Source organism: Carcharhinus amblyrhynchos, chromosome 33 (genome assembly GCF_965287045.1).
Source record: "Carcharhinus amblyrhynchos chromosome 33, sCarAmb.v2.hapA, whole genome shotgun sequence".
Taxonomy (NCBI): domain Eukaryota; kingdom Metazoa; phylum Chordata; class Chondrichthyes; order Carcharhiniformes; family Carcharhinidae; genus Carcharhinus; species Carcharhinus amblyrhynchos.
Window position 1 is genome coordinate 1,376,884 of NC_137356.1, and position 254,427 is coordinate 1,631,310.

The 254,427-nt window shown below is 46.3% G+C and overlaps 4 protein-coding genes and 1 long non-coding RNA gene across 9 annotated transcripts in view; 4 read left to right on the forward strand and 1 right to left on the reverse strand.

The window, feature by feature from the left end:
- pde4a (phosphodiesterase 4A, cAMP-specific) overlaps positions 1-103,852 on the forward strand; it is a 349,369-nt gene extending 245,517 nt beyond the window's left edge. For 3 of the 4 annotated variants that reach the window (XM_080216649.1, XM_080216648.1, XM_080216650.1), the window contains exons 2-15: positions 11,276-11,461; positions 16,853-16,889; positions 25,310-25,380; positions 36,342-36,385; positions 42,692-42,804; positions 71,979-72,072; positions 73,068-73,249; positions 75,131-75,229; positions 76,783-76,947; positions 77,239-77,338; positions 92,408-92,562; positions 93,667-93,789; positions 95,588-95,770; positions 96,846-103,852. In XM_080216649.1, the coding sequence (XP_080072775.1) occupies positions 11,276-11,461; positions 16,853-16,889; positions 25,310-25,380; positions 36,342-36,385; positions 42,692-42,804; positions 71,979-72,072; positions 73,068-73,249; positions 75,131-75,229; positions 76,783-76,947; positions 77,239-77,338; positions 92,408-92,562; positions 93,667-93,789; positions 95,588-95,770; positions 96,846-97,232 (1,939 nt within the window). In that variant the 3' untranslated portion in view covers positions 97,233-103,852. Of the gene's footprint in view, positions 1-11,275; positions 11,462-16,852; positions 16,890-25,309; positions 25,381-36,341; positions 36,386-42,691; positions 42,805-54,577; positions 55,545-71,978; positions 72,073-73,067; positions 73,250-75,130; positions 75,230-76,782; positions 76,948-77,238; positions 77,339-92,407; positions 92,563-93,666; positions 93,790-95,587; positions 95,771-96,845 lie in introns of those variants that run through there. The other variant, XM_080216651.1, reaches the window with a different exon arrangement.
- Positions 103,853-121,110: 17,258 nt separating this feature from the next.
- Positions 121,111-124,535, forward strand: LOC145361024 (relaxin-3-like). The gene is made up of 2 exons (XM_080216562.1): positions 121,111-121,285; positions 124,261-124,535. Exons 1-2 carry the CDS (start codon positions 121,111-121,113, stop codon positions 124,533-124,535), a joined length of 450 nt encoding a protein of 149 aa, XP_080072688.1.
- A 3,265-nt stretch (positions 124,536-127,800) lies between these two features.
- On the forward strand, positions 127,801-181,655 carry LOC145361054 (interleukin-12 receptor subunit beta-2-like). The gene is made up of 17 exons (XM_080216614.1): positions 127,801-127,895; positions 138,170-138,317; positions 139,606-139,684; positions 144,994-145,117; positions 146,896-147,050; positions 149,769-149,929; positions 150,753-150,918; positions 158,295-158,377; positions 160,084-160,276; positions 162,453-162,635; positions 163,292-163,393; positions 166,310-166,465; positions 169,822-169,959; positions 172,960-173,056; positions 176,217-176,297; positions 176,371-176,386; positions 181,179-181,655. Exons 2-17 carry the CDS (start codon positions 138,294-138,296, stop codon positions 181,650-181,652), a joined length of 2,232 nt encoding a protein of 743 aa, XP_080072740.1. The 5' UTR covers positions 127,801-127,895; positions 138,170-138,293; the 3' UTR covers positions 181,653-181,655.
- Positions 180,960-193,322, reverse strand: LOC145361055 (uncharacterized). Its single transcript, XR_013889795.1, has 3 exons — positions 193,148-193,322; positions 184,608-184,794; positions 180,960-181,221 (listed from the first exon to the last, which is right to left on the reverse strand). It is a non-coding gene; the product is annotated as an uncharacterized LOC145361055 (long non-coding RNA).
- Positions 193,323-193,376: 54 nt separating this feature from the next.
- LOC145361053 (transportin-2) lies at positions 193,377-243,583 on the forward strand. Of its 2 annotated transcripts, none has more exons than XM_080216612.1 (24): positions 193,377-193,451; positions 198,458-198,569; positions 199,399-199,474; positions 200,127-200,276; positions 206,847-207,087; positions 207,192-207,273; positions 208,315-208,437; positions 210,901-211,019; positions 211,853-211,913; positions 212,254-212,416; positions 214,066-214,218; positions 215,509-215,734; positions 216,797-216,968; positions 221,082-221,168; positions 223,445-223,552; positions 227,262-227,420; positions 228,735-228,822; positions 229,444-229,542; positions 232,628-232,723; positions 233,655-233,730; positions 233,948-234,047; positions 234,770-234,844; positions 238,040-238,172; positions 238,635-243,583. In XM_080216612.1, the coding sequence occupies exons 2-23, from the start codon at positions 198,468-198,470 to the stop codon at positions 238,145-238,147; spliced, it is 2,664 nt and encodes an 887-aa protein (XP_080072738.1). In that variant the 5' UTR covers positions 193,377-193,451; positions 198,458-198,467; the 3' UTR covers positions 238,148-238,172; positions 238,635-243,583. The 2 variants fall into 2 exon arrangements, with proteins under 2 accessions (XP_080072738.1, XP_080072737.1); XM_080216611.1 differs by lacking the exon at positions 193,377-193,451 and adding an exon at positions 197,006-197,227.
- Positions 243,584-254,427: the final 10,844 nt, after the last annotated feature.

Consider the following 254,427-nt stretch of genomic DNA (forward strand, 5'->3'; position numbering starts at 1 on the left):
TTACAGCTGGAGGTGATGCAATATCTGGAATGAAACAGATAAAGAAAAGGAAAACCTTGTGCATATGCAAGCCTTTCCATAGTAAAAATGGCGGTGATTTTGGTGCCATGAAACTAGATGATAAGAACACTGAATGATGGAGCGCGTACACTGAGAGATTTGAATGCTTTATCCAAGCGAAAATTGTAGTGCACATCCTGGTCCCACCTTTCATGAGCACCAGGGAGGGAATCATTCAACCTCCTGGGGTGTCAGGTGCAGCCAGAATAACCAGGCTCACCTAAATCCTTGGTAGACACAGACCAGTGTATGAGTTAAGAAGCAAAGCTATCCAGAAAAGGCTGTTAACAGAGAGTAACTTTGACCTAAAGAGGGCTTTAGAAGTCACAATCTCTCTGAAATCATCAGCTACGAAAGCCCAACGATTAAACCCAATCACTAAACTCCTTAAGGTATCGGCTGAAATCCAAACAGAGACACAGGTTTGAGATGGCCACTGATATGCAAAACTGGGGTCACAGCAACTGATTGCTGGTGCAAGGATGCAAAATGCAGGAATTGTGGTTAAAAAGGCGCATGTCGAACCTGTGTGTTGGAGTTGGAAGCAATGAGTTCCAAACCAGAACTATAAAAAACAAGAACCAAGTTATCAAATGGATAACTGAATCGAGGGAAAAGGATCCACATGAGACAAAAAGGACCAGAGCAACAGTCAGATGAACTGTTGTTGAATGTACTGCCCATTGTGGGTGCAATAAACTGTTACTGGGTCACTGCTTTACTGGATGGACAACCGGTGGATATGGAGATGGATAATGGAGCAGTAATCTCATTGATCATAGAATCATAGAGCCCTACAGTGCAGAAAGAGGCCCTTCAGCCCATCGAGTCTGCACCGACCACAATCCCACCCAGGCCCTATCCCCATATCCCTACTTGTTTTACCCACTAATCCCTCTAACCTAAGCATCTTAGTACACTAAGGGGCAATTTTAGCACGGCCAATCAACCTAACCCGCACATCTTTGGACTGTTTGATACCAGAAACTGTTTACACATTGCCTTAAAACCCTCAAAGATAATACTAAAACCCGCAGTGGGGAAGTGGTTCCGTCAAGGGGACGTATCGATATAAATGTGCAGCTAAACGGACAGATCGCAGGCTTAACCCTGCACATTGCTAAAGGTAACAATCACACTGTAATGGGGAGAACCTGGCTGCAGAGAATCAAACTGCTGGAGGTCAGCATTTCAGTAATGTTCACCTTAGTTAAATGTGTCTCCAGGTAAATGTGAATCCAGATTCAGAACAATATTTGATAATTGTGACACATAAGGGGATAACCTGCATTGTTCCAATGTGCCAGATTCAAATTCTAAGTGGACTTAGACAATATCTTAATGACTGAAAGATTTAAGAAGAGTATCTTTGAAATTTAGATGCTACACCCCAGAGTTTATGGACGTAATCCAGAAGATTATGGACGATGGGTATGGAAGGATAAATCATAGAATCCTACAGTGCAGGATGAGACCACTCTGTCCATCGAGTCTGCACCGACTACAATCCCACCCAGGTGCTATCCCCAAAACCCCATATATTTACCCCACCTAGTCCCCCTGACACTAAGGGGCAATTCAGTGTGGCCAATCAACCTAACCCACACATCTTTGGAGTGTGGGAAGAAACCCACGCAGCCAGGGAGAACATGCAAACTCCAAACAGACAGGAACCCAGGTCCTTGGTGCTGTGAGGCAGCAGGGCTAACCACTGTGCAAATCTTCTGTTGAATACCTAGGGTACATCATAGATGTAAAAGGACTGCAGAAATTGCCTTTAAAAGTAAAAGCCGAACTGAGGCACCTGCTCCTCAAAATGTAAATCAACTTTAATTATTTTGGGCTTAGTTTTGGGCTTTAATTTAGCAACTATTGTCAAGCCTTTACACAACTTACTGTGTGAAAACAGAAAATGGAAATGGATGGATCAGTGCAAGATGGTCTTCATACAAGTTATGATGGCATTATTAAAGTCAGTACTGACACACTTTGATCCAAAGGCTTGCAGGGTGGAAGCAGTGGTTTCTCACTTAATGTCCAATGGTTAAGAGAAGCCAACAGCATTTGCATCAAGATCCTTGAACAAAGCAGAAAGGAACTATGCACAGTTAGGGAAGGAAGCTTTTGGCATTATATCTGGGACAAAGCGACTTTACCAATACCTATATGAAGGGAATTTACTAACAGATGATCAACGACTAATAAAGATACTTGGGACATCCTTCCTCAGATTAGGAGACCAAAACTGTACATAATATTCCAGGTGTAGTCTCACCAAGGTCTTGTATTATTGCAGCAAGACATCCCTGCTCTTGTATTTAAATCATCTCACTATGAAGGCCAACATACTGTTTACCGCCTGCTGCATCGGCATGCTTACCTTCAGTGACTGGTGTACAAGTACACCCAGGTCTCATTGCATATTCCCTTCTCCTAACTTGTAGTCATTCAGATAATAATCTGCCTTCCTGTAACATCTCAAAGTTTGCAGATGACACCAAGTGGGGTGGGAGGGTGAACTGTGGCGAAAATGCAGAGATCTTTCAGAATGATCTGGACAGGTTGGGTGAGTGGACAAATCAATGGCAGATGCAGCATAATTTGGATAAATGTGAGGAAGCAAAAACAAGGTGTCAGATTACTACCTGAATAGGTGTAAATTGGGAGGGGGGAGTGTGCAGAGGGACCTGGGTGTCCTTGTACACCAGTCACTGAAGGTAAGCATGCAGGTGCAGCAGGGGATAAAGAAGGCAAATGGTATGTTGGCCTTCATTGCGAGAGGTTTTGAGTACAGGGGCAGGGATGTGTTGTTGCAATTATACAGGGACTTGGTGAGGCCACACCAAGGAGTTTTGGTCTCCTTTTCTGAGGAAGGATGTTTTTGCTCTCGAGGGAGTGCAGCGAAGGTTTACCAGGCTAATTCCGGGGATGACGAGACTGATATATGAGGAGAGATTGACCAGGTTAGGATTGTTTTCGCTGGAGTTCAAGAAGAGAGAGAGAGAGAGCTCATACAGACTTATAAAATTCTAACAGGACGAGACAGGGTCAATTCAGGGAGGATATTCCTGATGGTGGGAGAGTCCATAACCAGGGGTCACACTCTGAGGATTCAGGGGTCACACTCTGAGGATTCAGGGGTCACACTCTGAGGATTCAGGGGTCACACTCTGAGGATTCAGGGTAGACCATTTAGGATGGAGATGAGGAGATATTTCTTCACCCAAAGAGTGGTGAACTTGTGGAATTCATTACCACAAGGAGTAGTTGATACCAAAACATTGAACGTATTCAAGAGGCAGCTGGATATGGTACTAGGCATGAATGAAATCAGAGGTTATGAGGAGAAAGCAGGATTAGGCTATTGAGTTGAATGACCAGCCATGATCCTGGTGGAGCAGGCTCAAAGGGCCAAATGGCCTCCTCCTGCTCCTAACTTCTATGTTTCCTGTTTTTGCTACCAAAGTAGATAACCTCACAGTTAACCATATTATTTCTGCATCTGCGGCGCATTTACCCACTCACTCATCTTGTCCAAATCACACTGAAATATCTCTACGTCCTCTTCACAGCTCACCCTCCCACCCAGCCTGTGTCGTTACATTTCACTTCCTCTCTTCGACATCATTAATATATATTTTGAATAGCTGAGGTCCCAGCACCAATCCCTGCTGTGTCCAACTCGTCACCTCTTGCCATTCTGAAAATGACCCATTTATTCTTACTCTTTGTTTCCTGCCTGCCAACCAGTTTCCTATCCATTTCAATACACTTCCCCCAATTCATGTGTTTTAATGGTGAGTTGAAGCCATATGTTACCCAAGACTCAAACTATCCATACAACCTGGTTGTCTCCTCTGGGGAATGAAGGTCATCATTCTATCATTGTTAAGGAATCATCTCCTAAGCCAACTTTCATTGTGGGAAGATAAGGATGAAGGAGATAGACTGAAGCTATTTTTGGTGGACAGGGCTCGATATTCAAAGTCCGGAAGAACATGAGAATGTGGTTTAGCTCATGCAGACGTTGGAAATGTGGAGAAGAACTTTTACCAGAGACAAAATCAACCAAGAGTCCACAACAAACTATGCCAAGTGACATTCCTGTGAACCTGAAAATACCAGAAACAACTGTAAAAGACAGTGCCCCAGCTGTGAATACTTCAACATCGAGTCAACCTCTGAACCCAACATCAACTCCAGTTGAGACAACTATGGACAATGTCCAAACTCATCCAAATCACCAGATGTTGCAGTCAACACGAAAAAGCAGATGTCTAAGGTTCACTGACAAAAAAAAAAGGAATCAGTGTCTTCCCAAAAGTCTAAGGTGTTGATTAATTGACCATATTGAGAATTTTGGCCATTAATGTTATATTGTGTTTCACTGCAGGAAGGAGGAGGAAAGTGTTGTGTATTCATGTTCGCTTCTAGTTGTAGCGAGGTTGCTTTAAGAGTTTGATCCCATGACGTATTGATGATGTCCTCAGCTTCTTGCTCAGGCAAATAGGTCACCTTTCCTAACAGCCTGTAAAATAAACGCTTTCCCAGTAAAGCTCTTATTTGTTTGAACCTGAATGTTCTGCGAGCCTATCCTTCAAAAATATCACAGCAACGTCTGATACTGAGTCAGCAAAGTTGTGCTGTGATTTTTAAGGAGTGAGTCTTTGCGCTTATCATGAGAAATCCATCATTCAGATCACTGGTACTTTAATACCAGCCACTAGTCTTCCAATTCTTATACACATTCATGAACCCTGTTCTTTGTATCAATTGCTAAGATAATACACCAATTATAAACATCAAGCTCCAGATTCTGTCCCCTTCAACATCACATGGCCTTCCTTTAACAATGCAACCATGCTTGATGGCCATGGAGGAGTGCCCACTCCCCCCCTCCAACCCCAATGTTCAATCCTCTAATCAGCAGGGCTTGCCTGGCCCTGCCACATTGCAACAATTCTCCTCAGCCCTTTGAGGCTGTCTCAATAGATGCACTTTCCTTCCCACAGCCACAGCAGTTACCGATCTGTCCCAGTAAAATCCCCCCTCCAGAATCCCACAGTCCACTGGGAGGGCTCAGGGCCAACACTTGAACACAGCTGCAGAACCAATAATGTGTTCATAAATTCTGGCCTCATTCTCCATACCAATCACTGGAGAATAAAATTGCTATTAACAGGGTCTGTCTGAGATTAGGTGAAGTGCTTTCTCTGTGTGTTCAGAGAGAAAACAGTGTATTTGAGAAGAAGAATTGACATTGGGTGCAGGGATGTTTGGATGGTGGATATTATAGGACAGTTCTATGTTGGATATTATGCAATGAAGGAGTTGAGTTCTGGGCTGTTTGAGTCAAAGGGATGAGTCTTATGGGATGTTGGGCTTGCATGTTGGACAACTCAGGATGATAGGGTCTTTTTGAGTGTTGACAGCTGAAATGATGCTGGATTCTTCCATTGCTTCGACAGATAAATATGCAGCAAGTAATAAAGAAAGGCTAGTTTATAGTCAAGGTCGATGTTGTCTCGTGTGAGCATAGGGCAAGTCTTAATTTGCATAACTGATTACCAATACTGTATAGGAAGCCAGTGTTGGAGGGATGGATAGAAACATTGGCTTTGCATTCCACTCGCTTGTCCTGAAGTCACTTGACTCTGTTCTTCTCAAATGTCGAAATCATTTGAAGACAGAGACATCTCCATTTGGATATGTTGCTACTTCACATTTATTAGACACGCGTGCTACAGCATTTCAAAGTGCTGATCTAAATACTTCTTAAATGTTGTGAGGGATTCCACCTCTGCTGTGCTTTCAGGCAGAGAGTTCCAGATTCCCACCACCCTCTGGGTGAAGAGTTTTTCCTCAAATCTTCACAAAATCTCCTGCTGCTTATTTTCAGTTTATGCTCCCTAAGGATGTTGACCCATTTACTAAGGGGAAAAGTTCCTTCCTGGCTATCCTATCTATGTCCCTCATAATTTAGTGCACCTCAATCAGATTCCCTCAGCCTTCTCTGCTATAAGGGAGACAATGACATGGAGATGCCGGTGTTGGACTGGGGTAAACACAGTAAGGAGTCTCACAACACCAGGTTAAAATCCAACAGGTTTATTTGGTAGCACAAGCTACTGGCTTTTGGAGCACGGCCCCTTCATCAGATAAGTGGGATTTCTGTTCACAAACAGGGCATATAAAGACACAAACTCAATTTACAAAATAATGGTTGGAGTGCGAGTCTTTACAGCTAATCAAATTAGTTATTTAATTAATAATTAAAAGTACAGACAATGTGAGTGGAGAGAGGGTTAAGCACAGGTTAAAGAGATGTGTATTGTCTCCAGACAGTACAGTAAGTGAGGTTTTGCAAACACAGGCAAGTCACGGGGGTTACAGATAGTGCGACATGAACCCAAGATCCCGGTTGAGGCCGTCCTCGTGTGTGCGGAACTTGGCTATCAGTCTCTGCTCAGCGACTCTGCGCTGGCGTGTGTCGTGAAGGCCGCCTTGGAGAATGCTTACCCGGAGGTCAGAGGCTGAATACCCGTGACCACTGAAGTGTTCCCCAACAGGAAGTGAGCACTCCTGCCTGGTGATTGTCGAGCGATGGTCATTCATCCGTTGTCGTAGCGTCTGCATGGTCTCCCCAATGTACCATGGTTCAGGACATCCTTTCTTGCAGTGTATCAGGTAGACAACGTTGGCCGAGTTGCAGGAGTATTTACCGTGTACCTGGTGGATGATGTTCTCACGTGAGATGTTGGCATCCGTGTCGATGATCTGGCATGTCTTGCAGAGGTTGCTGTGGCAGGGTTGTGTGGTATTGTGGTCACTGTTCTCCTGAAGGCTGGGTAGTTTGCTGTGAACAATGGTCTGTCTGAGGTTGTGTGGTTGTTTGAAGGTAAGAAGTGGGGGTGTGGGGATGGCCCTGGCGAGATGTTCATCTTCGTCAATGATATGTTGAATGCTTCGGAGAAGATGTCTCCGCTCCGGGGAACACAGTGCTATAGCTGCAGCCCAATGAGCTTTTTATACAGCTCCATCATAACCTCTTATATTCAAATGCTCCATTTGCTTTCTAACCCAACTGATCTACTTGACCTGCTGCCTTCAGGGATCTTTGGGCATGTACCCTTAATATTCCTCTTGTCTGCTGTATTTCCTAGCATCCTGCCATTCATTGTGTATCACCTTGTCAGAATGCATCACCTACACTTTTCAAGGTTAAATTCCATTTGCCCATTTATCCAGTCTGTCTATACCATCCTGCCACCTAAGGCTTTCCTCCTCATTATTTACCACGCTGCCAATTTTTGTGTCATCTTTGAACTTACTATCATATCTCCACATCCATGTGTAGATAATTAATGTATCCTACAACAGTAAGGAGCCCAGCACCAATGCAGAACATCACTGGACACAGGCTTCCAGTCACAGAAACAGCCCCTGACCATCACCCTCTGTCTACCACTCAGCCCATTTTCAATCCAATTGAAAAATTCCCCGAGGTCCCTTAGGCTCTTAGCCTCCTGATTAATCTCTCATGTGAGAACTTGTCCAAAGTTTTACTGAAGTCCATGTAGACTTCATCTAAACTGCCCTCATTTACACACCTAGCCACCTCCACAAAAAGTGCAATCAGATTAGTCAGCGTTGCATGCTGGTTACTGGGGAGACTGAGTCGATTACTGGTCGCCACAGGAAGTGAACCAAAGTGTAGTTCATAGCAAATGGCAAAAGGCAGCTCTGACTGTCAAGGCTGGTCCTTGGACTTGCCAGTCAGCAAAATGTGTCACCTTTGCCAACCACAAGTTGAGTTTCCTCAGCGAGCCTTGTTTAGGTGGCTCTGTCAATGGTGTACCTGTCCAATATTCCCCTATGAGGGCTAGCTCATAGAATCATTACAGTGCAGAAAGAGGCCACTCAGCTCATCAGGTCTGCACTGGATCTTCTACCCAGTCCCATCCCTCATCATAAGCTTGCACATTCTGTCATTTTGGATTATAATGCAATGATCTCTTGAATACTTTGATCAAACCTGTCTCCTGCTCCCTCGCAGGAAGTTCATTCCAGACTCCAATAACCTCAGAGTTAAAAAATCAGTTCTCACTGCACTTTAACTCCTCTTACCAATTATTTTGAATCAGTGCCCTCTAATTCTTGGTGCTTTCTTGGGTAAGAACAGTTTCTCACCATTTACCCTTTCCATAGATAGAGTAATAGAGGTTTACAGCATGGAGACAGGGCTCTCGGCCCAACTTGTCCATGCCGTCCAGTTTTTAACCATTAAGCTTGTCCCAATTGCCCGCATTTGGCCAATATCCCTCTATACCCATCATACCCATGTAACAATCTAAATGCTTTTAAAAAAACAAAATTTTACCCACCTTAACTACCACCTCTGGCAGCTTGTTCCAGACACTCACCACTGTCTGTGTGAAAAAATTGCCCTTCTGGACCCTCTCACCTTAAGCCTAAGCCCTCTAGTTTTAGACTCCCCTATCTTTGGGAAAAGATATTGACTATCTATCTACCTTATCTGTGCCCCTCATTATTTTATAGACCTCTATAAGATCATCCCTAAGCTTCCTACATTCTAGGGAAAAAAGGCCCAGTCTATCCAACCTCTCCTTATAACTCAAACCATCAAGTTTACTGGCATCCTAGTAAATCTTTTCTGCACTCTTTCTAGTTTAATAATATCCTTTCCATAATAGGGTACCAGAATTGTTCACAATATTCCAAGTGTGGCCTTACCAATGTCTTGTACAACTTCAGAAAGGCATCCCAACTCCTGTATTCAATGTTCTGATCAATGAAACCAAGCATGCTGAATGCCTTCTTCACCACTCTGTCCACCTGTGACTCCACTTTCAAGGAGCTATGAACCTGTACCCTTAGGTTTGTTCTTTAACTCTCCCCAACGCCCTATCATTAGCTGAGTAAGTCCTGCTCTGGTTCAATCTACTAAAATACATCACCTCACATTTACCTAAATTAAACTCCATCTGCCATTCGTCAGTCCACTGGCCCAATCGATCAGGATCCCGTTGCAGTCCGAGATAACCTTCTTCACTGTCCAGTACGCCACCAATCCTGGTGTCATCTGCAAATTTACCATACCTATTAAATTCTCGTCCAAATCATTAATACAAAAGACAAATAACAGTGGGCCCAGCACTGATCTTTGAGGCACACCGCTGGTCACAGGTCTCAGGAACATTGGAAGATGATCTGTGATTTGCACTCTCACTTCCCTTATTCCCCTTGGATGCATCTTGTCTGGTCTTGGTACTTTTACTTCTAAGTGAACAGTCTTTCCAATACCTCCTTTTTAAATTCTTTTGCTTTACTAGACATCTCTCTCATCTCAGCCTGGGTAGCATTGTTTTTCTTTGTAAAGAAATGTGTAAAGTTTAATACCTTCACTATTTCTCCTGCATCCAAGTACAAATCTCTTTTTTAATGAGTTGGTTACTGTTGAAACAACACCCAGAATCAAACGTTTAGTTAAACCATATTAGAGTTCTGTTCGAGTTCTGTTAGAATCTTTCTTCTGTCTGGAAGTGTTACTTTAAATCTCGGGGTCCTCAGTGTTGTGGAATTGTAAATCCACAAGCAGGGTAATAAAGTGTGAAAGCTTCTCACCGTGTGAAGGGGTAAGATGCAAATGGCCATTCTAATGAAGGGGTGAGCTTGGAATAAAGGTTCAGTTTCTATCTGAATATTCTGTCTCTGTCACACCAGAGCAAGTTTATAGTGAGCATGAAGATTTAATGCAAGTAGAGACACAAGTATCGTGTGTACCAGGACATTCCAAAGAATATTCCATCCAGTGAAGGATTGGAAGGATATTGGTCGGAATTCTCTGGCTGTTCACACTGACAGGATTCTCCAGTCCTGCCAGCAGCGTCTCCCCACCTGGGGTTTCCTGCAGTCTGGGAATTCCCATTGACAGCAGCAAACCAGAGAATCTCACCGCTGGCAAACAACGCACCAGCTCCCTCCAGCAGGGAGCACACGGCTGGGAGGCTGCAGAGTCTCACCCATTACTGAGCCTGTAGCTCAGAGTTGTACTTTATTCGTTTTCATGGAGCTATGGGGAGGGGAGAGTGTGGTACCGTTTATAGTTGGTGCATGTCTTGTCTCCATTACATATTAAACATTATGCCTTGCAAATAGGTAGCACAAGTGGATCCAGTTCTGTGCTGTACTAGCTCTTATAGACTGAAGTATCCGATTGGATAAGGTATCAGAGGCTGCCAACACTCATGTGTTCAGATGCCAGATCTTCATCTTCAGGAGGGGTTGGGGGGAGTCAGAGAGAAAAGAGAACCAAAAGGATGTTTGAGAATTTAAAAAGCTGCTTTATAAAGACTTATGCAGCTCCACGTAATCTAAAAGTAATGCCTGGTAAACACCATGTATCTGTGTGGCCTGCCCTCTTTCAAACTATTGACGTTTTGAGGAGGAGAGTCGGGGAGGGGAACTGTACCCCAGGGAGAGTCAGGAGAGGGGGAACTGTACCCCAGGGAGAGTCAGGAGAGGGGGAACTGTACCCCAGGGAGAGTCAGGGGAGGGGGAACTGTACCCCAGGAAGAGTCAGGGGAGGGGGAACTGTACCCCAGGAAGAGTCAGGGGAGGGGGAACTGTACCCCAGGGAGAGTCAGGGGAGGGGGAACTGTACCCCAGGGAGAGTCAGGAGAGGTGGAACTGTCCCTAAGGGAGAGTCAGGAGAGGTGGAACTGTCCCTAAGGGAGAGTCAGCAGCTTCAGGAGAGGAGGTGAACAAATGAAGAAAAAAAAAAATTCAATTTATTTTCCAGGTGTTCCATTAGCCGTTTCTTGAGAACATAGATTGGCGGCACGGTAGCACAGTGGTTAGCACTGCTGCTTCACAGCTCCGGGGTCCTGGGTTCAATTCCTGGCTCAGGTCACTGTCTGTGTGGAGTTTGCACATTCTCCTCGTGTCTGCATGGGTTTCCTACGGGTTCTCCAGTTTCCTCCCACACTCCAAAGATGTGCGGGTTAGGTTGATTGGCCACACTAAGAAATTGCCCCTTTGTGGAGGTTAGAGGGGTTAGTGGGTGAAATATATGGGGGTAGGGCCTGGGTGGGATTGTGTTCGGTGCAGACTCGATGGGCCGAAGGGCCTCTTTCTGCGCTGGAGGGTTCTGTGTTCTAAAAATAATAAATATTCTCTCTCTCTTTTGGCACAGTTTTGATGTTGAGAATGGTCCATCTCCAGGTCGGAGTCCACTGGACTCGCAGGCGAGTCCAGGTCTGGTGTTACATCCAACCTTCCCCCAGAGCCAGCGTCGGGAATCATTTCTATATCGGTCTGACAGTGACTATGACATGTCACCCAAAACAATGTCACGAAATTCCTCCGTAACGAGTGAAGTGTGAGTACTGCTTTACTATTTGGTATATTATCTCTCCCGTAATTTATATCCATGTACTGTTGACAGAACCTTATTCCTGTTACCTATATCCTATCCAAATTTAATGTCAACTGTGTCCATTATAATTTCCCAATTCTGTGTCTAGATTTGACTGGGATCTGTCTATGTAAATATATCACGCTTCCTTCACCACTTTCGTGCAGCCCAACCACTTGTAGAGTTACTGTGAAACTCTAATCTAGTTGCCATCTCTTCCTTGCCACGAGTCTTTTATGTATCGTGAAAAATAAGAATATAAAACAAAGTACTTGAATGACTTCCTTCTGTAGCATTGTGACTTTATATGGGATCTGAATTCTCCAAGTACACTGACGTGGCCCTGACTACACTTAGCTCTGACTCATACTCCAGTAAGATCAGACACTATAAGAAACAGAATTCTATCTGTATCTCTGTCCTGGCTCTAGATCTAATATTCAAAAATTTCCAATTTCATCTCTGAAACAAAGCAATCCTAAAGAAAACAGTTTGATTACTCCTGCCTCGGAGCCGGGATTAGTAGAAGCTGTCCTCTAATTGATGCTGGGAGTTTATAAACATCTGGTCACCTTCATTCGCCTGTTGAGAACACAATAAGAACTGGATGAGCGGCCATGAGGAATGGCCTCGGTTAACAGCTGGATATCACAACAGTGCTTGACATTCACAAATATAAGAACATAAGAAATAGGAGCAGGAGTAGGCCATCTAGCCCTTCGAGCCTGCCCCGCCATTCAATAAGATCATGGCTGATCTGTCGTGGCTCAGTTCCACATTCCTGCCCTCTCCCCATAACCCTTAATCCCCTCGCTTATCAAAAACCCATCAACCCGCGTCTTAAAAATATTTAGCGAGGCAGCCTCCACCACTTCAACGGGCAGAGAATTCCAGAGATTCACCACCCTTTGAGTGAAGAAGTTCCTCCTCAACTCCGTTCTAAGCCGCACCCCCTTTATCTTGAGGCTGTGCCCCCTAGACCTACTGTCCTTTCTGAGCGGGAAGAGTCTCTCCACCTCTATCCTATCCATCCCATTCATCATCTTATACGTCTCAATAAGATCTCCCCTCATTCTTCTAAACTCTAACGAGTACAAGCCTAGTTTATTCAGCCTCTCCTCATAGTTCAACCCCCTCAACTCCGGTATCAGCTTAGTAAACCTCCTCTGCACTCCCTCCAAGGCCAAAATATCCTTGCGTAAGTACGGCGACCAAAACTGCACACAGTACTCCAGCTGCGGCCTCACCAATGCCCTATAACACCAAGCAAGATCACTGCTTAATATCATATCTAATAAAACCCTCCTTATATACATCAAATCAAATGTATTAACGAGAATCAGGACATGTTCTTTGGTCAGAATATTCTGACTGTTCTTCTTGGTGGAATCTTCTGGTCCTGTCAACAGTGCACCGTGCCACGGGTTTAGCAACTGCGAGGGACACAGCTGTCAGCCAATGGTGGGCCATCTTCACCATCATGGAACATGCAGCTGGTTGGGTGGAAAATTCCTCCCATTTTAATGCCAATTTCTTCTGGCCTCGGCTTGCAAATTTATAAAGATTTTCTTAATAACAATAATTATTTGCTTGCATTAATTGCGATTCTACTTTTTGGTTTAAAGCAACAGACTTTAATATTTTCATCTTAGTATCAGGTTAATATATTAAGGTAGAACCTTGATGTTATGGCCTCCACTGTATCGTGGTGGAATATTGGTGTCAGTTGGTGAACCCACCCATTCCTGAACATAGATTTTATCAAACACGTAAAACAGTACAGCATAGTACAGGCCCTTCAGCCCTCGATGCTGTGCCGAGCTTTGTCCAAACCCAAGATCAAGCTATCCCACTCCCTATCATTCTGGAGTGCTCCATGTGCCTGTCCAATAATTGCTTGAAAGTTCCTAAAGTGTCCGACTCCACTATCACAGCAGGCAGTGCATTCCACACCCCAACCACTCTCTGTGTAAAGATTCTACCTCGGACATCCCTCCTGTATCTCCCACCAAGAACCTTATAGTTATGCCCCCTTAGTAACAGCTACATCCACCTGAGGAAATAGTCTCGGCACGTCCACTCTATCCATCCCTCTCATCATCTTATAAACCTCTATTAAGTTACCTCTCATTTTCCTCCGCTCCAAAGAGAAAAGCCCCAGCTCCCTCAACCTTTCCTCATAAGACCTACCCTCCAAACCAGGCAGCATCCTGGTAAATCTCCTCTGCACTCTCTCCAATGCTTCCACATCCTTCTTATAGTGAGGTGACCAGAACTGAACACAATATTTCAAATGTGGTCTCAACAAGGTCCTGTATAGATGCAGCATAACCCCACGGCTCTTAAACTCAAACTCCCTGTTAATAAACGCTAACACACTATCAGCCTTCTTCACGGCTCTATCCACTTGAGTGGCAACCTTCAGAGACCTGTGGATATGAACCCCAAGATCTCTCTGTTCCTCCACATTCCTCAGAACCCTGCCGTTGACCCTGTAATCCGCATTCAAATTTGTCCTACCAAAATGAATCACCTCGCACTTATCAGGGTGAAACTCCATCTGCCACTTTTCGGCCCAGCTCTGCATCCTATCAATGTCTCTTTGCAGCCTACAAGAGCCCTCCACCTCATCCACTGCTCCACCAATCTTGATGTCATCAGCAAATTTACTAACCCACCCTTCAGCCCCCTCTTCCAAGTCATTGATAAAAATCACAAATAGCAGAGGACCCAGCACTGATCCCCTGTGGCACACCGCTGGTAACTGGCCTCCAGTCTGAAAATGTTCCCTCCACCATCATCCTCTGGATTCTATGAGACAGCCAGTTACTTATCCAATCAGCCAAATTCCCTTCTATCCCATCCGTCCTTACTTTCTTCATGAGCCGACCATGGGGAACCTTATCAAACGCCTTACTAAAATCCATGTATACAAATCAACTGCTCTACCTTCATCTACACACTTAGTTACCTCCTCAAAGAATTCAGTCAAATTTGTGAGGCAGGACTTACCCCTCACGAAATCGTGCTGACTCTCCCGGATTAAACTGCATCTTTCCAAAGGGTCATAAAACACGACCATTACCTTCCACTGTTCGACCAGCTGTTACCAAACATGCCATCATTCAACCTGCCAGTTATCAAACCATCCCAAATTGAACCAAATTTCATTTTCATTAATTCTTCTCAGCTAATAATTGTGATAGGTCATTAACTCATTTGTGGGATATTGCTGTGTACAAATTGGCTGTCACCTTTCCTCCATTATAGCTGAGACTACACTTTATAAATATTTAATTAGTTGTAAAGCACTTTGGGACATCCAGAGGTGATGAAAGGCACCATTTAAATGTAAACTTTTTATTCTTTCTAAAAGACAGGTTCTCCGCCCATTGGGCTGCCTGTGATAACCCTCAGGTGTGGCAGTCAGTTGGCTACACAGCTAGTTCATGATGTGGAGCAACAGTGCGGGTTTAATTTCCGGCGGAGGTTATCCATGAAGCCCTGAGGATGTAGTGACTCTCAGGTTAAATCACCGCCGGTTAACCCTCTCTCTCAAAGCAGACAGCAATCTCTGGGACTCGGGTGATATTTCTGTTATCTGCCTGCATACATGACACCTGCACTGAGCACGGAACATGATCATTTTCCACTTCTTAACTTCCTGCAATAACCTGATTGATTTGTTTATCACATGGTACGCCAGGAAAGCACGAGATCATGTTTACAGTGGACTCCTGGCCTAGAGTATCTTTGTACACTGCACAAAATTGAACAGAAAATGCAGGAGAGACAGCAAATACAGCATGGAAGACAGATACAGGAAACAGGGCAGATATAGGAGATAAAGGAGACAGAGCAAAGACAGGGCAGATATAGGAGGTATAGGAAACATGGCGGATACAGGAAATAGGACAGATATAGGATATACATGAGACAGGGTAGATACAGGAGAAAAATAGAATTGGCTGATACAGGAAATAGAGCAGATACAGGTAATCAGGCAGATATGGGAGATACAGCTTTGGAGAGAGTAAATATCCAAGAGTTACAGGAAATGCAGGTTAACACTTATATCAGTTTCCCTCCTTGACTTCCTGGTTTCAGTGAAGAGACCCTCAACAACTCAAATATCTTTTCACAGTGAAATCCTCTCATCCTCAGTCTCCTCTGAGTAAATCTCTGTATTTCTCATTCTCTCCCCACCCGTTCTCTCTCTTTCTCTATCTTTACCTCACCTTTTCTATCTCTGTCTTAATCTCTTCCCAATGTATATCTCTTTATCTCACTCTGTTTTCCCACTTCCTGTAAAGTGCCTTTAACTTTTATCTCTTTCTTATTCATTCCTTCTAACTCCTGCTATGCGGATAACTGGATCTCTCTCTCTCTGTCTGTCTCTCTCTTTCTCTCTCTCTCGCTCTGTCTGTCTGTCTCTCTCTGTCTGTCTGTCTCTCTCTGTCTGTCTGTCTCTCTCTGTCTGTCTGTCTCTCTCTCGCTCTGTCTGTCTGTCTCTCTTTCTCTCGCTCTGTCTGTCTGTCTCTCTCTCGCTCTGTCTGTCTGTCTCTCTCGCTCTGTCTGTCTCTCCCTCTCGCTCTCTCTCTCTCTCGCTCGCTCTGTCTGTCTCTCTCTATCTCTGTCTCTCTCTCTCTGTCTGTCTCTCTCTGTCTCTCTCTCTGTCTGTCTGTCTCTCTCTATCTCTGTCTCCCTCTCTGTCTCTCTCTCTCGCTCTGTCTGTCTGTCTCTCTCTCTCTCGCTCTGTCTGTCTCTCTCTATCTCTGTCTCTCTCTCTCTGTCTGTCTGTCTCTCTCTCTCGCTCTGTGTCCCTCTCTCTCTCGCTCTGTCTCCCTCTCTCTCTCTCTCTCTCTCTCTCACTCTGTCTGTCTGTCTCTCTCTCTCTGTCTCTCTCTCTCTCTCTGTCTCTCTCTCTCTCTCTGTCTCTCTCTCTCTGTCTCTGTCTGTCTGTCTCTCTCTCTCTCTGTCTGTCTGTCTCTCTCTCTCTCTCTGTCTGTCTGTCTCTCTCTCTCTGTCTCTCTCTCTCTCTCTCTCTGTCTCTCTCTCTCTGTCTCTCTCTCTCTGTCTCTGTCTGTCTGTCTCTCTCTCTCTCTGTCTGTCTGTCTCTCTCTCTCTCTGTCTGTCTGTCTCTCTCTCTCTGTCTCTCTGTCTCTCTCTCTCTCTGTCTCTCTCTCTCTCTGTCTCTCTCTCTCTGTCTCTCTCTCTGTCTGTCTCTCTCTCTCTCTGTCTGTCTGTCTCCCTCTCTCTGTCTCTCTCTCTCGTTCTGTCTGTCTGTCTCTCTCTCTCTCTAGGTATTCTTTGGTTTGTCAGTCCATGTTGTCAACTCATGTGTTTTTCTTTCAGACATACTGAGGACCTCATTGTCACCCCTTTTGCTCAGGTAAGTTGAAAGCTAAACATCTTCTTACAGTTTGTTTGTTTTTCTCTCTGTCCCTATACAATGCTGTTGCAAAAATCATTAGTCAAGAAAGAATCTCTTGTAAATTCCACTGCAAACTATTTGAAGATATGTTATTGTAAGTGACTGCAGGATGGAGCTGTGAGTATTAGCTATCGCCTCTGCTACCTAAAGGTCACATCCAGCCAGAGAGGAAGAAACTCCTCTTTCTGCTGAATGTATAGATTCAATGACTTTGTTCTATTTGAATTCAGTTCTAGTGAAACAGTGTAAAAAAAAATCACTGACCTTCACTCATTTGCAAGTCTTGGTAAGAATCCTCTGGTTGAGGGAGGAATGAGAAATCATGGAAGAGTACAGAAACGAGGCGAATGGGATCTTTCAAGACCTCAGAGATGCTGTTTGAAAGAGATAACGATTGAATTCCAGGGATCTTTGAGCGATTCTCTCTCTATCCCATGCCCCATTTCCCAATTTTCCTTTTCAAGTATTTATCCAATTCCTTTTTCAAATTTTTTATCAAATCTGCTTTCACCTCTCTGTCAATCAGTGCATTCCAGTTCACAAGTCATTGTGTAAGCAAATTCTTCTCATCTCCCTCTGATTCTCTTGGCAGTTTCCTCTGACCCTTCTGTCATTGGAAACAGCAACTGCTCAATAAAAACCTCTCAGAATTATGAAGGCCTCAACTAAGCCTCTCCTTAACCACATCTGGTCTAATAAGAATGACCCTTATCTCACCACATATCTGAAATTCCGCATCCTTGATATCATTCTAGTAAATCTCCTCAACACCCTCTCCAAGGGCTTGATGTCCTTTCCAAAGTGTTAGACGCAGGGGGCCCAACCAGTGTTATATAAAAGTTTAGCATAACTTCCTGTTTTTGTATTCTCTTTCTCTATTTATTAACCCAAAAATCCTATAGCTTTTTTTTTAACAGTTTCTCAACCTCTGCTATCTTTAAACATGTACATGTATACCATGTGTCTGTTCCTGTATCCCTTTCAAACTACTACTTGGTATATATTGCTTCTCCTCACTCTTTGTCTCACACTTCTCACGTTCAACTTTATCTGCTAGGTGTTGTCTGCTTCACCAGTCTGTCTATGTCGACCTGAAGTTTAATGTCCTTCTCATTGTTTACCGCATTTCTCAGCTTTGGGTCATCTGCAAACTTTAAAAATTATGCTGTGTACACCCATGTCCAGGTCATTATTCTGGGTCAAAAAAGAGCAATGGCTCTAATATCAACCCCGGGAAATACAACTGTACTCTTACTTCCACTCTGAAAACATGTGTTTGCCACTACTCTCTATTTCCTATACCTCATCCAAATTTGTATCTGTGCTGAGCTGATATTTCCTCTTTAATCCCACAGGCTTCCATTTTGCTGACTGATCTATTACTCAATACTTGGTCAGACACTTCTGAACATCTGTGTATAAAATGACTAGGTGCCACTTATTGATGTATATTTCCCCACTGACTGGCTTGAAGTTGCTGCAGTTATTCCCTGTCCCCTTTCTCAAATAAGGGGGGCAGTGATTTAGTGATATTGTCACTGGACTAGTTATCCAGAGGCCCAGGGTAATCTTCTGAAGTCCTGCACTTGAATCCTAACATGGCAAATGGTGAAATTTGAATTCGATAAAAACCTGGAATTGAAAGTTTGACGATGACCATGAAACCACTCCTGGACCATTTCCATTTTAAAGAAAGATTTGAATATTGTGGCCAGAACCGTAATTATCTCGGTAACTGAGGATGCAGCAGATCAGATTACGTGACTTTTCTACTTTTAAGTGCTGCCAACCTTTTAAGTATCTCCTCTATTTTTATCTAAACAAATTTCTCTACCCCACTCCTTTACTGTAACATCAGTAATATCTCTCTTCCATGAATTCATTTCTACCTTGGCCGTGCGAAAAGTTCAGCTATTTGATCCTTCTGCAGCCCCACCCTTGCTTTGACTACCCTTTCACTCTTTATCTTTATGAAAGACTTCACTGTTCGCTTTTACGTTAGCTGCTAATTTTTTTCTCATCAACTCTGTTTATCCTTCTAATTTCCTTTTTCAGTTCTCCTCTGAACTTCCTGTATGCTATAATTCATAATGTATAAACCTTGAACATTAACATGTCTTGAATCATCGGAGCATTCTAACTTTAAATGTTCTTCCACCTCCCTTTAATAATTTGTTTAACCTTTTCCTAAACCACCACCAATTTGAAGGCCTCCTATTGTTCTCTAGTATTTTATTTGCTAATCTTTGATTCCAACCCACCTTCTCAATGAAATTAGCCCTCCTTCAGTTCAGTATAGAACATAGAACATTACAGCGCAGAACAGGCCCTTCGGCCCACGATGTTGCGCCGACCAGTTACAAAACAATGACCCACTAACCTAAACCAATCCCTTTTCGTCCATAAACCTATCCACGGATCTCTTAAACGCCCCCAAACTAGGCGCATTTACAACTGCAGCAGGCAGGGCATTCCAATCCCTCACCACCCTCTGGGTAAAGAACCTACCCCTGACATCCGTCCTATAACTACCACCCCTTAATTTAAAGCCATGCCCACTCGTGCTAGATTTCTCCATCAGAGGAAAAAGGCTATTACTATCCACCCTATCTAAACCTCTAATCATCTTATATGTTTCAATAAGATCCCCTCTTAGCCGCCTTCTTTCTAGCGAAAACAACCCCAAATCCCTCAGTCTCTCCTCATAGGACCTCCCCTCCATACCAGGCAACATCCTGGTAAACCTCCTCTGCACCCTCTCCAAAGCCTCCACATCCTTCCTGTAATGTGGGGACCAGAACTGCACACAGTACTCCAAGTGCGGCCGCACCAGAGTTGTGTACAGTTGCAACATGACGCTGCGACTCCTAAATTCAATCCCCCTACCAATAAATGCCAAGACACCGTATGCCTTCTTAACAACCTTATCTACTTGACTCCCAACTTTCAGGGATCTATGTACACATACACCTAGATCCCTCTGCTCATCCACACTATTCAGAGTCCTCCCGTTAGCCCTATACTCGACACATCTGTTATTCCTACCAAAGTGAATTACCTCACACTTCTCCGCATTAAACTCCATCCGCCACCTCTCGGCCCAGCTCTGCAACCTGTCTAAGTCTTCCTGCAAACTATGACACCCTTCATCACTATCTACCACACCTCCGACTTTGGTGTCATCAGCAAATTTACTAATCCACCCACCTATACCCTCATCCAGATCATTAATAAAAATTACAAACAGCAGTGGCCCCAAAACAGATCCCTGAGGCACACCACTCGTAACCGAACTCCATGATGAATATTTACCATCAACCACCACCCTCTGTCTCCTATCCGCTAGCCAATTCCTGATCCAATTCCCTAGATCACCCTCAATCCCATACATCTGCATTTTCCGCAGAAGCCTACCATGGTGAACCTTATCAAACGCCTTACTAAAATCCATATACACCATGTCCACTGCCTTACCCCCATCCACCTCTTTGGTCGCTTTCTCAAAAAACTCAATAAGGTTAGTAAGGCACGACCTACCCGCCACAAAACCATGCTGACTATCTCCAATCAATTCATTACTCTCCAAATAACTATAAATCCTATCCCTAATAATTTTTTCTAAAACCTTGCCCACAACAGAAGTGAGACTCACCGGTCTATAATTCCCGGGGAAGTCTCTGTTCCCCATCGTAAACAATGGGACAACATTCGCTAACCTCCAATCTTCCGGTACTATACCAGAGGCCAACGATGACCTGAAGATCAGAGCCAGAGGCTCAGCAATCACTTCTCTTGCCTCCCAGAGAATCCTGGGGTAAATCCCATCCAGACCAGGGGACTTATCTATTTTCAGACCCTCCAGAATATCTAGCACATCCTCCTTATCAACTGTAATACTGTCAATTCTACTGCCCTGCAACCCAGTGTCCTCCTCAGCTATATCCATGTCCCCCTGCATGAACACCGAAGAGAAATATTGGTTCAATGCCTCTCCAATCTCCTCCGGTTCCACACATAACTTCCCTCTGCTGTCTATAACTGGCCCTAACCTTGCCCTAACCAACCTTCTGTTCTTGACATACCTATAGAACGCCTTAGGATTCTCCTTAACCCTATCAGCCAAAGTCTTCTCATGTCCTCTTTTAGCCCTTCTTAGCTCACTCTTCAACTCCCTCCTAGCCAATCTAAAGTTTTCTAGTGCACTACCCGAGCCCTCACTTCTCATCCGAACATAAGCCTCCTTTTTCCTCTTAACCAACGAAGAAACTTTTTTGGTGCACCACGGTTCCCTAGCCCTACCAATTCCTCCTTGCCTGACAGGGACATACCTATCACGGACTCGCAGTAGCTGCTCCTTGAAAAAACTCCACATTTCAGACGTTCCCAGTCCCTGTAATCTCCTAGTCCAACCTATGCTTCCTAATTCTCTCCTAATAGCCTCATAATTATCCTTCCCCCAGCTAAAACCACTAGCCCGAGGTTCATGCCTATCCCTTCCCATCACTAAGGTGAACGTAACCGAATTGTGGTCACTATCTCCAAAATGCACACCAACTTCCAAGTCTAGCACCTGGTCTGGCTCATTTCCCAGCACCAAATCCAATATAGCCTCACCTCTAGTTGGCCTATCTACATACTGAGTCAAAAAACCTTCCTGCACGCTTTGTACAAAAACTGACCCCTCTAACGAGCTAGAGCTATAACAATTCCAATCAATATTAGTAAAGTTAAAATCCCCCATAACAATTACCCTATTACTATCACTCCTAACCAGGATCGTCTCCGCAATCCTTTCCTCAACCTCTCTAGAACTTCTAGGAGGTCTATAAAAGACTCCCAACAGGGTGACCTCTCCTCTCCTATTTCTAATCTCCGCCCATACTACCTCAACAGACAAGTCCTCATCAAACTTCCTCTCTGACACTGTGATACAATCCCTGACCAATAATGCTACCCCGCCCCCCCTCCTACCTCCTCCTCTACTCCGACTAAAACATTTGAACCCCGGGACCTGCAGCAACCATTCCTGCCCCTGCTCTATCCATGTCTCTGAAATGGCCACAACATCGAAGTCCCAGGTACTGATCCACGCTGCAAGTTCATCCACTTTATTGCGAATACTTCTTGCATTAAAGTATACGCATTTCAAACCCTGCTCCACCCCACCCCTGCGATGCTGTGCATTGCAGTCCCCATCTATGCACCCCTCTACTCAGGATCCCACCCCCCCTCTGAATCAGTTTAAACCTCCCTGCATAGCCTTAGCAAATTTACCCCCCAGGATATTGGTCCCCCTCTGATTCAGGTGTAGACCATCCCTCTTATAGAGGTCCCACCTTCCCCAGAATGAGCCCCAATTGCTCAAGTACCTGAACCCCTCCCTCCTGCACCAACCCCTCAGCCACGAGTTCAAACTTTCCCTCTCTCTATTCCTCTCTAAACTATCCCGTGGCACAGGCAAGAGTCCGGAGATAACCACTCTATCAGACTTGGCCTTTAGCTTCCACCCCAACTCCATAAATCTCTGCTTAATATCCCCTTCCCTTAACCTCCCTATGTCATGTGTCCCCACATGAACTATAACTTGGGGTTGATCTCCCTCTCCCTTAAGAGTATTTCCAACTTTAGTTGTTCCTTGTCTAAGCTAAGCTAAGCTTAATGACATTGGCCGGACCTCTCTGACCTCACCACAGCTGGGACTGTCCGAGTGCCAAATTCTCCATTCTCGCTTAGTGTTAGGCAGGTGTGTGAGACTGCAGAATTCCAACCATTATCAGACAGTGTTACAGCACAGAAGGAGGCCATTTGACCCGTTGTGTCCATGCCAGCTGTCCACAGAAGACACTTGGTGTCGCTTTCCACACCTTCTGATCATAGCTTTGCGTATTCTTCATGATGATCCAATTTCCTCTCTATTGTAGTTATTGAACATGCGCCCACTGCACTCTCAGGCACTGCATTCGAAATCCAAACCACTTACAGAGCCATGGAGTTTTTACTACTAAGCTAGTCTGAATTGCCCACGTTTGGCCCATATCCCTCTACACCTATCTTACCCACGTAACTGTCTAAATACTTTTTAAAAGATAAAATTGTACCCACCTCTACTACTACCTCTGGCAGCTTGTTCCAGACACTCACCACTCCCTGTGTGAGAAAATTGCCCCTCTGGATCCTTTTGTATCTCTTCCCTCTGACCTTAAACTTATGGCCTCTAATTTTAGACTCCCCTACCTTTGGGAAAAGATATTGACTATCTAGCTGATCTATGCCCCTCATTATATTACAGACCTCTTATAACTCAAACCACCAAGTCTCAGTAGCATCCTAGTAAATCTTCTGCACTCTTTCTAGTTTAATAATACCCTTTCTGTAATAGGGGGACCAGAATTGCACACAGTATTCCAAGTGTGGCCTTACCAATGTCTTGTACAACTTCAACAAGATGTCCCAACTCCTGTATTCAATGTTCTGACCGATGAAACCAAGCATGCCAAATGCCTTCTTCACCACTCTGTCCATCTGTGACTCCACTTTCAAGGAGCTATGAACATGTACCCCTAGATCTCTTTGTTCTGTAACTCTCCCCAACGCCCTACCATTAACTGAGTCAGTCCTGCCCCAATTCAGTCTTTGAAAATGTGTCACCACACATTTATTTAAATTAAACTCCATGGCGGGTATTTTACCACCTTGCCCCTCCCTGGAATGGGGTGGGTGAGGCTTACAGAACGGAATTCTCCACTGGCCTTGGGTGGGATTTTACGAGCCTTCCCTGACCAAGGTCTTAAAATCCCAGCGCGTGTGTTCTCATTTTAGGATGTGAAGTTCCCTGTTTTGACGATGATATTAATTTTGCAATTGGGAAATGCCCCAGTGATTATGTCAGGGCTGTTTTATGAATTTGGGAGTGGTGACACGTTAGAATCCTACAGTGCAGAAAGAGGCCATTCGGCCCATTGTGCCTGCACCAACCACAATTATTAAAGGAACATTACTGGGTATCTAACCTGTGGCACACCTGCCCTGGGTTTGTTTGTTGGGGCACTGCAGAAGGCCTTTACTGTATCTAAACCACACTGGAACAGTGAACATAAGAACATAAGAAATAGGAGCAGGAGTCGGCCATCTAGCCCTTCGAGCCTGCCCCGCCATTCAACAAGATCATGGCTGATCTGAAGTGGCTCAGTTCCACTTTCCCGCTTTCTCCCCATAACCCTTAATTCCCTTGTCTGTCAAAAACCTATCTACCCGTGTCTTAAATATATTTAGCGAGGCAGCCTCCACCACTTCAACGAGTAGAGAATTCCAGAGATTCACCACCGTTTGAGTGAAGAAGTTCCTCCTCAACTCCGTTCTAAACTGTCCCCCCCTTTATCTTGAGGCTGTGCCCTCTAGTCCTCCTATCCTTTCTAAGCGGGAAGAATCTCTCCACCTCTATCCTATCCATCCCTTTCATTATCTTATACATCTCTATAAGATCCCCCCTCATCCTTCCAAACTCCAACGAGTACAGACCCAGTCTATTTAGTCTCTCTTCACAGTCTAACCCTCTCATCTCCGGTATCAGCCTAGTGAACCTCCTCTGCACACCCTCCAAGGCCAAAATATCCTTGCGCAAGTGCAGCGACCAAAACTGCACACAGTACTCCAGCTGCGGCCTCACCAGTGCCCTGTACAGTTGCAGCAAGACCTCCCTACTTTTATATTCTATCCCCCTCGCTATAAAGGCCAGCATCCCATGAACAGGGAGCTTTACTCTGTATCTAACCCCATGCTGTACCTGTCCTGGGAGTGTTTGATGGGGACAGTGTAGAGGGAGCTTTACTCTGTATCTAACCCTGTGCTGTACCTGTCCTGGGAGTGTTTGATGGGGACAGTGTAGAGGGAGCTTTACTCTGTATCTAACCCCGTGCTGTACCTGTCCTGGGAGTGTTTGATGGGGGGACAGTGTAGAGGGAGCTTTACTCTGTATCTAACCCCGTGCTGTACCTGTCCTGGGAGTGTTTGATGGGGGGACAGTGTAGAGGGAGCTTTACTCTGTATCTAACCCCGTGCTGTACCTGTCCTGGGAGTGTTTGATGGGGGGACAGTGTAGAGGGAGCTTTACTCTGTATCTAACCCTGTGCTGTACCTGTCCTGGGAGTGTTTGATGGGGGACAGTGTTGAGGGAGCTTTACTCTGTATCTAACCCCGTGCTGTCCCTGTCCTGGGAGTGTTTGATGGGGACAGTGTTGAGGGAGCTTTACTCTGTATCTAACCCCGTGCTGTACCTGTCCTGGGAGTGTTTGATGGGGACAGTGTAGAGGGAGCTTTACTCTGTATTTAACCTTGTGCTGTCCATGCCATTTACCTATTCCTTTCTGTCTTCCCTACAGATCCTGGCGAGTTTGCGCAGCGTGAGAAACAACTTCACTGTCCTGGCCAATACTCAAGGACCCCCTAATAAGTGAGTACCAGACTGCTGCTGGATTCAGCAAATCACAGCACAAGGTGTGAGCCATTCACAGACCGATCACAACACCGCTCCTTAATCACTAATAATTTAGTGATTCATTGAGAACATCTCACTTCCCAATCACCGTGTAGTCAGGTCTCCCTGCCTCTTCCCTCTGTCTTGCACAGGTTATATTGAGCAATGGTTTTGAACGGGTGTGCCATGAGAACCATGCCAGTGTGCCACTGCACAGCCTGCTGTGGGAGTGCCAGGTCTGGAAGCTGTGGCTTAGGGCAGGCACCAAGACCCGACTTTAGAAAGAGCATGTTATGTTTGAGGCACCATTTCCTGAATCTCTGGGTTGCTCTCTCTCCTCCCTCCGTCTCCCCTTCCTCCCTCCGTCTCCCCTTCCTCCCTCCGTCTCCCCTTCCTCCCTCCGTCTCCCCTTCCTCCCTCCGTCTCCCCTTCCTCCCTCCGTCTCCCCTTCCTCCCTCCGTCTCCCCTTCCTCCCTCCGTCTCCCCTTCCTCCCTCCGTCTCCCCTTCCTCCCTCCGTCTCCCCTTCCTCCCTCCGTCTCCCCTTCCTCCCTCCGTCTCCCCTTCCTCCCTCCGTCTCCCCTTCCTCCCTCCGTCTCCCCTTCCTCCCTCCGTCTCCCCTTCCTCCCTCCGTCTCCCCTTCCTCCCTCCGTCTCCCCTTCCTCCCTCCGTCTCCCCTTCCTCCCTCCGTCTCCCCTTCCTCCCTCCGTCTCCCCTTCCTCCCTCCGTCTCCCCTTCCTCCCTCCGTCTCCCCTTCCTCCCTCCGTCTCCCCTTCCTCCCTCCGTCTCCCCTTCCTCCCTCCGTCTCCCCTTCCTCCCTCCGTCTCCCCTTCCTCCCTCCGTCTCCCCTTCCTCCCTCCGTCTCCCCTTCCTCCCTCCGTCTCCCCTTCCTCCCTCCGTCTCCCCTTCCTCCCTCCGTCTCCCCTTCCTCCCTCCGTCTCCCCTTCCTCCCTCCGTCTCCCCTTCCTCCCTCCGTCTCCCCTTCCTCCCTCCTCTTTTTCTCTCTCTCTCCTCCCTCTCATTCCCTCTCCCTTTCTCTCCCTCTCTCTCGCCCTCTCTCGCCCCCTCTCGCCCTCTCCCCCCTCTCTCGCCCCCTCTCGCCCCCTCCCCCCTCTCTCGCCAGCACTGGGAGATGTGGCTGTGAGTTTTGTTCAGCCCTGTTTCTGATGTACCTGCTCACGTGTGGGACTCAGGAAGCCCAAGTTTGACAAGCAGCTGCAGTTAGTGGGATTTCTATGTTCCTGCCATTTACCGTTCCTGTGAGAATACATCCCCTTTTCACAGAGCTAGCTGGGAGGAGAAAGAAAATTATTGCAAGGTTCTAATTTATAGAAAATAAAACACCAGGGATAGGCTATGTGATAGCGAAGCAGGGGCGCAAATTAGGAATAAGTTTGGTAAAACTGCGAAATTGCTCCTTAGGGTGGAGTTTTACAACATCATTTGCGCCTGTTTTGCGGCAGGAAAATGTTGAAGATCGGGCGCGATGTGACTAGCGGGAATGGTGCCCAGTTTCGCACCATTTTACCCAAAAAAAATTGACGCAGTTTAGAGCCTGTCCAAAATGGACAAAACATCAATTTGCATTTTTTACATTCATCACAGTGTGATTAGTGAGCTTTACTCCCAATCATCCCAGCTCACCCACCTTAACCATCTCACTCACTGCAGCCAGGTTGTTCACCTCCTCTATCTTAGTGAGGGTGAGGAAGGGGGTAGTCTCTGTGTTCAGGCTGTTCCATGCTGCTCAGAGGGGATTGTTTTGTGATGGCCATGTTGCGTTTCGGGTCAGTGGGCCTGTAAGTTTCTGTGAGACAGGGGGGGTGGGGAGGAGGTACTGTTATTCTTCACGGAGTCCAACCTCAGACTCTCAGCATGGACCCGGCTCAGAGCGCTCACCTCGGGTATCAGTGCTGACCTTGGCTGGCTCCAGGGATACATCTGTGACCCTCTTTTCATCCCACTGCCCCGAAATGGCCCAGCGTCAGGAAGAGGGGTGTCAGTAGATATAGCCACTGCTGCAGTCTCCTGGCTGGAAGGCCCCGGCACGGGCTCGAGCTCTCCGTCCTCCCTTTTTTTCCCGGTTTTCCAGCGCGTGTGGAGCTTGTGGCTTCCAGCTGAGCTGCCGGCTGTCTGGTGAGTTAAGCCCCACCCACAGTCTAGCCCAAACTTCCAAGACTGCATAAAATTGGAAGTGAAAACTTACCTGAAAAACGGATCAGCAACTCTCTCATTGTCACACTAGCTGGACACATAGAAAAAAATCTCGTAAAATTCCCCTTTTAGTGTTGGGGGATTAGCAGATTAAATATTTGGATTTACAGGGATAGGATCTGGGCGAGAGTGTTATTGGTGCAGACTCAGTGGGCCAAATGGCCTCCTTCTGCACTGCAGGGATTCTCTGATTCTAACTCCAGAGCAGAACTGAATTAACAAAGAGCCCCAAGGAAAAGAACAAAAATATAAGATTGGGGAAAGCTGAGCAGGATTGGAATAACCAAATTCTGCACAAATTCCAAGAAAGTGGAGGAAATTAGTAATGCGCTCACCTTTCTGGCAGGGTGTGTCAGTCTGAGTTGTACATTTGCACGGGTATCAGAACCACAGAGAGGGGAAATGGCAGGAACTGGACACATCAATTCCAAATGTGACTTTCCAAATTTATTAGCAGGACCTGGTGGGGGGGAAATAGCCCAGGCCACCATCGGCACCTGTTGGTCAGGTAAGCCAGCGCAATCCAAACATGGGTTTTCTGAGCTCCATACACACGAAGCGACTTGTGAATGCAACGGGAAACAATGGCAGACTTTCTGATTTGTCGCATTATTTCCAGCTCATTGGTGTTTTGCAGCTTCTAAGATGTAATCATGAGTTTCTTTCTGGATGGTTGGCAAATGATTCCTGGTCAAACCAGAGCCACTAGGAGTGAAGCAGGGTTGGAGATTTCTCTCTCTATGCACAGCCAGAGGGCTACTCCAGACACCCAGGCAGCAGCCACCATTCTCTGTTAAATTCCTGGATAGTCAGAGCATTCTCCTTTTGGCAAGGTTTCTCAATGATCCTTCCAATATGTTAGTTCCCATTGATTGTTCTGCCCCCGTATCCTACCTTTCCTAGTTTGATCATTCATTTAGCACTTTTAATGTTTAATAGGGTCCAATTCTGATGAAAGGTTGGGGCATGTCCCTTTAAGAGAATGGGTCAGGTGACCTGGGACTCGAGCTGTGTCTTGTGCGGAGCGTGCGTTGCCAGTCTTGTGCTGATTGTGTGAGAGAGCAGATGTGTTAATAAACAGTTCCAGTCAGTTCTTATCTCATGGTCTTTTGTTAGTCTCTATATCAGACCTCAAACATAAAAAACCCTGAAACATTTGCTCTCCTCTTTCTCCATCCAGATAATACTTGTCCTGTTGAGTATATTGGCTGATCTTGTTTTTAATCAGAGTTACATTGGTTTAAGAACATTTTTTCCTCAAAGTATTTCTCAAGAGTATTAACAGCTTTGTTTACTTAGACAGGGTTGGAGTTTCAGATGAGAACATTTTGTATTTATGCATAAAGAATAGTTTTAAATCCTCAGAGTTCCTCATCTGTCCTTGAACATTTCTCTGACGGAAGGTTAGCTGACTTAACAGTGCAGGCTGTGGGTGGAAAGGGTTCTGGTACAGGCCACTGGAATAGGGTTCTCCAGAATATGTCCGAGTAACATGAGGGCTGTGTCCAATTTGAAGAGTTTCTGATCTCTGAGCCCAGATCAACTAATTGCAAATTGTGGGTGTTTCCAAACAGCAGAGGGATTCTCCTCATCTCTGCTGGAAAGGCCCACTCTTCGATACCCAACCTCGAACAGCGGGGAACATTGTGTAAATGTGGGTTATAAGATGTTGCTTGAATGAAGGAACTGTTCACAGAGTCAGACTCGGGTGTCACATTACTCTTATTGGCTGCTCTCAATGTGATGAAATTCAAATAGAGAAAGGCAAACATAAAAAAAAAGAAAACAATTGAAACCTTTTGTAATGATGACCGGGGGGTGTCATAGATCTCCCGATGGATCTCAGTGAATATGAGCTCCAGTATTGGATGAGTGGAGACTCGCCCAGTAGGGTGTGGCGGGGTTTAAAACCAGCCTGTACTCAGGCCAGCAGTTGGTAGACCCAGACTGATCTGCACTCGGAGATCACTACAAATAAAAGGGTGATTGGTGACAGAGGATGGCTGCAGTCTGACTACTTCACCTTTGATGGAAAACACTTCTAAATTGTCTACGTTTTCAACTAAAATATTGTATTTCACATGCAAATAATAATGCTTCCATTGAAAACTTCTCAAAACCAATGAAAATAGCGTTAAATTGTGCATTGATGTGCCTCGATGAGGTTTTGTTTGAGTGCAGCACAGATGGAGAGTATTGGAGATTGAAAATTTGTTATGGTATAAAGGTGCGCTGTGATAGATAAAAGGTTGGGAATCACTGACATGGAGTCCCACTGATTCTGTGGAGTACAACTGGCTATTCAGTCTAGTTGGTCTATCATAAGAACATAAGAAATAGGAGCAGGAGTAGGCCATCTGGCCCCTCGAGCCTGCCCCGCCATTCAATAAGATCATGGCTGATCTGACAGTGGTTCAGTTCCACTTACCCGCCTGCTCCCCATAACCCTTAATTCCCTTATCGATCAGAAATCTATCTACCCGTGATTTAAACACATGAGGTAGCCTCCAATGCTTCAATGGGCAGAGAATTCCAAAGATTCACTACCGTCTGGGAGAAGAAGTTCCTCCTCAACTCTGTTCTAAATTGACTCCCATAAGAACATAAGAAATAGGAGCAGGAGTAGGCCATCTAGCCCCTCGAGCCTGCCCCGCCATTCAATAAGATCATGGCTGATCTGTCGTGTCTCAGTTCCACATTATTTTGAGGCTGTGTCCTCCAGTTCTTGTTTCCTTTCTAAGTGGAAAGAATCTCTCTGGCTCTACCCTGTCTAGCCCCTTTATTATCTTATACGTCTCTATAAGATTCCCCCCTCAGCCTTCTGAACTCCAACGAGTACAGGCCCAGTCTACTCAATCTCTTCTCATAAGCTAACCCCCTCATCTCCGGTATCAGCCTGGTGAACCTCCTCTGTACTCCCCCCAAGGCCAATATATCCTTTCGCAAATAAGGGGACCAAAACTGCACACAGTACTCCAGCTGCGGCCTCACCAGTGCCCTGTACAGTTGCAGCAAGACCTCCCTACTTTTATATTCTATCCCCCTCGCTATAAAGGCCAGCATCCCATTCGCCTTCTTGATCACCTGCTGCACCTGCAGACTGGGTTTTTTGTGATTCGTGCACAAGGACCCCCAGGTCCCTCTGCACAGTAGCATGTTGTAATTTTTTTACCATTTAAATAATAGTCCATTTTACTATTATTCCTTCCAAAGTGGATAACCTCACACTCGCCAACGTTATACTCCATCTGCCAAATCCTTGCCCACTCACTTGGCCTATCCAAATCTCTCTGCAGACTTTGTGCCCTCCATGCAATTTGCTTTCCCACTCATCTTTGTGTCATCCGCAAACTTTGTTACCCTACACTCAGTCCCTTCCTCCAGGTAGTCTATGTATACGGTAAACAGTTGAGGCCCCAGCACAGATCCCTACGTCATGCCACTAGTTACCAATTGCCAACCGGAAAAGCACCCATTTATTCCACTCTCTGCTTCCTATTAGATAGCCAATCCTCAATCCACGCTAACACTTTACCCCCAACTCCGTGTACCTTTATCTTATGCAGTAGTCTTTTGTGAGGCACCTTATCGAATGCTTTCTGGAAGTCTAAAAACAGCACATCCATCGGTTCCCCTCTGTCAACCGCACTAGTTACATCTTCATAAAAATCCAGTAAATTCGTGAAACACAGTTTTCCCTTCATGAATCCATGCTGCGTCTACTTGACTGAACCATTCTTTTCCAGGTGTCCTGCCATTTCTTCCTTAATGATGGATTCCAGCATTTTCCCAACTACGGATGTTAAACTAACTGGCCTGTAGTTACCTGTCTTTTGTCTATCTCCTTTTTTAAACAGTGATGTTAAATTAGCTGTTTTCCAATCAGCCGGCACTTCCCCAGAGTCCAGCGAATTTTGATAAATTACAACTAACGCATCTGCTATTACTTCTGCTGTTTCTTTCAGTACCCTGGGATGTATTCCATTCGGACCCGAGGACTTGTCTACCTTTAGTCCCATTAGCCTACCCTGCACTACCTCTTTAGTAATAGTAATCGTTTTAAGGTCCTCACCCCCCCACAGTCCCATGACCGTCAATTATCAGTATGCTATTTGTATCCTCCACTGTGAAGACCGACACAAAAAACTTGTTTAAGGCCTTGGCCATTTCCTCGTTTCCCATTATTAAATCCCCCTTCTCATCTTCTAAGGGTCCAACATTTACTTTTAGCCATTCTTTTCCGTTTCATATATTTGTGAAAACTTTTACTATCAGTTTTTATATTTTGTGCTAGTTTACTTTCATAATCTATCTTTCCTTTCTTTATTGCTTTCTTAGTAGTTCTTTGTTTTTTTTTCAAAAGCTTTCCCAATCTTCTAGTTCCCCACTAATTTTGGCCACTCATTGGTTTTTAATTTGATACTCCTTTATTTCCTTAGTTACCCACAGCTGGTTATCCCTTTTCTTACATTCCTTCTTTTTCACTGGAATATATTTTTGCTGAGTGCTGAGAAAAATCTCCTCAAAAATCCTCCGCTGTTCCTCAGCTGTCCTACCAACTAGTCTGCGCTCCCAGTCTACATTAGCCAACTCTGCCCTCATCCTATTGTATTTGCCCTTGTTCAAGCAGAGGACACTGGTTTGGGACCCTCCTTTCTCACCCTCCATCTGTGTTAGAAATTCAACCATATTGTGATCATTCATTCCAAGAGGATCCCTCACAAGAAAACTTTTAATTTTACCTGAGTCATTTCACAGGATCAGATCCAAGATAACTCTCTCCCACAATGTCCCAATGCCGACAAGTTTCTGACACAATAATTTCCTCTTCCACATTTTTCTTATATCCCACCTGCCCCATGTATTCACGAAACTGCCCCTTCAATGCAAAAATGTTTCCTTCAACCATTTCCTGTGACAACTAGTTCCACATTTGCATCACTCTGTGACTTACATTTTAACATTTCACTGCTGTAATGATGCACTTTTAGAGAATCCATTAGTAAAAACAAAAAAGATTTGTTCACACGAGTTATTCAGCAGCTACATGGTTGTACCAGGTCCCTACATGTCTCTTGGCTGAGAGTTCCGCTCCCTGGAGTGATTACACACTCTTGAGTCCCAATTGGTCACCCAAAACAAGTGCCCCTAACAGGACAACTACCAGAATTGCTTGGCTAAAAATTCTTTATTTGATCTTTATAATGATTATCTAATATTTGTGCCCCTTTGTTCTTGCAACTGGAAATAGATTCTCCACATTCATTCTACTGAACCACTTCATCATTTTTAAGATTCCCCATCAAGCCACTTCTCTGCCTACTCTTTCCTGGGTATCCTCAGTTTGTTCAGGAAGGTGCCAGTTGTTACTGATGAAGCTGCGTTAACAACTGGAAAGTGAACTTGGTGACTTGTGGTCCCTGTGCCCCAAACACACACACACAATCTCCACGGGATTACCTCAGCCCCGGATAGAACCTTTTGGAACATTGGCAGCAGCTCTTAAGAAACAATGAGAATACCTGTTACCTTGGAGGATTAGCACGTTTCCTACTGGAGAATCCCAGCCAATTCCTTCCCAGTGAACTCCAGTGTATCACTGCAAAGATCCTAGTTTATCTGCCACTAGACAATCCCAGATCCACAGAGGGGGAAAACCAGTGGATTTCCAGGGAGTTTGCTTAGTCTGAGATTTGGGATTAGTTGCCCAGTGTGAGTGAAACCTTGCGAAATGTTGAACAGGCTTTAACGTCTCAGTCTGTTCACCTTGGTGCTGTGGCGTATCCCTTACTAATGTCCTCCCAAGAGCAGTGTTAGCCTGCACTAACTGGTGCCAGTGAGAAGTGCTGCAACATTGAGGCCTAGAGGTGGAAAAACTCTGGAGCCATTTAAATAGTGGGCTGTGTCCAATTCCAGGATCCCTGTTCCCATTCTTGATGCTCCCAATTTTCATTAGTGTGGAATAAGGTGTGTGAAGTGAGTCTACTCTCTGCATTCTCAACCTGGTCAGCTCTATTGTGGAGGAAGGCATCTTTGTGGAGTATACGAGCTTCTCCATGGCTCATAGTTCATTGTCCTTCAGGAGTTTGGAACCAGAGTCCGGATTCAGAAACTTTTCTAATGGTAACTTCAAAAGTTCTTGCCCACAACCCCACAATTCTCCCATACCTGCCATGCCACCTGCATATTCACTCAATGGTAACTCATCCTTCACCCCATGGCTCCTCATTCATGTCCGTTCATTCCCATCCTATGCCCATTCACCCAGCTTGCATTGTGTAAATACCAACGAGCTTTATAATTACAATGGCAAATGTTGATCTGCTGAAAGGGATTTAAAAATTACCCATTCACAAATCATCTGTTGAAAGAAACAATTGCTTTTCCAACAACACTTTAAAAGAGTCAATCAGACAGAGTGTTAAACTAGCAAACACAGAGGCTTCAGACACTTCATACCACTGATCTTGCCTCAATAAACATTGAGGCATTGATAAAGGAGATCACAGATTTAACATTTTATAACCATTTAAAGATGTCAATCAAGCAAAGCCAACAATTCACTTTAATTGTCAAAATCCCACTGCTGAGTTCACAGCCACATTAGGCATGCGATCCAGTCATTTATAGAGAGTTGCAGGAACAGCAGTTATTTCACAGGAGTATTTGTGAGTGGATAGTTTTGTTCTCTCAGCGGCTCGATGCTGCTATTATTATCTGGCTCAGTGATTGTTACATGGTGCATAGTGGGAAAGTGGACATGGAAGGGGTAAGAGTTGTCATGGACAACAGTATGAGGGGTCGTGGGGAAGAGCAGAGGGGTATAAACTGCAAAGGAGACTATATAGGAGAAGTCTTTAAGAATCACAGGTTGGCATGAAAGGTCAAAGGAGCCATGAAGGGGAAGAGGTTTGATGGGGACAGTTAGAGGGAATTTTACTCTGTATCTAACCCCATGCTGTACCTGTCCTGGGAGTGTTTGATGGGGACAGTTAGAGGGAGCTTTACTCTGTATCTAACCCTGTGCTGTACCTGTCCTGGGAGTGTTTGATGGGGACAGTGTAGAGGGAGCTTTACTCTGTATCTAACCCCATGCTGTACCTGTCCTGGGAGTGTTTGATGGGGGGACAGTGTAGAGGGAGCTTTACTCTGTATCTAACCCCATGCTGTACCTGTCCTGGGAGTGTTTGATGGGGACAGTGTAGAGGGAGCTTTACTCTGTATCTAACCCTGTGCTGTACCTGTCCTGGGAGTGTTTGATGGGGGGACAGTGTAGAGGGAGCTTTACTCTGTATCTAACCCCGTGCTGTACCTGTCCTGGGAGTGTTTGATGGAGACAGTGTAGAGGGAGCTTTACTCTGTATCTAACCCCGTGCTGTACCTGTCCTGGGAGTGTTTGATGGGGACAGTGTAGAGGGAGCTTTACTCTGTATCTAACCCTGTGCTGTCCCTGTCCTGGGAGTGTTTGATGGGGACAGTGTAGAGGGAGCTTTACTCTGTATCTAACCCCATGCTGTACCTGTCCTGGGAGTGTTTGATGGGGACAGTGTAGAGGGAGCTTTACTCTGTATCTAACCCCGTGCTGTCCCTGTCCTGGGAGTGTTTGATGGGGACAGTGTAGAGGGAATTTTACTCTGTATCTAACCCCGTGCTGTACCTGTCCTGGGAGTGTTTGATGGGGGGGGGACAGTGTAGAGGGAATTTTACTCTGTATCTAACCCCGTGCTGTACCTGTCCTGGGAGTGTTTGATGGGGACAGTGTAGAGGGAGCTTTACTCTGTATCTAACCCCGTGCTGTCCCTGTCCTGGGAGTGTTTGATGGGGACAGTGTAGAGGGAATTTTACTCTGTATCTAACCCCGTGTTGTACCTGTCCTGGGAGTGTTTGATGGGGACAGTGTAGAGGGAATTTTACTCTGTATCTAACCCCGTGCTGTACCTGTCCTGGGAGTGTTTGATGGAGACAGTGTAGAGGGAATTTTACTCTGTATCTAACCCCGTGCTGTACCTGTCCTGGGAGTGTTTGATGGAGACAGTGTAGAGGGAATTTTACTCTGTATCTAACCCCGTGTTGTACCTGTCCTGGGAGTGTTTGATGGGGGATGGTTGAGAAATGAGAGCCGAAAGGCCGAATATCTTCAAACACAAACATCAGAGTTTCTGAACAGCCCGCCTCAGTTGACAGACATTGTTGGTAAAGTGCCTGTAAGAATGTGTACTGTAGATAATCAAGCACTCTGGATTCAATAAGCAGTAGCCATCAATAATATTATAATCTAACATCAGTTCAAAGAATGGAAAGAATCCAGATTATAATTTATTCTGTGTGTACACATATGTGTTTTCGTGTGTGTCTGTGTATGCATTTGCCTCTGTGTGCTTGCCTCTGCGTGTGTGTCTGTGCATGTGTGTGTGTGTATGTGTGTGTGTGTACGTGTCTTTTGCTGTGTGCAATTCCTCGCATATCTGTTTTGTGTGTGTGTCTTGTCTGGATGCTGCCTGTGAATCCTGTTTGTTAATTTCTGGTTGTCTGTGTCCTGGTAATGCACCACATGCACCTGTCTGTCGGTGCAGTCTGCGACTATACCACTTGAATTCTGTTTACATCTATCTCTGTGTCCTGAATACCTACCGTCAACACGTGTCCTGTCTGCATCCTGTCTGTGTGTATTATGTCTCTCAGTGCCTCCAGTTAGGTTAACTTGTTTTTCTTGTTTCCTCCACAGGAGGTCACCAGCAGGACCACAACCTGCTCTGTGCACCCTGTCAGGTAAACAAACCCTTTTTATACAGCCGCTCTGAAATGGCAGCAGGAGTTTTTGTCCTTTGCAGCCACAGCAGTTTGTGTGTTCACAGCATTAGGTTCACAGAAGCTCCACAACATGCAGTAAATAGTTTCCCGCGATTTCACTGCATGGGTTCCACATGGGATTAGATACAGAGTAAAGCTCCCTCTACACTGTCCCCCATCAAACACTCCCAGGACAGGTACAGCATGGGGTTAGATACAGAGTAAAGCTCCCACTACACTGTCCCCATCAAACACTCCCAGGACAGGTACAGCACGGGGTTAGATACAGAGTAAAGCTCCCTCTACACTGTCCCCATCAAACACTCCCAGGACAGGTACAGCACGGGGTTAGATACAGAGTAAAGCTCCCTCTACACTGTCCCCATCAAACACTCCCAGGACAGGTACAGCACGGGATTAGATACAGAGTAAAGCTCCCACTACACTGTCCCCCATCAAACACTCCCAGGACAGGTACAGCACGGGGTTAGATACAGAGTAAAGCTCCCTCTATAGTGGAAAGATATCAGTGAGCTGTGTCTGTCTCCTGTCGCTGTGTAAGAGGAAAGTGGATTTGTTTCTGGGCGTTCACTGAAATCCTTGCTGCCGAATCTGTGAATGTTTGCTGGTCTGTGTGGGATTGTCTGAAAGGAGCTTGTGCTCTCTGTTGGATAGATGTTCTCGGAGTGGATCAACTGTGCAAGGTGCTTAGTCTTTCTTTGGTTATTTTCTGAAGCTTTTAGTTTTGTTTTATTTAGCACTTGAGGAAATGAGAAGAAGGGACACAATATTTTCTGAGCAACCTGTAGTGGCCTACTGTTGGCTAGTGGTGGGATCTTCTGGCTTTCCTGTGGATTGCATCCCTTGGCACCATGAAATGTGCAGCGAGGGTTTGCCATTGGCAAGACTGGATGTTCCTGTTGGTGTGAATGGCTGGAAGGTTGTGGCCTAGGAGTAGGCCTTCAGCCTGCTCCACCATTCAACATGGTGTGGCTGATCTCATACAATACGCAATGAATAAGCCATCCTCTGAACCCTCCACCCTGGTCCTGCTCCCTCATTTCCATTCCATTCCTCATTCAACCCTTTTCCTTCCAGCAGCCTTCCCTGCTCCCTCCTTCTCTGTCCCTCCAATCCCTCCATTCCAGCCCTCCTCCTCCTCATTATCTTCATCCCCTCACATTCCTTCCCACTCTCCCTCCCAATTCCCCTTCCCCTAACCTCTCTTTTCCCCTCTCCCTGTACTGTATACACCATGGTCTCTCCTCTTCTCCCTGTCTCTGGGAAGATACTGTGCACTGGCCAATGGGCCCGATGTGAAAGTGAGTGCCCATGTTGTATTTCCCACTGGGAACCACGGACATTGGAAACATTGGTGGAATTTTCCACTCCTGACGCTGTGCAGTGTCAGCGGGGAAAGGTAGCGTGAATCACACTGGCAGCTGTGACTGAGCCATCTGCTTTTCACCTCATTAATGAATATTCACTGTGTGGTATTCCGGTCTTGTGACAGAGTGGGCTGGGATTCACCCATCTCTCCAATTTGTTTCCTGTACCCACACACAGATTCAATCCCTGCAGCCCAGTCCTTTCTGGAGTGAGTGATGCCTCCTAGACAAGAGCAGCTGTGTGTCCAAGTTCAGTAAAAGCACTGGCAGCACTCCTTCAGACAGTGCCCATGATCGGAGCTGGAGATTCACTCATCTCATTACCAAGGGTTGCGAGGAAGCCCCTGCTGCAGCCAGTATCTGTGGACTTCCAAAAAGGGCCAGTGTCTAGCGCAGGAAGAAGATGAATGATCTAATCTTCTCCCCCAGGATAAGTCAACCTTCTCCCCCAACACAATTCATCCTTACAAGGTCATCAAGCATTTGCAGGGATCACACACATTTCCATCACAAAGGACATCATCACTAATTCTCTCACACACATTTAAAGCTTCATCTCTGATCAAATCTTGCACAAGTCATGTCCTTAGCCCTTGTGTAGATCCACTCAGCACACACTGCAAACAGGCATGCTTATCAACTGCTTTGGCATCCATCCTGCTCACAGTCTGACTTCCTGCAAGAAAAGATCATCTGTAGCAGGGAGAGATCCCAAAAGAGAAAACACTGGAAAATCTCAGCAGGTCTGGCAGCATCTGTAAGGAGAGAAGTCCAAATGACCCTTTGTCAAAACACTTTCAGAGTCTTCAGTAGTAAACAGCAGAGGATTTATTTACAGGGATCTATAAGAGCAGCAGCATGTCTGCAGCTAGTTCTGGAGAGAACTCCTCCCCCTGGGGTGATCATCCCAGGGAGATATTGCAGACAGGAGGAAGGGAGGGTGGGTGACAGCAGTCTGGCCACTCAGTCCATTTAAGCAGCAGGTGGTAGCGATGGCTGGCAAGGACCGAGACTGTTCCTGCACTGAGGCAAGATCACCATTTCCCACCAAGCCAGTGAGGCCCCATCCACTCATCTTTGCCCACCATCAAAACTATTAGTGCTCTTTAATGAGGTGACTATCCAACCAGTCACCACCATCAGGAAAAGGAGACATACTGCCAGCCAGCAGATCAGCTCCAGCATCCCCACCGCCCCCAAGGCACCTGAAGAGCATCTGAATGTAGAGCTGTCACTGAATTTGGTCACACCCTCCACCAAGACAGTGAGAGCCAGTTCTAAAGCAGGTTCAGGATCACTATCTAGTGAGCTCAGCACAGAGTTTGGTCCCCAGCAGGCGGAGGCAGCAACTGCCAGGGTCACTGACACTCCAGTGCCTGAGTCAGATTCCTGCTGAGTCAAATGGCCAATTGGCCCACAGAGAGATGTTGGAGCTCCATAAAGAGGAAGGGGTGTAATGGCAGGACTTGTCAGAGGCCCCCAGCAGCTTAAAGCAGACAATGGAAGAACGGTCCACAAACATAGCAGCACATCGAGGTCTGTAGTTAGTGCTCGTTGTGTTTGCAATCCTACAAATCATCACTTTAGCGACGAGTGGGTTCCTTTAGTGGCTGTAAGAGAGGGAGACAGAGGACCTTGATCTCCTCCAAAGAACTCCTTTTCTTTAAGGTGTCAGGTAGGAGCCCTTGGATACCCACACGGAGGAGGACCATCAGGCAGACACACTGGGCCAGTCACCCAGGACTCTCCTGGTCTGTCCAACCACTCCAAATCTGACGGGGTTAGATACAACTTGCAGTTGTAAATGCGCCTAGTTTGGGAGCGTTTAAGAGGTCTGTGGACAGTTTATGGACGAAAAGGGATTGGTTTAGGTTAGTGGGTCTTTGTTGTTTTTTTTTAACTGGTCGGCGCAACATCGTGGGCCGAAGGGCCTGTAATGTTCTATGTTCTATGTTCTAAATCCTCTCTGACTGAGACCCCAGAAACTCTAACTGCTCAGGCCAGTAGACTTGAGGTGATTGTCCTTTTAGGGGCAACACAGCAGAGTAAGGGTCACATGGCCAACCTAGCCAATTGGGACTCAGAGTGGGGAATCATCCCAGGGGGAGGAGTTCTCTCCAGAACTAGTTGCAGACATGCTACTGGTCTTATAGATCCCTGTAAATAAATCCTCTGCTGTTTACTACTGAAGACTCTGAAAATGCATTATTGTAAACATGCACCTGCCCCACAGCAAAAGATACAAAGCGAGCCAGAGCCTTCAGCTTCAACCCTCCAGAGGATACCTGCCATCACAGCAGTCAGCAAGATGCCTCTACCTCTGTTTAAGACGCACTCAGATATTGTGTCAGAGAGCAGAATGGTGGCATGAGTGTTCACACATTGTGTATACACATCTGCAAATATCTTTGCTTATCTGAAGCTGCCATCCAGTGAATGGTTGCTCTATTTTATCCAGGCTCCAAGGTCATATATGTGTATCTGGTGCTCCAGTCCCCTCCATCACCACTTATTGCCCATCGTGACCTTGGGTCTGTGGTTTTGGATCTCGGGTCTCGGGTCTGTGGTCTCAAGTCGTGGGCCTCAGGTCTCCGGTCTCCGGGTCTCTGGTCTCTGGTCTCTGACCTCAGATCATCGGAACACAGGACTCTATCCCGTAGCTTCAGGAATGTAGATTTTGCAGTTTGGTTTAGTTTTCTGCTGCACTAAAGTCTATTCCGTCTGCTCGGAGCATCACATTATGACCACGTGTACAGTTAAACATCATCCCTAATAAAAGTTCCCTGTCTCCATCTGTATGATGCAGAGCTATGGACCAGTGTACCTCTTGCTGATTGTTGAAATGTCTGCTTGACTGTCATGACTAAATGAGATCAGAGGTGTGTGTCTAGTGTCTGGACGGTTAAATGGGAGGATAGCATTCTGTCTAGCATGGCTTGACGGAGTCCCTGTGTTAGCTCAGAACATAAGAACATAAGAAATAGGAGCAGGAGTAGGCCATCCAGCCCTTCGAGCCTGCCCCGCCATTCAATAAGATCATGGCTGATCTGTCGTGGCTCAGTTCCACTTTCCCGCCTTCTCCCCATAACCCTTAATCCCCTCTCTTATCAAAAACCCATCAACCCGCGTCTTAAAAATATTTAGCGAGGCAGCCTCCACCACTTCAACGGGAAGGACAGTTAACATGGCTAGCCTATAGTGACAGTACCATCAGTCTGCCAAGCTTATTTAAAATGCTGGATGGTAATATGGAGGCTTCAAGTGGGATCAGACTGAAGCTCAATTGCATATGACGTTTGCACTTTATTATAATTAAGTTACTAAGTAATGCCTAAGCGTTTTCTGGGCCACAGGTGCCAAGGTGATGCTGGACAGGGACCTGTAAAGCTCCAGATTGAGGTTGGGTCATGATGCTTGTCAGTGATCAGGCAATAATGCTGCTGAAACTCTCTGTGTGCACACAAAGCTGACCTGACTCTCAGGACCGAGTGTGAAAAATCACAGTGCCCTACAGAATAATCTCATGCTGGGGCTGAGTGTGAGGATAAAGCCTGAACGTCAGCCTTGTATGAGGGATTGCCTCTGGAGTTGATCAGAACTCAGACATTCAGGCAAGAAACATTGATAGGTACTAATAATATTAAAGCAAATTACTACAGATGCTGGAATCTGAAACAAAAACCAAAAATGCTGGAAAATCTCAGCAGGTCTGACAGTATCTGTGGAGAGAGAATAGAACCAATGTTTCAAATCTGGATAACCCTATCTTATGCTAGATGACTGCCACCTGGAGGCACCTTGCAGTGCTGCAGGCATACTGCACTGAGGTTTGGAGTGGTATCGGCAGCAATCTGTGACTTCTTCACAGTTAGCGCTTGGGGAATTCTTATCCCACAACAGAACAGCTCCAGAGGCTGCCTGTCTTTCTAAGGATGAGGCCATTACACTTAAGATTGTGATGACTCAATCTGAGTTTGATGACCTTCATTGAGATGCTGAGGAAAGTGTGCAGAGAGGGCACGGGTCAGAGGCTGATATCAGCTTGAGGATTGGATCACTCCAAACCTGAGGGATTGGGGAAAATATGCTGCCACTTGTGAAGGGGGAAATCAACAAACGCCTTTCTGTTTACGGACAGGTGGAGAGGAGAAATCAGGATTGCAATTAAAGCTCCTCCATCCATAACCGTGATTGGCAGCTCAAATCCAGGAAAAATCCAATCTGAATTTGTCTGGGCTCCAAGTGAACAGATGAGCCAAATTGGATCGAAGAGAGTCAATGAGAAACTCAGTCAGAGGAACAAATTCTCAAACACAGGGAACTCAGCACAGCAAATTGCTTTTCCCTAACACAATGGAAACATTGGGTGCACAGATATTCGTTCAGTCTGAGAATTTAAATGGTGAATCTTTGGCATCCTTTGGCACACAATAACTGAGAGCTCTAGTGAGAGAGCTACAGTTTAGTTTACCCTGCAGTTTCTCTGATTAGGACAGCAATTCAGCGCCAGTATTATCAAGAAAGGCAAGAAACTAGGACTTTCCCGCCTCTCTTGCAATCTTACTGGCTCGTCACACCAAGCAACTGGCTGTCTTGAGCCAATAAGATCACCCCCCAGAATGTGGGAGGGAGAGTAAAGACACGTGTGGCAGGGGCTGTGTGTGTGTGTGTGTGTGTGTGTGTGTTTGTGAGAGTCTGTGTGTGTGTGTTTGTGAGTCTGAGAGTGTGTCAGTGTGTGTGTATCTGAGTGTGCGTGAGTCAGTTTGTTAGTGTGTGTGTCTCTGTGTGTGTGGGGGTTTATGTGTGTGTGTGTCTGTAAGGGCATTGTCGCTGGCACTGGGCTGTCTGATTCTGAGGGATTGCCACTTTAACCATTCATGTACCACTGTGTTTCTAGATGAAACTTACCAGCAACTGGCGAAGGAAACCCTGGAAGAACTGGACTGGTGTCTGGACCAGCTGGAGACAATCCAGACCTACCGCTCAGTCAGCGAGATGGCCTCAAACAAGGTAGGAGAGTGTAAGCAGGGTGTGGGGGGATGGCAGGAGTGTGTTGAAGTGATAACTGAATGGGCATTTTCCAGTCTTCTGTGTCTGCCTGAAGCCAGCATTCATTTCTGAAGGAGATCAATTCTGTATTCCTACAAGAGTTTGCGTCTGATCTGTGTATGAAATCTGGCCCGTTCCTGGTCTGGGTCAGGCAGGATTGGGGAGCCAGAGTAGAAGGTTTGAGTGACCGGGACGGGGCTGGGGGTGATTGGTCAGGAGGGGAGAATGATGGGTTGGCAGGGTGAGGCGGGATGAAGGGTCTGAATGTCTGCAGGGGTTGGGGGGGTACAGGGGGAGCGCTGGGGGGGTACAAGGGGAGCGCTGGGGGGGTACGGGGGGAGCGCTGGGGGGGGTACGAGGGGAGCGCTGGGGGGGATACGGGGGGAGCGCTGGGGGGGATACGGGGGGAGCGCTGGGGGGGGTACGGGGGGAGCGCTGGGGGGGGTACGAGGGGAGCGCTCGGGGGGGGTACGGGAGGAGCGCTCGGGGGGGGTACGGGGGGAGCGCTGGGGGGGGTACGGGGGGAGCGCTGGGGGGGGTACGGGGGGAGCGCTGGGGGGGGTACGGGGGGAGCGCTGGGGGGGGTACGGGGGGAGCGCTGGGGGGGTACGGGGGGAGCGCTGGGGGGGTACGGGGGGAGCACTGGGTTGAAGCAGTGGGCCGGGAATGATGAGATGGGTCTGAGTGGACAGTGTTGGATCAGAGTAATCGGGGAGAGGGGTGGGGTTGGTAGTGGATCAGAGCAGTTGGGGGGTACTGGGGGAGTGATGGCTGTACAGTTGGGGGGTTGTTGGAGAGTGACGGCTCTGCAGTTGGGGGGGTGTTGGGGGGTGATGGGTGAGCAGTTGGGGGGGTGTTGAGGGGTGATGGATGAGCAGTTGGGGGGTATGGGGGGTGATGGGTGAGCAGTTTTGGGGGGGTGTTGGGGGGTGATGGATGAGCAGTTGGGGGGTATGGGGGGTGATGGGTGAGCAGTTGGGGGGTGATGGGTGAGCAGTTGGGGGGTGATGGGTGAGCAGTTGGGGGGGTGTTGGGGGGTGATGGGTGAGCTGTTGGGGGAGGGGTTGTTGGGGGGTGGGCGTGTTGAGGGGGAGGGTGTGGTGGGGGAGGGGGCGTTGGGGGGGAGGGGGCGTTGGGGGGAGGGTGTGTGGGGGGAGGGGGTGTGGGGGGGCGTTGGGGGAGGGGGTGTGGGGGGGCGTTGGGGGGTGGGGGTGTTGAGGGAGAGGGGGTGTTGGGGGGGAGGGAGAGGGGATGTTGAGGGAGGGGGTGTTGGGGTGGGGGTGTTGGGATACTGTGCTGGGTTGGGGTGGTACCGAGGCAGCCAGGGCCAGGTGTCCCTCACTCCCTCACTCACTCCCTCTCTCACTCACTCACTCACAGCGGAGCCCCCAGTTTACAGTCTGAAACAGCTCACCGTGTATCTTTGCTTAGCGCTGTTCATGTGAATGAGTAAGTTTTGATATGTGAGGTGTGGCATTTCACTCTACAGTGTGAACAGGGACACAGTGTACACTGAAAATCAGACAATCACACAGCACAAGAGGGGCCTTTTGGCCCATCGAGTCCTCATCGACACATTAGAAACACCTGAACTCCCACTTCATCCCATCTGCCAGCACTTGGCCCATAGCCCTGAATGTTATGATGTGCCAAGTGCTCATCCAGATACTTTTTAAAGGATGTGAGGCATCCCGCCCCCACCCCCATCCCAGGCAGCACCCTCTGGGTAAAAGAGTTTTTCCTCACATCCTCCCCTAAACCTCCTGCCCCTCACCTTGAACCTTTGTCCCCTCGTGACTTTGTCCCCAACTAAGGGGAACAGCTGCTCCATATCCATTCTGTCCATGTCTCTCATAATCTTATACACCTCGATCAAGTTGCCTCTCAGTCTTCTCTGCTCCAGGGAAAACAACCCAAGCCTATCCAACCTCCCTTCATGACTTAAATGTTCCATCCCAGGCAGCTTCCTGGTGAATCTCCTTTGCACTCCCTCCAGTGCAATCACATCCTTCCTATAATCTGGCAACCAGAACTGTACACAGTGCTCCAGCTGTGGCCTCAATAAAGTTCTACACAACTTCAACATGACTTCCCTGCTTTTGTAATCTCTGCCTCGATTGATAAAGGCAAGTGTCCCATATGCCTTTTTTACCTCTCTACTGACATTCCTTTCTGCTTTCTGAGACAAACACACCAAGTCCCTTTGTTCCACAGAACTTCCCAGTGTCCTGCCATTCATTGAGTATTTTCTTGTCAAATTACTCCTTCCAAAGTGTATCACCTCACATTTTTCAGGACTAAATTCCATTGGCCACTTATCTGTCCATTCAACCATTCCATCTATATCTCCTTGTGGACCAAGACACTTTGCCTCATTGTTAACCACCCAGCCAATCTTTTGTGTCATTTGCAAACTTACTAGTCCTAGCCCCACCACCTCCCCCCACCCCCCCACCCCCACCGCCCCCAGTCATCATGTCATTTATATAAATGATGAATAATAGAGGGCCCACAGATCCCTGTGGCACTGTCTTCCAGTCACTTTAAGCAGCCTTCTGTCATCACCCTCTGTCTCCTACAACTGGACCAATTTTGAATCCACTTTATCAAATGTGCATTTACTTTCTTTACAAATCTCCCATGTGGAACCTTGTCAAAGGCTTTGCTGAAATGCATATAAACTACATCGACTGTACTACCCTCATCTACACATCTGGTCACCTCCTCAAAATATTCAATCAAATTTGTTAGGCATGACCTCCCTCTGATGAAGCCATGCTGACTATCCCTGATCAAGCTTTGCCACTCCAAGTGGAGACTGATGCTCTCCTTCAGAAGTTTCTCCAATAGTTTCCCTACCACTGACATGAGACTCACTGATCTGTAGATCCCTGGTTTATCTCTATACCCCTTCTTAAAGAGTGGAACTACGTTAAAAGTGGACAAAGCTCCAGGCACCTCCCCCGTGGCCAAAGAGGAATTGGAAATTTGGGTCAGAGCCCCTGCAATCTCTTCCTTTGCCTCCCAGAGCAACCAAGGTCACAGTTCATCTGACCTGGAGATTTATTCACTTTTAAGGTTGTCAACACCCCCCATACCTTGTTCTTCCCTATGTCAATTTGCTCAAGAATCTCACAGTCTCTCTTCCTGAATTCCATACCATCATCCTCATTCTCTTGGGTGAAGGCGGATGTGAAGTATTCATTCAACATTCACCAATGTCCTCTGGCTCCATCCACAGATTGCCCTCTCGGTCCCTAATTATCCTGAATATCTCTGGTGATCCCTGGTTCTCTGGGTTTGTTACTCCTACCTATCAACGTAGAGAGAACATGCTGGCCTTGCACCCTCCCCATTTCCGTTTTGAATGTCCCCCTCCTGCTGTTCTCTAGGTTTCCCCATTACTAGCTGTTCCCAGTCTACCTTGGCCAGATCCTGTCTTATTTTACTAAAATTTACTCTCCCTGAGTCCAAACCTTTTTTTGCAACTTGTTTATTTCCTTGTCCATAACAAGCTTAAATGTTATTATGTTGTGATTGCTATCACTAAAATACTCCCCTACCACCACCTCATCGACCTGTCCGGCTTCATTCCCCAGAAACAGATCCAGCACAGCTCCCCTCTTTATTGGACCCTCCACATATTGATCTAAAAAGTTCTCCTTTACACATTTCAAGAAATCTACTTCAAGCAAGTCCTTAACACTATGTCTATCCCAGTTAATTTTGAGAAAGTTGAAATTACCTAATAAACCTTTTGTTAATATTTTACACAGCTCCAAAAACTCAGCACACATTTGCTCCTTAATATCCTTCCAATGATCTGGGGTGTACAATAAACACCAAACAATGTGGCTGCCCCTTCTTTATTACTGCACAGGGACACGGTGTGAACGGGGGATACGGTGTGAGCAGAACAGTGTGAACGGGGTCTGGAAAACCATTAAGTCATTTGGTGAAGGTTAGAATTGGAGCCAATCTTTACACTTTTCCAGTTATTTACAGATTTTACCCATTACAGCTATATACTTCCTAACTGAACTGCAAAGGTGGAGGCTGAGGGGAGACCTGATAGAGGTCTACAAAGTTATGAGAAGTACAGACAGGATGGATAGTCAAAGGCTTTTTCTCAGGGTGGAAATGTCAATTACAAGAGGGCACAAGTTGCATCAGAACATGAGAACTAGGAGCAGGAGCCTGCTCCGTCATTCAATAAGATCATGGCTGATCGTTTCGTGGACTCAGCTCCACTTACCCGCCCACTCACCATAACCCTTAATTCCTTTACTGTTCAACAATTTTATCTGTCTTTGCCTTAAATACATTCAATGAGGGAGCCTCAACTGCTTCACTGGGCAGGGAATTCCACAGATTCACAACCCTTTGTGTGAAGAAGTTCCTCCTCAACTCAGTCCTAAATCTGTTTCCCCTTGCTTTGAGGCCATGCCCCCTAGTTCTAGTTTCACCCGCCAGTAGAAACAACTTCCCTGCTTCCATCTTATCTATTCCCTTCATTATCTTATATGTTTCTATAAGATCCCCCCCGTCATTCTTCTGAATTCCAATGAGTATAGCCCCAGTCTACTCAATCTCTCCTCATTAGCCAACCCTCTCAACTCCGGAATCAACCTAGTGAGTCTCCTCTGCACCCCCTCCTGTGCCAGTTTATCCTTTCCCAAGTAAGGAGACCAAAACTGTACACAGTACTCCAGGTGTGTCCTCACCAGCACCTTATACAGCTGCAACATAACCTCACTGTTTTTAAACTCCATTCCTCTAGCAATAAAGGACAAAATCCCATTTGCCTTCTTCATTACCTGCTGCACCTACAAACCAACTCCTTGTCATTCCTGCACAAGGACACCCAGATCCCTCTGCCCAGCAGCATGCTACAATTTATTACCATTTAAATAATGGTCCATTTTGCTGTAATTCCGACCAAAATTCAAGGTGAGAGGGGAAAGCTTAGAGGTGATGTGCGGGGTAAGCTTTTCACAGGGAGGGCAGTGAGTGCCTAGAACGCGGTGCCAGTGGAGGTGATAGAAGAAAGCACGTTAATAACACTCAGGGCATAACTTTATAGACAAATGAACGGGAGACGAACAGAGGGATGGAAACTGTGTATCAGCAATAATCGTGAGTCTAAATATGGATTAAGAATGGGTTCAGGCTCAGTAGGTGGGCCAGGGGAATGGGTTCAGGCTCAGTGGGTGGGCCAGGGGAATGGGTTCAGGCTCAGTAGGTGGGCCAGGGGAATGGGTTCAGGCTCAGTGGGTGGGCCGGGGAATGGGTTCAGGCTCAGTGGGTCAGGGGAATGGGTTCAGGCTCAGTGGGCGGGCCAGGGGAATGGGTTCAGGCTCAGTGGGTGGGCCAGGGGAATGGGTTCAGGCTCAGTGGGTCAGGGGAATGGGTTCAGGCTCAGTGGGTGGGTCAGGGGAATGGGTTCAGGCTCGGTGGGTGGGTCAGGGGAATGGGTTCAGGCTCGGTGGGTGGGCCAGGGGAATGGGTTCAGGCTCAGTGGGTGGGCCAGAGGAATGGGTTCAGGCTCAGTGGGTGGGCCAGGGGAATGGGTTCAGGCTCAGTGGGTGGGCCAGGGGAATGGGTTCAGGCTCGGTGGGTGGGCCAGGGGAATGGGTTCAGGCTCAGTGGGTGGGCCAGAGGAATGGGCTCAGGCTCAGTGGGTGGGTCAGAGGAATGGGTTCAGGCTCAGTGGGTGGGCCAGGGGAATGGGTTCAGGCTCAGTGGGTGGGCCAGAGGAATGGGTTCAGGCTGTGGGTCAGGGGAATGGGTTCAGGCTCGGTGGGTGGGCCAGGGGAATGGGTTCAGGCTCGGTGGGTGGGCCAGGGGAATGGGTTCAGGCTCAGTGGGTCAGAGGAATGGGTTCAGGCTCAGTGGGTGGGTCAGGGGAATGGGTTCAGGCTCAGTGGGTGGGCCAGGGGAATGGGTTCAGGCTCGGTGGGTGGGCCAGGGGAATGGGTTCAGGCTCAGTGGGTGGGCCAGGGGAATGGGTTCAGGCTCAGTGGGTGGGCCAGGGGAATGGGTTCAGGCTCGGTGGGTGGGCCAGGGGAATGGGTTCAGGCTCAGTGGGTGGGCCAGGGGAATGGGTTCAGGCTCAGTGGGTGGGCCAGGGGAATGGGTTCAGGCTCAGTGGGTGGGCCAGGGGAATGGGTTCAGGCTCGGTGGGTGGGCCAGGGGAATGGGTTCAGGCTCGGTGGGTGGGCCAGGGGAATGGGTTCAGGCTCAGTGGGTCAGGGGAATGGGTTCAGGCTCGGTGGGCTGAAGGGCCTGTTCCTGTACTGTGTCACTTTTTAATAACAATCAGTTTTCCTCATTAATAAGAAAACAAAATAATGCCGATGCTGGAAATTTGAAACGAAGAATGTGAGATCCTCGAAATGAGACAGTGCTGTGGAGTGAAGCAGGTTCTCTGTTCAATAAGACTCTGGTCTTGAAGCTGAGCAGTGATGGTTGGACTTTGTGTTGATAGTGTCGACTTTTATTCCATCTGAGCTTTAATGTGGTTCTCAGAGGGGAACAGCTGGAATGTGAGCCATTCTATAAAAACATCCCTTCTGCCTGTTTATATTTTTCAAACCACTGCAGTGAGGTGAACACTAAGGGATTTAAATGATGCCAAATGTCCTATCAGGGGAAGGATTCCAGATATGGAAGGGTCTTTAATAAAGAATAGTCACCAGCTCTGAGTCCAGGTGCATTAAGCACCGACAAACACTGGCTACTTGCATTTTCAGCTTGTGCCAGAGAGATGGTGATGTATCAGTAACATCACTGCACTAGTTATCTAGAAGCCCAAACTAATACCCTAGAGACCTGGATTCAAGTCCCACCATGGCAGCTGTGGATTTTAAATTCAATTAATAAATCTGGAATCGAAAGCAAGGCTCAGTAATGGTGAGCATGAAACCATTGTCATTTGTTGTACAAATCTATCTGGGTCACTAATGCCTTTCAGGGAAGGAAATGCCATGTGTTTACTTGGTCTGGCCTGTGTGACTCCAGACTTACTTGACTGCCCTCGGAAACGGGCTAGCAAGTCCACAATCCATTGGGGATGGGCAGCAAATGCCAGCTTCACTGACCTCTGGGTCTTATAGAGTCATAGAGGTTTACAGCATGGAAACAGGCCCTTCGGCCCAACTTGTCCATGCCGTCCAGTTTTTACCACTAAGCTATTCCAAATTGTCCACATTTGGCCCATATCCCTTTACACCCATCTTACCCGAGTAACTGTCTAGATTATTCGTTAGTCACAAGTGAGGCTTATATTAACACTGCAGTGAAGTTACTATGAAATTTCCCTAGTCGCCACACTCCGATTTGGGCCAATGCACCCTAACCAGCAAATCTTTCAGACTGTGGGAGGAAACTGGAGCATCTGGAGAAAACCCACACAGGCATGGGAGAATGTGCAAACTTCATAGAGACAGTGAACCAAGCCAGGAATTGAACCCGGCTCCCTGGCACTGTAAAGCAGCAGTGCTGACCACTGTGCTACCATGCCACCCATAAATGCTTTTTAAAAAATGAAATTGTACCTGCCTCTACTTCTACCTCTGGCAGCTCGTTCCTGACACTCACCACCCTCTGTGTGACAAAACTACCCTTTTGTACCCCTCTCCTCTCACCTTAAACTTATTCCCTCTGGTTTTAGACTCCCCTACCTTTGGGAAGAGATGTTGACTATCTAGCTCAGGGGTTTCCAAACTACAGCCCACGGGCCACATCCGGGTTGGAGTTTGGAGACCACTGATCTATACCCCTCATTATTTTATAGACCTCTATAAGATCACTCCAAGCCTCTTATGCTCCAGGGAAATAAGCCCCAGTCTATTCAGGGTCTCCTTATAACTCAATCCATCAAGTCCCGGTGGCATCCTAGTAAATCTTTTCTGCACTCTTTCTAGTTTAATAATATCCTTTCTATAATAGGGTGACCAGAACTATACACAGTGTTCTAGGTATGGCGTTACCAATGTCTTGTTCAACAAGACATCCCAAATCCTGTATTGGATGTTCTGACCGATGAAACCAAGCATGTTGAATGCCTTCTTCACCACTCTGTCCACCTGTGATTCCACTTTCAAGGAGCTATGAACATCTACCCCTAGATCTCTTTGTTCTGTAACTCTCTCCAATGCCCTACCATTAGCTGAGTAAGTCCTGCCCTGGTTCAATCTATCAAAATGCATTACATCGCATTTGTCTAAATTAAACTCCATCTGCCATTCGTCAGCCCACTGGCCCAATTGATCAAGATCCCATTGCAATCACGGATAGCCTTCTTCACTGTCCACTATGCCACCAATCTTGGTATCATCTGCAAACTTAGTAATCATGCTTCCTAAATTCTTGTCCAAATTGTGAATATGAATGACAAATAACAGTGGACCCAGCACTGATCCCTGAGGAATACCACTGGTCACAACTTTCAGTTTGAAAAACAATCCTTTACAACCACCCTCTGGCTTCTGTCGTCAAGCCAATTTGTATCTTATTGGATATCTCACCCTGGATCCCGTGAGATTTAACCTTATGCAGCAACCATGCGGTACCTTGCCAAAGGCCTTGCTAAAGTCCACGTAGACAACATCAACTGCACTGCCCTCATTTACCTTCTTGGTTACCCCTTCAAAAACTCAATCAAATTTGTGAGATATGATTTTTCACTTACAAAGCCATGCTGTCCCTAATCAGTCCTTGTATCTCTAAATGCCCGTAGATCCTGTCTCTCAAAATATCTTCCAACAATTTACCCACCACAGATGTGAGGCTCACTGGCCTGTTTTTCCCTGCAGCCATTTTTAAACAAAGGCACAACATTTGCCACCCTCCAGTCTTCAGGCACCTCACCTGTGGCTGTCTGTGATTCAAATATCTCAGCTAGGGGATCTGCAGTTTCCTCCCTAGTCTCCCACAGTGTCCTGGTATATACCTCATCAGGCCCCGAGAATTTATCTACCTTGATGCGCTGTATGACTTCCAGCACCTCCTTCTCTGTAACATGTACACTCCTCAAGACATCACTATTTATTTCCCCAAGTTCCCTAACGTTCATGCTTTTCTCAACAGTAAATACTGATGAGAAACATTCATTTAGAATCTCACCCATCTCTGCGGATCTGCACATAGATGACCTTGTTGCTCTTTAAGAGGCTCTACGCTCTCCCTTGTTACTCTTTTGCCCTTTATGTATTTGTAGAAGTTCTTTGGATTCTCCTTTGCTTTACCTGCCAAAGCAATCTCATATCCCCTTTTTGCCCTCCTGATTTCTCTCTTTACTCCAACACCCCCTATACTTTTGGAAGGATCCACTTGATCTCAATTGCCTATGCATGTCATGTGCCTCCTTCTCCTTGACCAAGGTTGTCTTCTCAGCAGCTAAGTTCTCCTTCTCCACTTGTTTCCTTCCACTGCCCATTAAAGAGTTGGCACTGTTTCCCGTGTGATGATGACCAGATCATCTGTTTTACTGGTGCTGTTTGAGGGATTAATATTGAAGTAAAAAGTAAAGTTTATTTATTATTGTCACAAGTAGCTTACATTAACACTGCAATGAAGTTACTGTGAAAATCCCCTAGTCACTGCACTCTGGCGCCTGTTTGGGTACACTAAGGGAGAATTTAACATGGTCAATACACCTAACCCGCACATCTTTCATATTGTGGGAGGAAACCAGAGCACCTGGAGGAAACCCATGCAGACACAGGGAGAATGTGCAAACTCCACAAGTAATTCAAGCTGGGAATCATAAGAACATAAGAAATAGGAGCAGGAGTAGGCCATCTGGCCCTTCGAGCCTGCCCCGCCATTCAATAAGATCATGGCTGATCTGTCGTGGCTCAGCTCCACATTCCCGCCCTCTCCCCATAACCCCCTCTCTTATCAAAAACCCATCAACCCGCTTCTTAAAAATATTTAGCGAGGCAGCCTCCACCACTTCAACGGGCAGAGAATTCCAGAGATTCACCACCCTTTGAGTGAAGAAGTTCCTCCTCAACTCCATTCTAAACCACACCCCCTTTATTGTGAGGCTGTGCCCCCTAGACCTACTGTCCTTTCTGAGCGGGAAGAGTCTCTCCACCTCTATCCTATCCATCCCATTCATCATCTTATACGTCTCAATGAGATCTCCCCTCATTCTTCTAAACTCTAACGAGTACAAGCCTAATTTATTCAGCCTCTCCTCATAGCTCAACCCCCTCAACTCCGGCATCAGCCTAGTAAACCTCCTCTGCACTCCCTCCAAGGCCAAAATATCCTTGCGTAAGTACAGCGCCCAAAACTGCACACAGTACTCCAGCTGCGGCCTCACCAATGCCCTATACAGCTGCAGCAAGACCTCCCTACTTTTATATTCAATCCCCCTCTCTATGAAGGCCAGCATCCCATTCGCCTTCCTGACCACCTGCTGCACCTGCAAGCTGGGCGAATCTGGGTCCCTGGTGTTGTGAAGCAGCAGTGCTAACCACAGTGCTATCATTGACCAGCACACTGGAAAATATTCCTGAATAGAGAATGGCATGGCATCTTCCACATTGGAAAAGGCAAACAGGACCTTGGTTAAAATCTTAGTCAGAACGATATCACCTCAGTCAGTGCTGTGCTGAGGACTCAGCTGAGATTATGCACTCAAAGCTCTAGAATTGAACACATCAAATTCTGACTCAGAGGTGAGACTGCTTCCGGAGTGTGTGGTCCAACAGCTACCTTCTGTTCGCGGGCCTCGTACTGGATCCCCATCTATTGCAAACTCAAGTTTGTACTTTGGGTTTCCTGCCAATGAATTCACTGCCCTCTCCCTCCCCCTCCCCTCTCCCTCCTACCCCTCCCTCCTCCCCGCTCCCTCCACCCCCTCCCCTCTCCCTCCTCCCCCTCCCCTCTCCCTCCCCCCTTCCCCCTCCGTTCTCCCCCTCCCTCCTTCCCCTTCCCCTTCCCCCTCCCTCCTCCCCTCCCCTCTCCCCCCTCCCCTCTCCCTCCTCCCCTCCCCTCTCTCCCCTCTCCCTCCTCCCCTCCCCTCTCCCTCCTCCTCCTTCCCCCCCCCTCCTCCTTCCCCTACGCCTCTCCCCCTCCCCTGCCCAACTTCATCCCATCAGCCAAAGCTGCTATTGGGCTGAGTTGTTTATTGAAATTCTCCAAATCTTTTCAATGTGCTTCTCTTTAATTGTCCCCACCTTTTCAATGATACGCCACGTTCCAGTGCCAGCCCCACTGATCCCCATGCTGCCCAAATCCTGCGCATTCTAACAAGCTGATCGAGGAAAATACAGCAACTTTATAAACTCAAGTGCAGCCAATTGAATCTGACAAAAGAGGTGTCAGCTACAGAGACTGGGAGATAGCTGGATAGAGTCACAGAGTCTTAAAGACAGGTTCAGAATGAGAACTGGTCAGAGCAAGAGAGAGAGAGAGAGCCAGAGAAGGAAATTCAGAGAGACAGAGCAAGAGTCAGGCAGTAGAGTCAGAGGGAGGATGTTAAGCAAAGAAAGTGAGAAAGAGACAGAGGGAAAGGACACAGAAAGACTGACAGACAGGTAACAAAAGAAATTATACAGAGGGAGACAGGGCAGACAGTAGCAGAGATTTCATCTGCAGCAGGGAACTGGCTGGATCTGTCCCTTTAATATAAGACTCTGGTGTTTTACCCTTCCCTTTCTAGTTGTAATTTCAGAGAGATTACAAGAGAAAAAAATTGGAGGTTATTGGAGTTCAGCAGTGGCTGGTTGTGCCAGTGGTGTATGTGCCCCAGTGTAATGCTGCTGCACACCTCCCTCTCTCCCTCCCCCTTTTTACATCACTGACTGCAGTGAGGATACAGGAGCAGCTTGCAGACGCTGTCTGTACAAGGCTGCCATAGGAGGAGACAGTAAACAGTGTGAATTCCAGACATCCAGGAGAGAGAGAGAGAGGCTGGCAGTCAGTGAAAGGGCTGCGAATGGTGATCAATAAGGTCGAGGTATTTTGAATACTGTGTCAGAAAGCTGCAGACTGGTACCCAAGAGAGAGATAGAGAGAGAGAGAAGCTCCATTTTGTGATGCTAATTCTCTGATCTGATGTGACAAGCTTTATGCTTCACCTTGCTGAGCACTGGAGGATTTATATCTTGTCATTTTTTGATTGTTTGAACATAACTGGTGTAGAAAATGTGAGAAAGGTTCCGATACTTTCTCTCTCCTCTCCACCAAACTGCAGTGTACTGTGGGTAGTCAGAGTCTGCAGTGCAGGGGAGACATCTTGTCACCGGCAGCTGCTGGCTTCGGCCTAACTGATCGGGAATCTCTCCTGGCCCCGTTGAATGCCAGGTGCTATCAGTGGAAGGTGGATGGACTAGTAACGGTGGATTGTGTGTGACACGATGGAGCCTGTGTCATGAGGAGCACCCTGGAAAACATGTCCGAGATATTTCCATCAGCTGAGCTCACTCTAGATTCCAAGGAGATGCCAAGTGCACTGGATGAAATTTAAACGCTCAGAGTCTTCTCTCTCCCTCGTATGGTACAGGGAAGGCTGGAGAAGCTGTGCTGTGAGCAGATTTCCCCAACAGTGCAGGTGTTTACCTCACTCTGTCCGACAGGCAGATCTCTAAATCCACAGGAGTGTTACAGCCTGACAGAAGATGCCACTCGTTGACTTCTTTTGTGAGACATGCTCTAAGCCCTGGCTGGTAGCCTGGTGGGATCAGGTAAGATTCTGCTTCTCTACCACTGTTACTCTCAGTTTCACTGATTGTTGTGTCCATTCAGCTCTTTCTGTCACTGGGGAGTAAGTTCCAGACTTTGGTGATTAGAATTTGTCCCCTCTTGTCAGACGATTAAAACTTGTTAGATGTGAGCGGTGGATCTGATCTTGTGACAGGCCTGTGCTCAATCCCACTACTTTTCAGCTACAATAAAATGATGTGAAGATGTGTTGGACTGGGGGTGGGCAGGAAGAGAGGTTATACGACACCAGGCTATAGTCCAACAGGTTTATCTGAAATCACAAGCTTTCAGAGCACTGCTCTTTCATCAGGTGAAGCAGCACTCCGAAAGCTTGAGGTATTAAATCAACCTGTTGGACTATAACCTGCTATCGTTTCACCACTCATAATAAAGCAAAATACTGTGGATGCTGGAGATGAGAAATAAATAGAAAGTGCTGGAAAAACACAGCAGGCCTGGCAGAGAGAGAGAGTTAAGGTTTCAAGTCCAATATGACTCTTATTTTAATCGCACTGTTGCTGTAAACAGTTCTCCCCGTTATTATCATAGATTTTGCAAACCTGTGTCTATCTGTGTTCCCCACATTAAAGCCAAAAGAGCTTTGAGTGGAATAGAGGATCTCACAGAAGCTGAGAAATGAAAACCCACCTTTCAGGGTGCTGCCTCAGCATTGAAACACTGACAGTAATTCCCTCTGACTGAGTCGAGTTTAGCAATGCCGGCCTGTCCCACACTCTGACCTGTCCCACACTCTGACCTGTCCCACACTCTGACCAATGCCGGCCTGTCCCACACTCTGACCTGTCCCACACTCTGACCTGTCCCACACTCTGATCTGTCCCACACTCTGACCAATGCCGGCCTGTCCCACACTCTGACCTGTCCCACACTCTGACCTGTCCCACACTCTGACCAATGCTGGCCTGTCCCACACTCTGACCTGTCCCACACTCTGACCTGTCCCACACTCTGATCTGTCCCACACTCTGACCAATGCTGGCCTGTCCCACACTCTGACCAATGCTGGCCTGTCCCACACTCTGACCAATGCTGGCCTGTCCCACACTCTGACCTGTCCCACACTCTGACCTGTCCCACACTCTGATCTGTCCCACACTCTGACCAATGCTGGCCTGTCCCACACTCTGACCTGTCCCACACTCTGACCAATGCTGGCCTGTCCCACACTCTGACCTGTCCCACACTCTGACCTGTCCCACACTCTGACCTGTCCCACACTCTGATCTGTCCCACACTCTGACCAATGCTGGCCTGTCCCACACTCTGACCTGTCCCACACTCTGATCTGTCCCACACTCTGACCAATGCTGGCCTGTCCCACACTCTGATCTGTCCCTCACTCTGACCAATGCTGGCCTGTCCCACACTCTGACCTGTCCCACACTCTGACCTGTCCCACACTCTGACCTGTCCCACACTCTGACCAATGCTGGCCTGTCCCACACTCTGATCTGTCCCACACTCTGATCTGTCCCACACTCTGACCAATGCTGGCCTGTCCCACACTCTGATCTGTCCCACACTCTGATCTGTCCCACACTCTGATCTGTCCCACACTCTGACCAATGCTGGCCTGTCCCACACTCTGATCTGTCCCACACTCTGATCTGTCCCACACTCTGACCAATGCTGGCCTGTCCCACACTCTGATCTGTCCCACACTCTGATATGTCCCACACTCTGACCAATGCTGGCCTGTCCCACACTCTGACCTGTCCCACACTCTGACCTGTCCCACACTCTGATCTGTCCCACACTCTGACCAATGCCGGCCTGTCCCACACTCTGACCTGTCCCACACTCTGACCTGTCCCACACTCTGACCTGTCCCACACTCTGACCTGTCCCACACTCTGATCTGTCCCACACTCTGACCTGACTGCTGACAAACTGAAGGGAATGAACACATTTAGCGTCCAGAGCACCCAGCAGCTGGGTGCTCACTGGGTGAATGCACTGCCCTCAGACAGGCAGTTAGCTGACTCTAGTCTGTGTGACCCTCGATTAAGGACGGGCCTGGGAATGTTTTATTCTTAAAGGTGCAATATAAATGCAAGTTTTGTTGTTGATATGAAGCGTTTGTGAAAATTGCATGAGGATCGGGTCAGTCTGAAGTATGATATCCCCGTGAACAAAGAACAGTACAGCACAGGAAACAGGCCCTTCGGCCCCTCCAAGCCTGTGCCGCGCATTGGTCCAACTAGACCATTCGTTTGTATCTCTCCATTCTCAGGCTGCTCATGTGACTATCCAGGTAATTCTTAAACAATGCCAGCGTGTCTACCTCCACCACCCTACTTGGCAGCGCATTCCAGGCCCCCACCACCCTCTGCGTAAAAAATGTTCCTCTGATATCGGAGTTATACCTTGCCCCTCTCACCTTGAGCCTGTGACCCCTTGTGATCGTCACCTCCGACTGGGAAAAAGTTTCCACTGTTCACCCGATCTATATCCTTCGTAATTTTATACACCTCTATTAGGCCTCCCCTCATCCTCCGTCTTTCCAGGGAGAACAATCCCAGTCTACCCAATCTCTCCTCATAGCTAAGACCCTCCATACCAGGCAACATCCTGGTAAACCTTTTCTGTACTCTTTCCAAAGCCTCCACATCCTTATTTCATCCTTATCCACGTCCGACCAGGCCATATCTCCATGAAGAAAGAACAATAGCCTAACAGACTGGGTGCAAGATGAGGAGAGAAGGCTAGGAATGAGAATAAAAATCATTGTTTCAGAAAAGATGGCGAGAAAACGTTAATATGCCTAATAAATAGATTCAGACTTAATGCCAGCAAGAATGTAAAAATTGCCTTGCAGAATTTGACACATGAAAATTTCTATAGTATTTTTAAAGAATTATGGAAGCTAGTTATTTCCTACTGGTGACTTCTGACCTCTGAACCTTGGCATCTTTCTGGCCTCTCATTCATAATCTTACAGACTAGATGGAGAACGATTGGCCCACCGTGCTACAAACCTGGCTCCAGGCTAGCGTCTTGCCTCCCTGGTGCCAGGGTTAAGGATGTCAGGGAACAGCTTTAGGGCATTCTGTTGGGGGGGCGGTGAACAGTCAGATGCCATGGTTCACATTTGAACCAATGACACAGGAGGAAGGGGGATGAACTCCTGCGAGAAGATTTTCAGGAGTTACAAAGGAAATTAATAAACAGGATCTCGAGAGCAGTGATCATAGAATGCCTGCAGTGCAGAAAGAGGCTATTTGGCTCATTGAGCTTACACTGACAGCAATCCCACCCAGGTCCTAAACCCATAACCTCACGTATTTTCCCTGCTAATCCCCCCTAAACACTAAGGAACAATTCAGCATGGCTAATCAACCTAACCCACAAATCTTTGGATCTCAGCATTGCTCCCACTGCCAGGTGCTAGTGAACATAGGAATAAGACTGAGGAAAAACATCTGAATGGAAAATTGGTACAGGAGGAAGATTTCTGTGGCATTGACATCGGTTCTGGGGCAGGTGTGATCTCTACAAACCTGACTGTCTACACCTGAACAGGACTGGGACCATTATTCTCAAAGGGAGGTTTGCTCGTGTTACTGGGGAGGGTTTAAACCAGCTTGGCAGGGGGATGGGGACTTGAGGAGTAGCTGAAATTGTAGCTGAATGGTGGGAATTAGAGAAGTAGCAAGTGAAATTAGAAAGCAGACAAAACTAAACCTAGAACGTGGAATAATGTCAGAAAGACAAAGTTCAGAGTATTCTACCTGAATGCTGACAACATTCACAACAAGGTCAGTGATTTAAAGCAAAAAATGAGGTAAATGGTTAAGATTTAATTATCATTCGGAAACATGGCTATGTGGTGACCTAGACTGGGAACTGAGTATTCAAGAATATTCAGCACTTAGGAAGGACAGACAACAAGGAAAAGGAGTGGTGTTCTGCTGATAATAAAAGATGGGATTAGTACCCGAGTAAGGGAAAGTCTCAGATCAGAAAAGCTGAATGTGGAATCTGTTTGGGTGGAACTTAGAAACAGCAAGGTGCAGCAAATATTGTTAGTTGTTTATAGACCACCAAACAAAGGTGGTAGTGTGGGACATGGTATTAATCAGGAGATTTGAGAAGCTTGTAGCATTGGTAATCCAGTAATCATGGGTGACTTCAATCTGCATCTGGCCTGGGGAAATCCAACAAGCACCAACACTGTGGAAGGTGAGTTTCTGGAGTGTGTTCGGGATGGTTTTCCAGAGCTGTATGTGGAGCAACTGATCAGAGAACAGACTATCTTAGATACAGAACAGAAAATGCTGGCAAATCTCAGCAGGTCTGACAGCATCTATGAGGAGAGAATAGAGCCAACGTTTCGAGTCTAGATGACCCTTTGTCAGTGCTGATACTTGATCTTTCGACTATTTTAGATCTTGTGCTATGTAATGAGAAAGAGCAAATAAGTAATCTTGTTGTAAAAGAACCTTTAGAGATTTGTGACCACAATATGATAGAATCTTCCATTCTGTTTGAAAGTGAGGTAGTTCAGTCTGCAGTCAGGGTGTTACGTTTGAACCAGGGATGAGGGGCAAATTGGATGAGGTGGATTGGAAAAGGTGTGACTGTACACAGACAATGGATAGTATTTAAAGGATTATTACATAGTTTACAATTATACATTCCTTTAGAGCATAAAGACTCATAAAGAAAAATCAGTCAACTGTGGTTAACAAAGGAAGTTGAGGATTTAAGCTTAAAAAGAGAGGCTTACAGAGTTGCCAGAAATAGTGAGAAACCTGGGGATTGGGAGGATTTTCGAATGCAGCAAAGAAAATGCAAGGAACTGATAAAGAGAGGGAGAATGGAATATGAATGTAAACTAGCAAATAACATAAAAATGGACTGGAAAAGCTTACATTGCTGTGTAACCAAGACAAGTGCAGGTCCATTACAGGTAGAGTCAAAAGAATTTAGAATGGGGAATGGGAAAATTAGAGAATTTCTGTAATTCCTCCAGATTGAAAGGCAGCAAACGTCACTCCACTATTTAACAAGAGGAGAGGTCATGCCACACCACCTTATAGTCCAACAGCTTTATGTGAAATCACAAGCTTTCAGAGCGCTGCTCCTTTGTCAGGTGAGATGGAGCGAGGTGCGCAGATGCAGAATATATAGTCAGAGCGACGATAGCCCAACACTAACAGGTAACCAAGAATGTCAAAGGATAAGTACAGACAATGTAGGCTGGCTGAGTAACAAGTCCTTACCGGTAATCACAATTGCTAATAGACAAATGCATGCAGTTAAGTAAAATCAGTATGTGTAAAGTGCGGACAGGCTGTAGAACAAGTGAAGGGCTGGTCTAAGGACCAATAACTTACTAGGATGCTACCGGGACTTGATGGGTTGAGTTATAAGGAGAGGCTGGATAGACTGGGACTTTATTCTCTGGAGCGTAGGAGGCTGAGGGGTGATCTTATAGAGGTCTGTAAAATAATGAGAAACACAGATCAGCTAGATAGTTAATATGTTTTGCCAAAGGTAGGGGAGTCTAAAACTAGGAAGCATGGGCTTAAGGTGAGGGGGAGAGATACAAAAGTGTCCAGAAGGTCAATATTTTCATACAGAGGGTGGTGAATGTCTGGAACAAGCTGCCAGAGGTAGTAGTAGAGGTGGGTACAATTTTGTCTTTTAAAAAGCATTTAGTTACATGGGCACAATGGGTATAGAGGGATATGGCCAAATGCGGGCAATTGGGACTAGCTTATAGGAGTTTTAAAAAAGAAAGGGTGGCTTGGACAAGTTGGGCCGAAGGGCCTGTTTCCGTGCTGTAAACCTCGATGAGTCTATGGTGGAGTTAGATGCAGCATGACACAAACCTGAGAACATGGTCAAGACTATCCTCATGAATGTGGAACTTGGCTATTAGTTTCTGCTCAGTGATTCGGAATTGTCATGTGTCTCAAAGGCTGCCTTGGAGAACACTTACCTGAAGATCAGAGGCTGAATGTCCTTGGCTACTGAAATGTTCTCCGACTGGGAGGGAACATTCCTGTCTGGTGATTGTTGAAAAGTGTCCATTTATCCATTGTCGTAGTGTCTGCATGGTCTCACTGATGTACCATGCCCCATGGCATCCTTTCCTGCAGCGTATGAGGTAGACTACATTGGCCAGGTTGCGTGAGTATGTACGGTGTAGCTGGTGGGTTGTGTTTCCCCCATATGATGGTGGTATCTGTGTCAATGATCTGGCAGGTCCTGCAGAGATTACCATAGCAGAGTTGTGTGGTGTCATGGTCACCGTTTCCCTGAGGAACGCTGAAAGATGTCCTTGTCGAAACGGGATATGATGTACAACTCATCGATCCACAGTTCCGACATGCCACAGCGAAAGACTGTAACACACTCCTCAGGAGACAAACATGGGACATGACCGACAGAACCCTTCATATTCCAGGACTTCCCCTTCACCAGCTTCTTCCCGGCCTTCAGCATGTCATCAATGACAATGAACATCTCGCCAAGGCCATCCCTGCACATCCACAGTGTGCCTTCAAACAGCCACCTAACCTCAAACAGACCATCGTTCACAGTAAGCCTTCAGGAGAACAGGGACAACAACACCACACAATCCTGCCTTTGCACGTACTGATTATAAGATATAGGAGCAGAATTAGGCCATTTGGCCCATCGAGTCTGCTCTGTCATTTGATCGTGGCTGATAGGCTCCTCATTCCTATTTTCCTGCTTTCTCGCCATAACCCTTCAGCCCATTACCAATTAAAAAATCTAACTCCTTCTTGAATTTACTCACTGTCCCAGCACCTACCGCACTTTGAGGTAGTGAATTCCACAGATTCACAACCGTTTGGGAGAAATATTTCTCCTCAACTCTGTTTTAAATTTGCTGCCCCTTATCCTAAGATTATGACCTCTTGTCCTAAAATGCCCCACAAGAGGAAGCATCCGCTCCACGTCTACTTTATCCAGACCTTTTTTAATCTTGTATGCCTCAATTTGATATCTCCTCATTGTTCTAAACTCCAGAGTATCGCCCTAAACTGTTCAATCTCTCTTTGTACAACAAACCCCTCATCTCTGGATTCAATCTAGTGAACCTCCTCTGAACTGCCTTCAATGCCATTACATCTTTCCTCAAATAAGGGGATTAAAACTGTGCACAATACTCCAGATGCGGCGTCACCAATGCCTTGTATAGTTACACCAGTACTTCCTTATCTTTATATTCTATTCCTTTAGCTATAAATGCCAACATTCCATTCGCTTTCTTTATTACCTGCATGCTAGTTTTCTGTGACTTATGAACAAGGACACAAGATCCTCTGCACTGGAGCACTCCAAACTCTCTCCCCATTAGATAATAAGTCACTTTCCCATTTTTGCGGCCAAAATGCATGACCTTACACATATCCACTTTAAACTCCATCTGCCACATTTTGGCTCACTCTCGTAACCTATCCATATCCACTTGTAAAGTTCTCATTTCCTCATTGCAACTTACTGTCCTGTAAATTTGGCTATAGATTATACTTAACTGCTCGCATTTGTCTTTTAGCACTTGTGCTTACTTATAAAGACTTGTTACTTAGCTGACTGACACTGTCTGTACTTATCCTTTGACATTCTTGATTACCTGTTAATGTCGGGCTGTTGTCACTCTGCCTATATATTCTGTGCCTGCACACTTTGCTCCACCTCACCTGATGAAGCAGCAGCACTCTGAAAGCTTGTGATTCCACACAAAGCTGTTGAACTATAACCTGGTGTCGTGTGATCTCTCACCTTGTCCACCCTAGTCCAACACCCGCATCTCCACATCATGGCCACTATTTAACAAGGGAACGAGCGTGAAAACTGCAAACTACAGACCTGTTAGTTTTACATCACTAGCAGAGAACATTCTAGAATTCATAATAAAGGATGTGATAAGTGGACACTTGGATAATAATGATCTGAATGGGAAATCATGTTTGATGAACTTGTTGGGAGTTTTTTTGAGGATGTTACAAAAAGAATTGATAAAGGGGAATCTGTGGATGGAGTTGGGCTTTCAGAAGGATTTTGATAAAATTCCCTGGAGCAGGTTGGGTTAGGAGGTAATATAGTGACATGTATTGAGGATTGGCTAACGGACAGAAAACAGAGAGTAGGCATAAACAGGTCATTCTCGAGTTGGTCGCTGTGGGATTCCCCGAGGATCAGTTCTCAGGCTCCAGCTGTTCACAATGCACATCACTAATTTGGATATGGGACCAAGTCTATCCAGCCTCTCCTTATAACTCAAACCATCAAGTCCCGGTAGCATCCTAGTAAATCTTTTCTGCACTCTTTCTAGTTTAGTAATATCCTTTCTATGATAGGGTGACCAGGTCTGTACGCAGTATTCCAAGTGTGGCCGTACCAATGTCTTGTACAAACAAGACGTCCCAACTCCTGTATTCAATGTTCTGACCAATGGAACCAAGCATGCTGAGTCCACCTGTGACTCTACTTTCAAGGAGCTATGCACCCCTACCCCTAGATCTCTTTGTTCTGTAACTCTCCCCAACGCCCTACCATTAACTGAGTAAGTCCTGCCCTGGTTCAATCTCCCAAAATGCATCACCTTGCATTTATCTAAATTAAACTCCATCTGCCATTCGTCAGGACACTTGTCCAATTGATAAAAATTCCATTGCAATCCTAGATAACCTTCTTCACTGTCCACTATGCCACAAATCTTGGTGTCATCTGCAAACTTAATAACCGTGCCTCCTAAATTCTCTTCAACTCTTAATATAAATGACAAATAACAATGGACCCAGCACCAATTCTTGAGGCACACCACTAGTCACAGGCTTCCAGTTGAAAAAAACAACCCTCTACAACCACCCTTTGTCTTTTGTCATCAATAAGAAGTCTCATGACATCAGGTTAAAGTCCAACAAGTTTACTTGGTAGCACAAGCCACAAGCTTTTGGAGCACTACCCCTTCGTCAGGTGAGTGGGAGATGTGTTCACAAACAGGGCATATAAAGACACAAACTCAATTTACAAGATAATGGTTGGAATGCAAGTCTTTACAGGTAATCAAGTCTTAAAGGTACAGACAATGTGAGTGGAGAGAGGGTTAAACACAGGTTAAAGAAATGTGTATTGTCTCAGACAGGACAGTTAGTGAGATTTTGCAAGCCCAGGCAACTAGTGTGACATGAACCCAAGATCCTGGTTGAGGCCGTCCTCATGTGTGCGGAACTTGGCTATCAGTCTCTACTCAGTTTCTCCCCAATGTATCATCCTTTCCTGCAGCATATCAGGTAGACAACATTGGCTGAGTTGCAAGAGAAGTACAACTCTGTGTTGTCATGTGTTGTGAAGGCCACCTTGGAGAATGCTTAACCAAAGATCAGACGCTAAATGACCACTGAAGTGTTTGCCAACAGGAAGGGAACAGTCTTGTCTGGTGATTGTTGAGTAATGTTCATTCATCCATTGTCATAGCATCTGCATGGTCTCCCCAGTATATCATCCTTTCCTGCAGCATATCAGGTAGACAATATTGGCCAAGTTGTAAGTGTATGTACCGTGTACCTGGTGGATGATGTTCTCACGTGTGATGATGGTATCCGTGTCGATGATCCGGCACATCTTGCAGAGGTTGCTGTGGCAGGGTTGTGTGGTGTTGTGGTCACTGTTCTCCTGAAGCCTGGGTAGTTTGCTGCAGACAATGGTCTGTTTGAGATTGTGCGATTGTTTGAAGGCAAGAAGTGGGGGTGTGGGGATGGCCTTGGTGAGATGTTTGTCTTCATCGATATCAATTTGTACCCCTTGCTATTGACCCCTCTGCTCCTGAATGCAGTTTCTTCCTATTTGCTCTGAAAGCCTCATCATTAATAATAGGAATGGAACCCTGGGCTCACAGAAATACAGCTTACACACATCTACAACTGGAAATCTCACATACAGCATTGTCCTGATACACGGAGCAGGGTTGGGTTGGTGTGTTTCTGTGTTCAAAATACTTTAAAAAGTCTGACAACACCAGGTTTAAGTCCAACCGATTTATTTGATAGTAAACTCACTAGCTTTCGAGGTTTCCCTCTTCTTCAGGTGAATGGAGAGGGAAACCTCGAAAGCTAGTGAGTTTACTATCAAATAAATCGGTTGGACTTAAACCTGGTGTTGTCAGACTTTTTACTGTGTTTACCCCAGTCCAACGCCAGCATATCCACATCATTCGAAATACTTTACAGAATGGTATTTGTTGGCCATATGGTGTAAACTGTAATCCTCCAATTTACTGTCAGCCACTCCCCCAAGCTCCATGTGCTATCTGAATGTCATTTAGCAAATTCTGTTTGTACCCACTGCAGTTGGTGCACAACACCAACTGATCCAGCTCAGCCCAGGACAGGCCAATCCAGCCCACAATAAACCAGCCCAGCCCATCCAGTACTGTTCACCACAGCTCAGTGCACCCCCTTCATTTCTACCCCAGCACAGATCAGTATAAGATGGGAGTGAATGTGCAGACTTACAGGAGCTAACACTGAGGCACACATACACAGAATGTACAGGACCGAGCAAGAGTCAGAATGCTTCTCTTTACCGCTGTGTGCAGCTGCTTTCTGCAAGTCCAGGAGTTAACTCATTTCCTTTGCTGATTCTCTGGGGTTTTAGTGACGTAGAATGAGTTTTTTAAGATCTGTTTACATACTTGAACATATTTGGCAGCTGGTAAATAACTATCTTTGGATGAACTCTGCATTTTCCATCAGTTGATGGAAAATTATTGGCAGCTTAGTGTGGGAGAGAGAGAGCTGGGGAAGAGAAAGGGAGAAGTTGTGACATGAGAGAAAAGTGAGGCTGTGGACCAGCCACAAAATGGGACAGAGCTAGAGAAAGAGACAAGGCCAGAATCTTGTGCTCCTGCTGGTGGCAAACTTGGAGGCGTGAAGTTATTTCCTTTGGTGAAATATTGGCTAATCTGAATTCCACCTCCTTCCCCGTCTCCATTAGAACTAAGTTAGAATATAGAACAGTACAGCACAGTACAGGCCCTTCGGCCCTCGATGTTGTGCCGAGCTATGTCCAAACCCAAGATCAGTCTATCCCACTCCCTATCGTTCTGGTGTGCTCCATGTGCCTATCCAATAACCACTTAAAAGTTCCTAAAGTGTCCGACTCCACTATCACAGCAGGCAGTCCACTCCACACCCCAACCACTCTCTGAGTGAAGAATCTACCTCGGACATCCCTCCTATATCTCCCACCATGAACCTTATAGTTATGCCCCCCTAGTAACAGCAACATCCACCTGAGGAAATATTCTCTGCGTGTCCACTCTATCAATCCCTCTCATCATCTTATAAACCTCTATTAAGTCGCCTCTCATCCTTCTCCACTCTAAAGAGAAAAGTCCCATAAGACCTACTCTCCAAACCAGGCAGCATCCTGGTAAATCTCCTCTGTGCTCTCTCCAATGCTTCCACATCCTTCTTATAGTGAGGTGACCAGAACTGAACACAATATTCCAAATATTCCAAACGTTCTGGTCAGGAAAGCCCATGGTCGATACCATGCCAGTAGGCAAGGCTCCAGTTATCTCAGCAGGATTCCCCACACAGTGTGCAATTTCAGTTTGTAGATAAATCTCTACAACTTCCTTCATTAAACATTGGGAATACTGATTATATGGGATGAATTTTAGGTACTGATGGGGGAAAGCCCAGAGGCGAATGGATGCATAAATCTGTGTCACCAGCAAAGTGTGTCAGTTTGCTGACTCTCTCCCTCCACTGGGCCATTCTCCCAACTCTTCTGAAGTCAACCAATTAAACAAACTGCAGGTCAGTCTCCAAAGATAGCAAAGGTAGAAGGCCAACTGAGCCTGTTAAAGGCCTGTTGTAAGAACAGAGCCCTTTGACCTGTGCTGATCACGTTTACCTATCGAAACCAACTACTTATATCCCTCTATTCCCTGTTTGTTCGTATGCCTATCAAGATAATTCTTAAATGTTGCTAAAGTATCTGCCTCAACCACCTCAATTGACATTGCGTTTCAGGCCCCCACCATCCTCTGTATAAAAAAACTTCCCCTGCACATCTGAACTGAACCTTTCCCCCCTTATCTTGAACTTGTGCCCCCTTGTAGTTGTCATTTCTGCCCTGGGAAAAAGCTTCCAACTGTTCACCCTATCCATACCCCTCATCATTTTACAAACTTCGATCAGGTTGCCCCTCGGTCTCAACCTTTCCAGAGAGAACAATTCCAGTTTATTCAATCTCTCCTCATAACTAATACCCTCCATACTAGGCAACATCCTGGTAAACATTTTCTGCACTCTCTCCAAAGCTTCCATATCCTTCTGGTAGTGTAATGGTAGTGTGTTCTAATTGCAGTCTAACCATCGTTTTATACAACTGTAACATATAGGGCAGAAAAGTGAAACTGAGCCAGGACAGATCAGCCATGATCTTATTGAATGGCGGGGCAGGCTCGAAGGGCTAGATGGCCTACTCCTGCTCCTATTTCTTATGTTCTTATGTTCTTATACTCAATCCAAGCATGCCACATGGTTTCTTCACCACCTTTTCCATCTGTGCTGCCACTTTTAAGGATCTGTGGATCTGCACTCCCAAATCTCTCTGTGTCAATGTTCCTGATGGTTCTGTCATTTATTTTATAGCTCCCACCTGAATTTGGATCAACCAAAATGCACCTCCTCGCATTTGCCATTCCATCTGCCATTTCTCTGTCCACACAGGCTATCTATAGCCTGCTGTATTCTCTGACAATCTTCTTCACCATCCGCAAATCACTTAAATTAGTGAGACATGACCTCCCATGTACAAAACCATGCTGTCTGCTGCTAACAAAACCATTCAGTTCCAGAGGCAACCAGAGTTTTCCAGTGGGCCTCTGAGTCCCTGCAGGCAGCAGGAAGACTGTAGCTGTCTGGGGGTGGCCTCCTAGCAACAGATTAGGGGACCAGCAGGGTCTTCTCCTCTCCCCGCTCCCCAGCTCCAAGCTGCAGCCAGAGGCTGCCCTGTAGAGTAACTCTCCCTCTTACGGTGACCTGGCTGATAGGCTCAGTTTTAAATGTGGAAGTTGGTGAGAGGGACACCATCTTGAAGTGTTTACCGAAAGGGCAGCATGTGCTTCCTCGCTGCTGGAGGGCCTCCTATTGGCTTCTGAAACCCATCCATCATTCTTAATTTGATAGTGAGCCTGTCCTTCGCTCTTGATAAGTTCATCTGAACACATGAACACAGGAACATGTTTCCCGTGCTGTGCACCAATCCATTATCAACACCGGTCCCATTCCCCTCTCGGGCTTCTCACAAAGACCATTTACAGCCAAGCCCACCACAGTCTTCCCATTCATCCCTTAACCTAACCCCACACTGAAAGCCACACCTTCATTAGACTCTATTAGTATCTCCTGGCCCACTCCTCTTTTCCATTCTCCATAAGTTGCACTCACCCCACCTCTGTCCTCACTACCAGAAACATTGTACGTTGGTACAGTCTAAACTAGGAGCTGTCTCCATTCTTGCTCTGTCCAACACTAACCACACTGACCATTAGGAATAGGCCATGTTGTTCTCTTACATCACTGTGCAGGCACTGTTTTCTCCCTCATGTTAACCCTATATGAAGCAGATCTTTAAACTACACACTGTCCAAATCTCTCCTATGGGCACTGACCATGTTGAACTTGGTTCCACAGACACTGGGCTTCCTCTGGCACTCAGCCATTGGGGGGTTCACAGCATGTCCTCACAGACATCCACAGAGAGCTACTGGATACACTTCAGTCCAGAGACACAGACAACAATTGCTTCCTCACTGGGATCAGTTAAATGAGGAGATCCAAGAGCAGAATGCAGATATTTGTCCATTAAGTAAATGTGATTAGCTATCAATGGAAAGTTCACCTGTTTTTAAATATAAATAATGCTACAGCCTTGGGGAGGGTACAGAGGAGATTTACTGGTACCAGGGGGAGGACTTTAGCAAAGTGGAAGGGAGCTGGGGTTATTTTCCTTAGACTAGAAAAGGCTCATGAATGATTCAGTGGAGGTGTTCAGAACAGAAGGGGTTTTACTAGCAGGAATAAGGAGAAACTGCTGCCTGTGGCAGAAGGGTTGGCATCCGGAGGACACAGATTGGAGATAATTGGCAAAAGAACCAAAGGGGAGATGGGGAGAAACTTTTAAAGAGCAAGTTGTGATCTGGAACGAGCTACCTGACAGGGTGATGGAGGCAGGTTCAATAATAACTTTCAATTGATTGCAACTTGGCGGCTGTGAGGAAAAAGCAGGAGAATAAGACCAACTGGATAGTCCAGTCACAGAGCGGCACAATGGGCTGAATGGCCTCCTTCTGTGCTCTCTGATTGTGAGAAACAAGAATTATTTTGTGTCCTATCTTACACTCAGCTCTGAATTTCTGTACAATGGACCCGGTTGCAAACATTAGCCAAGCTTGGTCTGGTCAGGAGGGATTCTTTCGGGAGAGTCTGTCTGTGTGGAGAGGAGCTCAGAGGCGTGCTATAGTAATATTGGTATCTCCAGTAGCTGGTATTGTGTGTGGGACTGTTACAGAGCCCTTAATGCTGCTGCCATGCTGATTTTGAATTTCCAACACAATGTTTCCCATCTCAACGCTGTCCCAGTCTCACTCAGTAAGAAGTCTCACAACACCAGGTTAAAGTCCAACAATCTCCCTCAACAGCACAGGGAGATCAGAGGAAGATTTTTGCCACACAAAGCATCCATTCCTATGGCAAGAATATTTTCGATGATGTGGGTGTGCCGGCGTTGGACTGGCGTAAACACAGTAAAAAGTCTGACAACACCAGGTTTTAGTCCAACCTATTTATTTGATAATATACTCACTAGCTTTCGGGGTTACCCCCTTCGTCAGGTGAATGGAGAGTTCTGGCCAGAACTCTCCATTCACCTGACGAAGGGGGTAACCCCGAAAGCTAGTGAGTATATTATCAAATAAATAGGTTGGACTAAAACCTGGTGTTGTCAGACTTTTTACCAAGAATATTTTCCACATTCAACCTGTTGGGAAGTAACGATTTAATCAATAGCAGTATTGAGTGATACCTGATTTCAATGTGGGAACGATGGAATTTCACAGCACAGAAGAAAGCTTGTCACTGCATACTTCCCAGAAGGAATTCTGTCCAATCTCCCATAACTCTCTCCATTTTTATTTCAGATATGAAAGGTATGGATTCTATGCCTGTCACTGTTTCTGATGGGAATGTTCCGGGAGGGATTTTATGGCTTTGCTCGTCCTGAAACGGTCCATCCCTCGCCGTTCCAATTCCAGTAATGGGTGGGAGGGTAAAATCCATGTCCTAAAAACCCCTCCATTTATATCCTTAATCATTGTAGCATCAGATTTCAATTGGGTGAGGAAATTACTGCTGCAGACAACTGGGCAGCTGCTGTAAGAATGGATTCAGTTTCAAAGTACAGTAGAAGGTTTCTGAATCAGAGATTCTAATGTGCTGGATGCTGCAAATAAGTAATAAGGAAGAAAAGTTATTTAAACATACAGTCAGAAAGTCCTTTTCCAGTGGTGGCACGGTGGAGGTTCCCCTCCAAGTCCCTCGCCATTCTGACTTGGAAATATATTGTCGCTCCTTCACTGTTGCTGTGACTGGGTTAAAATCTGGAACTCCCTCCCTAAGAGCATTGTGGTGTACCTACACCACGGGGACAGCAGCGATTCAAGAAGGCAGCTCACCACCACCTTCTGAAGGGCAACTAAGGATGGGCAGTAAACGCTGACTTTGCCAGTGATGCCCACATGTTGTGAAAGAGTAAAGAATACATTCTCCCCCCGTGTTCCCCACACACTTGCACTGGTCATTTTGAATAGTTTGATTAAATATGTTCTTATATATTTATCATGAAATGCATTGTTGCACATTTCATGGGAAATAAAGCTGTGTTTGGATCTACCTCTGGGTTGCTCAGTTTGTGAATGCGCCAGTGGGTATTAAGCCAGACCGAGTTGATATCTTGGTGAGGTGAATGAGCTGATCTCTGCTGGATAGCCAACAGTTGGAACATTGCCTTCCTGCTCCTGGATCTGCCATATTTAATTAGGAGACAGTGAGATCCATGGTAAGCTCAATGGCACAGAATCCGATTGGGCTTCCAGTGTCCACATGAGCTGTAAGAGGTTCTCCATGTGACTACTGGCTGATATCCTGTAATTTGATTAATGACTGAAGTCAGTGATAGTAAAATGATTCTGGTTTGTGAAGAGCTGAGTGCTCCAGTTAATTATGATAGCTCGGGATGGTTTACTAATTTGCCTCTGTGACATTTGTGCTTTTTGATACTTCAACCGTAAGTGATCAGGTTTGTAGTTACTCTAACAGTTCTCTTTGTCTCTCTAACAGTTCAAGAGGATGCTGAACAGGGAACTAACACATCTCTCGGAAATGAGCCGGTCAGGGAACCAGGTCTCTGAGTACATCTCCAGCACCTTCCTAGGTAAGTGAGAAGACATCCTGGAGAAAGGCTCCACAGAAGAGGCACCCCAGGGAGAAACAGAGTGAGAGGCAGCACCCCAGGGAGAAACGGAGTGAGAGGCAGCACCCCAGGGTGAAACGGAGTGAGAGGCAGCACCCCAGGGTGAACCAGAGAGAGAGGAGACTCCCTGAGTAGCACAAGGCGAGGATATATCTGGGGAATGACAGGGAGAGAGAAAAAAGGGGAGGGAACCCCGAGGAGAAACAGAGCGAGAGGAGGGTGGGAAGAGTGATTCAGGGAGGAAAACAGGCAGAACAAGTTAGAGATTATACGTACAGGAAGTCATGTTATATTTTGGGACACAGTTTTAAGTCTTTCCAAGGGTAACTGGACAAGAGCAGAGCCGTGTGTCTGTGTGTGTCTGTGTGTGTGTGTGTCTGTGTGTGTGTGTGTGTATATTTATGTGTGTTGGTGCATATGTGTGTGAGTGTCTGTATTTGTTCGTCTGTATATTTATTTGCATATTTGGATTTGTGTAGTTGTGTATGTGTGTCTGCACGTTTGTGTGGGTTTCTGTGTATTCAGATGTCTATTTTTGTGGGTCTCTATCTATCTGTCTGTGTGAGTCTCTGTCAGTCTGTGTGAGTCTCTGTCTGTCTGTCTGTGTGGGTCTCTGTCTGTCTGTGTGGGTCTCTTGTCTGTCTGTCTGTGTGAGTCTCTGTCTGTCTGTGTGGGTCTCTGTCTGTCTGTCTGTGTGGGTCTCTGTCTGTCTGTCTGTGTGAGTCTCTGTCTGTCTGTCTGTGTGGGTCTCTGTCTGTCTGTGTGGGTCTCTGTCTGTGTGGGTCTCTGTCTGTGTGGGTCTCTGTCTGTCTGTCTGTGTGGGTCTCTGTCTGTCTGTCTGGGTCTCTGTCTGTCTGTGTGGGTGTATTTTTCCTACCCTAATTTTTTCAGCCAGAATGTGTCACCTCAACGATTTCCACATTAAATTTCATTTTCCATCTGTCACTTCCTTTCAGATAAGCAGAATGAAGTGGAAATCCCACCTCCCACACAGAAGGAACGAGACAAGAAGAAGAAACAGCCCATGTGCCAGATTAGTGGTGTGAAGAAGCTGACCCACAGCTCCAGCTTCAACCTCAGTAACTCCAGCATCCCCAGGTTTGGAGTCAAGACCCAGCAGGAGGAAGCATTGACCAAGGTAATGTTAGCACGTCGGCGCCTGGAGCACAGGTAACAACCAGCAAGGCGTTGTGCCAACTGCTCAGCTTACTCTCCTGGGAAGTGAACTGACTGAAACTCCCAGGGAAACGTTTAGCATTCTGGAATACTGAGCCTTAGTGAGCAGAAATATCCGGGTTCTCCTCAGCTCTGCACTGGTAGCTGATTGGAGTTCGGGCAGCTGTGCAGATAACCTTAGAATCCTGGCTCCTCAACACAGTGCTCACTGAGTCCTGGTTCCAAGTCGCTGGAAGAGAGTAGATATTCGGGGAGTACAGCAATCACATGCTCCAATAACCAATCACTTCTGGATGCTGAAGTTTCACACTGTTCACAATTCATAGAACTGTACCCCAGGGAGAGTCAGGAGAGGGGGAACTGTACCCCAGGGAGAGTCAGGAGAGGGGGAACTGTACCCCAGGGAGAGTCAGGAGAGGGGGAACTGTACCCCAGGGAGAGTCAGGAGAGGGGGAACTGTACCCCAGGGAGAGTCAGGAGAGGGGGAACTGTACCCCAGGGAGAGTCAGGAGAGGGGGAACTGTACCCCAGGGAGAGTCAGGAGAGGGGGAACTGTACCCCAGGGAGAGTCAGGAGAGGGGGAACTGTACCCCAGGGAGAGTCAGGAGAGGGGGAACTGTACCCCGGGGAGAGTCAGGAGAGGGGGAACTGTACTCCGGGGAGAGTCAGGAGAGGGGGAACTGTACCCCAGGGAGAGTCAGGAGAGGGGGGACTGTACCCCAGGGAGAGTCAGGAGAGGGGGAACTGTACCCCAGGGAGAGTCAGGAGAGGGGGAACTGTACCCCAGGGAGAGTCAGGAGAGGGGGGACTGTACCCCAGGGAGAGTAAGCACGTTTGGGAGCAATGGAGGAAAAATGGTTAAGAACATCCTCGAGTGATCTGAAAGAATTGATCACTAATATTCCAATTTTCCAGCCGTTTCATTTTTTTATTTACTCTTTGATGGGATGAGGGTGCTGCTGGTTGGACCAGCATTTATTGCCCATTACTAATTGCCCCTGAGAAGGTGGTGGTGAGCTGCCTGCTTGATCTGCTGTAGGCGCTGTGGTGTGGGGATGTCTCTGCAGCACTGTTAGGGAGGGAGTTCCAGGATTGTGACCCACCAACAGACAACAGTGATATATTTTCAAGTGAAGATCTGGAGGGGATCTTCCCATGTATTTGCAGTCCTTGTTCTTCGAAGGTTCAGAGGCCACAGATTTGGAAAATGCTGTTGAAAGAGCCTTGGTGAGTTCCTGCAGTGCACCTTGTACATGGTACACATGGTGCCACTGTGGAGGGAGTCAATGTTTAAGGCGGGGCTGTACCCTGGATGAGTTTTGTTGGAGTTGCACCCACCCTGGCAAGTGGAGAATATTCCATCACATTCCTGATTTGTGCCTGATGGATGGTGGATAGGTTTTGGGGAATCAGGAGAGGAATTACTCAGCATTCCCAACTTCAGACCTGCTCTTGCAACCACAGTATTTGTATGGCTGGGTCCAGTTCAGTTTCTGTAAACCCCAGGATGTGGATAGTGGGGGATTCAGCGATGGCAATGCCATTGAATGTCAAGAAGATCAAGTTCAATTCTCTCTTGTTGGAGAGGGTGATTGCCTGACTCCTTTGTGGATGTTACTTGTCAGCTGTAGCCTGGATATTGTCCAGGTCTTGCTTCAGATGAAGATGGATGGCTTCAGTATCTGAGGAGTAGTGAATGATCATTGTGCAATCACCAGTGAACATCCCCACTTTGGACTTTATGATGGAAGGAGAGTGATTGATAAGGCCACTGAGAATGTTGGGGCTGTGTTTAGTGTGTCGCATTCGTACTGTGTTTAGAGTGTTGTCCTGTTTCTTCCAGGAATTGGATGATTTGAATATCTGGGGCCTTAACATTTTCCGGGTTTCGGAGTTTTCTAACAACAGACCACTCAGCTGCATCATGTATGCCATCTTCCAGGTAGGAACACAACTCGCCAAACTGGTAGTTTAAAGGTCAGGGTTATTTTGGGTAACTGCACAGAGGTCACTCTTTAGTTGGTGTAATGGTCTCTCACTGTTAGTACCATCACTAAGTGATCAACAAACCTAAATAATCAAATTAACCAGCTGACCTCAATGGAAAGCCAAATGGACAAGATTTTACTTTCAAACCAAAATCAACATTATTCAAACACGAATTAGCAAGCAAATCACAGTTAAAAATTACACACTGACTTATAGTTAAGAAAGCCCACCACCTCTCCTTTCTCAGAAGACTAAGGAAATTCGACTACGACTCTCACCAACTTTTACAGATGCACCTTAGAAAGCATCTTTTCCAGATTTATCACAACTTGGTATGGCTCCTGCTCTGCCCAATGCAGCAAGGAACTACAAAGGGTCATGAATGAAGCCTAGTCCATCACTCAAACCAGCCTCCCATCTATTGACTCCATCTACACGTCCCACTGCTTCAGAAAAGCAGCCAGCATAATCACAAACTCCACACACCCGGACATTCTCTCTTCCACCTTCTTCTACTGGGAAAAAGATAGAAAAGTCTGAAAACATATCCCAACAGACTCAAGAACACCTCCTCTACTGTTATCAGACTTTTGAATGGTCCTATCATATAGTAAGCTTATCTTTGTCTTCACCCTATCTGTAACTGCAATATTGTACTCTGTACCCTATCTTTCTCTTCCCCCTATTCACTCTATGAATGATATGCTTTGTCTGTATAGCATGCAAGAAATAATATTTTTCACTGTATCCCAATACCTGAGACAATAATAAATCGAATCAAATCAAACTAACTATCAGATACAAAAAAGGTAGATCCCAGAGATTTACAGGATTATTCACCCTCTATGTATGGCACCATTTTTAGCCACAAAAGTCCTTCAAGACTCTTCTTCAGATAGACTCCAGGTCCCATTCTTCAAAGATTTACTCTTTGATTCCCATTTAACAGCAGCACCAATCAGGTTGCATTTGGCTCACTGTGTCTCAGGGTGTTCACTCACTCACCCACTGTGAGGGTGCACCATGTCTGTATGTATGTGTTAGGGTGTGGAGTGAGTTAGCCTTTTGGCTAAGATCAAGCATCAGATCAAGTCCTTGATGGAGTGCACTGTCATTTTGGATTATAATTGTCTCTCTTGTGGGGACAGTGTGGTGGCACAGTGATTAGCACTGCTGTTTCGCAGCACCAGGGACCCGGGTTCAAAGCCCGGCTTAGGTCACTGTCTCTGTGGAGTTAGCATGTTCTCCTCATGTCTGCGTGCATTTCTACCGGGTGCTCTGGTTTCCTCCTACACTCCAAAGATGGGTTAGGTGGATTGGCCATGCAAAATTGCCCGTTAGTGTCAGGGGGACTAGCTATGGTAGATACATGGGGTTATGGGGAAAGGGCATGGGTGGGACTGTTCAGAGTCACTGTTTATTCAGGGTAAGGATCACTCACTGTGTAACTGTACAGAGTCACTGTTTATTCAGCAGGGTAAGGATCGCTCTCTGTGTTTATTTCAGGAGAGGGATTTGATGAAGACGTTCCGGATTCCAGTTGACACTTTCCTCACATACATGATGACACTGGAAGACCATTACCATGCCGATGTTGCCTACCACAACAGCTTGCATGCAGCTGATGTCACCCAGTCTACACATGTACTGCTGTCTACCCCAGCCCTTGATGTGAGTATATTTCACTCTTGCTCAGTGTACCTCCTCCACACTGTGGGAGTGACAGACACCCACTAATTCCAGGGTGAATGTAACTCCTGCTCTGTCTGCAGTCTCTGTGCCTGGCCTCTAGGACAGATTGTCACTCCAATTGCTCTGATTCTTCCCGGATGACTGTTTGCTGCCCTCGGTCAGCTGGCTCACATTGACTGAGAGAGGAATTATTGTCTATTATGTGCAAAAGCAGAGTGGTCACCGCTGTACTGGGTTTCTCTGACTGAACCTGTTTCTGTTTATTTTCAGGCTGTCTTCACTGATCTGGAGACGCTTGCTGCACTGTTTGCTGCTGCGATTCATGATGTGGATCACCCAGGAGTTTCCAATCAGTTCCTCATCAACACCAGTGAGTATTAAACCCATCTCTGACACTTACATTCCTCTGCACTCTCGGGATGGGGCCATTTCTGGCAAGGTTCTCATTATGCTTTTCGGTGCCTTCTTGATTAAGTGCTTTGTTACAGCTGAATGACTGCTCCAGAGAACAAATAGGAGTCAACTGTGTGGTTAAGCACTGGATGATGGTGAGGTGCCGGTGTTGGACTGGAGTGGGCACAGTCAGGAGTCTCACAACACCAGGTTAAAGTCCAACAGGTTTATTTGGTAGCACAAGCTTTCGGAGTGCTGCTCCTTCATCAGGAGCAGTGTTCCGAAAGCACATGTTACAGATAAACTTGTTGGACTTTAACCTAGTGTTGTGAGACTTCTTATTGTTAGAAACTGGAGCAGGAAAGGATAGGAAAACCAGGTTTCCTATCCATTCCCGAACAGTGGTTAGCACTGCTGCCTCACAGCGTCAGATACCCGGGTTTGATTCTCAGCTTGGGTCACTGTCTGTGCGGAGTCTGCTTGTTTTCCTCACGTCTGCCTGGGTTTCCTCCGGGTGCTCCAGTTTCCTCACAATCTGAAAAACGATTGGTTAGGGTGAATTGGCCGTGCCAAATTCTCCTTCAGTGTACTCGAACAGGCAATGGAATGTGGCAACTCAGGGACTTTCACATAACTTCATTACAGTGTAAATGTAAGCCTACTTGTGACACTAATAAATAAACTTTAAACATTAGTGAACCAAGTTTCATTTTTCAACACAATCCAACAGCTAAATGTCACTGTTACTGATCACCAATTAATGATTTCTAGATTTTTTTTACCTGAAGTTTCTCACGCTGTTTCAACAGGATTTAAACTCTCAATTTCTGGATTATTGTTCCAGTAACGTGACCACTGTACCACAGCCTTTATGGAATTGGAAGCTGATCTGGGGAGACCATAAGATGCAGGAGCAGAAGGAGGCCATTCAGCCCATCTGGTCTGCTCAATGAGATCGGGACTGATCTGATCTGCAAATTCTCAACCTCCATGTTCCCATAACCTTGATTCCTCACTGATTAAACATCCATCTCCCTCAACCTGTACACCTCTCTGTGGTAATGAATTCCTCCTCATTTCTGTCTTAAATGGGCAATCACTTACTCTAAGAATATGCCCCCCTGGTCCTGGACTCTCCCACAACCTCATAGCATTGAATTTCTCAAGGCCCTTCAGAATCCAATATGTCTCAATAAAGTTGTCTCTCATTCTTCTGAACTCCAATGAGTGCAGGCCCAACCAATCCCTCCATATCTGGATCAATCTAGTGAACCTTCTCTGGACAGCCTCCAATGCCAATATATCATTCCTTAGATTTGGGACATTATTCCCCAGTGTGATAAGAACATAAGAACTAGGAGCAGGAGTGGGCCATCTGGCCCCTCGACCCTGCTCTGCCATTCAATAAGATCTTACTAATCTTTTTGTGGACTCAGCTCCGCTTACCCGCTGCCCGCTCACCATAACCCTTAATTCCTTTACTGTTCAAAAATTTATCTATCCTTAAAAACATTCAATGAGGCAGCCTCAACTGCTTCACTGGACAGGGAATTCCACAGATTCACATCCCTTTGTGTGAAGAAGTTCCTCCTCAACTCAGTCCATAATCTGCTTCCTCTTATTTTGAGGTTATGCCTCCTAGTTCTAGTTTCAACCACCAGTGGAAATAACTTCCCTGCTTCTATCTTGTCTATTCCCTTCATAATCTTATATGTTTCTACTTCTAAATTCCAATGAGTATCGCCCCAGCCTACTCAGTCTCTCCTCAAACCAACCCTCTCAACTCTGGAATCAACCTAGTGAATCTCCTCTGCACCCCCTCCAGTGCCAGTATATCCTTTCTCAAAACTGTACACAGTATTCTAGATGTGGCTTCATCAGCACCTTATACAGCTGTAACATAAAGAAAAGGGCACGGCTGCAATATACCTTTCCTTAGATTTGGGACTCAAACTGTTCACGTTATTCCCAGGTGTGATCTAACCAGTGCCCTGTGTAGATTTAATAAGATTTCCCTATTTTTATACTCCATTCACTTGGAAATAAAGTCCAACATTCCATTTGCTAGCTCTTTGTGATTAATATATAAGGAGCCCCAAAGCTCTTTGTGTGGCAACTTTCTGCAGTCTTTGTCTATTTAAATAATATTCAGCTTCTTTATTCTTCCTACCAAAGTGCAGAACTTCACTTTCCTACATTATATTCCATCTGCCAAGTTTTTGCTCACTTACTTAACCTGTGTCCCTCTGTAGACACTGTGTCGTCTTCACCACTTGCCTGTTCCCCCAATTTTTGTTATCCACAAACTTGGCAATAGGACATTCACTTCCCTTGTCCAAATCATTAATATATATTGTAAATAATTGTGGCCCCAGCACTGATCCCTGTGGATCCACCAGTTACAGGTTGCAATCCTAAAAGTGCTCTTCTTTTCCCATCTCTCTAGTCTTCTATTAGCTGTGTAATCTTCAATCCTTGCTAATATTCTACCCCAACACCATGGATTCTTACCTTTAGTCTTTTGTGCAGTACCTTTTTGAACACTTTTTGGAAATCTAAGTATATTACATCTACTGGCTCCCCTCTGTTAGGGATGGGTTAACAGACCTTCCAATTAAGTCCTAATTTGATGTCAATTATTCAATAGAAGTCATTGATATATAAGACCATAAAACATAGGAGCAGAATTAGGCCACTTGGCCCATCAATTCTGCTCCCCCATTCAATCATGGCTGATATTTTTCTCATCCTCATTCTCCTGCCTTTTCCCCATAACCCCTGATCCCCTTATCAATCAAGATTCTATCTATCTCTGTCTTAAAGACACACTCAATGATCTGGCCTCCACAGCTTTCTGCGGCAAACAGTTCCACAGATTCACCAATCTCTGACTGAAGAAATTTCTCCTCATTTCTGCTTTAGTTTTTTCTACTAGTGGAAACATCCTCTCCACGTCCACTCTATCCAGGCCTCGCAGTGTTCTGTAAGTTTCAATAAGATCCCCCCCCTCATCCTTCTAAACTCCCAATGAGTACAGACCCAGAGTCCTCAACTGTTCCCCCATCTGACAAGTTCTTCATTCCAGGGATCATTCTTATGAACCTCCTCTGGACCCGTTCCAAGACCAGTACATTCTTCGTTAGATATGGTGTCCAAAACTGTTCACAATACTGCAAATGGGGTCTGACCAGAGCCTTATACAGGCTCAGAAGTACATCCCTGCTCTTGTATTCTAGCCCTCTCTGCATGAATGCTAATATTGCATTTGCCTTCCTGCCAGCTGAATCTGCATGTTAACCTTAAGAGAATCTTGAACAAGAACTCCCAAGTCTTTTGTGTTTCTGATTTCCTAAGCATTTTCCCATTTAGAAAACAGTCTATCCTCCATTCCTCCTTTCAAAGTGTATAACCTCACACTTTTCCACATTGTATTCTATCTGCCATTTCTTTGCCCACTCTCCTAACCTGTCCCTCTACATATCTTTGTACCATCCGCAAACTTAGCAACAGTGCCTTCAGTTCCTTCCTCCAAATCGTTAATGTATATTGTGAAAAGCTGTGGTCCCGGCACTGACCCTGAAGCACACCATGAGTCACTAGCTGCCATCCTGAAAAAGACCCCTTCATCCCCACTCTCTCTGCCTTCTGCCAGTCAGCCAATCCTCTATCCATGCCAGGATCTTACCCTTAACACCGTTGGCACTTAACTTAATTAACAGTCTCCTATGCGGCACCTTGTCAAAATATATAAAGGGTTACAGGTGGCAGTGAGGATTGGTGGAGAATTCTATGTGGAGTTGGATCAAAGAAATAAAGATAGTTTATGAAGAAGCGGAACTCATTCCTCCTTTACTGAACTGCAACGGGGAACACAAATACCTTTATCCATCCTGCTTGTTACCCCTTCAAAGAATTCCAATGGATTTGTCAGGCAGGATTTTCCCCTTCGCAATGCTTTGCTGAGTCTAGTCGATTGTATATTTCTAAATGCTCTGCTACCATCCTTTATAATCCACTAATATTTTCCCAGTGACAAATGTCAAGCTAATTGGTCCTTCGTTATCTGTGTTTTGTCTCTCTTCCTTTTTGAATAAGGGTGTTACATTGGCAATTTTCCAATTCTCTCAAGAGTTTTCCAGAATTTAAGGATTCTTGGAAGATTACAAATAGTGCATCCACCATCTCTGTAGCTCTTATATCCTTGAATCCAACCCGTCAGGTCCAGGCGACTAAATAAAATCAAAATACAGCAGATACTGGAAACCTGAAATAAAAACAGAAAATGCTGGATAGACTCAGCAGGTCTGGCAGCATCTATGGAGAGTAACAGAGTTAACATTTCAGATCTAAATGACCCTTCTACTGAACTGACACAGAGTAGAAATGTAGAGAATTATATTGTGGAAAAGGGGGCAAAGGATGTGGGGCAAAATAGAAGACCAGGGATAGGTTGGGGCAGAGGTGATATGGACACAAGACAAAGGGGAGTGTTAATGAAGGGATGAAGAGTGCTAAAAGCAGCAAAAGATGGGATAGCAAAAGGTGTTAATGGGAGCAACTGAACAGCCTGAGAAAGGCGACCAAGTTGGGGAGGGGGGGCGGCAGGGAGCTACAAAGTTGGGGGGGGGTGGATTTAAGATGGAGGAAGAAGCTTGCTGTCTAAAGTTGTTGAACTCTGGGAGATTTACCTGAGCCCCATTGATTTTCCCAGTACTTCCTCTCTAGTGATAATTACCGTATTTATTTCCTCCCCGCTTTGTCCCTTGATTACTTCCGGAATGCTACTTGTGTATTCCACTGTGAAGACTGATCCAAAGCACTTACTTAATTCCTGTCTCTTTCTGATTCCCCATTATTATTCCGAATTCTCTAAGGGACCTATGTTGGCTTTGACCTCTCTCTTTTTATATATGTGAAGAAGCTCTTACTATTTTTATATTTCTTGTTAGTTTATCCGCGTAGTTTATCTTCTCCCACTTGATTACTTTTGGTCATCTTTTGTTTGTTTTTAAAGTGTTCCCAATCCTCTGGCTTGCCATTAATCTTTGACACGTTGGATGTTTTTCCTTTCAGTTTAATCCTATCCTGAACTTCCTTGGTTAACCAGGCTTGATTAATCCCTTTCCTAGAATCCTTCTTCCTCACTGGGATATATCTTTGCTGTGAGTCATGAACAATTTTATAAATGTTTACCATTGTTGATCATCCGTCTTTTCTGCTAAACTCCTTTCCCAGTCCATGCCCGCCAACTCTGTCCTGGTTCTGTGTATTTACCCTTATTTAAAATAACACAGTTGTTTCTGACTCAAGTTTCTTACTTTCAAACTAAAATTTAATTTCTGCCATGTTACGGTCACTGTCAGGGGGCCTTTAGACTATTCCACCACTGCTTTCTTCCCCTTGTTATTTTTTCCCTCCACCTGTATGGATTCCACATTTTACACTTTTGAGATCATTAGGCGGCACAGTAGCACAGTGGTTAGCACTGCTGCTTCACAGCTCCAGAGTCCTGGGTTCGATTCCCGGCTCGGGTTACTGTCTGTGTGGAGTTTGCACATTCTACTCATGTCTGTGTGGGTTTCCTCCCACAGTCCAAAGATGTGCGGGTTAGGTTGATTGGCCATGCTAAGAAATTGCCCCTTAGTGTCCAGGGATGCGTTAGGTTAGAGGGATTAGTGGGTATAATATGTAGGGAAATGGGGGTAGGGCCTGGGTGGGATTGTGTTCGGTGCAGACTCGATGGGCTGAAGGGCCTCTTTCTGCACTGTAGGGTTCTATTATTCTCTATCATACTTATTCCTCCTTGCATTAACAAAGCTATCCCACCATCCTTTCCTTCCTGTCTGTCCTTACAAAAATTCACATACCCCTGAATACTTGGTTCCCAGCTTTGATCTCCTTGTAACCACGTCTGTATAATGGCAGTATGACCATACCATTAACCTCCATTTGCAATCTTAATCCATTCATCTTGTGCTGAATATTATATGCAAAGAGCCATTAATTTTGTTATTTTACCATTTTTCTCCCTTTGACCCTATTTGCTGCTATTTTTTATGTTTGTACATTATGTCTCTTCCTGTCACACTCTGAGTATTATTACCTAAATAGCTGTCTTGCAATGCTGCTGTCAAATCTTTTTTCGATGTAAGCTACAGATCCATGCCCCGTTTTATTTAGTTTAAAACCCTCTCCATCTCCCACATTATGTAGTTTGCAAGGACGTTGGTCCCAGTGTGGTTCAGATGTGGGCTGTCTCAACAATACATCCCCCACTTTCCCCAGGACTGGCCCCACAAACCGAAACCCACTTCTCCCAAACCAGTCTTTCAGCCACTTATTCAACTCTTTAATTTTATGTACTCTGTGCCAATTTGCACATGGTTCGGGTAATAATCCTGAGATTAGAATCTTGGACACTCGGTTGTTTAATTTAGTGCCTAGTTCCTCAAACTCTCTATTCCTTATTTTACTTATGTTTTTGATACCTACATGAACCATGACGAGGGGATTCTTCCCCTCCCATTGCAAGTTCCTCTCCAACCTATGGCAGATACCCTGAAGCCTGGCACCAGGCAGGCAATACAATTGTCTGAAATCTCGCTCTTTGTTGTAGAGAACGGTGTCAGTCCCCCTCACTATACTGTCTTCTACCACTATATGCTTCCCCCACTTGAATGACTTCCTGTACCACGGTGCCATGGCCCATCAGCTTATCCCCCCCACTCTTATCCAAACACACTGAGAGATCCTGAAACCTGCAGAGTCTGACACTCCTGCCCTGACTGCCAGTACCTGCCTCAGCTGCATTCACACCTCCTGTTCCTGACTAATTTCCAAACCAGAAGACCCTGTGCTAAGGGGTGTGACCACCTCCTGAAACAAGGTGTCCAAGTGACACTCTCCCTCCTTGATGAGTCGCAATGTCTGCAGCTCAGCCTCCGGCTTAGTGACTCTGAGCTGAAGTTCCTCAAACACTGACTGCCGATACTTCTGTCCCAAGTCACAATGTTATCAGGAGCTTCCACCTGCTGTAGTCTTGACACATCACCTGTCCTGCCATCCTTCATATGGTTTCAATAATTATTTAGTTAAATTAGTTAAGTTTTAATCGTGCTTTTGTATATTTTAATAAATAATCACCAAGTTATGGACTTTTCTAAACCCAAGAGGACACTCTGTTTACTTTTCCTACAGTAATTCTATTATATTTTGGGCTTTTGTATCACCGTATTATATTAAATCCTAACTTTTCCTGAGTCCCACCACAAGCTTTTCACACAGCCCCGTAAATTGAGGGCACTTATCAGCCAATCAGTTTACCAGTTTCTTGTTACCTCAGGGTTGTCTTTTGCTTACCAAATTCTCCTCTGCTCCAGCGGCAGAGCGAGACTGCTTTCTGAAGGCTGGAAAAGACAGAAGACTCCCTCTTTCCCCTCTGCACCAAGTCCCTACTTTGCCCCAGATTGCCAAATGTACTCAGACTGTGCCTCACTCAGGTGATGTCGCTCTCTTACTGATAGGACCTGTTTCAAATGCACGCTCTTCTATTGATCTGGGCTGAATCACTGTAGCTTCCTGCTACAATAATCAACACCTATTGAGGCCCTAATTCTAGCAAAGGGCTGTCTGGTGATTGGCTGTTAACAGCCTGTCTTTATTCTGGATGCTGCTGAAGCTGGAATTAATTTATTCACCTCTCTTTCACATGCCTGAATCTTGCTGGAAATGACAGGGATTGAGGGAACCAGACATCCTGTTCTACAAAATCACCCTCGTGACTCATGGGCCCAGGGAGTGACAGCCCCCAGGCTATTCAACTGCAGGCAGCATCACCTACTGTCCAGCAGGATCAGTAGTCCTGGATAATTTGCTGCCCTTTCATAATTGTAGCCCCTAAATGATCAGCAATACTGAGGAAGATCTGAACTCGAGGCACACTTGGTGGACAAGATTCAAAAGCACATAGGGCCACTGCACCAGCAAAAGATCTCAGCAAAGCTACCAATGTCTGTCAGCCTCCTGAAGGCTGCAGCATTCTGCAAGGTTTGGAACCTGTGTGTACTGGGAGATATTTTCACATCACTCACTCTAACTGTACAGGGTCACTGCTTATTCAGGGTAAGAACCAGTCAATATCCAACAGAGCATATCAAACCCCAAGGGAAACTGGAGGAGGGAACCGAGTGTAGGGTGTCGAAATTTGCTGATGACACCAAGATTGGGGGAACGGCAAATTGTGCGGAGGGTGTGGAGAGTCTGCAGAAGGATCTAGATAGGCTGGGCGAATGGGCCAGGAACTGGCAAATGGAATTTAATGTTAGCAAGTGTGAGGTGGTCCACTTTGGTAGGAATAATGGTAGGAAGGACTATTACTTACGTGGAGAAAAACTGCAGCAGGCGACGGTGCAGAGGGACCTCGGGGTCCTTGTGCATGAGTCGCAAAAACCCAGCTTGCAGGTGCAGCAGGTGGTCAGGAAGGCGAATGGGATGCTGGCCTTCATAGCGAGGGGGATTGAATATAAAAGTAGGGAGGTCTTGCTGTGGCTGTATAGGGCATTGGTGAGGCCGCAGCTGGAGTACTGTGTGCAGTTTTGGGCGCCGTACTTACACAAGGATATTTTGGCCTTGGAGGGAGTGCAGAGGAGGTTTACTAGGCTGATGCCAGAGTTGAGGGGGTTGAGCTATGAGGAAAGGCTGAATAAACTAGGCTTGTACTCATTAGAGTTTAGAAGAATGAGGGGAGATCTCATTGAGACGTATAAGATGATGAATGAGATGGATAGGATAGAGGTGGAGAGAGACTTCCCGCTCAGAAAGGACAGTAGGACTAGGGGGCACAGCCTCAAGATAAAGGGGGGGCGGTTTAGAACGGAGTTGAGGAGGAACTTCTTCACTCAAAGGGTGGTGAATCTCTGGAATTCTCTGCCCGTTGAAGTGGTGGAGGCTACCTCGCTAAATATTTTTAAGACGCGGGTTGATGGGTTTTTGATAAGAGAGGGGATTAAGGGTTATGGGGAGAGGGCGGGAATGTGGAACTGAGCCACGACAGATCAGCCATGATCTTATTGAATGGCGGGGCAGGCTCGAAGGGCCAGATGGCCTACTCCTGCTCCTATTTCTTATGTTCTTATGAAACTTGGCAAACTTATTATAACTCTACTCTTGTATTTTGCCCATGAGAAGATACTTTTGGGGATTTAAAATATTAAATTAAAACATTTATTTTAAAAAGAAAAGAAAACTTAAACACATAAGATTACATTACAGGTGAGGTACCTGAAGATTGAAGAGTGGCAAATGTTGTGCTTTTGTTTAAAAAGGGCTGCAGGGAAAAGCCTGGGAACTACTGGCCAGTGAGCCTCACATCTGTGGTGGGTAAATAGTTGGAAGGTATTTTGAGAGACAGGATCTACAGGCATTGAGAGATACAAGGACTGACTAGGGACAGTCAGCATGGCTTTGTGAGTGGAAAATCATGTCTCACAAATTTAGTTGAGTTTTTTGAAGGGATAATCAAGAAGGTAGATGAGGGCAGTGCAGTTGATGTTGTCTACATGGACTTTAGCAAGGCCTTTGACAAGGTACCGCATGGTAGGTTGTTTCATAAAGTTAAATCTCAAGGGATTCGGGGTGAGGTATCTAAATGGATACAAAATTGGCTTCTTGACAGAAGCCAGAGGGTGGTTGTAGAAAGTTGTTTTTCAAACTGGAGGCCTGTGACCAGCGGTATGCCTCAGGGATCAGTGCAGAGTCCACTGTTATTTGTCATTTACATTCATGATTTGGATGAGAATTTAGGAGGCATCATTAGTAAGTTTACCTTTCTTTGTGTCATCTGAAAATTTGATCCATTCATCTCAGACATTTATATAATTTGTAAAGTGTTGAGGTCCAGCACCGATTCCTGTGACACATCACTCATTAAGAGCAATGAACAGCGCAATACAGGAACAGGCCTATCGGCCCACCAAGGCCATGCCAATACAAAGGCCTCTCTAATCTAATTATTTTCTTGCCTCTACGTGGTCCATAGCTCTCTATTCACTGTCTATTCATGTATTGATCCAGATGTCTCTTGAATGTTGTTATAGAATCTGCTTCCACCACCTTCCCTGGCAGCACGTTCCACACATTCACCACCCTCTGTGTGAAAAACTTGCCTTTTACATCTCTTTTAAACTTTCCCCGTCTCACTTTCAACTTATGCCCCTGAGTAATTGACCCTTTGACCCTGGGAAAAAGACTCTGACTATCCTCTCTATTCAAGCCTGTCATAATCTTGTAAACCTCTATCAGGTCCCCCCTCATCCTCCCAACGCTCCAATGAAAACAACCCAAGTTTGTTCAACCTTTCTTTAGAGTCCATATCCTTCAAACCAGGCAACATTCTGGTAAATCTCTTCTGCATCCTTTCCAATGCATCAAATTCTTTGTGCAGTGTGGCGATCAGAATTGTACACAATATTCCAAATGCAGCCTAACCAAAGTCTTACACAGCTGCAACATGATTTTCCAATTCCTATACTCAACGTCCCGACCGATGAAGGCCAGCAGTGCCATACACCTTCTTCACCACCTTGTCCACCTGAGTTGCCACCATCAGGAACTGTGGATTTGCACACCTAAATCCCTCTGTGTGCTAATAATTTTAAGGGCTTTCCCATTTACTGTATACTTTCCCTCTGCAGTCGACCTTCCAAAGCGCATCACCTCACATTTGTCTGGATTAAATTCCATCTGTCATCTTTCGGCCCAGGTCTCCAGCCGATTTGTATCCTGCTGTATCGTCTAACAATCCTCATTATCCACTGCTCCCTAATTTTTGTAACATCTGCGAATTTACCACTTACATTTTCTTCCAAATCATTTATATATATTGCAAACAACAGAGGCCCCATCACTGATCCGTGTAGAACACGGCTTGTCACAGACCTCCGGTTAGAAAAGTACCCTTTCACTGCTACTCTCTGCTTTCTATGTCCAAGCCAGTCTTGTATCCATTTTACCAGTTCATTCCAGATCCCATATAATTTCACCTTCTGTGTCAGCCTGCCATGAGGAAGGTTATCGAAGGCCATGTGTACAACATCCACTGCCCTGCCTGGTCAATTTATTTTGTAACTTCTTCAAAGAACTCAGTCAAGTTTGTGAGACACGGCCTCCCTTTCACAAAACCATGCTGCCTATCGCTAATAAGCTTATTCTCTTCCAGATGTGAGTACATCCTATCCCTAAGGATCTTCTCCAATAATTTCCCACCACTGATGTAAGGCTCACAGGCCTGTAATTTCCCAGAATGTCTCTTCTGCCCTCCTTAAACAGAGGAACAATGTTAGCTACTCTCCAATCCTCTGGTACCTCACCCATGGCTAAAGAGGATACAAAGATTTTGGCCAAAGCCTCAGCAATTTCTTCCCTCACGTCTCAGTATTCTGGCAGAGACCCTATCCGGCCCTGGAGACTTGTCCACCTTGATGTTTTTCAAAACGTCCAATACCTCCTCCCTTTTTATCTCAACATGTCCCAGAATGTCAACACCCTTTTACACTCACCATCCACCACATCTGGCTCCACACAAATTCCCTCCACTGTCCTTGAGTGGACACACCCTTTCCTTAGTTACCCTCTTCCTCCTTCTATATACATAGAAAGCCCTGGGATTCTCCTTAATGCTGCCTGCCAAGGACATTTCATGGCCCTTTCTGCTCTCCTAAGTCTCTGTTTAAGCTTTTTCCTGCTATCTTTGTATTCCTCAACAGCCTGGTCTGTTTTCAATTTCCTCAAATTTATGTCTGCCTCCTTTTTCAGAGTTCACAATCTCTCTCTCTCTCTTGTCATCCAGGGTTCCCGAATCTTGCCACCTTTATCCTTCATTTTTACAGGGACGTACTTGTCCTGAACTGTTAACAACTGACTTTTAAAAGACTCCCACATATCAGATGTGGATTTACCTTCAAACAGCTGCGCCCAGTTTACCGTCCCTAGCTTCTGCCTGATACTGTCGTAGTTAGCCTTTCCCCAGTTTAGTACTTTCACTCTGGGATTTCTATCCTTTTCTACAAGTATCTTGAAACCTATAGAATTGTGATCACTGTTCCCAAAACGGCCCCCACTGAGATATCAGTCACCTGCCGGGCTCGTTTCCCAGAACTAGCTCTAAGACAGCCCCTTCCCGAGTTGGACTATTTACATGTTGCCTTAAGCAGCACCCTTGGACACACTGAACAAACTCTGCCCCATCCAAACCCCTGGCACTAAAAGAGTCCCAGTCTATGTTGGAGAAGTTAAAAATCACCCATCACCACAACCCTGCTGTTTTTATATCTTCCCATAATCTGCTGACATATCAGTTCCTCCACTTCACATTGGCTGTTGGGAGATTTGTAGGATAACCCCAACAGTGTGATTACACTTGGCAACCTGAAAAAGACTCCTCTCTGCTTCCTGTTAGCCAGCCAATCTTCGATCCATGCCAACATGTTAACCCCTAGACCACAGCATTTATTTTTTGCAATAACCTTCAATGTGGCACTTTAGCAAATGCCTTCTAGAAATTTAAGTACAGTACATCCACTGGTTCCCCTTTATCCACATCTCACATTACTTTCTCAAAGAACTCCAATAAGTTAGTTAAACATGATTTTCTTTTCACAGACCATTTGATTTTGCCTGATTACCTTCAGCTTATCCAAATGCCCTGTTACAGTTTTTTTAATAGCTGTTCTAACAATATCCCTACAACACTTACCCACTCCTGTCTCCCTCCCTTTTTGAATAATTGATCTACATTTCCCAACTTCTAATCGAATGGGACTTTCACTGAATCCAGGGAGTTTTAGAAGATTAAAACCAGTGCATTAACTATCTCACTGGACACTGTCACTATCAGTGGACACTTTTTTCCAGAACCTAGAATGAAGTCCATGAGGAGCCATTTCTTGTCAGTCTGCAGTTTCAACAATTTACTCAGTACCACTGTAATCTTCCTGAGTTCCTCCCTCACTCCCATTTCCTGGTTCATTGGGGTGTTACTTGTATATTCTACAGTAAAGACTGATGTAAACTACCTGTCCAATTAATCTGCCACTTCCTTATTTTCCATGATCAATTCCCAGCCTCAATTCTAATGGACTAATACTCACTTTGTTAGGTCTTTATAAAATATTTAGAAAAACGCCATGTTTTTATATTTCTGGCTAACTTTCTTTCATACTCTAATCTTTCCCTCCTTATTAATCTTCTAGTCATTATTTGTTTTTTTTATATTCTATCTGATCTTCTGACCTGCCTCCTGTCTTTGCACAGTTATATGTTTGTTCCATAAGTTTGATACTATCTTTAACCTTTCAAATTAACTATAGACAGTGGTCCATCTGTTGGCCTTATTCTTACTCATCGGAATGCATCTATTCTGTGCATTCTGAAATATCCCCTTAAATGTTTTTCACTGCATCTCTACTGACCTATCCTTACACTGATTTGTCAATTCATTTTAGCCAACTCTGCTTTCCTTTCTTCATAATTGCAGCATATTCACTGGGGTAAGGATCACTCTATAAATCCATGACTGTGTGGCCAAATTCCCCTCCAATTCGATTTTCATGTTTGGTGATGACACCACCGTAGTGGGTTGGATTTCAAACAATGATGAGATTGAGTACAGGAATGAGATAGAGAATCTGGTGCAGTGACAATAATCTCTCCCTCAATGTCAACAAGTCAAAGGAGATTGTCATCGACTTCAGGAAGCGTAAAGGAGAACATGCCCCTGTCTTCATCAATGAGGACAAAGTAGAAATGGTTGAGAGCTTCACGGTTTTAGGCGTCCAGATCACTAACAACCTGTCCTGGTCCTTCCATGCTGACACTATAGTTAAGAAACGCCTTTACTTTCTCAGAAGACTAAGGACGTTTGGCATCTTAGCAACGATTCTCACCAACTTTTACAGATACATCATAGAAAGCATTCTTTCTGGTTTGGTATAGCTCCTGCTCTGTCCAAGACCACAAGAAACTACAAAGGATCATGAACAAAGCCCAATCCATCACTTAAACCAGCCTCCTACCCATTCACTCCATCTATACTTCATGCTGCCAACATAATGAAGGACCCCACGCACCCCGGATATATTCCACCTTCGTCCGTCGTGGAAAAGGTATACAAGTCTGATGACATGTACCAACCAACTCAAGAACAGCTTCTTCCCAGCTGCCATCAGACTTTTGAATGGACCTACCTCACATTAAGTTGATCTTTCTCTACAACTGAGCTATGACTGTAATAGTACATTCTGCACTCTCTCCTTTCCTTCTCTATGAACAGTACACTTCATCTGTATAGCACGCAAAAAACAATACTTTTCACTGTATACTAAAGCATGTGACAATAATAAATCAAATCACTCACTGTGTAAATATACAGAGTGACTATTTATTCAGAGTAAGAATCACTCAGTGTGTAACTGTACAGAGTCACTGTTTATTCAGCAGGGTAAGGATCACTCACTGTGTAACTGTACAGAGTCACTGTTTATTCAGCAGGGTAAGGATCACTCACTGTGTAACTGTACAGAGTCACTGTTTATTCAGCAGGGTAAGGATCACTCACTGTGTAACTGTACAGAGTCACTGTTTATTCAGGGTAAGGATCACTCACTGTGTAACTGTACAGAGACACTGTTTATTCAGCAGGGTAAGGATCGCTCACTGTGTAACTGTACAGAGTCACTGTTTATTCAGCAGGGTAAGGATCGCTCAATGTGTAACTGTACAGTCACTGTTTATTCAGCAGGGTAAGGATGACTCACTGTGTAACTGTACAGAGTCACTGTTTATTCAGCAGGGTAAGGATCACTCACTGTGTAACTGTACAGAGTCACTGTTTATTCAGCAGGGTAAGGATCACTCACTGTGTAACTGTACAGAGTGGGTAAGGAGTGGGCATTGGCCCTCTGTACTTGGTATGTTTTAGAATCTCTCTCTCAGTTGATTAGCAGGGTTATTGGTTCTTGTCCAATACTGATATTGGGTTCCTGTCTCTCAGACTCTGAGCTGGCACTCATGTATAACGATGAGTCAGTCCTGGAGAATCATCACCTCGCTGTGGGCTTCAAACTCCTTCAAGAGGAAAACTGTGACATCTTCCAGAATCTCCCCAAACGGCAGCGACAGAGCCTGCGCAAAATGGTCATTGATATGGTGAGTAATCCTCTGTCCCCCACATGGTGAGTAATCCTCTGCCCTCTATTCTCCTGTTTTGGCTGAGTGACTAGCACAGTCAGATGAGTCCCATCGCTGAGACTTGAGCCTGGAATGCAGGTCAGTGCCCCAAATGCTGTATTATATTACTCAGTTAATGGTAGGGCATTGGGGAGAGTTACAGAACAAAGAGATCTAGGGGTACATGTTTGTACCTCCTTGAAAGTGGAGTCACAGGTGGACAGAGTGGTGAAGAAGGCATTTGGCATGCTTGGTTTCATTGGTCAGAATATTGAATACAGGAGTTGGGATGTCTTGTTGAAGTTGTACAAGACATTGGTAAGGCCACACTTGGAATACTGTGCACAGTTCTGGTCACCCTATTATAGAAAGGATATTATTAAACTAGAAAGAGTGCAGAAAAGATTCACTAGGATGCTACCGGGATTTGATGGATTGAGTTATAAGGAGAGATTGGATAGACTGGGACATTTTTCCTCTGGAGCGTAGGAGGCTGAGGGGTGATCTTATAGAGGTCTATAAAATAATGAGGGGCACAGATCAGCTAGATAGTCAATATCTTTTTCCCAGAGGTAGGGGAATCTAAAACTAGAGGGCATAGGTTTAAGGTGAGGGGGGAGAAATACCAAACTGTCCAGAGGGGCAATTTTTTCACACAGAGGGTGGTGAGTGTCTGGAACAAGCTGCCAGAGGCAGTAGTAGGGATGGGTACAATTTTGTGTTTTAAAAAGCATTTAGATTGTAACACAGGTACGATGAGATATGGGCCAAATGCAGGCAATTGGGATTAGTTTAGGGGTTTTAAAAAAAAAGGCAGCATGGACAAGTTGTGCTGAAGGGCCTGTTTCCATGCTGTAAACCTCTATGAGTGTATGAAGGAGTTGCTGCAACATTACTACAGCTGTCTTTCTGATGAGATATTAAATACCACTAAACCTTATCTGGCATGTGCTGTTGGTAAGGTCCCACTTTGCACATAAATTTTGCCACATTTCAAATATTCTAAAGTGACTCCATGCCAGAAGCACTGGATTGGTTGTAAAGTGCAGTGTGGAATGAGAGTTTTGGTTTTCCAATGCACAGGTTCTGGCGACGGACATGTCAAAACACATGAGCCTGCTGGCAGATTTAAAAACTATGGTGGAGACAAAGAAAGTGACCAGCTCCGGAGTGCTGCTGCTTGATAACTACACTGACAGGATCCAGGTAATGAATGTGCCCTGATTCCAGGGGATGGTCCCATGTCTGGGGGTACAGAGAGTACCCTGTGTCTGGGCATACTGATTGGACTGTGTCTGGATATACTGATTGTGCCTGGGTATACCGATTGTGTACCGTATGTGGGTACACTGACTGTATACCATGCTTGGGGATACTGACTATGTACCATGTGTGGGTATACTGACTGTACCGTGTCTGGGTACACTGATTGTGTACCATGCTTGCAGATACTGACTGTCTGGGTATATTGATTTTGTGCCATATGTGGGTATACTGACTGTGTACCATATGTGGGTATACTGACTGTGTACCATGTGTGGGTATACTGGCTATGTACTGTGTGTGGGTATACTGACTGTGTATGTGTGTGGGTATACTGACTGTGTGCCGTGTGTGGGTATACTGACTGTGTGCCGTGTGTGGGTATACTGACTGTGTGCCGTGTGTGGGTATACTGACTGTGTACCATGTGTGGGTATACTGGTTATGTACTGTGTGTGGGTATACTGACTGTGTGCCATGTGTGGGTATACTGACTGTATACCATGTGTGGGTATACTGGTTATGTACTGTGTGTGGGTATACTGACTGTGTGCCATGTGTGGGTATACTGACTGTGTACCATGTATGGGTATACTGGCTATGTACTGTGTGTGGGTATACTGACTGGGTATGTATGTGGGTATACTGACTGTGTGCCGTGTGTGAGTATACTGACTGTGTACCATGTGTGGGTATACTGACTGTGTGCCGTGTGTGGGTATACTGACTGTGTACTGTGTGTGGGTATACTGGTTATGTACTGTGTGTGGGTATACTGACTGTGTGCCATGTGTGGGTATACTGACTGTGTGCCATGTGTGGGTATACTGACTGTGTGCCATGTGTGGGTATACTGACTGTGTGCCGTGTGTGGGTATACTGACTGTGTGCCGTGTGTGGGTATACTGACTGTGTGCCGTGTGTGGGTATACTGACTGTGTGCCGTGTGTGGGTATACTGACTGTGTGCCGTGTGTGGGTATACTGACTGTGTGCCGTGTGTGGGTATACTGACTGTGTGCCGTGTGTGGGTATACTGACTGTGTACCGTGTGTGGGTATACTGACTGTGTGCCGTGTGTGGGTATACTGACTGTGTGCCGTGTGTGGGTATACTGACTGTGTGCCGTGTGTGGGTATACTGACTTGTGTGCCGTGTGTGGGTATACTGACTGTGTGCCGTGTGTGGGTATACTGACTGTGTGCCGTGTGTGGGTATACTGACTGTGTGCCATGTGTGGGTATACTGACTGTGTGCCGTGTGTGGGTATACTGACTGTGTGCCGTGTGTGGGTATACTGACTGTGTGCCGTGTGTGGGTATACTGACTGTGTGCCGTGTGTGGGTATACTGACTGTGTGCCGTGTGTGGGTATACTGACTGTGTGCCGTGTGTGGGTATACTGACTGTGTGCCGTGTGTGGGTATACTGACTGTGTGCCGTGTGTGGGTATACTGACTGTGTGCCGTGTGTGGGTATACTGACTGTGTGCCGTGTGTGGGTATACTGACTGTGTGCCGTGTGTGGGTATACTGACTGTGTGCCGTGTGTGGGTATACTGACTGTGTGCCGTGTGTGGGTATACTGACCGTGTACCATGTAGAACTTTGTGATTTTTATTTCTGAACAATCGGCCGAAGATACAGGAATTGTAACTCATTGATATCCGGGACTGATCTGCCATTGGCTACTCTAGGATTGGGTAGCTATAGCTACTGAGTGTGACTGTGTTTGTGTTGCTAGGTGATGAGGAATATGGTTCACTGCGCGGATCTGAGTAATCCTACCAAACCCCTGGAATTGTATCGACAGTGGACAGATCGCATCCTTGAGGAGTTTTTCCGACAGGGAGACAAGGAACGAGAACGAGGGATGGAGATTAGTCCAATGTGTGACAAGCACACAGCCTCAGTGGAAAAGACACAGGTACCAGAGATCATGGCTACAGTCACTCAGTTCAGAGCACAGTTAGTATATCACTATATACTAGACACTCACCCTAGTTACCCACAGTACTCCTGAGATAGTCACAGCTTTTTGTTCTCATTCCCCCTGCACAGGGTCTGAGTATGAACATTGGCTGCGATGCCCTTCACAGTTTAATAGCTGGCTGCCACTCAGTATCAGTCCGGTTGCTTGGGTTTACGCTGGAGAGAGGGGGTGTGGGTTTGGGGGTGGGGGGGTGGGCTTACAGATCTGTACAATTACATTTTGATTTGATTTATTATTGTCACATGTATTAACATACAATGAAAGGTATTGTTTCTTGTGCACTATACAGACAAAGCATACTGTTCATAGAGAAGGAAACGAGAGTGCAGAATGAAATGTTACAGTCATAGCTAGGATGTAGAGAAAGAGCAACTTAATGCAAGGTGGGTCCATTCAAAAGTCTGACAGCAGCAGGGAAGAAGCTGCTCTTGAGTCGGTCGGTACACAATCTCAGACTTTTGTACCTTTTTCCTGATGGGAGAAGGTGGAAGAGAGAATGTCCGGAGGTGCGTGGGATCCTTAATTATGCTGGCTGCTTTTCCGAGGCAGCAGGAAATGTAGACAGTGTCATTGGATGGGAGGCTGGTTTGTGTGATGGATTGGGCTACATTCACGACCTTTTGTAGTTTCTTGCGGTCTTGGGCAGAGCAGGAGTCCATACCAAGCTGTGATACAACCTGAAAGAATGCTTTCTATGGGGCTTGTGTAAAAGTTGGTGAGAGTCATAGCTGACATTCCAAATTTCCTTAGTCTTCTGAGAAAGTAGAGAAAGATGGAAGGAAGGAGTTTATTAGGAAATTGTAATTCCACCTCTGATCCTATTCAGCACAACACTGATCTGGGCTTCGAGACACAAAGCGAGACAGACAACAGATCCCACAGGGATCTCATACCCAAATACTCTGTGTCTATGGTAAAGGAAGTATAGTGAAGGTAAAGGGAGAACGGTAGGGAAGAGGGAATGAAAAATGGTTTATTGTTTCTGATATTATTCACTGTGCTTTTGCAGGTGGGATTCATTGATTACATCGTGCACCCTCTGTGGGAGACATGGGGTGATCTAGTGCACCCTGATGCCCAGGATATCCTGGACACTTTGGAGGACAACAGGTATTGGTATCAGAGTATGATTCCTCAGAGCCCCTCCCCACCACTGGATGATCCGAGCCAGGGTGAGGAAGTGTGCATCGACAAGTTTCAATTCGAACTAACACTGGAGGAGGAAGAAGATTCCGACCGGTCAGACAAGGAGAGAAACAGCACGGGAGAGGAAGAGGCAAGCTACCACAGCTCGGAGGAGACCATACTCTGCACAGCCGAGGTACAGGAAGAGAAGGATAGCAAGGAGGGACAGTTAGACGCCACAGCCGAGGACATACCTTCTGTAGAATCGTAAAAGAACAGCCCTTCTGTAGAAAGGACAAAACAAAAGAAATTTGTCTTTTTTTGGAGACATGAGAATCAACTGTGGATTGGAATCCAGGTCTGTGGGTGGATTCCACCGTCAGAGCACCCTAACACTCAGGAAACTCGGGACAGGAAAGGACCGGAGATCAAAGCCATTCTTTGTTTGATTTGGACCTTTAATGGGTAATGGGGTGAGAGGAAGTCACTTTGAAATAGTGTGTTCCTCACTCACGCCCCAGCCTAACAGGACTGAAGGAGAAGGGAACAACCTGGGAGAACGATAGACTTTCTACAGGGATTGAGTGACCTAAACTCCCTGTCCTCCGCATTGTTTCCACAGCAAGGAATCCGTTTCTCTGAGTGTGACAGAATCTGGGAACTGTGTGCCTTTTCTAGAATTATCTACAAGCTTTGTCTTTGTAGTTAAGTCAAGCAATGATTTGATTTATTTTTAATGTTATATTTTACGTACTGTTTCTTATAATTTATTCTGCAAGGTTCTAGAAAGAGCCAGATCAACGGGACAGAAGCCGGTGGATTTGAAGTTAAACCGGTTACAAACACTAAACTTTGCTCTTCAATTTGTGAAGTCTTCCGCCAACCTTCTTTTGCACAATATGGCAATATCTTTGGGACTTTTTTAAAAATAATTTATGTTGTAGAGATTCTGGGATGTGCACAATTAGCTGTGCTGCTGAGGATGGGAATATTTCCTCTGTTTAAGGTTTACTATTCCCGTGTGCCAGGAGGGCACTGCACGTTCATGCCTGTGAGTGGTTTTGAATGGAACGGGGTAAGATTTAATCCCAGGTAACAGCCACATCAGGACAGTCTCCTGCCCTGTTTGCGATCCTCCTCCTTTGGAGGCACTGAATTGCACTGAGGTCAATTTTGCTGCATCTCCTGTATCTGCCGGCCATTCTTCTGAATTCTGGATGGGAATTTGACCATCCAGCCCAGCACCTGATACATATACAGATACGTGCGCAAGTATTCAAACACACACATACATGCATGCACACAGCTACACAAATACATGGACGCATATACACAAGAACATACACATACACACACACTGACAGCTGTTGTGGTAAATTGTGAATTCAGAATGATTTGTTGCTGGGCCCCAGGTTTAGGAGAGAGTTCTGTTCTAAACCACAACATTCTTTCTCCAATTATCTCCACAATTGGTTTAAATTCAGGACATGGAACTGCTGCCCTCCTGGTTTGCTGTGTAAGGTCAGTATAAGTTAGATTTTTTTTTGCCTTAAACTCAGTTCAAGCTTGCAAGAGAACTCTCTACAGCCCAGTCTCAATCCCGGAGATGAGACTGTGCGGGGTTGATGCCATAGGGATTCCCTCCTGTGCCAAGAGCCAAGCTAAAGAAGTCTGCCAGAATTGCCGATACACTGAGCTGTCCTCACCACCATAAACGCTATTTAGCCTAAATAACCTGATATCAGTCATATTCAGTTCCAGAACTATCTATATAGATAATACAAGGTACGGAGCACATACTGTCCCCATTACTCAACATCCACTTACAATCATACAGCACAGGAGGGCATTCAGCGCAGCATGGCTGTGTTATCTCTTTGAAAGAGTTATCCAGTTAATCCCATTCATCTGCTTGTTACCCGTGTGTTTTCTCGCGAGTATTTATCAATTCAATTTTGAAATTATGATACAGTTTGCTTCCACTTCCCTTTTGAGCAGTGAGTTTCAGATCACACTAATCCACTGTTTAAAAAATTCTCATCTCCAGAGATTCCTATTACTTTTAACCTCCTGGTCTCCAGCTATAGAAACAACTTCTGTGTTTTTTATAAATTCATTGATGAGTATTGATGTCAGTGACATCATTGGTTATCCATTCCTAATTGCCCTTGAACTGAGTGGCTCGCTGGGCCATGGCAGAGAGTGGTTAAGAGTTAACCACATTGCTGTGGGTCTGGAGTCACATGTAAAGTTGGCAGATTTCCTTCCTTAAAGGACATTACTGACCCAGTTGGGTTTTATTTATGACAATCAATGATAGTTTCATGGTCACCTTTACTGAGACACATTGTCAATCCCACCAGCACTCCTGATGGGATTTGAACCCATGTCCCCAAAGCATTATCCTAGGCCTCTGTCCAGTGACATTGACACTACACCACCATTTCCCCAGTTCCACCAGCAAAACTACTCATTGTCAGAGTGTCCTGCCATCCATTAAATATTCCCTTGTCTTGCCACTTCATCCAAAGTGCATCACCTCGTACCAACCAGGGTTAAGAAAAATAGGGTGGTAATAGTCGGAATCTTTAACATTCCTAACATTGACTGGCACAGCCGTAGCATTAGGTGATTGAATGGAGAGAAATTTGTTGAGTGTATTGAGGAGGAATTTCTCATTCAGTATGTGGATGACCCCTAGAGAGGGGGCAAAACTTGACCTCCTCTTGGGAAATAAGGAAGGACAGGTGACAGAAGTGTTAGTGAGGGATCACTTTGGGACCATAATTCATTAGTTTTAAGATAGCTATGGAGAATGATAAGTCTGGCCCAAAAGTTAAAATTCTAAACTGGGGCAAGGCCACTTTTGATGGCGTTAGACAGGAACTTTCAAAAGTTGAATGGGGGAATCTGTGGGAAGTTAAAGAGGTGGGTGGCAAGTGGGAGGCTTTCAAAAGAGTGTTAACCAGAGTTCAGGGTAAACACATTTGTTTTAGAGTAAAGGGCAAGGCTGGCAGAGTACAGAACCCTGGATAACTCAGGATATTGAAGCCCTGGTCAAGAAGAAGGAGGCACATGACATGCGCAGGCAGCTGGGATCAAGTGAATCCCTTGAAGAGTAGTGAGGTTGGGAGGGCAAAAAGGGGACATGAGATTGCTTTGGCAAATAAGGCAAAGGAGAATTCTAAGAGCTTCTACAAATACATAAAAGGCAAAAGAGTAACAAGGGAGAGAGTAGGGCCTCTTAAGGATCAACAAGGTCATCTATGTGCGGATCCACAAGAGATGGGTGAGATCCTAAATGAATATTTTGAGAAATTTGTGGACGTTAGGGAACTTGGGGAAATAAATAGTGATATCTTGAAGAGTGTACACATTACAGAGAAGGAGGTGCTGGAAGCCTTAAAGTACATCAAAGTAGATAAATCCCCAGGACCTGACTAAATGTATCCCAGGACATTGTGGGAGGCTAGGGAGGAAATTGTGGGTGCCCTAGCAGAGATATTTGAATCATCGATAGTCACAGGTGAAGATTGGAGAGTGGCAAATGTTTTGTCTTTGTTTAAAAAGGGCTGCAGGGAAAAGCCTGGGAATTACAGGCCAGTGAGCCTCACATCTGTGGTGGGTAAATTGTTGGAAGGTATTTTCAGAGACAGATCTACAGGCATTTAGAGATACAAGGACTGATTAGGAACAGTCAGCATGGCTTTGTGAGCAGAAAATCATGCCCTACAAATTGATTGAGTTTTTTGAAGGGGTAACCAAGAAGGTAGATGAGGGCAGTGCAGTTGATGTTGTCTACATGGACTTTAGCAAGGCCTTTGACAAGGTTCCACATGGTAGGTTGTTGCACAAGGTTAAATCTCACAGGATCCATGATGAGGTATCTAAATGGATACAAAATTGGCTTGATGACAGAGGGTGGTTGTAGAGGGTTGTTTTTCAAACTGGAGACCTGTGACCAACGGTGTGCCTCGGGGATCAGTGCTGGGTCCACTGTTTATCTGTCATTTATATTAATGATTTGGATGAGAATATAGGAGGCATGGTTAGTAAGTTTGCAGATGACACTAAGATTGGTGGCATAGTGAACAGTGAAGAAAGTTATCTCCAATTGCAATGGGATCTTGATCAATTGGCCAGTGGGCTGACGAATGGCAGATGGCGTTTACTTTAGACAAATGTGAGGTGATGCATTTTGGTAGATTGAACCAGGGCAGGACTTAGTTAATGGTAGGGCGTTGGGGAGAATTATAGAACAAAAAGATTTGGGAGTACGTGTTCATAGCTCCTTGAAAGTGGAGTCCCAGGTGGACAGAGTGGTGAAGAAGGCATTCAGCATGCTTGGTTTCATCATTCAGAATATTGAATAAAGGAGTTGAAGTTGTACAAGACATTGGTAAGGCCGTGCTTGGAATACTGTGCACAGTTCTGGTCACCCTAACTATTATAGAAAGGATATTATTAAACTAGAAAGAATGCAGGAAAGATTTACTAGGATGTTACCAGGACTTGATGGATTGAGTTATGAGAGGATGGATAGACTGGGACTTTTTCCCTGCAGCATAGGAAGCTTAAGGGTGATCTCATAGAGGTCTATAAAATAAAGAGGGGTACAGATAAAGTAGATAGTCAATATCTTTTCCCAAAGGTAGGGGAGTCTAAAACTAGAGGGCATGGGTTTAAGGTCAGAGGGGGGGAGATACAAAAGGGTCCAAAGAGGCAATTTTTTTCACACAGAGGGTGGTGAGTGTCTGGAACAAGCTGCCAGAGGTAGTAGTAGAGGTGGGTACAATTTTTTATTTTAAAAAGCATTTAGACAGTTACATGGGTACGATGGGTGTAGAGGGATATGGGCCAAAAGTGGGCAACTGGGAATAGCTTAGTGGTAAAAACTGGGTGGCATGGACAAGTTGGGCTGAAGGACTTTTTTCCATGCTATAAATCTCTATGACTCTTAAATATAAATATAAATACCTTCTGCCACTGTTCTGTCCATCTGACCAATCCATCTACATCTTCCTGCAAGCTACGATCTCCTCAGTCACTATTAACCATCCTACAAATCATCTGCAAACTTGCTTGTCATTCCTCACACACTGTTATCTGTATTATCTTGCTCCATATCCTATTATACTATTGAGTTTGCAAAGTCAGACCTACCCACGAAAGGAATTATCCACACGGTATTCTAAGTCATGGGACAGTTTGTGAAAAACCACTCTCGTTTTTTGGCTAAAGAGGCAACTTCTAAGAAACTCAGCTGGTGATATTGTGGCTATTCTGTACAGTCTCCGCCAACCAGTTAGGATCTGGCACAGGTCTGTAGTTCTTGTACAGTTTTTTAGTTTTTATTGTTCCTGATTTTATTTTTTTGGTTCTGGTTTGATATTTGTACATAATGTAATGTTTGTAAATGAGACATTCTAAAGCTATTGCAATGTGGAGACCAAGACATAGTCCTGGTCAGAATAGTGTTAAATCCCATGTATTATAATGTGATGTGTTATAATGTTCATGGAGACTGTCACCAACACACAGCCAGTATCCTTTACCAAATAAGAGGGTGAGGCAAATAAACAAGATTTGAAATGTGTCTGCAGTAAATATTCACTTATATACTCATCCGTGATGGCAGAATGGTTTACAAATCAGAGACTGGATTAGGCAAAGTGATCAGAATAAACCCAGACCCATTTCAACTTCTGCCTCTGAATGTCAACCTAATGAAACTATTAAACCAACCATTTCTCTTTGTACAGATACCCCAATATACTAATTCACAGTTTCATCCCTTGCACATTCCTGCTCTCATGAAAACCCTCCACTCATTCCCTCCTTGCTCAGTTCCCCCTCATCTATTCCCAACTCACTCAATCAGCTGCCCAGTCACCCCTTTCCACTCCCCCTCCCTGTTCCCTCTCTCCTATTCCCCTCTCACCCATTCCCTCTCTCATTTACCCTTTGCTCATCCCCCCTTCCCATTCATGCCTCTCCAATTCCCTCATTTTCCATTTTCTCTTTTTCATTCCCTCTCTCCCATTCCTTCTCTCCCATTCCTCCTCTCCCATTCTCCCTCCTCTCCCACTCCCTCCTCCCATTCTCTCTCTCATTCCCCCCTCTCTCATTCACCCCTCTCCTATTCCCTTTCTCCCACTCCCTCCTCTCCCACTCTGTCTCCCACTCCCTCTGATTCTCCTCTCTCCCAGTCCCACCTTTTCCTCATCCTCCCTCATTCCTCTCCGGAATCGGATTTACTTTAAACTTGATTGCTAAAATTGTTCTTTCTCTGAATAATATTTTCAAGAATTTGAGAAAATTGGAAACTGCAAACAGTTCTTGTATAGCTGGTGCTGCAGTGTAACACACGGCACTGCCTGCACATTCACTGAGCACAGTGTCAACAGAACAATGAAGTCTCAGGCACAGGTACAGCATCCTGTGGGTATATCATACTCAGCTTGTCCCAGTCTGTGGTGAGGGTGAGGTGTGTGACAAGCTTTATTGACGTAAATGAGCAAAGAAGTGACTCTATTTTAATCCCAGCTCGCTGCACCAGGGTCTGTCCCGCTGCCCCGGCTCTCACAATAATGGCAGTAAATCAAATCCCCCAAATCATGAGGCTTTACACAATCATCTTCAACAAATAGAATTTTCCAGAAAATCATGTGAGCAAGGTAAAAATCATGGGTCAGTACCTGTCACGTTTGGACTCAGCTGAACATTACGCGATTTGTAAGTTGTTACTGTAAGGTGTCCATAGAACAGGGAATTCAGAGATGGTTTGGTAAAGGAAATTGAGCATTTTGAACACAACTTTCCACATTCATTCAAATGGATCTGATGTAAATTGTAGCATTAAATCTCACACAAACATGTTTGAAAGAATATTAAAAATCACTTGAAATTACTGGTTGTAATCTTTGTATATTTTGTTGCAGTGTGAACGGATTTATATCCCAGCAAGTTCCACGCTATGACTGGGGTTTGAGGCATTACTTCAGGTTCCTCTCCATCTTGCGGTCTCTCAGTTATTCAGTGTTAGAATGTTTTCCCATCAATAAAATAATATCTTCAAATATCATCCAACCCTGAAACCTAATGTCTACATTGTGAAATGTATCACATTTCTGTATTTCAAAGTCATAATCTCTTTAAGACATTAGGAATTTCAGTTATTGTGGGAAATATGACAAACATTGCAAAGCACTCGAGGGTTTTTGCGGCACACAGGGGGAAGCACTCACCCATGTCTGCCAGCTCAGTGAAATTCCAGAATAAATCCCACTATCCCACAGCCCTGTACCAATCCCACATTGCTGCCACTGCCCTGCCATATTTCCTCCCTGCAGTCCTAAATCATTGCTAAACTAATCCCACTAGCCTGTTCTCTCCACATAGCTCTATACCCCAAGTTAATCCTAGTGCCCTGCATTTTTCATAGAATCCCTTCAGAGCTGAAAGAGGCCATTCAGCCCATCAAGTCTGTACCAACCACAATCCCACCTAGGCCCTAATCCCAAAACCCCTCCCTATTTACCCTAGCTAATCCCCCTTACACTAAGGTCAATAGCCAATCCACCTAACCTGCACATTTTTGGACTATGGGAGGTAACCAGAGGAAACCCATGCAGACATGGGGAGAATGTGCAGACCACACAAGACAGTGACCCAAGCCGGGAACTGAACCCGGATCCCTGGCGCTGAGGCAGCAGTGCTAATCACTGTGTCATCATACTGCTTTTCTCTTTATTTAGTGCCAGATTTAAATTGCCGTTGGGAAAGGAGAAACATCATGCCTCTGAGATCATTACATCTTTGTGGGTCAGTGGTGAGCACTGATAATGAAATGCAGCAAATTATTTAACAATTCCATCCAGTCAGGTTAATCACAATAAACTTGGAGTATGCGCAGTTTCAGCAGGCAACCACTGGGTGGTGGCAGAGCTCCACATTGTTGGTCTGTGTGTTGTCACTCCCAAAACCCAAAATTCCCCTCAACTCTTAAAACAAATTCCTAATGCAGCTAATACCCTTAACAATCCAACCTCACACACTCCTCGTGCACATTGTCAAATGTGTCATTCTGCTGATTTTTAGAATTATTCTATTGAAGCCAGAAGGAATTCCAGCCACTGGAAATTTGAGAAATTAAACCAGGTTCAGAAGGCCCAGAAAATTGAGAACTCTGCACCTATTTGTGAGAACTTCCCAGTTAAGCGATAGGATTAAAAGATGATAACATGTCAAGAAAATATTAGAAACTCTACATCAAACTTTTTTTTATACTTATCCTAGAATGAACGAAAAGCTGGTGCTACAGGATATAAGATTCACATCATTGGCCATCTGGAAATCTCCAACAGCAGTTAGAGGGAGAAAACAGTTCCACTCTCATGCTATCACCCCATTGTAGGAACGTATTATAATGACTAAACTGGGGGGGCTTACAGATACCAAAACTCCTTATTCCAGTAGAGATGCAAACAGCCCCATCTCTCACTTGGGACTGACAAGCTCCATATTGCAGAAGGAATTATTGAAAGGAACGAGACATTAGTTTGACCTTTGTAAGTTTATCCCTCTAACAGAATCAGTAACAGCTGCACAAAACAGGGTTATTAGTGTGGGTAATGACTCAGAGAACAATGACTGGGACATTATAAACCATAATGCAAATTTTAGGAAGTAACTGTGGACGATGGTGACCATATCTCTTCTGAAAACTCAGAAGTAGCCAATTTGCTGAGTTAACCTCCAATCTGAAAGCGAATGGAATGTTGGCATTTATAGCTAAAGGAATAGAATATAAAGATAAGGAAGTACTGGTGTAACTATACAAGGCATTGGTGACGCTGCATCTGGAGTATTGTGCACAGTTTTAATCCCCTTATTTGAGGAAAGATGTAATGGCATTGAAGGCAGTTCAGAGGAGGTTCACTAGATTGAATCCAGAGATGAGGGGTTTGTCGTACAAAGAGAGATTGAACAGTTTAGGGCGATACTCTGGAGTTTAGAACAATGAGGAGATATCAAATTGAGGCATACAAGATTAAAAAAAGGTCTGGATAAAGTAGACGTGGAGCGGATGCTTCCTCTTGTGGGGCATTTTAGGACAAGAGGTCATAATCTTAGGATAAGGGGCAGCAAATTTAAAACAGAGTTGAGGAGAAATATTTCTCCCAAACGGTTGTGAATCTGTGGAATTCACTACCTCAAAGTGCGGTAGGTGCTGGGACAGTGAGTAAATTCAAGAAGGAGTTAGATTTTTTAATTGGTAACGGGCTGAAGGGTTATGGCGAGAAAGCAGGAAAATAGGAATGAGGAGCCTATCAGCCACGATCAAATGACAGCAGACTCGATGGGCCAAATGGCCTAATTCTGCTCCTATATCTTATGAACTAAGAACAACAGCAGGGCTCCCAGCTGACTAAGTAGCAAACCTCAGCTCCTCAAAGCTTGTTCATCTGAAGCCACTGACCACATCTTGTGAGCAGTGCAAGTCTCTAAGTATCGATCCCGTCTTGCTGCATCTCACACCACTTACAGGAATTTTGTGCTGTTGTCCACAGCTAGGATAGCACCAGAATTGGAACCTCCCCACTAAAGAAATCTGCCCTGAATTTTGATTTTAAATACCCTGGAAATCACGTGAACTAATATTCACTGGTGTGATTATTTTACTGTGTTACCCAGAGTTGTAAAACTCTCCCCTTTCTGTCCTCCTTACTGTGTATGTTGTGTGTGCCTGTCCAACCCCCAAATGCACACCACGCACCACCCCCCCCGCCCCCCCCCCCCCCCCCCGTGCCGCCCCCCCCCCCCCCCCCAGCCAACCTCCCCCCACATACATTTGTGGAAATGTGTGAATAAACTAACCTTCTGGGTTAATCATAAACAGAGTTTGCTATAGGTTACTTATAAAATTCACCACACAAACTGAGGGTTGGGGAGACACACCACAGCTTTAAAACATCTCTGCTCACACACAAATGGTGAGAGGCTAAAGAAGTTCAGTTTGTCCTTCCCAACCAGAACAGGAGTTGGAATATCGGTTCTGGAATCAGATCCATTACAAATGAGAAAAAAGTTGATCAAAAATCTGAGCAGAAGTTTGACCAACGTCTAACTGAAGGAAGGAGCTGAATCAGATACAAAAGGAACAGGTTGGAAAAGGGAAAGTTCAGTGGCACAAATGATCTTTAAAACAGACTTAAACTACTGCAAATTCTCTTCCCCTAACACCAGAAAAATGGTACATTATGATACACAGATGTTGATAAAATGAGATTTAAACACAAACATCTGTAAGTACAGAACCAGGGAGATCCAGCAGAATGTTCATAAAGAAACAATCAGCCCGGATGTTGCTTGATCATTTGGAGCCCATTTATCAACCAGGACAGCTAGCCAGGGAGTTAAACCCAAACACTGGATCCTACCCCCCACCACCAAATTTAAACTGGCAAAACACAGAATCCAGCAGGAGTTTCCTGAGAGAGAAAGAAAAAATTCCACCTTCAAATATTGGAAATGGGGTCAGAGGCTCAAAGGGAGAGAGGAAGAGATTTGTTTGAGAAATCCTCTCTCTGCTGTGTTCCTATCCCAGAAACAAGCTCTGAAGTCCTTAAATGAGCTGGATTTGTTCTCAAATGTAGAGGGTGATGTGGGACCCTATGCCAGCACTTTTGGGAAAGCAACAGGCCATTTGAGATTTGAATGCTGATGTAAGGAAGGCCCAAGAGCTTTACTCCATGCTGATTCCTAACCTAGCCACTAACTACCAACAGACCAAAGCTGCCATTCAACGTGCCTATGAGTTTGTCCCAGAGACGTATCACCAGTAATTCCAGAACGCTGGTAAGAAACCCATCCAGGCCTATCGAGAGTTTGAACAGCTAGAGCAAATCGCATTCAATCTGTGGCTCCAAACAAAAACAAAGCTTTCCTACGAGCGATTGCACTGATTGATATTGCAGGAGTAACTTAAAAACTGCTTACCCCCCATCCCAACCTAAGAGGTGCAGTTGTAAAGCAGGCAGGAGCCCTCTCTGCTGACATTAGCCCCTCTGAGGGGATTGCCCAACGTGTGAACTAGCCAGACAAGCTGCCCCAGTGCTTCTGGAGTTTTGTCCTTCCAGGAAGTGTCCCCGGAATCATTCCAAGATTTGAACAACTCTATGACACTGCTCTGGGATAAAGACTATTCATAGAATCACAAAACAGAATCATAGAATCCCTACAAGAGGGAGGCCATTCAGCCCAACAAGTCTGTACTGGATTTCCAACAGGCCCAGCCCCCAAACCCTATCCTCATAATCCCCTCACTGCTAATCTCCCTAACCTTCACATTAAGGGACAACTAAGGAACAATTTACAATGTCCAATCCACTTAACCCACACATCTTTGGAGTGTGGGAGGAAATCGGAGCACACGGAGGAAAGCCACGCAGACACGAGGAGAATGTGCAAACTCCACACAGACAGTGACTCAAGACCGGAATCGAACCCGGGTCCCTGGTGCTGTGAGACAGCAGTTGTAACCCACTGTGTCACCGTGCCCCCGGGAATCGCACTCGGGTCCCTGGCGCGGTGAGACAGCAGTGTTAACCCACTGTGTCACCGTGCCCCCCGGGAATCGAACCCGGGTCCCTGGCGCCGTGAGACAGCAGTGCTAATCCACTGTGTCACCGTGCCCCCCGGGAATCGAACCCGGGTCCCTGGCGCTGTGAGACAGCAGTGCTAACCCACTGTGTCACCGTGCCCCCGGGAATCGAACCCGGGTCCCTGGGGCTGTGAGACAGCAGTTGTAACCCACTGTGTCACCGTGCCCCCGGGAATCGAACCCGGGTCCCTGGGGCTGTGAGACAGCAGTTGTAACCCACTGTGTCACCGTGCCCCCGGGGAATCGAACTCGGGTCCCTGGGGCTGTGAGACAGCAGTTGTAACCCACTGTGCCTTCCTTAATTTTGGAGAGAAATCTAAGGCTCCCCAACTTGATCTCCACACCTCCCATTCTTCCCTGAAAGCTGAGGCACACATCGTAGGAAAGTAGAAACTAAAAGCAGGAGAAAGCCATTCGGATCTTTGGGCTGTTCTGCCATTCATTCTGATCATCAAATCCGATATTCTGATCCCGTCTTCTCCCCATATCCCTCAATCCCTTTAGCCCCAAGAGCCATGTCTAATTCCTTCTTGTTGAATGGAGTTGGAGGATAATGTCAGTGTGATCTAGTCTCTGGCCCAGTGACGGTAAGTGTTGTCCACGTGTAGTGAGTGGCCAGAATCAGCTGCCTGCTGAGTGATGGTCTGGTTTGTCGGTGGCAGTAACCTCCTCCTCCATAATCCTACACCATCCAAGTGAAACAAAACAGGCTAAAAAAAGGCTGGAGAAAGCCAAAAGGAATCTGTCAAAGTGCAGACAGGAGTGATAGAATCCTTAAGGGATGGAGTAGTCAGTATTTAAAGAAGCTGGAATCATGCTGCAGAATTCTGCAAGGGTTCAGGGGAGCCCCAGAAAATGTTCAGAGGCCCAAAGGGGAACAGTGGATCCTGTGATGGTTAGAGTGGCTGTGATTGAGTTGATGGGTTTAAAAGGGCTGAGGTTAGGCCAGTGGCGGTGAAGGAAGTTAAGAATGGAATTCAAAACAGCCCAAAATAGTAAGCATGAGATTGGGTTGGCTGATACATTTCTCTCAGAACGAAACAGGCAGTTGGGGAGTCCCGAAGTCGGCAAAGTGAAAGGGAGGCATGCATGAACTCAAAGTGTTAAAATAGGAAAGTTGAAGGATGAAGAGTTCCCTGGAATATGGCTCAGAGAAACCTTCTTTCTGGATTTAAATAGGGTCCTTCCCAAACAAACAAGCAGACAGTGAGAGAGACACCCCTTACAAGGGTGTACAGCAGGAGCTGAACCTCCACTTGGGGGCAGTTGTGCTCCAGGGGAACATCTCTTTTCACAAGAAGTCTGTGAAAGAACATGAGCTGAAGGTCTCTGGGTTGAACCTGTCGCAATCTGAGCATTTGGGGAAACAATGTCACAGCTTTGTTTTAAAGCAATTAAACCCTCTTTGCTTAAGGACAGGCAGTGAGAGGATAAAGAAATGCAGCTCACCTCTCTATCCAGTTGCTATCAGTAGATTGTGAAGCTCAGGGCTGAGAATATTCAGACTGTGTCCAGGGAGAGGGAATACATTGAGGGACATGCAGAAGATTTGATAAACCTTCATTTGGAGCTAATATTCTGCACATTAACATTCTGTAACACTAACCTGATCAATTTTAATGAAACAGATATTTGCATATTATCCCAAAAGAGCACTTGTTAAATGTCACTTTGTTGATTTTGCTTTTCTTTATTATCCTACACACCTGGTCCAGCCACCTCGCTTTGTCAGACATTATTCTTATCGAGTCACACAATGACATTTACTCAAACCACAAATGTCACAGAAGCAGCAATAAAAGGATGATAAGAAGCTCAGAATGTGCCTGCTCGCTGCACTGTGCTGATACTTCACACCTTCCCAGTCTTCAGGAGCAGTGAGAAATTTTTTGATTTGATTTATTATTGTCACATATATTAGTATACAGTAAAAAGTATTGTTTCTTGCGCTATACAGACAAAGCATACTGTTCATAGAGAAGGAAACGAGAGAGTGCAGAATGTAGTGTTACAGTCACAGTTAGGGTGTAGAGAAAGATCAACTTAATGCAAGGTAGGTCCACTTAAAAATCTGACAGCAGCAGGAAAAAAGTTGTTCTCGAGTCGGTTGGTATGTGACCTCAGATTTTTGTATCTTTTCCCCAATAGAAGAAGGTGGAAGAGAGAATGTCTAGGGGTGCGTGGGGTCCTTAATTATACTGGCTGATTTGCCAAAGCAGCAGGAAGTGTAGACAGACTCAATGGATGGGAGGCTGGTACAGCACGGTGGCACAGTAGTTAGCACTGTTGCCTCTCAGCACCAGGGACCTGGTTCAATTCCCAATTTGGGTCACTATCTGTGCGGAGTCTGCACATTCTCCCCATGTCTGTGTGGGTTTCCTCTAGGTGCTCCGGTTTCTTCCCACAGTCTGAAAGACGTGCTGGTTAGGTAAACTGGCTGTGCTAAATTCTCCCTCAGTGTACCACGGAGTGAAGGTTGGGGGATTATCTGTGGGAAATGTATAGGGTTAGAGCAAGGATTGACTCTGGGTAGGATCCTCTGTCAGTGTGGCAGTGCAGGCTCGATGGGCCAAATGGCCTCATTCTGCACTATCAGGATTCTATGAAATTCAGGAAAAATCACTTGAACTGACCTGTAGCATAATATTCCAGGGGAGCAGGAGCGACTGCATCCCAGAGAGAGACCTCACTTTCAGGAAAAATAAGGGTCAACTGGGTGTCTCAGAGAGGGGGCTTCTCAGCGAGGGGGGGTGTCAGCGAGGGGGGTCTCAGAGAGGGGGCTTCTCAGCGAGGGGGGTCTCAGAGAGGGGGCTTCTCAGCGAGGGGGGTCTCAGAGAGGGGGCTTCTCAGAGAGGGGGCTTCTCAGCGAGGGGGATCTCAGAGAGGGGGCTTCTCAGAGAGGGGGCTTCTCAGAGAGGGGGCTTCTCAGCGAGGGGGATGTCAGTAAGGGAGAGAGGGGGCTTCTCAGCGAGGGGGATCTCAGAGAGGGGGCTTCTCAGAGAGGGGGCTTCTCAGCGAGGGGGGTCTCAGAGAGGGGGCTTCTCAGCGAGGAGGCTTCTTAGAGAGGGGGCTTCTCAGCGAGGGGGCTTCTCAACATGGGGGGTGTCAGCGAGGGGGATCTCAGTGAGGGGGGGTCTCAGTGAGGGGGGCAGGGCAGGGGGGGTCTCAGTGAGGGGGGCAGGGCAGGGGGGGTCTCAGTGAGGGGGGCAGGGCAGGGGGGGTCTCAGTGAGGGGGGCAGGGCAGGGGGGTCTCAGTGAGGGGGGCAGGGCAGGGGGAATCTCAGTGAGGGGTGTCTCAGTGAGGGGGAACAAGGCGGGGTGGGGAAGGTGGAGAAGGTGGCCTCACACAACCCCGAATGGAGGGAAGGTGATTGATGAAGCAGCTGAAGATGTTTGGGCCGAGGACACTAACCTGAAGGACTCCTATAGAGATATCCTGGAGCTGAGATGACTGACCCTCCACAACCATCTTCCTATGTACCAAGTATGTCTCGGCTGCCACACTAACAGCCTTGATTTTCTATACTCAATATTTTTATATTTCGTAGAGAGAAATGCTAACAAAAAGGCAAAAGATCTAATCTTTCTGAATGTCCTGAGAGTGTTCTCCAGGATTGCACAGAGCAGTGTCCTGGAGATTGGATAGAGGGTTGACTGTTGACCCTGGTTATCAGACTGGTACACACAGTCTGTTATCGCCAGCCTTTTTGCCAATCAGTATTCGGACTCTGTCCATTGAGACTGATCTGATCAGAATCATTTCATTAAATACACAATAACTGGAATTTTACCAACATGCCTGCCTGAGCGAGGTGGTAAAATACTGGTTAACATGTCACAGCTTCAACAATTCAAACTCAAGTCCCAACACCAACTTTCAAAGAGATGTCATCTCAAACAGGGTCACATGCCTGGCAAGCTTCCCCAGACTCCTTCCTCCTCTCCATCTCTCTCAGTATCTCTTCATCATCTGGTACCTCTCCCTGTTCGTAATGCTCTCTCTCTCTCTCTCTCCCTCTTTCTCTCACTTTGGGAAGGTGACTAATTGCTAGACTATTAATGCAGAAACTCAGTTAATGTTCTGGGGGACCCGGGTTCGAATCCCACCATGGCAGATAGTGGAATTTGAATTCAATAAGAAATATCTGGAGTTAAGAATCTACTGATGACCATGAAACCATTGTCGATTGTTGGAAAACCACATCTGGTTCACTAATGTCACTTAGGGAAGGAAATCTGCCTTCCTTACCTGGTCTGTCCAACATGGACAAGTTGGGCCAAAGGGCCTGTTTCCATGCTGTAAACCTCAAAGAACAAAAACAGCCCGGGAAACAGGCCCTTCGGCCCAACGAGCCTGTGCCGCCATTTTAACATTACCAGTCCCCGCCCCACCCATGACCCTTATCTATCTCCAACGCATTCATGTGCCAGTCTAAGTAACTCTTAAACAACTCCAGCGTGTCTGCCTCCACCACCTTGCTTGGCAGAGCATTCCATACCCCCACTACCCTCTGTATGAAAAACCTCCCTTTAACGTCTGTGTTATACCTCTCCCCTCTCACCCTAAGCCTGTGGCCCCTCGTTATGTGCGTTTCTAACATAGGAAAAAAGCTTATCACTGTTTATTCTATCTATACCCTTCATAAGCTTATACACCTCTATTAGATCTTCCCTCAGTCGCCTTCTTTCAAGGGAAAACAGCCCCAATTTGCTCAATCTTTCCTCATAACCCAGTCCTTCCTTACCAGGCAGCATCCTGGTAAACCTCCTCTGCACTCTCTCCAGGGTCTCCATGTCTTTCTGGTAGTAAGGTGACCAGAACTGGACGCAGTACTCCAAATGCGGCCTAACCAACGTTCTATACAACTGCAACATTAGACTCCAGCTCTTGTACTCTATACCCCTTCCTATAAAGGCTAACATACCATAACCTTTCTTCACAGCCTTCTCCACTTGTACTGCCACCTTCAAAGACTTGTGCACTTGCACCCCCAGGTCCCACTGTGTTTCTATACTCTTTATAGGCTTACCCTTTTCCATATAACTCTCTCCTACATTATTCCGGTCAAAATGCATCACCTCACATTTATCAGGATTAAACTCCATTTGCCATGTATCTGCCCAATATACCAGCCTATCAATATCCCGTTGTATTGCCAGACATTGCTCCTCGCTGCCCGCCAATCCAGCCATCTTAGTGTCATCTGCAAATTTGCTGGTCACACCACCTACTCCCTCTTCCAAGTCATTTATATATACGACAAAAAGAAGAGGTCCCAGTACTGAGCCCTGCGGCACACCACTAGTGACAGACCTCCAGCTAGAAAAGGACCCCTCCACTACTACTCTCTTTCTCCTCTTTGCAAGCCAGTTCTCAATCCATCTAGATACCTGGCCTTGTATCCCATGAGCCTTAATCTTTTCAACCAACCTACCAAGAGGGACTTTGTCAAACGCCTTACTGAAATCCATATAGACGACATCAACGGCTCGTCCTTTGTCGACCGTTTTTGTCACCTCCTCAAAAAATTCTACCAGATTCGTAAGGCAAGACTTCCCCTGAACAAAGCCATGCTGCGTATCCCTAATCAGATTGCAACGCTCTAAGTGCGCATACATCCTATCCCTAAGAATCCTCTCCATCAACTTGCCTACCACTGATGTCAAACTCACCGGCCTATAGTTACCCGGGTTATCCCTCCTACCCTTTTTAAACAATGGTACCACATTCGCTAACCTCCAGTCCTCTGGGACCTCACCTGTGTCCAAAGAAGAGACAAAGAATTGTGTCAGAGGCCCAGCAATTTCATCTCTCGCCTCCCTAAGAAGCCTAGGATAAATGCCATCGGGCCCCGGAGATTTATCAGTTTTAGCGCTACCTAAAAGCCCTAACACTTCTCCCCTCGTAATCGATAGTTCCTTCAATTGGTCTACAGCTCCCTCAAAGACCATACCAGACATCAAGCCCCTCTCCTTCGTGAATACCGACGCGAAGTATTCAATCAGGATCTCCCCCATTCCCTTGGACTCTAAGCACAATTCCCCTCCTCTGTCCCTGAGAGGACCGATTTTTCCCCTAGCCACCCTTTTACATAAGAACGTAAGAAATAGGAGCAGGAGTAGGCCATCTAGCCCTTCGAGCCTGCCCCGCCATTCAATAAGATCATGGCTGATCTGTCGTGGCTCAGTTCCACATTCCCGCCCTCTCCCCATAACCCTTAATCCCCTCCCTTATCAAAAACCCATCAACCCGCGTCTTAAAAATATTTAGCGAGGCAGCCTCCACCACTTCAACAGGCAGAGAATTCCAGAGATTCACCACCCTTTGAGTGAAGAAGTTCCTCCTCAACTCCGTTCTAAACCGCACCCCCCTTTATCTTGAGGCTGTGCCCCCTAGTCCTACTGTCCTTTCTGAGCGGGAAGAGTCTCTCCACCTCTATCCTATCCATCCCATTCATCATCTTATACGTCTCAATGAGATCTCCCCTCATTCTCCTAAACTCTAACGAGTACAAGACTAGTTTATTCAGCCTCTCCTCATAGCTCAACCCCCTCAACTCTGGCATCAGCCTAGTAAACCTCCTCTGCAATCCCTCCAAGGCCAAAATATCCTTGCGTAAGTACGGCGCCCAAAACTGCACACAGTACTCCAGCTGTGGCCTCACCAATGCCCTATACAGCCACAGCAAGACCTCCCTACTTTTATATTCAATCCCCTTGCTATGAAGGCCAGCATCCCATTCACCTTTCTGACCACCTGCTGCACCTGCAGGCTGGGTTTTTGCGACTCATGCACAAGGACCCCGAGGTCCCTCTGCACCGTCACCTGCTGCAGTTTTTCGCCATGTAAGTAATAGTCCTTCCTACCATTATTCCTACCAAAGTGGACAACCTCGCACTTGCCAACATTAAATTCCATTTGCCAGTTCCTGGCCCATTCTCCCAGCCTATCTAGATCCTTCTGCAGACTCTCCACACCCTCCGCACAATTTGCCGTTCCACCAATCTTGGTGTCATCAGCAAATTTCGACACCATACACTCGGTTCCCTCCTCCAGATCATCTATATAAATGGTAAATAGCTGAGGCCCCAGCACCGACCCCTGGGGCACTCCACTAGTCACCAACCGCCAATCCGAATAGCACCCATTGACCCCCACTCTCTGCCTCCTATTTGACAGCCAATCCTCTATCCATGCTAACACCCTACCCCCAACTCCACGTCCCCTGACCTTCTGCAATAACTCTGTAATTCTGTAATACCTCTTGTGAGGTACCTTGTCAAACGCCTTCTGAAAATCAAGAAAGACCATATCCACCGGCTCTCCTCTATCCACCGCCCTAGACACATCCTCATAGAACTCCAGTAAATTTGTCAGACACGACTTCCCTTTAACGAAACCGTGCTGCGTCTGCTCAATCAAGCAATTCCCCTCAAGATGCCTCGCTATTTCCTCCTTGATGACGGATTCTAACATTTTACCTACAACAGACGTTAAACTAACCGGCCTATAATTCCCTGCCTTTTGCCTGGCACCCTTCTTAAACAACGGCGTAACATTAGCCGTTTTCCAATCTTCCGGCACTTCCCCGGAATCCAGCGACGTCTGGAAAATAACCACCAAGGCATTCACTATCACCTTTTGTTCCTAACATAGGAGTAAAATGCCTTTGGATTTTCCTTAATCCTACCTGCCAAAGCCATTTCATGCCCCCTTTTTGCCCTTCTAACTCCCCTTTTGAGATCCCTCCTACTGTCTCTGTACTCCTCCACCGCTCTCTCCATTCCCAGTTGCTTAGAACTAACATACACCTCTCGTTTCTTCCTGACCAAGTCCTCAATATCTCTAGTAATCCATGGCGCTCTAATCCTACCTTTCCCATCCTTCCTCTTAACCGGCACATGTCTTTCCTGCAACCATTTCAGTTTTCCCTTGAAAGACTCCCACATGCCTAATGTGGACTTGCCTCCAACAGCCTATCCCAGTCTGTATCCCTAAGCTCCTGCCTAATCCAGCTGTATCTAGCCTTCCCCCAATTTAGCACCCTCCCCTTAGGACAGCACTCATCTTTTTCCATTAATATCCTAAAGTAGACAGAGTTGTGGTCATTGTTAGCCACATGTTCACCTACTGCAACCTCAACCACCTGACCTGGCTCATTGCCCAGAACTAAATCCAGTATAGCCCCCTCTCTAGTTGGGCTATCTACGTACTGCTCCAAGGACCCTTCCAATACACATCTTACGAATTCCTCCCTGTCCAAACCCCCAGCTCTACAACCTCTACAACATCACTGGGTTCCCTCTATCCACTCTGGTTGAGACTTGCCAGGCAATTATAGGCCGGTTAGTTTAACGTCTGTTGTAGGTAAAATGTTAGAATCCGTGATCAAGGAGAAAATAGCAAGGCATCTTGAGGAGAATTGTTTGATAGAGCAGACGCAGCACGGTTTTGTTAAGGGGAAGTCGTGTCTGACGAATTTATTGGAGTTCTATGAGGATGTGTCTAGGGCGGTGGATAGAGGAGAGCTGGTAGATGTGGTGTTTCTTGATTTTCAGAAGGCGTTTGATAAGGTGCCGCACAAGAGGTTATTACAGAAGGTTAGGGGGCATGGAGTTGGGGGTAGGGTGTTAGCATGGATAGGGGATTGGCTGTCAAATAGGAGGCAGAAAGTGGGGGTCAATGGGTGCTATTCGGATTGGCGGTTGGTGACTAGTGGAGTGCCCCAGGGATCGGTGCTGGGGCCTCAGCTATTTACCATTTATATAGATGATCTGGAGGAGGGAACCGAGTATATGGTGTCGAAATTTGCTGATGACACCAAGATTGGTGGAACGGCAAATTGTGCGGAGGGTGTGGAGAGTCTGCAGAAGGATCCAGATAGGCTGGGCGAATGGGCCAGGAACTGGCAAATGGAATTTAATGTTGGCAAGTGTGAAGTTGTCCACTTTGGTAGGAATAATGGTAGGAAGGACTATTACTTACATGGCGAAAAACATGCAACGGTGCAGAGGGACCTCGGGGTCCTTGTGCATGAGTCGCAAAAACCCAGCTTGCAGGTGCAGCAGGTGGTCAGGAAGGCGAATGGGATGCTGGCCTTCATAGCGAGGGGGATTGAATATAAAAGTAGGGAGGTCTTGCTGCGGCTGTATAGGGCATTGGTGAGGCTGCAGCTGGAGTACTGTGTGCAGTTTTGGTCGCCGCACTTACGCAAGGATATTTTGGCCTTGGAGGGAGTGCAGAGGAGGTTTACTAGGCTGATACTGGAGTTGAGGGGGTTGAACTATGAGGAGAGGCTGAATAAACTAGGCTTGTACTCGTTAGAGTTTAGAAGAATGAGGGGAGATCTTATTGAGACATATAAGATGATGAATGGGTTGGATAGGATAGAGGTGGAGAGACTCTTCCCGCTCAGAAAGGACAGTAGGACTAGAGGGCACAGCCTCAAAATAAGGAGGGGTTGGTTTAGAACGGAGTTGAGGAGAAACTTCTTCACTCAAAGGGTGGTGAATCTCCGGAATTCTCTGCCCGTTGAAGTGGTGGAGGCTGCCTCGCTAAATATATTTAAGACGCGGGTAGATAGGTTTTTGATAGGCAAGGGGATTAAGGGTTATGGGGAGAAGGCGGGAAAGTGGAACTGAGCCACGACAGATCAGCCATGATCTTATTGAATGGCGGGGCAGGCTCGAAGGGCTAGATGGCCTACTCCTGCTCCTATTTCTTATGTTCTTATGTTGCCTGAAAAACTCTAATAAATCAGTCAGACATGATGAAGCCATGCTGCACGATTAGATTCTGAATTTCCAAATGTGCGGCCATTATTTCCTTAATAATTAATTCCAACATTTTTCCAACAATAGATGTTGGGCTAATTGGCCGATAATTACCTGTGTTTTGCTCCTTCCCTTTTTGAATCGGAATATCACATTGGCAGTTTTCCAATCCTCTGGTATTTCCCCAGAACCCAAGGATTTTTGGAAAATTACAATCAACTATCCACTCTGTATCTACTTCTTTTAGGATCCTAGGATGCAAGCCCTCAGGGCCAGGGGATTTATCTGCCTTTCGCCCCATTACATGGAGAGGCCGGTGTTGGACCAGGGTTAGCACAGTAAGAAGTCTCACAACACCAGGTTAAAATCCAACAAGTTTATTTGGTAGCACAAGCTTTCAGAGCATTGTCCCTTCATCAGGTAAGCCACTCACCTGATGAAGGGACAATGCTCTGAAATCGCATTTAGCCCCGTTGGTTTGTCTAATATGACTTCTCTAGTGATGGTGATAGTAGTTAATTCCTCCTCCGTATTCTTTAGTATTAATGGGATGTTCCAAGGATCTTGTGCCATAAAGATTGATGTAAAATATCTGTTTAGCTCCTCTGCCATTTCCTCGTACCCCATAACTATCTCCCCAGAATCACTTTCTAAGGGGCCTATGTTCACTTTGACTTTTTTCTTCTGTTTTATTTATTTAAAGAAGCTCTTATTGTCAGCTTTTATATTCCTCGCTATTTTTTGCTCCTAGTTTATTTTCTCTCTGCTGTTTTTAGTCCTCCTTTGCTGAATTCTGAATTTATCAGAATTTTCAGGGCTATCTCTGACTTTGCCTCCTTTATGCTTTTTCTTTTAACTTAATATCCTCCTTAACTTCCTTGGTTAGCCACAGTTGGTTTAACCCTCTTTTAGAATCTTTCCTCCTTACTGGGATATATTTGAGAATCATGAATTACCTCCTTAAATGTCTGTCACTGCTTGCTCACTGTCTTTCCTGATAACCTAGCCGCCCAGTCCATTTCAGCTAATGCTATCCTCATTTCATTGTAATTCCCTTTATTTAAGTTAAACGCAGTTGTTTCCGGCCCAAGTTTCTTACTCTCAAACTGAGTATTAAATTCTCTCATGTTATGATCACTATTTCCTAGGGGATCTTTTACTCTGAGGTCACTCATTAAACCTGTCACATTACCCATTACCAGATCGACGATAACCTGTTCTCTGGTTGGCTCCACGATATGTTGCTATGGAAACTATCCCTAATGTACTCTATAAATTTGCTACCCTTTCCAACCCAATTAACCCATGAAAATTAAAGTCACAGAGAATTATTGCTCTACTTATTTTACATGCTCCAATTATTTGTTGATTTTTACCTTTTCCTGCTGTCTGGGGTGGTGGGGGGGGGGGGTGGTGCGCAGGGATCTATACACAACTCCCAAGGTTTTCTTTCCCTTGCTGTTTTTTACCTCCACTTAAATGGATTCTGCATCATCTGAGCTGAGATCACCTCTCACACGGACCTCATTTCATCTCTTATTAACGGTGCTACTCCGCCACCTTTCCCTGCCTTCCTGTCTTTCCAAAAGGCTAAATACCCTGAACATTAAGTTCCCAGTTTTGATTTCCTCTTAACCATGTCTCTGTAATGGTTATAAGATCATATCAATTTACCTCAATTTGCACCATCACTTTGTCTACGTTATGCTAAATGTTCCAATACAGATACAAAGTCTTTAGGCTTGAACTCTTTACCGTTTTTGCATTTTACTGTTCTTACTTTTCTTCCTGTCTTTGTTTCTCTTTCTCTTGTCCCCTTGCTTAGGTGCCTCTTCCACTGCCTCCCCGTCCCAGCCCACTCTTCCAGTTTAAACGCTTCCTAACTGCACTAGCAAACACTCCCCCTAGGACATCAGTCCTGGTCCTACCCAGGTGTAACCCATCCAGTTTGTACAGGTCCCACCTCCTCCAGAACCAGTCCCAATGTCCCAGGAATCTGAAATCCTCCATCTTGCATCACCTTTCCGGCCACCGATATATCCAACATATCCTGCTGTTTCTACTCTGACCAGCACTGATAGTAATCCTGAGATCATTACCTCTGAGGTCTGACTTTTCAACTTGCATCCTAACTATCTATATTTGACTTTTAGGTCCTTGTCCCTCTTTTTTGCCTACATCATTTGTACGGATGTGTAACAAAAGAATCTGAAAGAGTGGGACAGAATTAGAAAAAGCTTTTAAACAAAGGTTTGCAATGAAATAGATGACGTGAGCTTTAGGATCTCGACATTTTACAAATAATAGCAACTCATCTTCTGGCTTTCTATTTTTAAGGAGCTTTGCTTTAATGTGTGCTTATTGTAAATGATTTTTAATATCTTGTTTGATAACGTATAATCGAGACGTGTGTTTAGAATTAAATTGCATCTGTTTTACTGGCAGAGACCTTTACCAGGTCCTGATGCTCTAATTAAACTATCAGTCTCCTGTCAAGTGTTGTGACAGCTCCACAATTACTTCTGTTTATCAGATGTGGTCAGGGGTTTAAATAGAGAGTCCCAAGTAAGGGGAGTCTCACTTCAGGACCAACAACTCTTAGCCTTGCTGTCTGTCCTCACATTCTCCCTTTCCTTCTCTCTTCCTCTCCCTGTTCCCTCTTCACTTTTACATCCTCAGCAAAACAGGATAAGGAAGCAGAGGCCACACGATGCAGAAATTTTGGCTTTCACTGGCCCTCTGGCTGTTCATCTCAGAGTTCCAGCTGGAGGCTGATGCTCGGAATCCTGTTCTCGGAGTCAAGCTCTGTGGGAGAGAGTTTATCCGGGCTGTCATTTTCACCTGTGGAGGTTCTAGGTGGAAAAGGACTAGGTTGAGTGAAGCAGGTAGGAACTGTCAGAATTTGTCATGCAGTGAGGTACGGAATGGAAGCTCCAGAGGACAGATAACCAGCTGGTACCAGATCAATCTATTCTAGAATTAAGAAACAGGCTCCAGAGGAGAGCCAGGGTCTTTGTGCACTGCCTGTCCAGCTGATACTGTCCTGCTGGGTAAATATGAGAGCAATTAAAGGCAGAGCCAGGCTGGATCCCAGATGGTGCTGTTTCACAAGGGGGAATTACTGCCATTGGCCTCAGTGTCAGGGCTACACAGGGGAGTAAATCAGACTTCCTCCGAGTTAAACATGTTTGACCGGGACACTCACTCAGGCCTGCTCACTTTGGCCTGTGATATGGAGATACCGGCGTTGGACTGGGGTAAACACAGTAAGAAGTCTCACAACACCAGGTTAAAGTCCAACAGGTTTATTTGGTAGCACAAGCCACTAACTTTCAGAGCGCTGCCCCTTCATCAGGTAAGTGGGATTTCTGTTCACAAACAGGGCATATGAAGACACAAACTCAATTTACAAAATAATGGTTGGAATGTGAGTCTTTACAGGTAATCAAGTCTTAAAGGTACAGACAATGTGAGTGGAGAGAGCGTTAAGCACAGATTAAAGAGATGTGTATTGTTTCCAGACAGGACAGTTAGTGAGATTTTACAAACCCAGTCAAGTCATGGGGGTTACAGATAGTGTGACATGAACCCAAGATCCCGGTTGAGGCCATCCTTGTGTGTGCGGAACTTAAGTTAGTCCGAAAGCTAGTGGCGTTTGCTACCAAATAAACCTGTTGGACTTTAACCTGGTGTTGTTAGACTTCTCACTCTGGGCTGTGTCAGGATTGATCCAGTTAAAGTTGAATCAGAGATTAAATCCTGTCACTTGGTTTTGAATTTGTGAAGGTTGCTGTAGGCGGGAGAGGAGGGGGTCAGAAGTTGCTGTGAGGGGGGTCAGAGGTTGCTATGGGGGGGGCCTCGGAGGTTGCTGTGGGGAGGGGTCAGAGGTTGCTGTGAGGGGGGGCGCTCAGTGGTTGCTGTGGCTGGGGCGGGTGGGGGGGGGAGCGGTTGCTGTGAGGGGGTGTTCTTTGGTTGGTGTTAGGTAAGTCCACTGCCTCTTTCCGATACTGGATACATTAAAATGAGGTCACTGTATCATCGTGTAGGTTTATAAATAATCCAAACCATAGCCCAGAGAGATTAGCAAATGCATTTAACTAGATTACAATTAGGACTAACTCAAAATCTGTCAGAAAAGCAACTGATTGAAAGGAATGAGTCTCGAGATGTGCAAGTCAGATAGATTGGCCAGGCTAAATTACGCCTTGGTGTCCAAAGATGTACAGATTAGGTAGATTGGTCATGGTAAATGTACAGGGCTTCAGGGTAGGAAGAGGATTGGGCCTGGGTAAAATGCTCTAATGAAGAGTTGGTGCAGACTCAATAGGCTGAATGGCCTCTTTCTGCACTGTGGGAATTCTACAATTATCTGAACTGAAGTACAGTTAACTGATCTTCCTGAGAAAGGAGCAATTGCCAAAGTATTTTTCCTGAAACATCAGCTTAGAAAAGGGATACATTCATTCAGAGGTTATTCTCTCTCTGAATCTTTGTCCAGTGGTAAATCCTGCGGGAGTGTGTGTGTGTGAGCGTGCGTATGTGTTTGTGTGTCCATGTGTGTGTGTGTGTCAGTGTGTGCATCCGTGTGTGTGTATGTCTGTGTGTGTCTGTGTGAGTGCGTGTGTGCATCTGTGTGTGTGTGTGTGTGAGCGTGTGTATCTGTGTGTCTGTCTGTGTGAGTGTGTGCATCTGTGTGTCTGGGTGTTTGTGAGTGTGCATGTGTGTGTTTGTGTGAGTGTGAATGTGTGTGTGTGTGTGTGTGTGTGAGTGTGAATGTGTGTGTGTCTGTGTGAATGAGTGTGTGTGTGTGTCTGTGTGTGTGTGTCTGTCTGAGTCTGTGCGTCTGTGTAAACGTGTGCATCTGGGTGTGTGTCTGTCTGTCTGTCTGAGTGTGTGTCTGTGTGAGTGCGTGACTGTGTGTTTGTGTCTGTGTAGTGAGTATGTGTTTGTGTGAGTGTGTGCAGCTCTGTGTGTGTGTGTCTGCCTGAGTGTGTGTGTCTGTGTGAGTGTGTGCATCTGTGTGTGTGTGTGTGTCTCTGTGTGTGTAGTGAGTGTGTGTCTGTCTGTGTGAGAGTGTGTGTCTGTCTGAGTGTGTGTGTGAGTGTGTGTGTGTCTGCGTGTGTGTGTAGTGAGTGTGTGTGTCTGTGTGTGTGTGTCTGTGTGAGTGTGTGTAGTGAGTGTGTGTGTCTGTGTGTGTGTGTCTGTGTGAGTGTGTGTAGTGAGTGTGTGTGTCTGTGTGTGTGTGTGTCTGTGTGAGTGTGTGTAGTGAGTGTGTGTGTCTGTGTGTGTCTGTGTGAGTGTGTGTAGTGAGTGTGTGTGTCTGTGTGTGTGTGTCTGTGTGTGTCAGACTTCCTCCGAGTTAAACATGTTTGACTGGGACACTCATTCAGGCCTGCTCACTCTGGCCTGTGATATGGAGATACTGGCATTGGACTGGGGTAAACACAGTAAGAAGTGTGTGTGTGTGTCTGTGTGTGTAGTGAGTGTGTGTGTGTGTGTCTGAGTGTGTGTGTGGAAGTTCAGAATAAAAGTCACCAGAGATTGGATTTCCAGATAGCTTTCACTGTCTGATTTCACACATAAATAAGTCTGAGCTGGTGTGTGGGAGTCAGGAAGCTGCTCCTGAGGCTGGGTTGTGTAGTGAACACATCCCTGCATCTCTCACTGCCCTCACTGTTGATGGAGGTGAGACTCACATCAGCCCTTGAGAGTGAAACAAGCCCCAGATGTGCACCTCGTGTTCCCCCCCAGGAGAAGATTTGAAATTCTGTCATTTACTGTGAACCAGCTTTCATCTGATTGGATTTTCTGGAGCGGATTTAATGGTGAATTGATGGATTGTAGTGTTTTTCTCTTCCAGAGGTCCCAGAGTCCATCACACGCTTGGAGCAGACAATGAACAGTGCCAGCCCCAGCGACTGGGATCTTACTGAGGACATCACCAGCTACGAACCTGAGAGCTGGGGGTTGCTGCTGGGCTTCGGGAGGGAGAGTCGGAGCAGAAGGAGCATTTCTGATGAAGTGTTAGAGGTTTTGAGAAGCAGCAACAGGAAGGGGCAGGATGTGGTGGTGGGTCTTTCTAACGCATGCTGTAAGTGGGGCTGCACCAAGAGTGAAATCAGCTCACTCTGTTAGTGTGCTCACTGCAGCATCAAAAACCCCCTTCCCCCTCCAAACACAACAGGAGCCTGAAGACTGCTTCAAATACTTTGCCACGTGAAATCTCACTGCACTAACCACTGCCTGTACAGTAAAACTGGCCAACCAATACTTTGGACAAAGGTGACTCTTTCAGAGACAGATGATTATAGCTGAAGTATTTGGTGTTCTGTGTTTGCCAGAGTTCAATTTTTCAATTTGTCATTAAATCATCACTGTATTTGCCCAAGTTTCAGTCCATAAGCTCAATGTGTTTGCATCACGTTTGTACAGTTTGCTTTCAATTAAAAAAAACTCCACTGCATCACCACAGATGCGAGTCTGATTAGTCAATGTTCTGATGCAGCATTTCATCAACATCCCTTTGTTCTGAGAATATTGGTAATATCAAATGCACTTGTCTCCTTGTCACACACACTGACTCTCACTGGGGTACAGTTCCACACACACTGACTCTCACTGGGATACAGCTCCACACACACTGACTCTCACTGGGGTACAGTTCCACACACACTGACTCTCACTGGGGTACAGTTCCACACACACTGACTCTCACTGGGGTACAGTTCCACACACACTGACTCTCACTGGGATACAGTTCCACACGCACTGACTCTCACTGGGATACAGTTCCACTCACACTGACCCTCACTGGGATACAGTTCCACACACACTGACTCTCACTGGGATACAGTTCCACTCACACTGACTCTCACTGGGATACAGTTCCACACACACTGACTCTCACTGGGATACAGTTCCACTCACACTGACCCTCACTGGGATACAGTTCCACACACACTGACTCTCACTGGGATACAGTTCCACACACACTGACTCTCACTGGGATACAGTTCCACACACACTGACTCTCACTGGGATACAGTTCCACACACACTGACCCTCACTGGGATACAGTTCCACACACACTGACTCTCACTGGGATACAGTTCCACTCACACTGACTCTCACTGGGATACAGTTCCACTCACACTGACCCTCACTGGGATACAGTTCCACACACACTGACTCTCACTGGGATACAGTTCCACACACACTGACTCTCACTGGGATACAGTTCCACTCACACTGACCCTCACTAGGATACAGTTCCACTCACACTGACCCTCACTGGGATACAGTTCCACTCACACTGACTCTCACTGGGATACAGTTCCACACACACTGACTCTCACTGGGATACAGTTCCACTCACACTGACCCTCACTGGGATACAGTTCCACACACACTGACTCTCACTGGGATACAGTTCCACACACACTGACTCTCACTGGGATACAGTTCCACACACACTGACCCTCACTGGGATACAGTTCCACATATAGTTCCAATCTATTAGTGCCAGGATTGGGGCATGTGCAGTAGACCCACATTGCCAGCCTCCTGACAGCTGTCCAGCCCCACGATCCCGCATGGTTGGCTGTCCGACCTGATAGAGGTTGACGAGATAATGACAGGCTTGGATAGAGTGACTGGTCAGAGTCTTTTTCCCAGGGTCGAACGTTCAATTACTCAGGGATATGACTAGGCAGGAAACAGAAGGATCTGGACCCCGTAGAAAATGTAATGTTGGAGAGGCATGTGTCAGTACAGACTTGGTGGGCCGAAGGGCCTGTTCCTGTGCTGTACTGTTCTTTGAAAAAATGGATGATCTCTTATTTTATAAGTGACCCCATTGATGTGGACTCTCTCCCAAGAGGAAAGATCTCTCTGCACATCCAGCCTGGATTCAGGAAAAGGGATATAGGACTGGGATCTGCAGCTTAGGAATATAGCAGGAAAGTAACAGGCTGACAGAGGTGACAGTCAACTGCCTGAGCTCGATATAACATGAGTGGAACGATTAGTGTGGCGAAGAATGCAGCCCCCATTTCTGATTACACACAATCCGATCTATTTAAATCTGGAATTAACCAGAGGACACTAACTGTGGCCGTGGGGCAGATTCACAGACACAGGGCACCCTCCTGAAACTCATCCCAGTGAGACACTATCACACGTCAGCCTAGCTTTTAATTAAAGTCCACTCAGTTAAAAGGATATTGCAGCTGAGCCAGAGCCTGCCCTCACACTTCCCAAGAGGGAACGCTGTTTTCTTGCCTCTCCCTATGTCGGTGCCCTGTCACATGTGTTGGGGTGTGCTAGGCCACGTGGCCTACCCCTGCTCCTACTTGTCATGTTCTGCTGGTATTGAGATGCACAAGTGTTAGAGCTGTGCTCAGACAGACAAGCGGAGAGTACTGCATCACAGTGACTCAACAGATAGACTTTGGAGAGTCAAAATTTACAGGATTCCCAGTTGGGGGTGGGGCGGGGTGGGGGGGGGAGGGGAGGTGATCCCACCGTGCCTGTTGGACAGAGCTCAGTCACTGTGGAGTTTGGACCCCAATTAGATACAGAGAGGAGAATCTTCACCCCGAAGTGATTTCCCTTCAGCTCTCCAGTGGGGTAGCCGGCAGTGCTGAGTGCATTCCCACAGAGATTGCTGCCATTCTCCAGCCATTGTGGTCCGCACTGCTTTCCTACACAAACTGCAAATCACAAAGACTCATTACCCAATTGCATAATGCTTGATGTCAGGGCAAAAAACCTTAACACCATTTTCAATTGCTATATATCTGATAGAAATGTTCCAAAACTATCCGTGTTCACGTCCCGATGCTTTTCCCCAGGTTGCACACAGCAATGTCCTGGAGCTGGATCTTCCATTCTTGGAGATTCCTGGCCAATCCTTCTCTCCAGCTTTGGTCCTGTTTTTTTTTAAGTTTATTTATTAGTATCACAAGGAGGCTTACATTAACACTGCAATAAAGTTACAGTGAGAAATCCCCTCGTCGCCACACTCCAGCACCTGTTCGGGTACACTGAGGAGAATTTAGCACCTAACCAGCACATCTTTTAGACTGTGGGAAGAAACCAGAGCACCTGGAGGAAACCCACGCTGACACAGGGAGAACATGCAGACTCCGCATAGACAGTGACCCAAGCTGGGAATAGAACCCGGGTCCCAGGCGCTGTGAGGCAGCAGTGCTAACCCACTGTGCCACTATGCTTCCTTCTTTTGCCGGTCCTGTTGATTCTCCCCGACGGCGATTATGCGCGGGGAGGCACTATGACATCATTGTGAACCAACATTAATTATTTCCTGTCACTTGCAGTTTCTCAGTTCCTCTCATTCTGGGAAATCTGCAGCTCATTCTCAGACGTGTTACTGCAATGCTGGCTATCTGCTCTTATCCTGCGCTTGCCAGTGTTGGTGATAACTTCTCCATTCAAGTAGCTCGGAACTGTCACTGCAACATTACTTTCACAGAGGTAAGCTTACATTGATATAAATGCCAATGCCTCAGAGACAGGCCTGTCTTATTCTGCCAGCAGAGTTTCAGTTTAGCGCACTCTATGTCTTACTCGAGAGGCAATATACTCCACTCCAGATACCGCAGCACTCCAAGGCTGTTACTCTGGGATAGTGGGATGAGAGTGCCACACTGTCAAAGGGTCAGTGCTGAGGGAGTGCCGCACTGTCAGAGGGTCAGTGCTGAGGGAGTGCCGCACTGTCAGAGGGTCAGTGCTGAGGGAGTGCCGCACTGTCAGAGGATCAGTGCTGAGGGAGTGCCGCACTGTCAGAGGGTCAGTACTGAGGGAGTGCCGCACTGTCAGAGGGTCAGTGCTGAGGGAGTGCCGCACTGTCAGAGGGTCAGTGCTGAGGGAGTGCCGCACTGTCAGAGGGTCAGTGCTGAGGGAGTGCCGGACTGTCAGAGGGTCAGTGCTGAGGGAGTGCCGCACTCTCAGAGGGTCAGTGCTGAGAGAGTGCCGCACTGTCAGAGGGTCAGTACTGAGGGAGTGCTGCACTCTCAGAGGGTCAGGGAGTGCCGCACTGTCAGAGGGTCAGTGCTGAGGGAGTGCCGCACTGTCAGAGGGTCAGTGCTGAGAGAGTGCCGCACTCTCAGAGGGTCAGGGAGCGCCGCACTGTCAGAGGGTCAGTGCTGAGGGAGTGCCGCACTGTCAGAGGGTCAGTGCTGAGGGAGTGCTGCACTCTCAGAGGGTCAGTGCTGAGGGAGCGCCGCACTGTCAGAAAGTCTGGAGGGAGTCTCCGATTATACGAAAGCTTTATTTGAGATAATCAGACTAAATCATTTTGATTTTCATTTATGCAGGAATATAAATCAACTATTTGACTGTGTATGTCATCACAAAGCCAGGAACCTGTCTTCATCTATACAAATATAAAAAGCAGTCAGTGACTGGTAGCACGGTTTCAGGCTGATACAGACTGGAACAGGGATTGTCAATTCCCCCTCTCCTGGCTCTCCCTGGGGTACAGTTCCCCCTCTCCTGACTCTCCCTGGAGTATAGTTTCCTCTCTCCCGCCGCTCCCTGGGGTACAGTTCTCCCTCTCCCGCCTCTCCCTGGGGTAGTTACCCCTCTCCTGACTCTCCCTGGGGTACAGTTCCCCCTCTCCTGACTCTCCCTGGGGTACAGCACCCCTCTCCTGACTCTCCCTGGGGTACAGTTCTCCCTCTCCTGACTCTCCCTGGGGTACAGTTCCCCCTCTCCCGACTCTCCCTGGGGTACAGTTCCCCCTCTCCCTGGGTACAGTTCCCCCTCTCCTGACTCTCCCTGGGGTACAGATCCCCCTCTCCTGACTCTCCCTGGGGTACAGTTCCCCCACCCCGGTTCTCTTGGGATTCCCAGAGTGGGTGGCCACATAGACACTGCAACACAACACTGCAGTGTTCAGAGGTTCTGTCATGTTTGTCCTCCATACTCCTTGGGCCTATTTTAAAATTCCTTCCAGTACCTCAGGACTGGGACCTGGGATCTGCGGGGTGGATTTCTGATTTGTTTGCTATTTTCACTCCATTTTGATGAGTAGCCCAGTTTCTAACAGAGGAATTCTGGAAACAAAATGCCTTAAATCAGCAATTTCCCAGCACTCTCAGTGTCTGCTGATCAGGAAAACAACCAGAAAGTAAATAGTCTGCAGAATTGTGGTACGGCCCCCAGTCTTTTGAATTTGTGAATGGTGTTTGTGACTTTACATAATTCTCTTAACTGCTCCAGAAATGGCCACTAAAGCTGCTCAAATGTACTCAAAAAGGCCGCTTCACAACAGAGAAAAATAAATAATTTTGTCCTTTCCTGTAACGCCCACATCCTGTGAATGAAATTTTTAAAAAATCAAAGGGCTGGGCATGTGATTAACTTCTGGAAACCAGGCACCAGAAAACCTTTTTTTATATCATTTAAATTCAATCTCTCCATCAGACCCTCGACTGTTCGCTATCCCTTTATTGTTTTACTCTCTCTCTTTCTAGCTTCTCTCACTCTCTCTTTCCTCAGTCCAATTACCCCATGTGTCTCTCTGCCTTGTGCTGTCTCGCTCTTTCTGGCTCTATGCCTCTGTAATCATTTCCGCAGTTACTGAGTGTGGTTTATTGTATTAAGTCTGTTAGTTCACAGCGAGCTGCTCTGAATGTGGGAAAATGCTCTCCAGATTGAATTTTGACCAGCCATCAAGCTGTCAGTCTGATGCTCTGACACAACATTTATCCATTCACAATATTGTGAAAGATTGAAGAGCGAAGACACTTCAGCAGCTGGTAAATCTGATGTTTTTCATTCTAGAGTCTGTGGCTCACAGGCAGGAAGCTTTCAATTTGTGTAAAGAATGAAAGAAGCATCGGGACAGGAGCAGTAAACAGAGACACTGACTACAGCACGGATTCAACACACACTTCACCTTTCCACTAAATGGGCACAGGTCAGAGGCACAACGGGGAGGGGGCACAGGTCAGAGGCACACCAGGGAGGGGGCACAGGTCAGAGGCACACTGCAGTGGGGGCACAGGTCAGAGGCACACCGGGGAGGGGGCACAGGTCAGAGGCACACCAGAGTGGGGGCACAGGTCAGAGGCACAATGGGGAGGGGACACAGGTCAGAGGAACACCGGAGAGGGGGCACAGGTCAGAGGAACACCGGAGTGGGGGCACAGGTCAGAGGAACACCGGAGTGGGGGCACAGGTCAGAGGCCCAAGGCAGGAAACAGTTATTCAAGCTATTGCCAAGCAGGGGTACATGGTCAGTGAGATTGGAAGAAGTGAAATCTCAGTGGATGGGGGGAGGTGAAGGGTCAGTGGTTGGGGGGAGGTGAAGGGTCAGTGGTTGGGGGGAGGTGAAGGGTCAGTGGTTGGGGGGAGGTGAAGGGTCAGTGGTTGGGATGAGGTGAAGGGTCAGTGGTTGGGGGGAGGTGAAGGGTCAGTGGTTGGGATGAGGTGAAGGGTCAGTGGTTGGGGGAGGTGAAGGGTCAGTGCTTGGGGGGAGGTGAAGGGTCAGTGGATGGGGGGAGGTGAAGGGTCAGTGGTTGGGGGGAAGGTGAAGGGTCAGTGGTTGGGGGGAGGTGAAGGGTCAGTGGTTGGGGGGAGGTGAAGGGTCAGTGGTTGGGGGGAAGGTGAAGGGTCAGTGGTTGGGGGGAGGTGAAGGGTCAGTGGTTGGGGTGAGGTGAAAGGTCAGTGGTTGGGGGGAAGGTGAAGGGTCAGTGGTTGGGGGGAGGTGAAGGGTCAGTGGTTGGGGGGAGGTGAAGGGTCAGTGGTTGGGGGGAAGGTGAAGGGTCAGTGGTTGGGGGGAGGTGAAGGGTCAGTGGTTGGGGGGAGGTGAAGGGTCAGTGGTTGGGGGGAGGTGAAGGGTCAGTGGTTGGGGGGAGGTGAAGGGTCAGTGGTTGGGGGGAGGTGAAGGGTCAGTGGCTGGGGGGAAGGTGAAGGGTAAGTGGTTGGGGGGAAGGTGAAGGGTCAGTGGTTGGGGGGAGGTGAAGGGTCAGTGGCTGGGGGGAGGTGAAGGGTCAGTGGTTGGGCGGAGGTGAAGGGTCAGTGGTTGGGGTGAGGTGAAGGGTCAGTGGTTGGGGGGAGGTGAAGGGTCAGTGGTTGGGCGGACGTGAAGGGTCAGTGGTTGGGGGGAGGTGAAGGGTCAGTGGCTGGGGGGAGGTGAAGGGTCAGTGGTTGGGCGGAGGTGAAGGGTCAGTGGTTGGGCAGAGGTGAAGGGTCAGTGGTTGGGGGGAGGTGAAGGGTCAGTGGCTGGGGGGAGGTGAAGGGTCAGTGGTTGGGGGGAGGTGAAGGGTCAGTGGCTGGGGGAAGGTGAAGGGTCAGTGGCTGGGGGGAGGTGAAGGGTCAGTGGTTGGGGGGAGGTGAAGGGTCAGTGGTTGGGGGGGGGTGAAGGGTCAGTGGCTGGGGGGAGGTGAAGGGTCAGTGGAGTGTAACAGTAGTTGCAGTTGAATCATTTGCAGACTGTGCATAGAAAATGAACCTAAACAGTTGCAATTCGCATTTTAACTGTACATTCACATGGTGTGGCTGTCGATGGCTAGGCCAGCATTTACTGCCCACTACAGATAGTGCTCAGAACATTGTGGTGAGCTGTGTATTGAACTGTGGCAGCACAGTTAGATAGCGAAATGTAGAATGAAAAAGCACAGGCAGAGAGTATTTGATGCTTTTGTCCTTGTGTATTGTTGGGTACAGCTCTGCCTCTACTGTCCCAAAGAGCTCCAAATATCGCTGGGAGCAGTCTGTATCCATCACTCTGTGTCACGTTACTGAGCAGTCTGTATCCATCACTCTGTGTCTAGTTACTGAGCAGTCTGTATGTGTCACTCTGTCTAGTTACCGAGCAGTCTGTATCCATCACTCTGTGTCTAGTTACTGAGCAGTCTGTATCTGTCACTCTGTGTCTAGTTACTGAGCAGTCTGTATCCATCACTCTGTGTCTAGTTACTGAGCAGTCTGTATCCATCACTCTGTGTCACGTTACTGAGCAGTCTGTATCCATCACTCTGTGTCTAGTTACTGAGCAGTCTGTATCCATCACTCTGTGTCTAGTTACTGAGCAGTCTGTATCCATCACTCTGTGTCTAGTTACTGAGCAGTCTGTATCCATCACTCTGTGTCACGTTACTGAGCAGTCTGTATCCATCACTCTGTGTCTAGTTACTGAGCAGTCTGTACCCATCACTCTGTGTCTAGTTACTGAGCAGTCTGTATCCATCACTCTGTGTCTAGTTACTGAGCAGTCTGTATCCATCACTCTGTGTCTAGTTACTGAGCAGTCTGTATCCATCACTCTGTGTCTAGTTACTGAGCAGTCTGTATCCATCACTCTGTGTCTAGTTACTGAGCAGTCTGTATCTGTCACTCTGTGTCTAGTTACTGAGCAGTCTGTATCCATCACTCTGTGTCTAGTTACTGAGCAGTCTGCATCCATCACTCTGTGTCTAGTTACTGAGCAGTCTGTATCCATCACTCTGTGTCTAGTTACTGAGCAGTCTGTATCCATCACTCTGTGTCTAGTTACTGAGCAGTCTGTATCTGTCACTCTGTGTCTAGTTACTGAGCAGTCTGTATCCATCACTCTGTGTCTAGTTACTGAGCAGTCTGTATCCATCACTCTGTGTCACGTTACTGAGCAGTCTGTATCCATCACTCTGTGTCTAGTTACTGAGCAGTCTGTATCCATCACTCTGTGTCTAGTTACTGAGCAGTCTGTATCCATCACTCTGTGTCTAGTTACTGAGCAGTCTGTATCCATCACTCTGTGTCACGTTACTGAGCAGTCTGTACCCATCACTCTGTGTCTAGTTACTGAGCAGTCTGTATCCATCACTCTGTGTCTAGTTACTGAGCAGTCTGTATCCATCACTCTGTGTCTAGTTACTGAGCAGTCTGTATCCATCACTCTGTGTCTAGTTACTGAGCAGTCTGTATCCATCACTCTGTGTCGCGTTACTGAGCAGTCTGTACCCATCACTCTGTGTCTAGTTACTGAGCAGTCTGTATCCATCACTCTGTGTCTAGTTACTGAGCAGTCTGTATCCATCACTCTGTGTCTAGTTACTGAGCAGTCTGTACCCATCACTCTGTGTCTAGTTACTGAGCAGTCTGTGTCCATCACTCTGTGTCTAGTTACTGAGCAGTCTGTATCCATCACTCTGTGTCTCCTTACTGAGCAGTCTGTATCCATCACTCTGTGTCTAGCTACTGAGCAGTCTGTATCCATCACTCTGTGTCAACTTACTGAGCAGTCTGTATTTGTCACTCTGTGTCTAGTTACTGAGCAGTCTGTATCCATCACTCTGTGTCTAGTTACTGAGCAGTCTGTATCCATCACTCTGTGTCGCGTTACTGAGCAGTCTGTATCCATCACTCTGTGTCTAGTTACTGAGCAGTCTGTATCCATCACTCTGTGTCACGTTACTGAGCAGTCTGTATCCATCACTCTGTGTCTAGTTACTGAGCAGTCTGTATGTGTCACTCTGTCTAGTTACCGAGCAGTCTGTATCCATCACTCTGTGTCTAGTTACTGAGCAGTCTGTATCTGTCACTCTGTGTCTAGTTACTGAGCAGTCTGTATCCATCACTCTGTGTCGCGTTACTGAGCAGTCTGTATCCATCACTCTGTGTCTAGTTACTGAGCAGTCTGTATCCATCACTCTGTGTCTAGTTACTGAGCAGTCTGTATCCATCACTCTGTGTCTAGTTACTGAGCAGTCTGTATCCATCACTCTGTGTCACGTTACTGAGCAGTCTGTATCCATCACTCTGTGTCGCGTTACTGAGCAGTCTGTATGTGTCACTCTGTCTAGTTACCGAGCAGTCTGTATCCATCACTCTGTGTCTAGTTACTGAGCAGTCTGTATCTGTCACTCTGTGTCTAGTTACTGAGCAGTCTGTATCTGTCACTCTGTGTCGCGTTACTGAGCAGTCTGTATCCATCACTCTGTGTCTAGTTACTGAGCAGTCTGTATCCATCACTCTGTGTCTAGTTACTGAGCAGTCTGTATCCATCACTCTGTGTCTAGTTACTGAGCAGTCTGTATCCATCACTCTGTGTCTAGTTACTGAGCAGTCTGTATCCATCACTCTGTGTCGCGTTACTGAGCAGTCTGTACCCATCACTCTGTGTCTAGTTACTGAGCAGTCTGTATCCATCACTCTGTGTCTAGTTACTGAGCAGTCTGTATCCATCACTCTGTGTCTAGTTACTGAGCAGTCTGTATCCATCACTCTGTGTCTAGTTACTGAGCAGTCTGTGTCCATCACTCTGTGTCTAGTTACTGAGCAGTCTGTATCCATCACTCTGTGTCTCCTTACTGAGCAGTCTGTATCCATCACTCTGTGTCTAGCTACTGAGCAGTCTGTATCCATCACTCTGTGTCAACTTACTGAGCAGTCTGTATTTGTCACTCTGTGTCTAGTTACTGAGCAGTCTGTATCCATCACTCTGTGTCTAGTTACTGAGCAGTCTGTATCCATCACTCTGTGTCTAGTTACTGAGCAGTCTGTATCTGTCACTCTGTGTCTAGTTACTGAGCAGTCTGTATCAATCACTCTGTGTCACGTTACTGAGCAGTCTGTATCCATCACTCTGTGTCTAGTTACTGAGCAGTCTGTATGTGTCACTCTGTCTAGTTACCGAGCAGTCTGTATCCATCACTCTGTGTCTAGTTACTGAGCAGTCTGTATCTGTCACTCTGTGTCTAGTTACTGAGCAGTCTGTATCCATCACTCTGTGTCGCGTTACTGAGCAGTCTGTATCCATCACTCTGTGTCTAGTTACTGAGCAGTCTGTATCCATCACTCTGTGTCTAGTTACTGAGCAGTCTGTATCCATCACTCTGTGTCTAGTTACTGAGCAGTCTGTATCCATCACTCTGTGTCATGTTACTGAGCAGTCTGTATCCATCACTCTGTGTCGCGTTACTGAGCAGTCTGTATGTGTCACTCTGTCTAGTTACCGAGCAGTCTGTATCCATCACTCTGTGTCTAGTTACTGAGCAGTCTGTATCTGTCACTCTGTGTCTAGTTACTGAGCAGTCTGTATCCATCACTCTGTGTCGCGTTACTGAGCAGTCTGTATCCATCACTCTGTGTCTAGTTACTGAGCAGTCTGTATCCATCACTCTGTGTCTAGTTACTGAGCAGTCTGTATCCATCACTCTGTGTCTAGTTACTGAGCAGTCTGTATCCATCACTCTGTGTCTAGTTACTGAGCAGTCTGTATCCATCACTCTGTGTCGCGTTACTGAGCAGTCTGTACCCATCACTCTGTGTCTAGTTACTGAGCAGTCTGTATCCATCATTCTGTGTCTAGTTACTGAGCAGTCTGTATCCATCACTCTGTGTCTAGTTACTGAGCAGTCTGTATCCATCACTCTGTGTCTAGTTACTGAGCAGTCTGTATCCATCACTCTGTGTCGCGTTACTGAGCAGTCTGTGTCCATCACTCTGTGTCTAGTTACTGAGCAGTCTGTATCCATCACTCTGTGTCTAGTTACTGAGCAGTCTGTATCCATCACTCTGTGTCTAGTTACTGAGCAGTCTGTATCCATCACTCTGTGTCGCGTTACTGAGCAGTCTGTATCCATCACTCTGTGTCTAGTTACTGAGCAGTCTGTATCCATCACTCTGTGTCACGTTACTGAGCAGTCTGTATCCATCACTCTGTGTCTAGTTACTGAGCAGTCTGTATGTGTCACTCTGTCTAGTTACCGAGCAGTCTGTATCCATCACTCTGTGTCTAGTTACTGAGCAGTCTGTATCCATCACTCTGTGTCTAGTTACTGAGCAGTCTGTATCCATCACTCTGTGTCTAGTTACTGAGCAGTCTGTATCCATCACTCTGTGTCTAGTTACTGAGCAGTCTGTATCCATCACTCTGTGTCTAGTTACTGAGCAGTCTGTATCCATCACTCTGTGTCACGTTACTGAGCAGTCTGTATCCATCACTCTGTGTCGCGTTACTGAGCAGTCTGTACCCATCACTCTGTGTCTAGTTACTGAGCAGTCTGTATCCATCACTCTGTGTCTAGTTACTGAGCAGTCTGTATCCATCACTCTGTGTCTAGTTACTGAGCAGTCTGTATCCATCACTCTGTGTCGCGTTACTGAGCAGTCTGTACCCATCACTCTGTGTCTAGTTACTGAGCAGTCTGTATCCATCACTCTGTGTCTAGTTACTGAGCAGTCTGTATCCATCACTCTGTGTCTAGTTACTGAGCAGTCTGTATCCATCACTCTGTGTCTAGTTACTGAGCAGTCTGTGTCCATCACTCTGTGTCTAGTTACTGAGCAGTCTGTATCCATCACTCTGTGTCTCCTTACTGAGCAGTCTGTATCCATCACTCTGTGTCTAGCTACTGAGCAGTCTGTATCCATCACTCTGTGTCAACTTACTGAGCAGTCTGTATTTGTCACTCTGTGTCTAGTTACTGAGCAGTCTGTATCCATCACTCTGTGTCTAGTTACTGAGCAGTCTGTATCCATCACTCTGTGTCGCGTTACTGAGCAGTCTGTATCCATCACTCTGTGTCTAGTTACTGAGCAGTCTGTATCCATCACTCTGCGTCTAGTTACTGAGCAGTCTGTATCTGTCACTGTGTGTCACGTTACTGAGCAGTCTGTATCCATCACTCTGTGTCTAGTTACTGAGCAGTCTGTATCTGTCACTCTGTGTCGCGTTACAGAGCAGTCTGTATCCATCATTCTGTGTCTAGTTACTGAGCAGTCTGTATCCATCACTCTGTGTCTAGTTACTGAGCAGTCTGTATCCATCACTCTGTGTCACGTTACTGAGCAGTCTGTATCCATCACTCTGTGCCTCATTACTGAGCAGTCTGTATCCATCACTCTGTGTCACGTTACTGAGCAGTCTGTATCCATCACTCTGTGTCTAGTTACTGAGCAGTCTGTATCTGTCACTCTGTGTCTAGTTACTGAGCAGTCTGTATCAATCACTCTGTGTCACGTTACTGAGCAGTCTGTATCCATCACTCTGTGTCACGTTACTGAGCAGTCTGTATCCATCACTCTGTGCCTAGTTACTAAGCAGTCTGTATCCATCACTGTGTCTAGTTACTGAACAGTCTGTATCTGTCACTCTGTGTCTAGTTACTGAGCAGTCTGTACCCATCACTCTGTGTCTAGTTACTGAGCAGTCTGTATCCATCACTCTGTGTCGCGTTACTGAGCAGTCTGTATCTGTCACTCTGTGTCTAGTTACTGAGCAGTCTGTATCCATCACTCTGTGTTCTCTCACTACCTAGCAGTCAGCCACTGGAAGCAGTATCTCCTTATTTACTCTTTGAATACCAATGATGAATTTGTGTGCTCTATCACACCTCTTCCTGAACCATCTTGGCCCTGAGGGCAACACTTGCTCCACACATTCCAGTTCCATCTCCATGCTTCTATTGTGGGAAATCTCCTCTATACTCTGGAACTTTGTGTGTTTCTCATGATTAAAGATTACAGAGACCTGACTGTCACTGTTTTGTAAGTTCTCTCTGCTTTTCTATCCTGCTTCTATTTATAAAGTCCAGGATTCCATCTGTTTTTTAACAATGTTCTGAAGTTGTCCTGCAAGCTTTGATTATTTTTGAGCATACAGCATCAAGTCTGTCTGTTTCTAACTGGGAGTAAGGGTTATATTGGGGTGCAAGAGAAGCCATTCCTAGGACAATATGAAGGGAGAGGAGGGGCTGCTAGGATATATTAGAGCTTTGTTCCTATAGCACTGATTAACCAGCTTATTCGTCTCACAGATGCAGGTTCAGGTACAATTGTGGGAGCTGTGATTGCTTCAAATGCAGATGGAAGGACTATCGTGTGAAGGCTGAGATGTACTCTCTAACTGGCACACATCAATTCGCACAATGTGAGCAGTAAATGTCACGGTTGAAGCGAGACGAGGTATGTGTCGAAGTGGAGCACATTCCTGTCCATTACTGCAACATGAAATGATGGTCACAGAATCTGTGTCTCCAGTCACTCAATATCTAATCAGTCTGGAACCTTCTCTCCTAAAGGTGCTAACTCTCCCTGGGGTACAGTTCCCCCTCTTCTGACTCTCCCTGGGGTACAGTTCCCCCTCTCCTGACTCTCCCTGGAGTACAGTTCCCCCTCTCCTGACTCTCCCTGGGGTACAGTTCCCCCTCTCCTTACTCTCCCTGGGGTACAGTTCCCTCTCTCCTGACTCTCCCTGGGGTACAGTTCCCCCTCTCCTGACTCTCCCTGGGGTACAGTTCCCCCTCTCCTGACTCTCCCTGGCGTACAGTTCCCCCTCTCCTGACTCTCCCTGGCGTACAGTTCCCCCTCTCCTGACTCTCCCTGGGGTACAGTTCCCCCTCTCCTGACTCTCCCTGGCGTACAGTTCCCCCTCTCCTGACTCTCCCTGGGGTACAGTCCCCCCTCTCCTGACTCTCCCTGGGGTACAGTTCTCCCTCTCCTGACTCTCCCTGGGGTACAGTTCCCCCTCTTCTGACTCTCCCTGGGGTACAGTTCCCCCTCTCCTGACTCTCCCTGGGGTACAGTTCCCCCTCTCCTGACTCTCCCTGGTGTGCAGCTGCCCCTCTACAGGGTTGATAAGAAATTCTACTCCAGATAACAGCAAGGTCAATCTCACATCTGTCTGCATCTGGTACCCACATACCAGCAAGGAGAGGGGGAACTGTACCCCAGGGAGAGTCAGGAGAGGGGGAACTGTACCCCAGGGAGAGTCAGGAGAGGGGGAACTGTACCCCAGGGAGAGTCAGGAGAGGGGGAACTGTACCCCAGGGAGAGTCGGGAGAGGGGGAACTGTACCCCAGGGAGAGTCAGGAGAGGGGGAACTGTACCCCAGGGAGAGTCAGGAGAGGGGGAACTGTACCCCAGGGAGAGTCGGGAGAGGGGGAACTGTACCCCAGGGAGAGTCAGGAGAGGGGGAACTGTACCCCAGGGAGAGTCAGGAGAGGGGGAACTGTACCCCAGGGAGAGTCAGGAGAGGGGGAACTGTACCCGGGGCGCTCTGAATGGTTATTTGTAGCAAGGAATTCTGGCTGATTTACCCTATCTGAATACAGAGGTGATAGGGGAAGAGACTGTCCCCACCCCTCCCCTGCTTTACCGATCAATGGGGCACAGGCTTTACCATACAGCCTTGACAAACATTTTCCCCATTTTCACATTGTGTAATGCCAGTTTTAATCTTTCTCTCTGACAGGTGATTGACAGCAACATGAGGATAGTTTTTGAGGTGCTACTGGTTGCTGCTGTACTGATACAGGACGTGGAGCAAACAGGTACACAGCTATTTTCAGATCATCCATCACACTCCATTGGGACAAGCCAAAGGAATAACATGGCACTGAATATAAAGATAGCGTGGGAATGTGGGAAGGGCAGACAACTCTTTCCAAAATAGCCAGAATTGAGTGAGCAAAAAGAGATTAAGAAGTGAGGGTGGTTTTCCGGGATACAGGATGGTGAAGGCAATATTCCCAGATTGGGATACAGGGTAATGAGGGTGGTTTTCCAGGTTGGGATACCGGGTGGTGAGGATAGTTTTCCGGGTTGGGATACAGGGTAATGTGGGTGGTTTTCCAGGTTGGGATACCGGGTGGTGAGGGTGGTTTTCCAGGTTGGGATATAGAGTAGTGAGGGATTCAAGGTGGTGAGGGTGGTTTTCCAGGTTGGGATATAGAGTAGTGAGGGATTCAAGGTGGTGAGGGTGGTTTTCCAGGTTGGGCGACAGGATGATGAGGAAGGTTTTCCTGCATTGGGATACAGGGTAGTGAGGAAGGTTTTCCCACATTGGGATACACTGTAGTGAGGAAGGTTTTTCAGGTGGGGATACAGGCTGGTGAGGCTGGTTTTCTGGGTTGGGATACAGGGTGGCGGGGGCGGTTTTCCCACATTGGGATATAGGATGTTGACAGCGGTTTTCCCAGATTGGGATAGAGTCACAGAGATTTACAGCATGGAAACAGACCCTTTGGCCCAACTTGTCCATGCTGCCCTTTTTTTTAAAACCCCTAAGCTAATCCCAATTACCCGCGTTTGGCCCATATCCCTTTATACCCATGTACTCATGTAACTGTCTAAATGCTTTTTAAAAGGTAAAGTTGTACCCGCCTCTACTACTACCTCTGGCAGCTTATTCCAGACACTCACCACCCTCTGTGTGAAAAAATTGCCCCTCTAGACACTTGGTATTTCTCCCCCCTCACCTTAAACCTATGCCCTCTCATTTTAGACTCCCCTACCTTTGGCAAAAGATATTGACTATCTAGCTGATCTATGCCCCTCATTATTTTATAGACCTCTATAAGATCACCCCTCAGCCTCCTACGCTCCAGAGAAAAAAGTCCCAGTCTATCCAACCTCTCCTTATAACTCAATCAGTCAAGTCCCGGTAGCATCCTAGTAAATCTTTTCTGCATTCTTTCTAGTTTAATAATATCCTTTCTATGATAGAGTGACCAGAACTGTGCACAGTATTCCAAGTGTGGCCTTACCAATGTCTTGTACAACTTCAACAAGACGTCCCAACTCCTGTACTCAATGTTCTGATCGATGAAACCAAGCATGCTGAATGCCTTCTTCACCACTCTGTCCATCTGTGACTTCACTTTCAAGGAGCTATGAACATCTACCCCTAGATCTCTTTGTTCTGTAACTCTCTCCAATGCCCTACCATTAGCTGAGTAAGTCCTGCTCTGGTTCAATCTATCAAAATGCATTACATCGCATTTGGATAAATTAAACTCCATCTGCCATTTGTCAGCCCACTGGCCCAATTGATCAAGATGCCGTTACAATTGGAGATAACTTTCTTCATTGTTCACTATGCCACCAATCTTGGTGTCATCTGCAAACTTACTAACCATGCCCCCTATGATAAATAACAGTGGGCCCAGCACTGATCCCTGAGGCACACTGCGGGTCACAGGTCTCCAGTTTGAAAAATAACTCTCTACAACCACCCTCTGGCTTCTGATACAGGGCGGTGAGGGCGGTATTCCGGATTGGGATACAGGGTGGTGAGGGCAGTATTCCGGATTGGGATACAGGTGGTGAGGGCAGTTTTCTGGGTTGGGATACAGGGTGGTGAGGGTCGTTTTCCCACATTGGGATACAGGGTCACGAGGGAGGCCTTCCCGATTCGGATACAGGCTGGTGAGGATGGTTTTCCCACATTGGGATACAGGGTGGTGATGGAGGTTTTCCGGTTGGGATACAGGGTGGTGAGAATGGTTTTCCCACATTGGGATACAGGGTGGTGAGGGAAGTTTTCCGGATTGGGATACAGGGTGGTGCAGCGATTTTCCGGCTGGGATACAGGGTGGTGAGGACGGTTTACTCACATTGGGATACTGGTTGGGGTCACTTCTGTACAGTGTTTACATCAAAGATTTGGAAATCAGCTTAGAGAGACGGAGTAAGCTCAAAATTTGGGAATAATACCAAAAAGGATGGAGAGTTGATTCTTAGAAGTCAAAAAAAGGTGAGAAGTGAAAAAGCTAAAACTGTAGGATTGTGCATGTTCAGCTGTCCTGCTGCCCAGTGCCAAACACACTCAACACAGGACCTAATTTCTGGAATTCCTCCCATGGTGACAGGATGACCAAGACTGGGATTTAACATTGACATTTGGAAAAGGTAGGAAGCTGGGAAAAGGTGGAGGGATATCTCCATTAATTAAGGATGACATTAGTACAGTGATGAGCGATGACCTTAGCTTGAAAGAGCAAGATATAGTCTTGATCAAAGCAAATTATTGCGGATGCTGGAATCTGAAACCAAAAGAGAAAACGCTGGAAAACCTCAGCAGGTCTGGCATCATCTGCAAGGAGAGAAAGTCAGCTCTGACAAAAGTGATCTGGATTCGAAACATCACCTCCTTTCTCTCCTTACAGATGCTGTCAGGCCTGCTGAGATTTTCCAGCATTTTCTCTTTTGGGTTCAAGATATAGACTTAATGTAGATAGAGATAGGAAATAGGATAGCTAAGAAGTTACTTGCAGGAGTTACACTGTTACCGGGTATACAGGAAGAAACAAATAGGCCATGAAAGAAAGGTACCACTGTAATCACCAGTGCCTTTAAATTATATACAGACTGGACAAATCAGATTGATAAATATAGTCAGAAAAATTGGTTCAAACAGCATAATTGGGACATATTCTTTGAGATTATGTTCTAGAGGCAACCAGGGAACTGGCATTTGGTAATGTGCAATGAGACAGGATTAACCAATAATCTCACACAGTAAGAACACTGTGAATAGGAATAGAATCAGTTCTGTGGATGTGAAGAGGGGTTTGAGAGGTTGGGTTCACAGGACATTAAAGGGCTTGTCGGGTGATGAGACTGTTAAAAGACACGGTTTCTAGGTTTTAATCAGAATATAAAAACTAACCAGTAATGACAAGCTGATGTAAAAGCAGAATGAACGTGGTTAGTATACTGTTGGCAGTGTTGGGTTTCACATCACAGAAAGGATAATGAGGTTCGCTGCAATCTGTTTCTGCTTTGAACAAATATAAACAATCCGGAAAAACTGCTTCATTTTCCTTTAGGTGATCTGAATAAAGTGTTTAAAATTATGAAAGGATAAGATAGGACAGAAGCAGAATTCTTGTAGCAGAGAGGTCAAGAATTGCACAGTGTAGGAGATTGAAATCTGAGAGCAGATATAAACAAATTGAGAAGACACTGGGTTGTGGGGATAAATTGTCAGCTAAGTGGTGTTGTTTATTGCCACTCGATCTTCTTTCAAATGTTGTTCTTCACGACTGAAATGTATTCCTGCAGTGTGTTATTATCATCAGATCAGCTGTGTAATATTTCTGATATTTCTGGCCTTCATTAATCGAGGGATTGAGTTTAGGAGTCGGGAGGTAATGCTGCAACTTTATAGGACCCTTGTCAGACCCCATTTGGAGTACTGTGCACAGTTCTGGTCGCCTCACTACAGGAAGGTTGTGGAAGCTATTGAGAGGGTGCAGAGGAGATTTACAAGGATGTTGCCTGGACTGGGAGGCATGCCTTATGAAGATAGGTTGAGGGAGCTGGGACTCTTTTCCCTGGAGAGACGAAGGTTGAGAGGCGACCTGATAGAGGTTTATAAAATGTTGAGAGGTATAGATAGGGTGGATTCTCAGAGGCTATTTCCCAGGGCTGAAATGGTCACTAAGAGAGGACACAGGTTTAAGGTGCTGGGAAGCAAGTACAGAGGAGATGTTAGGGGTAAGCTTTTCACTCAGAGGGTAGTGAGTGAGTGGAATCGGCTGCCGTTGGTGGTGGTAGAGGCAAACTCGCTGGGGTCTTTTAAAAGATTTCTGGATGAGTATATGGGATTTAATGGGATTGGGGGTTATAGATAGTTCAATGGCTTGGTGGGTATGGACGTGATCGGTGCAATTTGTGGGCCGAAGGGCCTGTTTGTGCTGTAGTGTTCTATGTTCTATAAGACTTTGGATGGAATTTTGCCGACACACCCACCCCGATTGTGGGGGCGGGCGAGGCTCGGAGAACGGCATTCTCCGTTGGCCTCAGGTGGGATTGTACGAGCATCAGGCGGACGTGCCAGTAAAATTCCACCCTTTGTGACACCATTTCCTCAGTGCCACCACAATCTTCTGCTATGCCTCAGTCACTTGGCAAGTTTACTCTCGGGAGAGTGAAGCCTGGATGGCACAGTGGCACAGTGGTTAGCATGGCTGCCTCACACTGCCAAGGACCCAGGTTCAATTCCAGCCTTGGGTGACTGTGTGGAGTGTGCACATTCTCCCCTTGTCTGCGTGGGTTTCCTCCGGGTGCTCCAGTTTCCTCCCACACTCCAAAGATGCAAAGGTTCGCTGGATTGGTCATGCTAAATTGCCCCTTAGTGTCAGAGGGATTAGCACGGTAAATGCGTGGGGTTACGGGGATAGGGCCTCAGTGGAATTGTTGCTGGTGCAGGCTCAATGGGCCGAATGGCCTGCTTTTGCACTGTAGGGACGCTATGACTCTGTGATCTGTCCCTATCATGGGGAAAGTGAGGCCTGAGTGAGGGTCTCTGTCCCCAGCCCATGGATAGTGAGGCCTAGGAGTCGGTCTCTGTTCCCAGCCCAAGGGTAGTGAGGCCTGGGAATGGTCTCTGTCCCCAGCACATGGATAGTGAAGCCTGAGTGAGGGTCTCTGTCCCCAGTACAGGGATAGTGTAGCCTGGGACTGGGCCTCTGTCCACAGCACATGGATAGTGAGGCCTGGGAGTGGATCTCTTCCCCAGTACAGGGATAGTGAGGCCTGGGAGTGGGTCAGTATCACACTGCAGTGTGTTGCCTTCCCCAGTAAGCTATTGCTGAAATGCTGTCATACCCTACTATGTGCTTGGGAATACTCTCATTGCTATGGTCAATGTTGGTCATGTTAGTTACTGGGACTAACAGTACTTCTGAGGTGGCTTGCCTGAAAGCTGAAGCCTGGCTGCAGGAACAAGCAGCTCACCCCCTGTCATCATGTAGTGTCTTGGAGGAGAGGCAAGGCCAGATAAGTTGATAAAGGTTCACATTAGCTGGAAGGTGTTTAACTCCTAGAGCTCACTTTATTCCTCATTATTACCCAGATGCACCTCAAGACCTGTTCTGCTTTAGATGGGACAAGAACTCAGCAGTGACTTGTAACTGGAGTCTGTGTGCAGACACCCAGATCCCCACAAACTACACCTTCTTCATTCAAGAGGAGGGCAGGTGAGTGGTCCATCATATGAATGTGGTGAGTACACAGCCAGGCTGTGAGAGTGGGGCACAGGACTGGTAAATGTTCTCAATCCTTAATCAGAACTTGGGCAGACATTATCCTATATTTCCTATGTTCACTACAGAATTGAAGTTTCCACTCCAGAGTGGCACTGAGGGACTAAGTATGAAATGTTAATTCCATTTCTCTCGCTTCACCAATGCTATCTGACCTGCTGAACTGCAGAGGTTTGCCCAGTGAAAGTTGCCTTCAGCAAGCCTGGAATGAAATGAGGGGGGGAGATAAATTGTGGTGTTGCCCAACTTGCATTCTTCCTCTGCTCCTGCCAGGATTTTCAAATCCAAACTCCATGTTCCCTCCCCGCTTGCTGGCCAGAAGGGTTAAATCATGAGGCAGTTTGCATTCAGAATCACAGGAGGCCACTCAGCCCATTCTGTCTGCACTGGCTCTTCAAGTCAGCATTATGACTTAGTGCCATTCCCCTGCCTTTCTCCGTACCCCTGCACATTGTTTCTCTGCTGGAGTATAACAGATCGAATGAAGATGCTTCAGATGATTAAATAAGTTGAAAAAGATTCTCTCTGGTAGACGAGCCCAGAACAAGGGCCATGATATCAAAATGATTACTCCCAGCACACAAACAGGCCGTTCAGTACAGATAATCCATGCTGGTGTGTATGCTTCACGTGTGCCTCCTCCCTCCTCTCTTTATCTCGTCCTAGCAGCAAAAACGCTCATTTCTTTATCCGTGAAATACATCAAATGATTTGCTTCAACCACTCCCTGTGGTGCCAGTTCCACATTCTCAGCACTCTGGGTAGAGAACTTTCTCTTCAGTTTCCCATTGGATTTTTTAGTCACTATTGTATATTTATGTTCTCTTTCTGGTCTCACCCACAAGTGGAGACATCTTCTCTACATTAAACCCAACAAACAATTTTAAAGCTCTCTATCAAATCACCCCTCAGCCTTCTCTTTGATAGGGCAACGTCATGGAAAAGGGCAGCACAAGTCCAGAACTCTCCCTCACAAACCTCAAACAAATTGCTGAAAATTGCAATGCAGGGATTGGTAGATTTTTGATGGAGAATGTCACAAAGGGTTTCAGAAACACGTCAGGAAGACGGAGTTGAGATTACAGATCAGCCATGTACTAGCTGAATGGGGAAACAGACTTGAGGAGCTGAATAGTCAGTCCTGTTTCTTACCGATTTCACCTTCTCACCTATTGTTTCCAACTTAGAGGTTTTCTGAACTTTGAGGGCACATCACTTACATCGGTAAGAAGCATGGGCGGCATGGTGGCACATTAGTTAGCACTGCTGCCTCATAGCTCCAGGGACCTGGATTTGATTCCCAGTTTGGGTCACTGTCTGTGTGGAGTTTGCATGTTCTCACGGTGCTTCCTCCCACACTCCAAAGATGTGTGGGTTAGGTGCATTGGCCACGCTAATTTGCCCCTTAGTATCCTGAGATGTGTGGGTTAGAGGGATTAGCGAGGGTAAATATGTGGGGTTATAGGGATAGGGCCTGGGTTGTTGGTGCAGACTTGATGGGTCAAATGGTCTCCTTCTGCACTGTAGGGAATTGATGATTCTAATTCTCACTGGGGGAGCCCAGACAGCGTGCCCAGCACCCACTGGACAGACAACTAACAACTTGTGATCAGAAACAAGTGACCAGTGCGACAAACTGTGCTGGTTCAGGTGAATCACAGCAAACAATAATCTTCAAATACTAACAACTTACCCTTGGTCTTGCTCCACAGCATTCATCTGATTCAAATACCAACAAGTCTAACTTCATTGACCGTGGATAGGAAGAACTTCACTGCTGGCAGCACCTATGTTGCCTGGGTCAAGGCCAACAAGACACAGGGAAAGGATTGCTCAACCAGACTGGAATTCATCATTGATGATATAGGTACAGAGACTGCTGAAATATTCACACAGACATCATTCCAATTGTACTGCCTGTGTAAGACTGGCTGAACAATGTACCATTGCATATCAGCAACAGGCACTTCGGCAGATTTCTGTGACATTCTTTCGAGGGAACTGGGTGGCAGACTGAGTTAAAGTTGGGTCTCTCTGAAAGATTCAAACTGAAGTGAGAGAAATAACCTGCCTGATGGGAAGGGGAGGAATGAAATTGGAATGTCAGCCCAGCTACTAGTGACCAATGGATAGCAAATCAAAAGGTGAATTGCCTGAGTCCCAGATGACCACGGGATGCAGCGAGCTGACAGGTGGTGATTTGACCTGAGGATCACCACACCTCAGGCAAGGGCAAGGGGTACAGTTCCACACGCACTGACTCTCACTGGGATACAGTTCCACTCACACTGACTCTCACTGGGATACAGTTCCACACGCACTGACTCTCACTGGGATACAGTTCCACACACACTGACTCTCACTGGGATACAGTTCCACACACACTGACTCTCACTGGGATACAGTTCCACACGCACTGACTCTCACTGGGATACAGTTCCACACACACTGACTCTCACTGGGATACAGTTCCACACGCACTGACTCTCACTGGGATACAGTTCCACTCACACTGACTCTCACTGGGATACAGTTCCACAAACACTGACTCTCACTGGGGTACAGTTCCACACACACTGACTCTCACTGGGGTACAGTTCCGCACACACTGACTCTCATTGGGGTACAGTTCCACACACACTGACTCTCACTGGGATACAGTTCCACACACACTGACTCTCACTGGGATACAGTTCCACATGCACTGACTCTCACTGGGATACAGTTCCACACACACTGACTCTCACTGGGATACAGTTCCACACGCACTGACTCTCACTGGGATACAGTTCCACTCACACTGACTCTCACTGGGATACAGTTCCACAAACACTGACTCTCACTGGGGTACAGTTCCACACACACTGACTCTCATTGGGGTACAGTTCCGCACACACTGACTCTCATTGGGGTACAGTTGCACACACACTGACTCTCACTGGAATACAGATCCACACACACTGACTCTCACTGGGATACAGTTTCACACACTCTGACTCTCACTGGGATACAGTTCCACACGCACTGACTCTCACCGGGGTACAGTTTCCACACATACTGACTCTCACTGGGATACAGTCCCACACACACTGACTCTCACTGGGGTACAGTTCCACACACACTGACTCTCACTGGGATACAGCTCCACACACACTGACTCTCACTGGGCTACAGGTTCCACACACACTGACTCTCACTGGGATACAGTTCCACACGCACTGACTCTCACTGGGATACAGTTCCACACGCATTGACTGTCACTGGGATACAGCTGCACAGACTCTCACTGGGATACAGTTCCACACACACTGACTCTCACTGGGATACAGTTCCACACACACTGACTCTCACTGGGATACAGTTCCACACACACTGTCTCAGTGGGGTACAGTTCCACACACACTGACTCTCACTGGGATACAGTTCCACACACACTGACTCTCACTGGGGTACAGTTCCACACACACTGACTCTCAATGGGATACAGTTCCACACACACTGACTCTCACTGGGATACAGCTGCACACACGCTGACTCTCACTGGGATACAGTTCCACACACACTGACTCACTGGGATACAGTTCCACACACACACTGACTCTCACTGGGATACAGTTCCACACACACTGACTCTCACTGGGGTACAGTGCCACACACACTGACTCTCACTGGGGTACAGTTGCACACACACTGACTCTCACTGGGATACAGTTCCACACACACTGACTCTCACTGGGGTACAGTTCCACACACACTGACTCTCACTGGGATACAGCTGCACACACACTGACTCTCACTGGGATACAGTTCCACACACACTGACTCACTGGGATACAGTTCCACACACACTGTCTCAGTGGGGTACAGTTCCACACACACTGACTCTCACTGGGATACAGTTCCACACACACTGACTCTCACTGGGGTACAGTTCCACACACACTGACTCTCACTGGGATACAGTTCCACACACACTGACTCTCGCTGGGATACAGTTCCACACACACTGTCTCAGTGGGGTACAGTTCCACACACACTGACTCTCACTGGGATACAGTTCCACACACACTGACTCTCACTGGGGTACAGTTCCACACACACTGACTCTCAATGGGATACAGTTCCACACACACTGACTCTCACTGGGATACAGGTGCACACACGCTGACTCTCACTGGGATACAGTTCCACACACACTGACTCACTGGGATACAGTTCCACACACACTGTCTCAGTGGGGTACAGTTCCACACACACTGACTCTCACTGGGATACAGTTCCACACACACTGACTCTCACTGGGATACAGTTCCACACACACTGACTCTCACTGGAATACAGTTCCACACACACTGACTCTCACATTTAAAAAGATGCTCGTTTTCCTGTAGCAGCAGGATCCTGACTGGTATCCGTCAGATGTGAGGATTTGTGGCTGCAATATTCAATAGCAGTGATCGAATTTGCAGTCTGTTAGTTACAAGTGTGTCAGAGCCTGTCCCGGGATGTCGGGGTGTTGTTATGCAGTTTATCATTGGGTGCTGGTGCCTTTGCTTTCTGATTCTGTATGATGTTGTTCCTTTAGTGAAGCCGCTGGCTCCAACTGATGTGCTCGGAGAACATATACTGGACAATCCAAAAGCCATATGCATCTCATGGAGGAATCCCAGTAATCTCGATCCATTTATCAATCTCCAGTTTCAGCTTCAGTTCAGAGAGTTAGGAAATGTAACTCTCTGGAATGAGGTAGGTCAGCCATTGCCATATCTGTTCGAGGCCTTGTAGACAATCCAGCATCACCCTCTCTTCCTTGAAGTTCTCTTTTGACAGTGGAAGGTGTAGGTGACAGCAAAGCCGGATTTGCTTTCATTTATTTAGGTGACCATGGATATCGCTGGCCAGGCTCGCATTTATTGCTCAACCCTAATTATCCTGGAGAAGGCAGAGATGAGCTACTTCTACAATCACTGCAGTAAGGGCAGCACAGTAGGAACCCAGGTTCAATCCCAGCCTTGGGTCACTGTGAGGAGTCTGCAATCTCCCTCTATGTCTACATGGGTTTTACCCACATGCTCCAGTTTCTTCCCACATTCCAAAGATGTGTAAGTTAGGGTTATTGGCCATGGTAAATTTCCCCTTAATGTCCAAAGATGTTTAGGCTAGGGAGATTAGCCGGGTAAGTGTATGGGATTTTGGGGGTAGAGCAGGGGCATAGAGCAGGGGAGGGTTCTGAGTATGATGCTTTGACAGAATGTCAGTGCACATTCGGTGGGCCAAATGGCCCCCTTCCGCACTGTAGGGATTCTATGATATGACGTGGGTATACTCACAATGCTGCTGAGGGAGTTCCAGCATGTTTACCCAATGACAGTGAGGGAACGGTGACTTATTTCCAAATTAGGATGGTGAGTGGCTTGGAGGGGAATGTCCAGGTGGTGGTGCTCCTGGGTATCTGATGCCCTGTCTTTCTAGATGGTAGAGATTGTGGGTTTGAAAGATGATGTCAAAAGAGAGTTTTCTGTGCAGCAGCTCCCTAGAAACTGTTTGCATAATCTGTGTTCCACTAAAGGTTTTACAGGATGAAATTGGAATCTGTGCGACACATTACGAGCTGGAAGGCCTGCAGCCATTCACCACTTATGAGTTCCGCATACAGTGTGCAAAAGAGGGAGAAACAAACAGGAGGCTATGGAGTGACTGGAGTGCAGTGGCCAGAGCCAGTACCGGGGAGGACAGTGAGTCATCATCTAACTCATTCCATTATCATCCCCACACCCCTCACTGTAACACCCCGACATACCCCACACCCCTCACTGTAACACACTCTGACATACCCCACACCCCTCATTGTAACACTCTGGCATACCCCACACCCCTCACTGTAACACACTCTGATATACCCCACACCCCTCACTGTAACACTCTGATATACCCCACACCCCTCACTGTAACACTCTGATATACCCCACACCCCTCACTGTAACACTCTGATATACCCCACAACCCTCACTGTAACACTCTGATAAACCGCACACCCCTCACTGTAACACTCTGATATACCCCACACCCCTCACTGTAAAACTCTCTAATGTACCCCACACCCCTCACTGTAACACTCTCTGATATACCCCACACCCCTCACTGTAACATGCTCTGAAATACCCAACACCCCTCACTGTAACACTCTCTGATATACCCCACACCCCTCACTGTAACACTCTCTGATATACCCCACACCCCTCACTGTAACACTCTCTGATATACCCCACACCCCTCACCGTAACACTCTGATATACCCCGCACCCCTCACTGTAACACACTCTGATATACCCCACACCCCTCACTGTAACACACTCTGATATACCCCACACCCCTCACTGTAACACTCTCTGATATACCCCACACCCCTCACTGTAACACACTCTGATATACCCCACACCCCTCACTGTAACACACTCTGATATACCCCACACCCCTCACTGTAACACTCTCTGATATACCCCACACCCCTCACTGTAACACACTCTGATATATGCCACACCCCTCACTGTAACACTCTCTGATATACCCCACACACTTCACAGTAACACTCTCTGATATACCCCACACCCATCACTGTAACACTCTCTGACATACCCCACACCCCTCACTGTAACACACTCTGATATACCTCACACCCCTCACTGTAACACACTCTGATATACCCCACACCCCTCACTGTAACAGACTCTGATATACACCACACCCCTCACTGTAACACACTCTGATACACCCCACACCCCTCACTGTAACACACTCTGATATATCCCACACCCATCACTGTAACACTCTGATATACCCCACACCCCTCACTGTAACACACTCTGATATACCCCACACCCCTCACTGTAAAACTCTCTGATATACCCCACACCCCTCACTGTAACACTCTCTGACATACCCCACACCCCTCACTGTAACACACTCTGATATACCCAACACCCCTCACTGTAACACACTCTGATATACCCCACACCCCTAACTGTAACATTCTGATAAACCGCACACCCCTCACTGTAACACTCTGATATACCCCACACCCCTCACTGTAAAACTCTCTAATGTACCCCACACCCCTCACTGTAACACTCTCTGATATACCCCACACCCCTCACTGTAACACGCTCTGACGTACCCCACACCCCTCACTGTAACACTCTGATATACCCCACACCCCTCACTGTAACACTCTCTCATATACCCCACACCCCTCACGGTAACACTCTGATATACCCCACACCCCTCACTGTAAAACTCTCTAATGTACCCCACACCCCTCACTGTAACACTCTCTGATATACCCCACACCCCTCACTGTAACATGCTCTGAAATACCCAACACCCCTCACTGTAACACTCTCTGATATACCCCACACCCCTCACTGTAACACTCTCTGATATACCCCACACCCCTCACTGTAACACTCTCTGATATACCCCACACCCCTCACCGTAACACTCTGATATACCCCGCACCCCTCACTGTAACACACTCTGATATACCCCACACCCCTCACTGTAACACACTCTGATATACCCCACACCCCTCACTGTAACACTCTCTGATATACCCCACACCCCTCACTGTAACACACTCTGATATACCCCACACCCCTCACTGTAACACACTCTGATATACCCCACACCCCTCACTGTAACACTCTCTGATATACCCCACACCCCTCACTGTAACACACTCTGATATATGCCACACCCCTCACTGTAACACTCTCTGATATACCCCACACACTTCACAGTAACACTCTCTGATATACCCCACACCCATCACTGTAACACTCTCTGACATACCCCACACCCCTCACTGTAACACACTCTGATATACCTCACACCCCTCACTGTAACACACTCTGATATACCCCACACCCCTCACTGTAACAGACTCTGATATACACCACACCCCTCACTGTAACACACTCTGATACACCCCACACCCCTCACTGTAACACACTCTGATATATCCCACACCCATCACTGTAACACTCTGATATACCCCACACCCCTCACTGTAACACACTCTGATATACCCCACACCCCTCACTGTAAAACTCTCTGATATACCCCACACCCCTCACTGTAACACTCTCTGACATACCCCACACCCCTCACTGTAACACACTCTGATATACCCAACACCCCTCACTGTAACACACTCTGATATACCCCACACCCCTAACTGTAACATTCTGATAAACCGCACACCCCTCACTGTAACACTCTGATATACCCCACACCCCTCACTGTAAAACTCTCTAATGTACCCCACACCCCTCACTGTAACACTCTCTGATATACCCCACACCCCTCACTGTAACACGCTCTGACGTACCCCACACCCCTCACTGTAACACTCTGATATACCCCACACCCCTCACTGTAACACTCTCTCATATACCCCACACCCCTCACGGTAACACTCTGATATACCCCACACCCCTCACTGTAACACTCTCTGATATACCCCACACCCCTCACTGTAACACACTGATATACCCCACACGCCTCACTGTAACAGTCTCTGATATACCCCACACTCCTCACTGTAACACTCTCTGATATACCCCACACCCCTCACTGTAACACTCTCTCATATACCCCACACCCCTCACTGTAACACTCTCTTTATACCCCACACCCCTCACTGTAACACTCTCTGATATACCCCACACCCCTCACTGTAACACACTCTGACATACCCCACACACCTCACTGTAACTCATTCTGATATATGCCACACCCCTCACTGTAACACTCTCTGACATACCCCACACTGCAACGCTCTGATATACCCCACACCCCTCACTGTAACACTCTGATATACCCCACACCCCTCACAGTAACACACTCTGATATACCCCACACCCCTCACTGTAACACTGTCTGATATACCCCACACCCCTCACTGTAACACTCTGATATACCTCACACCCCTCACTGTAACACTCTGATATACCCCACACCCCTCAGTCTAACACTCTCTGATATATCCCACACCCCTCCCTCTAACACTCTCTGATCTACCCCACACCCCTCCCTGTAACACACTCTGACATACCCCACACCCCTCACTGTAACACTCTGATATACCCCACACCCCTCACTGTAACACTCTGATATTCCCCACACCCCTCAGTGTAACACTCTCTGATATACCCCACACCCCTCCCTGTAACACTCTCTGATCTACCCCACACCCCTCCCTGTAACACACTCTGACATACCCCACACCCCTCACTGTAACACTCTCTGATATATCCCACACCCCTCACTGTAACACTCTCTGATATACCCCACACCCCTCACTGTAACACACTCTGATACATGCCACACCCCTCACTGTAACACTCTCTGACATAACCCACACCCCTCACTGTAACACTCTCTGACATAACCCACACCCCTCACTGTAACACACTGATATACCCCACACCCCTCCCCGTAACACTGTCTGATTTTCCCCACACCCCTCACTGTAACACTCTGATATACCCCACACCCCTCACTGTAACACTCTCTGATATACCTCACACCCCTCCCTGTAACACTCTCTGATATACCCCACACCCCTCACTGTAACACTCTCTGACCTGCCCCATACCCCTCACTGTAACACTCTGATATACCCCACACCCCTCACTGTAACACTCTCTGATATACCCCACACCCTTCACGGTAACACTCTGATATACCCCACACCCCTCACTGTAACACTCTGATATACTCCACACCCCTCACGGTAACACTCTGATATACCCCACACCCCTCACTGTAACACTCTCTGATATACCCCACACCCCTCAGTGTAACACTCTCTGACATACCCCACACCCCTCACTGTAACACTCTCTGATATACCCCACACCCCTCACTGTAACACTCTGATATACCCCACACCCTTCACTGTAACACTCTGATATACCCCACACCCCTCATTGTAACACTCTCTGATATACCCCACACCCCTCACTGTAACACACTCTGATATACCCCACACCCCTCACTGTAACACTCTTATATACCCCACACCCCTCACTGTAACACACTGATATACTCCACAGCCCTCTCGTGTGACACTCTCTGGTATACCCCACACCCCTCAATGTAAAACACTCTGATATATCCCACATCCCTCACTGTAACACACTCTGATATACCCCACACCCCTCACTGTAACACTCTCTGATATACCCCACACCCCTCACTGTAACACTCTCTGATATACCCCACACCTCTCACTGTAACACTCTGATATACCCCACACCCCTCACTGTAACACACTCTGATATACCCCACACCCCTCACTGTAACACACTCTGATATACCCCACACCCCTAACTGTAACACTCTGATAAACCGCACACCCCTCACTGTAACACTCTGATATACCCCACACCCCTCACTGTAAAACTCTCTAATGTACCCCACACCCCTCACTGTAACACTCTCTGATATACCCCACACCCCTCACTGTAACACGCTCTGACATACCCCACACCCCTCACTGTAACACTCTGATATACCCCACACCCCTCACTGTAACAGTCTCTGATATACCCCACACTCCTCACTGTAACACTCTCTGATATACCCCACACCCCTCACAGTAACACTCTCTCATATACCCCACACCCCTCACTGTAACACTCTGATATACCCCACACCCCTCACTGTAACACACTCTGATATACCTCACACCCCTCACTGTAACACTCTCTGATATACCCCACACCCCTCACTGTAACACACTCTAATATACCCCAAACCCCTCACTGTAACACTCTCTGACATACCCCACACCCCTCACTGTAACACTCTCTGATATACCCCACACCCCTCACTGTAACACTCTCTGATATACCCCACACCCCTCACTGTAACACTCTCTGATATACCCCACAGCCCTCACTGTAACACACTCTGACATACCCCACACACCTCACTGTAACACATTCTGATATATGCCACACCCCTCACTGTAACACTCTCTGACATACCCCACACTGCAACACTCTGATATACCCCACACCCCTCACTGTAACACACTCTGATATATCCCACACCCCTCACTGTAACACTCTGATATACCCCACACCCCTCACAGTAACACACTCTGATATACCCCACACCCCTCACTGTAACACTCTCTGATATACCCCACACCCCTCACTGTAACACTCTGATATACCTCACACCCCTCACTGTAACACTCTGATATACCCCACACCCCTCAGTCTAACACTCTCTGATATATCCCACACCCCTCCCTCTAACACTCTCTGATCTACCCCACACCCCTCCCTGTAACACACTCTGACATACCCCACACCCCTCACTGTAACACTCTGATATACCCCACACCCCTCACTGTAACACTCTGATATTCCCCACACCCCTCAGTGTAACACTCTCTGATATACCCCACACCCCTCCCTGTAACACTCTCTGATCTACCCCACACCCCTCCCTGTAACACACTCTGACATACCCCACACCCCTCACTGTAACACTCTCTGATATACCCCACACCCCTCACTGTAACACACTCTGATACATGCCACACCCCTCACTGTAACACTCTCTGACATAACCCACACCCCTCACTGTAACACTCTCTGACATAACCCACACCCCTCACTGTAACACACTGATATACCCCACACCCCTCCCCGTAACACTGTCTGATTTTCCCCACACCCCTCACTGTAACACTCTGATATACCCCACACCCCTCACTGTAACACTCTCTGATATACCTCACACCCCTCCCTGTAACACTCTCTGATATACCCCACACCCCTCACTGTAACACTCTCTGACCTGCCCCACACCCCTCACTGTAACACTCTGATATACCCCACACCCCTCACTGTAACACTCTCTGATATACCCCACACCCTTCACGGTAACACTCTGATATACCCCACACCCCTCACTGTAACACTCTGATATACTCCACACCCCTCACGGTAACACTCTGATATACCCCACACCCCTCACTGTAACACTCTCTGATATACCCCACACCCCTCAGTGTAACACTCTCTGACATACCCCACACCCCTCACTGTAACACTCTCTGATATACCCCACACCCCTCCCTGTAACACTCTCTGATATACCCCACACCCCTCACTGTAACACTCTGATATACCCCACACCCTTCACTGTAACACTCTGATATACCCCACACCCCTCATTGTAACACTCTCTGATATACCCCACACCCCTCACTGTAACACACTCTGATATACCCCACACCCCTCACTGTAACACACTGATATACCCCACACCCCTCACTGTAACACTCTTATATACCCCACACCCCTCACTGTAACACACACTGATATACCCCACACCCCTCACTGTAACACACTGATATACTCCACAGCCCTCTCGTGTGACACTCTCTGGTATACCCCACACCCCTCAATGTAAAACACTCTGATATATCCCACATCCCTCACTGTAACACACTCTGATATACCCCACACCCCTCACTGTAACACTCTCTGATATACCCCACACCCCTCACTGTAACACTCTCTGATATACCCCACACCCCTCACTGTAACACTCTGATATACCCCACACCCCTCACTGTAACACACTCTGATATACCCCACACCCCTCACCGTAACACTCTCAGATATTCCCCATACCCCTCAGTGTAACACTCTCTGACATACCCCACACCCCTCACTTAACGCACTCTGATATACCCCACACCCCTGACTGTAACACTCTTGGATATACCCCACACTCCTCAGTGTGACATTCTCTGACCTGCCTCACACCCCTCACTGTAACACTCTGATATACCCCACATCCCTCACTGTAACACACTCTGATATACCCCACACCCCTCACTGTAACACTCTGATATACCCCACATCCCTCACTGTAACACACTCTGATATACCCCACACCCCTCACCGTGACACTCTGATATACCCCACACCCCTCACTGTAACACTCTGATGTTCCCCACATCACTTGCTGTGATACTGTCTGATACTGCTGTACTTTCTAACCTATTAGCTATCTTGATTCTCAGCGCCTGTTGGATATCTTGACGTGTGGTTTGTGCAGCAGCTGACAACGTCGGATGGATTATTGGCTGTTACGGTGCTGTGGAAGGTAGAGTGTGCTTTCCCCAAATGCTTCAGGCAATAACTGGTTATACTTCCCTGTGTCCTGTGTCTGTTGCACACAGAGTGAATACGCTCACTCCTGCGTCTGTCACACACAGAGTGAATACACTCACTCCTGTATCTGTCACACACACAGAGTGAATGCACTCACTCCTGTGTCTGTCACACACAGAGTGAATACACTCACTCCTGTATCTGTCACACACACAGAGTGAATGCACTCACTCCTGTGTCTGTCACACACACAGAGTGAATACACTCACTCCTGTATCTGTCACACACACAGAGTGAACACACTCACTCCTGTATCTGTCACACACACAGAGTGAATACACTCACTCCTGTATCTGTCACACACAGTGTGAATACACTCACTCCTGTATCTGTCACACACACAGAGTGAATACACTCACTCCTGTATCTGTCACACACACAGAGTGAATACACTCACTCCTGTATCTGTCACACACACAGAGTGAATACACTCACTCCTGTAACTGTCACACACACAGTGTGAATACACTCACTCCTGTCTCTGTCACACACACAGAGTGATTACACTCACTCCTGTATCTGTCACACACATAGAGTGAATACACTCACTCCTGTATCTGTCACACAATCAGAGTGAATACACTCACTCATGTATCTGTCACACACACAGGCTGAATACACTCACTCCTGTATCTGTCACACACATAGAGTGAATACACTCACTCCTGTATCTGTCACACACACAGAGTGAATACACTCACTCCTGTACCTGTCACACAATCAGAGTGAATACACTCACTCCTGTATCTGTCACACACACAGGCTGAATACACTCACTCCTGTATCTGTCACACACACAGAGTGAATACACTCACTCCTGTCTCTGACAGGAGTGAGGACAATATCATTGCTGTGTTTGGTACACAATCAGAGTGAATAGACATCAGGATTGGGGTTAATATCAAAAGACTGCTGATAAAATGTCTGCTGAGAGTGTGTCCCCATCATTGTTAAGCAGAGGGCACAGCAAGTCTGACTGAGTTGGACAGTGTGGGTAGCAGGAAAATTAGTTTCAATCTCATATTGTTTCGGTTGCTCTGCACTTTAGTAAATCTTTGCTTTGATGATTTTTCAAATCTGATCACCACTGCTTCTAAGCAAACCTGTGTCCATTTCTTTCCCAATCTAACTGCTGGTGTTTATGGTTCATTAATCTGGGGAAAGGTGATGTTGATACTTTTGCTCCTTTTAGCAGACCCTTCTGCCAATCATCATTCTTTCTACTTTTCTGAAGCTCCCTCTCGAGTTAAATATCTCCTTGCCGTTCCACCCTCACTGTGATCACTATTTTTCACAGGGTAGTGGTGACTTTAGCTGCTCCATCTGCTCTTGGATGGGGCAGTGTGAAATCTTCCTCAAATTCTTCAGTTTCTTTGTGTGAATCACAGGTCTAACCTCTCGCAATGAAGGCTGCAATTCTAGTTCTCACTCTGATCTCTGATTCCTTCTTCTCTGCTGAAACTACCTCCAAACATTCAGCTTCACAAAGTCCAATTCTGATTCCAAACTTGAATATTCCTTCCTTCGAACCACTATCTAATTCACATAGTGGAATCTAACCTCTCACTTCTCTCTATCTGAGCTCAGTCCATCATCAGAGTCTCTCAAAAAAACAGTCAGTTTTGGGGTGTTTTGCAGCCTCTTGATCGAAATCAAGCAAGAGGAACAATTCGCAGATACTCAGTGAGCTACTTGGACAGAGAAGTGACAAAGAATGCAACCGTTAATATCTGCTGCAACATCAGCCTGCCAGGGACCAGCCAACTGGTGAATGTCATTGCGTACAACTCTATTGGAGCAACTCAGCCTGCCAAGCTCAACCTAATACAAGGTAACCACGCATCTTACATACATATACACATCACACTCACATTCCTATATACATACACGTGTCTGTCTCACACACACACAGTGAATACAGTCACTCCTGCACTTGTGACACACAATCAGAGTGAATACACTCACTCCTGTGTCTGTGACACATAATCAGAGTGAATAATATCACTCCTGTGTCTGTCACACATCACACTCCCATATACATACACACAGGGGCAATTTGGGTGGGAAGGTGAGCTGCGAGGAGGATGCAGAGATGCTTCAGCGTGATTTGGACAGGCTGAGTGTGTGGGCAGATGCAGTAGGGTATGGATAAATGTGAGGTTATCCATTTTGGCAGCGATAATAGGAAGACAGATTATTACTTGAATGGTGTAAATTGAGAAAGGTGGATATTCAACAAGACCTTGGAGTTCTTATGCCTCAGTCGCTGAAAGTAAGCGCGCAGGTACACAGGCAGTAAAGAAGACAAATAGTATGCTGGCCTTCATAGCGAGAGGATTTGAGTATAATGATAGGGATGTTTTGCTGCAATTGTACAGGGCATTAGTGAGGACACATCTGGAGTATTGTGTGCAGTTTTGGAATCCTTATCTGAGGAAGGATGTCCTTGCTATAGAGGGAGCACAGTGAAGGTTTACCAGCCTTCCTGGGATGGCAGGTCTGTCACCTGAGCTTACTTACATACTTGTACACCTGTGTGCAGGGAACTGTACTAGTATACAGATCACACACTCGTACACCTGTATGCAATGAACTGTACAGCTTACACACTTGTACACCAGTGTGCGGGGAACTGTATTGGTGTACAGCTCACATACTCGTACACCTGTGTGCAGGGAACTGTACTAGTATACAGCTTACCCATTCATACACCTGTGTGCAGGGTACTGTACTAATGTACAGATCACACACTCGTACACCTGTGTGCAGGGAACTGTACTAGTATACAGCTTACACACTCATACACCTGTGTACAGCGAACTATACTGGTGTACAGATCACACACTCGTACGCCTGTGTGCAGCGAACTATACTGGTGTACAGATCGTACACTTGTACGCCCGTGTGCAGGGAACCATACTGGCGTACAGATTGCACATTTATACACCTGTGTGCAGGGAACTGTACTAGGGTACAGATCGCACACTCATACACCTGTGTACAGGGAATTGTACTGGTATACAGCTCATACATGCGTACACCTGTGTGCAGGGAACTATACTGGTGCACAAATCACACACTCGTACACATCTTTGCAGCGAATTGTTCTGCTGTACAGGTAACACATGCGTACACCTGTGTTCAGGGAACTGTACTGGTGTACAGCTCACACACTCGTACATCTGTGTACAGGGAACTGTACTGGTGTACAGATCACACAAGCGTACACCTATGTATAGGGAACTGTACTGGTGTATAAATCACACAAGCGTATACCTGTATATAGAGAACTGTACTGGTGTACAGATGTGCCTGTAACATCTAAATTCTGGGGTGATATTTTTGGAGGGAAGAAGGGTGCCCCAGGATGCAGGTAAGAATTGCTGGAAACTGTCCAGGAAGTTTAAACCACTGTTGGGCAATTGCCCTGTAATGGAACCATCCAAGAGTTCCATACCCCCACCCTGCTTCAACCTCACAACTGACCTCTCAACTTACTACCCCCCCACTGGACTGGCACCCCTAACTTGCCTGCTCAACCACCCCAGAACACCCCATGACCGACACTCCCCAATTCCGACCAAATACTTCTCTTACAAACCTACCTTCTCCATGACTTGACTTCTGAAAGTGGCAAGACCTTTATTTAAACTTAGCTGCTTAACGGTTGCCAGTACCATAGGAACATTTCATGGCCTGTTTACCTTTGACTGAAGGCTTCACGATTGCATAGTGGCAATTCAATTCTAATTGCCACTCTGTGGAAGTTCAGGCCCCAGTGAAGTTTTCCAAGTAGATAGAACTGTATTCTCACCCTCTTCTCTCCCCACCACCAGTTACTTACTCCTCACTGGGTGGCTCTATGATGTTACTCAGCTGAAGTTTCAGAGCAGTAGCATGGAACTGACTAAGACACCTTGTAAGAGCCCAAAGAGGTTGTGGGGAAAGTGGGCTGTGCGAAGACTTTAAAATGCACTTATTTTTGGTATTGCTTGTGTTTTGTTCAGGCCATCCAGCACCATTCAATCTGACAGTTCAGAGTGCAAACCGCTCGCTACTGGTGTCTTGGGAGCCACCAACCAGTACAACACCTGATGAGTTTGTGGTGGAATGGCATAGGATGAACTCAGAACGTATACCTAATTGGAAAAAGATACCAGCAGCCAATGCCCCTGAAATGAAGATTGATGGTAGGTCTAAGGATAGGTCTAAAGCTGGCAATGAAGCAGATGCCAGTTATAGGCTCTTAAGCAAGCCCCAATTGAATAGATCAAAATAAAGATCCAATGTGAAATGAGTATATCAGTTTCAGTTCAATCTTTGCAAGTACAGAACTACAACACAAAACTGCAAATGATTCAGCTCCAGTCAGACAGGGTAGGGATGATTATGCTGTACCTGTCCTGGGAGTGTTTGATGGGGGACAGTGTAAAGGGAGCTTTACTCAGTATCTAACCCCATGTTGTACCTGTCCTGGGAGTGTTTGATGGGGGACAGGGTAGAGGGAGCTTTACTCTGCATCTAACCCCGTGCTGTACCTGTCCTTGGAGTGTTTGATGCGGACAGTGTAGAGGGAGCTTTACTCTGTATCTAACCCCGTGCTGTACCTGTCCTGGGAGTGTTTGATGGGGGACAGTGAAGGGGGAGCCTTACTCAGTAGCAATCCCACAATGTACAAAACAAGGCTGTGTTCTGAAGGAACACAATGATGGTTCCAGTTTAACTGAATACCTTGTCCATTAGTAATATGTGTGCTGAATTTATAATTCAAATTTTTGTTCTGTATTTACTTTGTAAGCAGTTGCAAGTAGTTCCAGGGGTTCTTAAGATCTTATTTTCTTTTTAGATGTTCTGGCTCCGCTGCTTCTGTACAAGATCTCGGTATATGCTCGATATCAGGGGGGGCTTGGGGGGCCAGTGTCCACTCTGGCTTACAGTGAAGAAGGAGGTACAGTTCCTTGATGCTGTCAGCTGAAGCCTACTCACACTCTGTCTGTTACTGAGATAGATCTTGTAAAATTCATGTCCTCAACTAGCAGGGAGCAGGGTGCACCTCTAGGACATTAAAGAGGTCTTTAAAACTTTGATGAGATTTGATAGATTAGATATTTGGAAGATATTTCCCTGTGTGGGGACAGCAGAGCCACAGCCATTGGTCAGTCACAAATAAATCCTGTGAAGAAGTTACTGTAAGAAGTCTCACAACACCAGGTTAAAGTCCAATAGGTTTATTTGGTAGCACAAGTCCTTTTGGAGCGCTGCCCTTTCATCAGGTGAGTGGGATTTCTGTTCACAGGGCATATAAAGACACAAATTCAATTTACAAGATAATGAATGTGAGTCTTTACAGGTAATCAAGTCTTAAAGGGACAGACAACGTGAGTGGATAGAGGAATAAGCACAGGTTAAAGAGATGTGTATTGTCTCCAGCCAGGACAGTTAGTGAGATTTTGCAAGCCCAGGCAAGTCATGGGGGTTACAGATAGTGTGACATGAACCCAAGATCCCGGTTGAGGCCGTCCTCATGCGTGCGGACCTTGGCTATCAGTCTCTGCTCAGCGACTCTGCACTGTCGTGTGTCGTGAAGGCCGCCTTGGAGAACGCTTACCCGAAGATCAGAGGCTGAATACCCGTGACCGCTGAAGTGTTCCCCAACAGGAAGTGAGCACTCCTGCCTAGTGATTGTCGAGCAGTGTTTGTTCATCTATTCTCATAGCGTCTGCATGGTCTCCCCAGTGTACCATGCTTCGGGACATCCTTTCCTGCAGCATATCAGGTAGACAACACTGGCCGAGTTTCAAATGTATGTATCGTGTACCTGGTGGATGATGTTCTCACGTGAGATGATGGCAACCGTGTCAATGATCTGGCATGTCTTACAGAGGTTGTTGTGCGGTTGTTTGAAACAACCGCACAACCTCAAACAGACGATTGTCCGCAGCAAACTACCCAGCCATCAGGAGAATAGTGACCACGATAGCACACAACCCTGCAAGACGTGCCGGATCATCGACACAGAAGCCAACATTTCACGTGAGAACATCATCCACCAGGTACACGATACATACGCATGCAACTTGGCCAATGCTGTCAACCTAATACGCTGCAGGAAAGGATGTCCCGAGGCATGGTACATTGGGCAGACCATGCAGACGCTACAACAACGGATGAATGAACACCGCTCGACAATCACCAGGCAAGACTGTTCTCTTCCTGTTGGGGAACACTTCAGTGGTCATGGGCATGTGGCCTCTGATCTTTGGGTGAGTGTTCCCCAAGGTGGCCTTCATGACACAGGACAACGCAGAGTCGCTGAGCAGAGACTGATAGCCAAGTTCCGCACACATGAGGACAGCCTCAACCGGGATCTTGGGTTCATGTCACACTATCTGTAACCCCCCACAACTTGCCTGGGCTTGCAACATCTCACTAACTGTCCTGTCTGGAGACAATACACATCTCTTTAATCTGTGCTTAACCCTCTCTTCACTCACATTGTCTGTACCTTTAAGACTTGATTACCTGTAAAGACTCACATTCCGACCATTATTTTGTAAATTGAGTTTGTATCTTTGTATGCCCTGTTTGTGAACAGTACTCCCAGTCAGTTGATGAAGGAGCAGTGCTCTGAAAGCTAGTGGGTTGTGCTACCAAATAAACCTGTTGGATTTTAACCTGGTGTTGTGAGACTTCTTACTGTGTTTACCCCAGTCCAATGCCGGCATCTCCACATCAAGAAGTTACTGCACAGGCAGGCAAGGGGAGATGATGTAAAATAAAAGTTAAAGTTTATTTATTAGTGTCACAAGTAGGCTAAAATTAACATTGCAATGAAGTTATTGTGAAAATCCCCTAGTTGCCACACTCCGGCACCTGTTCAGGCACACTGAGGGAGAATTTAGCACGGCCAATGCACTTAACCAGCACGTTTTTGAACTGCGGGAGGAAACTGGAGCACCGGGAGAAAATCCACACAGACACGGGGAGAACATGCAAACTCCACACAGTCACTGACTCAAGCCGGGAATCGAACCTGGGTCCCTGGCACTGAGAGGCAGCAATGCTATCCAAAGTGCCACGATGCAGTCCAAAAGGCTCATGCTGTATCGACTGAGCTACCCGTGAGGGTGAGTTTGCTGCAGTTACTTGCCACATGCCTTTCTCACTAAGCCCTGCTGCTACTAGTCCTGCCTTTCCTCCTCCATTTGAGTGGAGCAATGACCATTGGAAAGGCCATTGCTGCTCCTTTGAGAGAACTGCTGTAAAACAATGAGGGGGAAAGGCAGGATTTGCTGTTCAAGTGAAATGAGGAAAAGTGGGAGGAAGCTGATGTAGAACATAAGCAGCACAGAGCAATTGGATTGAGTTGCCTGTTTCTGTACTGTAAGTACAATGTTATTCTCAACCCTGCACATTCATCAACTACCAAACACTGGGTGGGCTACAGTACATGTGTGGACTCTCATCCTATTATAGGAAGTATAAGTGGGCATACAGTACAGATTCACCACAATGACAGCTACAGTTCCGAGAAGAGACCTGATATACAGAAGGTCAGAGAATTTCTAACAGAAATTTTGACATTGTAAAGCTTTTGACTGGGTAAACAGTGTTATTTTGGCTAGTGTGCCGGTGATGAGGGTCAGCAGTGAGCAGAGAGATTGGAGAAATGTCTACACAGAGAAACTTAAACATTTTGTCACAGGAGGGTTTCACGCTGATGCCTGGATCATTAGTATGGCAGGTTCCAATAAACAAACTGCCGTTAAATTGTCTAAATTAACACTGAAATTATGTCTGTTCTCATCAAGTTGCAGCATTTGAAACATTCATTTGCAGACATCTCTCTTTCACCTTTTCACAGTTCCTCTTGCTGGGCCTAAAATCTCAATTTTAAATATCTCCCACACTGGGGTCACTCTGATGTGGGAGGCAATCCCCAGGGAGCAGCAGCAGGGCTTTGTTCGATACTACACTCTGTACGCTGTCAAGAAGCCAGGTGGAGAGGACAGGCACAAGGGTAAGACGCACCAAGCATTTCGTATTTTGTATCTGTTTTCACAAAAGGCATCCCGAGAATTGTGGAAAAGGACCGTAAGAAAGGGAGGGAGGAACTTAAAACAATCAAGAATAAAACAATCACTAGAAAAAAAAGGCAGAAAAACCAATGGGACAAAAGGCTGACAAGTCTTCCAGCCTTGATGACCTGCATTTTAAGCGTGGGGTGTTACAGTAAGTGGTTGCAGTGTAAACAAAAGTCTGTAGCAACGTCTCTCGTGATGGCTATTCGTAAGAAAGTGTACTACAAGTTGGTGCTTTTATTGTGCAGATTATGGCCTTGAAATCTAAAAATATGAATTCAATGAGTATAAGGAATATTCCAAAGTACATGCATGTAGTCTGGAATACGCAGAGTCCTTTTAATGAGAGTATTCGTAAGAGTATTGATAGCAAAAGGATCTGGGTGTACAGATATACAGGTCACTGAAAGTGGCAATGCAGGTGGAGAAGGTAATCAAGAAGGCATACAGCATGCTTGCCTTCATCGGCCGGGGTATTGAGTTTAAAAATTGGCAAGTCATGTTGCAGCTTTATAGAACCTTAGTTAGGCTGTACTTGAAATTCGGTGTTCAATTCTGTTCGCCACACTACCAGAAGGATGTTGAGGCTTTGGAGAGAGTACAGAAAAGATTTACCAGGATGTTGCCCTGGTATGGAGGGCATTAGCTATGAGGAGAGGTTGGAGAAACTAGGTCTGTTCTCACTGGAGTGACAGAGATTGAGGGGAGATCTGATAGAAGTCTACAAGATTGAGAGGCATGGACAGAATGGATAGTCAGAAGCTTTTTTCCAGGGTGAAGGAGTCAATTCTAGGGGCATAGGTTTAAGGTGTGAGGGACATGGTTTAAAGGAGATGTACGAGGCAGATTTTTTTACACAGAGAGTAGTGGGTGCCTGGAACTTGTTGCTGGGGGAGGTAGCGGATACGATAGTAACTTTTAAAGGGCGTCTTGATAAGTACATGAATAGGATGGGAATAGAGGGATATGGTCCACGGAAGGGTGGAGGGTTTTAGTTAAGTCGGGCAGCATGGTCAGTGCAGGCTTGGAGGGCCGAAGGGCCTGATCCTGTGCTGTAATTTTCTTTGTTCTTTGTTCTTTGAGGGTATCTTTGATTGTAATATTCCAAAATTCCCTAAACTTTGGAAAGGTTCCCACAGATTCGAAAACCACAAATGTAACATCCTCTATTCAAGGATAGAGAGAGGCAGAAAGCAGGAAATTAGGTCAATTAATATAATGCCTGTTATTGGAAAAATCCTAGAATCCATTATTAAGGAGATAGTAGCAGGATATTTAGAAAATCATAAAAAAAGCAGGTAGAGTCAACATGACTTTACGAAAGGGAAACCATGTTTGACAAATTTATTAAAAATTATTTGAGAATGTAACGAAGAGGAACCAGTAGATGTCGTGTATTTAAATTTCCAAAAGGCATTCGAAAAGGTGCCACAGAAAATGTTCCTGCACAAAGTAAGAACTGGAGCAGGGGGTGATATATTAGCATGGATAGAGGATTAGCTAAATGGTTCATTTTCAGGTTGGCAAACTATAACCTGGAGCCACATGGATCATTGTTGGGGCTTCAATTATTTACAATCTATATCAATGATCTGGATGAAGAGATCAGACTACATTTTGCCAAATTTCCTGATGCTGCAAAGATAGGTAGAGAGAGAGCAAAGTGAAAAGAGGATGGAAAGAGTCTACAAGTGGATTTAGATAGGTGAAGTGAGCGGGCAAAAAATTGACCACTGGAGTATCATGTGGGGAAAATGTGAGGTTGTGCACATTTGCAGGAAGAATAGCAAAGCAGAATATTATTGAAACCGACAGACTGCAGAAATCAGTGGTAGATGGATCTGGATGACCTGATGCATGAATCACAAAACATGAGCCTGCAGGAACAGAAAGCTTTTTTCAGTTTATTTATTAGTGACACAAATAGGGTTACATTAACACTGCAATGAAGTTACTGAGAAAATCCCCTAGTCTCCACACTCTGGCGCCTGTTCAGGTACACCGAGGGAGAATTTAGCATGGCCATTGCATCTAACCAGTACATCTTTCCGACTGTGGGAGAAAAGCGGAGAACCCGGAGGAAACCCATGCAGACACAGGGAGAAAGTGCAGACTCCACACCGACAGTGACCCAAGCTGGGAATCGAACACGGGTCCCTGGCGCTGTGAGGCTGCAGTGCTAACCACTGTACCACTGTATTTAAGAAAGCAAGTGTAGGCCTTTATTGCAAGGGGGTTGAGGATCAAAGTAAGGGAATTGTGCTACAATGTACAGGGCATTGGTGAGGCTCACAGCTAGAGTAACTCCTCCTACTCCTGTTTCTATTGATCACAACTCAGTCCCGCTTCAATCCAACAAGCTCAGCTTGGGTAATCGATGTGACAATGCACATGGCTCTTCACAGCAGCAATAGAGAACTGAATGATCCTAATACTCAAACATAACAATATTTCAATTAGGTGTAGGAGTAGGCCATTCAGCCCCTTAAGCCTGCTTTGCCATTTTTTCCTATACATTCATAGGATGTGGGTATTGCAGAGATGCTTGCTGAAAAGCCCCTCTCCTTGGGTGGATTAGCTGGGGGAGGACAGGCTGTGAAACCTCTCTCCTTGGGTCGGATACTGGGGGGGAAGCCCCTCTCCTTGGGTGGGTTATCGGGGAGGGCGGGGACACACTGTGAAGCCCCTCTCCTCAGGTGGGTTATCGGGGGAGGGAGCCTCTCTCCTCGGGTGGGTTATCGGGGGGAGGACACTGTGAAGCCTCTCTCCTCGGGTGGGTTATTGGGGGAGGGGGACACACTCCTTGGGTCGGATACTGGGGAGGGGGGGGGAGTCTCTCTCCTTGGGTGGGTTATCGGGGGGAGGACACTGTGAAGCCTCTCTCCTCGGGTGGGTTATTGGGGGAGGGGGACACACGCTGTGAAGTCCCTCTCCTTGGGTCGGATACTGGGGAGCGGGGGGAGCCTCTCTCCTTGGGTGGGTTATTGGGGGGGGCGGGGGTGCACTGAGCGTCACAGCTGGCTTTGTGACCCCCGTGCTGGAGAAGGTGAGATTGTATTCCTGTCAGACAACAGGTCAGTGAATGTGTGTATGAATCTTGGGTGACAACACGCATGCTGTATTCTCCCCATCACTCATGCTGCTAAACTCCCTCCTCTGGACACAGCTGAAGATCTGTACTTAGATAAAGCACAGAGTGAGATTATCTCCTGTGAATTTTGAATCACCGCTCAAAAGGAGAGTGAAATGATGATTACCTCTGCTCAATTTCTTAAGTTTTCATTCTTTCTTACAGCTTTGAATATAAGTCACACAGTAAACAGATACACACTGCTGCACTTGGTGCCTGACACTACTTACAGGATCTGGATGACAGCGTCCACCAGTGTGGGAGAGGGCTGCACAGGACCATACCTAAACTTCAAGACCAAAGGTGCTGCTTGTAGGAAGTGCTGGGAGAGGGAGATTAGTGCTTTCAGATTCCTAAAAACAAAGTATTCCAGGGCCTCCCACACCCAGAAATACCAAAGCAACCCAGAAAGACCAGTGAGCTGAGGGGAAGGGGAAGGACAATATCAATGATTACCTGATAGATACCTGAACACAACTCTGAATACTTCACAGACAGCTTAATTTGAACTTTAATACCATTTGTTCCACATATAGGAGCTTTACTGTGCACAGCATGATCCCAATAAAACCCAGGAAAACTGACCCTTCCTTGTTCAGGATGAAAATTGGCCAAATCAATGACCCACCCACACTGCTACACTCCCCCAGTACTAATCCTCCCACAGTGCTGCACTCCCCTAGTACTGACGCTCCCACAGTGCTGCACTCACCTGGTACTGACCCACCCACAGTGCTGCACTCCCCTATACTGACCCACCCACAGTGCTGCACTCCCCTACTACTGACACACCCACAGTGCTACACTCCCCTAGTACTGACCCGCCCACAGTGCTGCACTCCCCTAGTACTGACCCACCCACAGTGCTGCACTCCCCTAGTACTGACCCACCCACAGTGCTGCACTCCCCTAGTACTGACCCTCTCACAGTGCTGCACTCCCCTAGTACTGATCCACCCACAGTGCTGCACTCCCCTAGTACTGACCCACCCACAGTGCTGCACTCCCCTCGTACTGACCTGTCCACAGTGCTGCGCTCCCCTAGTACTGACCCTCCCACAGTGCTGCGCTCCCCTAGTACTGACCCTCCCACAGTGCTGCGCTCCCCTAGTACTGACCCACCCACAGTGCTGCACTCCCCTAGTTACTGACCCTCCCACAGTGCTGCACTCCCCTAGTTACTGACCCTCCCACAGTGCTGCACTCCCCTAGTACTGACCCTCCCACAGTGCTGCACTCCCCTAGTTACTGATCCTCCCACAGTGCTGCACTCCCCTAGTATTGACCCTCCCACAGTGCTGCACTCCCCTCGTACTGACCTGTCCACAGTGCTGCGCTCCCCTAGTACTGACCCTCCCACAGTGCTGCGCTCCCCTAGTACTGACCCTCCCACAGTGCTGCGCTCCCCTAGTACTGACCCACCCACAGTGCTGCACTCCCCTAGTTACTGATCCTCCCACAGTGCTGCACTCCCCTAGTACTGACCCACCCACAGTGCTGCACTCCCCTAGTACTGACCCACGCACAGTGCTGCACTCCCCTAGTACTGACCCACCCACAGTGCTGCGCTCCCCTAGTACTGACCCTCCCACAGTGCTGCGCTCCCCTAGTACTGACCCACCCACAGTGCTGCACTCCACTAGTTACTGATCCTCCCACAGTGCTGCACTCCCCTAGTACTGACCCACCCACAGTGCTGCACTCCCCTAGTACTGACCCACCCACAGTGCTGCACTCCCCTAGTACTGACCCACGCACAGTGCTGCACTCCCCTAGTACTGACCCTCCCACAGTGCTGCACTCCCCTAGTTACTGATCCTCCCACAGTGCTGCACTCCCCTAGTACTGACCCGCCCACAGTGCTGCACTCCCCTAGTACTGACCCACGCACAGTGCTGCACTCCCCTAGTACTGACCCTCCCACAGTGCTGCACTCCCCTAGTACTGACCCTCCCACAGTGCTGCGCTCCCCTAGTACTGACCCTCCCACAGTGCTGCACTCCCCTAGTACTGACCCACCCACAGTGCTGCACTCCCCTAGTACTGACCCATCCACAGTGCTGCGCTCCCCTAGTACTGACCCACCCACACTGCTGCACTCCCGTCGTACTGACCCTCCCACAGTGCTGCACTCCCCTAGTTACTGATCCACCCACAGTGCTGCACTCCCCTAGTACTGACCCACCCACAGTGCTGCACTCCCCTAGTACTGACCCTCCCACAGTGCTGCACTCCCCTAGTTACTGATCCACCCACAGTGCTGCACTCCCCTAGTACTGACCCACCCACACTGCTGCACTCCCCTCGTACTGACCCTCCCACAGTGCTGCACTCCCCTAGTTACTGACCCTCCCACAGTGCTGCACTCCCCTAGTACTGTCCCACCCACAGTGCTGCACTCCCCTAGTACTGATCCCCCCACCGTGCTGCACTCCCCTAGTACTGATCCTCCCACAGTGCTGCACTCCCCTAGTACTGACCTACCCACAGTGCTGCACTCCCCTAGTACTGACCCTCCCACAGTGCTGCACTCACCTTGTACTGACCCACCCACAATGCTGCACTCCCCTAGTACTGACCCTCCCACAGTGCTGCACTCCCCTAGTACTGACCCACTCACAGTGTTACACTCCCTTAATACTAACCCTCTGACAGTGCTGCACTCCATCAGTACTCACCCTCTGAAGCTGCACCGCTCCTTCAGTACTGACCCCGTGACAGTGCGGCACTCCCTCAGCACTGACCCTCTGACAGTGCGGCACTCCCTCAGCACTGACCCTCTGACAATGCGGCACTTCCTCAGTACTGACCCGCTGACAGTGTGGTACTCCCTCAGTACTGACCCTCTGACATGCGGCACTCCCTCAGCAGTGACCCTCTGACAGTGCGGCACTCCCTCAGCACTGACCCTCTGACAGTGCGGCACTCCCTCAGTACTGACCCTCTGACAGTGCGGCACTCCCTCAGTACTGACTTTGTGTTTCCGCGGCACTCCCTCGGTACTGACTCTGTGATACTGCGGCACTCCCTCAGTACTGACCCTCTGATACTGCAGCGCTCCCTCAGTACTGACCCTCCGAGAGTTGGGTACTCGCTTTGTACCATCCTTGCAATGTCAAATGGATTCTAGGTCAAAGTAGTGCATTTGGAGATGAATGTGGGAGTGCTCAATTAGAAAGTTTAGCAAAAGCAGAAAGGTAGCTTATGTTGGGTTGTGTGTTATGCAGACCAGTCAGTAGGTGAGGTGGAGTGTCCAATCAGTGTTTATATTGTCATACTGATCCTGCTTTATGTGCTGTTCAGGTTCACAAATTGCCCTCTGGATGCTGGTGGTCATGCTGCTTGGTTCTGGGCTGGTCGGAATAATTACTGTCCTTTTCTGCAGACACTGTCAGCAAAGGTAAGTCAGTCTCTCCCATTTACTGCAGCTCACACATGCAGAAAATGACTGCAAGCTGCCCAGCCAGGTGTTTGTATTGCTGAATTTTTAAATATTCATTTATAGGCTGTGGCCATCGCTGGACAGTAAGAAGTCTTACAACACCAGGTTAAAGTCCAACAGGTTTATTTAGTAACAATCGCTGGACAGGCCAGCATTTATTGCCTTTGAGATGGTGAGCTGCCATTGTGAACTGCTGCAGTCCACGTGGTGTCAGTACACATACAATGCTGTTAGGAAGGGAGCTCCAGGATATTGATTCGTCCATCGTGAAGGAACGGTGATATATTTCCAAGTCAGGATGGTGTGTTGTCATGAGTCAGCCGGCCTCATCCTTCCAGCTGGTAGCAGACATGGGTTTGGAAGATGCTGCATGTTCACCTTGATGAGCTCCGGCAGTGCATCTTGTAAATGGTACACACGGCTAGCATTGTTCATCAGTTGTGGAGGAGTGAATGTTTGTGGACAGGGTGCCAATCAAGTGGGCTGCTTTGTCCTGGATGATGTCAAGGTCTTGTGTGGTGTTGGAGCTGCATTCATCCAGGCAAATGGAGTATTCCATCATACTCCTGACTCCTTACCTCTGACTTTCCCTAATAGCCACGATATTCCTATGGCTAGTCCAGTTCAGTTTCTAGATGTTAATAGTGGGGGTATGCACCAAAGATAATGACATTAAATGTCAAGGGATGATGGTCAGATCCTCTCCTGTTGGGGAAGATCATTGCCTGGCACTTCTGTGGCACAAATGTTACTTGCCCGTTGTCAGCCTGAGCCTTGATATCGCCCAATTGTTGCTGTTCTTTGATGTGGCCTGGTACTGAACATTATCATCAGCAATCCCAATTCTGACCTTACGATGAGAGAGAAGACATTGATGGAGCAGCTGAAGATGATGGGAAACTATCCTGCCCTGGAGCTGAGATGAATGACCTCCAGTGACCATCCTCCTTTGTGATATAGAGATGCCGGCGTTGGACTGGGGTAAACACAGTAAGAAGTCTCATAACACCAGGTTAGAGTCCAACCAGTTCATTTGATAGTAATCTCACAAGCATTCGGAAACAGTGTTACTTCATCAGGTGTGTGGAAGATTACTATCACATAAACTGGTTGGACTCTAAGCTGGTGTTGTGAAACTCCTGACTATCTTCCTTTGTGCCAAGTGTGATTCCAATCAGTGGAAAGTTTTCCCGATTTCCACTGACTTCAGTTTTATTACAGCTCTTGATGCCACACTCAGTCAAATGATGTCAAGGGCAGTCATGCTCACCTCTCTGTACACTTATGCTAGCAAATGAATGGACACCAGTGCTCGTGGGGAAACATGCATTGGTACGTGCCTGCATGTGTGAGTGTACTCCTAAACATGTGTGCCTTTGCTTTATCCTTTCTCATCTTTCCCCTGAGACTTGAGTGATATCTATACCAGGTGATGGAAAGGAAGCAGAGTGGGCTGCTCCTCCAGTTGAGACCAGCTGAGTAGCTTTGTGCTAATCTCCAGTGGTGAGGACCTGCCAACAGTCTCCACCTGTACCTTTATTTATAAAAGATACTGCACAGGTACTGCAATGAGTTTGCACCGTGCCTAATATTGAGAAGTTATAGAGAGGGCTTAGATTCATGAAGACAGCTCAGGAGTTTCTACACAAGGTGTATGTTAACAATCTCCAGTCCTGTCAGATGTGATTGCACCACATTAGAATAGGCATGTTACACAGGTCTTTGCAAATATGGCAGTCATTCTGCAGTTATCTGTGTCACTGACTGCCCAGCTATAGAAACTCAACAAATTGACCCCGACCATAATCCTCGCCCCTTCCACCCCACCCACCGTTTAGCACCTGTCAGCTACCCTCCTGGGTGATTTGATGCACTGAATGCTGGACACTGCCTTGTACTGGGATGGTGGCTATTGAGAAATTGGTTTACCCAGAGAGTGGTGAGAAAGTGGAACTTGCAGCAGTTGAGGTGAATAGATTCATTTAAATGGCAGTCAGACAGGGGAGGGACATGAGGGAGAATGGAGTAGGACTTTCTGGAAAGGTGAGGTGAATGAAGTAGGATGAGAGGAGGCTCAAGTGGAGCATTGACAAGTTGGCTGTTTCATGTACTACATCTTCCACGTAATCTTATTTCCACTGCTAAAGGTGTCCAGAGTGGCAAGGGGGGGTGGGTCCCTCTGCACAGCAGCATGCTGCAATTTTTTACTATTTAAATAATAGTCCAATTCTACCAAAATAGATGACCTCACATTTACCAACACCATAGTCCATCTGCCAGACCCTTGCCCACTCACTTAAACTATCTATACCCCTCTGCACACTTTGCTCTACCACTCATCTTAGTGTCATCTGCGAACTTTGACACTACACTAGGTCCCCAACTCCAAATCATTTATGTAAATCGTGAACAATTGTGGTCCCAACACTGATCCTTGAGGCACACCACTAGTCACTGATCACCAGCCAGAAAAACACCCGTTTACCCCATTCTGATAGTTAACCAATCCTCTATCCATGTTAATACATTACCCATAACGCCATGCACCTTTATCTTACACAGCAGCCTTCTGTGCAGCACCTTGTCGAATTCCTTCTGGAAATCAAGTAACACCATATCCACCAGTTCCCCATTGCCCACTAAGCTTGTAATCTCCTCAAAGAATTACACTAAATTAGTTAAACATGACCTGTCTTTCATGAACCCATGCTGCGTCTGCCCAATGGGACAATTCCTATCCAGATGTCTTGCTATTTGTTCCTTGATGATCGATTCAAGCATTTTTCCCACTACAGAAGTTAAGCTAACTGGCCTATAGTAACCCACCTTTCGTCTATCTCCTTTTTTAAACAGTGGCGTCACATTTGCTGTTTTCCAATCTACAGGAACCGCCCCAAACCTCAGTGAATCTTGCTAAATTACCACGAGTGCATTTGCCATTTTCTGCCGCCATCTCTTTTGGTACCCTGGGATGCATTCCATCAGGGCCAGGGGACTTGGCTACCTTTAGCTCCAGTAGTTTATGCAACACTGCTTCTTTCGTGATAATGATCGATTTTAAGTGAATGATGGAACAGTCCAAGAAGCTGAATATACATTCCTGCTTCATGTTTTTCAGGATACAGAGTTGCGGTTCCTTCTACTTGCCCCTGTGGTGCTTCCAGAGGATTCCAGATCCAAAAAACAGCAGAATTGGACAGCAACTGGTGAGGACTGTTGTGCTGAGGACATGCTTGTAATCAAGCCGCTACTGAATGTTCAGGGTCATTGAGTAGCCCAGAACTGAACATGACACATCAGGAGAACCTCCCCCGCCCCCCAACCCCAATGCACCACCATCCTTGATCTCTTCCATTTCAGTATTTTGAAGGTAGCAAATAGCTTTTCAAACTCTGACGTTTTTGTCACACTGTCCATTGTGACAATTGTTTTTAAAACTGACTTGGACACAACTTTCCTCTACGCTGCCTTGTCAGCCGCTGCCAAAGCAACCTCCATACTTTCACTACCTAGTCTAGACTATTACAAAGCATTCCTGGATAGCTTCCATCTTCCATAAACCTGTGCTAATCTAAATGTCCACTGTGTCTTAACTCTCACTGTTCCATTCAGAGGAACATTGTCACTGATCTGACAGATTTTGAGTCACACAAGGTCAAACGTGCAGAGTTTAGAAGGCGGGGGAGAGAGGGGGAGAGAGAGAGAGAGAGACCGGGGGTGGGTGGAAGAAATTTCAGAACTAAGACATGAAACATGGTCACCAATGGTGGAGCAATTCAAATCAGGGATCTGGAAAGTAACCCTACACTTACTGATCTGCACAGACAGCAGATTGATTATAAAGTTCTCTGGTGTTTAAATTTCTCCATGGCTCTTTTCAGAAGAACATAAGAAATAGGAGCAGGAGTAGGCCATCTAGCCCTTCGAGCCGGCCCCGCCATTCAATAAGATCATGGCTGATCTGAAGTGGATCAGTTCCACTTTCCCGCTTTCTCCCCATAACCCTTAATCCCCTTGCCTACCAAAAACCTATCCATCCGTGTCTTAAATATATTTAGCGAGGTAGCCTCTACCACATCAACGGGCAGAGAATTCCAGAGATTCACCACCCTTTGAGTGAAAAAGTTCCTCCTCAACTCCGTTTCCCTTCCTACGCCTCATTGCTCTCCAGGTATCTCTGCAGATCTTTGATTTTAATTGCTCCACCATTAGTGACCACACTTCATGTCTTAGCTCTGAAACTTCCTCCAACCTCACTCTCTCTCCCCTCCCATAAACTCTACATTGTTTGACCAAGTATTTGGTCAGGGAGCCTTGTGTGACTCACAATCTGTCAGATTCAGTGATAATGCTTCTGTGAAAAGCTTTGGGACATTTAAGATGCTCTTGAAATGCAAGTTGTAGATTTTGCAGTTGTAGAACGGCCCAGGTCTATAACTGGTGCTATGAGTGACTGAGCTTGGAGAATCGAGTGCTGTTAGCCATGTACAGGCTGGAAACCAAATACTTGTCTGATGATGGGTCCTATGTGAGAACTAACAAGGTAAATTGGGTGACTTGTGTCCTAAAATCTCTACCTGGAGAGAGTCTTCACTTCCAGGAATTAAGTGGGGGGGCAGTGTCAAATAAAAGTGAGCTTGATAACAGAGAAATACAAATCGGGAAAACTTGAACCATTGGTTGTGATATAACCTCCCTAGAACACCGAACTGCTTGTGACACATTAGGACTGATTCATAAAAGATTACAAAATCCCTTTGTGAGTCCCAGACACACTGGTGGCAAGCTAATCCAGGAGAACATCAAGGGGTTCTCACTCTCAAAGGTGTTCAGGAAGTGAGACAGACAGAACTGTCCCAAATCCAGAAAAGCATGAAAAATCTGCTCCAGCTGCAGTTGTAGGGTTGATGTCAGGGAGAATTTGAACTAGGTGAAGAGTCAGCAAGCCCCACTCTCTGCCTCAGAGGCACCTGAGATCATTTTCAGATCCAGCATTTGCTCCGTGAAACAGGATGAACATCAGAGGAATAGGCCATTTGGCCCTTCGAGCCTGCTCTGCCATTTATTAAGATCGTGATTGACCTAGTTGTGATCTCAACTCCATTTTGCTGTTTTCCCCCCTCATCCTGACACCCCTTGTCTTTCAAAATTCTGTCTAACTCAGCCTTGGATAAATTCAATGATACAGCCTCCACTGCTCTCCAGGGAAAAGAATTCCAGACTAACCAGCCATCCATGCGAGAGAGATTTCACATCTTCGTCTTAAATAGTAGACCACTTATTCTTAAACTGTGTTCTTTAGTTCTAGTCTCTGCCATAAGTAGAAACAACATTCCAATATCTACCCTGTCAAGCCCCTCGTGACCTTATATGTTTCATCATGTCACTCAACCCAGCAATGGGTAAAGATCCAATCTGTTCAATCTTTTATCCGTAAGATAAGCACCCGCCCCCCACCACGAGGAATGAGTCGAGTGAACCTTTTCTGAGCTGTTTCTAATATTATTATATCTTTTTAAAAATGAGATCGAACCATACACAAGACTCCAGATGTGGTCTCCCCAATGCAGCTACAGTAAAACTCCCCCGCTTTTAGATTCCATTTTCCTTACGGTAAACACCAACATTCCATTTCAACAAAGAACAAAAGAGCAATACGGGCCCTTTGGCCTCCAAGCCTGCACCGATCATAATGCCTGCCCAAACTAAAATCGTATACACTCTCGGATCCCATATTCTTTCATTCCCATCCTATTTATGTTTTCTCCAGTTGCCCCTTAAATGCTGCTATTGTACCTGCTTCCACCACTGCCCTGGGCAGCACATTCCAGACATTCACCACCTTCTGTGTAAAAAGACTTACCTCGCACATCTCCTCCAAACTTTTCCCCATGCACCTTAAACCTATGTTCCAAGTACTTGACTTTTCTACCCTAGGAAAGAGCATCTGACTATCCACTTTGCCCATGTCACTCAGGATCTTGTAAACTAAAATTTCTCTTTCTAATCACTCACTGTATCTGCAAACTAACTTTTCCTGACTCATGTACCAGGTTACCCAGATCCCTCTGTACCACCAAGTTCTGTAATCTCTCTCCATTTAAATAATTTGCTGATTTTCTATTTCACCTGCCAAAGTGGACAAGTTCACATTTTCTCATGTTACACTCCATCTACTAATTTGTTGCCCATTCACTTAACCTGTCTAAATCCACTTGCAGGCTCTCTACTTCCGCTTTTCAACTTCTCTCCTACCTGTCTTGGTGTCATTGACAAATTTAGCTCCCTACATCCAATATTGATGTAGATTGAAAATAGTTGAGGTCCCAGCACTGATCCCTGTGGCACTCCACTTGTTACAGCTTGCCAATGCCAAAAAGACCCATTTATACCTATCCTTTGCTTCCTGTTAACTAACCAATGCTTTGAGACGTGCTCACATTTTTCCCCTGAAGGGTACACAAAGAGAGCTTTGTGATAGGCAGCCTGAAGCAACAGGACAGCTCAGTAATAGCAGCCTGATAACCCAAGGACCAACAAATCCTTTTATGCCGGGGTGAATGACATAACACCCACATATAGCATGTCTTCTCATTTCTTTCTGTCCTCTGTCACAAAGGTCTTAGATGATAGCACACAGGAGAATCTGGACAAACCTCCAACTCTGGCCAAGCTGACAAAGGCTGTCGAGTCTTTTGAGATGAGTAAACCTCCTGAAGCGATGGCTTACCAGCTAAGTTGTATTCAGCTCTGTGGAACTGAATCAGCCCAGGTCTGCTGGATGTAGTCTAGACAAGTTGAGTGACTGAGCAAATACAAGACAAATAGATGCAGTATAATATGGATAAGTGCAAAGTTATCCAATTCGGACACAAAAACAGAATGATAGAGTATTGTTTAAATGGTGATACATTGGGAAATGTTGATGTATAAAGGGACGTGGTGTTTTAGTACATCAGTCACTGAAAGCACACATGCAGGTACAGCAAATGGTTAGGAAGGCTTTTGGCTTGTTGGCCTTCATTGCAAGAGAACTTAAGTACACAATGTCTTACTCTATAAGGCCTTGGTGAGACCACAGCTGGAGTGTTTTGTGCAGTTTAGATATTACCTAAGAAAGGATATATTTGACATGGAGTGCAGCAAAGATTCACCAGGCTGATTCCTGGGTTGCCAGGATTGTCGTATCAGGCAGTTTGCTGTCTGTTGGCTGATGATTATCTGCTATCAGTTTGATTTGGCCCAAGACATAGCTTTTCTGGTGATGGAAAGGGGACATCCCCATCAGACACTTCCTGCACCCTCCACCTCACATTGCCCACAAGGTGGCTGTGATAGAAAAGAGACCATTATCCATCTCCTTCTAGAACGTGCCTTTGCAAAGAAGGTCTGGAGACAGACGCAGCGGGTATTTATCGAAGGCCATCCCAAGTACTCCATGATACAACTCTGTGCTCAACGGGCTGTTCCCAGGGATGCATTCCAACATAAACATCAGCTGCTGCTGTAAGATCACCAACTCAGTGAAAGACGCTCTTTGGTCTGCCCGAAACTTGTAATCTTCCAGTGCAATAAGCTGTCAACGACCAAGTGTTCTAAACAGGCACATTCCATGGTCTAGGACTTGGTGATGAGGGACACACTACAGGTTGAGGCAATTGGAAAAGGCCACTGTTTCATGCTCTCCAACCATTCTACACCAAGGAGCTGGAACTTGTCAGTACTCCTCTGTCTGTACACACAAGTATAGCCCAGCGAGCCACTCAGTTCAAGGGCAACTAGTGATGGACAATAAATGCTGATCAGCCATGAGACTCCCATGTCCCATAGTGAATCAGTGAATGAATCACACCAGAGAATGTTGTGATGAAATGTAAATTGTAAATTTAATTCATAATTTTAAGGGTAGTGAGGCACCATAAAGAGCCCCATTGAAAGAAACTGAGCTATATCGCACTTCGCATAATGGCAAACTTGAATTGTCATGAATGCACTTGTGCAAAATTTTATGACAAAATCATGAGAAACTGCTGTTGACTATGAGTTCTGATCTTGTTTCTCTTTTCATTTTCAGCACCACTACGATCCAAACTATCAAAGCATGATAGAGGAACCAGATGCTCCTAAAGTGGAAGAGATTGAAAATGAAGATAAAGTGCAGGTTCCAGTAACGAACAGCGACAACGTGAAGGTTCCAGTAACAAACAGCGACAACATGCAGGTTCCATTATCACACAGTGACTACTCCACTCTGACAAGTGACACAGGACCTAGCACGGAAGACCAGTATTGGACAAAACAACCACCTCCAGGTGTGGACAATCCTGAAGAGGTCTCCAACAGTGTGGATGAGAAGCCTGAGGATCAGGCATCTAGCAGCACACGACTAATTACCTCTGGTTATGAGAAACACTTCATGCCATCACAGGAAGTACTGCTCAATGATGAGTGGCAGTTAGAAAACCGGGACGACTGGCTAGGAAAGGGGGATATTACTGATGATGTTTCAACTTTGGGAGAGTGTGATATCAGAGAATCTCAATACACGACATAGAGCGGCCTGTGCTGCTGCCAACCTCAGCCCCCTGAAAGTACAAGTCTGGCAAATCTAACCATAGAAGATGAGCAGGAAGAATAAGGGAAACCATTGGGCTTGTTAACCTTGGTGTTCCAAGGAAATGTATGTTCTCCAAAGTTTCCTTCTGTAATTCCAGGACTTGTACCTCACTCTTTGACTGTGACTTTGTTTTTTTACTGTGATACAGAACTTCCTGATGCTGCCACCAACTCCTTGTTTTACTCATCTATTACATTCAAGGACATGTTTTAATGTTGTTCCATACCACACATCTTGCATATCTTTGAGAAGCAAGGTATCAACAAACTACCTCCTCTCAGGACTGAGAGCCCGTCGTCCTCCAACATTCCTGACACCGTCTCACTGCCATTTTCCCATGACAGGTAGCTTTACAGTACCTCTATGCATCTGATTATCTGAAGATCACCATTTCTGTCTCCAAATATAAACTCTTTGGTATTGAATATTATGAAGTCAAATTAGAAAATGGTAAAGTCGTCATTTTTTTAAATGGGTATTCTGACAATAAAATGTTAATGTGGAATCTGAAACATCTATCATCAGCTCAGTATTGATTTCCAAAAGCTGTTGAAAATGCTTCATTGGAGTCAAATCCCATAGCAGAAAGGAAGGTTTTCCAGAGGCAGTTCTTCCCCACCAGGATCTGTATGGATTAGCTGCACAGCTACATGCTCACTCGCATGGTTCACACACGGGCTGCCTGCATGCACACACAGTCCAAATAAAGATTGTCAGCGCGCACAAAAGCATCTGTACAAAGGGTACAGTGCTGTTCCCACAACCCAAAACACAAATAGTGCTGTCCACATGCAGGTACAAACACACAGCAGAAAATTCCAGACTGACATTCCAGTGCATTACTGAGGGAGGGCTCCACTGTCAGACACTCCAATGCAGTACTGAGGGGCAGCTCCACTGTCAGACACTCCAGTGCAGTATTGAGGGAGAGCGTCACTGTCAGACACTCCAGTGCATTACTCAGGGAGAGCGTCACTGTCAGACACTCCAGTGCATTACTCAGGGAGAGCGTCACTGTCAGACACTCCAGTGCAGTACTGAGGGAGCGCTCCACTGTCAGACACTCCAGTGCAGTACTGAGGGAGCGCTCCACTGTCAGACACTCCAGTGCAGTACTCAGGGAGAGCGTCACTGTCAGACACTCCAGTGCATTACTCAGGGAGAGCGTCACTGTCAGACACTCCAGTGCAGTACTGAGGGAGCGCTCCACTGTCAGACACTCCAGTGCAGTACTGAGGGAGCGCTCCACTGTCAGACACTCCAGTGCAGTACTGAGGGAGCGCTCCACTGTCAGACACTCCAGTGCAGTACTCAGGGAGAGCGTCACTGTCAGACACTCCAGTGCAGTACTCAGGGAGAGCGTCACTGTCAGACACTCCAGTGCATTACTCAGGGAGAGCGTCACTGTCAGACACTCCAGTGCAGTACTGAGGGAGCGCTCCACTGTCAGACACTCCAGTGCAGTACTGAGGGAGCGCTCCACTGTCAGACACTCCAGTGCAGTACTCAGGGAGAGCGTCACTGTCAGACACTCCAGTGCATTACTCAGGGAGAGCGTCACTGTCAGACACTCCAGTGCATTACTCAGGGAGAGCGTCACCGTCAGACACTCCAGTGCAGTACTGAGGGAGAGCTCCACTGTCAGACACTCCAGTGCATTACTCAGGGAGAGCGTCACTGTCAGACACTCCAGTGCAGTACTGAGGGACAGCGTCACTGTCAGACACTCCAGTGCAACACTGAGGGACAGTGTCACTGTCAGACACTCCAGTGCAGCACTGAAGGAGAGTATCACCGTCAGAGGTACCATCTTTCAGAACAGAAGTAAACTGAGATACTGTCTGCCTTTTCAGATGGACATAGAAGATCTTGTGGTGATATTTTGAAGACGACAGGAGTGTTCACTCTAGTGTCCTGTTCGATATTAATTCCTCAACCAACATAAAGTCAGCATGCTTGGCTGTGATCACATTGTTGTTTGTAGGAGTTTACTGCTTACAATTTACAATTTACAAATTAACTGCCATGTTTCCTACTTTACAATGCTGATTACACTGCAGAAGTACCTCAGTGAGTGTAAAACAGATTTTGAATCTCCTATGCTTGTAACAGATGCTTTAGAAATACAAGTTTTTTGATACTAACTCTAATTGCTCTGTTTCGTTTGTTCATTGGTGTGACTGGTCAGTGGGAATCATCCATAACAATCTTCAGCAGCCAGCTGAAATGAAGCTCTTCTCCTTGTGTTTCCAGACACTTGTTGTTGCTTGTTCCCTGGTGGCCCTGACGCCTTGGGTCATTCATTTTTCTCTGAATATTATGATAACTTAATGCACTTTTACTTATCTAGATATTAAATGACTAGAGACTGTACTTCATTCCTGATCAATATCAGTCATTGTAAGATATCTCCATGAGACAGAGTGACAGAGTTACCACATCTAAGCTGATAACCAGTTCTACCTCACTCCCAACTTTCTGCCTCCTCCTGTGCCTCTGACTGTGGATCTGATATCCAATATCAGATGAGCAGAAATCCTCCAACTACATATGGGGAAAACAGAAATTATCTTTGGTTTCTGTCACAAATACCATTCCCTTGTCACCAACTCCATCCCTCTTCATGACATCTGATTGAGGCTGGACTAGGTTGTTCACAACCATGGTGTTAAAATTGACCACATTCCTGCACTGTCATGGAGAATGCCTATTTCTACCTACATAACACCTTCCTGCATATTCCGCATTATGCAAACATTTGCTGTATTGGTTCCATTGGGAATGATAATTGGAACTGGACTGCAGCAAGGCAATAGAATCATTGAATGATTACAGCACAGGAAGCTATTCAGTCCCTCATTTTCATGCTGGCTCTCTACAAGGGCAACTCACCTGGCCCGCTCCCCTGCAAATTGTTTTCTCTGCAGGAAACTATCCAAATCGATTGACTTTGCTTCCACCAAGCTCTCAGGCAGCACATTCCAAACCAGTTACGGCATAAAACATATTTCCTCATGTTGCTATTCACCGCCAAAGAGGATGGCTCAGATGATCAAGAAGACAATTTAATTGGCTAGAGCTAAGGAACAAAAAAAAAGGTGCAGTTGCATTGCTGGGTGCAGTCCACAGGCCACCAATCACTGGCAAGGATGTAGAGGGACAAATCTGCAAGCAAATTACAAAGAGGTGCAAAATTCACAATGTAATTATAATGGAGGGCACTTTAATTACCCAAATATAGACTCTGATAATATTAGTGTAAGGGACAAGAGGTGCTACATTGTGTTCAGGAAAAGTTTCTACAGCTGTATGTTTCCAGCCCCTGGCCCTGGCTCTTGGGAATGAGGTGAGCCAAGTAGGTCAAGCGTTGGTAGAATATTTTGGAGATCATTGTAGTTTTAGGCAGACAATGGAGAGGACAGGGAACGATCCAGAGTAAGAATAATGAACTGGGAAAAGCCAACTTCAACAGGGCAGGAACAGATCTGGGCCAAATAAAATTAGCTGAGAAACCAGCGGCTAAACAATGGGCCATCTTCAAAAAAGATAGTTTGGGGCAGTCAAGGTGTGTTCCCTCAGATGAGAAAAGTAGGACAAACCAATCCAGAGCTCTCTGGATGACAAGAGATAAAGAAAAAGAAAAAGTGCGCTTGTGACAGGATACAGGTGGAAAATACAATTGAGAACTAGGCTGAATATAGATGTTCAGGGCGGAGGTGAAAAAAGCAAATAAGAAAAGCAAAGAGAGAGTATGAAAAGAATCTGACAGCTGACATAAAAGCGAATGCCAAAGTCTTCTGTAGGCAAATAAATAGTAAAAGGTGTAAAAGGAGGATTAAGGCTGATTAGGGACCAAAAAAGGGATTTACAGGTGAAGACAGAGGGAATAGCTGAGGTATTAAATTAATTCTTTGAGTGTCTTTATCAAGGAAGAAGCTATCCCCCAGGCCACGATGAGGGAGGAGGTAGTTAATATCCCAGAAAGATTTAAGAAATGATTGATAAGGAGGTGATATCAAAGAACTGAGGAGTTGATAAGCCATCAGGATCAGATGGGATGCATCCAAGAATACTGAGGGAAATGAGAGGATGAATGCAGTGGCCAGAACTTTCCAGTCTTTCCATGGACTCGGGTGGTACCAGAGGATTGAAGAATTTCAAATGTCACAGCCTTGTTCAAAGAAAGGGGGTAAAAGCAAACCCAGTAATTTCAAACCAGTAGCTTAACTTCAGTGGTCAGGAAATTTCTAGAAACAATCATTTGGGACAATATGGAATAAACACAGATGAATTACGGAGAGCCAGCAAGGATTTCTTAAGGGAAAATCATGCTTACCTAAGTTGCTAGAGTTTTTTGAGGGTTAACAGAGAGGGTTGATGAGGGCAATGCTGTTGATGTGGTGTACATAGATTTCCAAAAACATCTGATGCAGTGCCACACAACAGACCTATGAGGAAAATTATAGCTCATGGAATAAAAGAGACAGTAGCAACTTGGATACAGAATTGGCTGAGTGACAGGAAACAGAAAGAAGTGGTTAATGAATAATATTCAGCCTGGAGAAAGATTTGTGGTGAAGTTTCCCAGGGTCAATGTTGGGATCCTCGGTCTTCCTGGTGTATAACATCAGAATGAGGAGGTACTTATGGAACTCGGAGAGAGAGACTGCGAGGGAAAATTCTCAAAGCAAGTGACAAAGTATTGGAGATATTGGTGGGTTTAAAGTGAACAAATTTCCAGCTCCAGGTGAATTGTGTCCCAGGTTGTTGTGGGATGCAAGGAAGAAAATTGCAGGGACTCTGACCCAAATTTTTAATTCCTCCCTGGCCACCAGGGAGGTCACCACAGTAAAAAGTCTGACAACACCAGGTTTCAGTCCAACCAATTTATTTGATAGTAAACTCACTAGCTTTCGGGTTAGCCCCTTTGTCAGGTGAATGGAGAGTTCTGGCCTCAGACAGAGCATATAAAGCACAGATTAGAATGCGAATCTTTACACCTAACCTGCTGTTCAAGTCTTAAAGTGGCTAACAATGTGAGTGGAAGGAGCACTGATCACAGGTTAAGGAGATGTGTATTGTCTCCAGACAGTACAGTAAGTGAGGTTTTGCAAACCCAGGCAAGTCACGGGGGTTACAGATAGTGCGACATGAACCCAAGATCCCTGTTGAGACCATCCTCATGTGTGCGGAACTGGTCAGCAACTCTGCGCTGTCGTGTGTCGTGAAGGCCGCCTTGGAGAATGCTTACCCGAAGGTCAGAGGCTGAATGCCCATGACCACTGAAGTGTTCATGGGAGTGTTCCAGGGAGGTGCCAGAGGTTTGGAGAACAGCTAATGTGGTCCCACTATTCAAGAAAGGTTGTAAAGACAAGCCAGGGAACTACAGACCAGTGAGTCTCACGTCAGTGGTTGGGAAACTACTGGAGAAGGTTCTGAAGGATAGAATCTCCATTTGGAGCAGCAAGGTTTGATCAGTGATAGTCAGCACAGTTTTGTTAGAGGGAAGTCATGCCTAACAATTTTTTTGAGCTCATGATGAAGTGTGTGGATGAGGGTAGTGAGGTTGATGGAGCTTCCATGGATTTCAGCAAAGCCTTCGACAAAGTTCCACACAGAAGACTTATTCAGAAGGCTAGTGCACATGGGATACAGGGTGATCTGGTAAGGTGGATACGTAATTGACTCAGTGGTAGGAACCAGAGGGTGGTGACAGACAGCTGCTTTAATGACCGGAGGCCAGTGACCAGCGGCATACCACAGGGATCCATGCTGAGCCCCCTAATGTTTGTCATTTATATAAATGACGTAGATGACTATTGGGGGGCGGGGGGGCAGATAGGATCAGTAAGTTTGCTGATGACACAAAGATTAGCTGGGTGGTTAACAGTGAGGTTGAGCATCTGGAGTTATAGGGAGATATGGATGAAATGTCAATGGGTAGATGAGTGGCAGATGGAATTTAATCCTGTAAAGTATGAGGTGATGCACTTTGGAAGGAGTAACTTGACAAGGAAGTATACAATGAAAGGTCTGACACTGGGAGGTTCTGTGGAACAGAGACACCTTGGTGAGTTTGTCCACAGATTGCTAAAGGCGGAAAGGCAGGTTAATAGCGTGGTGAAAAAGACATATGGCACACTTGCCTTTATCAATCAGAGTATAGATTACAAAAGCAGAGGTGGTAAGATGGAGTTGTATAGAACTTTGGTGAGGCTACAGCTGGAGTACTGTGTGCAGTTCTGGTCACCACACTATAGGAAGGACGTGAACACACTGGAGGAGGTGCAGAGGAGATTCACTGGGATGCTGCCTGGGATGGCGCATTTAAGTTATAAAGAGATAGGCTTGGGTAGTTTTCTCTAGAGCAGAGAAGACTGAGGGGCGACCTGATTGAGGTGTTGAAGATTATTAGGGGCATGGACAGAGTGGCCAAGGAGCAGTTAATCCACTAAGTTGAAGGGTCAGTTACGAGGGGACACAAGTTAAAAGTGAGGGATGGGAGATTTTGGGGGGATTTGAGGAAAAACTCAGAGGGTGGTGATGGTTTGGAATGCACTGCCTGGGAGGGTGGTGGAGATGGGATAACTCACACCCTTTAAATGTACCTGGATGAGTACTTGGCACACCATAACAGTCAAGGCTATGGGCCGAGTGCAAGTGGGATTAGGTAGGCAGGCCAGGTCCTTTCATGCGTCGGTGCAGACTTGATAGGCCGAAGGGCCTCTTCTGCATGTAGTATTCTGTGATATTAATGACCTAATATGGTACAATTTCAATGTTTACCAATGATAAGAAACTTGGAAACACAATGAACTGTGAGGACAGTACTGAATTTCAAAAGGAAAAATTAGTGGAATGGGCAGACAGGTAGCAGGTGAAGTTCAATGTGGAGAAACATAAAATGATTCACTTTGGTAGGAAAAACATGGAGAGGCAATATAATGTGTACAATTGTAAAGAAAGTGGAGGAGCAGAGGGACCTGGGTGTATATCAGCACAAGTCATTGAAGTGGCAGGACAGATAGGGGCACAGTTAATAAAGCAAACCGTATCCTAGACTTTATTAGTAGAGTCAAATAGAATACAAGAGAAAAGAAGTCATATTGAACTAATCAAGTCACGAGTTCAGCCTCAGCTGGAGTACTGCATCTAGTCCTGAGCCCTGCACTTTAGGAAGAATGTGAAGACATTGGAGACAGTACAGCAAAGACTCACAAGAATGGTTCCTGGGATAAGAAACTTCAAGGATGCTATGCTAGAATTATATAAAACATTGCTTAAGCTATAGATAGAATATTGTGCATTTCTGGAATGCACATTATAGGTGGGTCGTGACGGCACTGGAAAGGATGCAGGGGAGAATTACCAGGATATTGCTAGAGGGTTTAGTTATGAAGAGATATTGGATAGACTGGGTTTCTTTTCCTTGGAGCAGAAAAGACTTGCGAGTGGACATAATTAGGATGTATAAAATTATGAGGGACATAGAAAAGACAGGAAGGAACTTTTCCTCTTGGTGGAGGGATCAATGACTCAGGGGCACAGATTTAAGGTAAGGGACAGGAGGTTTAGAGAGGATATGAAGAAAAACATCTCCCACAGAATGGAGGAAATCTGGAACTCACTGCCTGAAATGGTGGGGGAGGTAGAGACTCTCATAACATTTAAGAAATATAATTGCTACAGATTGGAGGGGAGCTAATGTAAGCCTACTATTCATAAAAGGAGGTAGAGAGAAAACAGGGAACTATAGGCCAGTGAGGCTAAAATCAGTAGTGGGGAAGTTGCTCCATTATCAAGGATTTTATAACTCAGAACTTGGAAGGCAGTGGTATAATCAGACAAAGTCAGCATGGATTTACAAAAGGGAAATCATGCTCGACAGATCTATTGGAATTCTTTGAGGATGTACTAGTAGAATTCAGAGGTGAACCAGTGGATGTGGTATATTTAGACTTTCAGAACGCTTTTGACAAGATCTTACATAACAGACACATGGGATTACAGATAATGTCTCAAGATGGATAGAAAGCAGTTAGCAGATAGGAAGCAGAGTTGACATAAATGGGTCTTTTTCTGATTGGCAGTCAGTGACTAGAGGGGTTTCGCAGGAATCTGTGCTCAGGCCCCAACTGTTCATATTATATATTAATGATTTGGAAGAGGCAACTTAATGTATTATCTCCAAATTTGCAGATGATAAAAGTTGGGTGGGAGGGTGAGCTGTGAGGAGGGTGCAGAGATGCTTCAATGCTACTTGGACAGGCTGAGTGTGTGGGCATCTGTATGGCTGATACAGTATAATGTGGATAAATGTGAGGTTATCCAGTTTGATGGCAATATTACAAAGACAGATTATTTCTTGAATGGGTGTAAATTGAGAGAGGTAGATGCTCAACAAGACCCGGATGTCCTCGTGCATCAGTTGCTGGAAGTAAGTGCACAGGTACAGCAGGCAGTAAAGAAGGCAGTTGGTATGTTGGCCTTCTTAACGAGAGGATTTGAGTATAGGAATAGGGATGTTTTGTTGCAATTGTACAGGGCATTAGTGAGACCACACCTGGAGTATTGTGTGCAGTTTTGCTGTCCTTATCTGAGGAAGGATGTCCTTGCTATAGAGGGAGTACAGCAAAAGTTTACCAGGCTGATTCCTGGGATGGCAGATCTGTTATTTGAGGAAAGACTAAATCCGTTAAGATTCTATTCACTAGAGTTTAGAAAAGTGAGAGGGGATCTCACAGAAACTTATAAAATTCTAACAGGTGGGGTAGTCCAGAACTAGAGGTCACAGTTTAAGGATAAGGGGTAAACCTTTTAGAACTGAGGTGAGGAGAAATTTCTTCACCCGGGGGTGATGTTTGAATGGAATTCACTACCACAGAAAGTAGTTGAGGCCAAAACATTGTCTGATTTCAAGAAGAAATTAGATATAGCTCTTGGGGATGGCAGGGGGAATCAGGATATTGAATCTGATGATCAGCCATAATCAAAATGAATGGTAGAGCAGGCTCAAAGGGCCAAATGGCCAACTCCTACTAGTTTCTGTGTTTCTAATTAGATGTATGCCGTGGCATTATTGCAAGTGCAGAAGGCTAAGTGCCAGGAAATGGGATTAGAATAGTTGTGTGATTTGTCTTTGGCCAGCACAGATATCTCTATGGCTATGAGTTACTGAATATGAGTTACTGAGGCAGACAGTGGGGGTCAATGGGTGCTATTCGGATTGGCGGTTGGTGACTAGTGGAGTGCCTCAGGGATCGGTGCTGGGGCCTCAGCTATTTACCATTTACATAGTTGATCTGGAGGAGGGAACCGAGTGTATGGTGTCGAAATTTGCTGATGACACCAAGATTGGTGGAAAGGCAAATTGTGCAGAGGGTGTGGAGAATCTGCAGAAGGATCTAGATAGGCTGGGCAAATGGGCCAGGAACTGGCAAATGGAATTTAATGTTGGCAAGTGCGAGGTGATCCACTTTGGTAGGAATAATGGTAGGAAGGATTATTACTTACGTGGAGAAAAACTGCAGCAGGTGACGGTGCAGAGGGACCTCGGGGTCCTTGTGCATGAGTCGCAAAAACCCAGCTTGCAGGTGCAGCAGGTGGTCAGGAAGGCGAATGGGATGCTGGCCTTCATAGCGAGGGGGATTGAATATAAAAGTAGGGAGGTCTTGCTGCGGCTATATAGGGCATTGGTGAGGCCGCAGCTGGAGTAGTGTGTGCAGTTTTGGGCGCCGTACTTACGCAAGGATCTTTTGGCCTTGGAGGGAGTGCAGAGGAGGTTTACTAGGCTGATGCCAGAGTTGAGGGGGTTGAGCTATGAGGAGAGGCTGAATAAATTAGGCTTGTACTCGTTAGAGTTTAGAAGAATGAGGGGAGATCTCATTGAGACATATAAGATGATGAATGGGATGGATAGGATAGAGATGGAGAGACTCTTCCCGCTCAGAAAGGACAGTAGGACTAGGGGGCACAGCCTCAAGATAAAGGGGGGGCGGTTTAGAACGGAGTTGAGGAAGAACTTCTTCACTCAAAGGGTGGTGAATCTCTGGAATTCTCTGCCTGTTGAAGTGGTGGAGGCTACCTCGCAAAATATTTTTAAGAAGCGGGTTGATGGGTTTTTGATAAGAGAGGGGATTAAGGGTTATGGGGAGAGGGCGGGAATGTGGAACTGAGCCACGACAGATCAGCCATGATCTTATTGAATGGCGGGGCCGGCTCGAAGGGCCAGATGGCCTACTCCTGCTCCTATTTCTTATGTTCTTATAAATTGAAGATGTGACTGTTTCCTTAGTGAAGAGAAGCTGAGAGGATTTTTGATCGAGGTGTTCAAAATCATGAGACTGGAGTGTGGATAGGAAGAAACTGTCCTCACTTATAAAAGAATTGAGACAGCACAGATTTAAAGTAAAAACAAAGACAACGTGAAGAAAATCCTTTTTTGCACAGCAAGTGGTTAGAATCTGGAACACACTTCCCAAGTACGTGGTGGAGGCACGTTCAATCGAGGCAGTCAAAAGGAAATTAGACTGCTGTCTGGAAAGACTGAACGTGCAAGGTCAGCGGAGAAGCTGGGAGAACGGCACTAAGGTTTAGGCTTAAACCCATTCGGAGAGATGGTGCAGATTCGACGATCCAATGTCCTCCTTCTGTGCTGCAACAACTTTGTGGTTTAGTTTATTTTGTCATTGATTCTTAAATCAGTGCTGAGTGATTTCACTAATGGGTATCAGTTCAATTCTGGCTCCCAGGAAGTACCATCTCAGCTTTTTTGCTGGCTGGTCTACAACATCCAGTCCCATGACTTACATGACAGTGGCATGGTGATTAGCATCCCTACCTCACAGGGCCAGGGACCCAGGTTCAATTCTGGCCTGGGTCACTCTCTGCATTGAGGTTGCACATTTTCAAAGGCCTGTTCCTGAGCTGTAATTTTCTTTGTTCCCCATGTGGGTTTCCTCCAGGTGCTCGGGCTTCCTCCCACAGTCCAAAGATATGCAGGTCAGGTGGATTGACCAGGTTAAAATGCCCCTTAGTATCAGGGGAACGAGCTAAGGTAAATACATGGGGTTAGGACATGGGTCATCAGTGCAGACACGATGGGCTGAATGGCCTGTAGGGATTGTACGACAGGGCGGAAGGTTGGTGGTGGGCAGAATGTGTTGATAGCTGGTGGTAAGAAGTACATAGTATAAGATATACGAGGATTAGACTCTCTAGAGAAGTGGTACAGGCTGGAAATGTCGATCTCCACACATGTTGAGGTTATCCAGCAGTCTGTGTTATTGTCTGGGGTTTCCAGCAGCCACACTGCTTTGCTCTGAGGTTATTTGAAGCCTCCTTTGCTGGGGTGGGGAGGCTCACCCTGGCTGTTGTGCTTACAGACACTCTCCCCCCGCCACTGGGCCCTCACTCTGCCTCTCTGCTCCTACCTGCCGCCTCTGCTCCTCCTGCTGCTGCTGCTGCCGCCGCTTCACTCACTCACTCACTCTCTCCCTAACTCAGGCCCAGGCTGCACACCGGCCAGCAGGCCCCATCTCCATGGTGACGGCGGGCAAGGGCCGGCCCGGGAAACCCCGCGCCTGCCGCAGAGCACGCCGGTCCGGTGCGCGGAGGCTGCCGGGATAGCGCTGCTTCCGGTCACGTGGGGGCAAGCACGAGCGGTGATTGGCCGCAGGGAATTTAAACCCGGGGCCGGGGGAGCGGCGCGAGACAGAGAGAGAAAAAAATAGAGAGGTAAAGATAGAGAGAATGTGAAAGAGAGTGAGAGAGAGAGGGGTAAGGATAGAGAGAATGTGAAAGAGAGAGGGGTAAGGATAGAGAGAATGTGAAAGAGAGAGTGAGAGAGAGAGGGGTAAGGATAGAGAGAATGTGAAAGAGAGAGAGAGAGAGGGGTAAGGATAGAGAGAATGTGAAGAGAGAGAGAGGGGTAAGGATGGAGAGAATGTGAAAGAGAGAGAGAGAGAGGGGTAAGGATGGAGAGAATGTGAAAGAGAGAGAGAGGGGTAAGGATGGAGAGAATGTGAAAGAGAGAGAGAGGGGTAAGGATGGAGAGAATGTGAAAGAGAGAGAGAGGGGTAAGGATGGAGAGAATGTGAAAGAGTGAGAGAGAGAGGGGGTAAGGATGGAGAGAATGTGAAAGAGAGTGAGCAGAGAGAGGGGTAAGGATGGAGAGAATGTGAAAGAGAGAGAGAGAGGGGTAAGGATGGAGAGAATGTGAAAGAGAGAGAGAGAGAGGGTAAGGATGGAGAGAATGTGAAAGAGAGAGAGAGAGGGGTAAGGATGGAGAGAATGTGAAAGAGAGAGAGAGAGAGGGGTAAGGATGGAGAGAATGTGAAAGAGAGAGAGAGAGAGAGGGTAAGGATGGAGAGAATGTGAAAGAGAGAGAGAGGGGGTAAGGATGGAGAGAATGTGAAAGGAGAGAGAGAGAGAGGGTAAGGATGGAGAGAATGTGAAAGAGAGAGAGAATGTGAGAGAGAGAGGGGGTAAGGGAGGAGAGAATGTGAAAGAGAGAGTGAGGAGAGGGTTTGTGGAGTTTTTTGTTTTTTGTGAAGGTAAAGATAGAGAGAGGGATATGGAGAGAGTGAAGGTAAAAGATAGAGAGAGGATATGGAGAGTGTAAGGTAAAAGAGAGAGAGAGGGATATGGAGAGAGTGAAGGTAAAAGAGAGGATGGAGAGAATGTGAAAGAGAGAGAGGGGTAAGGATAGAGAGAATGTGAAAGAGAGAGAGGGGTAAGGATAGAGAGAATGTGAAAGAGAGAGAGGGGGGTAAGGATAGAGAGAATGTGAAAGAGAGAGTGAGAGAGAGAGGGGTAAGGATAGAGAGAATGTGAAAGAGAGAGTGAGAGAGAGGGGTAAGGATAGAGAGAATGTGAAAGAGAGAGAGGGGTAAGGATAGAGAGAATGTGAAAGAGAGAGAGGGGGGTAAGGATAGAGAAAATGTGAAAGAGAGAGGGGTAAGGATAGAGAGAATGTGAAAGAGAGAGAGAGAGGGGGAAGGATAGAGAGAATGTGAAAGAGAGAGAGAGAGAGGGGTAAGGATAGAGAGAATGTGAAAGAGAGAGAGGGTAAGGATGGAGAGAATGTGAAGAGAGAGAGGGTAAGGATGAGAGATGTGAAAGAGAGAGAGGAGAGGGTAAGGATGGAGAGAATGTGAAAGAGAGAGTGAGAGAGAGAGAGGGGTAAGGATGGAGAGAATGGGAAAGAGAGAGTGAGAGAGAGAGAGGGGTAAGGATGGAGAGAATGTGAAAGAGAGAGTGAGAGAGAGGGTAAAGGATGGAGAGAATGTGAAAGAGAGAGTGAGAGAGAAAGAGAGAGAGAGGGGTAAGGATAGAGAGAATGTGAAAGAGAGAGAGAGGGGTAAGGATAGAGAGAATGTGAAAGAGAGAGAGAGGGGTTAAGGATAGAGAGAATGTGAAAGAGAGAGAGGGGTAAGGATAGAGAGAATGTGAAAGAGAGAGAGCGGGTAAGGATAGAGAGAATGTGAAGAGGAGAGAGGGGTAAGGATAGAGAATGTGAGAGAGAGAGGGTAAGGATAGAGAGAATGTGAAGAGAGAGGGGGTAAGGATAGAGAATGTGAAAGAGAGAGAGAGAGGGGTAAGGATAGAGAGAATGTGAAAGAGAGGAGAGGGGTAAGGATAGAGAGAATGTGAAAGAGAGAGAGGGGTAAGGATAGAGAATGTGAGAGAGGTGAGGGGTAAGGATAGAGAGAATGTGAAAGAGAGAGTGAGGGGTAAGGATAGAGAGAATGTGAAAGAGAGAGTGAGGGTAAGGATAGAGAGATGTGAAAGAGAGAGTGAGGGGTAAGGATAGAGAGACTGTGGAAAGAGAGAGTGAGAGAGAGAGGGGGTAAGGATAGAGAGAATGTGTGTGTGAGAGAGAGAGAGAGGAGAGGTAAGGATAGAGAGAATGTGAAAGAGAGAGTGAGAGAGAGAGAGGGGTAAGGATAGAGAGAATGTGAAAGAGAGAGTGAGAGAGAGGGGGGTAAGGATAGAGAGAATGTGAAAGAGTGAGAGAGAGGGGGGTAGGATAGAGAGACTTGTGAGAGAGAGGGGGGGTAAGGATACAGAGAATGTGTGGGGGGATAAAGATAGAGAGAATATGAGAGAGGGGGGTAAAGGGAGAGAATATGAGAGAGGGGGTAAAGGGACGAGAATATGAGAGAGGGGGGTAAAGTCTCAGAGAGAGAGAGGTAAAGATAGCGAGAATATGAGAGAGAGAGGAAGGGTAAAGGTAGAGAGAGTGTGTGGTGAGGGGGAATGGCATGAATGCGAGTGAGAAGGAGTTAAAGGGATATGGAGGGGAGGGGGAATCAGGATATTGAATTTTATGATCAGCCATTATCAAAATGAATGACGGGACAGGTTCGAGAGGCCAAATGGTCTCTTCCCGCTTCTAGTTTCGAGGGTAAAATTGAGACCGTGAGGGAGGGGCAATAGGGACTAGTATAAACAATGTGAGATGGTTGGTTGTGGCCTGTGAGGGGGAGGGAGTTGGAGATCAGGGGTGGGGGAGGAGGGGTGGAGAACAGGGTCTGGACTGGTTTGTTGGGGGGCGGGGGGAAGAGAGGTTTGCTGTGCTTTCTTGCACATAGGCCCATGTGGGCCTCACAGTCCTCCTGTGGGCCTGATTTTCCCCAGACTGCAGAGCTGTGAGTTGCATTGATCACTGCAGGGGACCAAGGCTGGGCTGCTGCCCAGGTTGTTTGGGCAGAGCCGGGGTAGCTGGGACGGAACGATTGGGACCAAAGCTAATAAAGGTGGTGGAGGCAGGGGGTGTTGGCGGGGGGGGGGGGGGTGGAATGGGGCTGGTGGCTACAGTAAGGGGGTAGGCAGAATGTGGCAGTGCAATCTGATGGAGGGGCATAACTGTGGGACCAGGGGGTGTGACTGGCGGATCTGCAGTCTGGCAGGTTCGGGGGGTGGGGAGCATTCTCTCTATCTTTACCTCCCTCTCTCTCGCATTCTCTCTATCTTTACCTCCCTCTCTCTCGTATTCTCTCTATCTTTACCTCCCTCTCTCTCGCATTCTCTCTATCTTTACCTCCCTCTCTCTCGCAGTGAACAGGAGGGTGAATGGGGTAGTGGTTTGGAGGAGGGGAGGGGTGGGGAAGTTTGCCAGAAGTCTGGGTGGAAGTAGTGTAGCTGTTAATCTAGGAGGATGGTCTGTGTGGTGTGTATCCGGGTACCTGGAGGGTAGGGGCAGTGGGGGACTGTGGGTAAGAGTCTACGTGGGGTTGTTGTCTGTGGGGAAGGTATTGTAGCCTGGTGTCATGCGAGGTAATGGGGGTGCAACATCCAGTTCAGGGTCAGCCTTGAGAATCTGGATGCAACTCCCAAAAGCTGAGATTTCTGTTCTGAATCTGTAGCTGACTGGATGACGATAGTTTACCACTTGTGGCCAGGATTCATGCTCCATCAGTCTCATCCATCTGCTCTGGGGCTGAGCTGAGACTGGGTCTGATTGTGGGATACCCACTGGATATCTCTGCACTACTGAGAGATTGATAACAGTTGAGTTTGCAGTTCCAGTTACAAATGTTTGCACAATCCTGTTTCTGAACAGCCCAGCAGAAACTGTCCACACCAGCTTACTATCCAAGTAACTTTTTACTCTGTGTAAAAGTTAGAAAATCATCTCTTTAATAATTGTGTGATTTTTGACTGGTTGTGGAAATTATTCACTTATTTGCAATTTGCGAGAGTGCTGATGAACCCTGGGTGGCCTCTGGCCTGTTCTTTGTGTGGTTTTACAAGGACTTGGCACCAGTGTGTTAGTGGAATAATGGAATTACATCACATGATATAAACGCCCACTCCCTTGTATAAAAACAGTTGGAGTTCAGATCTGAGTTTGGCTGCTGCCTTTGTGACCATCTCCTGCCAGGATGTGTTGTAATATACTAACTGCAGTCACTGAGCAGTGTGCTACAGTTTGACTGACTGTTGGGTGGGTGTTTCAGCTCCAGTCGAGCACATTCTTGATTTAGAAAGCACACCGCACCCCCCCCCCCCCCCCACCAGCATTTTCGGTGTGTAAGGAAGCCTCAGCTGAATCCAGATGCTGTCCACATCTGGTGTTCACACACTCTTTCCAGTGAGTTCAGTGAAACTGGCAGAGCTTGCTGTGGAGTGTGTCCTGTGTTTCTGCTGGCAATTAGTTGAAATTGATGAGAGAGCCTTTTTTTTGAGGATTAATGGGTTAGATTTGTTTTATTTGTGTATGGGATGTGGCCATCGCTGACTGGGCCAGCATTTATTGTCCATCCCTAACGGCATTTAAGAACCAACCACATTGCTGTGGCTCTGGAGTTACATGTAGGCCAGACTGGGTAAGGATGGCAGATTTCCTTCCCTAAAGGGTATTAGTGAACCAACAATTGGCAATGGTTTCATAGTCACCATTCGACTTTTAATTCCAGATTTTCATTGAAATCAAATTTCACTATCTGCCATAGTGATATTCAAAGCTGGGTCCCTGGAGCATTACCCTGGGTCTCTGGATTACTAGTCCAGTGGCAGTACCACAGTGCCACTACCTCAATGATTTCTGGATTTGTAGAACTACATTGGCTGAGCTCTTAATTGAGACCTTCCAAATCCTGCTATAGAGAGACATCCTTTTGTAAAGGAGGATTATTTCTCCCAGAAAGGGTAAAGCTGTTAGAGGGGGGTTGCTGGCTATAATTTTGGTTCAGTCAGGTTTGCGACTCTCTCAATTGCTTGCTCTCCCTTTGTTGCAGGTTGGTGTTCATGATGGAGTGGCAGCCTGATCAACAGGGTCTTCAACAGGTGCTTCAGCTGCTCAAAGACTCTCAGTCTCCAGACACAGCAACACAGCGCGCAGTACAACAAGTATCCTACCTGTTCAAAGATCTACAACACCTTGTTGAAGTTGTGTAAGACATTAGTAAGGCCACAGTGTGTACAGTTCTGGTCACCCTATTATAGAAAAGATATCGCATGAAAAATTTACTAGGATGCTACTGGGACTTGATGGTTTGAGTTATAAGGAGAGACTGGATGGACTTGATCTATAAAATGATGAAGGGCATAAGGTAGATAGCCAACCAAAGGTAGGGGAGCCTAAAACTAGAGGATGTAGGTTTAAGGTGAGAGAGGAGAGATACAAAAGGGTCCAGAGGGCAATTTTTTCTCAGAGTGGTGAGTGTCTGAAACAAGCTGCCAGAGGTAGTAGGAGAGGTGATTTAGTTTTAAAAAGCATTTAGACAGTTACATGTGTATAGAGGGATATGGGCCAAATGCAGGCAATTGGGATTGGCTTATTGGTTAAAGACTGGGCGGCATGTACAGTTTGGGCTGAAGGGCCTGTTTCCATGCTGTAAACCTCGATGACTACCTTTGGACTACTTTACCTCTGCACTGGCCTGACTGTTCAGCATCTTTGCCAGCCCCTGATTTTTGCTTTAATGTGCACATTGGCTCTTGGTGTGATCAAACTATTTGGTCTGAACTTATCCTCACCAATATCTGTGTGAACATGTTGTGTGTGGAGACTGTGTTCCCCATCTATTACTACCAGTGTATCCACATTCTTTGTAGCTATCTCTTTCAGCACTCTGGGATGTGGTTCACATCGGTTTTGTGCAGCATATACCATGTGCGGGTGAGCAATAGGATTTCTGTACTGTACTGCATTATTATCCTCAGCTTCACTTCTCAGAAATTGGAGCAGCTGAACCAGTATCCAGACTTCAACAACTACCTGATCTTTGTTCTGACCAGACTGAAATCTGAAGGTGCTTGTTTATTAACTTATCTATTTCATTAGAAAGGCTTGCATGTTTCCACTTAATTCGTTGCTCGGCTGGACATGGCTTCATCCACAGGAGATGTAGCCAAGTCTCCAACAGGACACTGGGTTGTTGCTGCCTTGCGTTATGAGGTGAGATGTGTTTCTTCCCTGTATGTAACCTGTTTTTGAAAGGCTCAAGTGGAGCCAAAATGCAAGGATGGACCATTTGGGCAGAATGGCCTGTTTATACTGCATATCCTATCATAGAATCGCAACAGTGCAGGAAGAGGCCATTCAGTCCATCGAGCCTGCACTGACAATCCCACCCAGGCCCTATTCCCGTAATCTCATGTATTCACCCTGCTAATCCACCTAACATGCATGGCCAATCAACTAAACCCGCACATCTTTGGAGCACCGGAGGAAACCCATGCAATCTTGGGGAGAACATGCAAACTCCACACAGACAGTGACCCAAGACTGGAATTGAACCTGGGTTCCTGGCATTGTGAGGTAGCCATGTTAATCACTGTTCCCCCATCCTATGTAATGTGTTAGTGCTGTTTTTGATAAGCAGAAAAGCTCTGCAGTGAGTGTTGTGGTATTTGGAACCATTCTAGTGTGTGTAATGTTCCATCATTTGTCTTTTTTTTCAGATGAACCAACCCGGTCCCTGAGTGGTCTCATTCTCAAGAACAATGTCAAGGCTCATTACCAGAGTTTCCCACAGGGAGTTGCTGACTTCATCAAACAAGAATGTTTAAATAACATTGGCGATGCCTCTCCACTCATTAGAGCAACCATAGGTAACTCAATGAAACGGGTTGCTCAGAATAGCTGTGTTGTGATCTCTGATATTCAACTACTACTTTTCTCTCAATTCCTTGCTTAACCTCCCTCCAGAATGAGAAAATCCCTAATGTTAATGATACCTGCTCTAGTGTTCTACTTGTTTGTAAGCAGAGTTTTCAATGAATCTGTATGAATGAATATGTTTAAAGCTAATGCCACAGCGTGTTGTGTGTGGTGTGTATGTATGCCTGGCTTTTCCTCTTGTTCAGTCTGGTTCCTGCTATTCCAATTGAAGTGTGATGGTCTGAATCATTGGTCATATCAAACACTGCTTGTATAGTGATCTTTATTAAAGGCTCTTTTATCTAGGCATTGTGTTGACAGGGTGAAATGTTTCTTTTGTTAGACCATTTGAATTTGAGGATTATGACCGTTCTTCAAAATTCAGTTTGCAATTTAGACTCGAGACTTTGCTGTGATGGGATGCCTGGAATGAAGGTTTTGAGCTAAAAGGAGAGACTAGATGGGCTTGGATTGTTTTCTTTAGAGCAGACAAGGCTGAGGGAGGACGTAATTGAGATGTGTAAGATTAAGGGATATGGACAGGGTGAGTAGGGAGCAGCTGTTCCCCTGGGTTCAGAAGTTAGTCACAAGGGGTAAGGGGCAGGAGGTTCAGAGGGGATTTGAGAAAAGGTTCACTGAGTGTGGTGGGAATCTGGAATGCACTAACAGGGGAGATAATGGAGGCTGAAAACCTTAAGCCTTTTTAAACAAAAAAGTATTTGGATGAGTATTTGAAATATAACATTCAAGGATGTGGGCCAAATGAAGGAAAATGGGATTAGTATGACTTTAGTATAGATATTGCCAGTGCAGGCTTGATGGGCCAAATGGCCTTTCTGTGCTCAATGACTCATTCACTATAAAGCATTCCCACCAGTGATATCTGGTGGCTGATCTGGAATAGACAATAATTGTCTCCAGACACCTGTCCAGCAGTTTGTTTAATCACAAAGCTGTTACAAATCTTCTTTAAACCCTAAAGCTCTCTGGTATTTGTAACCTGTGGCATATCTGCCTATCTGGTATTCATGCAGACCCTATCACTTCAAACAGCCATCTTTAAAGCAGGCAGTGGTTTTTGGCAGTAACCATTATTTATTTTAGTGTCAGTTTCAAACCTAATTATAACTCCTTCATTTATTCCTGACAGAATAACTTTTTCCTTGTTAAGGTGCACTCAGAATGAAAGTGAAATGAAGAGTCTGATATTGTATTATTTTCTGTGTAATTAATACAAAGCTTATCCAGTCTGCAATGTGATTCATATTGTATGTTACAAACATTTAGCAGCTTTTGAGTCAAAAGTAAGGAGCTGTGGCAGCTTTATAACATCTAATTCAGACTTTAAAACATCCTTCAGGCCACAGTTCTATAGCAGGAAACTACAGGCCAGTTAATCTAATATCTTTCGGAGGGAAAATATTAGAAGCTATTGTTAAAGAGATAATAGCAAGATACTTGGAAAAAGACAAGGTAATAAAAACAGAGTCAACATGGTTTTGTGAAATCATGTCTAATGAATTTATTGATTGAAGTTCTTTGAAGGAATCAGATGCTGTGGAGATGGAGAACCAGTAGGTGTACTGTACTTGGATTTCCAGGTGGCATTTAATCAGGTACCTCATCATAGATTTTTGAGGAAAATAGAAGCTCATGGTGCAGGAGGTAACATGATGAGGATAGAAGATTGGCTAGCTAACAGGAAACATAGTTAGCAGGATGTGAGAAATGGTTTGCCACAGGGATCAGTCAACAAAGGGACATGCGTAGATTAAGTGAGTTGGGGTGGGTGCGAAATCTGGCAAATGAAGGATAATGTGAATTACCCATTTTGACAGAATGTTTATAGTTTAAATGGCGCAAGATTGCAAAGATCTGAGGTGCAGAGTGATCTGGGTGGCCTAGTGCATGAATTACAAAAGGCTAATATATAGGTACAGCGAGTAATTAGGCAAGATAGTAGAATTGTTTATTGTGAGGAGAATTGATTAGAAAAGTAGAGAAGCTATACTTCAGTTATGTAGGGTGTTGATGAGGCCACATCAGGAGTACTCTGTACAGCATTGGACTTTTTATTGAATGGAAGATTGTAAATGAGTTAGAAGCAGGTCAGAGGAGGTTTGCTAGACAAATACCAGGAATGGGTGTGTTGTCTTATGAGGAACATTTTGGAAAGGTTAGGTTTGTATCCAGTAGAGTTTAATTTGATCCAGAGAGGTTCTGAAGGGGTGGATGTTTCCTCTTGTCAGAGAATTTAGAACCAGGGATCACTGTCTAAAAATAATGATGTCAAAAGTTGCAGCAGGACATAAATAGGATACAGGACTGGGCGGAGAAGTGGCAGATGGACTTCAACGCGGATAAATGCGTAGTCGTCCATTTTGGCAGAACCAACGGGATGAACGAGTACACTATCAAGGGCAGGAGTCTTAGTAGTGTTGAAGAGCAGAAGGATCTTGGGGTCCGGGTCCACAGGACTCTTAAATCGGCCTCGCAGGTGGAAGAGGTGGTCAAGAAGGCGTATGGTGCACTGGCCTTCATTAATCGAGGGATTGAGTTTAGGAGTCGGGAGGTAATGCTGCAACTTTATAAGACCCTAGTCAGGTCTCACTTGGAGTACTGTGCACAGTTCTGGTCGCCTCACTATAGGAAAGACATAGAAGCTATTGAAAGGGTACAGAGGAGATTTACAAGGATGTTGCCTGGACTGGGAGGCATGCCTTATGAAGTTAGGTTGAGGGAGCTGGGTCTCTTTTCCCTGGAGAGACGAAGGTTGAGAGGCGACCTGATAGAAGTTTATAAAATGTTGAGAGGAATAGATAGGGTGGATTCTCAGAGGCTATTTCCCCGGGTTGAAATGGTCGCTACGAGAGGACACAGATTTAAGGTGCGGGGAGGAAATACAGAAGTGATGTTAGGGGTAAGTTTTTCACTCAGAGGGTGGTGAGTGAATGGAATCGGCTGCCGTCAGTGGTGGTGGAGGCGAACTCGCCGGGGTCCTTTAAAAGACTTCTGGATGAGTATATGGGGTTTTATGGGATTGGGGGTTATAGATAGGTCTATAGATTGGTAGGTGTTGATGTGATCGGCGCAACTCGTGGGCCGAAGGGCTTGTTTGTGCTGTAGTGTTCTATGTTCTATAAGAGGTCACTCACTTAAGACAGATGTAGAGAAATTCTTTCTGTGAGAGTCATGAGTCTCTGGAACACTGGAGAATATTTTTAAGGTAGAGGTGAATAGGGTGAAAGGTTATGAGGGATCAGCTATGAACTTACTGATGGGTGGAGCAGGCTTGAGGGGTCGAGTGGCCTGCTCATGCTTCTAATTTATTTGTCTAAATTTTATCTGCAAGCAAGAAGTAATTAATTCTCTTAATAAATTACTAATACCATGATTTGTTTTTCCTCCTGTTAGATCTAATAAATCCCAATTCCTATTACAAATTGACTGCAGTGTTGACATCTACAACTTTCATTTAGATTGCACTATATAATTAGTGAAGTCTTATTAAAAGTAATGCTCTGTTCTTTTTTGAATAGGAAACCAAAAGAACAGAATCATATTTAAATGGAGAAAAACTGCAACACAAAAGAACTTGTGCACGAAACACAGAAAGCTAGCACATAGATACAGCAGATAATTGGGAAGGCCAATAGAATGTTGGCCGTTATTTCAAGGGGGTTGGAGCGTAAGAGTAGGGAAGTCTTGCTGCAACTGTACAAGGTACAAGTGAGACCACATCTGGAGCACTGTGAGCAGGTTTGATCCCTTTATTTAAGGAAAGATATTATTTCATTACAGATGGTTCAGAGAAGGTTCACTGTAATGATCTCTGGTATGGAGGGATTGTCTAATGGGGAAAGGCTAAACAGGTTGGGATTCTATTCATTGGAATTTAGAAGGATGAGAGGTGATATCACTGAAACATATAGGATCCTTAAGGGGCTTGATGGTAAATGCTGAGAGGATGTTTTCCCTTGTGGGAGAGTCCAGAACCAGAGGGCAGAGCCTCAGAATAAAGGGGTGCCAATTTAAGACGGAGGATTTTTTTCTGAGGATTGAGAGTCTTTGGAACTCCTTGGCACAGAGAGCTGTGCAGGGGGAAACATAACTGGATAGAAGATTGGCTAGCTAACAGGAAACATAGTTAGCAGGAAGTGACAAGTGGTTTGTCACAGGGATCAGTCAACAAAGGGACATACATAGGGGAAGTGAGTCGGGGGAGAGGGGGGTGGTTTGGAAATCTGGCCAATGAAGGATAATGTGGACAAATGTGAAATTGTTCATTTTGACAGGGAGAACTAGAAAGATGCTTATAGTTTAAATGGTGAGAGATTGAAAAATTCTGAGGTGCCGAGGCATCTGGGTGCCCTTGTGCATGAATTACAAAAGGCTAGTGAGGAATGCCCAATCAGCCATGAAAAGTCAGGGTAGCATGGGCAAGTTGGGCCGAAGGGCCTGCTTCCATGCTGTAATTCTTTATGACCTCTATGATCCTATCGAATAGCAGAATAGACTTGAGGGGCTGAATGGCCTATTCCTATTTCTTATTGTCTTATGATATTATTGTCATCAGGTTTGTCAAAAGTTAAATGATCAGTTGTGTTCAGATGGGTATGCTGGATATATGTAATGGGGACTGAGTTTATAACTTTCCTCTGTAGGGGTGTTACAATGCAGAGGTGATGTTTCCCTTTGTGCGATTTTTGGAACTACCCAAAGGGATATGCCTTGCCACGTAATGTTAAGTGAGGGAGTAGGAAGTTATTAGTTTAGGTAAATTAAAGCAGGATCGGACACTGTATCATGAACAATTAATAGGTCTTTATTTTAAAACTGGTGGCAACCTTATTAAAACAATTAACAAACTCCCTAATAAAATGCTGTCCAGATGATACAAAACTCATGAATGAAACAATTCCAACCACTTTCAAAAGGATATATCTACAATCAGGCACTTGTTAGATGTCTGAAGGTTTTTGCTGTTCAGGTCTGACATGTCTGCTTTGATGTATTTTCCTACTGTAGATGGTAAGTTTCATGAGGACATACATTAAACTGCAGGACTCTATATGAGAGACTTGCCTCTTTTCGGCCTCCTGATTTGAAGAGGCGGCAAGAGTACTCTGCTGTTTCCCCTTGTCTGGGTTTAAATGCCTAAAATTACCTCACGGTATTCCTGCAATTTGAGTGACTTGACACTCATCTGAATTCAATTGGCTCTGTGTCTTTGAGTGCTTGCTTTAAACTCATTGGTCCAATTCAAAAGCCTGTTTTGTTATCCTGGAGCTTTGGCTGTGAAACTTTTGACACAATGTTGTAAAATTGGCTTCTGCAGCCAGCTGTCTTCAATTTAAAGCTCCAAGCACAAAAACACATGCTTTTTAAAGAGGCAATGCTATATGATCTCTTTTTATTTCAGCATTTCTTTTCGATATTTACATTTATCAAACATCACATTTTTAACCTTTTATCTGCAACTTCATAACAGGAGTAACAAAGTCAAATTCTACCTTGTTGCTAACTTGGTTAAATCGACTCCTAACCAATGAGCGTGTGTATGACTATTTTAACAGTTGAGGTAGCTATCAGTACAGTTCCTTATTCTTGTACTCTTGCACTGCACTTCCTGTGGTGAATTGTTGACCAACAGTGTGAATCCTCTGAATGTAAATACAGCATCCTCAGTTATATGGTCAGCTTCTCCGTAGCCCAGATTAACTGGGATTGTGCTTTAAAGCTCAGTTTCAGTTCTGAAGTTCACTAAGTGGTTTCAAGATTAGTGTGTTCTAATTCTGCCTGGGGAAGACTTTACTAACAGTATAATACTGCACTTGGCCAATTACAGAAAACCCCATGTCTTCCTCACTTTTAAACTTGGGCTATAATTTTTAGTGGACGTTCAGAGTCTTGATGGGAATCCCAGCAGATGCCAACTGTGAAAAGGATTTAAAGTTTGTTTTTATTCGTCACAAGTAAGACTTACATTGACACTGCAATGAAGTTACTGTGAAATTCTAGTCGCCACACTCTGGTACGCAGACACAGGGAGAATGTGCAAAATCCACCCAGACGGTGACCCAAGCCGAGAATCGAACCGGAGTCCCTGGCGCTTGTTTGTGTACATCTGCTTAGTGGTTCGATCATTGCATGTTTGTTTTGAGGCAAACACTTTGAAGAAGTTGATTTGGATTTTGCTTGATCACAAACCTTGACTGAATTGTTGGCAACTTTGCCCATTTCAAGTATATTTCTTTTAGTTCTGTGTCAATTGTTGGGGGCCTTTAGAAGTGCCTGTCTTTGAGCTGGGATTGTGTTATGGGTTTGAATGCTGTGATAAGCTGGTGGGGTAGAAGAATGCCATGGTTAGCAATCCCTGGAAGTTTGGATCAACAGTAATGTATTCTTTAGTGTGTGGTGTGTTCCTTTTCTGGAATGTGTGCACTGTTGTGGCCACAGTCAGAAGCATTGACCCATTGAAATGCAGGCATTTGTCTGACCTTGTAGTCTGGTTTGTGCAGGTATTTTGATCACAACCATTGCATCAAAGGGAGAGCTACAGGCTTGGCCAGAACTCCTGCCTCAACTCTGTAACCTGCTTAACTCTGAGGATTACAACACCTGTGAAGGAGCCTTTGGAGCTTTGCAGAAGATTTGTGAGGATTCTTCGGAGATGTTGGATAGCGATGCTCTGAATAGACCCCTCAACATCATGATTCCCAAGTTCCTGCAGTTTTTCAAACACTGTAGCCCAAAAATCAGGTAAGAATTTGTTAAATGCTGTCGCTCAATTATATGAAAGGGATATTTGTCCTAGAGCAACAGAGGTCACAATTCACCTGTGTATCCATCTCTCTGCTTCTCAGGTCCCATGCAATCGCTTGTGTGAATCAGTTCATCATCGGCAGGGCCCAGGCACTGATGGACAATGTCGATACTTTCATTGAGGTACAGTGTTTGAGTGATAGATTAATGGCATCTGTACAGAAGTCCGAGGTTCTCTTCCTGATCTGTGCCACAGCAGGGGCTCTCTGAACTGGAGAGAAAGGTCAGGTGTCACGCTTGTGTTGGCTGTTGAGAGAATCCTGCAGCACGAATGGACTTGACTCTGGCTATGTCCAACAGTACACTGACTCCGACATGAATAATGGGTTAGGGTTAAGTGACCCCTGTATCTCAACATCTTCAGGTGGGCACAAATGTGGAATCTAAAAGAAAAAACACCCTTTTGCTGGTATGAGATGCCTCAGATTAATTTGTTGGGTTTTGTCCATCTGAAACGTCCTTTTTTTTTTGATAGGTTGCTGAGCGACCCTGTTGCTTGCTGGTATGAGATGCCTCAGGATACTCTGGAGTTTTGATTGAAACAATTTCCTTTTGATTCCAAGCTCTGTGGCCAGACCGAAATGATGCAATCTCTTGCAGACAGACTTATGCAATGTTTAGGATATAGCGAGCGTTCCCTCCCTCTAAAGTCTTTGTTCCAAACATTCCTGAAATTACAGGGGAGATGCATTTTATTTATGTCACATTGTAAGGAAGTGCATGTACATTACAACTATCCCCCTTTGCTGGCTCTCTTAGCTTCCAGCCCTTACAATGACAGAAAGCAGTTACAGTGCTGCAAGTTGATCACACTGTTCAGGAAAGATGTACTTGTTACTCCATGTTCTATTTATAATTTACTTCAGTTTAATTCTATTTCTCCTGGGCTGTACCTGGCAGAGCCGGAGTGTACACACTGGGGGACCAGTTTGTACCTGGAAACTGGCCCAAATGCAGAGGTCAATTGTGCTGAAAGTGCCCTGCTGACCTGTGATATGAACTGCATGGGTGACTTCACAGATAAAGGCGTAAATGGCATTTTAAAATGAAATCGATCCTTAGCTAGTCATCGGGGTTCACTCAGCAGCAGTAACATAGTTCCATTGTACAGTGTTCCTGAGATTGGGCTGTGCTCAAACTGAAATTCCTGGTTGTTTCCCGCAGCACCTGTTTGCACTGGCAACAGACGATGATTCAGAAGTGAGGAAGAATGTGTGCCGGGCACTGGTGATGCTGCTAGAGGTTCGGATAGATCGTCTGATCCCACACATGCACAGTATAATCCAGGTATGTGTCTGCACTGTGTGTAATGAGGTTCAAGTAGTAGTCACACTGTCCACTTATGTTGCGGTACATATCTGCTGAGTGAGTCTGTATGCAATGTATTCTAGGAATGTATCTGTTCCTCTGGTTTTACCCTCCAGTTTGGTCCAGCTGGGGCTCTAATTGTTGACCTGGTTGTTTTGATTGATTAGACTGTAACAATGGTAATTAACTTGTTTCTCTCTCTCTCTCTCTCTCTCTCTCTTTCTGTCTTTCTTTCTTTCTCTCTCTCTCTCTCTCTCTCTCTCTCTCTCTCTCTCTCTCTCCCCCCCTCCCCCCCAACCAGTCATTATGAGTTCAAACAAGAACACTACCACATCAGTTAATGATATTTAGAAGTGTGGTCACTTGTTAGAGCTGACACAATGCCACAGCAATGAGGTGACTGCCTACCTGTTTTTGATGGTGTAATTTGACAGAAGAATTTTGGCCAAAGCACCATAAGAACCTGGTTCAGAATTGTGACTGTTACCGTGCTGTGAATCAGTGAAACAATTAGACACGGCCTGAGTTTAACATCGCATCAGAGAAACAGTACCTTGGGCAGAGCAGCAATCTCTGTTAATCTACTATGATGTCCGTCTAGTGCTGTGCTCATGTTCCATTACTGTTCTTTGTATTACATGCCATTCTGTGCTGACACTGATGCCTCTCTAATCTAATATTTTCTTGTCTCTGTGGTCCATATCACTCTATTCCCTGCCTATTCATGTATCTATCCAGATGCCTCTTGAATGTTGTTTATAGAATCTGCTTCTACTACCACTACCACCACCACCACCTCCCGCAGTGCGTTCAAGGCATTCATCACTCTGTGTGAAAACCTTGCCTCGTACATCTCTTTTAAACTTCCCCCTCTTGCTTTCAACCAATGCAACCCTAAGCGATTGATCCTTTGACCCTGGGAAAAAGACTCTGACTATCCACTCTATTCAAGCCTGTCATAATCTTGACCCCTCTCATCCTCGCAACGCTCCAATGAAGACAATCTAAGTTTAAACTTGATTCAGACTTTCTTCATAGTCCATAATTTTCCAAACCAGGCAACATTCTGGTAAATCTCTTCAACACCCTCCAATGCATCAAATTCTTTGTGCAGTGTGGCGATCAGAATTGTACACAATATTCCAAATGCAGCCTAACCAAAGTCTTACACAGCTGCAACATGATTTTCCAATTCCTATACTCAACGTCCTGACTGATGAAGGCCAGCATGCCATATGCCTTTTTGATCAACTTGTCCACCTGAGTTGCCACCATCAGGAACTGTGGATTTGCACACCTAAATCCCTCTGTGTGCTAATAACTTTAAGGGCTTCACCATTTACTGTATACTTTCCCTCTGCAGTAGGCCTTCCAAAGCGTATCACCTCACATTTGTCCATCTTTCAGCCCAGGTCTCCAGCCGATTTATATCTTGCTGTATCGTCTGACAATCCTCTTCGCTGTCTGCCACTCCCCCAATTTTTGTATCATCTGCAAATTTTTAAAAATATTTAATATAATATACACATACACCAGAGGCCCCACCACTGATCCATGTGGAACGTCACTTGTCACAGGCCTCTAGTTAGAAAACTATACTTCCACTGCTACTCTCTGCTTCCTATGCCCGTGCTAGTTTTGCACCCATGTTAACAGCTCACCTCGGATCCCATATGACTTCACCTTCTGTATCAGCCTGCCATGAGGAATCTTATTGAAGGCTTTACTAAAGTCCATGTATACAACACCTACTGCCCTGCCCTGGTCAATTTTTTTTTGCCACTTCCTCAAAGGACATGATCTCCCTCACAAAATCGTGCTGCCCATCGCTTATAAGCCTATTCTCCTCCAGATGTGAGTACGTTCTGAAATTGGGTTGAAGTTCATGCCCTTCATACAGTTCTGGCCAGCTGACATGTAGTTTAGTTTGTAATCATTGATGCTGGAGTTTTATTTGTGTATTTGCTGTGAAGTTGATTTCCTTGTGGATATTGGGACTTCGAAAAATTGGGTGTAATTTTGACTATGTTCAAGTGGTTCCATTGATAAATGCATACCATGATAACTGAACCATTCAGAAACGAGAAAAGTTCAGGTTCCAATCCCACCTCCCCTCAATGAATTGACTGCAATTCATGTGTGTGTACACTCGCTCATGCATGTGTCTGGGATGCACTTCACCTGGCAAACGCCACCTGTCCTCCCAGCTGAGTCCCTAACCCCTGGTGAGCACTCTTGTATAACAGGAATTTCAAAGTGGCTGAATGGCTTGGGGTTGGTGTTGGGCTCTCTGGGTGGCCCTGGGAAAAGGGGTGAGGCAGCTGTTTGGGTGGCTTCTTTGGAGTGAGGGAGGTGGCGTGCATGGGATTGAGTGTATCGTCCTTCTGATTTTCTGCAGCTGGTAAAGTAACGTCTTGCTGCTCTTTCTCCTCTAACTTGCAGTACATGCTGCAGAGGACACAGGACGCTGATGAAAATGTGGCATTGGAAGCGTGCGAGTTCTGGCTGACGTTGGCTGAACAACCAATCTGTAAGGAGGCGCTATCAGGACACTTGATACAGTAAGAACCAGTAATGTGTAGGGTTGTTTGGCTGGGTGGGTAGGGGGGTAGTAGCGCCTTCACAGCAAAGAACTGTTAGTCACACACAACCTAGTCTATCCAGTTCCTCTTCTACCATCCTCCATGTTAGAATGTTCCCTGTGATCCGTCTTTGTTAATGAGTCTACAACAGAGCAGGATGTCCAGTGAGGAAACTCTTCCCCTGCAATGGTGAACAGATTTAGAAAGTATAGGTCCTAAGTGACCAGTTCCTCCTGAGCACACTCCACTCACCACATGGCTGTTCCCAAATTCTTCATAAACTGGATTTCAAAGTATTGCTTTCTGAAAGAATATCTATCTCATTTATATTTGAATAAGTCAGTAGAAATTGCTTCCACTACAGACAAAGGAAGCTTTTCCCCAAGATGGTGTCCCAGTCCTGTTGCCCTGTTGTGTGCAGAGCATATCCTCTGATTCTGCTGTTTTTCTTTAATTTTTAAAGTTACAAAGCTCAGACCAGGCAAACCCCAATCCATTCCTTGTTTGCTCCAAAAACCAAATTCAAAATCCAGCTGAATCCAATTCAAGATTCCCACAAGGGAGACAAACAAGATTCCAGCTGACAAGGTGAGGCATTGCTCCCCATCTTGGGTTTGATCAAAGGCTGCAAAGGGTCTGCTGTTGTGGACAAGATGGAGTGGATTTTGAGTTATGATATCACAGGAGGTGTGTGGTGCACCTTTGAGTAAGAGGTGCTTTATCGCTAACATCAGATACCTTAGCTTTGTGTTCTACTTGAGGGGGTTCTTCATTCTCTTAATAAACAAGATCCAATGTTTTGTCTTTTATAGATTGATTCCTATTTTAGTGAATGGGATGAAATACTCCGAGATTGACATAATACTTTTAAAGGTGAGAACAGTTGGTGCTGTAATGCTTTGCGAATTGGGTCAGAGCTGAGGATTGGGCATTGGGTTAGTTTGTCGCCTTTTAGTTCCAAACCCAGCCACCAGTCTTGTAAGGATTGACTCAGACTACCAGGATCTCCATAATGTTGACAGCTTTGCTCAGATCTCAAAGGATAACTGGTGTGGGTAATGGGAAATGGCAATTTAATGCAGTAGGCCATGTGTTCCGACATTGGGCTAGTGCGAGGACACTTTATTCTGCCTTGTGTGAGCTGTCTTTATAAAATCATCTCTTTCCAAGACTTACTTGCTGATCTGTTCTTTCTGTTTTGTGCGTGTTTCAGGGTGATGTTGAAGAGGATGAAGCTGTTCCGGATAGTGAGCAGGATATAAAACCTCGCTTCCACAAGTCCCGCACGGTGACATTGCAGCACGAGGAAGATGCTGCTGAGGAAGATGAGGATTTTGATGACGATGATGATGACACTCTTTCTGACTGGAATCTGAGTATGTTTGTGTCAAATGACTGTTTACTCATTGAACCATTTAGGAACCTCTTAGCATCCCACCTGAATAGCTGGGCTAGTGCACCAACCTCTTGTTATTGAGCCTTGTTAACTAGGTAGGCCCCTGATCTCTGCTAGGCTACTGGCTCCAAGTTGAAGGGTCCTTCTCCACCTGATCTCTCTGAATTACAAATCCGCACATTTAGAAGCAAAAGGAATAAATGGGAGAGGGAGCTCACCAGGGAAATGACAAAAGGAAGCTTTAGTTTTGTGCAGTTTCCAAGCTCAGCATAAGTCTTTTTATTTGTTGCCAGGTGGGGACATACCAGGAGGGGAATGCGAGAGAATGCACTTTTTCTTTCCCCCAGGACAATTGGAATTGCCCACTAAAGCGTGGCCTGCCGTGGATTTTATGTTGCATTGTTATGATCTTTCCTAGGGAGCAGTAATGATTTGTTTTTAAAATAGACAATAAAGTTTGAATTCAGTTACTAACAAGAAGAATAACGCCACACGATTCCACAGTTCTAAAATTTGCTGTGCCAAACCAGAAAACTGAAACTATCGACACTGTCTCCCTTCTATTCTAACATTTAGAATTGAGATGAGATAAGTATGAATTAACAAGCAACTAACACACCACACTGCACAGTATATGGCAGATGTGACAGGACAGATCTCATAGATTTCTGAGCAAGCCACTCAGGCATCATTGATCACTGACTCGCAAAACCTCATTAAAACTCTGCCATGAGGGATTTCATCTGTACTTCTGAAGATCTTCCCTCAAAAGCCACTCTGACTCAGACCGCCTCAATGACTGCCCACCCCTGGGCAGCTCAGTCTCTTTCCTGCACCTGTGTTCCATGGGATCCACAAAGATGTACTTTGCCTCTAATCACTTGCACACTTCCAACTCTTGGAGAGATTGCAATGTCACTAAGCTAGTATTGCTCCTTGAACTTCAGTCTTCCAGCTGCACTGACCTATAAATATCTCTTGGGGTTTCTCTGAACCCTTACTGCCTGGCTTGGTATCAGTGACCTTCAGTCATGTTTTCAGCTCCCCTGGGCTTTTCTGAGCCCTGACTACACCAAACATTCCCTGGGCATCTCTGAGACCTGAAAAACACTCAAGCTCCAAATTGCAACTGACCACCTCCTAAAACAGATAAATTGAAACCAGACAACCACCTTAAGCTCCTCTCATCTCTATAATGCCATCGCCTTTCCGGGTTCACTGGATGCTTTAATCTAATTTATCTCTAACTCCCAAAACATTTCTCTGGACTACACTTCTTTCTAAGCAGTGTAGTTATTACATCTCCAGTTCAGCAGCTAAGTAAGCCCAGCTGCTGTTTTATAGTTCCATCTCTTGTACTCTGACTCTACAGACAGGGATGATTGCAATTTTAGTTCAGGTACTGTGGCAACCTCTAAAGCTCAGGATTTTAGTTACCTTAATCTTCCCAGAACTAAACCTTTCCTCTAAAGTATTAATGTGATTCATTGGTCAGATTGGAGTAGTTTGACTTGGTGAGTGGGGATGGGGCAACAGTGGGGCAGTATGTACAGACTCTGGTTTGGGACACTGGTGTGTGTTTGTGTGCACTGGGTGAACATTAATCCTCATCTCCCTATCTTTTATCAGGGAAATGCTCAGCTGCTGCACTGGATGTCTTGGCCAATGTTTTCCGAGATGATCTTCTTCCTCACCTCCTGCCATTGCTGAAGGGGCTGCTATTCCATCCGGATTGGGTTATTAAAGAGTCCGGGATCCTGGTTTTGGGAGCTATTGCAGAAGGTATGAAGCAAGAGTTGAATTTGAACTGAGAGCAGCTCAGGGACATGCTGTCTTGAGTTGCGAAAAGTAGAGCCACTAATACCTGGTTTGTTTGTGCCTGGACTCTGGACAGCTGGTTTTTAACTTGCCCTTACACTGCTATATACTTCATCTGCTGGAGCACTTAGTCCCAGATTCCAAAAGTTTATAAATGGCTTTTCTCAATGGTCCAAATGTACAGGTTTCAGCTGCCTGTTAAGACCTATCTTAGTATAAGAATCGGAGTTAATCAGGCACGCAACAAATTGTGCTTTGAACTTGATCTGGCCGTGGTCTGAGTTTATCAAAACAAGTAGTGTCTCAAATCCAGCTATCCAAAAAAATGGACAATTTTTAAGCTACCGTTCGTGAATTGTAATGTTAGCTGAGTGAAATGTAACATACTGGCTTGTTTGGTAAATGCTACCTTGGCGTGGTGGTGCGCTAACTAACTATCAGCTTGTTATTCTTGCAGTTGGAGTGGTCCAAGGGACCATGATCACAACTGTCTAAGCTGCAATCCAGCATGGATCTGGTCCCAAGACATTCCACCTGGGGTGTGCACTGCATCTTCCTCCAATTATATAGAACTTACAACGTCTCCACATGCATTGTTGCCAATTGCTGGTGAACGTATGAATAGGAGCAGGAGTAGGCCACTTGGCCCCATTAAGATTTCATAGAATCCCTACAGTTCAGAAAGAGGCCATTCAGCCCATTGAGTCTGCACCTACTACAATCTCACCCAGTCCCTATTTCCATAACCCCTTGTATTTGCCCTGCTAATCCCCATGATACTAGGATTAATTTAGCATGGCCAATCATCCTAACCAGCACATCTTTGGATTGTGGGAGGAAACTGGAGCATCCAGAGGAAATCCATGCAGACACGGGGAGAACATGCAAACGCCACACAGACAGTGGCCCAAGGCCAGAATTGAACCTGGGTCTCTGGTGCTGTGAGGTAGCAGTGCTAACCACTGTGCCATCCCGCAGCCCAAGTTGTTGGCTGATCTGATAGTAACCTCAATTCTGCATTCCAGCTTGCCCCAGTAATAACCTTTTACTTCCTTGTTTCTCAATAATCTATCTACCTCAGCCTTTAAAACATTCAGACACTTTCCCACTGCCTTTTGAGTAAGAAAGTGTTGTGATTCACAACTCTCTTGTGGTAGCAGTTTGAGCCTGTTAACCCCACACGATGAGGATAGTGATCTTGTTCATCCTTTCCCTGTTGGTTTGTGCCTCACCTTTCTTTGTTTGTATCCCCAGGTTGTATGCAAGGAATGGTCCCCTATCTCCCTGAGCTGATCCCACACCTCATACAGTGTCTGCCAGATAAGAAGGCACTAGTGCGTTCAATAGCCTGCTGGACCCTCAGCCGCTATGCCCACTGGGTGGTCAGCCAGCCACCAGACCAGTATCTCAAACCACTCATGACTGAACTCCTAAAGCGAATCTTGGATGGAAATAAGCGGGTACAGGAGGCAGCGTGCAGGTGAGGTGGACTTTCAGGGTCCCTCTCCCCATTATCGAGCCTGCAGTCATGTACAACCTATTTGAGTCAAGCTGTTCTTAGTGTTGCTGATGGCTGTTTGACAAGATACTGAATGACACAAAACACTTAACCGAAAGAAACCATCCCCTGTGCCAGAGAAGGGGGGAGAGTAGCATGTGACCCATCACTGATTGTATCTGCAGACTTCTGCATGTTGGGAGATGCCTTTTGTCAGATGGTCACCAGCCAGAGTGAAGCCTGGCCACAGGTACTGGAAACTGGCATTACCCCAGTGCCAGTCACATGAGCCTAAAAGCTGTTTCAACGTTCAGACTGAAACCCAAGTTGCCTGATAGGGTTGGGTTCAGTGAAATCTTCAGCAGCATGTGTGAAGAAGTCCTGGTTACAGTCTGTAGGTTTAGCAGTTTTGAGAAGCTGGTCAGCAGGGTTGATCATAGAATCCCTACAGAGCAGAAGGATGCCATTTGGCCAATCGAGTCTCCACTGACAACAATCCCACCCAGGTCCTATCCCTGTAATCTCACACATTTATCCTTCTAATCTATGCATCCTGGGACACCAAGCAGCAATTTTAGCATGGCCAATCAATCTAACCTGCACATCTTTGGACTGTGGGAGGAAACCGGAGCACTCGGAGGAAACCCACACAGACACGGGGAAAGTGCAAAGTCCACACAGACAGTGACCCAAGCCGGTAATCGAACCAGGTCCCTGGCAGCAGTGCCAAGCACTGTGCCACCATTTTGCCCGTGAGGGTACATGTTGTTTTCAGCGCTATGTTGCTTATGACTATGGAAGTGATGAATGAACCTCAGTATGTAAGAATGATGTGTATTCACAATGTCTGATTTGGCACTTGGCTAAAGTCTGCGGTTGAGGGTATTGAGTGCCCTGAGCTGGTGGGGAAGGGGGTAATAGAATTTAGAACTGATTTCAACCATAGAACACATTTTCACTCCTGCCTGTTGATTGTAAGTTTTGCCTACCTGAACCTGCCAATTCCGAGCTGTGTCGCTGACTCTGCCTTTGTTCTCCCTGCAGTGCATTTGCTACATTGGAGGAGGAAGCCTGCACAGAGCTGGTCCCGTACCTCAGTTACATCCTTGACACACTGGTCTTTGCATTTGGGAAGTACCAGCACAAGAACCTGCTGATTCTGTATGATGCCATTGGTACGCTGGCCGACTCTGTGGGACACCACCTCAATCAGCCAGTAGGTAGCAGGTATTTTTATACAGTGAAGTCAGAGGGCCCAGCGTGTAGATTCAAACTCACACCAGCGACTCCTCCCGTGGTGGCCTCTGGCTACTCGCCGCATTTGTCACTCTCTCCTCAGTTCTAAATTAACGGTGTTGACCCAGGAGATGCAATTCATTCTCCATAAGCACAGGGCACTGCACCATTTGTACCTGAGAGTTTGGTGGTGGTTGTGGGGGAGGGATGGGGGAGAATGTTTTAAGAGCGTAGAAACTAGGGTCAGGAGTCGGTAATTCAGCCTCTCGAGCCTGCTCCACAAATCAGTCTGACCATGATTGATCTCAGCAGCCCTATCTCCAGCCTCCGGCCCAGTCCCCATAACTCTTTATCCTGCTACTAATTACAAACTGATCTATCTCTGCAAATTTGTCCTGGTGTCCATTGAGCTCTGGTTCCACAGACTCACCACCCTTCAGAGTGAAATAATTGCTTCTTATGCTTTTTTTTCCCAACGTTTCTCACCCTGTAAGAAATTGGTTCTTACTCAGAAAGGAGTTGGTTATTTGGTGAGTATCTGGTAAATGGTTAAGGTCTATTCCAATCCCATGATTTAAAATAGATACAAACTGGTGGTAAAGTTGAGAAAATGTGTGAAAGGGCAAAATAGTAACAAATGAATAGGAGTACTATGTGCAGTTTTGGGCGCCGCACCTGCGCAAAGATATTTTGGCCTTGGAGGGAGTGCAGAGGAGGTTTACTAGGCTGATACCGGAGTTGAGGGGGTTGAGCTATGAGGAGAGGCTGAATAAACTAGGCTTGTACTCGTTAGAGTTTAGAAGAATGAGGGGAGATCTCATTGAGACGTATAAGATGATGAATGGGATGGATAGGATAGAGGTGGAGAGACTCTTCCCGCTCAAAAAAGACAGTAGGACTAGAGGGCACAGCCTCAAGATAAAGGGGAGGCGGTTTAGAACGGAGTTGAGGAGGAACTTCTTCACTCAAAGGGTGGTGAATCTCTGGAATTCTCTGCCCATTGAAGTGGTGAAGGCTGCCTCGCTAAATATTTTTAAGACGCGGGTTGATGGGTTTTTGATAAGAGAGGGGATTAAGGGTTATGGGGAGAGGGCGGGAAAGTGGAACTGAGCCACGACAGATCAGCCATGATCTTATTGAATGGCGGGTCAGGCTCGAAGGGCTAGATGGCCTACTCCTGCTCCTATTTCTTATGTTATGTTCTTATGTTCTTAATTAAGTAATGAAAGCATGGTAAGGATAGGGCAGGTGATGTGGGAACTCCTAGATAACATTGTGCAGGGTGAATGAACAAACTGTTGATGGCATCTTGGTGCAGGAAGTTATTCAAGTAGAGGGAGCTAAAAGAAATGTAATGGTAGTGGGGGACTGTATAATGAGGGGTAAGAGTGACACTGTTCTCTATAGCAAGGAGTGAGAATCTAGATAGCTGTGTTGCCTGCCTGGTGTCAGGGATCAGGGCAGCTGCTCATGGTTGGAGAGGAACTTGCAGTGGGAGGTTGGGGATCCTGTTCTTGTGGTCCATGTAGGTACCAATGATATCGGTAGAGCAAGGAAAGAGGATTTGCTTGGTTAATATGAGGAGCTGAGCACTACATTAAAGCGGTTGTGGCCTCTGGATTATTACCTGAGCAGCATGCAAATTGGCAGAGGGTAAATAAAATCCAAAATGAAGATGTGGCTTGAAAGGAGAGGTGGGTTCTGCTTTGTGGGGAACCGGCGCCTATACCAGGGAAAGTGGGGGGCTGTATCATTGGAACAGTTGTACTTGAACCATGATGGGGTCAATATTCTTGAGGATCCCGTAACTAGGGAAGTGTAGACTGGGGATATGGGATCAAATATGGACAGATGTAGAATATTAAACAATAGAGACAAGGGAAATGAGGGTACTAATTTGGGAAATGACAGACAAACAGTGATAGGTTTATGTTCTCTGATCTTCCCTAAGGGTAAAAATAAAGACAAGGCTAGAAGTTTCAAAACAAGGCCGTGTATCTGAATGCATGTGGCATCTGGGGGGGAAATAGATGGATTGATGGTGATAATGAAGATTAACAAGTGTGATTTAATAACCATTACAGAGGCATGGCTGTAGAACAGCATAGACTGGGAGCTAAATATTGAAGGGAATGTGACTTGTAGGAAGGGTTGGAAGTTTGAAGTTCTGTTAGTTAAAGACCATATTAGCACAATTGTGAGAGATGGCCTGAGTTCAGGAAGCCAGGATATAGGACAAGTTTGGGTAGAGGCGAGAAATGATAAAGGCAAGAAATCAGTTGTGGGAGTGGTGTATAGGCCCCCGAACAGGAATCACACAGTTGGACTGGGTATCAAAGAAGAAATAGTGGGAGCTTGTCAGAAAGGTACAGCAATTCTCATTTGAGGATTTCAATCTACATATAGCCTGGAATAATGGGATTGTCAAAAATATAGTGATTTTGGGATAATTTCTTCAATCAGAGAGCAGACTATAGTAAACCTGGTATTGTGTGATGGGATAGCATTAACTAATGAGCTTGTGGTGAACACACCCCTAGGTAGCAATGATCATGTGATTGAATTTGTCATTCAGTTTGAGGGAGACAAGAGTGGGTCTGAGACTAGTATATAAACTTAAGATCAATTATGAAGCGATGAAAGCAAGGCTAGTGAAAGTGAAGGGGCAGTGTGGGTTCTGGGATTGGTCAAAAGAGATTCAGTGACAGACGATGTTTCAGAATACACTAATACATTCCAAACTAAAGAGTAAAATTTCAGAGGGAGGAGCCACCGTCCGAGGTTAACTGAAGTTGACGATAGTATCACCATGAAGCCAAAGCATGTAATTTGCACAGCACCTAAAGGGGGAGGATGATGAGGCAGAGGTCATGGCACATGTTGGTATCAATGACATAGATAGAAAGGTCTTGCATTAGACATTCAGGGAGTTGAGCAGTAGATTAAAAATCAGGACTGCTCCGGTTGTAATCTCTGGATTACTCCTAGTGTCATGTGCCAGTGAGCATAAATAGGAGAAGAGCACAGATGAATGAGGAGCAGCATGCTAGCACAGTATTTAGCACTGATGTCTCTCAGCACCAGGAACCGGGTTCAATTCCAGCCTTGGGTGACTGTGTGGACTTTGCACGTTCTCCATGTGTCTACACAGGTTTCCTCCCGCAGTCCAAAGATGTGCTGTTAGGTGGATTTGTGGGGAGCAACATGGGATTACAGGAATAGGACCTGATGGAATGCTCTGTTGGGAGATCACTGTAGACCCACTGGGCCAAATGGTCTCTAGGTATTCTATGAATGCGTGGCTTAAGAGTTGCTGCACAAGGAAAGACTTTAGTTCCTGGATCACTGAGACTGTCCAGGAAAGGTGGGATCTATATAAGCAGGATAGTCTGCATCTGAACCAGAGTGGAACTAACATCCTTGCGGGCAAGTTTGTTAGTGCTGTTGGGCCACTGTTTAAAAATAAGGGGTCGACCATTTAAGACAGATGAGGGGGTGAAATTTCTCTCTAGGGTTGAGACACTTTAGAATTCCCTTCCTCAAAAGGTCGATGAGGCAGAGTCTTTAAATAACATCCAGGCAGAAATGAACACGTTCCTGATGAGCAAGCAAGGAGTGTGAAGGTTTCCAGGGGCAGGTGGGAATGTGAAATCAAGGTTTGAATTAGCTGTGATCTTATTGAAGGTGGAGCATGCTGGAGGGGCTGAATGGCCTACTGCTCTTAATACGGGTGTTTATGTGCTTTCCTGATTGCTGGGTCGCTTCAAGCTGTTAAATCTCTCAGCATGGTATGGCTGACCTGTGAGAATGGATATCCTTCATGGAATCTTCATTCTGGGTCTTTCTGACACAGTGTGTGCATTACACTGAGTGTGCTCACTCTGTGCATTAGTTGTTGCTGAATTTTGACTTTTATGGCTGCAACTTTTATATACCTAAAAATGAACTATTCTCTATTGGAATGTGATAAACAAATGCTATGCCACTCTTCCCGGGGAGCTGTCTTGCTTTGCTGCATTGAAAGGATTGAGGTTACTTGGGTTCTGCTACAAGTACAGACTTTAACGACAGAATGTTCCATTCTTCTCCGCAGGAATACATCCAGAAACTAATGCCCCCCCTCATTCAGAAATGGAACGAGTTGAAGGATGAGGATAAGGATCTCTTCCCTCTGCTGGAGGTGAGTGTCCATTGGGCAGTATGATACCCCAGTGGACAGACGTGGTGGTGTTGTACATGAAGATCAGTGGGTTTCATGTTCTGTCTCTGAAGCCACCGAAAAGCACAGAGTTTCAGTTCGTAGAATCCTTGGGCTTCACAACACAGGAGGATGTTTAGTTCCTTGGGCCTGAGACCCTCTTTGTTAGTGCTCTCCATCTAATTCCTCTCCTCAGCTAACAAAAGTACATCCTTGTTGAATGTTTATCCCTCTCCCTTTTGAGGTTATGGATGTGCTTCTTGTTGGTGACACGCTTCTGTTGCAAACTTTCCCCTTATTTCCTCCTGTTCTTAATAGATGTGGGGATGCCAGTGTTGGACTGGGGTGGGCACAGTAAAATCTCACAACGTCAAGTTAAAGTCCAACAGGTTTATTTGGTATCACAAGCTTTCGGAGCACTGTGCCTTCATCAGGTAAATTAATTGCCCTAGTTACCAACTTGCCAACCAATGGGAAATGCTTGTGTTCCTGTCACCTGAATAGAGCCCCCTGCCCTCCGGGATATTGAAGCGTTGCCTGGCCCTGCTCAGGCCATCCTGACAGGACTCCACAGAGTTCTGGTCTCCAGCCTAGACAAAGGGATAATTAGAGAGTGCAGCACTATCGTAGAAGATTCAACAGATTGGGGCTTTTTTAAAAAGTGGAGAAGGTTTAGGCTAAGACACCTGGCAGAGATCTTCGAAATTCTAAATAGGGTGGAGAAAATCCTAAGCAGAGATTATAAATGCAAAATCAAATACTACGGATGCTGCAGATCTGGGATAAAGATCATAACCATCACTCTCATTTTATTCAGATAGTATCTGTAAGTAATTCTGCTACTGACAACTCCTTTAGACCAATCTTTTGTCTTATTACCATCCCCTATTATTGAACCTTGCTGCTTTCCCACCCTGTCAGGTTCTCTCCTTTTTGTTCTCCTCACCACTTGCCCTGCCTTTCTGCTTGCTTAAATCCTTATCCGTCTCTACCCTTTTCCAGTTCTGACAATAAGCCATCAGTCTGAAACATTAACTGTTTCTCTCTCTCCATACACACTGCCTTCAATGGAAAGATATAGTCTGAAAAAGGAGAATAGAAAGATGAGCTAAAACGGTGCAATGAGATTGATAGACTGGAGGGAGATTTGTGTGGAGTATTGTCCCTTGCAAACTATGGGCTGTATATTAAATGGAATTAATATTCATGTTATTTATTACAATGTGGGTGCAGTCTTTCGTGCTGCCTAAAGTGGTGCATTTTGTCTGTGATACTCAGCCTCAAAGCAGCCACAATTCCTAGTATAATCCTTGGTCAGTGCTGATTTTGGGGATGTCTCTGGGCTTGAAGAGAGCACTAGCTGTATTTCCTACTCCCAATCAATGTCCAGAAACCCACATTTGAAAAGTATATATGGAAGACTTCATGAGTACAACATTGCATTTATAATAATATCCCCTCATACACTTGCTTTTATGACTTGGCAGTGGATTCCAACCCACAGTTAACAGCACAGGAAACAAGTAGATAATTCAGTATGTGTTTTTGGGTGGTGAAGAGGTTTCCTGGATACTCGCTATAGAGAGTGTGCCCGATTATTTCGCTTGCTTCTACTGCTCTTGTGGTTGAAGCTTCTATACGCTTGTCTGAACTTAAGAAATAGGAGCAGGAGTAGGCCATCTAGCCCTTTGAGCCTGCTCCGCCATTCAATAAGATCATGGCTGATCTGAAGTGGCTCACTTTCACTTTCCCGCTTTCTCCCCATAATCCTGAATTCCCTTGCCTACCAAAAACCTATCTACCCGTGTCTTAAATATATTTAGCGAGGCAGCCTCCACCACTTCAACGGGCAGAGAATTCCAGAGATTCACCACTCTTTGAGTGAAGAAGTTCCTCCTTTAACTCCATTCTAAACTGCACACCCCCCCCCCCCCTCCCCCCCCTTGAGGCTGTGCCCTCTAGTCCTGCTGTCCTTTCTGAGCGGGAAAAATCTCTAACTCTACCCTATCCATCCCCTTCATTATCTTACACGCCTCTATAAGATCCCCCCTCATCCTTCTAAACTCTGAGTACAGACCCAGTCTATTCAGCCTCTCTTCATAGTCCAACCCCCTCATCTCCGGACCATAGTCTGAACCATAGCCAATACAAATGGTTTTGTTACAAGTGTAGTTACCTTGATGCCTGTTGCTTATTGCTCTAAACTGATTGCCTCTCATTTGTGGCATCAGTATTCATTGTTCTTTCTTCTCCCTTAGTGCCTCTCTTCAGTGGCCACTGCTCTGCAGAGTGGCTTTCTCCCCTACTGTGAACCTGTCTATCAGCGCTGTGTAACCCTTGTTCAGAAGACACTCGCCCAGGCCATGGTAAGCTCTTTTGACTGGTGTTTGAATCAAAAGAAAGTGCACAGTGAAGTATGATTGTGGGAGTTTACTACTTCTCATCCAAAGCATTTTCACAGATTTAGTAAAAATGTGCATCTTGGCAAAATACACACTGCCTCTAGCTGTTGTGGTGGATGAGCTAATGTGAACTGAAATAGTCCGAATCCCATGGTCTTGTCTTCAGCCTCTTTTGATTTTAATGTAGATTTGCTAGAGTGTTTCATCAATAGAAGGTTTGAAAATGGGAGGGGTGGGCCATGGGGTGGAGTTATTGGGCATTTAATCAGCTGAGGAGGATCAGAGGTGTGTGCTAACTGAACTGTGAGCTTCTATTTTTATTCAGTGTTACAAACAGTTTAAGAACATAAGAAATAGGAGCAGGAGTAGGCCATCTAGCCCTTCGAGCCTGACCCGCCATTCAATAAGATCATGGCTGATCTGTCGTGGCTCAGTTCCACTTTCCCGCCCTCTCCCCATAACCCTTAATCCCCTCTCTTATCAAAAACCCATCAACCCACGTCTTAAAAATATTTAGCGAGGCAGCCTCCACCACTTCAACGGGCAGAGAATTCCAGAGATTCTCCACCCTTTGAGTGAAGAAGTTCCTCCTCAACTCCGTTCTAAACCGCCCCCCCTTTATCCTGAGGCTGTGCCCCCTAGTCCTACTGTCTTTTTTGAGCAGGAAGAGTCTCTCCACCTCTATCCTGTCCATCCCATTCATCATCTTATACGTCTCAATGAGATCTCCCCTCATTCTTCTAAACTCTAACGAGTACAAGCCTAGTTTATTCAGCCTCTCCTCATAGCTCAACCCCCTCAACTCCGGTATCAGCCTAGTAAACCTCCTCTGCACTCCCTCCAAGGCCAAAATATCTTTGCGCAGGTGCAGCGCCCAAAACTGCACACAGTACTCCAGCTGCGGCCTCACCAATGCCCTATACAGCTGCAGCAAGACCTCCCTACTTTTATATTCAATCCCCCTCACTATGAAGGCCAGCATCCCATTCGCCTTCCTGACCACATGCTGCACCTGCAAGCTGGGTTTTTGCGACTCATGCACAAGGACCCCAAGGTCCCTCTGCACCGTCGCCTGCTGCAGTTTTTCGCCACATAAGTAATAGTCCTTCCTACCATTATTCCTACCAAAGTGGACCACCTCACACTTGCCAACATTAAATTCCATTTGCCATTTCCTGGCCCATTCGCCCAGCGTATCTAGATCCTTCTGCAGACTCTCCACACCCTCCGCACAATTTGCCGTTCCCCCAATCTTGGTGTCATCAGCAAATTTCGACACTCTACACTCGGTTCCCTCCTCCAGATCATCTATATAAATGGTAAAAAGCTGAGGCCCCAGCACCAACCCCTGGGGCACTCCACTAGTCACCATCCGCCAATCCGAATAGCACCCATTGACCCCCAGTTTAATTCCTCCTGTGTATGGATGGTGTTCATAGAATTACAACAAGCTCGTGGCACAGAAAGAGGCCATTTAGCCCATCCTGTCTATGCCAAAAATCAAGCCAGCCAGCCCAATGCTGCTGTCTGGAATTTGGTCTGTACCCTGTAGGTTACAGCACTGGAAGTGCAATCCAGACACCTTGTAAACAAGTTGAAGGTTTCTGCTCCAATATCCTTTCTAGACCCCCTCGACCCACCGGGTGAAAAACCTTGATCTCACCCCCACCTCATTCTAATCTTCTATCAATCATTTTGAATCTATGCCTTTTAGTCACTGACCTCTTTTCCCACCCTCTCTCTCTCCTGCCCTTTTAGTTTTGTATATTTTGACCCAATCTCCCCACATCCTCCTTGGACCAGAGGAGGCTAACCCCAATCTCTCCAATCTTTCCTCATCACTGAAATTTTCCAGTCTTAGCAACATCCTCGTCACTCTCCTTTGTACCTTCTCGAATGCAATTCGATCCTTTTTATAATGTGACGACCAGAACTGCACACAGTATTTAAATTCTGACCAAACGAATGTTTTATGTAGTTTCAGTATAACCTCCCTTCTCTTATATTTGTGTCTTGTTATAAAACAAAAGGATTCCAGGTGCTGTCATAGCCATCTTACTGATCTGCCCTGTGTCCTTCAGGGATCTGTAGACGTTCACTGCCTCTACATCTCTCAGTATCCTGCCATTTATTGTGTAATCCTTTGCCTTGTTTGACCTCCACAAGTAAATCACCATAAGATGTAGGAATGCAAGTAGGCCATTCAGCCCTTTGAGTTTGCTTCACCGCCATTTATTGCAATTCTGATTGATCTAATGTGATCCTCAACTCCATTTTGTGATTGTGGTAACAAGACTTGGCCAAAAAGATTCTGTTGAATGAATCCTGTTCCATCCATTCCTTTCACATTTCTGTTAGAAGTTTGTAGTGAGACGTGGAGTGCTATTAGAACATAGAACACTACAGCACAAACAGGCCCTTCGGCCCATGAGTTGCGCCGATCACATCAACACCTATCTATAACCCCCAATCCCATAAAACCCCATATACTCATCCAGAAGTCTTTTAAAAGACCCCAGCAAGTTCGCCTCCACCACCACTGACGGCAGCCGATTCCATTCACTCACCACCCTCTGAGTGAAAAGCTTACCCCTAACATCACTTCTGTACTTTCCTCCCTGCACCTTAAACCTGTGTCCTCTCATAGCGACCATTTCAACCCGGGGAAATAGCCTCTGAGAATCCACCTATTCCTCTCAACATTTTATAAACCTCTATCAGGTCGCCTCTCAACCTACGTCTCTCCAGGGAAAAGAGACCCAGTTCCCTTAACCTAACTTCATAAGGCATGCCTCCCAGTCCAGGCAACATCCTTGTAAATCTCCTCTGTACCCTTTCAATAGCTTCTACGTCTTTCCTATAGTGAGGCGACCAGAACTGCGCACAGTACTCCAAATGAGGCCTGACAAGGGTCTTATAAAGTTGCAGCATTACCTCCCGACTCCTAAACTCGATCCCTCGATTAATGAAGGCCAGTGCACCATACACCTTCTTGACCACCTCTTCCACCTGCGAGGCCGATTTAAGAGTCCTGTGGACCCGGACCCCAAGATCCTTCTGCTCCTCAACACTACCAAGACTCCTGCCCTTGATGGTGTACTCGTTCATCCCGTTGGTTCTGCCAAAATGGACGACTACGCATTTATCCGCGTTGAAGTCCATCTGCCGCTTCTCCGCCCAGTCCTGCATCCTATTTATGTCCTGCGGCAACTTTTGCCATCCTTCCAGACCATCCACAACACCACCAACCTTCGTGTCATCAGCGAACATAGAACATTACATTTTGAACATAGAACATTACAGCGCAGTACAGGCCCTTCGGCCCTCGATGGTTTCACAGGTTGGTGCAACAATCTAAAACCCATCTAACCTACACTATTCCAATATCGTCCATACGTTTATCCAATGACCATTTAAATGCCCTTAATGTTGTGTGGAAGCGTAAGAAGCCACTATGCTGCAGGAGCCATGATTGCACCAGGACCTCCATTGGGGCCGGGCCTGGCCTGGCTGGAGCCACCCTGTACCATCCACTGGTTTGATGAGGACGGTGACTTTTGTGCACCTCAAACCCAACAGCTAATGCTGTCCCTTGTGTGTTAAGACTCCATGATGTGCTTTGCAGAATTGTAAACTGTTAGTCACTGAGTGTTTTTTGCTTGGATTTTTCCAGATGTATAACACGCAGCCAGACCAGTATGAAGCTCCAGACAAGGACTTTATGATTGTAGCACTGGATCTATTGAGTGGCCTGGCAGAGGGGCTGGGTGGTCACGTGGAACAGCTGGTGGCACGGAGCAACATCATGACCCTGCTTTTCCAGTGTATGCAGGTGAGCGGAAAGGAAACTGACACTTGCATATCTCCGTTTAGTGAGCTTGGTGATTCATAGGCTGTGCAGTCACTGACATGTACTGAAAGCACAGTGACCAATTGTCACACAGCAAGGTTCAGGTAAAAGCTAACTTTCAGTGTTGGTGTAACTCTGGAAGATCTGAATCTAAATACATCTAAACCTTTGAACTTCTTAATCCAGAGCACCTTGCTGTGAACCTTTAGTCCATGTGGCTAGAGGAGGGTTACGATGAAGTGTATGTACTTCATAGAAACCCTACCGTACAGAAAGTGGCCATCTGGCCCATCAAGTCTGCACCAACCACAATCCCACCCAGGCCATATCCCCACATCCCAACATACTCGCTAATCTCTCTAACCTACGCACCTCAGAACATTAAGGGGCGATTTTTAGCATGGCCAATCAACCTAACCTGCACATCTTTGGACTGTGGGAGGAAACCAGGCCACCCAGAGGAAACCCACGCAGACACAGGGAGAATGTGCAAACTCCACAAAGACAGTGACACAAGCCGGGAATCGAACCAAGGTCCCTGGAGCTGTGAAGCTGCAGTGTTAACCACTGTGCTACCGTGCCGCCCATATTGTTGTGAAGGAGCGTGAACTTACAGCACCCTATCTGTCCTGTATGAACAGTACTGAGTAATTAAACAGTCTGCAGGACCCTGCTCTTCCAGTAATGATGTGATATCTTTTTCTAACCACCCAACGCGGCAGCTTTGATTCAACATCATGTCTGTGTTACAGTGCCTTCCTCAATACTGAGCTGACTTATGTGCAAGCAGTGCTTGAAATGAGAATGCTATCATCAATACTCTAAATGATGGACTTTTGTCTGAGGCTGCACTGGGTGAATAAATCACCTGGTGGCTGGGGGAATATATTACCTGACGCAGGCCCTGATCGTGACTGAACTGTTCAATACCACACAGCCTCAGCCTGTCTCATAATCCAGCCTGAGGAGTGTCCCTGTAACCTGGGCGATAGTGCTCGGGGTGGGGGTTGCCCCTGTAACCTGGGCGCTGGTATTCAGGCAGATTGTCCCCGTGACCCAGGCGCTGGTCCGGAGCGGGGGGGTCACAGGGAATCGGTGTCCCCATAACCCGGTTGTGCTGCTCCATTTAAGTAGATACTAGAGAGTGAAAGGCAGATCCTGTTGATAAGGGAATCCAGGCTTGTCGAGTGAGGTGAGAGTGCTGGAAGGTTGATGCAGTGATGCTTTGATTGTTACATGATGGGATTTTGTGACCTGTGCTGTCCGCTCTCTCTCTCTCCGTCGCTCTCTGTGTAGGATACAATGCCTGAGGTTCGGCAAAGTTCATTTGCACTTTTGGGTGATCTCACCAAAGCCTGTTTCCAGCACGTGAAGCCATGTATAGGTGAGTGGAGTGGGTGTTGGACACTAGGGCCTTGCTGTATTGTTAAAATTATTATTTTTATTGTTGCGGGTCAAGCCTCACTCCTGTAACTGGCAAGGAGGCGGGGGTGAGAATTTGTGGGGAATCTCTCTGGTGTTTGGAAGCCATGGGTAATGTATTACTCCCTCTGACTGTTTATATATTCATACTGACCAATCCAGAGATCCTTCAATATTCTTTACCTGGCCTCAGATACCTGCTGCCCCTCTGCCCTGTGACTGGCAGCCAGCTGGGCAGCAGGAATAGTGGCTATCCCTAACCATTGATGTTGCTAAGTTGTCTGTGTCCTGAGGAACTATTTCAATCTGAAGCCTTGCTCCAGGTACTAAACTGGCTTACAGGGATAGAGCCTGGGTGGGATTGTCGTTGGTGCAGGCTCAATGGACTGAATGGCCTCCTGCTGCACTATAGGGTTTCTATGATTTCTTTGATGTCAAATCCAGGCTCCAGGTCACCTGCAGAGGGTGGGTGGGATTTGTAAAGTGGGCCCAGGGCTGAGACATTTCCTTGTTGTTACCGGATTTTAACTCCATTTCTCTTTCTTTCTTTCTTTCTTCCTTCCCTCCTTCCCCCACCTTCTAGCTGAGTTCATGCCAATCTTGGGAACCAACCTGAACCCTGAGTTTATTTCTGTGTGCAATAATGCCACCTGGGCAATTGGAGAAATCTGCATGCAGATGGGTGAGTTATTGCTTCAGGTAAAGTCTGACGAGGGAGGACAGTGATGGAGCATTTACTGATTCCTTGTTATTCACTGTGTGGAGATATGATCTTTCTTGCTATGCTCTGAACCTCATAGAGCAGAATCCAACTGCTATTGCCCTTGGCCTGTGCTGTAATGCTAACTTCACTTGAAGCTACAATTGCCTAACCTTGACCTTGGAGTTTGCACGCATGATAGTTTTATTTATGAACTAGAATCCTGCCCAGTGATTGGCTCCATGAGCAGATTAACCAGAGATTTGAGGTCATTCCCATCACGCAGTCACTGAGTAAACAATGGGAACTGAGTGGGATAATCCCATAGATCCAAGCTGATGTCCTCGTGATCCCTGTACCTTTGGAACTTTCTGAGTATGAAGTTGGTCTGGTGGTGTGCAACGTAAAGGCCTTTGATTCAGTAACCTGGAAGAACATCACGCGCATGAAACTTTAAACTGAATGCACAGAGGAACCTCAGCAGCTGAAAAAAAAATGTACTAAATTCACTTTGCTGTTAGGTTGCTGCTGTAGTGATATTTGGATTACTGAGCTCACTAAGAGTTAAAGGGCAGATGGAGTGTTAAGTTTGAACTTGGGGTTACCATTGAGCAGTAACTGAACTGGACTAGTCATATAAACAAAGACAGGGAATGCTGGAATATCTCAGCAGGTCTGACAGCCTGTGTGAGTGAATAGAGCTAACATTTCAATACTCGATAACCCTTCATCAGAGGCACATAAATACTGAGGCTTCAGGAGCAGGTCTGACACCGGGAATTCTGCAGCAGTAACTTGCTTCCTGACTCCCCAAAACACGCTCTCTGTCTACAAAGTGCAAGTTAGGAGTGTGTTTGAATACTCACCCTCCTTGCCTGGATGAATGTGGATGTTAAGGAAGAGGATGTGTTAGAACTTTTAAATTCTATCAAGATAGACAAGTTGCCGGGACCGGATGGGATGTACCCCAGGTTACTGTGGGAGGTGAGGGAAGTGATTGCAGAGCCCCTGGCAATGATCTTTGCATAGTCAATGGAGACGGGAGAGGTTTTGGAGGATTGCGGATGTGGTTCCTATTTTCAAGAAAGGGAACAGGGATAGCCTGGGAAATTACTAACCAGTGAGTCTGACCTCAGTGGTTGGTAAGTTGATGGAGAGGCTTCTGAGGGACAAGATTTATGAGCATTTAGAGAAGTTTAGAATGATCAGAAATAGTCAACGTGGTTTTGTCAAGGGCAGGTGGTGCCTTACGAGCCTAGTTGAGTTCTTTGAGAATGTGACTGAACACATTGACGAAGGAAGAGTGGTAGACGTAATTTACATGGACTTCAGCAAGGCGTTTGATAAGGTCCCCCATGCAAGACTTCTTGAGAAGGTGAGAGGGCATGGGATCCAGGGGGCTTTGGCCTTGTGGATCCAGAACTGGCTTGCCTGCAGAAGGCAGAGAGTGGTTGTGGATGGGTCTTTTTCTGCATGGAGATCAGTCACCAGTGGAGTGCCCCAGGGATCTGTTCTAGGAACCTTACTGTTTGTCATTTTCGTAAATGACCTGGATGAGGAAGTGGAGGGATGGGTTAGTAAGCTCGCCGACAATACGAAGGTTGGTGATGTTGTGGATGGTCTGGAGGGATGTCAGAAGTTGCAGCGGGATGTAGATAGGATGCAAGACTGGGCGGAGAAGTGGCAGATGGTCTTCAACGCAGATAAATGTGTAGTGGTCCATTTTGGCAGGACCAATGGGATGAAGGAATACAATATCAAGGGTAGGAGTCTTAGCTGTGTTGAAGAGCAGAAGGATCTTGGGGTCCGGGTCCATAGGACTCTTAAATCGGCCTCGCAGGTGGAGGATGTGGTCAAGAAGGCATATGGTGTACTGGCCTTCATGAATCGAGGGATTGAATTTAGGAGTCAGGAGGTAATGCTGCAACTTTATAAGACCCTTGTCAGACCCCACTTGGAGTACTGTGCGCAGTTCTGGTCGCCTCACTATAGGAAGGACGTGGAAGCTATTGAAAGGATTCAGAGGAGATCTACAAGGATGTTGCCTGGATTGGGAGGCGTGCCTTATTAAGATAGGTTGAGGGAGCTGGGACTCTTCTCCCTGGAGAGACGAAGGTTGAGAGGCGACCTGATAGCGGTTTATAAGATGTTGAGAGGAATAGATAGGGTGGATTCTCAGAGGCTATTTCCCAGGGCTGAAATGGTCGCTACGAGAGGACACCGATTTAAGGTGCAGGGAAGCAAGTACAGAGGAGATGTTAGGGGTAAGTTTTTCACTCAGGGTGGTGAGTGAATGGAATCGACTGCCGTCGGTGGTGGTGGAGGCAAACTTGCTGGGGTCTTTTAAAAGACTTCTGGATGAGTATATGGGATCTAATGGGATTGGGGGTTATCGATCGGTCTATGGCTTAGTAGGTATAGAAGTGATCGGCGCAACTTGTGGGCCAAAGGGCCTGTTTGTGCTGTAGTGTTCTATGTTCTGTGTTAATGTAGCTCCACTAGGATGTTCTCAGCACAATCCAGGACACAGCAGGCTGCTTGATTAGAAATATTGATTCCCTCCATCACTGATGCACAGTGGCAGCTGTGTGTACCATCTACAAGATGCAGTGCAGCAACTCAACAATCCTCCTTAGGTCGAACCTTCCAATCCCACAGTCGCTAGCATCTAGAAGGACATGGACATTAGGTGTATGGAGACATTGCCATCTACAAATTCCCCTCACCATCCTGACATGGAAATAGATCTCCATTTCTTCACTATTGCTGGGTCAGAAGTTTGGCACTCACTGCTGAGCTACACATGTATCCTGCAACACATGAACTGCAATGTCTCACCACCAACTCCAGGACAATTGAGAATGGGCAGCAAATGCTGGTCTAGGTAGTAATATTGACGTCCCAAGAACATTAAAATAATGAAGAAGGGATATTTGATTACACTCTTGTGAAACATTTTGGTGTCTTTTAGCATGTTAAAGATAACATTAAGCATGTAAAAGATAACATTAAGCATGTAATTGCTGAATATCAGTGGAGGTTGAATCTGACTCTTCTGTACTGGTAGGTGCTGAGATGCAACCGTATGTGTCACTGGTTCTGAATAACTTGGTGGAGATCATCAACAGACCAAACACTCCCAAGACTCTACTCGAGAACACTGGTAAGTTAGAAGCTGATGTACACATCTCTGGTGTCCTGGGCTTGAGGTCAAAAGTGAGCGTGTTGATATAAAAGCTGCTGAAATGATTTTCCTGAGTAGCTGACCCAGTAAAAGCTGTGTCTGAGTGCAGCGCAGGTTGGGAAATAACTACCATCATTGAGCTACAGCCAGCAGCTTTGGAATGAGACGTGCATTAGTCTGATTCTGTCGACAGTGTGGGCATTGGGTACTTGATACATCTACACCACATCTGGGGCAGCATGGCAGTCCAGTGGTTACCACTGATGCCTCACATCGCCAGGGATCCCGGTTGATTCCTGGCTTGCGTCATTGTGTGTGCGAAGTTTGCCCGTTCTCCCCATGTCTGCATGGGTTTCCTGTGGTTGCTCTGGTTTCTTCCCACAGTCCCAAAGAAGTGCAGGTTAGGTGTATTGGCCATGCCAAATTCTCCCTCGGTGTACCCGAACAGGTGCCAGAGTATGGCAACTAGGGGATTTTCACAGTAACTTCATTGCAGTGTTAATGTAAGCCCACTTGTGACACTAATAAATAAGCGTTAAGATGGTAGTGATGCTCCAGGGCATTCTGCAGCAGCTTGGAGATAGCTGCCTTTTGCCCTCACTCCCTAATCCTGGGACAAGTGTAATGTACCTTTGTGGTTTCTCAGGGTTGTTTTTGGAGAGTCTGTGGCTGTAAACACCAGATGTAATCCACAGGACAGGGCATTAGTGCATTTATCAATTGGGCAGGTGGGTTAGGGTGGTGACTATGGCACTCTGCCACACTGATGTGATGACTAGAAAATGCAGACGTTTGAACTCTGAACTAAAGGATGTGGAACATTTCTATTCTGAGCGTGTTGACTGTGGGAGAAGCTGTAAATAATGATGTTTATGCTGTTGGTTAATTTTCCTGTCTCTCCTCCCTTCAGCTATTACCATTGGCCGTCTCGGCTATGTATGTCCCCAGGAAGTTGCACCCATGCTACAGCAGTTCATCAGACCGTGGTGAGTGTTCATTTCCTGTTCATTCCTTCTTCCGTTTTAACGTTTACAGCCCAGAGCCAAAGAATGGGCTCTCTGACCTCATTTGTGAACTGATCACTCTGATGCTCAGGCCAGCCTGGGGCACTAATGTGTATCAGCTTCACAGAGAGCCAGTACGGCTGAAAGACACTCCCATTTTACTACTTCCAGATTCTGAGTGTGCTTTTGTAATTCCCAGGTGCACATCTTTGCGAAATATTCGTGATAATGAGGAGAAGGATTCTGCATTCCGAGGGATCTGTATGATGATTGGTGTGAATCCTGGGGGTGTGGTGCAGGTAAGGGTTTGATTTTTTTGTCTGAAATGTCACTGTGCTCGGTCAGTGTTGAGTTGGCTGATCTCAGATGAGTGATTGTGATTTGGGCCCACTTGTTTAAAGAGGAGAACGTCAGGCAGAGCTCCTGCTTATGACCACAATCTAATACCTCCTGCAAAGTATCCACATTGGATGAATACAGAATTGACCTCATCAGGAATGGCTCATGCTGCCACTTGGGCTCACATAAATGACTGTGGGTCAGGAATCTGGGATTGGAGCCCAGAGTCAGCATAGGCATGTGGGAAGAGGCAGAGTTCTGATGGAGTTAATGTGCAGTGTTACTCCAGTTGCTTTGCCTTTAGTCCATTTGCAGGTTCGTGTTTTAGGCAGCTTCTGTACATAACTGGGCCTTGTATCATGGAATCCCTGCAGAAGGAGGCCATTCAGCCCACCAAGCCTGCACCAGCTCTTACCCCGTAACCCCACATATTTTATCCTGAAAATCCCCCTAAACTGTATATCCTAGGCATGGCCAATCCACCTAACCTGCACATCTTTCAGACTGGGAGGAAACCCATGCAGACACAGGAAGAATGTGCAAGCTCCACCCAGACAGTGACCCAAGACTGGAATTGAACCTGGGTCCCTGGCGATGAGGCAGCAGCGCTAACCACTAAATGTGCTGGATGGGCAGCACTGTACAAGTTAACAGATTAAAACAGAACTTTTGTTTCTTGTAGGACTTCATCTTCTTTTGTGATGCTGTTGCTTCGTGGGTGAGCCCAAAGGACGACCTGCGTGACATGTTTTACAAGGTAGGTGTTCATTCTGTGAAATCTTTCCTGCATCTCGCCCTCGCTCCCTAATCCTGGGACAAGTGTAGTGTACCTTTGTGGTTTCTCGGGGTTGTTTTTGGAGAGTCTGTGGCTGTAAATACCAGATGTAATCCACAGGACAGGGCATTAGTGCATTTATCAATTGGGCAGGTGGGTTAGGGTGGTGACTATGGCACTCTGCCACACTGATGTGATGACTAGAAAATGCAGACATTTGAACTCTGAACTAAAGGATATTGAACATTTCTATTCTGAGCGTGTTGACTGTGGGAGAAGCTGTAACTAATAATGTTTATGCTGTTGGTTAATGTTCCTGTCTCCCAATTGACCAATCTGTTGTTTCACTTGGTCACTGCAGCTGCTTCCTCCCTGTTGAACTGTGAAGGGTTGCTCCTGACTGGTGGGACGTACAGCACGATGATAATATGTTCCAAGTAACCAGTGAGGAACTCGTTTGCCCCTTCGTTCTTACTATTATAGATGTGGTGGAAAAAGATTGACAAAAATGAACATGGGGCCCCTTACTGTCAGAAACCGGAGAATTCATAACGGGGAATAAAGAAATGGCTGAGGAATTTAAATTCACACTTTGCTTCAGTCTTCACAAACTAAGACATTATAATAATGTGCCATAAGTGCTGAGAGAAACATGTTTTAGTGAGGAGCTGAAGGAAATCCGCATTGATAGAGAAATGGATTTGGAGAAATTGATGGGATTGAAGGTGGATAAATCTCCAGATCCTGATAATCTTCATTCCAGAATACTTAAGGAAGGGGTGCTGGAAATAGTAGATCTATTGGTGGTTGTTTTCCAAAATTCTTTGGACTCTGGACTGGTTCCTACAGATTGGAGATTAGCTAACTTAAGCCCACTATTCAAAAAGAGAAAACCGGGAACTAAAGCCCAGTGAGCCTAACGTCAGTACCGGGGAAGTTGCTAGTGTCCATTATCAAAGATTTTGTGGCTCTGCATTTGGAAGGCAGTGATATAATCGGACAAAGTCAGCATGGGTTTACAAAGGGGAAATCGTGCTTGACAAATCTATTGGAACTTTCTGAGGATGTAACTTCGAGTTCCCCAAGGAGAACCAGTGATTTATTTAGACTTTCAGAAGGCTTTCGACAAGGTCTCACATAACAGATGACTGTAAAGTTAAAGTGCGTGGGATTGCAAGTAATGTCTCGAGATGGATAGAAAGCTGGTTAGCAGATAGGAAGCAAAGAGTTGACATAAATGGTCTTTTCTGATTAGCAGACAGTGATTAGTGGGATTTCGCAGGTATCTGTGCTGGAACCCCGACTGTTCACATTATATACTAATGATTTGGAAGGGAGAACTGAATGTATTATCTCCAAATTTTACAGATGATACAAAGTTGGGTGGGAGGGTGAGCTGTGAGAAGGATGCAGAGATGCTTCAGCGTGATTTGGACAGGCTGAGTGTGTGGGTGCCTGCATGGCAGATGCAGTATAATGTGGATAAGTGTGAGGTTATCCACTTTGGTAGTAATAACAGAAAGCCAGATTATTACTTGAATGGGTGTAAATTGAGAGAGGTAGATATTCGACAAGACCTTGGATTCCTCGTCTATCAGTCACTGAAAGTAAGCGCTCAGGCAGAAAAGGCAGCAAATGGTATGTTGGCCTTCGTAGCGTGACGATTTGAGTATAGTGATAGGGATGCTTTGCAGCAATTGTATAGAGCATTGATGAGGCCACACCTGGAGTATTGTGTGCAGTATTGGTGTCCTTATCTGAGGAAGGATGTCCTTGATGTAGAGGGAGTGCAGCAAAGGTTTACCAAGCTGATCCCTGGGATGGCAGATCTGTCATATGAGGAGAGACTACGTCAATTAGGATTACATTCATTGCAGTTTAGAAGAGTGAGAGGAGATCTCATAGAAACTTATAAAATTCTAACAGGGTTTGATTGGGAACATTCTTTCTGAATCTACCCCATGATAGGGGAGTCCAGAACCAGGGGTCATGGTTTGAGGATAAGGGGTAAACCTTTTAGAACAGAGGTGAGGAAAAATTTATTCACCCAGAGGGTGGTGAATGTGTGGAATTCACTCCCACAGAATGTAGTTGAGATCGCAATGGTGTCTGATTTCAAGAAGAAATTAGTTATAGCTCTTGGGGCTAAAGGGATCAAGGAATATGGGGGGAAGGGGGGAAATCAGGATATTGAATTTGATGATCAGAATGAATGGCGGAGCAGGCTCGAAGAACTGAACGGCTGCCTCCTGCTTCTAGTTTCTATGTTTAATGATCTAATCTCTGGATTGGGGAGCTTTAACTCATATCACTGTTTCAGTGTTTATCTTGGATCAGTCTGGTATGGCATGCCTTTGGGGTTCTGGGTCTCTGGGGTGCTCCTGATCTGGATGTGTCTGTTGACAACACCCAATCTTTCCCCTCTGCTCCACTGCCTCTGTGATCCTCCCACATGGAGGATTGAATCAGCTGGAATGCTCTCCAGTGAAACATGGAGAAAACTGAAGTTATTGTCATTATTACCAAATGTTTCGTGGCCATTCCATCCCACTGTTTGTATCCTTTTGTGGTCTCTTTTAACTGGAGCTGAGCTTCCCCACATCCTCACAACCAAGATCAACTGTTTCCACCTCTGTTTGTTGTTCATTTCTGGCCCCACCTCTGCCTTCTGCTGAATCCCTTCATCTTCTGTGTCCTCCCCAACTCTTCTTAAGTTGCTATTTAAATGTTTGGTCATCTGTCCTCGTGTCCTCATCTTTGGCACCATTTTAATATATTTAATTACACTGTGGTGAAATGCGCAAGGATATTTCACTACATCGGAGACTGTTGTATAAATACAGTGGTGTGTAAATCCTAGCAGATAAGTCCCTTCCAACATGAATGTGATTAGTGATCCAGCTGCTGAAGGACTAATTTACACATACGCCGCTCATGCAGCACAGACAATTGAAACGGGTGGCTTATAGTGTGTAGGTTACTGTGACGTTTTACCCCACTTCTGAATGTGTGCTACTTGCTGCAATTAAAGCCATGGGGAAAACGGGGAGTGTTAATGACTCTTCTTGTCTTGATGCAGTTGTGTTATCAACAAAAAAGTTCACAATGAATGATGAGGCTACATCAAGACCGAGTCACTACTTCCTAATTACGATCAGTGTTTGTCTTGTCTTGCAGATCCTGCATGGCTTTAAGGAACAGGTTGGTGAGGAGAACTGGCAACAGTTTTCAGAACAGTTCCCACCGCTTCTGAAGGAGCGACTGTCTGCGTTCTATGGCGTATAGCTGAAATTAAGGGACACAATGTCAGGTGGGTATCCTGAGGTGGGGTAGGTATAGCTTGGGGTTTAACCTGAGGAGTGCAGTTAGCCATTCCTCCAACATCTCCCTGACCTGGCTGTCTTGGATTTAGTAGTGTTGTTAGAAGCTGTCTCATCTCCTGGTGGCTGATTCCCAGCCTCTGCTTCAGAATGAAAATCCGAGCCTTTTCTCGAGGGGATTTGAAATGGTTGGGAGGTTGGGAAGTCCATTCTCTTCCAGCACTGAATAGAATCCTGATGCCTGCACTGGTCTGTCCTGGCAGACTGTACTGGTGGGCAGAGATTCTTGGCGCTGCTTAAGGTCTGTTTTGGGGGAATGGAGAGGAATTTAAAGCTGATTCATTGACCATTAGGGTCCTTGTGATTTTTGATGTTATTTATTAAGTCCTGATGTGTCTGGATTAATACTAAAGCCTGTCTCTCTCTCTCTCTCTCTCTCTCTCTCTCGTCAGGTTTCTGTTGCTGGGAGGGCTACTGGGAAATCATCCACATCAAAGAGTTGCACTGCCCTGTCATTGGGGGGTTAGGGTGGAGTTGGTGGGACTAAAAACACGCCCCCTTTCTCCGAAAACATCGGGGGAAAAACAGCCTCTAAACCAGAGCAAACTGGATTAATTCGGCAGCAAGATCTGGTACACCCTCTTTCTGAAGAGGGAATCTGCCACAACACATGGGACATTCCAAAATCCCAAGGGTCAAATCTCTCAGTTGGACAACTCGGGAGGGGGCAAAGTGTGGGAAATTTAGGAAAATAAATTAAAATATAGGCAAGCGTAGTGAGGAATTCCACAAGATTAAAATAAAATCAGCTAGATTCAAACGGCCTTGTCCATCCAAATTTGGGACATTACAAGTCTGATGCTTGTGCCGTGGTTTAAGAGTAGAAGTTTTTAAAATTAAAAAGCAAACAAACTTTTTTTAACACATTAAAACTAGAAAGCATACCGAGCTTTGTACTGTCGCATAGATACCCCCAGCAGTCGTCAAAAAGAGAGTCACTGTTTAAAGCTAGACTGCATGGAGGTGAGCTGTAATAGTCTAGTGATCTCTGAATAGAACGTGATGAGTGGTAATGTGTGTGTGTAGATCAAGGCTTCACTATCTTTTCCGATTGGGTTGTAAAGGATCGTCCGATGTGGACTGACACTCAGCCTTCCGCTCCCCTCGAGAGGCCGGATGTGGGTAGGAGAGGCTGGTGTGCAAGCCTGTATCTTGATACTGTAATGAAGCATGTCTGTACTGTCATGCTGTGGTAATACCCTGTCAAACAATCAACTCATTGGGTTTGTTTTTTGTGATAATGTGCTGCTGCATTCTCTTGTCGTCTTATCCTTAAAACAAAAGTGTAAACTAAAATGGCAAGTGTTCAAAGAGAAAAACACAAACCTTTTCTAAAAAGACACTTGGTTGCACTTGTGACCTTTTTTAAAGATATTAATAATTAGCTCCGTGTAACTGAACAATTTGACCCGTGTGTCTCATTGGATACTGGTGAAGTGTTGACCTTTGACTGGACAGACCTAGGAACTGAACAGTCTGTACTGGGGGGGTGGGAGAGGCACAACTGTTGACTAGCTCGTAAGGACAGCGGGGAATTGGTGCTAGACAGAGCAGGGGTCCGGGGCTGGGAGGGGAGGTGTGATCAGGGAGGTATATTTACTGTAGCATCTCACTTTTTAGTCAGTGCATTGCTGAGATTTCATGTTCCCAGATTAAACCCTTCTAATTAGAATTTTTGGCAATGATTGGTGTCAAATGCAGTGATTTCATGTTGGAAGTGCCCACCTGCTCTTTAAAACAGAAGGATCCAGATAGTCCCCTGATGTTTTGATCACCGCTCTGGCAACTTGCCCTGATTTGAAAAGCTGCAGCCTGAGGGGTAGGCCTGAAGCTGATGGACACAGCCTGGTGTAATAGCCCTGAGAACCAGTCATGGAATGATATTGGCTACAAACAGCTTATGGTGATATGTCTCTCTGCTTTCTCTGTCGCACACCATTCATCAACAATGTTACCTTGCTGTCCAGTTTGTGATTATTGAAATAGTTTCAATCCATATTCCAGTGTACCTGTACAATTCCTCACCAATGTTCTGAAAAGATTTCAGCTCCCTGACTCACTGCACCATCTTTTCTCTCCATTCTGGTCACCACTGATCAATTCTGGGAGATCCATAGTGTCTCCTTTGCTTGTGTGAGATTTGACGGTGTGTACTGCTTAACCGTGAGGGCTTTTTACCTGAACCCTGTGCTATCTGTGACATGCACGTGCTCTCTATTGGGGTCTGCAACAGTATCCAGGATTGGGACAGATCAGACAGAGGAACTCTGACAGAATTGTCACAAGTTAATCATTCATCCTGGGCTAATGCACTAGGGGAGGAGGTCCTTTCTCAGCGCATGGTTATGTAACAATTCCTGCATGTACTAATTTTAACCAGCGCCTTTTGTCCTTGCTACGAATATTTTTGACAAAATCTTCTTAACTATTTTTAACAATTGAGTGAGAAATTGGACTTGGTTTGACTTGGTTGAGTGCTGCATGACTCTTCCATTATTTACTGAGTTGCCTGGAGATGGAGAATGCCCGCTCCTCTCATGCTATCTGTAAAAGCAGAGGTTTCTGCCACTCATATCCAGCAGCAGTCTAGTTGTGTTTTTAATGAGTGCTGGTGTTGGAGGGTGTAGGAGCTGTCATGGAGCCACAGAGCTGTGTGTAGAGCATTGTCACTGGTGCATTTTCACAACATTGGCTGAGCTTATAGATCATGTTGACGCTTCAGTATGCGAAAGGGCTTGATGTTGACAGGATGGAGCTTGCTCCTAGTCGCATGCTGTTATGTAGTGAATGAGGAGGAACATTGGGCTGCTCCTGTTAACCATCCAGTCCCAATTCTCTCTGCATGCAGCATGCTGACTGAATCTTCTGTTTCCTTGCCTTTTTATCTCTGAAGAATGGGAATTTCATCCTTGTGTTTTTATTTAATCTTGAGGGACCTTCAACTCTGTTCTTTTTGGTTGACATGATGGGTTTGAACTTCCTACAAACATTCCAGAAGGACCACTTTCCCCAAGCATTGAATAGAATCACAGCACTGGGATGTCATATAGAGTAGTCCAGGAATGGCTGGTGCTGACATCTGTCTGTTGTAACAGATCCTGGAACTGCCCTTGGAGGAATCCTGCAGCAATGCCACTGGGCTGGAGTCACAGGAAGCAGCTGGGGTTGACTGGGATGTTGTGGACAGTTGATGGGTCTGGAATTTCCTATGGAAGAAAAGTGAAACTGTGATATCCTTATCTGTCCCAACGTGACATAATCTTTTTCTGAACAGTGGGAAATGTCCTTGTTTTGTTTTGGTTCCAAGGAACCCTGGCGAATTCTGTGCTTGATGCTCCTGCAGTCAGTCGATTGTGTGTTTGTCAGTCTATTAATTTATTAATGTTTGTGTTCAGCTGATAGCTGTGGCCCCTCACAGCAGCATTGAAGTGAGAGTGAGACATTGAAGATGAATGAATCTGTTCAAGCGTTCAGAGTGCTCCTCTGCTTGACTCCTGGAAGCAACTAGTTGGATTAATCTGGTGGTACTTTGGGGCTGTGAGATTAGCCACTCCTGGGCTGTGAGCATTGCATGTGCAATATGGTGCTTAAATATCATTTGTAGAAATAAACTGCATTGTATCGTCTGCAAATGTAACCTGAGTATATTCTGGCAGATGAGATGAGGGACGGAGGGAGGTAGTTTATGGGCTGAGACAGATCGGGCTGAATATTTGAGGTTTTAGTTGCCTCCATCCTGTCTCCGTTCACTGCCACTTCCATGGAAGAGAAGAGAAATCAAAAGCCTTTAGGTTCTGGATTGCGGGGGAGGGGGAGGGTTGGGGCACTGCTGCTGCAAACACAGAAGGTGGGCCCTTTTCCCCTGTGTCCGTGGGGGTGGTGAGGGCCATAACTGACAACGACAAACCATGTCCCCAGGAGGCTGGGAAATTGTGATACATTCCATTGCATCATTTTGATCTCTTTATTCAAAGTCGTTGAAAAATCTTGTCCATCTCCCTGCCTTGTTTTTGTCTCTCCTAACCATCTCTCTCTCTCTCGCCCTGTTCCTCACCTGTGTCTCCCTCTCTTGCCCTTCCTTCCATCCTTCTCCGATACCCTCCCCCTGTTGCTCCATTTGTCCTCCTCCCTCTTGCACTCCCCCCACCCCCCCTGCCCCCAGATGATTTCCCCATCTCTTGCCCCCTCTTTCCTTCTCACTCCCCTGTTTTGGCAAGCCTTGTGTCTTGGGTTTGTCTAGATCAGATGATGTGATGGCCTTTCGTACCTGTGTTCTATCTCTCCCTTGCTGTGAACCGTTTTATGTTCTGGGAAGTGGGGGTTGTCACTGTTGGTGTCTGTAACATTAATCACAGTGGCTTATAAGAAATGGTTTAACTTTTTTTTAAATATATCCTGTCAATGGTAAATTAAAGTCCTCTGTTTACCCAGACAACTAAAACTAACCACCTTTTAATTCTTGTTTGTTTTGGTATATTTGTGGGACTGATTTTACAAAATGGATTATGTGTAGGAGGAATACAGTCACATTCAACTGTGGATGTGGCTTCAGGCAAAGGGAGTATCTGGGAAGTTACAGCCTTGTGCTGTGCCCTTTGCCATTCCCCACTGACTGTTCTGTTCACTTCCTTGTCTGTATTTAATTGGTAATTCCGAGTGCCCATACTGGGAAAAATCCAAGCATTGGGCTTGGTCCAAACACAGCATTCCTTCTGTAAAACCACTGTCCTTGATCCTGGGAAGATGCCAAATGGTAATAGGGTGCAGCATCGAGACGAAATCATTGTTTAAACCCATAGTTGTCAGGAGATGGGGAGAGACTAGGGAAAAACCAGTCTGCACAATGCAGCCACTGCCCCTGCCTGTTTACAGGCAAGTTTACAAAGGTGTCTCTTCAGGCAAGTTTTCACCACATTAGCTGGGGACAGTGAGCGGAGAGGCAGGTAGGGGATGGAGTAAGCAGAGTGGGAGCTGGTAGGGGACGGAGTGAATTGAGGGGGGCGGTCTTCACATTTTTATGGATGCTGAGGGGCTGTAATGATTCAGAGAGTGACCTGTTTCTAAGATGCTGTCATTACTGAGCTGATTCTTTCTCTCCCTCTCCCTCTCCCTCTTTCTTTCCCTCCCTCCCTCTCCCTCTCCTTCTCTTGTAGCAGTGTTGTGCTGTTGTTCCTTTTTATTTTAAGTTGTATATTTGTAAATGTGCAGTGTGTTTCCTGTAATGCGATCAGTGGAATGCCGGCCGCTTGCATCTTTTGCTCAACCGAGATTCATTTCTCATTTTATGTATAAATTTGCTTTACTTTTCTTTATGGACTAAAATTGGTTTCTCGTGACTCTAGTTTCTATCTGTCTTGGTGTTTTTATTCCTGTTGTATGATGAAAGATAATTATCTCAACATTGTTTGGGATGTGGTTGATCTTTTCCTGCTTTGTCTGGGCTCTGCTGGGAAGGGGAGGCCACGTGTGAAATCTGCTGGAGCTCACGGGGATCCAAGCCTTCAAAGCTGCAACTCTTTTTCGCTGCAGAGATGCTGCCTGTTCTGATCTGAGTATTTAACATTGAATATCTCCTGACATCTGCTCTCGTCAGGTGAGGTTATAGCCACATGGTGTCAGAGTTTGTGAGCTGTAAGCAGCTATATTCAACCCTCACAGCTGATGTGGAATCACGGTAAAACTGCAGGCGGAATAATAAGTGCTTCCAAGTCAATAGACTGCTGACATTCATAAAAATCAAACTCTGGCCACTGCAATTCTCAAAGTGCTAGAAAAACTCTGCTCTGGCAGCATCTGTGGAAGGAGAAACAGATTTAACATGTTGAGTCCGATAAGGCTCTTTGGCACTGGAGGGGTAGAAAGATGGTGGATTTTATGCGGATGAGGGGAATAGGGTCAGGTAAAATAAAATCGCAATTGTTACAGAAGGAGACCATTTGCTCCATTGTGCCTGTACTAGCTCCCTATCACTCTGCACATTCTGCCTCTTCAGATATTAATCCAATTCCCTTTTCAATGGAATCAGCTGCCACCCAGACACAGCATTCCAGAACCTAACTAGTTGCTGTGTAAGAGAGTTTCTCCTTGGATAACCATTGCTAATTACTTTAAAACTTGCCTCCTCTTTGCTCTTGGTCCTTTCATGAGTGGAAACTGTTTCTCTCTCCTTTAAGAACAGTCCCAATTTCTCCAGTCTTCATAACTGAAGTTCCTTGTGCATCTTTTCTGCACCCTCTCCAATACTGAAGCTGAACTCCAGTGCCTTTCATCACTTCCTGTTCTTTATGCCCCTATTAACAAACCCAGGTACAGTATGCATTATTAGCTGCTCTCTCAACCTGCCCTGCAACCTTGAATGCTTTATGCACATATGCCCCCAGGTCCTGTACCCCATTTAAAGTTCTATCCTTTAGTAATCACGTTGCTATGGGTCTGGAATTGCATTTGGGCCTGTTCTGGTAATGATGACAGATTTTCTTCCCTAAAGGACATTTACTGTAAAAACCCGTCTGGTTCACTAATCGACAGTAGTTTCATGGGTAGCAGTAGACTTTTAAGTCCAGATTTTTTTTATTGAATTCAACTGACACCAGCTGCTGTGGTGGGGTTTGAACCCAGGTCCCAGAGCATTATCCTGGGTCTCTGGATTACTCGTCCAGCGACAATACCACTGCTTTCTTTGTGTGTGCATGCCCAGCTGACTGTAGGATGCTTCACCCGATCTTGTTCAAAATAATTGAATTCTGGAGTCTGGTGAGGGAGAGAAACTGAGGCAATGTTTCAAGTCTGTATAACTCTTCAACAGACTTGTAACATTAACTCTGTTTCTCTCTCCACAGGTGCTACCAGCCCCTGCTGAGTTTAATCATAGAAACCCTACAGTGCAGACAGAGGCCATTCGGCCCATTGCGTCTGCCCCATATCCCTACGCAGCTCAGGACACTAAGGGGCAATTTTAACATGGCCAATTAACCTAACCTGCACATCTTTGGACTGTGGGAGGAAACCAGATCACCTGGAGGAAACCCACACAGACACAAGGAGAATGTGCAAACTCCACACAGACGTTGACCCAAGCCAGGAATCGAACCCAGGTCCCTGGAGCTGTGAAGCAGCAGTGCTAACTGTTGTGCTACCGTGTGCCCACAAGCGAGCATTTTCTGTCCTTTGCTTTTGCAGGAGTGCATTGTCTCTAACTGGGCCTATCTGAACACCCTACACCAATGGGACGGGCAGGCACAGTTGTGCTTTAACATTCAAATGACAGCCCTGGGGCAGTGTGCTATAATCTGAGCCAAGACAGAATTGTAATGTGACATGGCTTCCCAATAGCTGGGGGTGATAGTGGACCCAGCTGAATTGAAATAAATGTGTCTCTGAGATAGGTGGTCTTTAATATGTCATTCCCTATCATTGTCCAGGGAACAGGAGGATCGAATTACTAAATGCAAACTGTTGGTACCTGAACTGTGATGCCTAGTCCCGTGTTTGTATTTGAGTTAGTAACAGTGGAACCTGGGCTCCTGGTCATCCGGTTTTGGAGTGAATTTTAGCTGAGACTGGTGCTCCAAGCAGCACATTCTCCTACATTTTTTGTTTGCTCATTGTCACATTTACTCAAACACTCGATCACCACTTGTGGTTGCGTTATACTGTAGACTACGCCCAGTGCTTATCTTGACATGACTGTTCTCAGGATTGTCTGTTAAGAACTCAGAATGAAACTTGCTGCTAGTTACTCAGCATTCTTTCACAAATGCCTGCTCCTGATCAGTTTTTTGTAATAGTTGCCTGTTGTGGGTTTTTAAAGCCTCAGGCACTGCCCCTCTGAACCATAGTCAACACACCAGCATAGCAGTTAGAAATGGAGGAGGCACTTGTGCTGGCTTTATGCAGCAGCAACTCTGTCCTCTGCAAGGTTGTGTTGTAACTGCATTTGCAAACACCTTGTGCAAGAGATGGTAGAGAGATGTCTACCTGTGGCTCATACCAATGAGGAGTGGGCCATTTGGCCCTTTCAGCCTGCTGTACTATTTAATAGGATAATGGCTGATTTGGAGAGTTTCTGATTCTGCCTTTCCAATAAAATAAGCCAGTCACTGAAACTGCTAGAATCTGAAACTAAAACCACATGCTGAAACTGCAGCTGGTCAAACTTTGGGGGCTAGTTAATTATTCAGCTAAGTAGTTAATGACAGGACAGTGACCTGCAATGTTAACTTGAACTTCCTCCCTCACACCAGAGCAGTTCCACCATACTGTTTTTATTTGATGTTTGGTTTCCACTTGTAGGAAGGATGGTGTCTGGTTGGCACTCTCTATCACCCTGTTGGCGTTGAAGAAATGCACTGCAAGATATGATGCTCAGTTAGACCAGTAATACCTTGTGCTTTCACATGGTGCATCACAAAACAACAGATTTACCCCAATGAGCTCTCAGCAAAAATGTCCAATACCTTGTTCCTGATGTTTGGGTAATGTTACTCTGGCGGCTATCAGTTATCTACGTGCCGGTGAGGGTATGATTGGATCTGGGTCAGATATGACCCTCAGTCGGAACAGTTTGGTTCATGGACAGAAATGGCCATGTACTTGCAGTCAATCCAGTTGGATGGTGATTTGGATTGATTCTGAGCTTAGTGAATGGAAAAATCAACCCATCCCATGAATAGGTTATTAATCCTCTGAGCCTGCTCCCCCAAATCCTGTACTCAGTTTTGAATATATTCAATGCCCCAGCCTCCACTTCTTTCTGGGGCTGAGAATTCCACAAACTGATGACCTTCTGAGAAAAGAAATCCTATCTCATCTTGAAAGGAAAATCTCTTCTTGAACTGTCCCTTGTTCTAGTGTCTTCAAGACTGGAACAAAGGGAAGAGTATCTACAAGACTGCACTCCAGCAACACACCAAGCTCCTTCATGATCTCTATCATCTGGAACTTAAAGGTAACTAGCTACATGGAAACATCAAGTTTCCCCACCTGATCTCACCAATTTGAATTGAGAATATGTCACCACGTCTTCTCCGTCAATCATGATGCTGGAACCCTCTCCTAAACAGCACTGTGGGTCTACAGCAATCCAAGAAAGTGACTCACCATCATCTTCTCGAGGGCAATTAAGAACAGGAGTAGGCCGTTCAGCCTGTTGAGCGTGCTTCCCCATTCAGTTAGATCATTGCTGATCATCATCACCATGTTCTCTCCCTATCCTTCAATCTAGTCTCTATCTGTTTTATACAATAGATGTTCAATAAATGCTGGTCTTGCCAGCAACATTCATCCACAAGTGGATTTTAAAAATAAAATTGAATTTCTAGTGTAACTGCTTTGGAGGTTGATGCCTGGGATGATATGGCTGGCTTATGAGGAAAGATTGAGCCTATACGTACTGAGATTTTTAAAATGTTGGGTGATCTTGTTGAAAGCTAGAGATTCCAAAGGGCTTGACAGGGTCACTGCTGAGAGGATGATTTGTTCTCAAACTTAAGGGGCACAGTTTCAGCATAAGGGGTTGTCCATTTAAGGTTGAGATGCAGAATTCCATCCTGAAGGTTGTGAAGCTTTGGAGTTTTCTAGTCTGTAGAACTGTGGAGTTGGGAGGGGCAGGGAACATCCTCTCACATCCACCTGTTAAACCTGCACAATTTTCTGTTTCAGTAAGATCACCTCTGGCACCTACGCTTGTTTCCTATGAATGTGAGAGATGGTCCTTTGTTCAAAAGGACTGTCGCCTCAAAAAAAGGACTTTTACTATCAGGTTATAAGCTTCTCACTGAATTGAATCTCAGAATTCTTACAGCACAGAGGGAGACCATTCAGCCCATCATGTTACCACCAGAGCTGAGTGTCAGATGGGAGGTGAGAATGACTGCGTTTGGAAATCTGTGTGTGTGGGGGGGGGGTGTGTGTGGGGGGGGGGGGGGTGGGTGGGGGGTAACATTGTTGCTACACAAGTGCCAGGCAATGACCATCTCCAACAGGAAAGGATCTACCCATCACCCCTTGACAGTAAATGGCATTACTATTGTTGAATCACCCACTATCAATATAGAACATAGAACACTACAGCACAAACAGGCCCTTCGGCCCACAAGTTGCACCGATCACATCAACACCTACCAATCCATAGACCTATCTATAACCCCCAATCCCACTAAATCCCATCTACTCATCCAGAAGTCTTTTAAAAGACCCCAGCAAGTTCGCCTCCACCACCACTGACGGCAGCCGATTCCATTCACTCACCACCCTCTGAGTGAAAAACTTACCCCTAACATCACTTCTGTACTTTCCTCCCCGCACCTTAAATCTGTGTCCTCTCGTAGCGACCATTTCAACCCGGGGAAATAGCCTCTGAGAATCCACCCTATCTATTCCTCTCAACATTTTATAAACTTCTATCAGGTTGCCTCTCAACCATCGTCTCTCCAGGGAAAAGAGTCCCAGCTCCCTCAACCTAACTTCATAAGGCATGCCTCCCAGTCCAGGCAACATCCTTGTAAATCTCCTCTGTACCCTTTCAATAGCTTCTATGTCTTTCCTGTAGTGAGGCAACCAGAACTGCGCACAGTACTCCAAATGAGGCCTGACAAGGGTCTTATAAAGTTGCAGCATTACCTCCCGACTCCTAAACTCAATCCCTCGATTAATGAAGGCCAGTACACCATACGCCTTCTTGACCACCTCCTCCACCTGCGAGGCCAATTTAAGTGTCCTGTGGACCCGGACCCCAAGATCCTTCTGCTCTTCAACACTACTAAGACTCCTGCCCTTGATAGTGTACTCGTTCATCCCGTTGGTTCTGCCAAAATGGACAACTACACATTTATCCGCGTTGAAGTCCATCTGCCACTTCTCCACCCAGTCCTGCGTCCTATCTATGTCCTACTGCAACTTTTGACATCCTGGGGTTTACCATTGACCAGAAACCGAACTGGATTAGCCCTAGAAACGCTTGTAAATACTAGCTACCAGAGCAGTTCAAAGACTAGGAATATAGTGGCGGATAACTTACCCTGTCACCACCACACCACACACCTCCCCGCCCCCCCAACACACACACACACACACATATGCCCATCATCTACAAGGCACAAGTTAGGAGTGTGATAGAATACTCTCCATTTGCTTAGATGACTGCAGCTCCAACAACACTATCCAGGACAAAACCCACGTGATTGCTATCCCTGGCACAAACGTTCGATCCCTCTACCATCATCAAACAGTAGCAGCCCTGTGTACTATCTACAAGATGCACTCCAGGAACTCGTGATGGTTCCTTAGGCAGCATTGTTCCTTCTAAACCCATGACCACTACCAACTTGAAGAACATGCAGCAGGTTCCTGGGAATACTGCCACGTGCAAGTTCCCCAGCAAATTGTTCCCCATCCTGACTTGGAAAGATGTCATTGTCACTGGATCAAAATCCTGGACCCCTAATAACACCCAGCTCACCACTACCTCAGAAGCGTAACTAGAGATGGGAAATAAATGCTGGTCTAGCCAGTGACTTTTGAAAGATGAACAATTCCTTTAGTGCTGTTCCCCTGCCTTCTCCCTGAAACCCTGCACATTCTCCGTTAGATGCACTACGACTGAAAGACCTTAGACAGCAACCTTCCTCCATTGCGTTTCTGCAGTAGCTGCTTGTGCCGGAAGACCAACAAGTTTCAGGCAGACTAAAGAGTGTCTTTCACCACTTTGATGACCTTCCAGCAGCAGCTGATGTTTGCGTTGGAGTACATCTCTGATAACACTCCATAGAGCACAGAGTCCCTGGGAACAGCCCGTAGAACACAGGGTCCTGTGTCCCTGGGAACAGCCCGTAGAACGCAGAGCCGTGTGTCCCTGGGAACAGCCCGTAGAGCACAGGGTCCCCGCCCCTGGGAACAGCCCGTGGAGCACAGGGTCCCCGTCCCTGGGAACAGCCCGTGGAGCACAGGGTCCCCGTCCCTGGGAACAGCCCGTGGAGCACAGGGTCCCCGTCCCTGGGAACAGCCCGTGGAGCACAGGGTCCCCGTCCCTGGGAACAGCCCGTGGAGCACAGGGTCCCCGTCCCTGGGAACAGCCCGTGGAGCACAGGGTCCCCGTCCCTGGGAACAGCCCGTGGAGCACAGGGTCCCCGTCCCTGGGAACAGCCCGTGGAGCACAGGGTCCCCGTCCCTGGGAACAGCCCGTGGAGCACAGGGTCCCCGTCCCTGGGAACAGCCCGTAAGCGCAGGGTCCTGTGTCCCTGGGAACAGCCCGTAGAGCTCAGAGTCCCCGTCCTTGGGAACAGCCCGTGGAGCGCAGGGTCCTGTGTCCCTGGGAACAGCCCGTGGGGCACAGGGTCCCCGTCCCTGGGAACAGCCCGTGGAGCACAGGGTCCCCGTCCCTGGGAACAGCCCGTAGAGCACAGGGTCCCCGTCCCTGGGAACAGCCCGTAGAGCACAGGGTCCCCGTCCCTGGGAACAGCCCGTAATCGCAGAGTCCTGTGTCCCTGGGAACAGCCCGTAGAGCACAGAATCCTGCGGCATGGAGCTGCTTAGGATGCACCTTGACAAAAACCACCTCAGCTGTGCAGAGGGATTGAGACTCCAGGTGTGTAGGAAGGATCTAATAGGGAGGGACTTTCTCACCACCATCCACGCTTCATCATGGTGCTTGTTTGAAAGTTCTGGTGATGGGGCATTCTGACAAATGGGTTTGAAGTTTTGCTCATGGAAAACAACTGACAGGATCCACCATCTCCTTTTCCTGTAGGGCATTACGTGCTGACCACTGCCTGATGGACCTCTGGTCAGAGGTATTCCTCTATGTAAATTCTTCCACTAGGTACAGGTTGTGTGGTATGGTCCAACTTGGAGTGTTCTGCAGCAGCGTGACAGACCCATCCATCACAAAACCAAGGTCAAGTGGAACCCCAGCAGGTGTGTACTGGGAATCGATACACAGCTTGATGCTGCCAGACACCGTCAGAGTGAAGCCAGTGTCAGATCTGTTTTTGTCTCCCTTTAGCTTGAGGTTTGTACATCATTTCCTGTGACCGTGGGCCACTTTGACATCCATAACATGGAAGATGGCTCAGTGATTGCCACAGCACAGGCTGAGGGATGGACCAGACCAGCGCCACTGAGAGTGCCTCATAGCTGATAACCAGGTCCTTACCCCCAATGGAGAGGGAATGTCACTCCCACATGACCAGTGTCTGTTTGACCATAACTTTTCACTCCTTCCAGTTTCTACTGCCCTGGTCCCTCCAAACCACATGCCCAGCACCTTCAGGCAACCTGACCCGAATAAATATGGAATCCTTCTAGACTCCCTCTCTTGACTTGAATGAAATGAACAAAATGTACAACATAATTTTCAATACCCCAACTGGATGATAAGTAGCTCAGAAAGAGACTACTACTGAATTTCAACCCTCTTTAAATATGTTTCAGTGGCTTGTAATTGAAGAATTCACAGCCAATTTGTGCATAGGTAAATGAAATGAAAACCTGCTTTAATGAGTAATGGACTTGTAATCAAAGGTGTTTCTCTGCATATATTCTTGCACTTGAACAGTTGGTGTAGCACGGTCCAACTACTTGGACTGTTATGCAACAGTATGGACAGACACCCCTGTTACAAAACCAGAATCAGGTAGCATATATTGGTCAGAACATCAGGGGAGAATGCTCCCTGCTCTTCAAATAGCCACAGTAAGAAGTCTCACACCAGGTTAAGTCCGATAGGTTTATTTGTGGCAAACGCCACTAGCTTTCGGAACTGACTGTTCCTTCATCAGCTGAGTTGGGAGTTCTGATCACAAACAGGGCATATAAAGACACAAACTCAATTTACAAAATAATGGTTGGAATGTGAGTCTTCACAGGTAATCAAGTCTTAAAGGTACAGACAATGTGAGTGGAGAGAGGGTTAAGCACAGGTTAAAGAGATGTGTATTGTTTCCAGACAGGACAGTGAGATTTTGCAAGTCCAGGCAAGTCTCAGGGGTTACAGATAGTGTGACATGAACCCAAGATCCCGGTCGAGGCCGTCCTCGTGTGTGGAACTTGGCTATCAGTCTCTGCTCAGCGACGCTGTACTGGCGTGTGTTGTGAAGGCCACCTTGGAGAACGCTTACCCGAAGGTCAGAGGCTGAATACCCGTGACCGCTGAAGTGTTCGCCAACAGGAAGAGAACACTCCTGCCTGGTGATTGTCGAGTGGTGTTCGTTCATCCATTCTCATAGCATCTGCATGGTCTCCCCAATGTACCATGCCTCAGGACATCCTTTCCTGATAGCCTGGCTCAGGGGGAGAGCAGCTCTCCTGTATCTTTGATAATTCACTGGGATATTTTAAGGATTGTACATGAATTTTGTGGGTTTTTTTTAAGGGATTTAATGGGATAATTTTTTTATGCATTTTAAGATATTTATTATTGCTTTTAATGATTTATTCTCATGTTTATTTTGAAGGATATTTATTTTGTTGGATGTTTATATGTTTATGATTGAGTTTTTTTGAGGGATTTTATGATTTATTTACTGGTTTATTTGATGTTTATTATTGAGGGAGTTTTATTTATTTTAAGGATCGTTTATGGGGTTTCCTGTTCTGGTTTCCAGGGGCGGTAACCCCGGGCGACGCTCCGCCCACCATGGCCGATCCTCCAATCACATGCGGGGGCGCTCTCCTAGGGTCATGTGACCGGTGCGGTTTCGTCATAGATGACGCAATGAGGCTGCGCCATGATGTCACGTGGTCTTTGTGACGCGCTCAGACTGCGCCGCCGGCGGGCGGAGCCGGGATGCGGAAGCGGAGGGCGGGCCTAAGGTAGAGGAAAACCCCCCCACCCGGCTTCACTCCGAGGGCGGGCCCGGCTCGGTCCGGCCCGGCCCCTGGGGAGACCAGACTGCAGCGGGGGTAGAGCCCGAGCACCGGGGGAGGGGTCAGCGCCGGGGGGAGGGGTCCGCGCGGGGGGAGGAGGGGTCAGCGCTGGGGGGAGGAGGGGTCAGCGCTGGGGGGAGGAGGGGTCAGCGCTGGGGGAGGAGGGGTCAGCGCAGGGAGGAGGGGTCAGCGCTGGGGGGAGGAGGGGTCAGCGCAGGGGGAGGAGGGGTCAGCGCAGGGGGGAGGAGGGGTCAGCGCAGGGGGGAGGAGGGGTCAGCGCAGGGGGGAGGAGGGGTCAGCGCAGGGGGGAGGGGCCCCAGGGGTAAGGGTCCCTGGGGTCAATGAGAGGTTACCTGGGGTCAGTGAGCAATCAATGGGGGGGTCGTAGGGTCCCTGGGGTCGGCGAGAGGTCACAGGAGGGTAGGGTCCCTGGATCGACTAAGGAAAGTGGGGTCAGCGAGGAGATATATGGTCCCTAGGGTTGGCGAGGGGTCACTGGAGAGGAGCACGTCCCTGATGGGAAGGGAACATCCCTGTGGTCGCTGAGGGAGCAGAGGTGTAGGACCCAGGGTCACTGAGAGGAATGGTGTGAGGGTTCAGGGTCACTGGTGTCCTTTTGAAATGGTTATTTTGTTCCCTTTGGGAGTTCCTATTGAAGGTGTTGGAAGGCAGCATGTAAACCTCTTCATGTTGTTGTTGCACCATCGGCCTTTGCATCAATGTTGTCTCATCATTAACCCACCCTCTTTCATATTGCCCCCATCAAACTCTGAACATCCTGTTAAACCTCTTGTATGAACATAGGATTTGTGGTGTAAGAGCTACTGTTTTTCAGGATATTCCATTCATTTATTTTGTACCATGATCAAGACCATTAGAGTGTCAAAGATCTCTTTGTGTCTTGAACCTGGGAAAATGCTTCCTGAGTTTTGTTGACAATTCTGATGACCAAGACAGGAATAAATCCTCGCTTCTACCAGGGCAAGTGATTGCTTCTTTCTTGATTTTCAGAAGGCGTTTGACAAGGTACCTCACAAGAGGGTTGTTGCAGAAGGTCAGGGGACATGGAGTTGGGGGTAGGGTGTTAGCGTGGATAGAGGACTGGTTGTCAAATAGGAGGCAGAGAGTGGGGCTCAATGGGTGCTATTTGGATTGGCGGTTGGTGACTAGTGGAGTGCCCAGGGGTCGGTGCTGGGGCCTCAGCTATTTACCATTTATATAGATGATCTGGAGGAGGGAACCGAGTGTATGGTGTCGAAATTTGCTGATGACACCAAGATTGGTGGAACGGCAAATTGTGCGGAGGGTGTGGAGGGTCTGCAG

What these genes read in the sequence shown, in the direction of transcription:
- LOC145361024 (XM_080216562.1), top strand. Translation starts at nt 121,111, where the DNA reads ATGCAGAAATTTTGGCTTTCACTGGCCCTCTGGCTGTTCATCTCAGAG. An exon ending in GACTAGGTTGAGTGAAGCAG is followed by an intron (nt 121,286 to 124,260) that starts GTAGGAACTGTC and finishes TTTCTCTTCCAG; the next exon opens with AGGTCCCAGAGTCCATCACA.
- LOC145361054 (XM_080216614.1), top strand. Translation starts at nt 138,294, where the DNA reads ATGTCACGGTTGAAGCGAGACGAG. An exon ending in CACGGTTGAAGCGAGACGAG is followed by an intron (nt 138,318 to 139,605) that starts GTATGTGTCGAA and finishes TCTCTCTGACAG; the next exon opens with GTGATTGACAGCAACATGAG. An exon ending in CAAGCTCAACCTAATACAAG is followed by an intron (nt 160,277 to 162,452) that starts GTAACCACGCAT and finishes TGTTTTGTTCAG; the next exon opens with GCCATCCAGCACCATTCAAT.
- LOC145361053 (XM_080216612.1), top strand. Translation starts at nt 198,468, where the DNA reads ATGATGGAGTGGCAGCCTGATCAACAGGGTCTTCAACAGGTGCTTCAG. An exon ending in ATGTCGATACTTTCATTGAG is followed by an intron (nt 207,274 to 208,314) that starts GTACAGTGTTTG and finishes TGTTTCCCGCAG; the next exon opens with CACCTGTTTGCACTGGCAAC. An exon ending in GCACGTGAAGCCATGTATAG is followed by an intron (nt 228,823 to 229,443) that starts GTGAGTGGAGTG and finishes CCCACCTTCTAG; the next exon opens with CTGAGTTCATGCCAATCTTG.